Genomic DNA, 282,043 nt, shown 5'->3' with positions numbered 1-282,043 from the left:
TTTGCAAGGCAGAGTCCCACCTGCTTCTCTCTGTTTGTGCTCACTCTGCCCTTTTCAAAGTCGAGGCATTCGTCCTGAGCAGGTGATACAGTGAACGCCGGCCACTGTAACATCTATTTTAGGTGCGTTATCCCCTCCCCTCCCCCTCCGCTTCGCCGGAGCAACCGAACTCAGGCGTGGACGGCGCGAGGAGGAACTCTTTGAACGCCTGCAGCATGAAACGTGTCTGCGACCCGAGCCGAGGGCAGGAGGTTTCCAGTTTGCATGCAGGGCAGCTAGTTAGAAACCTCCAGGCCGCGAATGCTCTGTGATTAGTGCGGACGAGGCGTGTCTTTATGATACAGCCGCCGTTTAATCTGTGACGCCGGAACGCCACGAGCTGATGACCTTCAGAGTCAGGAAGCTGGTTCAGTTTAAGCCGGCGAGCGCGGAGATGATGAGCTGATGGGAAAACGACAAGAGACGCTGCTTAAGAGCCGCGTTATTGGCTCCTTATGGCGCGACACTGAGAACTATAAACAGATGGACAAAAAGATGAGACACGGCTGCAGAGATTAACACATTACTGAAATTAAACTAAAAAAAGAAGAGCGTATTGTGTAACTGACATTTACACTGCAAAAACTAAATCTTACCAAGTATTTTGGGTCCAGCTTCTACTGCAAATATCTTAATACACTTGAAATAAGAGAAAACTAACTTACAACTAATTTCTCTGCAAGATATAGTAATTTGTTTTAAGTCCATAATTCCTTAATATTGAGTAAAAAGTACATGTTCCATTGGCAGATTATTCAACCCACTCTCACTCCCAACTCGTCATATATTGACGCATGGGACTTCCGTCCTCGTCACATATTGACGCGAGGGGTACCCCTTTCGTGTCAATATGTGACGCGAAGGGTTTTACCTGATGCCTTACCGTAATTTTTGCCCTAAACCTAACCAATTTTTGGGTTTTGAAGTGTCGGCAGTGTTTGCGAGGACCATTCGCGTAAATAATCCATGTAAAACATGCGACCTTCCAAAATCGTCAAAATAAATCAAAATTTTACGGTGAAGGAACTCCCGTTTGTCGTCACATATTGACGCGAAGGGTATACCCTTCGCGTCAATATGTGACGCATGGTCAGACGGCGTCCCAACTCGTCAATATATGACGAGTCGGGTGTGAGAATGTGTTGGATTATTTTACTAAAAACATGGGAAAATGTTTTGTTATAAATGAATTAATTTTCCAAAGGAACAGGAGCTTTTCATCAATATTAAGACATTAATAAATACTTAAATCAAGCTCTTATTTCTTGCTGAAAAGTTACTTTTAGGTTAGTTTTGTCTTATTTTAATTGTCCTAAAATATCTACACAGACAAAATACACTTGGTAAGATTTTTTATTTTTGCAGTGTTGGACTTTATGTAAAAATCCACTCCAGGTAATTTTCACAAACTGTTTCATTTCAACAGCAAGTTAAACTTTTTATAACAAACAGATTTTTAAAAAATTCTATATTTTTTTACTTTCCTCTTATTATGAGAGGCAGGAAATAAATCTGCATGTTCCCTCATAAATATTATACTGCAACAAGACGTATTTACTAAACTGAAACTAAATAGCATGGTAAACAATGTCGTACATTTGCAGGACTAATTTCAAAAAATAATAAAAATGATTTATGTTCTCTGGCAAAAAGCAGCATGGAGAATCTTTTTCGATGTAGTTAAATCCTTAAAATGTGATTCAATGACACATAAAATGCTTCATAAGATGCCAAAACTGCCAGAATTAAAAACACATTTTAAAATATGTATTAATAGAGCATTAAACATTATCAAAAAATACATTTTATCCTTACATTTATTTATCATTTATCCTGTTTTGCACTTAAATTTTTATTTATGTAACTGTATTTTTTGTAACTATTATTTTGTTAGTATAAGTTACTGAAAAGGTTTAAGTTTTCTAAATATAATCTGTATTTAAACAAGTGTTGAGCCATTGATTTAGTTTTATATTTATTCTTAAGTTCAAGGGCTTTAATATCTGTTAGGCAAAGGATGCAACAATCTCAAATAATCCTATAAACTTTATCTAGCTTCCAAGTAAAATAATATGTGTAAAAGTACAAACTTTACAAAAATGTCATCAATTCACTGCATAAAATAGTTTCAGTTTGTCGCTTCAAAGCAAATCTAAGTCACTAAAATGGTTGCACGCATGACGGCGTCTTTATAACAATATTAAATATTCATGGCGCCGGCCTCGAACAAGGTGGGGAATTTTTGCAACATGTCACTGAACGTTGACTACATTTGCATATCTGCTTTGCTGCCATAGTAAAAACAAAAACACAACACAAGCAGACAGAAATAAATCATATGGAAGACAATTAGGGCCACAAATAAAAAAAAGAATGCCCATATTTTTTTTGAAGAAAAGAAAAGATTGGAATTAAAAGATGGGAGATTAAAGTTTCTGCTTAAATTTGGAGACTTTAATCTCTGACTTCTGAAATTTCTTCTCTGAATTTTTATTTATTTCTCAGAATTCGGACTTTCATCTCAAAATTCTGCTTTTTTTCCTTCAGAATTCTGACGTTGGTGTCAGAATTTGATACCAGAATTCATACTTTTTCTTTTTTTTTTTTCATAATCCCATCATGAGACTTTATTCTTACAATTCACACCTTTCAGAATTTGGACTTTGATGTCAGAATTCTGACATTTTTTCTCAGAAGTGAAACTTTTTGTTCACAGAATTCAGATCATTTTTTCCCTCAGGATTTAGGTCAAAATTTGGACCTTAATTTCAGAATTCTGATTTTAATTTCATAATTAAGACATATTTCTTGAATTCACACTTTTCTAATGTCAGAAATTAGCTTCAATCTCAGAATTCAGATCCATTTCTTAGAAGTCAAGGCATAATGTGAGAAATCAGACTTTGGTCCAAGAATTTTGATTTTATTCTCAGAATTCAGAACTTCATCTCAGAGTTCTGTCTTTTTTTCCTCTCAAGATTTGGATCAAAATTCGGACTTTAATCCCAGAATTCTGACTTCAATCTCAGAATTAAAACTTTTCCCCCCAGAATTCTGACATCAAGGTCAGGATTTGAACTTTCACCTTAGAATTATGACTGTTTTTTTTTGTTTGTTTGTTTTTTTTTTGCCATAATTCTGGTTAATTTTCTTAAAATTCAGACATTAATGTCAGAATTTTATCTCAACCTCAGAATTCAGACACAATTCTTAAAATTCACTTAAATCTCAGAATTTAAACTTTATTCTTAGAATTCAAACTTGTGATCAGAGAAAATAAGTCTAAATTGCTTTTCTTTCAATTTCTTCAACCCTCTTCCATAAAATCATCTGTATAGCAAGGTTCTTCCATAATTGCATATCATTATTGTGAGTTAAATGCTCCCCTGGGACTTTTTCCTGGAGCTCTCTGTGGCCCTGCAGGTCCATTTTTCAACCAGAGGGTTCATCCTCAACCTCACCTGTACAAAAGCACATCATGTGGATTAATTTTGTATTTTTATTTATCTTTTCTTTACTCACCGTGTGTGTAAATGTTCCCAAGTTCATTGTGGAGGTAAAACAGGCTCCTGACGCAGTCCTGCACGGAGGAGATGGGCCGGTATCCAGTCAGGACGTATTTATTGAACTGGAGATGTGGCGGGGAGCTGGCCCAGTCCAGCAGCCTCGGTCCGTTTAAAAAAGCCATGGCGAACAGAACCGTCAAAAGGACGCCGCCGAACAGATAAAACACAGACTGCACCCCTATGTACACGTTCAGGAAGATTATTGCGACCAAAACCTTATGAGATATCATTGGTGTCTGTTTTTTGTTTGTTTGTTTTGTGTGTGTGTGAGAGCTCACGTCAAGTCCCTAAGCGCTACCCGGCAACGGCGCGTCCGTCTCGGCGCTGTTTGTTCTGAACCCCCGCTGTCCGTGCGAGTGTCATCCGCAGGGATGGAGGCGGACACGGCCAGCCATACGCATGATGGTGTACGCTCCGGACGGTCATTACATTATTCGGCATTGGTGAAATGTGTGCGCGGCCCCTAGAAGCGCAGAGAACGGGACGTTTCCGGACATCTTAAAGCCGCTTCTCGGGGATTTACTCAACGCTCCGGTGCGGCAGGGCGGGCTGGAAGGATTATCGGGCGGTGATGCTGCGAGAGCCGCAGGTCCATCCGACTCCAGAGGATGCTACTAGCTTGACTCCAGCGGTCAGATTTACTCACGTTAGAGCTCTAGGTCAAACGAGGGGAATTAACTCGGTCGGCTGTCTTTCTCTGAGCTTTTAGACAGAGAAGCTCCGTGATTTTCCAGCGGAGATTTTGAAGGACTACGGGCTAGCAAACCCGGCAGGCGGCTACCAAAGTCCGGTGTCAGGGGTTGAGGAAGCTGGTGTCTGAGCCGGCCTTTTCCGCATTCTCACAGCTCGGTGAATCATTTTAATTTCCACCATATTATTTCTGTTCCAGTTGTCTCCCAGCATTGATTCCGGCGGACGGCATTCCTTAAAAAGCGGCTCCCTTTCTGTCGGCCTTAGATCCGCTGCATCGCCTCCAACAGTCAAGTTAGCTAACCGTGACCAACACTTCCGGCTGTTTCTTTTCAAAATAAAGCATTCGCACGTTTAGTGCCGCTCAATTCCTTCACCTTCAGTATCTATGCAGCAGGAATCCGGAAAGCATGTAAATAAAGATCTTACATGACGTGCAGAGTTGGGTCGTCACTAGTTACATTGGCTTGAGTAACCTTTAGAAAAAATTTCTTTTAGGAGTATTTTTACTACACTATACTTTTTTTAATTTGACTTAAATCGCTACTTTTACTTAAGTAAAATTTCTGAGTAGCTTCACTGAATGAAAAACGAGATGGTTTTAACCAAAAATTCATCAGACACACACGCAGTTTTATTTTGAAATAAATTGATGTGGATGTATTTTGTAATTAAATAAATGACTTAAATTTCGGTCTAAACCTAAATTTCAGATGTTTTATTTGGTCTGTCTGATGATGTATTATTATTATTAATAATAACTGTAAAATCTTTGTTGTCTATAATCTAATTTTTCTTTTCTTCATTTTACCACTACAATCTACTTTTTAATGTTTTCATAATGTTAAGCACTTTGAATCATCTTATTGCTTTTCTGTACAATTTTAACCATGTAATTATGTAATGGCAAGTGTACAATAATAATCTGTGAACTCATTTTGAACACTTTCTAAAACACAAAACTTTTTTTTTAAAAAGTGAAAAATCGTTTCCAAAATGTGGGATATTTTTTTAAAATAAAAAGGTTTTAATGATAATGTGTTGAACTTCAGTTTGTGAGTGAAGTCTAGAAGGTTATGGCAGGTTACGGCCTGTAATTCTCTGAAAAGACGTTGAAGATTTGGATGAATCAGACCCACTCTCACGCTCCCCTCCGTTTGTTTCCTGAACCAAATGACTGGCGATTCTGTAAAACAGAAAAAAAACAGATCCCTAATTGGAAAAACCAAACATTGCACATTAATCAGATGTGGTTCTGCTTTTACTCTGACTTGGGGTTCTGCAGAAACTGATTAATTTAAAATAGAGAAAATAATGAATAGATTATAAGTATTATTTTAATTTTACCTCCATGTTTCTTCTGACTGGACTGTTGTCATTTAGAAACTTGAGTCAGAGTGAGAACATATGAAAGTTTAGGGGGATGGTAAAGAGGTCACCCAACCTACCAACGATAAATTAAGAAAAAAACAGTGGAAATGTCAAAAAAAGAATACAATTTATGTAGCAAAAAGAGTCTTTAGCATTGTCAAATAACCTGCAACTGTAAAAACAAAATCATTTGATATTGCATATCTGTTTGCATGAACATTCGCTGGTGAATATTAAGAATTACTGAGCAATTAACAAGCTTTGCAGTTTTTCACACAGGGTGACCAGAGGTGGTGTACCTGCTATGCCCCAGTTTTCCATGTGGTTTCACACAATGCAGATAAATGTCTTTCAGTATCTCTCTCTTCTCACCAAAACCCACAAAACAAAAAGCAGGTGAGAAAAATAATAATTTCAATTCACATATGTGAAGAGATAAAAGATAAAAGGACCAAGAGAAAAATTAGCCTCTTTTTTTTTTTTGGCTCTATTTGTCTTTATTTGAGACTGGTCAGACAGGAAAGAGGGTGATGAGAGAGACAAGATGTTCAGCAAAAGGTCTGCAGATCAGGATCGAACCCAAGATGGCCGAGTCAAAGAATGAAAACATTACCCCAGAACTACTGCAGCGCTGCAGAATGATGGATGACTTAATTATGGATGGATGGATGGATGGATGGATGGATGGATGGATGGATGAACTAATGAATGGATGGATGGATGGATGGACCATTTTTTGATGGACAGATTAATGGAGGGATGGATGAACTAATGAGTGGATGGTTGGATGAACTAATGGATGGATGGATGGATGGATCAGTTTTTTGATGGATGGATTAATGGATTTGAGAATTTATCAGTTGTAAACAAAACAAGATACTGAAGAGAGAGTGATGGGAGTTGATAAGTAATAATACGATCAAATAATGTGTCTAATGAGTGATGGATGCTTGTACTGATGAATGGATGGATGGATGAACTAATGGATGGATGGATGAACTAATGGATGGATGGATGAACTAATGAATGGATGGATGGATGAACTAATGAATGGATGGATGGATGAACTAATGAATGGATGGATGGATGAACTAATGGATGGATGGATGAACTAATGAATGGATGGATGGATGAACTAATGAATGGATGGATGGATGAACTAATGGATGGATGGATGAACTAATGAATGGATGGATGGATGAACTAATGAATGGATGGATGAACTAATGGCTGGATGATTTATGGATGACGTGAATCTTTCATATAAATCCAACATTTTAAACATCTAGTCGGAGTAAATTTACGGTTACTGTAAATCTAAATATTTATTACCCGTTATAAGTTATTGGTAATCATTTAACCCAATAATCTCCAGTGGTCCGGATGTGCAGCTTTTTAAAAAACAACATGAGAATTGATCTGGCTGAAGCAACTTCTATCTGAAACCAAACACACGGATCTCTGCATGCTCTGGATTGTCTCTATTATTTTGTTGTTAAACCCCTTTAGCAATAGGTTGTGTGTATCAAATAAATACTTTATTCTGTACAAATTACTTATATAGTTAAAAAAGCCAACATCATGTACTTCATTTGACACTGCAGAACTGTTTGCATGATCATTTTCCAGTGAATATTAAGAATTTTTGAGCGATTAACCAGCTTCTTGCCGTTTACCATGACGTGACTGTGGGTGGTGTACTTGTTAGTCCCCGTTTTCCATGTGGTTTAACACAATGTAAATAAATGTTTCAGTGTTTTCTTCTTGTCACCAAAGGTCACAGACCACAACCAGGTGAGAAACGACTTTTTGAAATGGGCTGTAGTGCATCCGCTGCATCCATGCAACATTTTAACAAGCAGCTCTGCTTCTGACTCTCAGTGCTGAGGTAATGTATGCAGCGCAAAGGTAAGTCCGTACTTCTCTGTGAACGATTTACATTTAGAAACATTTCACTTTTAACTAAGACAATAATTAAAAGCTATAATAGTGATACATTCTAAATGAGGTTTGTTTAAATATTTGAAATAAAATATATTGGCATTTTTCGAGAATTTATCAGTTGTAAACAAAACAAGATACTGGAGAGAGGGGGGTGGGAGTCGATGAGTAATAATACGATCAAATAAAGCCAAGTCGATTAGTTTCCTATAAACGCTCTGTTTCTATTGCCTCTATATTAAAATATGTTTTTACATTCTAACTGCTAACCAGTGACTGAAAGTGAAACAGCAACTTAAATCAAAGATGAGATCTCTGAAGGGTCTTAGTTGTGGTTGAATGTCGTCTGCCAGTCGAGGATTCAGAGACTAGACACGATTTAAATACCGTCTCTGTTGGCGCAAAATGGTTTCCTGTTGGAAATAAAAATGTAAAAAAATCAAGGAGACATCTTTAGTCTGTTCACTGAGTCCAATGGTTTGACATTTTGCTGAGCGCAGGAGGACAGAAGTCATTGTTTCAGTATGAGACCAATACTCAACTAATCAGGCTAAAGATCACAGTACATGTGAAAAACTTTGGTGTCATTTTCAGCTCAGATCCGTATTTAAGCAACAATTAAAGGTCTGTTATAAATAAACTTACTTTAACAATGCCAGAATCAGTGGTGGAGAAAGTATTCAAACACTGTACTTAAGTAAAAATAAAAACAAAAACAAAAATGCACTCTAGTCAAAGCAAAAAACAAATATTTTTACTTGAGTAAAAGGAATTGCATTTAAAATACTTGAAGTATTGAAAGTAAAAGTACTTTCTGAATGGTTTCCCTGGTAACATGGTTATAAAGTGTCTGTTGTATGTATATTTCTAAATAATAGTACATCGATATTGTGTCATTTTAAGGAAGAGTGTTTCAGATAATGTTTTTATTGTATTTGTGAAACACTTCAGGGATTACATGAAGACTTAAATTACAATAAGCAGGAATAATTATACATTTAAACTTTTTATTTAACATAAAACAAAGCCCATGTACATTTTAACAGTCAGTAAAAACATTCTAGGAAAAGTTATCTGCATAAAAAAAAAACACGTTCAGGTTTGATTATAAAGTATGAAAGTGTAATGGCCACACTAATAAAATTACCAAATAAAATGACAAAAATAAAGTCAAAATATTACAAGATTAAAGTTAAAATACTAAAATGAAATTGTAATTCTGCAAGAATAAAGTAGTAATATTATGACTTTATTCTCGGAATATTATCACTTTATTCTTGTAATACTTTGATTTTATTATCATAATATTTTGACTTTATTCTTGTAATATTTTGACTTTATTTTCTGAATACTTTGACTTTATTCTAATAATATTTTTTCTTTCTTCTCATCTAATTATTCTTGTATGACTATATTCTCAAATAACTTTAGTCTTGTAACATTATGACTTCAAAATAGTAAAAAAAGGTTTTCTTAGTATGGCTAAACAAAGAAAGAAAACCATAGCAAAGGGATCATGACAGAGAATTTTTTTAAAGAAAGACACCAAAAACCAACCAATTGATAACAATCCAGTTTTCTATTGCTTTTGATGGCTTTGTAAGCTAAGTTGTCAAATAAAAATGTCTCTTTTTTTTTAACAGAAACATGTTGCTGTTGCATGTGTGCATCAGTGCCGGTGTCCTGCTGTGCCTCCCTCAGTGGACCACTGGAGTTTGCACCGATGGGACACCCAAACAGTGTCAGGAAGCAGATATCGCCCCGGGAACCAATCTGGCAGGCGAAGGCTTTGACATAACCACCATGGAGCGCAAAGGAGCCTTCGTGCTCAACATGGATGCCTGGAGACGCAAGGATAAAAAATGCACCCTGTGCATCAACCCCTTCATGGAGAACAAGAGGCAGAAGCTGCCGCTGTCCGTACTGGACTGGAGGGCCAAGCAGTCCTGCAACTCCAAGGTGTCGTCCAAGCTGCACAAATCCAGCGAGTCTCTGGTCAGCTCCACTTCTTCTTCCGTTGAGAACAACTGGAAAGTAGGCTTAGAGTTTCAAACTATAAAAACGGGTGTGTCGTTGATGCTGGCTGGAACCAACTCTAAAGTAGCTGATTACTCCATGGAGAAAACTAAGAATGACAAGTTCAGCTTCTCAAGCCTCGGCATGTCCTGCGAGTACTACAGGTAGGAAAACGAGAATGCAAACGTTTTTTAATAGGGCTGAATCATGAATAATCAATTACTGAAATAATCATCAACTGATTTAGTATTTTATTAATTGTCACAGCTCCAGTATGTAACATTTGTTCAAACTGTCATCATGTTGTTATAGTATATGAGACAGATAATCTATCAAAAGACCAATATCTTTCACTATCTGAATAAACGCACAACTTCCAACCAAAAACAGCCAATAAGAGCCAGGAAGAGGGTCTTAGCGCTGTCAATCATCCTGGTGTACACGTTTTAAATGTGCTAATGGCAGAGAACAACTCACTGATACAGGAAAAGCAGTTTTCCACCATCATTTGTGACTACGCTAACTAGCATTAGCATTCATGGCAGACTGTTGTGTTGAACCAGCTGTAGTAGCAAAGAGCGACATTCATGACTGACGGTACTAAGATCCGCCTCCTGGCTCTGATTGGTTGTTTCTAGTTAGCAGTGGGAGACGGCAGAAGAGCTCGATGAGGATAATCTGTCTCACACTATGCTTTCAGTACAGTGTGACAGTTTCAACACATATGTAAAAAAAATAATAATAAAAAAAGTCACATACTGAAGCTTCAACTGGAGTAATGGTCGTCAACTAATTTAGTAATCAATTAATCGCTTACTGAAGTATACAAACTTTAAAAAAAGACCATTTGCTGAAGCAATAACTTAGCCAAAACTGTACAAAAAATATATAAATTTGCATCTAAGATAAAAAAGAAAAACTGAAGTCTATAAATATGTTCTACCCAAAACCGCTCAAGTTGCAGTTTTAGCCTGACCTGGTTCAAATGATGATGTAAAAAAAAAAAAAAAAAAAAGTCTCTTTTCAGGTAGCTTTTGCTATTCAATTACTAACTATATAGCCAAGATGAACTTCTAGCACTGTATGAAAAACATTTTAATGAAAAAATAGAAGAAAGTGTACTTTTCATATCCCATTAATCAAATAGTTGTAAGAATAATTGATAAATTAGTAAATAACTAAAACAGTCATTAGCTGCAGCCCAAACATTTGTTTCACTGTTTATTTTTGTTCCTGAAATCAGCTACCGAGTGTCAAACGAGCCCAGGCTGCACAGGGAATTCAGCAAAGCGGTGGAACGGCTTCCTCCGGTGTACAGCTCTGAAAGCAAGGAGCAGTTTTACAAACTCATCGACAACTACGGCACCCATTACATCAGCAAGGTGACACGAACCAATGCATCAGGCTTTAACAGCACCGCTCTGTTTCTAGGACAAATTGTTAAATATGTCTGTAAAATGTGTCTTTACAGGTGAAGTTGGGTGGAGATGTTCAGTCTGTCACCAGCATTCGCCAATGTCAGGCCAGCCTGCAGAACCTCAGTACAGAGGAGGTCCAGATGTGCCTGGAGGTGGAGGCGTCTGCAAGCTTCAGGGTCACGGTAAAAACTGAATCAAAACACTGCAAGAAGGACGTAGAGAAATCAGAGAACAAGGCGGCGTTCTCAAGCCTCTTCAACGACAGGTACAGAGAATTCATTCACTTTTCTCAGCTTTCCTAAACTAATAAGGGTCATTGTTCCTACATTTCTTCCGATTGGAGAATGATGTGTTTCTTTTCCAATGCTACAACCAAATTTTACCAGTTTCTTGTTTAAATATATTAGTACACTACAAAATAAGACAAAACTAACATACAAGTAACTTTTCAGTAAAATATATCTGTTGTTTTAGGTCAATGATTTTTTTAATATTGATGAAAAAAAAGTACTGATTCAAGTGGAAGATTATTTTACTTACAAAAATGTCATAAGTGAAACAATCTGGCAGTGGTATTTTCTAGTATTTTCTATTAAACATTCAGTAATTCTTGACTTTAAACAAGCTCCTGTATCTTGCTGGAAAGTTACTTGTAAGTTAGTTTAGTCTTATTTGAAGCGTACTACGATGTTTGCACTAAAAATTCTTGGTAAGATTTGTGTTTTTGCTTTGTTTTGATACCAATATTATTGAGATATTGTAATTGCTGAGAAAAACTAAATTACATTTGGGTATGTTATTTTAAACACAATTCCAAGTTCCTGTCTGTATTTAATCCTTTGGCAAAAACCACATTTCATGACAATCTACAGAGGTTAATTTGACCTCGTCTATTTTTATGTCTATTTTAGCTTTTAGCTAACTTTTTATCAAAGGATAAGCTTTATGCAAGTTATGTATAGCGTTTTTAAAGTGCGGTGTTGCTTACACAAAGGTTATGTTGTGCAATGTTTCACTGCTACAAAAAAGATTATATTGTATAATCTTTGACTTCTCAACAGGTTTACAGAAATCAAAGGGGGCCATACCACAGAGCCAGACCTCCTCTTCTCCGGTGATAAAGACCCATCGGCCTACAAGGAATGGCTCAAGTCGATTCCACAGAGTCCTGATATAATCTCGTATTCTCTGGGCGCTCTGCATGAACTCCTGCCTCCTAAATCACCAACATGGTCCAACCTGCGCTCAGCCATCTCCCATTACATCCTGGAGAAAGGTCTGGTGGTCAACTGCACCGAGCGTTGTAGAAAAGATTCGAGGGATCAGTGCGTCTGCCAGTGCCAAAACGATGAAGCGGTGAACCAGGACTGCTGCCCGAAGAAGAAAGGCATGGCCCGGTTGATTGTAACCGCACAGAGGGCTACGGGTCTGTGGGGAGACCACTTCACATCCACAGACGGCTTTGTGAAAGTCTTTTACAATAAAAAAGAACACCGCTCACAAGTCATCAACAATAACAACAACCCAAACTGGAATATGGTGCTTGATCTGGGTTCACAAGATCTGTCTGTAGCAAACAAAGTGAGATTTGAAGTTTGGGACCAGGATAACGGCTGGGATGACGACCTCTTGGGATCCTGCGAGCCGCTTCTGAAAAATGACATCAAGGAGGACGTCTGCAACATGAACCACGGCCGGCTGTACTTCAAACTGGAAGTGAAATGTGCTCCGAGTCTGACCGGCGCTTTGTGCACAGAGTATCAACCTACGCCGATGAATCAGAGCCTGAAGAATCTTTACGTGTCGCGTCACGCCCATCCTATTCCCAAAGCCATGCTGCTGGAGATGGGAGTGTTTCTGAACGAATCCGTGTCTGCAAAGTTAACTTTTAGGAAAAACCAGAGTCTTACTGCTAAAAGGCAAACATATTATCTTAAATAAGGCAAATGTGCAGCACTGCAAAAACACAAAATTATACCAACTACTTGTGGACAAGTTTCTTGTGTATATATCTTCATACACTTGAAATAAGACAAAAATAACTTACAAGTAACTTTTCTGCAAATGCTTGTTTTAAGTCAATAATTCCTTAAATGTTACCTATTATTCCTCCTTGAACAGGTTAGGACATGTCTATGGACTACACAAATTATGTTCATTAGATGTTTTTGCAAAAAAATCATTCTTAGATTTTAGTCTGTTCAGTTCAGAATGAGCTGTTTCATGGCCTCTTGTCACTTCTAATCCAAATAAGATGCTGCTGGCCACTCCTCCAAACTCAACATTTACACTCACACATGAAAATGGGTGCTAATAGATGTGCAATCATACACTTTTGAAAAGCAGAAGTGGGGCCTCCTGCAAAACCAACAGGAATGCAGCAAGTTGTTTCTGCGTGGTAAATCAACACCAAAACACTTGCCTTTTCCAACAGCCATTGTACAGCACAAACAGCAGTAAAATCAGCTGCCTAACTATGGAGGAGGTCCACTCAGGTTGCTAGGTAACGGGTGGAATTCTGCTGGGGTTGCTAGGTAACAGGCCTGGGTTTCTGATTTGTGACGTTACTTTCTGGAGATGTTTGAAAAGACTCATTTTCCAGACACAATAAACATTAACTCATTGTAAAAAAACTGGCTGAGTGGCCTGATCTTTTAAGAAGTGCAAAGAACCAAATGAAAGTACAAAAACATACATCATGCAAATTTTAGCATAATATGTCCCGTTTAATATTGATGGAAAAAGTGCTAGCTCTACTGGCAGATTATTTCACTTATTACAAGACATTTTTCCCATGTCATGTGAAATGATCTGCCAGTGGAGTTAGCACTTTTTAACCAATTTTAAGGGATTATTGACTTAAACATTCTTCTATAGCTTACTGAAAAGTCACTTGTAAGTTAATTTTGTCTTATTTCAAATTTACTAAGGTAGTTGCACTATAAACTAGACAAAAATACTTGCTAAAATTTTGTGTTTTTGCAGTGAGATTAATTAACGTTGCTGGCTCTCTATTGCTGAGATCATTATCTGCACGCTTTGCTTTAAATGACAACGTTTTTAGACAAGAAAGCAGCAAAGAACTATTGTTTCTTTCAAAAAAATGAAAAAAAAATAAATAAAATAATTACACAGCCACAGATGTAGAGGCAATCAGACAGGATAAGCACACTTTGCTTGCATGTTGGTGTAATAAAAACATAAATTCACCCAGGACAAATGTACAAATGTTTCACCATCTGTCAAACTCGGATTGTTGCAAATTTGGTCCATTTATGGATTATTTTTTATGATTTTCTCATGTGTTGGCTCAGATACACTTTGTTTACTCATTTCTGCTTATTTTTAATTTTTGTTCATTTCTGTTCATCTTCATCATGCATGGCCTAACATCCCCTTTTGAAAACAGCTGAGTTCATTCCTTATTTACATAAATCATATAATTAATAATAAAAGAATAAAGTATAAGCATTTTTTCATAATTGACTATATCCCAAAGCCAAAGTCATGTATCAACATTGTTTTCTCTTACAGAAATGGCAACTGTGATTATTACAAATAATTAGAATAATTCGATTGCTGTTGTCTTCAGTTTTACCTTTATAGAAAGACAGGTTAGGTTAAACTGATTTATTTTTATTATTTGAATATTCTACGCTGCTGAATTATGCTGTACTGACCGTTGCAAAGCATTACTAATTAAAAAAAGTTTATAAAATTATAGAGAAGTTGTGCACCTTCTCTAATCAAAAATTCACCTTTTGCATGTTTTTGTACTTCCATTTGAGTCTCTACTGCTTCTAAGAACATCTGACTCAGACTGTTTTAGCAACAATTTAATGTTTTTTGGTGCTGCACTGTTGCCTAGCAACTCCAGCTGAGCCTGGCCCCGTTACCTAGCAACCCAAGTGAAGCTCCAGCATGTTTAGTCAACTAGTTTTGCCGCTGTATGGAAAAGTCAGCTGTTCTGTTGTTGACATAGTGATTCAGAAAAGATGCTTGTATCAGTAGCGCCTGCAGCTGTACGGGTGGGCACTCTCTGTGGACCTTGAAATATTCCTTCAAGTAAAAAAAGACAAGAAGAGTTTGGGGATTTTTTATTATCTAAGCCTCTTTACTGTTAACAAAATTGTGGAGAAAAATATATCTTTTGTGTCAAAACATTTTGTACACAGGACACATCTCTGAGTCTGTAGGGGTGGGCAATCCAAAGCCTAAATAATATTGGTCAGTTTACTTTTGTTTATTTGGCGGCTTGGTGTTTTTTCTGTAAGCTAAAAATGAATGAGCAGAGTTTGAAACCTCCTTTAGTTCTAAGCGGTTGCTTGGATCCCGCCTGACATTTTTACTTTGTGTGCGGTTCTGGCAGGGTCGCCGTTTATGAGATTTTTTGTGGTTTCTCGAACTGAAGAGCAGACGGGTCACCCGTTAGGCCGACAGTGGCATCTGCTGCACTCTTTCTGAGCATCGAGCTAAGACTGTGAGTTAAACAGTTAAATCTCATCAAGACATTTGCAAATAAAATTGAAATTAAGCAAACATTGTTGCTTCACCTTCTCCTCTGGACGTCTCAGACACACCACAGAGGTAGGCTTTGCCTTCATGTCTTTGTGTTGGAGATGTGGTTGTGCCCTTGTGGGTCAGGTGCAGTGGTGGTATTGTGCGTACCCTCCATAATATCCTGCAGGTGCCCCTGGTTTGTATAATGTTCAAAGACAATTATAATTCTCCTTCTGTTTGCAGCCACTGACTTGGGAGCGTGGCCAGCAGCATTTTATACGAATTTAAAGTGACAGAGGCCCTAAAACAGCTCATTCTGAACTGAGCAGACTGGGAATGATTTTTGCAACAAAAAAATGTAATGAACATGTTTTGCATAGACCATAGACCTATTCTAATCTGTACCAGGAAGAATAAAGGTCACCTTCAGTTCTTCAATGGTGGGACAACTGTCACTGTGTATGGTTTACATTCTACTGGTGCTTTTATTTACACATCTCGTTTTCTTTTTGCTGATTTAATAGAGCCCAACTTGTTCTCCAACAGTCTGACTTAGTTTTTCTCCTCTTCTCATAAAATATGACCTCATCCCTCCACTGTTTCAGGGAAATGACATATTTTTTGGCCTCTGGTTTCTCTCTGACTTATAAACTGGACTGAGTTTCCTCTCGTACGTTATAAGTATGAGTTTAGATTGCTGCTCTGAGGAAAAACATACGAAACTTTGCAACCACACTTTTTTATGCTCTTCCTGCACTTGTTTAAGACCACTGTCACCTCAACCCCCTCACCACCTCCTGCCTTGTTCCTCTGCACGTTAAACGCCTCACGTCGACATATGTTCACTCAGTTTCACTCCTGCACAAAGAAGAGGCAACAGATCGGTGAGTCGTCCCTCATTTGCTACGAAATCGATGTGTTTTAACTTAAACAAGTGCATCCAAGTTTACTTATATCATTCGGATGGGTAAAAAAAATACTTGTGTGATAGTTGCGATTATATTTAACACCGTTTTCACTAAACTCCTGAGGCATTTGTGCCATTATTAAATACCAGTGACGTGCGGTCAGGGGAGGCAGGTGAGGCAGTGCCTCACCAGCCATCATGGAAAGAAAGAAAATATATAATCATAAAGTAATTTAAATTGTTATATTCATCCGGTGGTTTGTACTAAAAAATATTTATTTTTCATGTAGCTTCACCAATTTCGATTTTTATTTGTTCAAAATCGCTGAATTTTCTTATTTTCCCATTCAAATGCTTGGAAGCGATGCCGGTAAGGCAGCAGCGAGCTCTGCCTCACCTTGGATTGCGCAACCCCTGGCTCTGCGCTGGCTGCTAAGCGGAGAGAGCATGTTGCTGTACGGCGTCAATAAAATGGTTTAAACTAATTTAATATGTGAACTTATTTCCAATAATTTAGCTTATGTATATAATGTACAGTGCTTTTTGTCACCAACTGTGTTTGTGTAACGTGTTTCGTGTAATGAGCGATTATAAACGGCAGAGAACAGGTTCGAGGTGAGGCAGGCAGTTCTCTTGCCTCATGGCAGGGGGCGCTCAAGATCCCAGACGTTCGTCTTGTTCACTCCTCAACTGCCGAGTAAGTGACAGCGAGCTAGGCTAAACGATTCGGGAAGCAAGTCAAGTGCAGCGGTAGATTATAATAGAGATAGTGATTTTTTTCCCTCTCGCTTATCCCGACTTTTGACATTTATTTTGTTTAGTTTTTTAAGGAAATGTGTGTTTTGTGAGCTACAGTTTGTATGTGTAAGGATGCAGAAGTGAAACATAACCTGTAAACTGCTGTCAATCTATGCATCTATTTGCAAATCTGATTCTGATGACGTCAGTGCCTCACCAGCTATGAACCTCACCGCACGTCACTGTTAAATACAGCTGAGAAGACAGAAAGGTCACCAGCTTTCTGTACTGCAAAAACACAAAATCTTACCGAGTATTTTTGGTTTAGTTTCTACTGCAAATATTTTAGTACACTTGAAATAAGACAAGTAAGTTTTTATCAAGATATAGGGACTTTTTTTTAGTCAATAATTCCCTAATATTAATTTCAATACTGAGTAAAAGTACAGAAATTGTCATGTCAATGAAGGGAAGGGGGAAAAAAGTCAATAATTTGAGTAAATGTGGGACACAAAAACTAAAATTAAGGGTTAGTACAGACAATTTCTCTAAAAGAGAATATCCAGATGTTGCTAAAATATTCCAAAAATGATAAAAAAGGAAAATGTTTGGCACAAAAAAAGAGGACCACCGTTAGACATGGTGGTGGCAGAATCATGCTCAGGGGTTACCTTTCCTCAGGCAGAACTTTTTTGTTTTTTTACAATTGGTTTTGACCTGAAATTTTATGGACCGGTACAGCGCCCGCTTGATGGCAGACGCTGCGCCAATCCGCCTGTCGATCTCCCGCTCCCTTCTTCCCACATTCGTGAACAAGATCCAGAGATACTTGAACTCCTCCACTTGGGGCAGGACACCCCCCCGACCCGGAGAAGGCACTCTACCCTTCTCCGGGTAGAGTGCCCGGAGAAGGGTAAAGTGCCATCGTCTCGAGCCTTTTCCGGCTCGAGACCATGGCCTCGGATTTGGAGGCACTGATTCTCATCCCAGCCGCTTCACACGCGGACCGCTCCAGCGAGAGCTGCAGATCACGTCCCGATGAAGCCAAAAGGACCAAAAGGACCACATCATCACATCAACAAAGAAGAAGACAGATTTCAATTTTCAAAAACTCAATGGATTCCAATTATAGATTCGAAGTTATTCATTTATCTGGATAACTTTATAATGGTGGAGTCGGGAAATGACACAAAATCAAGATTTAATGTTGAAATTAGGTGGACATTTCTGCAACCCTCAAGCTGAATTATTTCTTTACTGTTGCGCTACACAGGATAAATGTCAATATATGGAAAAAAATATTAACCAATATGAGTGTACATACTTTGAGAGCCACAATATGCTTTGAAAATATTCTTTACAGGGTGTCATAAAATAATTAGACTCAATAAGGAGATAAATAGCCATTATGCAAAGTTATTATTATAATAATGTTGTTGTTTTGACACCATTTTCAAGTAATAATGACATCGTAATGTAAGAACACATTCTGAAAGATCAATAAACTTTAAATTCTACTCAACATTTGACATTGGAACTAAAAGACATTTTAAATATCCAAAACAAATAAAAAAAACAACAGAAACAACAAATAAAATTAATTATAAAGTCTGTGTAAAAGCAGCAAACTGAAGACTTTAAAATTATTTATTCTTTTTTTCTTTTCTGTCATTCTACCAAAAACTGGATGACTAAAGTCTTCAGTTTGCTGCAATTTTAAATTCTGGTGCACATCTTAACAGAATGTTGAAGAAAACTTAAAGTTAAGTAAAGCATTGCTTTGACAATTTGCATATTGGTGGTAAACCACAGCAGAAAAAAGGTATACTAGATTAAGGTTAAAGTCATAGATGACAGAGATGACAGATATAACAACACCCACAAGGCTTTGACCAGAGATTTAATCTTCTTTGTTGAGCTGCATGAAATATGTTGCTTAAAATAATGATTTCATGCAACATCTGAACACGTTTCAGGTCAATCAGGTCAGGATTTTAACTCAAAGCCTTGCTGAGAACAAGGTTTTATTTTGTTACCAGTTTTGTTTGGCTAAAAAACTCAAGTTAGTTGAAACATTTCACAATATAATGATTGAACAGACAGTCTACTATGAGTTTAAAGACTATAACTGATATCACTGACTCATTAAGAATGAGCTAAAGATGAATCATAACTACAAATCTTTTCATATTTTAATCATTTTGAATCAGTCGTTTTAACTACATTGTTTCATATCTTTTTTCATATAATTTTATTGTTGATCTTCACTTTTTTTAACTACATTGTTTTAGAACTGTTTTTTCCATATTATTTTATTGTGTTTATTGTTGATCTTAACTTTATATTTTCACCCTAACCCTGTTAAAGATCCTATTAGGACAATACTGACCCTTTACAACTACGTCACGATGGACGTCGGAAATGAGGATCGGGATTATTGAACTGAGCAGCTGGAGTTGTTTTTGCCAGTTTATTCATGACTTCTTGTGAGAGAAGCTAATTTCTCTGTGAACCAAACTCACCTGGTTGGGGTTCATAGACAGCGGTATCATTTTGAAACGGCTAGCTTAAAAACCGACCCATACCTCCTCCCTCCTGACGTGTTAATCAAATTACCGATTTTGCCTGAATTCACACCACATGATTTATATCACTATGTCATATACAGCGTTTCCCCTTCTACCGTAGAAACCTCAAAACACGTACAGAAGACGAGATGCTAAGCAGTTTTTTTCGTACAGGCTAGGCTTCATGACGGTGGAGCACTGTTTCCATGGTTACGGACGGTTACACGCCTACCTTCTCCATGATAAAATGTTTGTTATCTTTCTAATCATACTTACTTATAAAGTTTATGAACATTACGTCTTCTTACCTTGTAAAAGAGTGTTCACTGCAAATCCGCCATTACACCGAGGGCTGCCAGTTATTAGGATTAACAGCTGCGAGTCATTGGCTGCTGTCGTCACCATCTTCCCTAATTAAAAGATCAAACAAAATGACAAGTCTGGTTTCCTGTGCAGCCGACCCCGCAGCACCCAATGGCTATTTTTACTGCGAAATCAACTAATTAGAAGTGATATCAGGCTACCACATGCGCGTTTTTTGACAGGCTTCACCAGGCGCGCATTGGTTGTTTTTCACGGCGAGTGACGTCACATGCAAAGGGTCAATACACAGTGATTATTTTGATCTGTTTTTGTGTGAAACAAACAATAAAATATAAGTTTTTGTTTAAGTTGATCTTAACTTTATATTTTAACCCTAAAATATAGATTTTAGTCTGATCAGTTCAGAGTGAGCTGTTTTATGGGCTTAAGTTTTTGTTTTATTTTCTAGTTTTTACTAGTCAATTTTAGTTAAATGTTTAGTTTTAATTTAGTTTCTAATACTTCCAGTAGTAGTTTTAGGTTTTTCACACTTTAGTTGGTTTTAGGTACAGTATTGCGAATCTGTGTACATCCATATGGTAATGAATACTTAAAAGAAGATACTATTTAAAAAAAAATAATTACAATTATTGACTGTGGTGTTTTATCACAACTTCTGAGCAATCCAAACAGGTTGGTTTTTAGTCTAGGTTTAAGGAACTCAGTGTTTCAGCTGTTTTGCAGTTTTCTGGAATTGTGTTCCAGATTTGCAGTGCATAGAATCACAATAAGCACCGCCAGGAGGGTTATGGAGTGCCATAAGTCCCGGTAGTTGATGTAAACTATTTACACATCAATTTCAAAAGCTAATAAATAGATTCATAAACATGTCAGTTTTATAAACGCACAACATAGTTTCAGTTAGTTATAGTTTTCCCCCATCAATATTCATTTAATTCAATTTCAGTTTCTGTTATTTTGTTATAGATTTGACTGAGAAAAACTTTTTCTCTTTCAGTTTACTTCCATGGACAGCAGCATGTTCCTATTGACTTTTTCCATCTTTGCCGGCTTCCTGCTCTGCCTCCCTCGGTATTTGACTGCGTCCTGCACTGATGGGAAGCCCAGAGAGTGTCAGGAGGCCGAATTCGCTCCTGGATCCAACTTAGCAGGGGAAGGATTCGACATCACCAAGATGGAGCGTAAAGCCGCCTTTGTGCTCGACATGAATCAGTGGAAACGCAAAGACAAGACCTGCACCCTGTGCGCTAACCCATTCCTGGAGGGCAAAAAGATGAAGCTGCCCCTGTCCGTACTGGACTGGAGGGCCAAGCAGACCTGCAGCGCTAAAGTTTCCTCCAAGCTCTACAAATCCAGCGAGTCTCTGGTCAGCTCCAGCACCTCCTCTGTTGAGAACAACTGGAAGACCGAATTAGAAGTCGAAATGAAAGGTAAATCTGGCAACCTGATGCTGGCTGGGACCGAATCGAAGGTTGCTGAATACTCCATGGAGAAAACAAAGAATGACAAGTTCAGCTTTGCAAGTACCAGCATGTCCTGCGAGTACTACAGGTAAGAAAAAGGTTCTGCAATTAATAGGTCTTCAGGTCAGACCCAAGTTTCAGAAGCATTTAAAATGCTTCTGAAAAGGGACCTGTTGTGCAAAAATGTACATTTTGAACATTTTATTCTTCAATTTGTCTCTCAACTGCTTCTTAAAACAGTCCAAGTGTAAAAAAAAACTGCCATTTTTTGGTAATAAGTTAATGTTTTATAGTGTCTGAAGAATAAGCCATTTCAAAACCCTCCCAATTCTTAAGTCCGATTCCACAGGCACTGGGCCATTACCTAGCAACCCCAGCAGCGTTCCACCGGTTACCTAGCAACCCCAGCAGCATTCCACCGGTTACCTAGCAACCCCAGCAGCATTCCACCGGTTACCTAGCAACCCAAGCAGCGTTCCACCGGTTACCTAGCAACCCAAGCAGAGTTCCACCCAACTGAAGAACCTAAGTTTAAAGTTGATGTATTATGCTCCCTTGAACAGGTTAGGATAGGTCTATGGGCGGTACAAAACATGTTCAACATATTGTATGCAGAAAATCGTTCTTAGATAATGAGATTTTAGTCTGATCAGTTCAGAGTGAGCTGTTTTATGGGTTCTTGTCACTTTAAATCAAAAAAATGCTGCTGGCCACGTCCCCCAACCCTCCAACCCTACATTTACACTTGCACATGAAAATGGCTGCAAACACCCCCCCATCCACCCACCCACCCATTTTCTTACACCCATGTCCTTTTGGAGTTGGGAGCGGTGCTGGTACCTATCTCCAGAAAGACTGGCTCCAAAACCAGCTGACGAAATGTACTGGAGCTCCACTTATGTTGCTAGGTTACGGATGGACCTCTGCTGGGGTTGCTAGGTAACAGGGCAGCGCCTGCTAATTTGTTACAGAACATTCTGGAGGTTTCTGACACGACTATAACATTTCCATGTACTCCTGCTTAAACAAACTTGAATCAAGTGAATATTTAAAGATCAAACTTTTGGGAAATTCTCTTCCCAAACCAACCTTACCCAATATGGAAATACTCAACCTAGTAATTGTAATATTTGGGTTTCCCAGTGTTTGCAGCAATGGTTATCATCAAGTTTGTGCAACAACTTGTGGTGAGTGTTTTTCCACTCTGTGGATGAGTTGTAACCCACTTTTCTCTGCAGAATTGCAGCCACATTGGAGGTTAATCACTATTGACCTCAAACATAGTCATGCTATAGCATATAATTTGGTTTTTAGCTTGAACTTTGTTTAGCCCACTGGAAAAAAAATTTTCTTGTCGTACAGAGGTGGTCTTACCGTTGTACTTTGTATTATTGCCTTTAACTTAATTATGGAAATTAAATAATTGTTTAAAGCTGTTTTTATATATATACAGGCTACTTTGTCTCCTAAAAATGTGCAAGATGATCTCAAACATTTTTTATATTCACTTTTTTTTAACAACATAAAAAACTATAACAGTTTGAGTCAATCTTAAATATTACATGAGACAAAAAGCAACAAACAGAAGAAATCTTAACGGGAAAAACATTTTTCAGAACGTCATTATGAATATTAATATGAACTACCAATGACTGAAAGAGTTTCACTGTTTCAGTTCTGCAAAAATGAATCTTAAACGATGTTGCTTGATTCAAAATTTTAGCTGATAATTTTGTTAATTTTTCAGTTTTTTATGTTATGCTTTTTTAATTTTAAATAAGATTTTTTTTAAAGAAATCATTGAAACTTTGAAATTCCAAGCTGAACCACAACTGAAGCACAAACCGTTCCTCTGTCTCCTGTTGCTGAGCTCTACTTGCTCAGGCCACGTAGACCAACGAGGTTTTGTTTTTATGTTTACTTTCTGTTTTTACTTGTATAAATTTTGTCGCCTGAGGTTTGGCACCTTCTTTAAAAAAAACTGTGGTCATGACAACATGCAGCGAGGCGGGAAGTGGGGAACACAAACATCCACACCCTTTACTCAAAAACATTATTGGCCACGCACATTTGTTCAGCTTGTATAAACATAAAAAACAAAAGTTGTTTGAAGAAGGTTGTCATTTTTGCTGCTGGAAATAGACTTAAATTGTTTTCTTGTCCAAAACAATGGGAAACATTCGATCCAAAAACTGAGAAAACTGCAAAACTTTTCATTCAGGCAAACAGATGAGATTTAACTCGAACCAATAAGCTTTAGTTTTCTTCTTCTTTGTTTCATTAATGTTGTGTGTTGGATTTATTGTTGATCAGGAAAACAAAAGAAAACGATCCAAGATAAAATTATTTGGGGTTTTTAAATGGAGGAATTAAATGATGGTACTTTCAACTTACCAGACATCATGCGGGTTATCTAAGCTATATTTAGTTCCAAACATATTTTTGTCATATCTGAAATATGGATTCATCTATGTCGGTATATTAGGAACATGGTAGTTACAAAAAAGGAGGACGGAAATCTGAAATTTTGAGATCTATTTCAGAAATTTTCTAGAAAAACATTTCTGAGTTCAAAAAGTCAAAACTTTGCAAGAAAAAACTCAAATGTTGAGATTAATTTAATAAATGTTCTTGAAAAGATGGAAACGTCAAAACTTTTGCCTTTCAGAAAATCTCTGACATAAATCTAAAAATGTCAGTTTTTTGGCAGAAATTTATTCCTTTTATTTCCTATTTATGGAAATTTCCCATTCGTATTCGTCAAACCACAAAAGCGTTACCTTTATTTTTACACATTTGCTTGTTTAAAAGTGAACATTTATGCACATTCAGGGACATAAACATTATATAAAACCTGCCAGATTTAGACTGAATTTTTCTGTCTAGATGCATTTTGAGATAAAGTTTAATTTGTGCTAATAGTTCATAACTTGTTTGCACCATTAAACTGAGTTTAGTATCTCCTCTGCTAGAGGTGATGTGCAGCCTTGGTATTTACAGCTCTTTAGATAGTTTATTTGGCTGTTTTTGGAAATCTGGGTCAAGAAATGTATACATATTCAAATTAATTTTGTAAGCTTTTGGTTAAATCCCTTCAATTGATGGAAAAACAAAACTTTAGTTGAAGATTTCATACCTCCACCTGGCACCAGTTCATCTGATAGAATCCACCAGGACTACATGAAGTCAAATTGGATTTGCTTCATTGTTTTTCTGCATTGCTCCTGCAGCTACAGAGTGTCCAGCACTCCCAAGTTGAACAGAGATTTCAACAAAGCAGTGAAAAAGCTTCCTAAAGTCTACAGCCCAGAATACAAGTCCAGATTTTACACGCTGATTGACGTTTATGGCACCCATTACATCACCAAGGTGAGTAACAACAAACTGCTGAGGTGAACAGGACACAAAGAGTTAAACGAGCTGAATGGGTTCATAATGCTGTTTCAGGTGAAACTGGGAGGACAGATCCAGACTGTGACCAGCATCGCGAATTGCGAAGTGAGTCTCCAGGGTCTGAAAACAGAGGAAATCCAAATGTGTCTGGAGGCCGAAGCGTCTGCAAGCGTCAAAGTTAGTGTGAAAGCAGAGATGAAGCACTGCCAGACGGCTGCAGACAAACTGGACAGCAAGAAATCCTTCTCCGACACCTTCAGCGACAGGTACACAACATTTATTATGCTACTACCTGGGTTCAGCGATTAATCCACAAAACTGATTAATCACATTATTGGTTTTGAAAGTTTATTTTTTGGAATATAAGAATTTCTTTCCACCAATGCACTCAGGTTTCCATAGTTTAGATTGATATCAGCACGCCCAAAGCCGCCATCTTGTTTTACAGCTTCCTTTTATTTAGACTTTTTATTTTGATGGAGAATTCTGAGAAAAAAATTAAAAATTCTGATATTAATGTGAGAAATCTGAGAAACAAAGTCAGAAATATGTTTTGAGATAAAAGTCAGAATTCTGAGAAGGAAAGTGAAAATTCTGAGATAATAGTCAGAATTCTTTACTGTTATTATTATTATTATTATTATTATTATTATTATTATTATTATTATTAGTTGGCCCCAATCCTCTGATCTTTCTGTCTCCAGGTTCACAGAAATAAAAGGTGGGCTCACCACAGACTCGGACCTTCTTTTTTCTTCCAACAAAAACCCAGAGGCCTACAAGGAGTGGTTGGCTTCAGTCCCACAGCACCCAGACCTCGTTTCGTATTCCCTCTCGTCGCTCCACGAGTTGCTCCCCGAAAACACTCCGGTCAGGAAAAACTTGCGCAAAGCCATCAGCCATTACATTTTGGAGAAAGGCCTGTGGAGGAATTGCAGCGAGCGCTGTCCGGCCGGAATACGGACCGACTCCAGGGACTCCTGCGTGTGTCAGTGCCACAACGAACCAGCGGTGAACTCTGACTGCTGCCCGACCCGGAAGGGAATGGCCCGCGTTTTCATAACGGTGATAAAGGCCGAGGATCTGTGGGGGGACCACAGCGGCGGCACGGACGGCTACGTCAAGGTGTTTGTCAATAAACAGGAGGTTTACCGTTCTTCCGTCATTTGGAACAACAACAGCCCAAAGTGGGCCGCGTTCGTTGACCTAGAAACCCGGGACATCTCTTCCGGAAACGTCGTGCGATTTGAAATTTGGGATGAAGACAACAAATGGGACGACGACCTGCTGGGAGAATGTGAGCGACGCCTGTCTGCCGGAGTTTTTGAAGATGTGTGCCCTCTCCAACATGGCCGATTCTACTTCAAATGGGAGGTGAAGTGTATTCCCAGTCTGACCGGAAGTTTGTGTACCGAGTATAACAAGTCACGCATGAAGGAAAGCCTGAAGAGCCTGTACGTGTCCCGTCACGCCCACCCGATCCCGAAGTCCGTCCTGGTGGAGATGGGAGTGTTTGTGGATGAAGGGAGCTCTGGTTCCACTTTTTGGAACCAGAGCCTGGCTGGGAAAACCTCCGTGTGAGCGGCTTTTATCCACATTTAGCCCAGCAAGTTGGCATTATTTATATTTATAATATAGCAGCCTGTTAGCATGTTACACCTGTTAGCATGCTAATGATTAAACTGCACAGCAATAACGTGGGCTGGGCGATAAATCGACTTGATCAATTAATCGAATCTTTGGTTTTTGGATTTAATTATTGGAAAATTGGGGGGGGGGGGGGGTTCACCTACTCGCTTTTTGGTACAACAGCGTGTTATGGCCATGCCAATGAAATAATAAAAATAAAATTACAAAAATAAAGTTATAGAATTCTAACTTTATTCTCATTTCAACTTTTTACTTGTTCTTTACTCGAAATATTATAACTTTATTCTCATTATTTCTTACTTTACTACTTTTTCTGTGTAATTTTAAGACATACCTCTGGTAAAATTGTGTCTTTATTCTGCTAATATTATGACTTCTCATAATTTAAAAATGATTTGCCTTAATACTCTGTCATATAACTCACAGAAGAGATGATTGAAATACAAGCCATTTTTTTAAAAAGATTTTCTATCATTTGCAGTTTCTTTTCCAGAAAAGTAAGCAATTAAAATACAAAAATTTATTAAAATTAGGAATCAAATCTGGTATGGAAAAAAAATCAATTTATTTTTAAGCCATATCGCCCAGCCCTGCAGTAATGCAACAACCCACCTTTGGGTACTTCCAGGTTTTGGAAATTACACGAGAAGCTCTGCTTTATATCTAGATTATGAAATATTACTCTGAAAGCTTATTGTTATATTTATGAAAAATAAAAGTATGTTTTCTGAATTTCTTGTGGTGTTTGATCTATTTAAAGAGTTGTGTTCATTTTAAAGTTCACTGTGTTCCCCGGCATAAACACGGAAGTGGTGAAGCTTCCTGTGTGCAGATGAGGTTTCATAGACGTTTCATTACGTCTATTTAAGAGAATGTGTTGAAACATGAAGTCAGATGATATACTGACTCAGAAAGTTTCTTTTTTATTCCACATCACATTACATAATGATTTATTCGACTGAAACAATAAGATCATCAGGCTAATCTTGATTTACAAAACATAAACACATTTCTTGCTCTTTGCATCTATTTATGTTCATCATCTGACAAACTTTGACGAAATAAAACAGAACACAAGATACAGCAGGCTTTGCAAGGTCAAGACAAATAAATGGAGAAACATACAACAAAAGTCAAACAGAAGGAATAAAATTCTGCATTAATGCATTACATTGGAAATATTATAGAGATGATCCACCTACAGAGGTCCGCATTTTCTTAACCTGGTTCAAAGACAGATAGAGAATTGAGTCAAGAAAAATAAAAAAAAATAAAAACAACAACAACACATTTTATGTAATATACCAATACAAAGTAGTGCAAAAATGGAAAAAAGGAAAATTTTACGTGATTTTCATATGGATGGGCATAATGAATGTTTATGCTGTTTAATACATTGCTAAAATGCGGTAACACTCTTTTCCAAGCCGCATTCAAACGCACCAGGAGCGTACACATGCTAACGTTGTGTGAGAATTACGCTTAGCAAACCAGCAAGAACTAATAATGTTGTTTTTTTTCCAAACAAACCGTGTAAGTTGAGTAATGCTGCTGCTTGCTAATTATGTTGGCTAAATGATGCTAATATAACATGTTGAACTAGTTAACAAGAATGCTAATGTTGTTGCCTATTTTACATCTCTTGCTAGTTAGTTAATGCTAGCAATACACCAATTAAAGTGACAGTTTGTCAGTTTAAACACCAATAAAACTGAGTGTAATGTGAGAAAATGTTCAAGAAATATAGATACTATGGTAATGCAGAGTAAATCTTCTTTAACAAATAATCTGTAGTAGTAGGATCCCAGAAAGTTAGTTGCAAGATTTTATCATACTAACCTTTGTAACCGTTACCAAGGCCAGCATTCAGTCCATCATATTTACCAGTCTGCTCCACTGTGAAAATAAAACACCCCAGTTTAAAGTCTTTCAAAGGCAAATTGAAATCTGAAAAGAGTTTAATCCAGAACACCAAATTAAAAACAAAAACAGAATTCCCTCACTGTCTGGAGTTAAATACGACCAAGTTGCTCTTGTTTTAGGTCGGTTGGAGTTACCAAAATTATTTATATTCGCTAAATGCCAGAATAATGAGAGAAAGACCAGAGGTGAGTATCATGTAATATTTAAAAATTACATCATCGGAAGGACAGAAATATAAACTTGTGTGGAAATTTAGGCGCCTAAAAAGCTGTATAATAGTTCTACTGTGATAAAACGACCAAATGTGCTGGAGCTTTGCTTGGGTTGCTAGGTAATGGGGCTGGGGTTGCTAGGTAACCGCACAGTGCTGGTTGAACGTGACCAGAAGTGGGTAGACTAACCAAAACTTGTACTAAAGTGAGACTAGCACTACTTCAACGTGGTTTTACTGAAGTAAGAACAAAAAGTAGCCATCCGAGAAATGACTCAAGTAAGAGTAAAAAAGTATTTGGTACAAAGTCTACTCAAGTACTCAGTAACTGATCAAAAAATTAATTTGTTTAAAGATTACATAAGCAGATGGACCAAAATGTCCTGATATAAAGTTACGAGGACATTTTGGTGTTTGAGAGAAACTAATTTATATAAATAAGAAATAACAAAATCAGGTAAAATAAATATTTTTCCAAATCAATTAGTTTAAACACAAAATTTATGAAACTAACAAAAGTGTCTGGATAATGTTTGGTTAAAACCTGTTTGTACTGGAATTTTCTACCGTGGGTAGAAAATTCAGAAATTTTACTAAAGTAAAAGTAGAGATACTTTAATATAGAGTTAATGAAGTAAGTACAGAGCAGTAAAATACTCCTAAAAGTAAATTTTTTCCAAAAAGTTACTCAAGTAACTGTCACTATCTAACTCTGAAAGAGAATATATTAAACTCTTTATGCTGAAAAGCTATAATGCATCCATAAAGAGTTTCATTTTCAAATAAAATGTTATTTTAAGCTTCGTTGTTTTGTTATCAACTGAGTTCTGAATGTTTGAGTCAACAGAAACACTAAAAACCAACTCATAACAAGAAACGAGAAGTTCCTTTTCACAGCTGCTGAAATCACAATGAGTGGAAGTTGATCAGCTTAGAGGAAGTATCTGGTTCTGACTGACTTACTCAGAGCATCCTGAGAGGCGCCGAGCGCTGCGCCGAAACCTTAACAAGGAAGCACAACCAAATGTCACATTTCAGACAACAACCTCAATCAAGATTAAGGATCAAAATTAAGTTTTTGTTGAAACTCACCTGTTTGTTGGGTCCCAAATCCTGCAGCAGCACCTAAACCAGAAAGAAAATAATTAAAATTAGCTAAATACCATCATATAAATGAAGAAGTCGTCGTAGTTTTTTTCTTTTTTGCTACGTGTTTTTAAATGTTTGTGCCATAACCTCAGTGGTGGTACATCTGGTTTCAGAAAACCTAATTAACACCCCAGAAAGACGGCCCTTTTTCCGTTGTGCGCAGTTTCTCGCACTTTCTCACCGTATTTGCTGGCGGTTTTGGCGCTTTCAGCTGCAAGGCCGAGCTGCTGAGCTGCATACGGGTATCCGCCGTCGCCTGAAGGAAATAAAGCGACATTTGGCAATACTGAGAGCTGTGAGTGTGAAGAACAGAGAGGATGTCATAAACAACAGGTTTTGTCTCGCACTAACAAAAAGCTTGACATTTAACTTAAGATGGTGACATTCTCTCTGTTAAAAAGAAGAAAAAGAAAGTTTAAGACACATAATTGTTGATTTTCTACATCTGTATTTCAAAGATATTAAATGTTGCCAGGTATTTTTGTCTGGTTTCTTGTGTAAATATCTAAATCAGACAAAACTAACCTACAAGTAAATTTCAGCACAATATAGAGGTTGATTTAAACCAATAACTTCTTAATATTTATGAAAAAGTATTAGCTTTAAGTTAAATAACCTGCAAGTGGAACATTTGAAATGGGTAGTATTATGTGATTTCAGGTTTTTTACAGCACAATCAAGTAACAATGTTACATTCAGTTGTTATGACTTAAAAGAAATCTAACTTCATAATTTAACACCTTGGAATTGGGCCTCTGTCTCTTTAAGAAACTCCTGCTCTTTCTGAAACTCCGCCTTCAGGAAGTCATCACGACATGACTCCTCCATTAACCATTTAGCAAATTTTACCAGCGTTTTACTGAGAAGTAGCTCATATAATGAGTACCACTGAGTGTTGGCTAATTGCTGCTGGCTAGTCTGAAGGAGCTGAGTGGAGGAGGAGCTGCGCCTTGAAGGCGGGGCTAGGTCCACCCAGGCGTTTTGCTCAGCTGAATGGATGAAGATTAAATGATTTCTCAAACTTGAAAGAATTAAAGCAACACTCCAGGTATGTTTTTGATGAAGGAATAATATAACATGATGAAAAAGCTTTAAAAGAGAAGTTGATTTTACATAATATTGCTCTTTTAGCTTATAATATGGGAGAAAAGTCATGTTATGTCACTTTTGTCTTCTACTTTCTTATCAATTTTAAGGAATTATTGCCTTGAATCAAGCCCCCACATCTCAGTAAAAACTTACTTGTACTTTAGTTTTGTCTGATTTCAAGTGTAGTGAGGCATTTGCACTAGAAACTAGACCAACAATCCTTGGTAGTATTTAGTGTTTTTGCTGTGATGAGTTGCACAGGAAGCTCCTACCCTCCAGTCCAGCAGGGATCACCGGAGCGTTACCATAAGGAACCTGAGCTGCTCCTCCTGAAAGGAAAGCAACACCCGACTCAGATGACTCATTACTTCCTTATCCTGTAGCCTACATGTTGCTGCAGGTTCTGCAGTGAGACATGCTTGACTTCTGAGTCACGCTTGCAGAGCAACGTTTACGCATCACGTGACAGGAGGACGAGGTCGTTTCTGCAGCACTCACCATATTTACCTCCAACTGATTCCAGCCCCGTACCAAGTCCTCCTGCAGACAGATTAACGACGGTTTAGTGGAAATGTTTCATGGTGCCGGGTGTTTTTAGCTACGTTCTGATACATTCAAATGTAAACTTAGGGAGCGGAGGAGCAACTTTGTTCTGCTTTTAATATTTGTAGCAGAAGTAACGTTTACTAAAAACACTCCTGCCGCATTTAAATGGGGTCGTTTGCAGTATTTATGAGCAGTTAGTGTCTTACTGCTGAGTCATTTAGTAACTTTTCAGTTTAGGCTACTTGGAGAAGCGCGTTCAATAACCGACAATCTGAATTATTTATCTATAAACTATTGTCATACTTCCTTCTTTACCAAGTCTACGTTCTCAGTAAAGACGTTTTCAATTTAAATATTTAAAAAAGGGAATAAAGCTATTTGTAAATATACATGGAGTCTTTTACAAAAGAGGAAGACAAGGCTGAATTAGTGCATATATGCATGGTGTCACTCTGGCCACTTAGACTGTTAAAGAGTACCAAAGATGCTAAATTCACATTTTGCATGTTTCGTACTTCCATTTGAGTCTCAGCTGCTGCTAAAAACAGCCAGTTGTTTTTTTGGAAAGTCACAATCGATGGGCACTGTGCCGATGGCTAGTACTTTGCTTTTTATGCATTTCAAAGGCTAGAACAAAATTTTACATGTACGGCGGCCATATTAGATATTTACATCAGAGTTGGACAGAAACTTCCATCTGAGTGGATTGATTTCTCTGAGTTGGTAGGAAGGTCACAATCTATTGCAATATATTCATCATCATATTGGTGCATTCAATATTCATATCACAAAGTACTGTTTAGAGTTAAAAAATGTTGCTTAATCAACACAATCCCACTTGGAACTAAAATATAACATTTGTATTGGCAGAAAAAAGTCTAATAATAATAATTATGTACCAGCAATTTCATACTGGGTCGGTTCTTACCATATCCGCCCTGGCCCGGTCCGGCGTAGCCACCTGTACTGAGAGCTGAAACATCAGGAAAAGAAAGAATGTCAGTCAAAAAATAATTATTAATAGCAAACCTTTTAATAAACCTGCAAACATGAGACCAGAAACCAAACTGGAAAAAACACAAAACCTTTAAGGAAGACAAAACTAACTGAAAAATAACTTTTCAACAACATTTAGAGACGCTTGTTTCGAGTAAATAATCCTTTAATATTGGTAATAAAAGAACTAGTTCCATTGCCAGATTATTTCACTCATAACAAGACATTATTCATGAAATAATCTGCTAATGGAACTAGTTATTTTTCGTCAATATTTATGAATTATTGATTCAAAGCTCCTATTTCTTGCTGAAAAGTCATTTTAAAGTTAGTTTTGTCTTATTTGACAACCAAACTTACTGGGTAAGCTTGTGTGTTTTTACAGTGTACCAGAATAAGCTGGCCAGCTTCACAATAGCTACACCCAGTGGATATGTTAATCACACTAGTCATAAACAGACAGCCTATCTTTATTTTTAAAGCTGTCATTCATACGCTGCAGGTTAAGCGTCCAGCTGTTAGTGTCATCATCACCTGTTGGAGCTTTTCAACAGGTTGTTGTTACCTTCAATCTTTCCTGATTTGCTCTCAGCACCATCAGCTAAGTCTGCAGGGTAACCAAGCCCTGAAACATAGCTCTAATTAGCTCTAATTAACTAATTACTCGTTCACCAAACAAAGTTTTACCCTTTTTTCTCACCCATATGTGGATTTACTCACCTGCTCCGTAACCATCACCGTATCCGTTTCCATAACCTGTTGGGAGACGAAGAGGAAAGAAGGTTTTATGCCAAAACTTTCACCACTATCTCTGTTCACAATCAAAACAAAAACTTTCAAAGCCAAATGTAGGTGTGTTTTCTTTGGAAGTCAGTTTGGAAAGTGAGAATTTTGATGCAAACTGTTGGTAAAAATGCAGTTTGTCAGCATCTGTACTGCTTACCGAAGCCGTTACCCGCCATGGCACCAAGATATCCCGTCACTCCATCACCGTATCCTGTCACAGCAGATTAAAAACATCATGTACAGGATGCAACATGGGTACGGAGTCCCATTAGTGCCAAAAATATGCTTTTATGTCTATATAAGGAGGTTTTTTCTAAAATATGTCACATGAAAAAGAAACAAATTACAGAAACAAAACAAAATACTACATTTAGATATGTTTAGATTTCATTTTGTAGATGTATTTAATAGTTCTGTAAAATTTGACCCAAATTTTGAAGTTTTGTTTCTTTTTCATATAACACCTTTTAGAAAGTAAAACTAATAGTTTCTCTCTGTTTGCATTTAAGTCCAGAGTAAATTGTGTGCTTGGTATATTTCTTCTAGATTTGTGTTATTCATAAATATTAGACAGTGGTGTTCGGTATTTTGAGCTGAACAGATTTTTTCAATCACACAAAGAAGCAAACTGAGTATTTTCAGTTGTATTAAAATGAAGAGATGTCATGTTAAGTCTTGACACAGAAAAGTGTAGAATTTTGAATTTTCATTTACACACTGAAAAAACACAAAATCTTACCAAATAAGATCTTATTGACTTAAAACAAGCTCCTCTATTTTCTGCAATGTTACTTTTAAGTTTTGTCTTATTTTAAGTGTACTGAGGTATTAGCATCAGAATCTAGACCAAAATTACTTGGTCAGATTCAGTTTGTTGCAGTGCAATACATAAGCACACTACATATATGGCTTACATAGACACATTTTTGGCACTAACAGAACCCCATATTAAATTTTATTTTGATTTGTAAACCAGACTGGCTTCAAATCCACATGAAAGGATGATAAGTTTTCACTTTCAGAAACATTAAAGTTCACCACAAAGAAAATCACAAGACGGCAGAAGAGACAAAACTTTTGGTTTGCAGGCAAATAAAAAGTTTACAAGGCAAAATAGGAGCAGCGTCGGATTTTCTGCTGCGGCTTCACCTGACATCAGGTTCGAACTGCATATACTTTTATTTATTTACCTACTTTCTTTCTCTTTCCCACTTCTACCCAGAATATCTGTGACACTGGGTTTATCAGGGAACATTAGACAACAGAAAAATAATAATGCAGATTAGAAAATAACTGCCAAGGTTAAAAAATCCACATATGATAAACAATTTCATTTTGTTTGTTTTGTCTTTTTTTTTTATGTGTCCATTTTAATGTATACCTCCTTGTTTGTTTGTTTGGTTAATTTATTTTTGTTACTGTATTATCTGGTTAAATATCTTGGAGATCAATACAACTTCTTGCTTTTAGTTAGTCTGTAATGTTTGCTGTACATGGATTAACTGGTGAATTAAAATAAAAAATAAAGAAAAAAGGTGTTTCAGAAACCATTTGACTCAGAAATAATAATATTCTATACTAATTGACCTCTAAATAAGAGATTTTAACAGTTGCATCGGTTTTGAAATGCTTAGTTAAAAAATAGAAATACAGTGAAAAAGGTAAAAGGAAAAGCCTAGAGATGGAGTACCAGATGTTAAAAGAACATCTGGAGGAATTAAAACATTTTATCTAGACAGTTTTGCACAATAATTTCTATTTATTTACATTATGTTCTACATTATCACACAATTTGGTGGATTTGGTCATGCAGTATAAAAAGTTCATATCTAGGTTTGAAGAAAAATGCTAACTGCTCCTTTAAGTTTACAGAAAAAAAAACAATAAAAAAAAAATATAATTTAAAAGAATGATTGCACACGTTTGCTCACCGTTTGATTTCCCTGCAACGCCTTGTGGATACGCGCCCTGTCCAAGCGCAGCAGCAGCTGGGATGAGAGAAAAAGAGAAAAATGTACAAGTTAACACCCAAAATTAAAACTCACCTTCAGATCAGAATTAAATACATCTAAAGACTAACCACTAAGTTTTCCAGCAGCACCTCCCAGATAAGCGCCCTGTCCTAAACCTGTGAGAAAAACACGAGAAATATTTGTCATCAGTTACTGAAACTGCTGAAGAGGAGAGAATCGTCCTGTGAGGAAGGCCAGACATTACCTGCTCCGTAACCTGCAGCGCCCAGATAGTTTCCTGCTCCTCCGACGTAACCTGCAGACAAACCAAGGAAAGAAAGAAAAAACTCAGTTTGTGCTGTTAGTTCACCTGGAGGACTGGAGTCAGTCTGGAGTTCCTTTAAACAGAGAGAGAAATGCGACAGAAAACATAAACTGTCTGCAAGTTTGTTTGGAAGAAAAATGTTTTATTTGCAATTTCTGCGTCAGGTGGAAACTTTCCTGGAATAAATCCAGAGAATCCAGAAACTACAATGTGAGAAACACAAAAAACAAACAATCATTTGGAAGATAAACAGACAAAACAGGCCCACAGATCCTGCGCCATGTCGGCAGAATTTGCTTTGTTTTTTTGTGTCTTTTAGCCACAGATTCACTTGGGAGTGTTTGTTGATAAAATTTCAACCTTAGTCTCATTGGATGAAATCAGGTTTTCGGTTAAATTCCTTGTAGCATTTAGCAAATTCCACTTTCACTTTTTAGAATGGTAGGAAAAATCTTTTGTTCTTGTTGTTCTTTCACCCAAATACAGCAGAGTTTTAGGGCCATGCTTTTGTTAAAAAAAACCAAAAACATCTGTTTTATTCTCTTTGAGGCTTAGAAACTTTATCTCCATCCATGATGAAGACTGTGTTTTCAGGTAGTAACGTCGGTATTTCTCATCATCAAAGGAAGGTAACAGGAAAGTTATTTACACAGCATTAAAAAGAAGAAAGAGGACTGAGAACAGAACCCTGAGGGACGCCATATTGTAATGTTTCTGCTGCTGAAGGTAAAAGAATATTAAATACACCGGCATTTTGATGCATATTAAATATAAGATAACAGGATTGTTATATGAGGGTGAATTTGATCTACAAAAACATGAAAATGGTGGAAAAAGATGAAGCTTTTCTCTTACTTGCCGCCTGCGTATTCCTCTCAGTCAGAGGTTTTGACTTTCTGTTTACATGTCCAGCTACAGGAAGGAGTCTGGCATCTTCTTGAGTAAAACCGCCAACGTCCTGCTCCTCTCTGGTTAAGGTGACGCCCAAACTTTGGGTCCTGATCGGATCGTAGTGCTGGGATCCGTCTCTGACCCGGATTTTGTCTCGACGTCTCTGGAGGTCCTGACTGCTGTCTGGTGCAGTTAAAGGATTGATGCCTGCTTGACGTTGCACGGGGAAGAGAACATCGCTTCTGCCATCTTGACCTTGTGCAGGAAGATTTTTACACCCGAAGCGTTTCCCAGCTTTAACCTCTGAGGGATTAATGCCCAACATTTCTGGCAAACCAGCAGGAGCTCCACAGTTTTTAGCCTCTTGATTTGCCGTTTCCCTGGGATTGTGAAGTCCAGAATTGTAGGAATCCAGACTTTTGATGTCTTGATCAACAGGAAGTTGTCTATTTATACCAGCGCCTCCCAGCATGGCCTCAGGACCTCCAAGTTCATATTTTCCACCAAGAAGTTTATTCTGTTTATCAAGAGGAAATGAAGGTCTGAGATTTGACGACGGCATGCTCGGATTGAATCGTTTGACTTCGATTCTTGCCTGAATTCTGGGAACAGTCGGACCGAATACGTTGCTTCTCCTCAGCGATTGTTCTCGCTCTCCAAGCATTTCATCTACAACTCTGCTCTTTTCTCTTTTAAGATCCTGAGCTGCTTGTGCCAGACTCGCCCCTTCAGGTCCACCCAAATCTGCCGCAGAAACACCTGGCAGAGAAATATCATCATGCATTCTCAGCTTCCTGTTTGGACAGTCGGCGCGTTTCCTGCAGAGGAAGACACACCGACCGTCCTGGTATTTGAACAAGAACTGATTTTTTTAAGCTAAACTCTTCCTTCAGACAACAATCAGTGCTTTTGAGGTACGAAGTCAGTTTTAGTTGGAAAATCCAGTTTTCTTTTGATTCTTTAGAAAATTGTGAATAAAGAGAGGAAGAAAACTTTAAGAGATCAAAATTATAGCCCAACCTGAGCCAAGAAAATGACAAGTCATTCACAAAGCCCAACGAACACCTACTGCATAATGACAATGCATTTTATTTGTTTATATATTTTGTTATAATGAATAAAGGCACAATTTCTTTTAACTGTTAAAAAAATACATGAAGAGATGGATGAATGGATGGGGTTCAGCAATACTTCTGAGAAAACAAAGATTCTTGTTTAAAAGGGCTTTTTATTAAACAAAGTGTAAAGTGAAGTTAAATGTATTTACTCTTTGATGTATTTATGTTTTGCAATTGTTATGAGGCCACATATAATTATAGCTGGTCAAAGGAAATTCTCTGTTATGAACCACAGCTGTCATTGTTTTGGTTTTCTTTTATGTCCTCTTTCATTACTTCTGGGTTTATTATTGTTGCTATATTTAGCTATTATTACCAGTAAGGTTTTGTCATATCTGTTTGTTATTGTCATTATGGTTTTACCATATAGATTTGTGATTATTACCATTAAGGTTTTGCCATATTGGTCAGGAACAGCTATTCAAGAAGAAGATACACGAAAGGAATCTGAATTACACAACACAAAATACTAGGCCGTCTTAAGAGAATTAAATCCAAATGTAAAGGAAATGAACACAATATGGCAAAACCTTAATGGTAATAACAACTACATATAGCAAGTTGTTAATACACTGTTAGACTTTTTATTGTATTTTTACAATAACTTACTGGCAACACTGTTGCCAGTAAGTTACTGTAGAATGGTAATTACAGTAACTTACTGGCAACAGTGTTGCCAGTAAGTTGCCAGCAAGGTACTGTAATTACCATTCTACAGTACCTTACTGGCAACAGTGTTGCCAGTAAGGTACTGTAATCACCATTCTACAGTAACTTACTGGCGACTTACTGGCAACAGTGTTGCCAGTAAGTTACTGTAATCACCATTCTACAGTAACTTACTGGCAACTTACTGGCAACAGTGTTGCCAGTAAGTTACTGTAATTGACATTCTACAGTACCTTACTGGCAACAGTGTTGCCAGTAAGGTACTGTAATTACCATTCCACAGTACCTTTACTGTCATGATATTTCACAGTTAATTTTTACTGTGAGTGTGCTTTGCAGTTATAACTGCTTTACTGTAAATGTAGTTTATAGCATAAAACTGTAAATGTATTTTATAGTAAAGCTGGTCTACTGTAAACTTGTTTCACAACATAATGTCAGTTTTACTGTAAATTAAAGTTTACATTTTTTAATACAAGAATATTTTACCATAAACCGAAAAGTTTCACAAAAGAAATTTTTGTCCAAGTACTGTGAATAAAAACAGGTATTTATTTTCAGCAGATTTGTTGAAATAAAATCCATTTATATATTCACAATGTCATAAAGAACAATGTCACAATACAATATAATGTGCTATAAAACAACAAAACCATAGAACACACTACAGGTCATGTCAATATTTTTATGGCACATGTATGTAGCAACATGAACATGTGTGCATCAAGTACCAGCCATAAACTATTTAAAGACTGACTTTAAAAAAATATATAGAATATACTTCATTTAAAAAACCAGCAGAGGCTGCATTGTCAGAAAACAGTAGCTTAAATGTGCTCTGTTACACAATACATCACAATAACAGTGCAAGTGCGATAATGTACTATATGGTAGACATTCATATCAATAAATATTGTTATATCAGATGCATTTCCTACATCAGAAGAACTTTTATTCCATTCGTCAAACAAAATCAGTGAGATCCATCTTGTGGAAGCTGAACTGTAAAGAATAAGACAGACAATGTGGGAAGTCATGAGATGGTCAGGAAGTTATCTACATTTTCAAATCGACAGGAAGGCTGACAAATTAAGCTGACTGACAATGTCCAAATGCATAAAATCATTGGCATAAAGCAGCATTAAGTTGATAATTTCTTTTAAAAAAAAATCAATTACACTGAAGTGATAATAGAAGCTGCATAAAGAATGAGCAGGACTGGCTTCACTTCAGGTTTTTGGATTGTTTATGGCAAAAGCAGTCAGTCAGTCTTCACTAATTCAAACGATTGCGTACTGTATTGAGACCCTGCAAATGTCCCCAAGGAGACGATGAAATACAACATGTCATAACAATCTTTTCAGTCATTTTGTTGGTGCTGACGGATTACTGCAAAGGTGTGCCTAATAAACTGAAAACTGCATAATATAAAAAAAAAACACCTCAATTAAACGACTACACACTTATACATTTCTGTGATTTAGTAAGAGATGCAGCGACATCCACTTTTTACCACGGACACAGAAAAGATGCAGGCTACTCTAAAGGGCTATTGTGTAGGAATCACATGCCATTTATAAATAATCATTAAAATCATATTAAAAAGCCTAAAGTAAAGTCAGAACATGCAAGATAGGAGGAAAAGACAATAAAATAATAAACATTTGGTAAAATGCTTACCTAGTTGGAAGTCCTCTATTCAAATTCAGCGAGTCGTTTGAGGAAGGTGTTGATCCGGGAGTTGACACTGACTACTTTCCTCTTGACAAGACTTCCCGTCTTGCAGCTTGTACTGACTTTGGCCGTGCATTTGGTACCAACATCTGGATTGATCCTCACAAAAAATCTTTTAACAGAAATAAAATATATTAATTGTATTTTTTAAAATGAAGACATACAATACAGCAATCAGCTATGGTTCTTCATCATCAGTCAAACTGTCATTAAATTTAATTCATAAATGGTTTGGTGTAGAGTACTTACTGTTGTATCATCTCCAGCGTGGTGGATGCTGACTCCTGATACTCCAGATTGAAGTCATAATATGACCCAAAAAAGACAGCAAGGACACTGGCAAAGTCATGTAGTTGCTCAGGTTCGAAAAATACCTTCTCCTCCATACTGACCATCCACCGGGTTGCAGACATCAAGCTATTTCCTAAAATAGACAAACCCTTGTCAGGCTAACGCTAGTGAGTAAAAGTACAGACTACCATAACTATTACATACATTGCTACAAAAAAATTATAGTGATAGAAAATATTCCTCTTACCAAGCATGATTACCCTTGGTGTTGTAGGTAAGGTCATTTCCATCTCAACAGACATCTTGGTGGAAGATACCTTTGAAACATAAAGGAAAACTCTTAAATATGAATTACTGGTAGTAATTTATATTTAAAGCCAGTTCACCCAGATTACAACAGGTTTTGAGAACCTCACCCCGGAGACTAGACTAGACTTTACCCCTACATCCTGCTACCACTCTGAAACAACGGATGTGAATGACAGTTTGTGAGGCTAAATGAATTTTTTAAAGCATTACATTCCACAAATACAGTATCTGAATGGCTAAGTACAATATGGGTTAACAAAATGTTTGTAATTTGGGTGAATTGATCCCTTTAACAAATTAATTGAACAATTCTGATTTAAGATGTGTGTTTTAAGTTAAGAGTCGATATAAAATTACATCAACCAAGATGAAGATTGAGTCCTCTTTTTCTTCTAAATGTTTTATTTTCTCTGACGGAAGTAGGACATTGCTCTATTCCAAACCAATAATTAGCTGTGTGTTGATGTTTCTTCACATGACTACAAAATTCTCTAAATTCTGAAGTACAAATGCTGCAGAATTTACACCTGTACATAGTTGCACCTGTTAGTACTGACTTAACTTTAAATTTGCAAGAGCATGGTTTAAACAGGTGAACAGTCCTTATATGGAACCAGGGTTGGAAATTAACTTTTTTGTCCACCTGCCACTGTGGCTGAACCAACTCAAAAATAACAGAAACCACTTGAATGTTTTCCACCTTTGTCCTCATTTACAGACTCTTGTACACTATGTTGGAGATGTAATGGTACTTTAGCAGGCTAACTAGCTGTAGCAAGCTCAAAGTTATAGATTAGGTTAGCTGCTCCTCTACATTTCCAGATTATTTTGTGGCTTCAAATATGTTTGAAGAGCTGTCTTTTTACCTGTTGTCTTGTCTTTTCAAGAGTTGAAACTATGTTAGCACTCAGCAGGACAGAACTGCACAGCCACTTGGAGGGAAAAAGCTTGGGAGTTAAAAAAAGTCATCTGACAAAAAGAAAAAAAAGAACAACGTTAGAATTCATCCTTGTTGACCTAGCTAATCTGCACTCTTAACATTTGCAAGGTCATGGTTTAAACAAATGAACAGTTATTAGATGTATTTTTAAAAAAAGGGGGGGGGGGGGGATCAATTATCAGTTAACGTTATATTGTTCGACAAAGGATGTAACAACAATGCTAACAGACACTCAGCACTGAGCTTATCTCAACCCAAAGCTAGTCGCTCGAGGAAGATTTAGCGGCAAAAGCCAAGCTAAAACCTTCGGTAAAATTAGCACCTTAGCTAACGTTAATTCCGAACCAGCTCAAAAAATAACACCATCATATTTTTCTATCTTTCACCTCATGCTAAGTGATAGCATTATAGCATGATGCTATAAGTTACGTTAGCTCCATCTAAAATATACATTGGCTTCAAACAGTTTTCTAAGTGTTTTTTTTTACCTGTCTTGCGAAGAGCTGAAGCAGTGTGAGCCCACAGCGACAGAGCTGCACTTGCACTTGGACGGAAAAAGCTTCGGAGTTTAAAACAAACGTCATCAGAAAAACGTTGGAAGCGAAGCCACCCTTGATGACGTAGCTAGATAAACTGCATATTAATGTTAGCTAGGATGTGAAAAAAACAAAAGTACATGCTCTCTTTCTGCCTTAAAATATGTTAACCACTAAAGGAGTAAAAATACAGAAACAGGGAACCACGATGAAACATCTATGATGACCGTTGGAAATCAAATAGAATTCTTACATGGCCAGCGCAAAGACATTATAAGTGCAGTACCACTACTGCAATGTGTAAACAGTAAATTACAACTTCAAAACATACAGTAAGTTACTGTAATGCTATGTACTATACCCATAATGCAATGCAAATTACAGTAACTAATTGTAAAGATGTTTTATGTTAGTTTACTGGGCATTTTTGATTTAGCTGTAAAAAATACAGTAAAGGCTAACAGTGCAAGATATTATAAATACAGTACCACTACTGCAATGTGTAAACAGTAAATTACTGCAACTTCAAAACATACAGTAAGTTACTGTAATACTATGTCCTTTACCCATAATGCAATGCAAATTACAGTAACTAATTGTAAAGATGTTTTATGTTAGTTTTACTGGGCATTTTGCGGTATTTAGCTGTAGAAAATACAGCAAAGGCTAACAGTGTAGGATTAGACCTTTTCTTACCGTAATAAATCCAGAGGTAATTAGGGAAGAACACAAAAGAAACTCAAAACATTTTTTAGATTCCATACAAAATACAATCAGTTTGGCAGAAGATAATAAAACATAAGTATTTTACACAAAATTACCAAAAAACAAGTTTTCTAACCCCACACGTCTGTTTTAAGCTGCAGCCTCCACACATTCATCAATGCCAAAGCAAACATGCAGAAGACGTTCAAACATGTTCAAAAAGCAGCAGTCAGCAGTCAGATTATGGCAAATAGATGTGATTTTCTTTTCAAATAAAAGCAGTAATTCAGTTTGAGGAAAAAACAGAACGATAAATTTATGTGTAAGTGATGCATAAAGATAAAACAAAGAAATATTGAGATTCTTGTAACCCCTAATTGATAAAATATCTCAGTAAAACTTTAAATTAAAGCAGATATAACAGATGCCTACACACATTGGGAAAGGAAAGCATTAGCTGCAGAAAATCATTTCACCAGTAACCACAAGGAAAAGTGCTCCAATTTCAGGAAAATGGGGTAAAAGTAGAAGATATTGGAAATTGTTTGTATATAAAAATGCCATAAATTAGAAAGTAGGTGCAGAGGATGAGCGTTCAGTACTAACCTGGTCGTACGCCTTGGTACCCCATCCCAGGGAAAGCTCCATATCCTGGCAAAGACGACAAACCAATACTTTAAACTTAAATAAGGCAAGCTGGTTGGCTAAATAATCGTGGAAGAAGCAAAGTATTTATTCACCTGGAAGTTGGCCGGGGCCTGCACCATAGACTGAAAGTCACAAGAAAGAAAGAAAGAAAGAAAGAAAGTCTGATTTAAAAGATGGATAAAATATTTTCTGACTCTTTGATGTTAGACACAAAGACTAAATGTTTCTTTGTTGTTGTTGTTTTTTTAGTAAAATGCATAAAAGATTAAACAGAGACATAAAAGCAGAAGCACAAGTTTCAGTGGTTTCCCATCAAGCTCTTCAGGAATTTAAAAAACATCAACCACCAAAGAATATCAAAATCTAACCATTATGTGAGTGAGAGTTCAAATCAAATGTGTTAAACTTAAGGTGTGGGAGGCAAATCCAGCCCACAATAGCTTATTATGTGACCCAAAACAGAACCTTAAAGATAACAATCATATAATCAAACATAATTTTATTAATCAAATCAAAGCAGTTTTTATCTGTGTGCTCCAGTTTTTCACAGAAATTCACGTAAAGTCAACAGATCCCTGTTTTTTTTAAGTAATGCAGCAGTAGTTGCACTTCCATTGACCATATGACTGCACAATTTCACTTTTTTAAATACATTTTGTTAATGGAAACACCCCAATTTTTGAAAAAGAGGAGATGTTTTTAAGGAAGTAATTAGTTTATTTCACAAAACTGCAATGGAATCACATTTTTCACATCACACGAATCAAACCGGATGTTACCACTGGCGGAAACCATGAAAAAGAAGATGACAGGAAGTAGTTTTGAGGATGATGGCGCTGAAAGATTTTTAATGAATTATTGCGTGAACAAACTTATTTACGTGTGATTTTAATCACGTTTTTTATTTAACAGAAACACCACGACTCCGAAATTGTATCGTTTTGACATTAGCGGAATATTGACAAAGTTATGCGCACATTTGTAATGGAAGCACAACTATTTTTGATTTATCAAGAAACATCAGGTTTAAGTGATGCTCACTCCCACCTGCAGGTGGCAGTATTTCATACTTCTACAACACTGATGCCTTAACTTTCAGCTTTACAAGTTTTCATGTTATAGCCTGTGATCAATGTGACTAGTAACAAAATGCCAAATTTCGCAAATATTACTAAATTAGCACCAGAAAATTAGTGATTGCAAAAAAATCATAAAAAAAAAAAAACATGAAATCATGGAGGGACTGATTAATCTGAAAAAATATTAAATAATATTTAATTTTAAGAATTTATTGAATGCAGAGACAACTATTGATCATTTAAAAGTTAATGGTTTTCATGATCTTTATTTGGCCCAAAATAAAAATAAGTTAGTCACTCCTAGTGTAGAACTTTGTTTCTGCTGATCTTACCACGTTTTCCTGCCTGGCCCAGTCCCAGTCCCAGTCCGTTTGTAAGCCCAGCATTCAGTCCCATTCCTGTTCCCAGACTGGCGCCTGAAATCACACGACTGAGGCATAAATGGAGACAAAAGGGGTAATTTGTGAAAAAGATGGAGGATCACCTACCGTATCCCGCTGGGGTTCCATATCCACCGGGCTTCAGGCCTCCTCTTCCTCCCAGTCCAAGAGATCTGTATCCTCCTGGAGGCCAGTAGAAACTAAACTTTGTGCCATTTGGTTCAATAATTTCACTCAAATAAAGAGAAAATCATAATGCGACTTTTTCATTTTGCTTGGACATCAATTTGACTTAATGTAAAATTCCCATTTTGTATGTTTTTGAACTTCCAACTGCTTCTAAAAACAGCCTTAAAAAAAACACCCAGTCGTCTTTTGGCAATAAGTCGATGTTTTTCAGGGTCTGAAAAATGAGCAGTTTCAAAAACTACCAGAATGTTGAGTCCCATTCCAGGGCACTGCACCGTTACTTAGCAACCACAGCCAAGCCCAGCCCCGTTACCTAGCAACCCAAATGGAATTTGAGCAGTTAAATCAGCTGATTTAACCACTAAATGCAGCTGTAAAAGGTAAAATGGTGGCCAGAAGCAGCTAATTTGGATTGAAAGTGGAAATTAAAGAAGCTTTTAAAAGACAGAACTGACCAGACTAAAATATCAACATCTAACAATGATTTTGTGCAAAAAAAAAAAAAAAAAAACATGTAATGAACGTGTTTTGTTTCACTTATAGACTAATCCAAACCTGTTCAGGAAACCTTTAAAATGAATTATTTTGTGTTGGCTTTGACGTCCATCTACTAATGCTACAATTATTAATAAAAATTTGATCTTAACTTACCAACACCAAGATGAGCCGCAGGATAACGTCCAACTGAGATAAAAAATATATACAAATAAATACACAAAAATGTCTCTTTTTAAAGTTATTATTTCACATAGAGTGGTTTTAATCTGGAAATGAATGACATACTCCCAGTCTTCATTGCTTTTGTGCCATATCGGTTTCCTACTGCTCCCAGGGCTCCAGTAACTGGAAAGAAAAGAAGACTAAATTTTATTTGCTTTTTTTTTTGTAAACAGGTTTTTGGTATTTTACATGTTTGCAAAATAAATCTGCCTCAACTAGTATTTGAAAAAAAAAAAGCTGCAATACTAATTCTTGACCAGTAGGCGGCGATATTGTCTATATTATGTCATACAATTTTAAAGAAAGAACTTTTTTTTCCATAATGAACGCAAATTCCCCAATAAATAAATTAAAATAAAGAACTGGAACTTATGTGGAAAAGTATTTATTTGGGTGGAAGAAGGAGGTTAAAACTGAACAGAAAATGTAATTTGTAAATGTTTGTCCAAATGTGTAGAGTTTGTTGTGTTTTTACGTTGTTGTTCTTATACACAGAAAAACAGGTGAACATACTCGAATAAATTGGATGAATGCAGCTTTTATGCTTTAAATTTAAGAGATTTAATTGTGAATAGATGATCGGATGTAAAGGCTGACCTCCAGGTTTTACTCCAATACCAACACCTGAAACAGAAATGAAACATTTGTCTAAATTACAAGTTCTTTTGATTTTCTTCTTTTCTTAATTAAAATGAATGAATAAAACATTTCAGGACTTGTCGTACCTCGAACTGGCAGCGCTCTCCCAAAGGCGACATTTTGAGGATTAACTCCTGGAATATTAAGAATGCATGAATGCATAATAACAGAAAATCTTTACAAACTTCCTATTAAATCACAACAAACAAACAATAAAACAAAGAAATATGCATATTACTGTGGAAAGATTAACACACAGTGTACAGGAACCTGCATGTATTATAAAAATTAGATTAAAAGAAGACGGAGGACAAAATGCAGCGACTTCGTGGAGCCTTGAAGTTTTTTTCACGGTCTGCTGTCAGATTTTTCCTGCCTTTGATTTGCAGAAAACAGACAATATGAACCACAGCGACTGGCCGGCAGTCGTGGAGCCACATATTCACCGCTTTGTCTTCGTCCTCCTCAGTCTCACAGACATGATTTTCAACAGGTAGGTGAGAGAAAGTCACTGAAGGAGCCGAATCATTTATCAAGTTTAAACTGAAATCAATCCTTCGTTTCTTCTGTAGGTTTTTGCAAATTCAGCTAATTTCTATTAGAATATTTAATGTTATAGTAATCAGAGGTGAGTAGGATGGTACTCAAGGAAGAGTAACACTACTTCAACATATTTTTACATATTTTTACTCAAGTAAAAGTAAAAAGTAAACATCTATAAAGTTACTCAAGTAGGAGTAAAATAATATTTGGTAAAAAAGTCATTAAAGTACTGAATGCACTGCAAAACCAAAATGTTTTACCAAGTTCTTTTGTCCAGTTTATAGTGAAAATTTATTTCTATGCTTGAAATGAGACTAAACTAACTTAAAAGATTTTTTTCTGCAAGATATAGGAGCTTTCTTAGCCAATAATTTCTTAATATTGATGAATAATTACTAGCACTGACAGATTATTTCACTTCTAACATAGAAAAAATAATCAGCCTATCGAACTAGTACTTTTTTTTTGTTACTATTAAGGAATTAGTGACTTACAACAAGCTCCTATATGCTAAAAAGTAACTTGTAAATTAGTTTTGTTTTATTTCAAGTGTACTGAGATATTTGCATTATAAATCACTCAAAAATACTTTGAAAGTTTTTGCAGTGTAACTAATCAAAACATCTGATTTAATAATAAAAAATTACATCAAACCAAAATAAAAAGTTAAGGAGAAACTTTGGTATTTTAAAGACCAAAGTGACTATAATTCATTACAAATTAAATTAACTACAAAATAAAATTATTTCTTTCTAAGTTAATTTGTTTTGTTCTATAAATCATGAGAGTGTTTGATTAAAACAAACTTTCTGTTCATTCAGTTCACTCAGTGTGAATGAGTGAAGTTACACATTCACACTCAGTAATGAGTAACTAAGTAATCCATGAACTTTACTCAAGTAAAAGTAAAAAGTACAGAGTAGTAGAAATACTCCTAATAAAATGCTTTTAGTTACTCAAGTAAATGTAACTAATTACTAATTCATGCTGCATCTTTTAAATCCAGTCTGTGAAAAGGTATTAAAAAATACAGAAAGAAAAGAACATTTGAAAAACAAGTTAAACTGTTAATATATATATTCTCATTAGTTCACCAACTTTACTACTAAAATCAACAAACTACATCCAAAATAGTGAGAATTTTGGCCTGAAAATCAGTTTGAAGTGTAATAAAAAGGTTCCCGTTTCACTGAATTTCAACATGTTTGTTGTAAGTTTGTATTTCTCACCTCCCTGCAGAGTTTGCTGAGCGAGCCAGAGAACCAGTGAGGTCTGCAGCAGAGCGCGGAGCAGCATGATGGAGCCGGCTGGAAGAAAGAGACAGAAAAACGGACAGACAGCTGCTGCAGAGAATCCTCACCTCCTATATATACACCGGGTTTGTCCAACAACACTCCTACTGCTGCCTGACGCCTCCAACCGGGTCGTTGTTTCCATAAGCTGAGGATCCATATGCAAAAACACTAAAGTATTTCTGTCTTGTTTATACTGAAAATAACTTAGAACACCTGAAATAAAACAAACTAACTGTTCAGCAAGATATAGGAGCTGATTTTAATGCAATAATTGCTCAATATTGATTATAAAAAATACTAATTCCACCATCAGATTATTTCAAGACATTTTTCCAAGTTGTAACTTAAATAATCTGCCAATAATACAAATATTATTTCTTTAATATTAAGGAATTATTAACTTAAATAAAGCTCCTGTTTCTAGCTGAAAATGTAAGTTTGTTTTACAAACTAGTACTTTCATTGCCAATTTTTGTTTAGTTTCTACGACAAATATCTGAAATAAGACCAAGAAAACTTAGAAGTAGCTTTTCAGCAAAATATCGGAGCTTTTTGAAGTAAATAATTCCTAAATATTGATTTAAAAGCACCAGTTGTACTGCAGGATTATTTCACTTATTACAAGACAATAGTCTGAAAGTGGAACTACATTCAATAGTGGAAATATTGAATTTTTCATCAATATTTAGGAATTATTTACTTAAAATACGACCCTATAAAGTTACTTAACATTCGATCCATTTTTGTCTCCAGTCCACCAATAAAAACTAATTCAGATCCACAAAACAGCTTATTAAAAAAAAGCCAAATAAATAAGTTTTGTCTTATTTTAAAATACAAATTATTTTATTTTATCTGCTTCTTGTCCTGTTTTTATAATTTTACCTGTTTTTCTGGTTCTACTTCATCATCACATCTATTAGAACGAAAAACTAAATAAACACGACTCTCTTGAAGCCGTTTAAATATTGAGGTAAGAAATTAAATGGAAAAAAGTGACATCATATATTATATTTGTGTGCTAACCTCAGGGGGCAATTAGACAGAAAAACATGATGCAATGAATGTTGATAGGAAGGAAACAGGCCTCATTAAAAAGCTATTTTACACAATTTCCTTCGGGAAAAAAAAGGCTCTCTAACATAAAAAAGTGCATCAGACAAAAAGCAAAGTTCAAAATCACAAAAACTTACCAAATAGTTTTGGTTTATTTTAAGAGCAAATATGTTAGTTCACTTGAAAGAAGTCAAAACTAACTCAAAAGTAACTTTTTGTGAAGATAACTAGCTTGTTTGAATCAATAATTCGCCCCACGCCCGGAGGCCCCACGCCCGGAGGCCCCACGCCCGGAGGCCCCACGCCCGGAGGCCCCACGCCCGAAGGCCCCACGCCCGGAGGCCCCACGCCCGGAGGCCCCACGCCCGGAGGCCCCACGCCCGGAGGCCCCAGGCCCGGAGGCCCCAGGCCCGGAGGCCCCACGCCCGGAGGCCCCAGGCCCGGAGGCCCCAGGCCCGGAGGCCCCAGGCCCGGAGGCCCCAGGCCCGGAGGCCCCAGTCCTCAACGCAGACGTCGCAGGTTCGACTCCCGGTCCTGGCGACCTTTGCTGCACGTCTTCCTCCTTCCTGTCTGTCGCAAGAAATATGAGCCACTAGCGCCGCAAAAACTCCTCGGAGAACAAAATGGAAATACCAAATATTTTTCCCATTTTTATGTGAAATAATCAGCCAATGGAACTAGTAATTTTTAACCAATTTTAAGCAAATATTGACTTAAAACAAGCTATTTATGTAGCTGAAAAGTTAGTTTGTCGTATTTTAAGTGTACTAAAACATTTGCACTAGAAACTCAACAACAGTACTTGGTAGGACTTTGTGTTTTTGCAGTGCAGTATGGACGCCCTTTATGCTCCTCTTTATGTTATGCTGTGGTGGGTCCTGTCAGCCATTTCTTAACGTAAAGTTTATGTCTTAAATTTGTGCACAGCAGCACTGAATGCAAACTATAGAACCACATATTATGATTTACAGCTGAGGGAAGACAGCTGGAAAACGTTCGTCACATGTGCGGACCACCGCATCGTCTTCCCTGGTGGTACCGAGAACAAGACAATAACACAACCCCCGTCTGACTCACCACTCCTTCATCCATGATTCACCTCTAAACATTCGTCTGTCTGCGTCTGCCTCGGCTACAAGAGGTGGGTCAGCTTTCTGGAAGATGCCAGAGCTGCAAGATGGAAATTAAAAAGAATTGAAGTGGGAAAAAATGTCATTTTTTTCAAATTCTGCTGGCTAGTTTAGCTGATGTCAAGTTGATTTTAATGGCACAGACTTGATGTTTGAGCATAACCTGTACATGTTCAATATGGCTAAAGTGAAGGTTTTAAAAATGGTGCAAAAACACAAAATATTGCCAAGTATTTTTGTCAAGTTTCCAGTGAAAATATTTTAGTACACTTGAAATAAGACAAAACCAACTTATAATTTATATTTAGCTTGTTTTAAATCAATAATTACTTAATATTAAAGAAAATGTACTAGTTTCATTTCTAACATGGGCAAATACTTTAAACTTGAAGTATGTTACTTTGATTTTAAAAACATTTTTTAACATATTTGATAAAACTGTAACCATCTGTGGAAAGATCGACATCCTCCTCCTGTCATCTGAATGAACCAATCAAAAACAAGCAATCAGAATCAGGAGGCAGGTCTTAGTGTTGCCAATCACTTCATGAATGTGCTGCTAAATGTGTTAATGCTGGAGAAACAACTCATCGTTACAGGAAAACCATTTATTTGCCGTCATTGGTAGCTATGCTAAGTAGAAATTAGGGTTTACAACAAGCTATGCTAGCTGCAGCTTAGTAGGCAGTTAGGGGGAAGGAGAGCATTTCACAGAGGATGATTGACAGCAAAAAATAAGTCTTAGATAATGAGATTCAAAGGGCTCTTGTCACTTTAAATCCAAATAAGTTGTTTATAGCCAGGCCCCCCTTACTCCATGTTTACACCTGCATAAAAATGGCTGCAAACAGATGCCCAATTATACAACTGTACATCTTTGAAAATCAGAAGTGGTGCCTCCTGCACAACGAACAAAAATGCAGCAAGTGGTTTCTGGATGGTAAGATGGCAACAAAACACGTCTGTTCTAGCAGCCATTGTACAGCACATGCAGAGATAAAACCAGCTGACCAAACATGCTGGAGTTCGCTTGGTTGCTAGGTGATGGTTCATACCTAGCAACCAAGCTAGTGACTTAACAATAAGGATGTTTTTAAATGGTTAATTTTCCAGAAACCAAAAAACACGAACTTATGTCCAAAAAACATTTGGGTTGGTTTTAAAAGCAGCTGAGACCCAAATGGAAGCATAAAAAGGTACAAAAGGTGAATTCTGCGAAATAAGTCTCCTTTAAAATTCTAGAGTTATAGTAGTTATATACAGTTAGGCTATATTCCTTACTTTGAGCTCACCTCCACTCAGTGAACAGCAGTTAGCTGTACGCTGAAGATTTCCACCAGCACGGGTTGGAAATGAAAACGTACCTCGAACAAGTCACACACTGTAAAATCTGGGAGGTGTGCTGAAGCGCACTGCATGTCAGACTGCAGGTAAACATTGAGAAGCTGATCGGCGCTCGACTCGCTCCGTCTGCACGGGACCCGCTGCGTGTGGAAGTTTCCACTGCACGGGAACACTGTGCACCTCAGCATCGCATGCAGGCTTCATGGAGTCAGGATGTTATTGACAGTGAAATCCTGATGGTTTGTTCAAGAGTCTGCATGCAGGAATTACCTCATGAGCGTCACAAGACACAGCGGCTCCTCTAAAGAGGCGCAGACTGATCTTACTGCCTCAGCAGATTCACTTATGTTAGAATCAGTTCTGGTTTTCTAGGTTGTTTATTTAATCAGTGAACCAATTTAAGAGGTGGCGCCCACAGCGCCCTCTAACGCAGTGTCACAAAGTAGCATTTAACAAAAATATATATTATACTGGTCGTGTAACCCGTCTTTGTTCGTTTCAGGTCCAGCTGGATGATTTCACAACAAACTCTGCGTACATAGAAAAAAATGAGTCATTTAACACCTAAAACCCCCATAAATCTTTAGGTTAATGTCAGAATTTTTTCTGAAAAACTCAAATATTTATGAGCCCTGAAAATTTGTTAGAAAAACTCCTGATTCATGTTATAAACTGTCTTCATAAAACCTGGATTTTTTTAAGCTTCAAAAGTCAAAAACTTTTGACTTGAAACCCAGAAAGTTCTAAATTCTTTTCTAAAACATTTCTAAGATTAATCCCAAAATGTCTTTCTTTTCTAACACATATTTTACTTTTCAAATTTTGTAAGTCTTTAGCTTTTTTATTTTTATTTTTTTTTTTCAAATCAATCTCATTTCTGAGTTTTATTCCTAGCAATGTTTTTATTTTTGATGCCCAGAAATTTCTGAGATAAATCTCAAAACTTCTGTGTCAACATCATCCTCCAAGTTTTTCCTGCTGTGTCCTTCTTCGTGGTTTTCGCCAGAGGCAACATCCGGTTGTTGATCATGTGACTCATGTGACGCAAGACGTGTTTCCGTTTGCGAAATAAATATATTTCCATACAAAAAAAAAACTCACTCTAGGGTCAAAACTTTTTATTGAAAAAGTAGATTTTCTTTTTAAATTAGCGAATTTATTTTCAAAATGTTTAATTACACAATTACCTCAAAACTATATTAGCCTACTGCAATAATATATGGATTTCCGACATGCTCTATGTTTTAAACATGTTGTGCACGCGTGATACAATAAGAAAACACTTTAAAGTGACATTCACCTTCTTAATTACACAAAACCACACAAAAAAATATTTGAAAAGAATGTTCTTTTTATTACCATTATACATTCATCGTCTGCCTGAAACATATTCAGACTGTCTGCATAACAAACATCAGAGAAACTGTTGCCATGGAGCTTATAAACGCAATAAACAGCACGGCTCTAAAGCACTCGGATATCAAAAGAGTCTCGGCTTTATGAGGGAGAGTCGAGCCAGGACTGAGCTGACAGAAACCCTTCACCTCCGTCCAACATCACACACACTTACTGCCTCGCGTACAATCAACAGTTTTCTTTCTCCTGGTGTGAAATGAGCGAAAACTCAAGAGCAAAACCAACTCCAGTCAGGTTTTATTTGCAGAGCAGGTTGTCCTTAAAGAAAGATGGACGTAATCACTCACAGTCGGTTGTGATGAGTCTGCGAGGTTTCCTGCAGCCGCCAGGGGGCGCCTCAGAAAGTTGGAAGGAAGATGAAGAAAAATAGTATAGAATTCAATAAATCATGTTTTTTTCAAAATTTATATGTTTCCATTATTTTCGTAATTCCAATCAGTCCAATTACATGGCTAATGAAAAACGCACATAGAGACACATAAAGGTAGTTATAAAGACAGTCTTCTATTACCTGGAGAACATTTCCAGGATTAAATGTGACAGCAAGATCTAGAAAAACTGCATTTATTAACTTTCGTCACATTGATTACTGCAGAATCAGAGAGCTTCAGCGGATCCAGAACAATTACATAAAATAATCAGCAGAGTTTAAATTTATCACATTTCCTGAACCAAAGCTGAAGTTTAGGTCTTTTTACCAAAAGGAGGACATGCTAACTTGTGTGTCTATAGTACCCAGTCTTCAGACTGAGACAGCAATTCACTTCTGTTTGGAACAAAAAAAAAACATTTAGACAGCCGGCTGTACGACTGTCTGACTTCACCGCTGGCTCCTGTTTCAGTTTGACCCGCTGCCAGGAGCTCTCCAGACAGAAATGACAAAAAACTGCAAATGTACAGCTGAGAGAGGGAGGATGTATATCCAACACCAAAAAGTACAAGAAAAGCATTTAAAACTCTTAAAACATGAAAGCAAAAGTTTTTTCTTTTTAACTCTGGAAAGGGAACTTATTTAAAGGGGACCTGCTATGCAAAATCAACTTTTGCATTTTTTTACTTTCATTTGGATCTCAACTGGTTCTAAAAACAGCTGGAGCACTTAAAAAAACACCCAGAGGCACTCCGTTAATGGTTTTTGGAGTCTGGAAAACAAGCCGTTTCAAAGCTCTCCCAAATTTTAAGTCACATTCCATGGGTACTACACCGTTACCTAGCAACCCCAGCAGAGTTCTGCCCGTTACCTAGCAACCCAAATGGAGCTTGAGTTGGTTTTGTCAGCTGGTTTTACCGCTGTATCCACTGTACAATGGCTGCTGGAAAGAACAAGTGTTTTGTTGTTGACTTACCATCCATAAATCGCTTGGTGCTTCTTGTTGGTTGTGCAGGAGGCTCCGTTTCTGCTTTTCAAAGGCACACAGTTGTATAATTGTGCATCTGTTTGCAGCTACTTTCACATGCAAGTGTAAACATTGAGTTGGGGGGTGTGACTAATTATGAACTGAGCAGAATAAGATCTCATTATATAAGAACGATTTTATGCTAAAAATATAGCAAACAGGTTTTGTATAGGCCAAAGACCTATTCCAACCTGCTTAATATTTTTGTGACCAGATACATTGAACCTTAATATAACAGGGACATGCAAATATTATTGCACAAGTCAATTCAATTTTCATTTGTGTAGAACTAAATGTGAAAAGATATTGTTATATTTTGAGAAGTAATATTAGAACACAGGGGAAAGGTTCTGATTAGATTCAGAACCGGACCTTGGAGGACATTCATGATCTTGATCCAGCCTGAAAAGAGAAACAACTTACTGTTACGAGAAAACAGTTTATCCACAGTCGTTGATGGCTATGCTAACTAGCCTTAGCATTCAGGACAGGCTTTGTACAAAGCAGAAGTGGAGCCTCCTGCACAACCAACGAGGATGCAGCAAGTTGTTTCTGGATGGTAAGTCATTGTAGCAGAGATAAAGGGGGCATGAACTGCACCACATGGAGGTGATTGACAGCGTTAAGACCCGCCTCCTGGCTCTGATTGGTTGTTTCTAGTTAGAACTGGGAGAAAACAGAGGAGCTGGGGGTTTTTTTCACAGAAATTTTTCACAAAATCTTACAAAGTATTTTTGATCTAGTTTGTAGTGCAAATATTTTAATGTACTTGAAACAAGACAAAACTAAATTACAACTCTTCATAAACTTATAAAATTTGCTTTAAGTCAACAATTGCTTAATATTAATAAAAAAGCTTTTGTTCTACTTGCGGATTATTTCACTTACAACACGAGAAAAAGTCTTGTGACAATCTGCCAGTGGTACAAACTCCCAGATCGCCCTCAAATGTTATCTGTAAGTTAGTTTTATCTGATTTCAAGTGTGGTAAAATGTTTGCACTTGAAACTAGACCAAATAAACTTGGTAAGATTTTGAGTTTTTGCAGTGCACGTGTTGAAACTGTCACAACAAAAGATTCAACAAATGTGTATAAAAGTTGCGTACTGCAGCTTTAACGCTCATTCTGAATTATTTAGGATGAAAATTAAGAATTAAACATTAACCAATAGGAAGAGGAATCACACCTCCCACTTTATTTCAACCTTTGACCTACAATCTTCCCTTCTGTAAACAACAACTGCGCAGTGACTAACTGCACTGCAGCTGCTCAGATCAAACCAAAATTGAAAGTTAGTTCATGTAAACTCTTAGACGCCTTCCAGGCCCACCACTGCAGCTCCTTCCTTTCTTTACTGTCACCTATCAGCTGCAACTTTGCACTTTGCCAAATATAAACCAAGTTTCTTGGCCGAGCGACAGACTGACATGGGGAGGAGTCCGGCACGGTCGGTTCAGCTCAGGACAGACTGAAGGACAAACAAGGAGGAAGGAGCGTTTGTAGTGAAACCTCGAGAGAACAAACCGCCTGAAACAGTGAGTTTACTCAGGATTGTATCTTTTCAAACTTAATCAGCTCACCTGTTGCAAAGGGACCAGATACACTGCAAAAATGCAAATCTTACAGAGTATTTTCTTCTAGTTTCTGGTGCAAATATTTTATCACAATTGGAATAAGACAAAACTAACTAGCAAGCAACTTTTCAGCAAGATATAGGAGCTTTAAGAAAATAATTCCTTAATATTAATCTAAAAATGTGCTAGATTCACTGGCAGATTTTTTCTTTAAAGTACAATTTTTTTTCCATGTTTTTAGTAAAATACTTTAACAATGATAATATTTTATTAATATTCAAGAATTACTGACTTAAAATAAGCTCCTACATCTTACTTAAAAGTTACCTGAAAGTCAGTTTCGTCTTATTTCAAGTGTACGAGGATGTTTGCTCTAGAAACTGGACATAAATACTTGGTAAGACTTTGTGTTTTTGCAGTGAAAGTACTAGTTCAACTAATAGATTATTTTACTTAGAATAGCACATTTTTTCATGTTATAAGTGAAAAATCAGCTGGTGGAACCAGCACTTTTTAATATTAAGGAATTATTTGCCTATAAAAAGCTATTATATCTTGCTGAAAAATTACTTGTAAGTTAGTTTTGTCTTATTTCAAACATACTAAAATATTTGCACAACTAGAAAACGTACTTCATAAGATTTTGTGTATTGGTTGTGAACCAAATCTGAAATGTTTAAATCAGTTGCAGTGTTTGTTATGATTTAATTAACTGTTGATTTCTGCCTCTTCTTACATTAGACCATAAGTTTTACCACTTTAAGTTACAATAGATTACTCATCTGTGTTTTAGAACTGTCAAAGTTTTATTTTTACAGCAGAAAATACCAAATTCCTCCCACTTCTGCAGATGTCGTTGTCTCCAGTTGCTTTGGCAGCTCGGCGAACGCTCGCTGCTGCGTCACACTCGAGTCACGAGGGAGGAGGTGAGCGAGTCTTTACTGACCTTTTAAACCAAACACAACCCTGTTCATGTTTCTAAACTGTCCTGGATAAACTGTTTGTAAAAGCACAAAAAACAGGCACAAGCACTGGTTGATCATTAACAGAGGTCCTACACTTTTCCCACAATAAAATTAAAACACTTTTTAAGCATTTTTAAGGTCAAAAACCACAACTTAGCTGAAAATGCCCGTTTCAATTCACTTTTATTTTTGTCCCTGTTATGTTTTTGTTTTCTACCTGAGAGCTTTCTTTGACAGCATTACTCAAATCAGGGAAAAAATGACGGCCTGGTCATTCTCCAGCAGGAACAATTTCCCCGCCATCGTTTTGGCGCCCGTTCTAGCGCAGCACCCCAGTGTATAACAAAACATTCGGTCTATTGTAGACAAAAAAGTAGGAGTAAATTTCTTCCAAATCACTCGGAGGGTTTTAGATTAACATCAGACATTTTCTAGAAAAGAAATTGGAAATTTTGAGCATGAAAAGTTGAAACATTTTCAAGGAAATTTATGAGCTCCAAAAGTGGAAAATTTGCAAAAGAAAAAGATGAAGACAAAAAACATGACATTTTGAAATTAACAACAAAAATTTTCTAGAAGAGAGATGAACCTTTTAGTTAAAAACAGTTAAAACATTTCTGAAAGACAAACGAAAAAAATAACTGACATTTTGAAATTAATCTCAGAAATGTGCTAGAAGAAATTTTGAAATATATAAAATTTTATAAAGTTTAACTTTTTCTAAAAAAAAAAAAAAAAAAAAAAAAAAAACCTGACATTTTTAAGATTAATCTGAGAAATTTTCTTGAAAAAAATCTCAAATTGAAACTCTTTGAAAATGGAAAATTAACATTTTTTGAAACTCTGAAATGTCTGGTTTTCTACAAAATTTCTTAATCTAAAAAAATAATTGTTTTTCAAGCAATTTTGTGACTCGAAAATTTCCACATTTTCTATTTAAAATTGTATTTCTCTCAAAGTTTCTGAGACTTTGCTCATTTTGTTCTCCAACTACTGTTATATACAAACCCACCTTTTCGCCTCTTCATTCGATCAATTCGTTTCCGCAGCAAGAAGCTGGAAGATCCTGACCATCGTCCTGGCTTTCCCCGGCGTCGGCGTCTGCATGGCCAACGCCTTCATGAAGGGGCAGGAGCACCACGCGCAGCCGGAATTTGTTCCGTATTCACACCTGCGCATCCGCACCAAGGTGAGTCTGCGAACAGTTTTCGAGTTTTGATTTAAAACAACAGCAACTGTTGTTTTATACTTACTTGCCTGCTTCCAGAGATTTCCTTGGGGCGATGGAAACCACACGTTGTTCCACAACTCTCACGCAAACGCTCTTCCTGGAGGCTACGAGGGCTCCGATCACTGATCATTATTATTGATTATCTGAGCTGCTTCAAATACACCGACTAAACGGAAACCTGCACCGCCAACAATAAAACAACTTCATCTGCTTCATGAGCTGCTTCCGTTTTTTTATTATTCATAAGAAAACGTGCATCAAGCATCATATATGCATTTTTATGCGTTTTAATATATTAGAAATGATTTGTCGCATTTTGGAACCAAATGTCAGCCAGAAATATATATTCCTGAAACAGTTAATCTATTAATCGCTATTAATCGGATCCGACAAATTTAGTTTTTCTGGCACTTAGAAAATAGAGACAATTTTAGTGATTCTAGCTGATCTAAAATAAGAGAAATTGTGTCTAACTTAACTTGAAAAAGCGAGAAAAAAATGTGTTTTCATTTTCTTTAAATATCTGGTTTCAACTGTAAGTGACGCTTTCCAAATTCAGGCTTTAAATCAATGTTAGCATTTTATTACAAAACTGTTTTTCCGCCAAAAATTTTAAAATTTCTGCTTGAAAAGTCAAAAATTTGCTAGAAAAAAACAAAAATTTTGAGATTTGAGAAATTTTCTAGAAGAAAAGTTGGAAGTTTGGCAGAAATTTTCACGTTTTTCTTTTTCTGGAAATAGTTCTGAGATAAATCTCAGCATTTGACAGTTTTTAAAAGGAAATTTTCGACTTTTCAAATAGTTTTAAAAAATCTTTTTCTAGACAGAAATTAGATGTCATGGTGCTGAACATACATTTGATGAGAGGAAAAAATAAAACGACAGCAAAGTGGTGTGATAATATATTTATATGGCACAAATCATATATGCTTCCTCCATTTAATATCATCTTTATATACAAAATAAACACCAAAGAAATTAATTTTGAAAAAAAAAATAATAAAAAAAAAAGCATTTCAACAGATTTTTGTCAAATGGACATTTTTCTTTGATTGCATCGAAATAAAAAAATAACGAATGCTTTGAAAACGATGGAAATAAAGCACCGCTCTTTTATTTTATTTTATTTTCTGTGGTCAAAGTTAACCAGATTTCTGCGCTCAGACTAAAGCCGCTGAAACGAGGCTCAGCAGGTCCCGCTTCAGAGTCTCCGTACAGTCGGCCTCTCTGGTCAGCCTGCGAAGGCAACCCGCAAACGGACCGGGTCGGTTCTGGAAGCCCAGGAGTACAGCGAGGCAGGCCCGACCCAGAGCTGGGTAGCTGTAGCGCTGGGAGAACCAGTAGAACTGGGGCAGCGACACCACCAAACCACTTAATGAGGCAGAGTGGTCCTCTTTTGATTTGGACCCAGAAAGGTTCGTGTTCTGGGCCGAACTTCCGCTGAGTCCAGTGAACGAAGCTTCTCTCTCTTCCACTTTTTCAGGCACACCGTTTAGTTTTTTGGTCTGGGCTGTCACCTCTAGCGCCGACGTTGGATCAGAACCCCTCTGGTCCAGTTGGGATTTTACGATGTGGGCTTTGCTCGACTGATCGGACCAAGATTTGAGAAATGACAGAAAAACTTCCTCCAACTCCCTCTGGAGGTCGAGAACCAGAAACCTGGACGCGCCGATCATCGCCTCGCCGAACGGGGATTTCTGGAAACCTGCAGCTGAAAGCGACTCGGCCCGTTCCAGTCCGTCCAGAACCAGCGAGTTTAAAGTTTGACATTCCCCTCCCGTTTCAGGGTCCGAACCGAAGCGACAGCCGTGCAGGTAATGTAGCGACGGCAGCAGCATTCCTGCGCTCACATCTTTGATACGAATGGCTTCGGCTGCGTTGCACTGGGCTTCTTCTCCGAACCCGCCTCTCAGCAGAGCCCGGAAATATTCAGAACCGGCTCCGGCCACGGCCTCCCGGTTGGCTGGGAACCGGGTCGCATCATCGAGCTCCAAAACCAGGTCAAAGTCCGAACTCCCGTACGGACAGGACGCGTCTTCGAGGCGAGGCTTCTTCAGCGGCGGCGGGGAAGCTCCAGTAGGAGTCGGGTTTGGGTTCTTTTCTACCGGTTTGGGTTTAACGGAACCAGTCAGAGCAGAAAGGCATCCGAACAGGAGAGGGAAATACTGAGGCTGAGAAGTTGCATCTGAATCCGACTCGTCCTCTTCCTCCTCGTCATCATCAAATGCGCCACCCAAAGGTTTCAGCGCCGCAAGGAGACCGCCGGAGTCCAGGAGGAGCTTCTTCAACAAAGATTTGTTGCTGTTGAACAAAAATAAAGTTAAATATCTCCTTAAAGGCGCAGTAAGGTCAAAAACAATCAATCAGAGCCAGGAGGAGGGTCTTAGCGCCGTCAATCATCCTCATGTACTCGCTGCTAAATAGGCTAATGACAGAGAAACATCTTACCATCGCAGGAAATTATCTGAATAATTGTGATTGATTATTGATATAATCGTCAACTAAATTAGCAATTGATTAATCGTTAACTGGAGTACACAGACTCAAACATGCCATTTGCTGAAACAAACTAGCAATTAATACAAGATACATAAAAATATTTACGCTTTAGTTTTGATCGATTTAATGAGCAGAAAAATGTAAATTTTTAAGTATTTTCAGAATAATTGGCTGTTTGATGCATAAAATGTGTTTTATTGTAATTACTATTTATGTGAACCATTAATTTTACATGTATTACTGGGAAATAAGCAGCAATGAGAATTCTTATCTGATTAATGATCAGAATAATTAATTAGTTGATTACTAAAATAATAGCTAGTTTTATGTTTTGAAATGCTTCTTTCTCACATCCTAAAACAATAAAAAACCCAATTTAAATAATGTTGTTAGATGTATAAAATATAATCGAACTTTTACTTAACTTATACGGATCAATGTCATTGAGAATTTAGAACTGATAAATATTCAAAAATAAAATTAAAAACCTTCTCTATAAGTTTGGTTGAATTTTGGAAATAAATAATTTTCGTAATTCTAACTAACAAAAAACAAGAAGAGTTTAGTTAAACTTCAGAAATTGAGATAAAAATGTGTCTGTTTTTTATTAAATGTATGAAAATATCTGGTTTCAACTGTAAAAGTTTCCAAATTTGGGTTTTATTGCAATTTATTATGAAACTCTGCAGTTTAAATATTACTTTCAAGGAAAGAAAAGTGCAAAATCCTCCAAAAAATATAGAAAACGTAAACAGACATGTTATTATGTTAAATGAAGGGAAATTTAAACAAATCAGAGAGCAAAGTTTCCCCCAGAAAACTTGCTATGCCTGGTGGTGGGGATTCAACCAGCAACCCGTCGCGTTTTTGAGTGGAAATTTTTTTAATTTGAAAATATCACTTGATAATTACGTGTTTTTGAAAGATTGGAACATTAATACCGGAATGACAACTATGAAGTCTTAAAAAAACATTGGAAACATTTTAAAAAGCCATGCTGAGCCTGGCGGGGGCACAAGTAAAGCCTGGTGGCCCGCCAGGCTTATAATCACTGGGAGAAACCATGAAGAGGGTTCAAATGAAAAACGTAATCTCACAAATAAAGAGTAAAACAGCTTCCCATATTTAAAACGACGAGGTACTCGCCTGGTGATGAATGGCAGAGACAGAGCGCAGTTCATCCTGTCTGACTCAGAACCGGACAGCATCACGTGGGTGAGAACCCCAGAACCGAACCCGGACTCACACTGGACACGCAAATTATTCAGCAGCGTGTCACCTACAGAGGCAGCAGGCAGAATAAATAAGGATCAGTTCATGGTGCTTCAGTTCTAATCTCTATTTTCATCATTTTACATGAAGCATTTAATGTGGAGCTGAAGAAAACAATTATTTTAATAATCTATTATTCTGATGATTAATCGAGTAATTGACTGAAGAAAAAGGTAAATTCTGCTGATTTCTCATTTAACCACTTAAACATTTCTATTTAATATTAAAAATATGTAAACAAAAATGCAAATAATTCAACTACCTTTCCTAAATAAGAAACTGCCACAATATCCTTTAGTGCAAACATGCTTATTTGTAGCAAAGAATGCAAATGCAGCTAAACATAATACCAAATAAACTCTTAAATAAACCCTTTCTGCTCTGGTTATCAGTAAGACTAATCCGTTGACTATTTGTTCCAATTAACCAATTAATAATTGCATAGTAGAAGGTGCTTAATAGCAGAATTTTACAGAATTTGAGCCAGGTGAAACTTAAATTATGCCAACAGAGGATTTCTGGGTAGAAGATATTTACAGACAAGGAAGAGATTTTCTAACTTAACTGCCAAATGTTTATATTTTGTCTTTATTACTGCTATGACTGTGTTTTTCTTTTACCAGATGGCCTTTCTTTTTAGTCTATATGCTCCAGTTAACGATTAATCAATTACAAAATTAAATTAGTTGACAGTTACAATAAAAAGTTTATTTTCTCATTTAAAAAAAAGCTGAATTATTTGTTATATTTATATTTTAATCTATTTCTAATATTGTATAAAAGGCTTAAGTAGTTAAATAAAAAAATCTGCAAAAGGTGCCACTTTTCTTATCGATTAATCATCAAAAATAATCAATTAATAGCCAGAATAATGATTAATCACCAGAATAAGTGATTAATCGTGACAATAACTGATTAATCATGAGAATAACTGATTAATCATCAAAAATAATCAATTAATAGCCAGAATAACTGATTAATAGTCAGAATAACTGATCAATAGCTAAAACAATTATTTGTTGCACTCCTCCTCTTACCGAGCTGTTTCACTTTGGTTTTCACTCTGTCCGTCTGCCTTTGTTGTCCTTCTGACCCGTCTTCATTTGCGCAGAGACGGTGGCGAATCAGCGCCACGGAACCGGTCCGAACCAGAGCCTGCAAGCAGTTCGGGTTGCAGCTCAAGCGGCAGAGCATGCGGAAGCACCTGCTGCTGGGGTCCTGGTGCTGGGTGAGGTAGCAGAGCAAGCCGGACATGACGGCCGAGCTAACCAGCGCCGCACTGGGGTCGCTGGCGTGCGAGAAGCGGGACAGCAGCAGCAGGATGGGCGACTCCGGCGTCCAGGGCTCGGGGTGGTAGGGGTGATGGTACGTGCCGGATCGGGGTACAGAAGGAGGGCTTTCTAAAGAGACTTTAGCTAAGGAAGCTGCTGAATGAGAGCGCCGCCGTTTCTGTGAAGAGGAGAACTTTGATGGGGAAACGGGGGAGGAAGCAGCCGGGGTTTGGAGATCGGAGGAAGACGAGGAGGAAGACGAGGAGGAGTCAGGTGGCAGAGCTGGAGCTGATTTTTTGAAAGCAGAGCCGGATGAAGACGTGCTTTTAGGCGAAGGGCTGCAGTCTGGATTTGGGGAAGAGGTTTGAAACGAGGAAGACGAGGAGTGAAGACTCCCCCATTCAGCATCAGCACAGGAGGAATCCAGCAGCTCTCCTTCAGACGAGATCAAGCCCTCAGAAAGCAGCCAGGACCTGCAGAGACGACGTTCAGCATTACTGTGACCTTAACGTCTAAATATTAGAACTTTAATCTCGGAAAGTTACGACTTTATTCTCTTAACATTGCAACTTTAGTGTCGTATTTTTATGACTTTTTTCTCGTAATGTTACGACTTTATTGTCATAATTTTATTTGTTCTTAAAATGGCCCTAATATTCCATCAGGTTATTGTTTATTATATTTTACAAATATGTCCAAGTCTAATAATGTGAGAAAAATTATAATTTTCTGTTTATTCAGTCACCATTAAATACATCTGACACAAAATAATGTTAAAGTTTAATTACTTTTGGTTTAAATTCACCGTATTATGAAAGATTTGTCCTTTAATGTTGTGGACGGACAGCCGGCTCTTTTGATACAAGAGAAAACTCAGGTTTTTAATAAAATGGCCGCTTATAAATCAACATTAGATTTTGACTCGTTAATCAATTACTGTCTGTTTGATTATGTTTTCCTTACCTGAGACTTAAGAAGCTGGATGAGCTCTGCTCCCTCCCGGCCTCCTCCCTCCTGAATCCCTCAGGCGGGGGGAAGTCAAACGACTCCAAACAGGAAGAGGGCAGCAGCTCGTTGTGAGCCATGTTGGACGCTGCGTTCACGTCCACCCTGTCCGCTGCGTGTTCCTCTCCTCTGGCGAGCTTCGCCAGCCGGGCGACCAGAACAGGAACCAGGCCAAGCTCCTGCAGCTGCTCCATCGCAGACTCATCAAAAACAAAGTCCACACAGGCCAGGATGGCGAACCTGGACAGCGGGTGATTCTGGTGGGACGACAGGAACGTCATCAGAACCTCCAAACCGCCATTTTCTTTCACCTTGACGCGGTTCACCGCCTCTTTGCAGCACAAGCATAAAGCCTTGAGGAAGACTCCAGATCTGAGCGGGTCCTTCTTCACCTCCTCTGTGAACCTCTGAATGACCCCCAGCGACCCCACCAGCGGCCGCAAGCAGCCCTGAGAGCAAACGTTAGCTAGCGTTTTCAGCGCCAGCTCTTTGAAATGTTCGCCAGACTCCCCCGTCGCCATGACACCAAGCTGCGTCAAGACGCCGGAGCGGGAAACCTCCCTGGCGCATTCGACGCCGCAGCCCCTGGTCAGCTCATGGAGGGTCCGCAGGGCGGCGCGCCGCAGGCCGGGGGGGTATTCTGGGGCAACAAGGGGGGCGAGGGCAGATAGTGTCCCCTGGGTGAGCAGCGAGAGGCGGTTGGAGGGCGAGTCTGAGAGGTAGAGCAGCGCTCGAGCGGCGGACTGGGCGCATTCCAGTTTGGGAGAGGAGTCAGAGGGCGGAGCGACGGTGGGAGACGACGGAGCGGACGACAACGACACGCAGAGGAGGAGGAGAGGAACGCCACCTAGAGGTGAATAAAAAATAATTAGAAATGTTTCATTCAGGCATCCTGGGGTAGATCAGTGACGGGCTGCAACTAATAACTATTAGTATTAAAACACAAAGTCTTACCAAGTAATTTTACTCTCTTTTCTAGTAGAAATAAAATATTACATTTGAAATAAGACAAAACTAACTTACAAGTATCTTTTCAGCAAGATATAGCAGATTCTGTTTAGTAGATAATTTCTTAATATTTATGAAAAAGTCCTAGTTCCATTGGTATGTAAATTTATTTATAATGAGAGAATTTCAACATGTTATAAGTGAAACAATCTGCCAATAAAACTAGAACTTTTTCATCCATATTAAATGATTATATACCTAAAGAAAAAAGCTCCTCTCTGTTGCTGATAAGTTACTTTATAAGTGCCATTAGAACATTCAGCAGCAAGTTTGATGGACGGCGCCGAGACCCTCTGGGAGCCGTTCATTTCTTCAAATGGAAATAGTCGCTGAGGGACATCAGTCAACAGACCGTCCAGGTCCAAATGCACACCACACTTTTCAGATTGCTACATTAAATTTTGACTGTGTTTGAACAAGGCTGCACAGTATTACTGCTGTGAAATGTTTATCTTATAGTTTCCAAATTGCTTGAAGAGCAAAGTGAATTTATGACCCTTAGAATATTATAACAAACATGTTTTGATTGAATTCCAGCCATTCTATTGCAATATTATCATTCCAAACAATATAAGTTAGTATATTGTGCAGCTCTGATATAAATCAAAATTAGGCATCACTTTTTGTTGTTTTTATCACATAAACCCAAATAAAACACACTTTTACTGTGCACTGTATGGTTATATATAGAATTATTAACAGGTTTAAAGCTCCAGAAAAATAGAAACGCTTTACAATTACCAGCAGAGTGGATGAGTGCAGAGCTCTCTGGATCCATGGCCAAGTTCCCTAAAGCCCTGGCAGCCCGGTTCTGGACCGTCTCTACAGCCACATTTCTCTTCATTATGTCCACTATTAAAATTAACAAAAGGATTTTTTAGATGCATTAATAATCAATGACTGGGGTGGAAATTGCAACACACACATAAAAAACTAAACAACATATAATGTAGAACAGGTGTGTGAGACTGTGAGAGTATCAACCATTTAGCATAGTTAGCATAGCTATCATTGACTGCAAATAAATGGTTTCCTGTAATAACATGTTGTTTCTCCACCATTAGCACATTTAGCAGTGAGGGGATGAGGATGATTGACAGCGCTAAGACCCTCCTCCTGGTTCTGAATGGTTGTTTTTGGCTGGAATGTTGCGTTACTTTAGCCAGTAATAGTAGTTCAGGGAGGAGGTGGAGGAGATTGATTCTTTTCACAGATTCTTTTCTCGTAACAAACAGTCACAACATGGTGGCAGCTTTAACAAATGTGGAGAAAACATATTTTTTATTAAAGTTATATACTGCAACTTGAATAAAATGTAACTACATAGCATTTTTGAGAAGTCTGGATTGCTTTATGTGTATTTTACACTGTTGCTTGTGGGGAGAGACATTTCAGTAATCTAAAACTAATAGAAAAAATTTAAGCAACCTACTTGCATACTGTATGTGGACGGTTGGATGCAAGATTCATGAGCAGTAAATATTGTGGTAGTCATTGGACCAAAGAAAGCGAGGTAGTTGCAAGCCTTAAAAATTTTGTCGCTTTTGATAGGTCAGATAGACTCAAAAATTTGTAACAGCAGCTGGGTGGGGGGGGCCCTATTTAATTGGCGCCCCTGATATAGTTCCCACAAGTCTGATCCAGGAAGTGATCTGAGCAGTCTAGTTTGTGCAAAATGTACAAACTAGACGAACCATGGCTTCAAGACCAACAAGAAGAAAACATATGGATACATTTGACTAATGTGCAAGAGAAAGATACATCAACCAAATCACTGCTGATGGGATCGACCCGAATGAGATGGAGAATGGAAACATGTCAAGACTACGTGGACGAGCTGCCTCCGATCTCTTATTATGACACAGTTCACTACTCAGTGAACACAAAGAGTTTCGTGAATGAAACTGTTTCAACTGATTTGCAAAAAAACGTAGGAACCCTTCATGTGAATAACAATTTGTTCTGGTGACTGGCAAAGTCAGTACATGAATTAACAAACACGTCGGCTACATGTCCTTCAGATAAAAGCTACATTCGCTAAGCTAATTTCGCTAGTTCGACAGCAATAGTACAGTAAATATCAATGATATTTATCTTAGTACTACACAGAGGTGGATAGTCTACTCAAAAATTGTGATTGAATAATTGTTGTAATGAAGTTTTATTGTTTATAAGTTAAATAGAAACGAGGCAACAGCTAGTTCTAAGCTTGTGACTTGTTTGTAGTTGTCATAGGAACTCCATAATAACTGCCCATCAAGATGGCTGTCAGCTACGAAGTTCCTGGAATGTCATGTGATGTCAGATGAAAACCATGTATACAGACTTTAAGAAAAATTTGTTTATTGCTGAGCATGTAAAACTACAGAAAAAAAATCCTAGTAAACTAACTTGTGCATTTTTAATTTAAGAAATTTTGTGGCCTGCCAGTAGTTTAGATTTTCCAGTTTTGGCCCCCAAAGCAAAAAGTTTGAACACCACAGATGAAGAAATACTCTTCACTCACCTACAATGTTTATCCCTTCAAGTTTGCGCACCTAGAGTGGAAAACATAAAATATTTTAATAAGAGTCTAAAAATAAATAGGAATAAAGGTTTTCTGAGTGTGATCTCACCTCTAAGCGTGTCTCCAGCTCAGTGCAACAGTTGGCCAGGATGCTGAGCGCCAGGTCCAGAACTTTCCTGGAGCACTCAGGATGTTTGAGCAGGTTCAGCAGGACTTTCAGTCCACCTTTCTTCCTGAATCTGGCGATGCCTGCCTTGTCGCCCTTGATGTGCTGTGTCCTGATGGCAACTAGGGCTCGCCACTGATGCATCTTTAACCGCTTGTCTGTGTCTTTGGATGGGACTGTCTGATGCTCAGCCCGTCCTGGAGAACCAGGTTCACAGAGGTGGGCCAAACACCAGGTCAATGAGGACTCTGGTGTCAATGTTTGGCCTTCTTTGGGGCTTATGCTCGGCAGCATCCCGTCACTTTTCACAGGTGATGAAGCCATGACTGATAAAACTGACAGGTCACGCGATAACTTATCCAAACTTTGCTATTGTTTGTTCACCCAGAACACCGTAAGGCATCACAGGACACCACCAGTGAAGCAATAAGGCACAAAATAGCATCTTTCTTCACTTTTAACAATTGCAGAGTTGCTAATTAACTAGCAACGCTCTTCAAAAAGCTTAGCGGGCAAGGTACAAACTACAAATACCAAAAAGACAGTGGAAAGTTTTATCACCTGACGCCGCACTCCCTGATGGGAAACTGAGTCCCCACCCACAGGTCCGCTCCATTTAAAAAAGGCCTGCCGCTTGAGAAGGCCTAGAAACCGCTATTCGACGTAATTGGCGTGTATCTGCAATACGTTATTTTTTTCAATTCAAATTGTAACGAAAATGGTCTATTTTAGCAATGTTATGTTACCAGAGATGGAATATATTTTGTGGGGAAAAAAGTGCAATCGCCTTCGCTAGCCGCTAACGCCATCTTTAGCCAAACAACAAAACGGGGGCGGTCTCCGGAGTGGAGCAGGGGCCAAAGAGGTGGGTCTGTGACCGAAATCTGGGATTTGTAGTTTCAGTTGTGATTCAAGTCCACTACTCTAATGTACACCCTCCTTCTATAAAAACTACATTGCCCATGGCGATGTTATGCAGCAGCTCCCGTGAAACAGCCAAATGCATTTAGGGATTGTAGTTTGTTATGGGGTTCTTTAAGGTTTAAAATACATATGAAGGACTACAAATCCCACATTACAAATGATCGTCGTAAGAGCAATCGTTTATTGACGGAAAAAAAATTCATCGATGCATCAGTAAAGGTTGTTAAATTCCGCGATAGACACCGTTGTTGAATGAAAACTTTACATTTTCTGTGGAAATTTAGATAAAAATATGGAAATAATTGAGGCGATTGTGATACAAAATGCTAATGTGGACGGAAAGGAGTCGGATGCGTCCAACAGCGTGGGCAGCGATAGAATAAAAGCAGGTTAGTAACAGAGAGCTTGGAGTTAGACATGTTTGAACCAGTCATCGCGTGATGCGAGGAGGGACTGATGAGTGCGCAACTCTCTCCCACTTCAAATATCATGTGAACCATGCATGTTATCATTAGACTGTATCTAAATAAGAGATTTTTTAATTCAACAAATTCACTTTAGATATATTTCGTCACATATAGAACGGCTTGTTCCGGTCTATTTGTTTCATTATTATTTTGTTGGAAATCATTATTTATCGAGTATGAAATCCATCCTTTGAAAATTAAGCTTCTTTATGCTTCTTTAGTGACATTATAGGCTTACGGGAACACAGCGGTGCAAAATGTGTATTTTCTCTCTATGCGACGCTTATGGGCGCTGTGCTAGAGGGGCGCCAAAGCTATTGCAGAAAGTTATTTTAAGTTAGCATTTTCTGTGTTTAACTGCTATTTGCGCATATAAATAATATAATGAGTAACGAATACAGGCCACTTATTTGCCTGCCTTGTGTCTTGCTACACATACACCTCTGGGAACACGTATCCAGTACTACAACGGCCAATAGGATGGCACAATTAGGGCCACTGTATATTAAGAAATGGTACATTTACCCCCCCCAAAAAATCAGAAATTTTAATTCTAAACTGTTGCTGAAATAATCTCAAAATTTTTGCAGGATCTTTTTTCTTTAAGATGTTTGACTTTTCAAGCTAAGAAATCTTTATTTTTGAAAAAAAAACAACAACAAAAAAACCAAAACTTTTTTCTAGCACATTTTTACTTTTCAAGCTTAGAAATGTTCATGTTTTTTCTACAAAATTTCTGAGATTTTTCTTGCAAATATTTTACTTTTCAAACTCAGAAATGTCCAAGTTCTCTTCTAGAAAATCTTGGTTTTTTTTCTAGCAAATTTTTTTTTGTTTAGCTTTTTTTATATGTCAGACACTTCTTTGCAGAAATTTACTCCTCCTTGTTAGTTTTAAACATGCGTCGTCTTGCAGTGCAGATATCAACTGTCACTAAAATTATGTTACGTTTTTTGTTTTTGTTTTGCAGAATTCATCTGGACTCTGCAAGCCACATGGCACCTGGTCAACACCCGGCTGGAAATGGATCAGGCGTTTGACCAGCCAGTGTGCAAGAAGAAGAAGCTGTGGGAAGTGGTAGCAGAGAAGGTAAACGCCAAGCTGAGGGAGTCAGGGGTCACGGATATTACTGTTAAGGCCTACGAATGCGACCTGAAGTGGAGAAACATGCTGGCCACCTACAGGAAGAACACAGACCGGGCCCGGCGATTGGGCGTGGCCAGCGTCCACTGGGAGTTCTTCAAAGCCATGCATGAGGTTCTGGGTAAGAGCCGGGAGGAGATCGAAGCCCAGCGCCAGGCCAAGCTCAGCGGAACCAGAGTAGGAAAGGCCATCGCCAGCAAGAGGTTCACGCCGATCCTCCCCACGCCGCCCGCAGCATCCGCTGCCGTCACCAACCGGCCACCGCAGGACGTCCTGCAGCTCTACATGGAGCTGCAGGAGAGGAAGCTGAACATGTGGACTCAGCAGAAAGCGCTGGAGGAGAGGAAGATCGAGGCCATTAACAACCTGGCCCAGGCTATCTCCAGTCTGGCTCAGACCAACACCCCACAGACGTCAAAGGACGAACATTAGTTCATAACGCAGCAGAGGAAAACCTCACTTTTGTTCTGTTACTGTAGCAAACTGACAATATAAAACTCAAAGCTTTTGTTTATGGTGCAAAACCGACTATACATGCAATATCATTGTCTGCAAACTTTCAGTTAAGTTTGTTTGTAAAACAAATTTCAGCAACAAGGCACTTCAAAGTGCTTTGCACCATAAAAAACAAAAATACAAAGTCAAAAAAGACTCAATACGGTCAACAAATTGAGAAAACTGGAAACAAAAATTACATTTTGATCATCAGAATCATCAATACACATCAAATGTGTTGGTCAGTGTTTCATTTTTTACGGTTCAAAAGCAACTCAGGTAAGTTTTTAGTCTAGATTAACATCACTGGAGGATGGTCCTGCAACTGCCTGATAACACAGCTGTAGGCCGTCCATTTTCTTTTCTACATGTCCCAAAGTAAAACGACAACTCAAATACATAATGTAGTATTTAAAAATTACATGATCAGATGGACCAGAATGTAAAGCCATGTGGAAATATTGGTATTGGTATTTTAACGAGCAAAATATAAATAATGAATATAAGATAATGAATCCATGCAAAAGAAATAATTTTCCAAATCAATTTCTTCCAGTCCAAAACTAATAAAACTTTAACAAAAACTGTGTTGGGAATTTTTTTCCCGTAGTATTCTATTGTCCAACTCACAGAAGAGTTGAACAACTGAAATAAAAGCCACATTTTGAGACTATCTTATGTTATTTGTAATTTCTTTCAAAGAAAAGAAGCCAGAAAGAACGGATGTGTTATGAAAAAATCGGACGTTTTATTTTTCAGCCATGTTTGTTACCGTTTATATTCCGTCACGTGATTCCAGAGTTAATGTTCCTCAACAACAAATCGGCAACAGCCTCCCGTCTCTGAACTCCCTCTTCATCTTCCTCCCCGTCCTTCTCCTCTTCCTCTGCGGTTCGGATATTCTCTATTTCAGAATCCAGTCGAAGTTCTTGTCCCATCCGCAGGAACACGTTGTGCAACACGCAGGCGGTCAAAACGACGGTTCTGGCCCGGTCGTAGTTTCCGATGTCCAGATAGCTGAGCCGTTTAAATCTGGCCTTCAGACTGCCGATGGCCCAATCCAAGATCCGACAATGTTCCCCCAATGTTCGGTTGAAGACTTCCTGTTTTGGTCCGCAGCTTCCGGTGTAAGGGGTGAGAATCCGTGCCGATAGAGGGTATCCGGTTCTGGCTACAAGGCAGGAACCGGGTGGCATCAGCTGAGGGTTCTGTTTGAGTCGGTCTGTCAGTATCCGGCCGCGGTCCGAATCGGAGCCGCTGCTGACTCTGCAGTGCAGGAACTGGCCTCGACGGCTGCAGACCAGCTCCAGGTGTAACCAGCGGTCCGGATGGGCCGCCATCTTGATCCTCTTCTCCGCAGGTCCCAGCCTCTCCAGGTCATGTTTTCCTGCAGGCAGGCGGATGGGAATCTGTGTGTGTCCCAAAACTCCCAGGACCCGAGGAAGACTACGGCCTTCATCCTGCTGATTATCCACCACCAGACCGGAAAATGGGAAAAGTGCCTCTGCAGCCTCTTCTCCTGGAAAACACATGGTTATTATGTACACACATATATCTCTGTGTATATATAAAATTTGGCACATTTTTCATTTAAGCCCAATTTAAAAATTTAAGAAAAGCCCAATATTAGAAATACTTTAAAAAATAGAAATATGTACTTCTATTCTTTTTTGAAAATGAAAAATTACACATTTTATTGCCTAAGATGCAATAATCCATAATTCTTTTTGTAGCAAGGGATGCATCTGGAGCTTAAAAAAGGTACTACCAACATCAACATGGAAAACTCAGTCCTCAGCTTGATCTGTTGATGAAATGGACAGCAAAAGTTGCATAAAAGGACATTTTATTTTACAGAATTTGAATTGGGTGAAGCTAACACTCCAACATGAGGAGCTCTGGGTACAACATATTAAAAAATGAAAGCAGTTTTGTTGTCTGCTTTGAAAAATGCATGATTTTTGTACAGTTTTGGTGAATGACCTTTTTGTTGAGTCTGTATACTCCAGTTAAACAATTAATCGATTAATTGACTCCTCTTTCAATATTCAGTTAATTGTGTCAGCCCTAGGAACGTACCAAGCGGCCATCTGATTTGCTCGTCCGCTAGCGTGCTGATCCGCTCGCAGAAAGAGAAGAAGATCCTGTGGATGTTTCCTTTCTCCAGCTGGAAGCGGCGGGACACGGAGCGGTAGCTGACCCGTTCAGACAGCAGGGACAGAGACAGGAGGACAGTGTGGGACAAAGACAAGCGAGCGCGTCCAGCCAGTCGAGCCCCGGATGTGGAGCTTTGAATCAGCTTTGAAATGTACTGGAAACAAAATAACTGTTAGATATTCAGCAGACTTTTACTCAAGTAAAAGTAAAAATACTCCTAAAAGTACATTTAAAAAAAAATAAAAAAGTTTAGGAAAAATATAACTAGGGACCACCTAACTCCTTCTAAAATGTAAAACTGAAAACTGAATATTATAATCACCTTAACTGCATCACTGTCCGCTGTTTCCTGCTGGTTTTCGGATGCTGTCGCTCCCTTCTCGGTCGGACCAGTCAACCCGGCCGCTGTGGATGAACCCCGGGGCCTAGGGCTCGGGTTGCCCCGCAGTAACCGCAGGTAAACGGCGGGAGAAGGCGGCTGCGCTTCGAGTCTCCCCACCAGCTCGGACTCCAGGATCTCCTCCACCGCCTGGTCCAGCCGGAGCTCCAGCTCCCCGGCTGACAGGGGCTGCCATTCCCGCTCCATCATGTCTAGAACCGCTCGGCCCGCAGATAAAACATGCTGCCTAAAATCCATCTGAGCTCATTGAGAAACAGAACCCGGTTCGGTTATCAGAGCAGCGCAAAAGCAACGAAGGGATCCATTTTATCGAGCGGAACTATGCTAACTACTGAGCTAATGTTTGATGCCTTCACGGACTGTCGGAAATTTGTAAAGCAGCGCTGAAAAACAGACATCGGAAAAATATTAGGAAAGTTTATTCAACTACTAGATTACTGCCAGGCATTTCACATATTAACACACAAGAACAAAAACCCAATAATAAAGCGAAGCTATATATTTAATGTCGGACTTAAATATTTACTTTGAAAAATAAACATTTGAGTTAAATATTTAGCTTAGACTTAAACATTTATTTGGGAACTAAATAATTCGCTCCTTAAATAAACATTTAGTTTGCGATCTAAATTAAGCTTGTGAATGAAATATTTCACTTGGAATTATGACATTGACAAATGTATGAGTAACACACATTTGTTTTTGGTTTTCTTGAAATCTTTGGCTGTATCATAAAGTACACCGAACTTTGGCTAGCACATGTACTATATTAAATGATTTCTACATTATTTCCATTGTAAAGTGGTAGCACAGCATTAGCTGCGTTTCCATTAGCCATAAAATTGCGAAAATTATGAAATTATTAAAATAAATGTGTGACAATTGTTTAGTTTTTTTTTTAAGAAAGAAAAAAAACCTAGTTTTTCCATTAAAAGTTTTAGCGCCAGGATGACGTGGGTTTTCAGCCGTATCATAATCGGAATATTTCGCAACTCTGCAACGAAAAACTTTTTCCGCATCACTTTTTTTCGGATGTTACTACTGGCGGAAATGACCAAGGAAACCACAGCAGGAAGTAGTAGGATGACGTTTTTATGGGTTTTTTTTTTCGACAATGTGCAGTCTGAATAAGATGCCGACGTCACACCTGATATGGCGTAATATGGCTGCAAAACATCCATGGCTTGCCATTATTTTTAGCGACTTATCACGTGAACAAGCTTATTCATGTGATTTGAATTTTGTTTCTTATTAAATGGTAGCACCACAATTGCAAAATTGTGTATTTTCTACATTAATGCAATATAAACAAATATTTGCACACATTTGAAATGGAAATGCAGTTATTGTTACCTTACGGGCGGGAGGTTCTTGGTTCAAATCCCAATTTGGTGTCTTTCTGCATAAAGTTTGCATGCTTGATTACCCAGATTATTTTTTAGCTCACAATTGACCCATTACTTATTGTAAATCAAAATACCACACTGCACAGAGATGAAAAACAATTGTTTTAATGTTAAATCAGTTACAAGTGCAACTCTGGTAATGTCCACCTGTTTTAACAGCCTGAATTTGCAAACATGCTAACAAAATGTGCTAAATCGGTTTCATTCTGCTCCTCAAGGGTCAGATTTTCTTTCTTTGAGATAAAAAAAAAAAAGGACCATCGATTTAATTTGAGGTTTGGATCTGCAAATATATTAGCTAAATTTAGGGGAAACTGCAGCGATTAGTAAACTATAGTGGAGTGATATGATGGCCATTCAAGATGTTTTATGTCTCTAAAATGTTTAAAATCTCCAAAGTTTCGACAGTAAAACAGTTCATCAATAATTGAGTTCAGTTTCAGTAGTTTCTGATGAAAACATTAACTACTGATTGGTAAAGAGTAATAAAAACTAGTGGATCTCTTTTTATTTTAGAGTGTTGTTCAGAAGTTTTGAAATACAAACGGTAACTTAGAAATTCATACACTCCTTTTTTATGGTTGCAAAACATCCAGGCAAAAGACAGAAAATAACAATAAAACAAAAACCTACTTTCAGTTTAATAAAGAAACACGCAAACACAAAACACTAAAAAAAAGCCACACTTAATCAATTAAAACTCTTTAGTCAGCGAAACAAAGACCGTGAGCAAGGCAGCTTTCACCTTCCTCTAAATAGTCTAGAATTCATTAAATAAGAGGTACGATTCTTGGCTTCAGCCGTCACTAATCCCAAGATGGCAGACAGTGTTGTGACAGGTCCGTCAGGTTTCTCTGCAGGGTATCTTGTGAAACTTTTTTCTAACATGCCCTCGTTAATTTCAACACAAATAAACCACTTTAATCTCCCCTTAAATTTAAGGGAAATCTCTAATTATTTATGCCTCGTTTGAGAATAGTTGTCAGGTAAATGTCATTCGGTGAGGCATCGCTTCCCAGAGTTGGACCCCACCCGATGCCCTCCCTCAGCCCCGATCTGTGGACCGGTTGTTGTTTCATGGCTCCGTCCTTCACTGCACCGCCTGCTCATTGGTTGTGCTTCCAGAGTCCTGAGGCTTCATGACGTCAGGAAGCTCCGGCGGAGTGGAGAACGACTCGATGCTCAGCGGCTCAAACGAATCATCTGGGAGAGGAAACGGAGACGGAAAGTGAGGAAGAAAAAAAAGATGTAAAAAAAAATAATAAAAAATCACCTGCAGATGAACCTGAAAGGCTTAAATATAAAATCTGATTTCTTTCATAGCAGATCAGATTTTAATCTATTTTTCTCACTTTCTTTTCTAAAAAAAATAAATGACAGAAAACGTCAAAAAGTGACGTTACTAGGTATTTTTCTATTTCTAGTTCAAATATCTAAGTGCAGTTGAAAGAAGACAAAACAAACTTACAAGTAACTTTTCAGCTTATTTCTACAACTGGCCTCTAAGTAGTGATGGGTCCTGCAACACCGATGCGTCGTCACATGTCAAGCCCAAAGACCAAACCCCGTGTCGGTGAGCGTATTGCTTTCAGCAAGTCACGTGACCAATACAGGAACTGTTTCGAAATGACGCTGACGCCCCAAACTGTGTTTATAAGGAAGCGAATCTGTCAGCGGGATGCCTTTGCCAAAATAATTCTTGATCTTTTACGGTACAGCATCAACCTCGGAGCCTCAAGACAAACTAGAGGTTTCGTAGTTTGGGACCATTTTGATTTTACATCAGAAAATAAGGCATTGATTATCACTTCGTTGTTGTTCTGCAGGTTAAGTGTTGCATATGTTTCTCCTTTTAAATCATACATTTCATAATTTTATTCTTAAATTACCCTCTATAAATAAAAAAGAAAATAAAGACAACACCGATATAAATAAAAAAAAAAAAGACATTTCCAGCAAAACACATCCATAAAGATCTGCGTACAAAATAAATATAAAAGAAAAATAAAATTTATATGAACAATATACAGTGTCACTAAAATCTGTTTTCTTTAAATAAATCCACCTCCTCAATGCTGAGGCATTATAGTGCCAGATGCACCCAGGATAAACTCAGGTATACAGCCATTCTACAAATTACTCAGTTGCTTTTTATAAACTATTTCATAGAAATGTATTGTTTACATTATTTTTTCTACACAGGAGAAGTTGTGTCAAAAAAACGGAACAGACTAAATTTCAAAATATTGGAAAAACTTATTTTTTTGAATAAAAATTTGTGGGGAAAAAAAACAAAACAGTCCACAAGCATCCTCATTTTCATCACTTGGTTCATGTTCACATTATTTATTTACTGTATCGAAGAATAACAAATATATTTTGAATTTCACGGAAGATACAATATATAATATACAATAAAATACAATGACTTGAATCTTGTTGTATAGACTAGGTCAGGGGTTTTCAAAGTATGAAAGGGTGAGCCCCCCTCCAAGGAGCACAATGCCTGCTGCGCCCCCCCACCCCCTCCGTGGGGGGGGTGGAGTTTTTACAACTCCACCCCCCCCACCGAGGGGGGTGGAGTTGTAAAAACTCCACCTTCAGCCCTGCTCTGGCCAAAACCAGTGATGGCATAGTTACTTTGAAAAAGTAACTTTAATCGGACTACTGATTACTCCTTGAAAAAGTAACTTAGTTATATTACTGACTACTTGACTTGGAAAGTAACTAAGTTACACTAAAAGTAACTTTTTAGTTACTTTCAGCAGCTGCTAACAACAATGTTCTGCCTCCTGTGAAAATTACATTGAGCTTTGTCAATAATTAATTGTAATTTATTTTATAATGGTAACATCAACAATGTGTCTCCACTGATAAGGTTGAACTGAAGAGGAGATTGTACAAAAAACAGTACAAAAAATAAAAAACATGAGTAATTTGTGTGGTCCACTGTTGTCTGAAAAACTCAAAGAAGGATTTTAAAGCCCCCCTCCCCCCAGCCTCCAGATTCTGCGTTACGCCCCTGAGTTTGATGTCGCAGCGCACAGATCTCCTCCTGCAGCTCCACAGCTCCGATGGCTGCGACACTTACCGTAATATTAATAATTATAACGGTGCTAACTTGCCATTATAACTATTGCCAACTACGGACATGTTTATTCGTGGCTGTTTTCACGTTTATTGCGCTGTTCATATTGGTCTCGATGTTTGCAGTTTTCTGGAGCGCAACGCGAAGCTCGATGTCATTGAGAGGTAACACATTAACTTGACATTAACAAAGACACAGCGGGACGGATCATCCAGGAAATGATGAACAGGGAAAGACTGAGTAAAACTACCTTAATGACGGACAAATTCTGGGATTTATTATGAGTCTCTGATTATTTCCAAGCCCAAATGAGCAACTTCACGTTCAAAAATGAGCCCAAAAAGGCGCAACCAGCAACTCATTAAATTTGCAAGCGACTTTTAAAAGATGAAGCCCAAAGCCGCTTATAATAATCGGACTTGGCGACAGAAACTGAAAATAGTTCCAGTTTTTCCACCAACAAAATGCGCATCTCCCCCCATTTTTAACGTTTCTGTTGCATAGAGACGTCGGTCACTCGACAAGAAGAGTAGAGGAAATACGATTAAATAACAAAAGAAGACAGTAACGCAAAAATGATTTTGATAAGTAAATGTAGTCTGACTACTGGATTTGAAATAGCAACGCGTTAGATTACTCGTTACTGAAAAAAGTGGTCCGACGTCAGTAACGTTACTGACATCACTGGCCAAAACATCCTCTAAGGGGGGAAACATTTCCACTGATCCCCGCTCCACACGCGCACCCCACTACCAACTTTTTCCTAAATCCACAGAGTTGATCGTGTGCGTAAAAGACGTTTCTCTCACATCAGTAGACAGCAAGCAAATAGCTTTTCCGGTTTACTTTTTCCCTCGCACCGCGCCTCCCCTAAAGTGCTCTGGCGCCCCCCAGGGGAGGTGCGCCTCACACTTTGAAAACCGCTGGACTAGGTCATCAAATCAGTCTAACTACGTTGCCTGTAGGGATTTTTAATGTCCAGCAGGTGTCAGTATTCAGTAACACAACATCGACATAGTATCAATACAGTTTTGCTATTGGTCCAAACGGTACGTGAGGCCTCATTTACCCATCACTACATCTAAGTTAGTTAGATTTTAACTACTAAGTTTTAGTAGTTAAAATCTAACATTTAACCTGTTAGAAGTTAAATAATCTGCCAGTGCAACCAATACTTTCTAATTTGTTTTCAATAATTCCTCACTTAAAACAAGCACCTTAATCTTGTTGAAAAGTTACCTGCTAGTCAGTTTTGTCTCATTTCCAGTGTGCTAAAGTATTTGAACCAAAACCTAGACTATAAATACTTAGTAAGACTAAGTAAGTGTTTTTGCAGTGCAAGTCTTCTTTGAGTTGTTTTATAGTCAGGCTACAATATTATTTCTTTAATATTAAAAAAGTAATTCCAATAATAGCAGAATAAAAACACATTTTACCAGAAAACCATGTTAAAATTAAAAGAAAAAGTCATTTTTATGAGAATAAAGTCGTAAAGATCAATCCGTGTGGTTTTCTTTGAAATGTACTTGCTTGCTCAATCGTTTCAAATTTCTGCTACTGGTAATAATTTGATGCTTATGAGTTAAAAGAGAAAGTATTTATCAGAAAACATGTCCCAAAGTATATCTTCACAGCATTCTTCGTTTTAATGTTTTGTCAGAGTTCTAATGAAATTTGACTTTATTCTCCTAACAAAAAGAAAATGGTATCCTGGGCCTAATATTTTGACCTGAATTCAAAGTTCAAATAAACAGAAACTGTAAAACACACTTATCAAACAAGATGGCCGCCAATCTGAACTAAGGAAGCCCCTCGCCCTTAATATTGGTGAAACAAAATCTAGATTTCCCAAAAATTAAAATCCTCAAAAACCAAAAATTCCAGCTGTAGCTCAGAGGGAAAAATGAATGAATGTTTCCGATCAGAGACAGCGACTCACCGCTGAGACGAAGCGCTAACCCCACTGTGGCGGGAGCCTGAGGTCGGGCCGTTTGATTTGTGAAGCCACAGTTTCCAAGAGTCTGATTGTCACTAAGCACAACATCATCCTGAAGGACACAAGAGCAAAAGTAACCTGTAATTTTACAATCCACAGTTAATAAAAACTGCATAAAATCCTTCCAAATATTTTAAATAAAACCCCATCCACCAGCTAAAGGAAGCTGACTGTTTTTCCTGAGGCTGAATACTTCTGGTAAGAACATCCCACAGAGTTCCCCGTTTGTATTTTTACAGTATTTACACGCTTCCCGTTTCTTGTCTTTTTCGCCCCCTCCAGTTTATGACTCGTTCAGATTTGTTCACTGACATCTGCTCTTATAATTGGTGTCATAGATTTAGTCATTTCAGCACATTTTCCTCAAACACTTTAGTAATAACGTTGTAAAGCTACCCACCTGACATAATTGGAGGAAACGTAGAAGAATTCACTGACTGTCAACAACAATGCAAAATATATATGTTTGATTTGATTTTTGATTGCTTTACTCTTCATCTTCACCAACAAAAAACTTTATATTTTTGCCTTTCAATCGTTCTTATTCGTACAAAAGAATGAAACGTTCAGTGTGACATTTAATCTGAAAGTCATGTTTATATCTTACTAACCCTGAACCCGACATGTATATTTATGCAAGTAAAAGTCGTCAGTTTCAGGGTAAAGTCTATACAGTTGAATCTAAAATTATTCACAGATTCAGATGTAAAATTATTCTCCTTCTATCAAGAAGTTTTACTTATACAAATTGAGAAAGGTGTATTTCAAGAAATAATGATAAAAAGGGGAATCAATTACAGGGAAAAAAATGCTAGATTTTAATTCATAGGAAAAATAAACATTGGCATGCGCAGATTTTTTAAACATCATTGTACAGCAGCCCATCCTGTTTTATAACTGCTGCTAAAACTAATAAACATACCTTAATATTCACATCAACAGATGTAATATGGGTGGTTTTAGGGATAATATTTCACCTTGTAAAGCATTTGATCTTCAGGTGGCCTCTTTAAAATGCCTCCAACAATGCGCTTCAGTTCATAGACTGTGGTCGACTCTTTGGCATCTGTGAAGATGGTTGTCTTGTTGCGTCGGATCATTAAAAACACGTCCTAAAAACGGAGTAAAGTAAAGCAGAAGTTATACAAAAGAGATTTTATCTAAAATTAAAAATAATTTTGAACACTTCATGACATGAAACACTGGTAAGATTGGTAATTTATTCAGTAAAATTAATCAGAAATAATTATCTCTATTTTTTACTGTGACACAAAGCTTTATATCAATTTGTGAAACTTTACATCAAAGTGTCAAGACACAAAAATGGAGTTTTGAACTCCTAATAGTGACTGAGCAGCAGAAAAAACCTGAATCAGATAACTTTATATTTATTGCAAATTCTTTAAAAGTCAACCTTTACTCTACAAAATACGTTTCAGAAATATTTTTCAATGCTCTTTTGTGAACAGTTTAGGTTACCAGCCAAGTCACACCTGGAACAAATTGTTCTACACAGATTGTAGATCCAGTGGTATATGTCCTATTAAAAATATACATTTTTTGTGGGTAATTTTTTTTAACATGTTTCAAACTGTGTTTCAGAGAATCTATAATGGATTCTGAATATTTTAGTCCAGGTTAATTCAATTTGGACAATGAATTGAATTGAGCTCTTCTAGCCATATATAAAAATACTTGAGTGACATTAAATATAACAGTTTTTGATGTGTGCCCTATCTAACAGACTTAACTGCCAAAAAAGTTTTAAAATTAACACCTTTTTCAATTACGTTAGTTATGTTAGGTCCATTTAAAAAGCTAAACTATTTTCAATTAATCTCGATTTATTGTCATGCTTATATCTATGTCTTATTCTTACAAAAGTTAAGCAATTCGCAGATATAAAAACTGTACTTTTAGGGATACTTTCTCAATGTGAAATGATTCTGTTCAGGTTTTACCAATTTAAGTGAAATTTGAACAGAAGTTGATCAAAGATGGTCTATCGATCATTCGAAATCCCCCAAGGAAGAACAGTGCTTCTGTTAGGTTTATCACGATCAAACTGTTTAGCTGCGACAGTGTTACCCTATACTAGAAGTTTAACCTAATATTAAGTTTTACTTCACGTCCCTATTATCCTAAACTACCAAGTAATAAACACACATAATGTTTGAGCTCTTCTAGCCTTAAATAATCTCTTGGAAGAAGATTCTCAGCACCACTTCAACATAAATAGCCGTTAATGTTAGCTGAGCTACTTAGCTTCCTCGTCCTAATTTGGCAAATAAATTAAAAATACGTTTCTGGTTTAACTAGACATTATAAGTACATCACAGTTAGGCGATCTGTTCTTTGTCAGAACAAACTGACGCTGAGTTTACTTTAAACCAGACAACTATAACCAGCTCCGTACAGCTGGTGTGTTGACGTTATTTAGCGGAAGCTAGCCGCTGTTAGCACGGGTTAGCTGAACAAAGACATCGGCTTTCAGATGGAGGTACGATGTTAAACGTGTCTGAACCGCAGATAAACAAACCGTTAACCGCTCAGAGAAGGGTTTGATGACTAAAACAAGTACGGTTTAGCGAATATATAGGGCGTTACACACTGTGAACTGAATCGGTTTTCCACACTCACCATTTCTTGCGGTTGGCTGCACACTTAAAAAAAACCCTCCACTCTGCACAACGACAGCCGTGATGTCACAGTTAGGTGTAATACCGGACGTCTACCAGAAGATGGCGGTGTTGTAGATGGTAAAAATGTACACTGCCTGCTGACGTCATTGCGTCTGATAAATTTAAGGTTATCAAAATTCTGGGGGGGGTTTCTTGTTGAGAAAGTAGACATTTTTAAGGTTTTCCCATCTATTTTTTCCCATGTTTTTTAAAAATAAAATTTTAAAAAAGTAAAAAGCATATAAAAAAAAAACCAGACACAAGTCTGAATTTTTACAGAAATCTGTCTTTTTTTTAGGAAGAAGTCTGTTTTTTGTTTGCTTAATTTTTTCTTTTTCTCTATTTTTCAGATAAAAAAAAAATTCCAAGAAAGAATTCTGTAATGTTTTGAGGAAATTTGTTGTTATAAAAAAATATGTTTTCAGAAATAAAATCTGGAAAATAAATTTCCAGAATTTTGTCTTTTTTCTTAAAAAAAAAAAAAAAGAAAAAAGGTCAGATTTCTGAGAAAAAGTCAGAATTATTATTTTTTGTTGGCCCTAAACCTTTTCAATAGATGAGTTATTTTCCACTAACCTGAATCCAGCATTTCATTTCTCACAGTGACAAAATTGAAAATTACGGTTCAAATAAAAATGTAACTTATAAACCTTAAAATATTTCAATGGGATTTCAAGTTACATAAAGGTGCAGCACAATATTAGAAAATTGTGACAATGCAATTAGCATTGGTGAATCTTCCAATGGCAATATTGACTGAGATTAAGTTGAATCTTTCTCTGTTTTATAATATTTTTCCCCATTATCAGTACGTCCCACCAATCAGTGATATAGGTCCTTGGTTAATAAGATCAGGCAACATGTTAACTGTGTTTTATTTGGAATAAAATCTGAAAACTTTTTTACCACTTTATAATTATGCACAAAATGCTGTGATATTTAAAATGGAACCATGATACATTGCGACATGCCATCAACAACTGAAATCAAAATCTCCAGAAATACAAAATGCAAGAAATCAAAATGTTTATTTCTAATGTCCAAAATAAATAAATAGGATTAAATATCAAAACACGAAGAAAATCCCTGGTAGATCCTCAACTGCAGTTTCTGTCCAGCAAATAAAGACTAATTTTGATCAGCCCATCAGGAATGTGACATTTTCACACAGAAAACCTCATTCCTGTTCGCTGGTTTGGAAAAGAGGCCATGATTCAAATGACCTGAAAAGAAAAGTTAGAAAAACTTAAAAGAGTACAGATGGGTTTATAGGTTACACAAAACATGTTCATTACATTTTTGCACAAAACAATTTTTAAATAAGATTTTATTTTACTTCAGTTCAGAGTGAGCTCTTTTAGTTTGAGCTGGAATTCTGCTTCGGTTGCTAGGTAACGGCCTGGTTTAGCTGGGGTTGCTAGGTAACGGGCAGTTACATTCCGGAAGTTTCTGAAATGGCTAATTTTTCAAACAACAAAACACTTTAACATATTGACTAAGCATGACGGGGTGTTTTTTATAAGTCCTGGGGCTGTTTTCTGTTTTAAGAAGCAGTAGAAACCCAAATGGAGAATAAAAATATCTTTAAAATCACTCAATAAATCTTTACGACTTGGATTGAAATCCCTTAACTTTATTTTACATAAATGAAGACATGCATTCAATGAAGAAACCGAAACAGAAAAACAAAAACTTACCAAATTAACTTCTATGTAACCACAAATGCGCTGTCTTGGATCTTGGCGTTAACATACTAAGTAAACAACAAAGAATCAAAAAGGAAATTTGATATTATCAAACATATAATGAAATATTACAAATGTAGTTAAGCTGAAATGTTCATATCTTACTTCCAATCCTCTGGGGGATTTAACTGCCTCACGTCCGTTGCAGCACAACAAAGAAAAAGGTCTTTCCTTAGTTACTGAATGCTGTTTGAAGCACAGACCGAAAACCTTGGCAGGTAAGTAAACATCCCAATCAGCTGCATGCTCCTCTGTTAGATCACTGACCATCCTGTTAGAGGAGCAGAAATGTTAGATCTTAATTGGAAATTGATTAACTTGATTTTATTAACGGTATTCTATGTAAGTTTCAAGTATGCTGTACCTGTCAATCAGCTGCGGTGTGATTAAATCCACACAGCCTGTCTGCTGATGATAAACCACGAGAGCAGTTGTGTCCTTTAGGTGATCTTTCAACTCAAGATTAATCTAGCAAAGTAAAAAAAAGACACAATGTGAGAAAACCGTTTGATAAGGCACTATTATATCAGATTGTAAGGAAAACTACTAATAGTATCACAATTAAATTAAGCCATCCAGTGGCGACCCCAAGAGGTGGCAGAGGGGTGCCATGGTCCCTCTTGAAAAACACTGGCCATCCCACTCCAAACAATCGTATTCAGGTCAGAGTACTGTACAGTTATTTTGCTCAATCAAGACATAGATGTATAACCCAATAAGCTAATACATCAATTTTTAAAATTAAAAATAGAATACTTTTTTTTAGCTGTGCCTCTCTAATATTTTTACTGGCTTGGTCTATGAAAATTTGCTGGGGGAACCACTGACAACATCTAAAAATTTATACAAATTGGCACTGAAACAATAATTAATGCAAAAGGAGCTCTTATAATGAGTAGAGAACATGTACTCTAAGCAGAGTTCAATAGAAACTAGTTATTTTTACTCAATTACACATACTTGAGTAATTTTTTCAATAAGAAAAAAAATACTTTTAGGAGTACTCTTTAACTACGCATGAGTAATTTTTTTTACCCCTCCAGGGGGTCTTTTGTGGGCTCCAGTGTCCCTTAAACAACAGTAGGCTGACAGGAAAGGGGGGAAGACATGCGGCAAATGTCGTTGGGTCCGGGAGTCGAACCCGCGACGGTCGCGTTGAGGACTCAAGGCCTTCAAATATGGGTTGCACTATCCACTACGCCACCACGGCACGCCCAACCAGCCCACGCCAGTTTAATAACACACACACTCACTCTGTGGACTACGTCATGAGGCAGCCTGGAGAGGATTCTCAGCGGATACCCAAAGTGTGCGATGATGTCGGCAATGTTCTTCGCCACGGCGGATGGGAGGCAGGACTGCATGGGGACGGCCTCCACCCACCTGGAGTAGAAGTCTGTCAGCGTTAAAATGTACCTGTGTCCATTCAGCGTCTGCGGCAGCGGGCCCCTGACGTCCAGTCCCAGCCACTGCCACGCCCCTTTCACCTGGAACCATAACATCCAGTAGCATCGGAAATAACAACTGTTTGTTTGAATTTCTGGCCAACTTTTTAGTAATTATGAAACTGAGAATACCTCTATAACATTGTCAGAGTCTTGATACTCTCCCTGTAGAAATTATTTCAACAGAATAATTACAATTATACACTATTTGTGCAACACAAAATTTTATTTTTAAATATTTGCTGCTCCTTACACTGAAATCATCATCTGGAGCCCATTGGATATTCTGTTGATTCGAGAAAAAGAAAAAATTGGACATAAAAAAATTTATTAGATGATCATACAGGACTTAAACCTACCATCATATCACAACATTGTCAAAGGTGACCTATAATGCTTTCTTGAGCAGGTTAGTGTAAACTCATCGTTTACAAATGCATCTTTGAAAAGCAGAAATTAAACCTTCTACGCATCTAACAAGAATGCAGCAAATAGTGTCTGCATGATAAAACATTAACAAAGCACTTGTCTTTTCCAGTAGCCAATGTAGCGCATACTGTGGTAAAACCAGCTGACCAAATACATTGGAGCTCAGCTTGGGTTGCTAGGTGACGGGAGGAATTCCAGTAGGGTTGCTAAGTAACGGCAACCCTACTGTCACATTCAATGCCTGTTGAATGTGACTCGATATTAAGAAGGTTTTTGAAAGGACTAATTTTCGAGACACCAAAAATATAAACTTTTGCCAAAAAAAAAATGCTGGGTGCTTTATTAAAAAGTTCAGGCTGCTTTTAGAAGCAGTTTAGCCCTAAATGGAAATATAAAACGTGTAAAATATGAATATTGCATTATAGTTCCCCTTTAAAGAAGGTAAAAATACACCTGTTCGATAACCAGGATGTAAAACTGCTAACTCACTTACCTGTGGCACGCAGTAATCTCCATGAAAGAAATGTGGAAATGAGTCGATCTTCCTCAGCCGCTCATCAACTATGATTCTCCATTTTTCAGTGCTTTTATGATCTTTATCTCTGATCATAAATACAGAAAAGTTTAACACGTTAAACAGGTAAACATCCAAACATAAACCAAGGAAAGAAACATGGATGCATCTGCAGCTATAAAAGTATTTCTAACGTGAAAAGTTCAGCCATTTCTGCTTGACTTAACATCGATACTGTATAGGACACATTTTTGACTACTAGTCCTACACTGTATTGATTTATTAATAGTTACTAATTGGATAATAGTTTAATATTAATAGTTTAATAATTGATTGGCAAAAGAAGATTTGGTTTTATGGAATTCAAACTAGGTGAAGCTAAAAATGCCACTTGAAGAGTTTTGTGTAGAACAAAACTCTTCATATTGGAGCTCAGCTCATTTAGAGATTAACCCTTTTTTATCCTAATTGCAAAATGTATACATATGTATTTTTTACAATTTTGTCTTAATTACCGCTCTGAACATGTCGACCTTTCAACAAAAAGCCTTTTTCAGAGTCTATAACTCCAGTTAACGATTATTCAATTACTAAATTATTATTTGAATAATAGACTACCGGTAATTATTTCAGCTGTAATGTAAATTACCTTGAATTTAAGATACGACTTCAGTCAACTGACAAAAGTTTTGTACATAACCTGAATCGGTTTTGAAAACTTGTTTAAATTTGGAAATATATAAGAAAACTGAACTGAACTGAATTAAAAAAAAAAAAATTCTGATAAAAAAAAAAAATCAGAATTCTAAAAAAAAAAATCACATCAGTCTTCAACAAACTGAGCTTCTTCTCCTTTTTCAGTTGATTCACCTGGAAAGTTGATACATTATTGATTAATGTTTTGAGTTTTTAATAGGGTTACTTACCCTGTTTGCTGTTCGTCTCTCTGGTTGAGTTCTTTGTTTTTAACGTTGCCGTTTGTGGCGACAGAAGATGTTGCAGATGAAGCTGACTCTTTCTCTGAAGACTTAGCACTTATATTAGGCTGCATTCATATAGAAAAGAAGCAAATGAGCGCCCGGTGTTATTATATGTTTACATTTTGGATAAAAACATTTAATGAACTTATTAGGGTTTTACCTTATGTCTCCTACGTCCTCTGCCAGGAGAAACCTGCATAAAAAGGTGATGTAATAAGATTTTTCCAAAAAGCCAGAAAATATATTATATTAAATATATTTAAATGAGTCCATCCAAATTAGGAGATCTGAACTCAAACCTTGTTTTTCTGAGTTTTGTCATGAGGTGAAAATATGGTGGGAACTGCATCGTCTCGAAGAGTCACACACTTCCCCGTTCTGTCGATGTGCCGCTCCTCGAAATGATTGATGCAAAGCGCGGAGAAGCGAGTAGGAGCCCAGTCCTTCATCTTCATGTTGGAGAGCCATTTCTTAAGCTTTCTGGGATTGTACAGCGGAAACCTGCAGTAACGTGTCGACCATTAGATCAGAAAATTAGTCATAGTTAAGGGAAATTTGAGTATTAATAAGCTTTGAAATGAGTCTCTAGTCCAACTGTTCCCAAATGCTTCGACAGTGCTGCAAAATATATAAAAACTAACTTTTATAATGTTTTTTTCTGATTTTTATTCACTATTCAATAATTATTACATTCATTTAGCCTAAGTGCTAACCTCATATTTTCTGATTTTAGCTGGCAAGGAATTCTGTGATTGAAAATTTTATCATCATGTGATTTAACTTTATAAATCTGATGTTTGTCATATTACCTGAAAATAAAATTTTCCACCACAATCCTCTCTTTTGATTTAAAAATAAGTGTAACGAGAAATGTTTTCCACAGCAGAACTGTTTCTTTGGTCTTTTTCTGGACAGAAAGGCTTTTATTTTGTGCTAATAAATCAGAAAGATTACCGTAGCTAATAACATTTTAATAACTTATTTTAAATAATGATTAATAATAATGATTTGCATTTTATAAAAAAGAAAATGTTATCTTAAATTTTTTAAACTTGGACTAGATTATCCTACACTAAGAGCAAAATCGATAAAGTCAAGTGAATATAGTTTAAAAATCCCCTTTACAACCAGAACCTGCCATGACAAACTGTGGGGTTTGAGAAGAATTATTCAAATCTAGTTTGTGATTTATGAAATCTTTATTTTATTTGTTAACTAAAGATCCATATTACTGTCACTTGTTTTTATAAAAAATATACTTTTTTGCATGTGAATCACATTAGAACTAGTCCAGTTTAAAAACTACAATATTTAGACTCTTCTAACCTGGAATAGATTACTCCAAACAAATAGCAAAATACTTAAAATTAAATTTGATATTTTTAAAACCTGTTTCATTTGTTAAAGTTCAGGAAGGGGCAGTTTCAGTGTTAAAGTTGTTTTATTTTTGCACATTCCATGCTTGTTGGCGTGGACTCGAACTGAAAAGGATTTTCTGAATACATTAGCCGCTTTCTTTTCACTCAAAACTCAACAACACTCCACTTAAAACTCTAAAAATATATTTTTTACCTTTTATTTTGGGACAGCTATCCACTCGGATGTTGTCTCGATTTTGCACATTAATATAACGTTGGAAAACAACTTCTAGAACAAATTATTTAATGCTACGTATTATCATTAACTAGCATTGCATCTCTAAGCTAGCTACCTGCTATTTATTTACGTGTTCGTAAAGAACTCACTTAAAGAACTTAACATCCGGGTCTGTCGAGGTCTCGCAGTTGTAAGCACACTTATACCTTCCCATTTTTTACACCATAAAGTTAATGTTCGAAGAAAACGTAATGTTTTTAGAATCCCGACGTTTACAGAAAAGGATAAAATAAGCAATAAAGAATACGCAACATCCGGTTCATATTTTCAAAATAATAGCTCGATATTAACCGTCATCGTCAAAAAAAGAAGAAAATTGTGAAATGTTTTAATGTTTTTCGGAAAATTCTAATACTAATTCCAGGTGGAATTTATAGTTTAAAATAATTAACACCCAAAATTAAAAAGTTTCTTAAATACAACTGGTTACATTTTTTTTTTAGCCTAACGGATGTTGGTAGATAAACCTAAAACTTTACAACCGGATGTTATTGGGTTTTTTCTGGTATTTCTTGTAACTGTTATCTAGGGCTAAAATATGTTGTTCATTTCGACTGCACAGCTAATATGTAATTATAAGCACCCATGTGAATTAATTGAACACAAATGTAAACTCTTTTGAAGATTTATTTAAAGCATTTTTATGTTTAAAGTGAAATTTGCAACTGTAACAACAACAACAACAAACAAGTTGAATTTTAATAACACAACTTATAGCAATCAAACTTTTAGGATATTTTCTATGAGTTTTGTATTAATTAGTTTCTGGGCATAAACCCATTTTTTATAAACTTAGTTTGTAATTTTGAAATACAAGCTAAAATCAATTATTCTTACAATTGATTCCTCATATAACTTTCAGAAAAACTAAAAAATGTAGCTGGAAATGTGCCAATGTCGGAGTCTATTAGGATAGCAAGAAACCCAACATAATTTCCAACTTATGCATCCAATTCTTCTGTAAACATGAGCTGTAAAACTATTCAAACAAACATTAAAAAACACTAATAAAAAATATTTTCATGCCTGTAATTACGGAGTAGAATAAATATGTGGAGAATGAAACGAAGAGTTTAATCATTCTTTTTATTAACAAATTATACAAAAATATTTACATTCTTCCCCAATAGTTCAGAGCTGTAACATTTTAATTTTAAACGAATTAGAAAACAATTAAAAATTCAGATGTTTAATAAACCAAAAAAGCAGCTCAGCTGTTTTTTATTTTCCACTCCACTCGCCACTCATCCCAGTCCAGCAAAGTCCTTTCTGTGTCCCATCCTGCAGCTTTAACACCTAAATATTACGGATTTATTAACAAATCATGTTCACAGAGACACACATTACAAACTCAAACTTGTGTAAGCTCACCTTTGAGGAACGGAGAGAAATGTGCCTCCATCTGCTTCTGACTCTCGTGCACAATTTCCCACAAATCTTAAATTAAGAATAAAAATGCAATGTGTATTTAATGAAGCACTGAAACAAATTCTTGTGCAAATACAGAGCAGAAAAGCTCACTCACTTTGCCGCGTTGGTTTCAAAGCGGTTGGGCAACTTAGTATGTTGCTGACACAAGCAGCCTGGCACATTGCTCTGATTTCATCACGAACTGATGCATCTGTTCCCAAACAAACACAAATGCAGCCTGCAACAAGCAGAACAAGGTTGAAAAATATTTAAAAGTTAGTAAACTAAAGAGTCATTCAGTGGAAAAGAGTAGAATACCGTTTCTGATTCCCAACAGGAACGGCATGTTGTTTTCCTTTAAAGCCAAATTCAGTTCCTCTGAGCTACAAAACACAAAGTGAGTCAAAACAGAGCTAAAGTTTTAATCTGTGTTAGCAAAAATTATTTCTGGAATCACCTTTGAGCAACGTCCTGTAACCTCACGCCAAGTTTAATTGGTGTGGTTTTTCCAAACTCTGAGAAATATGAAAAAAATATTAATAACACAACAGGAACAACCTAAAAAAAAAAGAAAAAAAAAAGGAAGTTTTAACAAACGTAGGAAAACGGGTTCTCTCTGATTGGCCTCAGATGGACTCAGGATTCGTCCGTCCTTCAGGTACTGCTGCATCACGATGGAAAGCCGTGCCTCATTGAAGGTTTCCATGACAACCGAACGCACAGCTTTGTAGTTGGCAAAGAGGTGAAGGACAGTAAAGAGGAAGAAGAGGCTGAGGGTCAGGCTGCAACATCCAAAGAATGAAGAATTACTAAACTTTTAAAAAGACAAACATGTAAAAGTTGGAAATAACATCAAAACCTACACTGGATTATCAGTGACAAGAGGAATCAGTAACAGGCTGACCAGCAAACCAGCAAGATTAACCAAAGTTTCCTGCAGAAAACATGAGAGAAAACAAACTTTATTTCTTATATTACTCATTAATGTAGATATTATTGAAAACGTCATTTATTTTAGTAGCTCTATCACTAAAAATACAATATTTAAGTTTAGAATATAACATCAGACCAATAAAAAGAGATTTAATACCGAAGGGTAGGTTTAACAAAAAGCCCATAATGACAGTAAATAAACAAACAAATAAACAAATAAATAAGTTCTTAGCACAAAACATGACAGAAAATTTAAGAAATAAAATAAAAAATCAAATGAAAAAATAAAAAAGTGATGTGGGTTTAACCTTATACACTGTTGGTCTTAAAAATGATTTTTCATTAAGCAAATAGTGACAAAAAATAAATAAAATAAAATACAAAACACTTGTGCTAAGTGCAAAAAATAACTACATTTTAAAATATATAATAAAGAACTTAATTTAACTTTAAAATTTAAAAATTTAGCCTTATTGAAAATATTGCTTGTGTCTGGTGGAGTAAAGTATATTTACTCTGCTGAAAGTAAAGACACTTTTAAGCCCACAGTGACAAAAAACATTATTTAATTTTTTAAAATTGTATACGAAAAGTATAATTAAAAAAATAGGAAGAATGGTAATAAATTAATCCAAAAAAATTGCTGCCTTTTCAACAATTATGTTTTTTTTTAGCTTACCCAAAGTAAATAAGACTTTCCAGCAGTGAGAGCTGGTTTACTGCATGCTTGATTTCATCATATCAGAAAAAGATTTACATTTTAATTCATATTTTGTCAAAGGGGAGATTACCTGACTGCCATCTTTGGCAGAGATATCCGCCATGTTGTCCCTGCGCGCCTGATGAACAGTGAGTGCAGCTCTGGTTGCTCCTCCGGCGACGCCAACAATAGACTGAAGAAAACAAAAACAGGAAAACACAAAACAGACTTTATGTTTTAAACGGTAAATTCTGCAGGTTTATCTATAACGGAAACAAACTTCACGCCAGAAATTCCAGGATTCAAACCATTCACGAGTCTTATAAAGCACTGAATCACAATGCATGAACAACTACATATTTGATTTAACTGTTTTTATTAAAATTCTGTTAGAAACCTGGAGCTAAACTCAAACTGTAAGGATTTCACAGCATATCTGGACTGGAAATGACAAACATTATGAGAGTTAAATGAAAAATAATAATAATATAATAATAATATTTCAAATATTGATCTCACAGAACAGCAAACTAAGCAGATGCTTCTCTGGTGTAAATACTTTATTTTTACCTTGAATATTCCTGCAGTGCAAACTATCAAAGTGAAGCAGGCAGGAAAGTGAGGAGCCAAGATTTCCATGAACATTGCAATGTCGTTGAGAACATCAGCAAAAAGCCTGGAAAGGAATAACAACATTAAATAATTATGACAATGACAGGCGTAATTATAGGAGAGCAGAAGTATATTAAATTTCGTTCATACCTCCACTTTTTAGCCTCCGAGTCCAGCTTACTCCTGAAGTGTAGAAAAAAATAATTTAAACATTAAAAACATTCATTAAATCTGCAAAGCAAATCATAACTTACCCTTTCCTCCAGGCAAAGAGGATTCTTCCCAACATGCCAGTACCATCTGCAGATAACACACACTTTTAGATAATAACATGATAGCATGAATATTAATGTATTTTTATAGATGTTTATGTTAAAGGTGCACCTCTTAATAACCAGGTAACTGTGGCTGCAGCTACAGTCGCCTCCTGGTTTCCAACACCAACACCTTTGAGGGAAGCCTGAGTGGCCAAAGTCCCCGACAGAGAACTGGAGAAAGCCTGTAAATAAATAAAAAAACTTCAGTCTTTCAGCTCAGGATACCTAAGATACAGCATGATAGATAGAAAAAAAAGAGGAGTACAGTTCTGCCAAAAAACTTTGAAAATGTTTAGATTAATCTTGGAAATTTTCACAAAAAAACTGGAAAATTTCTGAGTTTGAAAAGTTGAAAAGTTTGCTAGAAAAAAACTCACATTTTGAGATTAATCTCAGAAAAGAAAAGGAACTTTTTAAGTTCAAGTTTTCAGCAAATTCTTGAAAAAACTCAAAAATCAAACATTTCCAAGTTTTTCAAGAAAATTTCTGACAATATAAAAATTTCTGAGTTTTCTTTCTCATACATTTTTGACTTTTTAAGTTAGAAAATTTCTGATGTAATTTTCAAATTTTCTGAGTATTTTGCCGGAAATTAACAACATTTTCTATCTATAACGACCCAAAAGTAGTCATAGGATACTCTGTATTGATTTAAATATTTACTGCACCTGAAGAGTATCCCAGAACTGGTACTGAAGATAATCACTGCTGACACTTTCTGGGTATCCTTGAGGCAGGAAGACGCTCTGAAACCAACAGTGAAGGCGTCTAAAATCTCAGTTTTTATAAACTAAGAGAACTACAAAATATAAAAGACGCTTACTTTAAAGAATCCAACAACTGAGTTCCCTCTTGACCCAGCTTCACTCCCAGCCCTCGTCCTCTTCATCACTCCATCACTTACTGAATATTTCCAAACCTGCCCGCTGCCGTATCTCTCGGTAGCTAACATCAAACTTCCGCTTTTATCCATTGTTGGTGTATTGGAGACACCAATGTGAAGTATAAATATACTAAAATATATCAAAGATCAGAATACATAACATTTAATATGATTTTAGATAAACGAGGAGTGTTTTGGTTCACTGTCGACGTGTCTTTTGGTTTCTTCACGGTACTTCCGTGTTTACATCCGGGCTCGTTATTACTCAACTTCTCATTGGTGGATCCGGACGGAAAGGCGGGGCTTAAGAAGCACAAACTCAAACTGGTTTTTTTAGGCTCAATGGATCAATTTTACGACTACAACCATCTAAGATGATACACTTCATGCTTTTATAGAGTCTATAAAAGCATGAAGTGTATCATGCTTTGGTGCATTGGTGCACCAAAGCACCAATGCACCAAAGCATAATATAGTTGTCTATATTATAGACAACTATATTTATTGTGGTGTAGTAATATTGTTTTATCAGCCAAATATTACACACACAAATGTCGCTTATACAAATTTTATACACTGGAAAGTCCGTTGTGACGACTAAAAATGCGTTTAAAAGACCCACTTTTTAAAAACATTTGTATTTTAATTTATTGCCCTTAATATTATGCTATATGCACCAATGAGTATCTTTACATTTTGTTCTTTGGAAATTTTGAGTTTGAACAAATCTGTGATTAATCGATGTTGAAATGAAAAATGTAAAAACCTGTAATGTTGTTTTGCAAGTCACATTGATGGATTTTTTAAAATTAATTTCTCTTATTAATTGTAGAAGTAAAAACAAATTAATGTAGTAAACAATAAGCATAAAAAAAAAAAAAAAAAAAAAGTATTTATGAATTTTCGGAATTGAAAGGTGGCATTGAATCGAGGTTTAAAAAAAATCATCCGTCCAACCATAAAACCAGTTTGTACTTCCACATAAATACTTGCTTCCCTCGCTACAGTGCTGTGGAAACAATACTTCCCCCTAATACTGAATTTTGCTTTGTTTTTTCAATTTTCCTAAAACAAAGCTAAAATAAAATCAGACAAGGACAACCTGACTACATACGAATTATAGTTATGACATCCTCATTCATTCTTTAAGGGGGAAATCAGTTATTTAAACGTCTTATCATTTATATTCAGTCACATTGACAAGCTGTTTAGAAGGGAGGTGATGCTTTATGACACTATTTTGTCTTTGTGTATTTTTTGCATTATTATGGATTATAGGATTTAAGTCAAAATTCTGAGAAAAAAAAAAGAATTGTACGGAAACAAGTCAGAATTGTGAGATTATGGGATTCAAGTAAAGAATCTGAGGGAAAAAAAGTAATAATTCAGAGAGAAAAAATTAATTCTGAGAGAAAAATAGTTTAGAGAAAAATAGAGAAAAATTTTTAGACAAGATCAAAATTGATTGATAACATTTTATAAATAAGTTCGATGTGAAAACAAAAAGTGGATTGTTAGTCACTGACATAACTGATCATTTGCCTGTGTTCACTATGCTTGATATTAGTAATAAGTTCAATTTAAATATGACAAAGCAAATTACTAATTTAGTTAGAGTAAAATCACCTGAAGCTGTGGAAGAAATGAAAGTAGAATTTTTAAATTATATCTGGCAAAATGTTTATGTTGATGATGTTAATGAGTCATATAATATGTTTTTGGAAATATTTATGAGAATTTACAATCATTATTGTCCCCTTAAATAATATAAACAAACATCCAAAAATAGATTGACTCCCTGGATGACAAAGAGTTTGGGGAAGGCATGTAAAAAGAAAAACAAGTTATATAAGGATTTCACTAAGTGCCCAACTCATGAAAAAGAAGGAAAATATAAAGTATTTAAAAATAAGTTAACATCAGTGCTGAGAAAGCAAAAGCAGGATTATTATGATAGGTTGCTGCAAAAATACTGCAATGATATTAAGGGTACATGGAATACAATTAATAGTATTATTAAAAACAATAAAGATAGAGATTTCTCAATAAGTATTAAACACAACAACACAATAGTGGAAAAAAAGGAGGATATTGTTGAAGTCTTTAATAAGTAATATTGGTCCTAATTTAGTAAATAAATTGCCAAAGGGTAGAGATGAAAAACATGTTTATAAATTTAATAATATTAAGATAGCAAAGGTTTTTCCAGTTCATAAAAGTGGAGACAAGCAAATATTAACAAATTACAGGCCGATATCATTGCTACCACAATTTTCAAAAAATTTTAGAAAAATTATTTATGAAAAGACTGGACTCCTTTCTCAATAAAAATAATATATTGAATGAGCACCAGTACGGCTTCAGGAACAACTGCTCCACAACTTTAGCTGTGATGGAGTTTGTGGAGCACATTGCAGCAGCAGTTGATCAGAAGCTTAATACCGTAGGTGTGTTTATTGACCTGCAAGGCTTTTGATACTATTGACCATGCAAGACTATTGGGTAAATGTGAACTGTATGGCTTACGGGGAGTTGCATATCAGTGGTTAAAGAGTTACTTGGGTAATAGATTACAATATGTACAAATTAACAACACTAAGTCACAGACAGACATGGTAAAATGTGGTCTTCCTCAAGGCTCAGTCCTAGGACCTAAATTATTTATACTTTATTTAAACGATATTTTTGCAGTATCCAGTTTGTTAAAGTTTGTAATGTTTGCAGACGATACAAATTTCTTTTTTTCTGGAAAAAATATGGATGAAATAATAAAAACAGTAGAAAAAGAGTTAGCTGAGTTGAAAACATGGTTTGATTACAATAAGTTATTGTTAAATGATGAAAAAACTAAATTCATGGTTTTCTCTGGTAATCGGAACTATAATAATGTAAAGTTATGCATAAATGGAGTTGAAATCGGAAGAGTTTATGAGACAAAATTTTTATGGATTATCATAGATAATAAACTTAGTTGGAAGCCTCACATAGGATATATTAGAAATAAAGTTGCAAAAACTATTGGAATACTGTTTAGAATAAAAGATTTAATAAATGTTAAAGGCTTGCATGTTATATATTCCTCTTTGGTTATGCCTTATTTGTCTTATTGCTCTGAAATTTGGGGAAATGCAAGTAAAACAACTATTGATATATTAGTTAAGTTGCAAAAAAAAGCTATAAGGGTTATAAATAAGGTGGGATGCCGTGAACCAACTGATAAACTCTTTATTCAAAGTAAAATATTAAAATTTAAAGATATTGTTTATACAAAAATACTGGAAATAATGTATAAAGCATTGAATAAAAGTCTTCCTTCTGGTATTCAGAAATTATTTAAGTTAAGAGAAAATAAATATAATTTCCGAGGTTTGTTTATATTTGAAGGTGCAAAAGAGAAAAGTCAGATAAAGTCTAGATGTATTTCAGTTATTGGTGTGAAACTGTGGAATGAATTTAATGATGAATTTAAGTTATGTCCTTTCTTGGTGAACTTTAAAAGAGCTTTAAAATGTAAAATGATAAAATATTACGCTGTTATGTAGATCTATATATGTACTATGTACTTGAATCTGAATTTGTACTGTGAAGAAATCCTGGTAGGTTGTAAGGTAAAAAAAATAAGGTAGGCAAGAATAAGCTTTGCTTCGGCCTATTCCTTTTTTGGTAAACTGTGGGTTTGTCTATTGTTGTTCTTTTCTTTTTTTTTCTTTTGTTGTTTCTTGTGTTTAATGTGGACAATTTACCAAAATAAAGTGATTGATTGATTGATTGAAAATCAGAATTTTTATATTAACAGCAAAATTCTGAAAAAAAGTCAGAATTTTTTATTTAATGTGAAAATTCTCAAAAGAACGTCTAAATTTGAAAAAAAAAACAACAACAAAAAAAACTGAATTCTAAAAGTCAAAATTCAGAATTGAAAGTCAGATTTCACACAAATAAAATTAGAATTCTGAGGTGAAAATCAGAATTCCAAGAAATAAAGTCAGAGATTAAAGTCAGAATGTTCAGATTAAAGCCAGAACTGAAAAAATGTCTGTATTTTGAGACCAACAGAGTTGTGAGAAAAAAGTCAGGATTTAGTTTTTCCAGTGGCCCTAAACTGACTCCTCTACGCGATAGTTGCAGGAATCCAGTCTATAATCATTAATGAGCAGTCCAAGCGTGACCCTCCCATGTTCCGTTTACCTGATGAACAGTTGCGTGGATCCGCAGTGGGATATAAAATATCCTTTCTGTCATCACTGAGTCAACGGGGTGTGAATGTGTCTTATCTCTATAGGGTAGAGAGCAGACGGAAGAAGAGAAACCAGGAAAATCTATCAGTTTCAGAGTGGAAAACTCGGTGTGCAGCACATCAGAGTGGGAAATGTTTCATTTTAAACCTCACTGAAGCAAATCGGGGAACTTTGTTTCACCTTAAGGCGCTGCAAGTACCGACACACCTCGGCCGCTGCCTCAGGAATGTGAACCGGGTAGAATAGGGCTGTCATTTTAGTTCGCTTTTCTTTTCTTTTTTTTTTTTTACCACAGCGACTGACAACAAATACGGGAAGTAAAGGAAGACTCGAGGGAGGACAAAAAGTGTGACAAGTGTTCGTGGAGAGAAAAGTCAGTGAAGAGGGCGTGGAGGTTTCACACAGTTTCAGTCCCTGTTCCGATCCTACCAGGAGTCGACTGGTCGAGATTTTTACCCATTGGAAAACGGACATCGGTTTTCACCGGCAGAAGGAATCGCTCAATCACCGATCCTGCTTTATTGATCTGATTATTGGACTTCAGAAGTGGATTCCTGTCAAAACTCAGCAGGTTTGTGTTTTAATTGAATGTTTAAAATGAGAATCAGATAAAAAACAAAACAAAAAGAAAACAAACGGCCTTGTTATAGTATATGGTTTCTGACACTTTAAAGGCGCACTAACAAATGACAAATACAGGAAATTGCAACTAGAAATAATTTTCTCCCATATTGTGGCGCCCCTTCTATTGTGACGCCCCTACCTGTTGCATAACTGCTTTTTGTGTCACTGTAATGTAGTAATAAAAACACTGCTATATTTAAGACATACATCTGTTTTCATCAGCAGAGAGAATCGCTCAATCACCGATCAAGCTTCATTGATCTGTTTATTGGACTGCAGAAGGGGATTCCTGTCAAAAATCACCAGATTTGTGTTTTAACTGAAGCTTTAAATAGAAAATCATATTAAAAAAACAACAACAGGCTGATTAGGGGATTGCTTAATCAGGGGCGCAACAATATACTTTCTGACACATTATAGGTGTTAAATATTGAAAATGAGAAATAATTCCTCCTCTATTGCTTTGGCTCCTCCATAATGTGGCGCCCCCTTTATCACGGCGCCCCCTTTATCACGGCGCCCCTACACCTCTTTTTGCGTCACTGTAATGTGGTCAGAAACACATTGCTACATTGTTACCAATGATTCACATGACGGTCTAATATTACACAAGTTCAGAAACAGTTCCTAAAACAAACAAACAAAACACTGGCGCTCCTTTGAGTCATTGAGTGATTGAAGCACAGATTAAACACTAAACTTGAATTTCATGTTTTCAATATACCAGCCCAGCAGGCTGCTGTTTCTTTCAAGTCTGTCCGCTTTTTTTTTTTATTTGTTTGTTTTCTTGCTGCAGTGCCTCGGCACTTTACAAACCGAAACCTCTCTGACTTCAAAAACTCCCCGGACCATTGAGCAACATGACCATGACTCATTTGATTTGTTGCAGAAGACACTGAAATGCAACTTAAACATATTGATCAGAGGGAATGACATGAAAAAGTAGACTGTTTAGGAGAATTACTATATGCCAGTGTAAATGAAAAACTAAAACCTGTCTTGTTTTGCAGATATGTCACAGGACACAAAAATACAACTGACTTCCATACCTGGCTCAGCTGAAGAGCAACAGGAGGATGATCCTATGATGAAACACCACAGGAAACAAAGGAAGGACAAAGATAACATAGAAAACTACAGGAAACTGGCCATTTGCAGCATCATCTGTGGTTGCTCCTGTTTGGGATACAAAGCTCTGGAAAATTCATTCCAGGTACTCCTAATTTCATTTGGATTAATTTACGCGTTTTAAATCCAGTTTTTGTTGGTTTCGGTTTCTCTGTGCAGGATGGTCACAGTTCTTGTAACAGCTGTTAACCTAATTACTACGATAAATGTCCCAAAAGTTATTTTCAGACCATTTTCACCTGTGTTACTACTAATAATAATGCAGTATGTAACTTTTATCAGAAATATTTCTTTGCATATTTGTTGAAACTGTGTTGAAACACTCCTCTGCCATTATATTACTGAAATTTGTACTTATTCTTTTCACAAAATAGTTAGTAAATTAGATCTGTAAACTGTAACTAAATAGCATTACAACTCTAGTTTTTGTCTTTTTTATCAAACTTTGTAGAATTTACTGTGAAATTGTGGGAAAAGAACTGAAGGCATCGATGTACCGTTTTCCTCTTAGGGCTCCACAACAGTAGTAATTTCTAATTATATAAGAAAATAAATATTATTTAGTTCATGTCTGGAGTGTTTGGGGTTCAAATTTTACATGAAATATAAATGTGAAAAAAATAATTTCAAATTTTATTTGTTGTTTTGTTTATTTATTTTGGATATTTAAGATGTCTTCCAATTCCAGTTTTAAATGTTAGAATTTAAAGTTTATTGATTTTTTTGAGAATGTACTTGGAATATTATACCATTATTACTATTTTATTACTTGAAAATAGTCTCAAAACAACAATATTATCGCTTATCGCAATAAGTTCAAGGACAAACTTATCGTGACAGTTGTGAAAGTTAAAGTCTAGTCCAAGTTTACTCATATAGCACATTCACAGTAAGCCCAGCTGACTAACATGCTTCACAATATCTCCAGCACTGTAGATAGATATATGATTTTTATCATAAAAAACTAAATTAAATTTGATAAAAGCACGTTGATGAAATTGACACTAAAATATTGATATTGATTTAGGATAGAACAGTTACAGCAATTTCTCAAAAAATTTGGATCAATTAAGAACTGCAAATATTTAAGACGCCACACTTTCATGTCACTCTGCAATTTAAAGTTCTAGTTAATTTGAGCATTTTTGTTCATTTGCATTTAAAAGCTGTTATTGTAATAACACCAGTAAATTAAAAACAAATGATGCTAATGACTTTTAGGAATGATAATGTGCTGTTGGTGAGAGGGGGGCCCCAAATTCTAATCTGCCCAAGGCCCCAAAAAGTCTTGGACCGGCCCTGTTGAGTATCTTAAACAGCTTTTGGTTACTAATTTTTTTAATAAATTTTTTTCTCAGGTTGATCATGAAGAGGACAAAGACAAAAAACTGAAGTATTCACAAGAGGCAAAGAAATACGGCATAATCTCAATTTTCACACTTATTGGGATCCTTGTCTTCATTCCTGTGCTGCTAGTTTTCGTCTCATATCTTCTGACGTTGAGAGACTAAACGACTTCGGCAGAAAAGCAAAAAGATTCTGTGAAAACCTTTGTATTTTATGGAGCAAAGTAACAAAAACAAAGCTGTGATCATTGATTGTCATTAGAAGTTACAACCACTACTTTTATCTCCAGTATTTAACGGAAACAAAACAGGCGGCTTTCATGTTTTTATACCGTGATATTTATTTACCATGTGGACGAATTCCTTTTTAAAAAATTAACATGTAAAATCCAGCATTGCCTTTAAATTTGACACAATTTGAAAAGTTGAAGATTTCCACACATTCAGAAAAACTGAATATTTACATGTCTTTTAATGAGTGAAAATCCTAAAGAGAGGCAAAATAAACTTTCAAAAGCACCTTTATATACTGTAGCAACTCATTCCTCAATATAGTTTATTATTAAAAGAAATGTATGAATTGTTACTGTATATCCTAAAATCACAAATACAAGAGTGGATAAAACAATTTGAACTGTGTGAAATAAAAACAAACGGCATAGTGGTGATTATGGCAGTGCTTCAAAATGACATTTTCTTGGCATTATTGCATTGTTACTTTACCTGTATTTTTTATTAAATGTATACATATACTGTACTTTTATACAAACGCTGCATTTTATAATAAAACATGTTTTTAAACATGAACTTGGCTGATGAATTCTAACTAAAGTTTTACAGTTAAGGCAGCCTCATTTACAGCAACAGTTATTATGTAGTTAAGTACACAAAAATATGTATACACTTGGCCGTGGACGCGCACACTGTTCCATGCATTTCAGTGGAAAAAACAAGACAAGGCCATACCTGGAAAATTTCAAACCCAAATAATTAATCGGTTTCCGCCCTGAGCTGAGTAAAGCGTAGTCCAAGTTACTGGAAACTTATTTGATTGTACATTAAAAAAAAAAAAAACATATTTACAAACAAAGTTTATTGTAAATACAAATCTCTTGCAGGCATCTTTAAAAGTTTTATATATATATATAGCCTTTACTAGAAAAACAGATAGCTGCCTTTATAACTCAATGATGCTGCAAGGAGATGAAAAGCTCAATTCAGAACAATAATACAAATCAGAGAACAGAACTATCAAAAAACGAGTGATAATACTGTACAAAATATCAAGGAGAATTTGTTTTATTAATTTTAAGCGCAGACTGACGGTGGAATAAATAAAACAACCTGTACAAATGTGTATAAATTACGTCTCCAAGTCGACGTCTCTGTTCTATGATGCACAGTTCTTCAGCTTGCAGGCTACAAATGCCACAGCTTTATTTAACTGGAGTTTTTCTACAACATTTAAACACGGACCGGCGCGACATTACGTCATGATCGCACTTACAGGAGCAGCATTGTCTGTTTCTCTTTCATCGCTCTGATCGTGGATCAGCCACAAATTCAACTCGTCCAGCTTGGAGCACAGCAGGGAGTCCACATCCTGGACGCCGAGGGACGGCTCGTCTTTGGGGAAGCCGCCTCGTCTCGGCCTGGACGAGGACGGACCCGTCTTTCCAACACCGACCAGAGGTTTCTTTGGCTTTCTGGCCTCGCCCACTTCCAGGAACTCCAGAAACCGTTTGACACGCCTCGGGCCAAACCAGGACTCGGACCCATTCTTGCGGTTCAGCGGCACCTCAAAAATGGTTTCCAGGCGGCTGAAAGACAAATCAGTTGATGGGATTAGGGCTGAAAATAACTATTACTTCAGTAATTGATTATTCGGATGATTAATCAATTATTCTGATGATTAAAAAACTTGCTTGACAATCAATTAGTCAAACTATCGTAATTTCCGGACTATAAGCCGCGACGTTTGTCTCATGCTTTCGACCCAGCGGTTTATACAACGATGCGGCTTATTTATGAATTTTTTCTAACGGCCAGTAGGGGCGCTGGAGCAGAAAATGTAAACGTGAGACAGCTGGAATATATCTGTAGAGGAAGACTAATGTAACATCGTGCTTTGTGCATGAATAAAATTAGCTTGAACAGACCCTCGTCATGGAGAATGCAAGAAGAAATGCATATGGTGCAGCTTTCAAGTTAAAAGCAATCGAGCTGGTCGATAAAGAAGGAAACAGACACTGAGGAAGAAGACTTCCATGGTTTCAGTGCACAGCAGGAAGAGGATGACGGCTCTCCGTGACTTTTAACCGTATGTTATTTAAACCAGCCCTGTTAGTGTTGTTTTGCTATATTGCTGCTGTTCAGAAAGAAAAGCTACATTAAAACTTTAAAAACACTTTCTGTGTACCGTCTTTCTTTGTAAATATCTCATGTTTCAATGTAGGCACATGCGGCTTATACAAATGTGTTTCCTTTAAAAATGTAGGGGGTGCAGCTTATAATCAGGTGTGCTCTATAGTCCGGAAATTACGTAATTTGATCGATTAGTCTGACAGTTAACTGGATGAAGAAGTTGGCACATTTTGCAGATTTTCCGTTTAACCGTTTAAGCATATCTTATACAAAATTAAAAATACAACCAAAAGAAGCAATTGAACAAATAAATTTATTTAATCTGTTGATTTTTGATTAACTGATTATAAATATCTAGAGCTGTCCAGGAGGGTTTTCAAAAACAATTAGAACCAGGCGAAGCTAAAACTGCCATTTCATCACTTCTTTGTAAAATATACTAACAGATACAAAATGATTTATTTTCTGTCCAAATGCAAAATGAATTGATTTTTCTTACAGTTTGGGCTGTTACTGCTCTCCATATGTTGTTCCAACAGTAAATGGACGTTTTTAACGAGTCTGTATTCTCCAGTTAATTGATTAATTGATTACTAAATTAGCTGACGATTATTTCAATCATCAACTATTCATGATTAATCGTTTCAGCCATGAATGGGATGTAGACAAATGCAGCTGATTCTAACACATGATTTACTCTGGTGCCACCTACTGGTTAGAAATCTTACTGCTTTTATTGGCAAAAATCAGTTCAGCGAGTCCTGAACCTTTTCATCTCCTGTTGAATAGATAACAGGAAGTAGTAAGTTTTTGTAAAGAGCTGATTATTTTAATTATGTCCTGATACATAAAACTACTTTGTATGAATAAATATGAATTATGTTGTGAGATTAATCATCATCAAAAACCAGTTTGATAATGGCTTGTGGTCATAGTCCAGCACTTAAACACTACTAAGTGTAATGCACCACAATGGGCCAGTTTTTAATTTATTTAGTGCAAAATAAAGCCTTTAATAATATCTAAATCCTGCACCAGTTAGCATATTGATAAGGTTGTTGCTTCACCTTTGCACCTCCAGCTTATTTCTATCAGTTTAAAAGTCTTTGATCAAACAAAAACAGAAGCAGATTTTAGTCACATTTTAAAGTTTTAGATGTCAGAAAACAGAAAACAACCAGATTTATCTGTTCAAACAACTAAACATGACGGGAAAGTCCAACCATCATGCTGCTCAGGAAGGAAACGGGTTCTGTGTGGCAGAGTTGATTTTACAAAGATCAATACATAAATTTGAAGTTTTAGGGCTGAAACAATTAATCAGATTAATTGTTATTAATCGATTATTTCAATAATTGTCAACTAATTTAATAATCAGTTAATTGTGAACTCAAAAAACGGCCAATTGCTGAATAAAAACCAATACATACACACCTTGCATTTAAGAAATAAATACTTCTATGAAGAACCTTCTGCTGTCCATTTATTGATAAGATCCATAAATAATCAACAAATCAGTTCTATTGTTGATGAAGCAGAAAGGGCTTTTCAAATTTAGAAATATATTTCAGCTGCAGATGAACCTTTTACTACAAAATATCAAGCAAAAGTTGTTTCATTTTACATAACAGAATATTATCTTAATTAAAAAAGAAATTAAATTTTTATTTGCATCTTTTGATGCATTTTTAAAAGGCTTAAATGAAAAATTTGCTGAATATTCTAAAAAAATGTTTTTATCCAATTAATGTCAGAATCAATAAATTAATCAATTACTAAAATAATTTATTTTAGTGGCATTTAGGAAATAGAAATAAGTTTGACAATTATAACTGACATAAAAACAGGAGAAGTTTGGTCTGATTTAACTTCAGAGAAAATAAAAATGGTTTCCACTGTACATGATTCAGGTCAAACATGCGACACTAATTAAGAAAAAAGGCAATCAAAACCAATCACCCTGTAAATCCAACAGCTGCAAGAGTCGCTCCTGGCTGCAATAACTGCCTTCATGAGTTTGAGATAACTGGAGATGAATTACATCACCATGAAAGAATCAGTCACTACAGTCCTCCTGGTGTTAAAAATAGGTTATTATGCAAGTAATTATACAACAGAAACAGACTGCTGTGCTGTTATGTCTGTGGTGATCGTTAGACGCAGATCAGACTGAAACTTATCATCAGCAGCTGCTCTTCTTTAAGCTGCTATCATCAGCAGGAGCTGCCTTCAGCACTTCTGCTTCTTGGTTGCTTTATTTTATTTATTAGAGAATACACACACACACACACACACATGACAACAGGCTGCCAGCAGTCTGCTCAGAAAGGCAACATGCTCCAAGAGCAGATCAGGAGTTATTTAAACTGATGACTCTGGCGTGGTTCTGGCTCGTCGCTGCCACAGAGAGCTATAAATACTGCGGTTTTTCCGCTCCAAACAAGACATGGACGGGTCTTTGAAGACGCACATTAAAAGGTGACCAGTTATTCATCCGTGAACAGGTTAGGATACGTCTACAAAAAACATGTTCATTTCATTTTTGCACCAAGTCCTTCTTAGATCATTAAAATTGAGTCTGTTCAGTTCACAATGGGTTGTTGTAACATCTTATTTAAATCCAAATAAGCTGCTGCTGCTGGCCACGCCCCTTAAATCAACATTAACACTCGCAGGTAAAAATGGCTGCAAACAGATGTGCAGTTGTACAACTGTACATCTTTGAAAAGCAGAAGTGGAGCCTCCTGCATATCCAACAACAATACAGCACATGAAGCGGTAAAATCAGCTGACCAAACATGCTGGAACTCCCCTTGGGTTGCCAGGTAATGGGGCTAAGTGAGGCGGTGTTGCTAGGTGACTTCAAATGTGACTCACAAAACTCACAAAACGGCTCACAAAAAAAATCTGCTTATTGCCAAAAAAACATCTGGGTGTTTTTTTTAAGTGCTTTAGTTGCTTTTTAAGAGTCAAATGGAAGTTAAAAAAAATGCAAAATGGGAATTTTGCAAAACAGGTCCCCTTAACAACGTTTAACTTGCTTAATATTTTCTATATAAAAACACAAAACAAACATGATTTGTGTTTACCTTTCTGGGGGTTTGCTGAAATTCTTATTGGTGTAAATTTCTTCCAAACTAAAGTCTTTCTTCTTCACCCTGATGGGACACAGAAAGAGATCAATCAATCAATCAATCAATATAAATCATGATTTTTTTAAACCCAAAGCTTCACTGTTCAACTTTGTTCACATAATGTGGCATTAAGGTTCTTTATTCTGCTAAACTGTCAGAATATGAAAGAATTGAGGGATTATTTTTGGACATAAATGCTAAAGTCAAATTAACAGCATGAAGTGGCAGTCTGGTTCTGAACTAAAAACAAAATGGCACCAATAAATGATCTGTTGGCAAACTATAAAATGGCTGCTAGGAACAGATATCTAATCAGAAACCTGACCCACATGTACAGTAATAAAAACTGCTGCTCAAAGAGAGTAAAATGGTTAGAAATAAATGAAAACTTTGTTGGAATTGACTCAAAAAATGTTAAACTTATTTTAGAAAATTCTGCAGAACAAAGTACAATAATGTGTGTGAATCAGCTTATTTATTTGAAATGCGGGTCCTTCAGCGTTTCTACGTACCGGACTGGTTTGGGCAGACCCATGGGCGTCAGGTTGGTCTGAGGTTTCGGCAACGTTTTCCGAATCCGGATGGACGAAACCTTTTTTTGTTCTTCATGTTTCTTGACCACCTTTAACAAAAACATCCCATTTATACGACCTGCAGAAACGTTAAACATTGCTTCCTTGCACTGATTAACGAGCTCTTTTAGTAGTAAGACAGTAGTAGACAGTATAGCAGTTAGTTTTATACTTTTCCTCTAGTGGCTCCCAGAAGTGCCAGGATTTAGAGATAATTTAACAGAAAAACAATCCATCCACTGTGACCCAGTTAAACACTCTTAAACAAATGTTTCACACCTTCCTTCTACTCTAGAGGATTTTATGACCCTGAAATAAAATCCAGCTGTCTAAATAGGATCTTGGAAACATTTAAGTCCTGTACATAAAGCCAGTTTACAGACAAGTTGCAAAGGATCAAATGTTTTCCTTGTATTTCTTTCTTGACATATTAAACCAAAATTTTAACTTTTGGCCACAATTCCATAATAAAATGTTTAAAAGATAATATTTAAGTAAAAAAACACTATATGCACATTAAAATATGGATCAAGTTCTGAGTTCATTCTTAGACTTTTTGAAAAGGGGAAAAATTATGAATAGATTTAAATTAAAGTCACTTTTCACCTAAAACCTTCAGCCAACAGCCAGAAAATTTAAAATAAGGAGAGAAAAAGATTATATTAAGGAATTTTAATCAGTTATTAAATTATTATATATATATTTTTTTCCATTTTTAATTTTTTTTATTTGTTTTTTTATTTCAGCACCGGTGTGAACACTTCTGAGAGCCTGAAACGATTCATCAGATGAATCGTGATTAATCAATTATTGAAATAATCGTCAACTAATTTAGTAACAGATTGTTAACTGAAGCACAAAAAAAGCCATTTGCTGAAAAAACATAACATAAAAAACATACTTATAAAAGTAATAAAGCCAAAACTGTGCAATAAATATATAATTTTCCATTTAAGATAAAAAACAACTTTGTTTCCTCCCATTAGGAAATCAACAGATCAGTTCTACACTGTATTGATGTTAGTCGAGCAGAAAGTGCAGATTTCACATTTGAAATACTCCTTTTAAATTATCAAGCACAGACTGAACAAATTCTATGTTGAAGAAATGAATTTAATTTATTTCAATATTTTAACATTATCCAAATATCCTCCAAAACAATCTGCAGAATGTACCACGTTTTTTAAATCCAATTAATCGTCTGAATAATCAATAGATTAGTCAATAACTAAAATAATTGATAGTTGCAGCCTCACTTGTCAGTATTCATGTAGAAACAAAACAACAACAACCAAATAGAACCATACATACTCTAATTTCAGAGTCAGACAGAGCTTTTTCCTCTCTCAGCCCAGCGTCTTCGAACTCCTGACTGGAGGAGCTGGTGTCTTCGCCGTCATCCTCCTCTTCGCTCTGCCGCCTTCTCGCCGCCTCGTACGGCGCCGGATTCTCACTTTAAAGAGTCCGGAGTCGATATCAGAACAGCAAATCAGAGGACCGGGTCGCTGCACTTCAAAAACAACTTCTTATTCCAAGTATTTTTGTCTAGTTTCCAGTGTAAATACCTTAGTACACCTGGAATAAGACAAATCTAACTTATAAGCAACTTTTCACCCAGATTTAGAAGCTTGTTTAGAAATTGTCTATTTTGAGCGGTTTTGTACTTTCACTTGGGTTTTTGAAAAAATGACTCTTAGAGTGCTTAAAAAAATCCACCCATCTGTTTTTGGGCAAAAGGTTTATGTTTTGTTGCGTTACCTAGCAACCCAAGCAGAGGTTCACCTGGTGTTACTGATTATTTCAATTTAAAGTGACAAGAGGCCGTAGATCTGAAAGGAGCTCAGAACAGGCAGAACTGAGCAGACTGAAATCTCATCATCCAAGAATGATTCTGGACAAAAAGAAAATTATAAACATGTTTGTATAGCCCACTGAGCTGCCATAACCTGTTCAGGGAAGCGTAATAAGTAATACTTTAATATTAGTTTCACTTCTAACATGGGAAAAATGTGTTGCTTTAAGAGAATCTGTCAAAGGAACAAGCACTTTTTCATCAGTAGTTGCGAATTAATGACTCAAACGTCTTGCTGAAAATTTACTTTTGTGTCATTTCAAGTGTAATAAGATATTTGACTAGAAGCCAGAGTGAAAATATTTGGAAAGCGTTTGTATTTTTGCAGTGTGGAGACAAGAAAACTTCCTCACCTGGGATCCAAGGACGCAGCAGAACTAGATCCTAAAGTGAAACCTGGGGAGTGCCAAGCGGGGGAGCAGGAAGAGGAAGGGGGCGGCGAGGGAACTCGACTGGAAGTGCCGGCATTGGCAGAAGTTGCCCTGCAGTCTGATTTCTTGGACAGGAAAGCGAGAGGGCTTGAAAGGAAACAGGAGGCGAGAGCAGTGAGGGAGCTGCAGGGGGAATGTAGGTGAGCAGGTGAAAGGTTGTGGGTCATGGGGTCATAGGAAGCAGATCTTCTGGACGGATACACCTCCTTCCGAAGACAGAGAGGGGCGATCTCCCTCTCCCTCTCCACCTCCACGCTGCACACCGTGTGCCGGCGCGCCCGCCGCAGCGACCTCTGTGCGTGGGAGGTCAAGCTGCCATGATGATGGTGCGTAGCATGCGTCCGGTGTTGCGGCGAATGCGGCGGGGAAACCCAGGGCGAGTCGTCGTGATGGAGGATGAGAACGTCTGGGCATGAGTAGCTGCGCGACAGTCGCCTGGAGACGTTGGTTTCTGAAGAGCGCATGCGCGTTGCGGCCAGGTCCGCGTCCTCCACCGTGACGGACCGGGTTCCCTCCTCGGTTTTACACATCCTGCTCTGCAGAACCTGGCATCTCCTCTTTTGGGGATCTTTCCTCCTTCGCCTAGCGTTAACGAGATTGATGCTCAGCCTCGGATTACAGTTACTGATTTCAGAGGCTTTGAGAAAAGTTTCGCCCGTCACGGTGGCAGCTGTATGTTCCTCGTTTAAGAATCCAGGATGGACCAGAGGAAGTTGGTGATCACTTCCAAAAATAACTGTGTCAACGGATATTTTACGTCTGTCATTTTTTGAGTGCCTCTCTTTGGTTTTCTGTTGCTCTTCAGCCAAGACCGAGAACTTAACGGAGCTCCTCTGGCTGTTCCTGAGTCTCTTGGACGACTGGTTCGCTCCTCCGGTTGGTGCGTCTTCGCTTTTAAAATCCGTACTCAACGGTTTCAGCCCGTCATGCGACGAGGCCGACACCGAACTGCTCTCCACTTCTAAACTCGTGTAATTTGGCAGTTTGCGTTTTAATTGCTTCTTATTTGCGTTCCCACACTTGGTTGCGTGTGGCGTCTCCTTTTCATTGGGACGGACAAGAACTACAGACAACCGCTTTTTCACCGGTTGTTCTGCAGTCGGGTTAGGCACGGTAGTTTCCACATCCATAAGATTATCATCGCTGGATATCACAGGGATCCGTTTGCAGGAACTACTGGGCTTGGCTTTTTTGCACTTTGAATTGTTCTGCGACTCACTACTCCTTTTCTCCAGGCAATCCTTCCTGTCCTGTTCACCTTTTGCTTTCGCTCTTGTCGACGTCACCTGCCTTTTATTATCCGGTTTCATCGTCTCATCTGCGTCTCTCTTTCTCTGCGTTCTTGGACCCTTTACCACGTCGCCTCCTGAAGCCATGTTCGTCTTTTTTCTCTTCACGTCTTGGGAAACACAGTTCGGCTTCAGCCCCCTCTTTGCTCTTGCAAACTTTGACACCGAACACATCTCGGGGATTTGTTGGCACTCCATCTGTTCTGCATCAGAAGAAGGCTTCAGTGGACTTTTGTTTGTGGCGAGGACGTCGAGCTGAAGTTGATTTCTGTCTTTAATTTCAACCGACTCGTATCCATTTCCTGTGTCTCGTCTTGAGAGTGGTTGTACGCTGGACAGCTTGCCTTTCTGGCCCTCCACAGCGGTGTAAACGTTTAGGTCTGACTCATGCGAGGCACTTTTACGTAACAGGAAACAGGAGCCAGACGGTTCGCCGGCTTCTTCGGAAGCAGCACAAACCAAAGGCACGACGTCAGGTAAGTTTTCATCTCCCCCACTTATTGCACATTCAAAACCGCATGTAGTCCTGCATACCGATTCATTGAACTGCAGTTTTTTAGAGTTTTTGGGTGCAGGGTTTATCTCACTTTTAGTTTCCACAGAGGGAACAAGACTTTGTGCTTCTGCTTGATACTCATCGCCTTTCTCCGATGCGTCAACGTCAGTCGCGTCATCCGCCTCGAACACGTCGTCCGCGGTCAGAGGACTGGTGGCTCTGAAGAGCTTAACAGGAGTCATGACGATCTCACTGAAGCTAGCCATCTTTGATTTTAGGGACTGAAAGAACGGGCCGATCACCCAACCCTTCGAGACCGAGGCGTCTTCACCAAGGTCGCCGCCAGCGAAATCCTGGCACGCGTCCATTTCAGGTAACTCCTGGCACGTGTCCATTTCAGGTAACTCCTGGCACGCGTCCATTTCAGGTAACTCCTGGCACGTGTCCATTTCAGGTAACTCCTGGCACGTGTCCATTTCAGATTTGGTGTCATCAGGGTTTTGCATCGTTTGCTCTACGAATGGTTTTTCCAAAGGAGAGACAATGGTCTCACTCTCTGTGCTTTTTGAGTTTTTCCACCTAGAAAATGACATAGAAGAAAAAGTCTGGCTGAAAAAAATTGATTATTGAAATAATCACCAACTAATTCAGTAAAAATAATTAATTGCAGTATACTAATTAAATTATGCCAGAAAAACTTAATTCGGTAATTAAGCTACAAAAAGTTCAAGTAGTTAAGTGGAGACTCTGCAGAATGTGCTGTTTTTTATACAATTACTTGGTTAATTATCAGATTAAATTAATTGTTAGCTGCAGCTCTAGAAAAAAGATGAGTCTTGCTTTGAAAACAACTTATTTTCATTTAGTAAACTTGTAAATATTTTCCCCAGCTTTAGAAAAAACAAACATTTATCAAGAGGAAAAGCACAGACATGTATGCTGAAGTAAGCTGTAATTCACACTTACTCATTTTGGTGCTCTGCTGTAAATCTGATAGAAAACCCAACCTGCAAATCAATACACATTTACACAACAGTTAGTCGATTTAGTTCCAACAAAAACACATTTGACCTGCCAGGGATTCGCTTACATGTGAATGAATGTTCCTACAACCTGGTTGATTTCTAAAAGTGAATATTAGTGCAGAAGCTTCAAATTATTAATGAACGTTCCCATACACAAACACAAGTTAAACCCCATTTTAAGTGGATAAAGCGGGCTGACGTTTATTTCCTAGATCAACAGTTTCCAGCTGATCCCAGGCTTGTTTGGATCAGACGGCGCAAAACTTGACACGACAAAAATTAAGATCTGTGATTAACATACTTAAGTCCAACTTACTTATTTGCTAATTAATTTGAAACATTTTATGGCCTCTTTTTTAAATACATAAAGTTCAGACTTTTAGGATGAGTGTAATTACTCGGTGTAAAACACACACAGTTTCTCTGAGAAATGCAAGAAACCTTCGTTTTGGTTTAGAATAATTAGAATAAAACCTAAATTTATAAAAACAAAGTGCTACGAAATCAGCTTACTTTAAAGAAAAAGAATGCAAAACTGGGAGTCAGAAAAGCCATGTTTAAATTAGGGGTTGCACCAACTACTCGATTCTTTACTCTGCAATCAATACGGTTGTTCTGAGACCATTTTCAAGTAATCTAATGGTAAAAATGGCAAAATAATGCAAGAACACATTTTCACTGGTAAACTTTAAATTCTAATGAACTGGAAGACATTGTTAATGTCCAAAATAAACAAAAAACAACAAATAAAATGAATTATTATTATTATCTCTATGTTGGTAAAATGTTCCTTAAAAGATGGCTGGTTGAGATAAATGCAACAAACTGAAGAATTTTGTTATCCAGTTTTAGAGAAAAACAGAGAAAAGAGAAAAACAATATATTATATAAACAAATGTTGCCTTAGGGAATATCTACAACAAGTTAAAAGTTTTGCACCAAATTTTTTGCTTCAAAACCCACCGGGTAATTTCCTAAATGAGGAAATGAGGTCAACGAATGTGCAATTCATTGTTTAATATCATGAGTCTGTTAGTAGGTCAGATAAGACACTAGATTGGTTGTTTATGTCGGATGCCGCAGACCGTGAAGGAGGATTAAATCACTTCATTAACCCTCACACCTCCTAATCTGTGCACCTCAACAACACAGCTGTTATAAAAGACAAATTAAGAACATTTAACACTTTAACTCGACCAGTTTGGTTCCAAATCAGCTGATTCTGTTAAAATTTTATGAGATCAAGGGAAGAAAGCTAACCTTGTTTGGATCCTCTTGTAGACGTGTTCTTCCTTCTCTCTGCAGCTTTGACTGTGATGCTTGTACCTACACAGCATAAGACCAGAAGGCTCAAGTAGAAGATATTTACTTCATTTTTTAAGTACGGTAATCGACGTACCATGTTTGCCGCTTCTCTTTGCCTCTTAGTGGAGGACGGATTCGGTCCAGATTGTCTCTGGGCAGCCTGGATGTCTGAACAGTCCAGCTCTTTTGGGTTTCTGGCTCTGATGTGCTGGATGCGGCCGCTCCTCCGGTATCCAGACGGTCCATCATGAGCACAGCTAAAAGCACAATTAATAACACGGCTTTCTTTATCGCAAAGAAGAAGAAATAAATAAAAATACTTTTAAAAATAGGATGAATTTGTGGTGCTATGAAAACTCACAAATCTGCTGATTGATAAAAAAATAGATATACATAATCAGAAAGAGATATTATAGATGTAGGGCTGTGAAAATAAGTGGCCCCATGAATTGTTATGATAAACAACAATATGGCATATTAATAATAATAATAATGGTAATAAATAACATTAAAGTGGATTTAGTGAAATGCAAATTTCCTCCACAAGATACAAACATTCACACAATTCCATACATAAAAGAACTACAATAAAAACAAATAAAAACTACGTATGGTCGGAAAAACCTATTTAAGAAACTCAACAAAATTCAACATTTTTTAAAGAAGTGTTTACGAAGCTATTTCTGCCACAAAAATAACTAAAACACAAAATTCCTAAGAGGTATCAAATATTTAATTATATGACCAGATTTTGTATTGCAATAGTTTTTCTGGTACTAAAAATGTGTTTGATATTAATTAAAAAATGCAAAAAGTAAGTCTGTCAGAGGATTTTATGTTCTCAAAGCACTAAGTACAAGTAATAATTCATTTTATAACAAAAATATATCATTGGGAATACATAGATAGATCCAAATTGTCTAAATCTACAAATAACAATTTATACAGGTGAAGGTAGAAGGAGTCATTTATCGTTTAACATCAAGAAAAAAACAACTTTTTTTTATGTTAATAAAATTAGGTAGTTTGTGACCAAATCTGATTCTATATCAGCTTTAAAAAAATAAATAAGGAGCCCAAAAAAAATGTTAAGAGGAAAGCAGCAGATGAAGCAGCAACCATACCTGGGGGTGATGGAGGAAAGGGGGAGGAGAGGTGACGGAGGTTCACTGAGGGGGGGTGCACTACACACGGGAACTGGGGAATTAGCATCTTCATCCATTGGACAAACTACTTGGGAGAGCGAGTCAGAGGGGAAAGTCAACATCCCATTTGCTCTCTTTCACTCAGCGTCTCTCCTTTTCCTGCAGGTCTCTGCAAATCATGTGGGACGGAAACAAAGCAAACGGGAAAAAAAAACATGCAAGGTATCACATTTGAACAAAAAAGATAAAAAATACAAATAGTCCAAGACGGCGGAGTTGATGCTCACTTTTATTAAAGCAGGGACGGCAAGTTTATTCTGAAATTAAAACAGAAGAATATACTTTATATAAACTGTAAAATTTTATGTACAACTGTTAAAAAAGTAAATTAATAAAATTAATAATCAAAAGAGAGTCTAGTTTAATACACTGTCACTTTTTAAAATGTTTTGGTTGCTGTACAGCTCCAGAGATTTTCTCTTAATGTCAGAAAGTTGTTATGATGCGTAACGGGGTATTGTTTTTCAAATTCAAAAATACTTTATTGATCCTAAAGAAAAATTAAACGTTGTTGTAACTCATAATTAAATTTTTTTTAAAGACTTATTGTAGCTACTGATTGGTTTTGAGTATGAATGCTATCCTCTAGAGCAGGAGTGCCCAAACCTTTTGAGACCAAGATCTACTTTTTCTCTCACCAGCCGGCTGAGATCTACCTCATGACACGAAGACATAAAAATTGTAAATTAAACTCTATTGACTTATTTTATATGTGAATATACATCAGTTATAGCAGAAATATTAAAGTGATAGAAAACCTAGTGCAGTTCTTTCCTCAGTGAGATTCTGACACTGGGAGGAGGTTACTGGTTTTTCAGTCGGAAGCTGGTTGCAAACCTGAGGCCAGCAGGTGTCAGTCAGTTATGGTAGATCTGAACTTTGGTTTGATGACCTCAATATGAGAAGCTAGACTGATGGGAGGAACCAAAGAGCTCTGTTAAGGTAAAGGCAAATTTTCTATAGTTGGGATATAATTAATTTAATTTCACATAATTGTTGCGGTAGAAGCCATTTGTTTGTTAAAACTTAAACGTATTTGTCCTATTTGATGTTTATTGTGAATGACAGACTCACAAACGAACGGGGTAATTAGTCCAAGTTTGTCGTTTATTGAACGTTTAGAAACTACAGCGGCTGTAATGCGACCCCGGAAAAGGTAAATAAAGGTAAAATAACCACTCGTACCTTTTTACTCTCTCTCTCTCTCTCTGTCGTGTAAGCACACCCACACCCGTTGCCTTGGCAACCGCCTGCGCCCCGTAGGCCGAGCAAAGATTCCGTTAAAACCATAACATTTAGTCCGTTACGATATCAGGTTTCCAGGCTTGATATTTATTTCTCGATTATTAATAAGCGCTCCCCTGAACACAGCGGCGGTTGATTAGCTAATTTAAACTCCTGCTCTGCTAGTCAGTCGGTCTTTGAATCGCCATTCTTTTGTTAATGGCACTGAATTACGTAACACCTTGTTGAAACAATAATTACTGAGAATAGTAATTTTAACACGTTTTGTTGATTTTTTTGTAATTATTATTCTTTAATGAGGCTACAAACGTTTAGGATCTTGGTGAATATTTTTGAAAAGCGCGTCAGAAGATGAAGTGCAGGTCTCAGCGTCCTGGCGGCGTTCAGTTTGTCACCTGCTGCCGAGATCGACTCAAAACCTTCCCGCGATCAACGTATAGATAGACCCCTGCTATAGAGGTCTGCATAACAGCGAATTTGAAGAAGCCTCTGACTGAAGACACACTGTTTTGCTAAGGGTTGTCCATAAATTTCTAGATTTTATGAAAAATTCTTACATAATTAAAGCTTTAAATGACTTCCTAAACGACTCTGATAGGCAGGCTAACCGTTGTGACGCAACTGCAATTAGCAATAAAAAACTACAACAATGGATTTCTCTCAGTTTCATTCCTTTAATATCTAAAGGAACATGTTCACAAAGATCGAACAGTAATTTGAATAACATCTGAGATTTAAAGAGATACAAACCATTATAAGTATTAATGTATACCTGCAGTGGCAGCTGTTTTGCTTTGTACTGCAGATTTCTGAGCACGTTCAACAACTACAAAATCTTTGAAAATCTGAGAATCTACTATAAAAGTGTCACTCTTCTGCCTTGTTGAAAGCAGCCCTTCAAAAAACAAATAAATACATAAATAAAAATAGCGTCTTCGGCCAGAGGACTCTTCAAATTTGTTGTAATATAGACTGCTACAGGAGACCTTAACTGCCCACAGCCATGAACATCTACAATAACTCTTTAATTGTTAGTACGCAAGTACACATTAAATATGAAATAAAACCGACCAAATTAAATTAACACAGTAGAAATGTAAAATTAGCCAACAAGTGCCCTAATTTTCTAAACATATCTTAATTGTTCAAATGATACTAAAATTACATTTAAAGACTTTTTCAAAAAGCTTTTACAAACTTTTCTTAAGCATATCTTTATTTTTAGTGTTTAAAATGAATGCAGTTTATTCCAACTCTTTGTGTCTTATTGTTTTAAGTGACCTACGCTACACCGTAGGTCACTTAAAACTTAGGGGGGAAAAGTTTTCAGCATCTAGCAACCGCATGGCGGTTCTAAGCATCTCAGTTATACTTTAATAAAACTACGTGAATAGCACAAACAGCTTGGTATCGCAACATTTCAGTGAGACTTTTAAGTAAAACCGAACCGGCGGTCTGATCAAAATTGAACCTCGTCTAGTAGCTGGAAGGAATGTTCTTCATTTCAAACTTTTATTAGCAAGCCAATGTAACTCTATACTACTACGAACACATTAGATACAGTAAAATTGCAAAATCTAAATGATTTTAACTTGATGAAGGCAGGGCGTTATTGCAACTCCATATATACTCTAGTTTTGCTACTCCCTATGTGTATCAGTTGCAGTACCAGGTAATAGTCGTAGCCGGGAACTGTCATTTTTCAAAGCTTTCTATGACGTCTGTAAAATGAGCGGAAATAGTACCACATTATGGTTCACTCGGTTACAGTAAATAAAACTAAATAGCGTTAGCTGAACTCACCTAAAGCCTTCAATTTGACCGTGGGTCTGTATTCGTAACCCGCCGTAAACAAGACATGCCGGACGGACGGACGGCAGCGGCGCCCTGCAGCGAATCGTTAATGTATCCGTTTCTTTACAAATCTAACTACCAGACAAGACCAACCGACCAATCAGAACGTGAGTTTGATTCCGCCCGAAACGCCTTATTGAAATCTGACCAATCACAGCGTGAATTTCAGGGTCGTTGGTTCAGGGCAACCAATGAGGAGCACGACTGGAAAAACATGGAAGCTGCTCGTTCTTCATGTCCTCGAATGAACTAATATTTTAAAATTATAATATATTGCAAGCAATTTATCAGAAAACTAATAAATTTAATCACAAAATTAATTTAAAAATAAGTATATAATTAAAAAATAAGTTCAATAGACTATTTTCATTCACTTGAATTCCAAAAATACTTTATTTAAATTAAAAGTAGTTGTAACTTCTATCATCCGTATCTTCAGAGTTAATGGTGATGCTGTAGGGAGAAAGAATCTCCGGAAGCATTCAGTCTCGCAACCAATTTGAAGAGGCCTCTGACTGAAGACTGCTGCTGTATGCCTCATGACTGTCATAACATACAGAAAAATACATACCAACAATAAAAACAATGTTTTAGTAACGAAATTTCAACTGCAAGACTTTACAATTGTTTTTAAAGCACAATTAATTGGGGGTGGGTGGATGCTTATTCTTTGTGTTTGGGTCAATGACATCACAGAAGGCAAAAAGTCAAGTAAACCAAGAAAGTTTCAACAAAATTCAGGTTTTATTTGTCTGCCTTCTTTGTGAATGCAAGCTTATTTTGAGGAGCCAAGATGGTTTTCATTGTGCCTATTAATGTATATTAAACTATATTTTGTATTTCACCTACTAAATGATTTGGTTAATAGCTTTTCTTACTTTATTTCTGCATTTATTTTAACGGTGGCACACTGTCTTCTCACATACACCTCAAATGTTTTGTTGTATGGCTTACGCATAAATACATGCACAGGTGGAATTTGATTTAAAAAGTGAAATAATGGGAGCAAACTATTTATTTTCCAGTGAACTGTAATCAGTTACCTTGTGTAATGTTACAAGAAAAATGCAAGAATTCATTGTGGATGGGTAGATTTGATTTTGACTTAAATGTTTTACAACAAAAAATCAAAGTAGGAAACTGTCTAAGGCAATTTTTATAGCTGACTAAATCTAAAGTGAGTTGTATCTTACAGTCAAATAACTAGCTTTAGTTTTTCAGGATGTTACTCTAAAGTATCCTGAAAAACATTTTCTTCAGTACAATCATGAGAATGACTTGGTTTAAATTGCTTGTTGAAGATATTCTGCCATTTGAATTTATTTTGAAAATGTACATATTTACCACCCATAATATGACCTCTATCCAGACCAGGGCAAAAGTTTATTTAAAAACAAGTTGCAGAAAGCAAAAGGTAGAGTTAAAATATTCCATTTTACACCAAAAACTCAGAAAAAAAGCCTGTAAAACAGGAAATGCTGACACAGAACATTGGTTGTGATTCATTTGATGCACATGATTCATGTGTAGAGGTCAAAATCAATCCTTTTCGAGTTGTAGAACTGAGATCCCCCCTGATCCACCCTCCTGCAGTAGACGCCGCTGCTGAAATAGCCTTCATCCACCCAACCCTGCAGAAACAGAATGTAAGAAGATTAAAGCCCACAAAGTCAGAGTGGGGTTGAATGGAGGACGAGTTAGCAACTTTATAATCTAGTAACCGTAATGGGATTTAGTGATAACTCTGCAAAAAGTAGAGAAACAAAAACATCTTTTAAGTCCTTAGTATTGCTACACTTCTGCTTATGACCTCAACGACGAAGATTGTTTACACTTAAAAATGCAATCTGCTTAGATTACAACAATTTCTGCCATTTAAATTTGAATTAATCACAATATTTTACTTCTAGGGTTTAAATTTAAAGGCATCAATATATGACTAAAACGACTGATAATAATAATAATCGTGATTAATCGATTACTGGAACAATTGTCAACTAATTTACTTATCAATTAATCGTTAACTGATGATTACAGACTCAACAAAAATCCATTTGCTGAAAGTACAACACAGTCAGAACATTAATTAAACCAAAACTGCATAAAAATATATACATTTTGCATTTGTTTTCTCCTGTTAACCATCTTTTGCTATCAATGTGCATTTTGATATTTTTTTAGTTGCAGATGCATCATTTGCTATAAAAGATCAAGCGTAAACTAAATGAATTTTAAGCAATTAAATGTTTATTTTCTTATTTAAAAAAGGAATTAAATTGTTTATTTGTATCTTTTAATGCATTTCAAATATTGCATCATAAAGGCTTAAATGAAAATCCACATAGTGTGTAAATTTTTTTATCTGATTAATTGATGAATCATCAGAATAATCAATGATTAAAATAATCCCTCTACATTACCTGCATCTGTTCGCTGGTGAAGGGCCCGTAGATTTCAGACTTCTCTTCGTTCTCCCATTTGTATTCCCACATGACTTCATCACTCACTAAACAAATAGAAATAAATGAATCAAACCAAGCAGACATAAACTAATAAGAAAAACCTAAAAAAAATCTGACATAATAACCTCTTTTGTCTTCCTCGTCTTTGTTTTCGGACTTTTCTCCAACCTTCTCGTCAAACTTGTCCCCAAACATGTCGAGCTCGTCGTCTTGCTTCTCTCCGCCCCTTCGTTTCTGCTCCACCGCCGGCCGCTTGCTGGTCATGCTCTTCATCATGTACGCCAGTTTTTCATACGTCTGCTGGTAAATTTCAAACATCCCGGATCCGACCAGTCTGTCTGCCAACGCTGTGAGCCTGTCGAGTTTCTCTGTGTCCCGGTTAGGCTCCTCTGTGGGATCTTTGTCTTCCCCCAGCTTCGCCTTCTTTCGTCCGCTGAGGCCTCCCAGCCTCCGGAGGGCGGTAGCGACCGTTTCTCCGGGTTGCAACAACTCAATCACGGCTTCGGTGAGCTGCTGCTGCGTTAAGGACGCCAGCGGATCCTCTGCCGGCTCGGCCTCCTCTTCCTCCTCCTCCTCTTCCTGGTCGGCCTGCTGCTCTTCTCTCTGTTTTTCTTCCTCAGCCTCGTCCTCATCACCAGCTCTGCGTTTCCGTTTGGCTGCAAGGCCTTTCTTCTTTTTCTTGAAAGGCTGCTCTTTTATTCTTACCTGCAAGAAAAGCCTTTTAGTACTTGTTGCAAATTGCTTCACTGGAAAAACACTGAGTATTTTTTGTCTAGTTTCTACTGCAAATATCTTAGTACACTGGAAATAAGGCTAAACTAACTTACAAGTAACTTTTCAGCAACACATAGGCGCTTCTCTTAAGTCAATAATGCCTTAATATTCAATGAAAAAGTGCTAGTTCCTTTGGCAGATTATTTCACTTATGTCACCATCGACAACAAACACTAAGCCGTCACCTAGCAACACCAGCCAAGCCCAGGCCGTCACCTAGCAACCAAATTCTAGCTCCACTGGCAGATTACTTCCCTTATTAAATTCAATTTAAAAATACTTTAACCAGTCCCAAAGGGAAATTAAATAAGATATTTTCTAATGTTTTAAGTCAAATAATCTGCCAGTGGAACTAGAACTTTTTCATCAATATTCATTAATCATTACTAAAACAAGCTCCTATATCTTGCTGAAAATTGAATTCTACATTCGTTCTTTTTTTATTTACATTGTACTAAGATATTTGCACAAAAAAACTAACCAAAAATTGGTTAGTTTTTGTGATTTTGCAGTGTTGTAAAGTGTAAATAAACCAAACATAATGTTCTTTTATATCTAAATACCCAGTCTATGTTGTCAAGCCAGTTGTCTCTAATCTGTGTTTCCTTTTTGATGAAATAGTTTCCCTCGGAGTCAAAGTGTCCTTCTTGCATCTCTTCTTCCAGATTAAAAGGAGTAATGGAAACTCCTTCGTCGTAGTCAATTGTTGCTCCTTCTTGGCCTAAAAAACAAAGTTTCCATTGACAACTCAAACAATTTCCAACTATTTTCTTATAAGTTAAAGCATAACCTTGTTTTTAATAAACTAAAAGAATTTAATTAATTTAAATCTATTTCATAGGAACAGATACAAATCAACATAAACAAACTGAACAAAACAACAACCCCATGTTTGCATCATAGTGCTTATGGCAGAAACTAATTCGCAGCACTTGTCTCTAGATGGGTTTTATAAACAATACATCTAAAAACCAGTAGGAAGTGAAATAATAATCATTTAAAATAGAAGAATGTTTTGCAGTGGTTTGCAAAGTTGCAAAAACTACATCATGTGATTTTATATGATCAAGACAAAGCAGTGGATAATATTGAAAGGAATGAAAATGATACCTGGTTTTCAGTTAGCATATTTTCCACTAATATGCTAACAATAACAGAGCTAATTTTAGGCTTAGTCAACATTATGATGCTAACTCTGAAAACGTTTAGCATACTTAGCTTCTCCCAAATAAATTTTTCTGGGTAAATTGTAAAGCACTAATTTACTTGGCTCTTTCGATGTACAAAATAAAAATAATAATAATAATAAATGAATCAAGTTGAAGACAAGACAATACTAGTCCACACAACAGGTCAATGGCAGTTAGCTGAAGGGATGCTATTAGCTTCCTATGTATCATAGGCAGTATTTTATTGTTTTCAGCTTTTGCGGTGCTTTAGCATTAATTTCTGATAAATTCAATGATGGTTTAGCACTTTAGCATTAGCAGAAGTAATGTTTCTGATTAGTGCTATGGTGTTAACCTTTTAGTTAGTGGGTGATGTGGACTTTAAAAGTTGTTTTGATATATTTTACTCAGAAAAGGTACAGGTTCCACTGGCAGATTATTTCACATATACCAAGACATTTTTACATGCTACAAGTGAAATAATCTGGCAGTGGAACTAAAACTGAGTTGCTAGGTAACGGGCTAGGCTTGGCTGAGGTTGCTAGGTAACGGCGACAGTGGAACTACAACCATTTCACCAATATTAACAAATTATTTGCTTAAAACAAGCTCCTATAGCTTGCTGAAAAGTTACTTGTGAGTTAGTTTTGTTTTATTTCAAATGTGCCAAGAGCTAGAAATTATACCAAAAATACTTTGTAAGATTTTGTGTTTTTACAGTGTTGGACTGTTAGATAATTAGGTGATGTTTAAAAGCAATTACTTGCATTAGATTTTATTTAGGAGAAGCAAAGTCAAGGGGGATGAATATAAATGCTTTGTAACACATAAAACACAGCGTTCTTTATGTGTTATTCATAAGAAATTTGGTTTTCTTTCCACTCTGACATGATGCTCCATCACAAAAAATCCCAATATAATACACTTACATTTGTAAAAAAATGTGTGTGAAAATTGTCCTTGAAAATAATTTTGTAAAAGTGTCATTTAAAATATTCAACAGCACCTACCCTCCACATCATCAGTGTCGAGAATATTGTATTTGCTGCTCTCTGCGCCGTCGCCGTCATCCTCTTCATCGCTGTCCAGGGAGTGTTTACCTTTAAATCTGGATCCTGGTCCACTGACAGCCTCAAAGTTCTGCTTCACCCGAGGAAGAAAAGCACAAAACAATTGTTTTATAAAAGAAAAACACCCAGGTTAGCTTATTTATGAAGTACATTATATACCTGCCAAAGAATTATGAAGCTAAAATAAGAGAGTTTTTCATTTTTAATGTGATCAGAACAAAGCGGTTTTTATCTTGTCTTTTCCACTGCGGTACAGTGTCATATTTCTTACGCTCAGCCAAGCAAAACAATTTAAAATTCCTTTGTAAATTGTAACATGAACAGCTTCATTAGGCTGTGAGCAGTTTGGCTTCCAGTCAGACAGACATTCAAGTTCTGTTAACTGAAAGCTAAGTTTAGACATGCCCGTAAATAGACGCAGCCACACATGAGATTTACAGCTACAGAGAAATCTGATATAAATTCGCTGTGGTGTATAGTACTGTGCAAAAGTTTTAAAGCCCTCAAATTTATTATTAATTTTTTACTTTGACTTTACAGAGGCAACAGCTCTCTAGACGGTTTTTGACAGTTTTCTTTGAAAATTATTTTCTGTTCAATTCTTCTACTTGACATTAGGAGAATGGTGGAAATGTATCCCTTGCTATATATTTGTACATTTTTAAAGAAAATTGATCCAATCACTGAACCTTGAGGTACTCCGAATAAGCAAGTCAGGTGCGTGAGGAAGATTTATTAATATGAATAAACTCGAATCTGATCAGAACAGACACAACCACTATCTGACGTTACAGAAATTATTGACCTTTTGAAATATGACTAAAATATTTGACAGAATAAATGCTTCCCCAAATTGCTAGTCGGAATTTAATTTTACTTCTCATATTACCAAATACAATCGTTTCTCACATTATCTGACATCACCATAGTAATTCTCATTGTAAAGCACGCAGTTTTAGTTAAACATATGCAAGAATTTGATAAATATATTTCTTTTCAACATGTTTAGGATTATTTAACCAATCTGACAAGTTTTTTATTAATATAGCTAGTAGTCTGCTTCATATAAAACAACTTACCCTGCTATATTAAGCAGTGTTAGCAAATAGTTCACTGGATACCGCCAGAATAACGCTCTAATTTCTAATAGTCATATAAAACAAGCACCTTTTTACTCAGGCCGTCATCTTCCAGGTCCAGCTCTCCGTTTCCGTCCTCAAATGTGACTTTTCTTTTCGACATGGCGCTACAGAAGGGTATAAGGAGACTCCTTTACTACTGTAGCGCAACTTAAAGGTGAGTTAAATCATCAGTGGATTTATAAATTAAACATACAGCTTGACGCTACAACGTTAGCAACGTTAGCTCAAAATAAAAACAACACAGCGCATGGAGAGCATGTGACGCGTAAATCAAACACTTTTTAAAGATTAAAAGCCGCTAAGAGCTTAAATATTGGCTTAAATATTGCGAATTACACCTAATGAATTAATAAATGTATAAAGAATGATAAGAACCTGATGAAAATAGTTCGTTTTCGTTTCCTCGTCGTTGCACCTTGACATTGCTCAACAAAACAGACCTGACGCACTATCGCCCCCTTCAGGAAAGGAGTGTAAATAACTGCTAACTAAATATAACATGACGTTTAAAACACAACTATAAAGCTCACAGTAAATAAAATGCAGATCAACATTTTTAAACAAACCTGTAAACTTTTAAATAGTCTTAAATTCAAAAAGTAAAAGACTAACATTTGAAGAAATATGGACTGGATGATTGCACCTTGAAAGTAGATTTTTGTAAATCCTAATGTGACATTTGTGAAATCTTTTATTTGTTCAGAAAAAAAGACCACGTTTGTTGTAATTTTTGTACCTGTTTGGGTTTAATTAATATTCATTAATTCCGGTGAAGACTGGACTCAATTATTATGTAGTGCATGCAGTCTTTTTTAAACAACGTTTTTATTTTATTCACTTTATTCTAACTGAAGAAGACAAGGAATGGGTAGTATTTATTTTTTATTTACTTTGCCAATGTATTCAAATTGTAAGTGAAAAAAGTTTTATTCAGTAGTGAGTTAGTTAGTTACACTGTTATCACTGGGTACTGGGTTATTCTACACAGAAAGTAAAAATTGAAATAAATTAAAATGACCTAATTTGTTAAATTATTCTTAATTATTTTTAATACTGTGATTACTAATATTTATTATTTATATTATCATCAAGTATTATTATTATGAATAACAACGATTACTATTATAATTATTTCTATGTTTATCTACCATTTCTGTGTAACTTCTTAAAAAACGTTTTTTCTTTTTTTCCATTTTTCTTACTTCCCTGAAATTAAATAAAACATTTCTTTGTAATATTTACTGACATCTATTTTAATAACTTCTTTGATAATTAAACATTTATAATTTAATACTCGTTTTTTTGTTTGTTTGTTTTTTGCTTTTTTTCCCTACATACCATCACTGACATTTTATTATTCAACTTTTTAAAAAATAAAACGCATTTTATGATGTGAGCTAATTTTACTTACTGCATTTGAAGAATTATTTTTTCCAGATGAGTGGGTTAAGAAACAATTTTAACCCATTTATTGAAAAAAATTGTCACAAATATTTAAAAATATGCAAAACATGTAGGTAAGTGGTAGAAAGCAAAATGCACTGAAATATATAATATATTTTTTTATAAATTAAAACTAAAGACAGTTACGGTGACTCAGTCCTGAAGTCTTAACACATCATGGAGGTCCATAACAAAAATAGCCACATTTCCCAGAGGTCAGTGAATGTCTCTCTGCCTGCTTTCAGCATAAATACATATTAACGCATCTCTGTTCAACTCCCTGAAGAATCAACCACCTACACGAATCATAAATAAACTTAAAGGAGGAAGTGAGAGAGAAAACCAACAGCGGATAGCATCTCACTTCCAGATGACACTTCTCGTCATAAGTTGCATTTTTAAATAATTTTTTTTAGTTACTTGGTTCTGCCCATCAGCTCAAAGCAGACTATAATGTGTCGGTGTATTGTTACCAGGAAGTGGGTCGGGTTATTTATATTTCAACGCCGTCCCCTCGTCCTCGTGAGAGAACCAGTGTTAGTAACTTGAAACTAAATATTCAAGCGTTGTCTGGTTCTGCTTGTGTCAGTCAGCTGGAAAACAACTGGTTTCGACTTTATCAAGCGACAGGATGGAAAAGAAAGAGAGAAAAAATATTAATTAATTGATTGTAGAGAGGCTGAGAGAGAGAGTTGACCCTGCGGGACATTCAGCCCCGACAGAGGTAAGTCTGAGTCACTGTTGATCATTTTCTCTCTGCACCAAACGAAGGAGAACTGGATTAACGCTAAGATTGTTTCTATTTTTCCCCCCCACTTTTTTAACTTTTGTGTTGTTAAAATGAAACTATAATCCTCACAGCTGCATAGGTTGCAACTATGAGGATTGTTTTAGCAATCGGTAAATTTTTCTATTAACTGTCGTGATGATTAATCAATTCATTTTGATAATAAATTGGCGCAGGTATTTTTTTTTTACTTTATTAGAAATACAAAAAATGAACACAATTGTTTTTAAAATAGGAAAATATACATTTTATTGCCTGTAGCATTCCTTTCGTGAATGCTTGATAATTTGCAGAAAAGGATGCATCTTGATGCACTTGATATTGTTTTTATTGTTGATTCTATGTTGCATTGTATTTTTTGTGTTTGATTTGATGTAAAGCACTTTGAAATGCCTTGCTGCTGAAATGTGCTATACAAATAAAGTTTGATTTGATTTTGATTTGATCTGCAGCTAAAGAATACTGTAATTGATAAAATTTTACTGTAATTATATGATGTCCATTTTTACAACGTAAGTCAAGTTTATTGTTTTGTTATCTGAATGAATGATTAATTTATTTCTAATATTTTTTTTTCTTATGATAATTGTGTCCTGCTTTGTATTGGTTTGCATTGATTGACATTTGTGTAGTTAAATAATTTTAACCTTAAAATCTTCAGTCACCAAAAGAAGGAAACTGATTACGCTAAAATTATTTCCATCTTTCTAATATTTTTAAACTAGTGTTATTTCTGTTATCAGTTAATCAGTCACTAATTGTAAAACCAGTAATCAGAGGAAAGTAGAGTAAACAAACATTGTAAGAGTGATAATGCTTCAACAAAGTTTTACTCAAGTAAAAAACTACTCACGTGCTGAGTAACTGATCAAATTATCAATAACCTAATATTTACAAATTACATCATCAGGTGGACCAAAACATAAAAGTAAGTGGAAATTTTGGTGTTTTAAGGACCAAAGTAACAAAAAATAACAAAATTAGGGGGAAAAAAAATCCCAAATCTGTTTCTTTCAATAAAAAAAATTTATGAAACTTTAACAAAACCTGCAGGTGTTTGTTTGTCTGGTGAATTTGTGGTTAAAACAAATCCTGAAATTGAACTCAATTAAGAGTAGAGATACTTCACAATAAAATTTAGTAAAAGCATAAAGTACAGTTCAGTAAAAATACTCCAAAAAGTAAATTTTTTCAAGTAAGTTAGTCGAGTAAATGAAATTAAGTAAATGTAACTAGTTATTACCAACTCTGGCTGTAGATAAATCAGATTAACTTGTTGCTTTTATTGAGGCTTAACGACGTTATATTTGCAGGAATTTGAAAATCTGCCCTTAAAACTGTGAATGTTTGATTTTTCAGCAGTTCAGTGATTTATAAATGTATTTTGTGTTTTAGAAGACAGAATGAAGCTCCATGAGAAGATTCTGACCCATTTCCTGTCATGCACATCTCCAGTGGATAAGGAGGGATATCTCTACAAAAAGGTTCAGGAAAGCAATCAAACACAAACCTCCGATCACATTTTGATTTTCTGAAAAAAGATTTAATTTCTTCTTCTTCTTTTATTAATATAACAGAAGGAGAGAAATGCCACTTACTACAGGCGGTGGTTTGTGCTGAAAGCCAACCTGCTGTTCTACCAGGAGCGTCCGGCTGATCGTCACCTTCTGGGCGTCATCGTGTTGGAGGGCTGCGTGGTCCAGATGTTGGACTCTGACGGGTTTTTCCCCTTCACCCTCCAGTTCGGGTCCGGACTCAAAACCTACAGGTTTGCCGCCGGAGACGCTCAGACTCAGAGGCGCTGGGTTAAAGCGCTCTTCCTGGCCAGCCACTCTTACCTCTCCAGTCTGGTGAGAGACCTGGGGAGGCAGTATGAAGGTGTGTCTGTAGATATATTGTGTTTCTTATCATAATTTTTTGGATTAAATACTGCAAAAAAAACAAAGTCGTACAAAAAAATGTTGGTCTAGTTTCTAGTGTGAACATCTTAGTACACTTGAAATAAGGCAAAGCTAACTTACAAGTAACTTTTCAGCAATATAAGATGTTTTAATCCAATAATTCCTTAGCATTGATGAAACTGCACTAGTTTTACTTAAGTAACTCAAGGAATTGATAATCAATATTAATATTGATGAAATAGTACATATTCCACTGGCAGATTTTCACTTATAGATGGGCTCTTAGTGGAACTAGTGCAGTTTTATCACTGCTAAGGAATTAATGGCTTAAAACAAGCTCCTATATCTTCATAAAAAGTTACTTGCAAGAGAGTTTTGTCTTATTTGTCTTGCAGATGTGCAGTTATACAACTATACTTCTTTGAAAAGCAGAAGTGGAGCCTCCTTCACAACCAACAAGAATGCACCAATTGGTTTCTGGATGGTAAGTCAACAACAAAACACTTGTCTTTGCTAACAGCCATTGTACTGAGCAGGAAAACCAGCCAACTGCTGGAGCTCCACTTGGGTTGCTAGGTAACAGATGGAACTCTGCTGAGGTTGCTAGGTAACAGGGAATGCCTGCTGATTTGTGATGTTACGTTCCTGAGGTTTTTGAAATGGACAATTTTCCAGACACCAAAAAGCATCAACTTATTGTCAAAAAACAAAGAAAAACATCTGGTTGTTTTTGTTAGTAAGTACTTTGTAAGTACTTGGTCTGTTTATAGAAGCAGTAGAAACCCAAATGGAAGTACAAAAACATCAAAATGTGAATTTTACATAATAGGTCTCCTGTCAGGGGTTATTTCAGTTCCTTTATCTTGCTGAAAAGTTATTTTTAAGCTTATTTCAAGTGTAGTAAGATCTCCTTATCAAGCACAAATATAACAGCTTTTGAAGATCAAAAGCTTCAGTTGAAGCTTTTGATCTTGAACATGTAACTCACTTTGTTACATGTTGTCTGATCTTGAAGGAAAGCAAAATTCACATTTTTCACATTTTGTACCTTCACTTTGGTCTCAACTGCTTCTAAAAACTGTTCAGTTTTAGGAAATAAATTAATATTTTTTGGTTTCTGGAAAATTAATTATTTAAAAAACCTCCAAATCGTTAAGTCACACTTCACCATTACCTAGCAACTCCAGTGGAGCTTCAGCACGTTTGGTCAGCTGGTTTTATCTCTGTATGCACTGTACAATAGCTACTGGAAAAGACAGGTGTTTTGTTGTTCTACCATCCAGAAACCACTTCCTACATTCTTGTTGGTTGTGCCAGAGGCTCCACTTCTGCTTTTCAAAGATGTACAGTTGTATTATTGCGCATTTTTTTTGCAGCCACTTTCGTGTGCGAGTTTAAACATTGATTTGGGGGCGTGGCCAGCAGAAACTTACTTGGATTTAAAGTGACAAGACGCCCTACAACAGCACAAGATAGGACATTCTTATCTAAGAATGATTTTTTGCACACAAAAAAAAGACAGTTATGTTTTGTAGACATCATAGAGCTACCTTAACTCATTCAAGGAAGCATAACAAGTCACCTTTAAATTTTGTTTCTACAGTATATCTGAAACTGATCTGAGAAGTTGTGCTGCTATTTCCAAACACGACTAATAATGATCAGTAATAAACTCCTTACTAGGTATCTTTAAAACACATAAAGCAACAACTTTTAACCTGTTTCTTCTTGTTCCTGCAGAAGCTAAACAGCAACAGGACCCTACCAACTCCTGCTCCTCCTCCAAAACCCTCAGTTCGCCCATCAACAGCCTCCTGGTTCCAACACTGGGACCATTTTCAGTTGTCAGGGAGGGGAGGAGCTTCAGCGCCAGCGCTGCTCTACTGCCACCATCAATGCCTACTAAAATGGCCGCCAAAAAGTCGCCCAAAAAGTGGCCGAGGAGAAACGCTCATGTGACGCCCCTCAACGGACCGGTGCCGCCGTACGGCGAATGGCCTCTGGTGGGGTCCGACCCGCTCGAGGAGTTCAGTAAACTTCATGATTTTTATGGGCAGGAGGTTCAAAAAGCAAGAGAGGAGTGGCTGAGGAGTCGACAAACAGAAAAGGAGCAACATGAGAAAGATCTAATCGATTTGGCCTGAAGGAAAGGCGCTTAAAGGGAACTGAGATGAAGTTATTCAGACAGAAACTGGAACATTGTGAGTCATTCTGCTCTGACTTTCACAGAGTTTGAGGCTCAGTTACTCATTTAAAATGTTTTATCTGTTTATAACAAAGTGGGTATTTTTCTGATCTGACTTAAAGAAGAAATAGAAATGTATTAAAACAAAGTTCTGATTCTCACCTGAGTGAATTTGAAACCACTGCTCTCTTCAGATCAACCAAATTTGTGTCATAATCTTTGGTTATACTGCTGTCATCTTAAAAATATTAATAAATGTTTCCCAAGAGCGTCAAAGGTCAACCAGCCAGTCCACATTTACAAAATAAAAAAATAAATAAATTGTCAACTGTGCTACATTTTCATTTGTGCTGTTATAATTTCCGAGGTCAAATGAAAGTTTATTTATATAACGCATTTAAAGCAACCTTTAAATGTTTAACGGTTAAATAACGAATTATTTAACCTTTGGCGGCCATTCATGACTACATTACTTCATGATTACTTCTTGATGTAATCATGAAGTAATGTAATTATCATGAAGTCACCAAAGCACTTCATGATAATTACATCATAGATAATTAATAAAGTGATCAATAAAATTGAGCTTAAAAACAAAAATATACCAAAAATTACAATAAAATACCAAGAAATTAAGAAAACGAATAGAAACATTTGAGTTGCAGCAATTTCCCAAAAACTCAAATCAATAAATTTAGGTTGTTTTTTTCCTTTTATTTATTTTTTGATCTGTTATTAGGTCACCAGACATCAACCTGCTCCTCCATCTCACATTAACAAAATAAAACTAAACTGGTATAAATTAATTGTGATAGATTTGTGCTGTTAATAGACAACAAATTGATTTGATTATGTTCATTTAGAGCGACTCGTTGACCTTTGATGACCTCTAGAAACATTTATTAATATCCTAAAAATGATAGCAGCACCAATTAATATTTTTGCTGCACAAACGTTCACCAATTTCAGTTGATTTAAAGGTGAAAAAAAAAAATCTAATCAGCTGAGAGAGCAGAGTTTAAAAATGATTTCATTGCTGGGGGGCTTTTTTTTTCAGTATTTACCAACGGATATAAAATATGTTTAGCTGTTTAAAAATAACAATAAAGTAAATTAGTTTGCTTAATCCTGGCTTTCATTTTCAGTTTACTGAAAATCAGTCAAACAATGGTTTGATTTGAAAATTAAATTAATGTAAATGGTAATTCTAACTTACTGTTTTGAGAAAGGTTTGGTGCATAATTTACTTCTGAGGGAGAAGACAAGACAATTTAGTTGAAAAAATGCTTTATTTAACATGTTTTTATCCACTGGGCAGCAAGGTTCCCAGTAGCAGTCAGTCTTCCAACCAATCGTAAAAGGTCTCTGACTGAAGACTTGTGCTATATAGCACTCTCATTACTGTTACAACATGCTAACAGCTCACTTTTTTTTGAAGAGACAATATTTCTCAGTACCATGTTCTGGTTGACAACATCAAATGTGAGTAAGCACTGCTAATCCACCTCATTTGCTTTTGCTGCTTCTCTATAAATCACTGTGAGGCCAAATAGTCCAAGAAGCATATTTTGCAGTTCTCTTGGGATTTGTTATCATAGTTCAGGTGTCATTGGCCTGGTTGCGCATAATAATGATAATCCAAACATGAACTTCCAGCTACATGGCATCCCAAATCAGAGGGAATAACGGTCCAAATATCCAATATATTGTACAGTTATATATATATATAAAAAAAGAAGAGCAAATCAGAATTAATGTAACAAAGCTGCTCCAACATCCTAGAAGACAAGTCATGCATGGAAAATAATATTTTATATTAATTTAGCTGTACACACACTCAGCTCAGCACGTTGCTGAAACTGTGTGGAAATTATGAGAAAAATGCTAAAAAGTTGCATTTAGGAAGAGCTTAAAACTTGCAGTAGATGGTTGCGACCAGCAGGGGGAGCTGCAGGAGAGAGAACTGAAAACCAGGTGGAACCACCGATTCTCTAAAAGTATTCTTTCTCTCCCTTTATTCACACAATTACACAATACCTTTTAGTTTCTTATGAGGAAAAACATAATTGAACATCTGGAATCAAGAAATTAAAAAAGATTCAATCGAAATGGAAGTTAAAAACTAAATAAATCAAGCAGGACATTTTAACATTAGATAAGAACTGAGCTGCTGGAGAAAATGATAAAATGACAGCAGGTTCTATACAAAGCACTGTGCAAAAGTTTCAAAACATGCCTTCTTTACAGCTTATTTCAGACTGTTTTGAAGTCTTTTTTACATTTTCTTCAATCCAAGAAGCCTTAAAACAGTATGAAATGCTTTATTGCAGCAGAATAACCCTAAAAAAATGCTAATTTGTTTTTTACTATGTTCTCACAATAAGGCAAAAAGGTCCCTGATTTAAGAAAGATTCTAAAAAAAAAACTATTTCTACATAATAAATCCGACTGAAGCATGATTTCTTAAATCTAGGTTTATTTTTATCTTTTGATTAGTAAACCATGACTTCCTGTTTTTCTGTGCTAAAAATACAGAGGTATCATAAAGTCCCACTATGTTTGAGGAAGAGCCAGGTTTATATTGATAACAATACACAGTGTGGAGGCAGATGAGGACAGATTAATTTCCTCAGAATAATTAAAATAAATTAATATTTTAATTTAGTAATCTCACAATGGAAGAAAAATGTAATCCCTAGCTTTGAGCAACATTGAGAAATTATAGTTTTTGGCTAAATCAATTTTATCATTTTAAAGTAAGTAAAGCATTTTTTTTTTAATTTATACTTCTTTTTTTTTACATTTAAAATTAGCAACAAAAAACTTCCTGTTTTCCAGAATTATAAGTCCATTTTTGGCCATTTGTCACAAGTCTGGACACCCACAGAGAAGATATTTTTGAACAGAGAGGTTAAAAAATATCTTCAAATCTCACTGTCAGAGAACTGCAGCAGAAACTGACATCTTGCGGTCAAAAAAGCCTTTTCAGTCCAATCATTACAAATGTAAACTTAGAGTTTGCTTAACTTTAATATGACTTGGATTTGTGTTTGTCTCACTGTGCTACTTTCTCCTGCTACTCTCCAATTTTTCATAATTTCCAGGTATTTTACTTTTTATCCCATCATTGAAGCTCAATCTGGTCTGGCATTCTCTTCAGATGTGTAATGGAAAATTATACATTATAACAAGATTAAAATGGCAAGACGATTTTGTGCCAATCTCCACAAAATCAATAGTGGATATAAGTTAGAGTTCACTTATAAGGTTCACTTATAGTTCAGTCAAGCCTTTCCTCCCTTTCACATTGTTCTACTTCAATTTGGGTCTCAACTGCTTATAAAAACAGTCCGAGTGCTTTAAAAAAAAAAAAAAAAACAAGGCAATAAATTAAAACCTAAATCGCATTCGACGGGCACTAAACCGTTACCCAGCAACCCCAGCCCATCACCTAGCAACCCCAGAGGAGAGCTTCGTGAGTTCGTTTTACCGCTGTAAACCACTGGCTATGTTAACGTCTGTGATTTTACTTTTTCTTTTTTCAAATACCGCTAGCTTTTATCACTGGCATCAGACTTAAAATTACATTTTATTTTAGTTTCATCAGCTTGTTGTAACCCAGAGTATCACAAGACTTATTCAGTAAGGTCAGGTAGATTGTGTTAGCCGGTCCGCCATTAACAGCGTCTCCATAACGTATTCTTAATAGAGAACATCCGGTTACATTTCAAAATAAGAGCATCAACGTAGCCTACGCTAACGGTAGATATTTTTCTGAGGTGTTTATAAGTAGGGAGGGCTAAATATTGATATCTTACCATTACATAATATAAGATATATATGCAATTACAAATATTACCTCATTTAAATCTACTTTGATACAAAAAAAATTGTACTCTATGTTTTTTTTTTTTTTTTTTTTTTTTTTTAAGCGGTCACCACAGATGATTGATTTCTGTAAAAAAATTTAAACATTTCTGCTGTTGGAACTAAATATTCAGCATTTGCTCTTTAGAAATAACGACTTTGAGTCTGTAAAAAACACATTATTGCTGAATGCATGCGCTGTACAATGGCTGCTGTTCTTGAATTATCATCCGGAAACCACCTGCTGCATTCTTCTCACTTCTTCTGGTTTTCAAAGTTTTATAATTAGTTGAATAATTGCGCATCTGTTTGCAGCCGTTTTCACGTTTGGCAAGCAGCAGATTATTTTAAAGAGACAGGACGCCCTAAAATAACTCATTCTGAACTGATCAAACAAAAATGTCACGATCTAAGGATAATTTTGTGCGAAAAATATAATTGACCTGCCTTGTCTGGACCATAGATTTATCCCAACCTGTTCATGGAAGCATAACTGGTCTATCTCCAGCGGTCACTGGGTGAAAGTTGGGGTACACCCTGACAACACAGAGATAAACACAGGACCAACAACCATCCACACACACATTCAGACCTCAGGGTAATAGGTCACATTATAGATTATTTATAGAAAACAGTCCCTTCTCTTCCTTCAGTCGGTCTTCCCCACAGGTCAACCCAAGAGCTTCTTCACATTCCAGATCCTACAGACTGGCATGCCGATGGTCTAGAAAGTGATTTATGGTGATTGAAGACCGCTGAGGAGCGTGTCGCCTTACAGTTTCTGCTGAGAACAAACATCTGTATGGAAACAGGCGTTATAGTCGCATGTAAACATGTAAAAACACCCAAGAGTCTGGCGTGTCTCAGCCCCCTCACGTTATGTCTAAGGAGGGTTTTCCATTCCTGTCCCAGGTGAAGAAGACTTCAAAAACACACCAAAGAGAAACTTTTTTTTGACTAAAATAATAAACATATTGGATTTATTTTGAAAAACTCTCAGTGAGAGTGTCAAACTAATTTTAATTTTGGGTAAAATCAAGATCATGAAAGCAGAATACAGGGATAAAACCCAAAAACAAACCGTATAAATATTAAAAATATCTGACTTTGCATTCAATGAAAACTTTTCAAGATTAAGTCAACCATCTTTTCATATTAATGTAATTCAGCAGTTTACAGATAAAACTGCTTTAAATTGACTGATAGAATTATATTTAACTGTAATCTTGAAGGTTATATTTGTGTATCCCTAGAATAAAGAGGGCCACGGAAATAGCTGTGGCGGCCTGCATTTGGCCCCCAAGCCTTATGTTTGACACCTACTATAAAGTAAAAACGCTACAGAAAAAGAAACATTCAAAGTTTTGTTGCCAATTCTGAGAAATTAAAATATGAAAAACAGATTAAAAGAGAGGAGCCAAGAAGGTCTTGGGTGGAGTTTGACTTAAAATAAAACATCAGATTTTTTGCATTACAATTCCAATTAAACATTTTTTTTTTCCTTTTTAAAATTTTTTTCCCTTTTTTTGTTGCTTTTTTGCTTTTCTGAAAATAAAATTACAGAAAATATTTTCAAAAAGAGAAACCCAGAAATTTTCTAATTAACCTTTTTTTTCTAGAAAAAAAAAGTTGGAAATATTTGAACTCCAAAAGCTAAAAATAGGTGGGAAAAATTTCAGAATTTTTTAGATTATTTTGAGAAAAAAACTAGAATTTTCTAAAATCAACAATTTTAAGTTTTTTAAATCTCAAAATTAAATTTTTTTCCCCAGTAAATTTTTCACTTCTGAAATTCAGAAACTTCCAAGATTTTTTAAGGAAATTTAAAAAAATTAATGTAAAACTTCTGCGTTTCTTGTTGGAAATTTACTTTACCTCCATTCTTTTAATCTGCAATAATAAACTGTCATAGATATTTCCATTATAAACTCAACCAAAAATAACTAAAATTTATTTTTTTGCTCTGGTTTACGTAACAACTTCACACCAGCAGGAAGACCGTCAGTCTCTGGATTTCCAACATAAAACTGGTTAATCCAGATTACAGCAGCAGGAGTGGAAACCAGTAAAGAACAAAGACAGACGAGATCAGTGGAATCGCACATAATCACAAGCACAAAGCAAAAATAACGTTGGCTTTCAATCAGGTTTATTTTGCTATCCCGGTTGCTCTCAGCTGTTCCTCTTCTGTTCGATCCGCCGCACTGCGGAGCGCCGCACCAATAATCCCCTGATTTAATCTCAGGACGAGCAAAAGAGCACAACAGAACAGCAAAAATTTACAAAACTTTTCACTGGTCAGGCAAAAAAAGCAGAAAAAACCCAAATATTTCTTAAAAATAAAGAAATGTTGATGTTGTTTTACGCTTTAAAAATGTTAGGATTCCTTCTCTATATTCAAATTTTAATTTAGTCATGATTTAATCAACTTCTTGTTTTGATTTTTTGCAACCAAACATTAAGATTTTATTAAAATGTACCCTATTTATATAATCAGCAGTGAATATTTCTTATCTAATGATAATTGGTATAAATCACTTATTTTTATCATTATAAAGAATAATTTTATTGGTATATTGCATGTTCAAGTTAAGAGTTATGCAAAGCTAAGTCCTAATCGACAAAAATCCACTTAATGTTTATTAATTCCTCAAAGGATTTTGGATTTGAATAAAAAATTTTACATCAAAAATACAAAATCTCACAAAAAAATTGAGACTATTTTTAGTGCAAATCTCTTAGTACACTTGAAATAAAACAAAACTAACTTAGTCTAGTTAGTTTTTCGCAAGAAATAGCAGCTTTTTTCAAGTAAATAATTCCTTAAGATGGATGAAAAAGCACTAATTTATAAAAATCTATTTTGGCCATTTTCTAAGGAAAATAATCTAGTACTTTTTAAAATAAGGAAATTATTGACTTAAAGCAAAATGTTATATTTTGCTGTAAAGTTAAATGTAAGGTTTTTTTTTATTCCAACTTAAATTTCTGCATTAGAAACTGGAGAAAAATATTTGGCAAAATTTTGAGTTTTTGAAGTTTATTGAAACTTTCAAACCCCCATCAATTTTTATATTTAAAAAGGTGAATGCATCTATTTTTAATTTCAACAACTAATTTTGCAGTTTTTGATTTCCTGAAAAGTCATATGAAGTGTAAAACTGAGTTTACACTTAAAACAATGTGAGAAAAGTTTGCTAATGCGTATAAAAATTGTGCTTTCACTGTCAGTCTCTGTTATTTTAATTAGAGCCAAACATGAGAAGACCTCATTGTCGTCACTTCTGTGGGAAAATCTCAGCTTCACAAAGCAAGCCGAGCCAAAAATTGCATCTGTGTATAAAATATAGAATCGCTACGCGCATTGCAAACCAAAAATAAAACCATAGGGTGGACGCGGCATCTTCCTGTAAGCAGATGAAGCCGGGAGGAGGGACAACGATCCAGCTGAGCATCTATGTTCTGAATATCCTTATTAGTCCACGTGGGAGTGCAAAGTCCCGCAGCTATCAGGTTTGCTTAATTCCAAGACTCCTGCGTCTATTTTTGATCTCCTGTAAGGTGATAGCTGTCCCGCCATTCTGTCTCCTAAACTTCTCTCCTCTCTCTCTCTCTTCTTTATATCTCCATCCAAACTTGAAGCGGAGGCTAAAGATAGATGATGAGGAATCGTATAAAAGCCTCCGGGAATATCCGTGCAACGCGGCTTCACACTTTCTGTTCTTACTTGATCTCCCAAACCTCCACCTCAAGATGGTGAGTAGCAGCGTTCCTGCTCCTCTGTGCTCTTCTGAAGGAAATATCTGGATAAAAATTCAACCAAAACTTTGGATTTTACTCTGACTTTTTCCTTATTTGAAGAATTTATTATTTTTTTTTTATCCATTTAGGGGTCACTGCAGTTTGTTGACGTTCTTATCTCACGATAAAATCGCTTATTTTTATAGAGAGTAATTTTAGTGGTTTATTGCATACTGATGCAAAGCTAGATGCTAATTGACAAAAATATTTATTAATTTCTCTAAAGAATTTGGATTTGGAGAAGAATTTAGAATTTCACTGCAAAAACACAAAATGTTTCAAAGTATTTTTGTCTCATTTCTACTTGAAATGAGACAAAACTAACTTTTCAGAAAGAAGTAGGAGCTTATTTTAAGTCAGTGATATTGACGAAAAATGACTAGTTATAAGTGAAATATTTTTATAACTAGCACTTTTTTATCAATGTTAAGGAATAATTTACTTAAAACAAGATCTTATATTTTACTAAAACGTTACTTATGTTAGTTTATTTCAAATGCGTTAAAACATTTGCTCCAGAAACTACACAAAAATAATTTTTTAGATTTTGTGATTTCAAGTGTGTTGCACCTCATTAATGGCTGTTAGATTAAAAATAACTGGTGCATATGTTTTGTTTTCATTTTAAAGAGCTTTAGAGGAACTTTTTGCAGATGTTAGCATGTTAAAGAACCTACTGTGCGTTTCCAATCCAGGCACCAAAGAAGGCAAAGAGGAGGGCAGCAGCAGGAGACGGCGGATCCTCCAACGTGTTCTCCATGTTTGAGCAGAGCCAGATTCAGGAGTACAAAGAGGTGAGATTCAAATCAATCACAATCTGATTACTCCAAAAAACTCAATTACTGAGTGATAAATGAAATGATTCCTAATTAAAATTAGCTGTAGCTGCTTTTGGATGGCAGCAGCTGCCTCCTCCGCTCCCCTGACAGTTCAGTAAGCAGCTGAATGCGATTAGAGACTTTGTCGGCATTTCAGGCGCTCCGTATTTTGCTCAACCTTTGACCTCCTGCTCAGCTGTTATTCAAACATCTCATAGCTCTTTGTTACAGCAAACACTCCAACACACAAGCAAAAAAAAAAAAAGAATAAAGAGAACTTTAGAATTAAATTAAATGAGTTTAGAAAAACGCAGGTGTTGAAAGTCAAAGAGATTGAATTTTAGGTGGATCGGCTGTGAGCAGATTGGATGACAATTTTCTGAATAGAAAACATGCCGTCTGCGACAAACGATACCGGCTTCTTGAGTGGCACTTAGTGGAGGAACGGCGCGATGATTGAAGCAATCTTAGCGCGTTCCGCAGATGGAAAGCATCTGCAGGTATCAGCACATAAACGGCCTGTGGGTAAAACGGGAAGGGGAAGAAATAGCAAAGCAAGTCTGGAGGGTTGAGGAAAAGGTTGGCGACTGAGTTCGAGTGTCTTAAGTTACACTGGCACATCGTGGAGCGGACCGGACAGCTGGACCCGGATGATACGTTCCCAAAAAAGACCAGAGAGGCCAGAGGGCGGCTCAGCCACCCTGTCCCCGAAACCCCAAAGGCCAAATCTGACATTTTGGAAAAGCCACTGAAACCTAAACTCTGCAAAAACTCAAGATGTTACCAAGTCAAATTTCTAGTGCAAATACACTTTTAATAAGACAAAACTAACTCAGAAATCTCAGAATTTTTTCCAGAAAGTTGCTGAGGTTAATTTAAAAAAATCTGAGTTTCTGATATTAACCTGAAAATTTCTGGGGGGTAAATTTTACATATTTGGAGATCAAAAAATGCTCCAGTTTTATTTCTAGAAAGATTCTAAAAAAAACAAAACTTCCTAGAAAAAATTAATATAAATTACAATTAACATTAATTTTAATATTAAAATTTCTGAGTTTTTTGGTCGTATTTTCAGGTTTTGGAGCTCAGACATTTTCTTGTTTGTTTTTTTTTAGAAAGTTTATAATATTCCTGGCCTCTCTGTGTCGGTGGACAGTCATTTTTTGACAGTTTTGAACTTTTCCTGTACTCTGCACTGCAAAACCCCCAAATCTTACCAAGTATTTTTGCCTGGTTTCTAGTTAAAGTATCTCAGTAAACCTAAAATAAGACAAAACTAACAAACTTTTCAACAAGATATAGCAGCTTGTTTTAAGTAAATAATTCTTTAATATTGATGAAAAAGTACTAGTTCCATTGCCAGATTATTATCGTTACCTAGCAACCCCAGCCAGGCCCAGCCTGTAACCTAGCAACCCAACTCTAGTTCCACTGACTGAAATAATCTGCCAGTAGAACTGGAACTTTCTCCTCAATGTTAAATAATTGTTGACTTAAAACAAGCTGCTACTTCTCACTGATAAGTTACTTATAATTTAGTTTTGTCTTATTTAAAGGAACTACGATATTTACACTAGAAATTTGACCAAAAATACTTGGTAAGATTGTGTGTTTTTGCATTGTGGACTCTGTTTTTCTAACTCTAAAGGCATTTGGTTGGAGGTACCAGTGGATAGCTGTCGTCTGATTTTGTATATTTTCCCGTACATTTGTTATTTCAACATGTCAAATTGAGAATGAAGTTCTCCAGTAACAAACCGTTCTCCGTTTCTCAGGCCTTCACAATCATTGACCAGAACAGAGACGGCATCATCAGCAAAGATGACCTGAGGGACGTCCTGGCCTCAATGGGTGAGCTCTTCCTGCAACCCGCTCTGTCCGCCTGGCGCCCGCGACGCTTCCTTTTCCCGACCTCTTGTGTTGATTTCCGGTTCTGCTCCGTTAAGGTCAACTCAACGTGAAGAATGAGGAGCTGGAGGCCATGGTCAAGGAGGCCAGCGGCCCCATCAACTTCACCGTCTTCCTCACCATGTTCGGCGAGAAGCTGAAGGGTGGGTACCGCTTTGCTTACACAACAAACATTGAGTTGGAGTTAGCATTGGTTAGCATTAGCAGACCGAACTAAACCGTCTTTTTGCATTAGGCGCTGATCCCGAGGATGTCATTCTCTCTGCCTTCAAAGTCCTGGACCCTGAGGGTACCGGAACCATCAAGAAGGAATTGTAAGAACTGGGATTTCCTTGTTTTTAATCCACCTGATGGATAGTGAAAATATTTCCTTTTAACCCTTTGAATCTTTTCCCTCCAGCCTCCAGGAGCTCCTGACCACTCAGTGCGACAGGTTCTCCCCAGAAGATGTAAGATCAGCCTGATCAGCTGTTTTGGTTGTTAAAAGGACAAAAATATGAGTTTAAACGTTTCTGAGATTACGCTAAAAATTTCAGGTTTTTTCTTGCAAATATTCAACTACTATAACTCATACATTTCCAAGCTTTTTTCAAATTTCTGAGACGAATTTTTGACTTCTCATCAGGAATTTTCTGAGATCAATCTCAAACATTTTTCTTGCACATTTTTGACTCTGGAGCCCAAATGTTTTCTTGTTTTTCTTCTCACAAATTTACCATGTTGGAGTTCAGAAATTTTGGAGTTGTTTTTTTAGTTTTTTGAGCTTAATCTCAAAATGTCTGAGATTTTTTTCTCAAATTTTTGAGTTTTTTGGCAGAAATTAACTTTTTTGTTTTTTATCTACAGAGGCCCTAAATATGCCATAGTACATTAGCTAAGAGTAATTTTGTGCAATATATAAATATATTGAATGTTTTGTATCGCCTATAGAGTGATCCTAACCTCTTTCCAGGAAGCACAATAGATCTAAATCCTATTAAAGATTTAAAAACTTTGCTTAAAAAACACAAACCTGTCAGATTGATTAACTTTACTGGCTCTTTTGTCAAAGTGTCTGAAAAGCATAATTTATTCTAATTTCACAGGATTTTTATTAACGACTCGATTAATTTCCCGCTGCAGGTTAAGAACATGTGGGCCGCCTTCCCCCCAGATGTGGCCGGCAACGTAGACTACAAGAACATCTGCTACGTCATCACACACGGAGAGGAGAAGGAGGAGTAAAGAGAGAGACGAAGATGAGAAAGACAGTCATCCCTCTGCTTTCTGCCTTCCTCTTTCCTCCTCTTCCTCCCTGCTCACCTCTCTGTGTAAACCCACAAGCTCAACCAATCACACCAAGAGACTCGGTTGACGCCTGTGGGAAGTCTATGTTTGCTTATGGGGAATAAGGATGATTTTTTTTCTTCCAATAAAATTATCCTGTGACATTTCCAACATCAAGATTTACTCGAACCACCTCTCTTTATTTTGTTTCTTGTCTGCCTTTCCCTCGGTATCTGAGAGGAAAACGGGTTAATTGGTTCTCGCTCCAACGTCCATTTTGGCTGCAAGCAGCAGAGAGGAAGTGAGAGTACTTTCTGACTGAACTGGAAAAGCATCCTTAAAGCGATGCCGGTTTTCCTGCCGTGAAAATAAAATAAAAACAATCAGCTGAAGGAATGGGGAGAACGGGACGAAAGAAAACATTAACGTCTTCGATCTCTTTCCCTCCACTCCTTCGCGCTTTCATGAAATCATCTTCTTTTCCATAAGCTGTCTAAGATCCAGTGACCTTCAATGCCTTTCCTCTGTAATGAATAAAGGGACAAAATGTGAATAAAAACCACTTTGCTTTTTTACAGTGTGTGCTTGTTCAGTGGCTCTGTAGGGAACAATATTATAGTTTTTTAGAATAATCCAAAAGCATTACATTTACAGTTATTAAAATAATTTAGTATTTTTCTCTAAAGCAGCAGCTTTACTTTTTCTGTGTGTCACTGGAAATCTATAAATAATATTTCCCTGGTAAGGATTGAGATATTTATAAAAAAAACAACTAAACCCAAGCTAAAACATTTCTTGTTATTTATCCAAATTATAGCTATTTTAAAAGAATTTTTTATACATCTTAATACATGAGCTGAAAATAATTATTTCTAAAAATATCTTCCATTATAATAAATGGTTTTAAATATAAACATAACAACAGGTTTTAGCCGTTTTTGTTAAGTTCAGAATAATATCACCATTACTTTCTTGTCATGTTTTAGTTTTACATAATTTTTTACAAATACAAACTAATACAAGAAAATGCATCCATCCTTTTTTCAGCAAAAGTTTTGTTTTCTTTACTTTAAAACCTAAAAATAGAAATAAAGTTGTTATTCTTTAAAAAAGGACAACAAATTTCCTGCAGTAAATCCATAAATAATTTACCGTATTTCCTGGACTACCAGATGACTACAACCTCGTCCATACTGATGAGAAGTAATGCTTAGTCCTTGGTTCATGTCTGCAAGTATGAATTAACATTTAATGCTTCTGTCCAAAAAATTTATCATGAAGACAAAAAACATAAAGAAAATAAAAATAAAAACATAAGTTGCAGCAGAAGATAAACTATGAAAAAAAAAACTGTGCCTTATAGTCTGGAAAATACGGTATTTAACCTGGACTGAGGGCAAAAACGGTAAAGATTGTAAAAGTTGCAGACAATTAAATTAATTTCACTTTAACTGACAAAGTTTCACTGTAAAAGAGAATATTTTTTTATAAATACAAAATAATTGGGAACCTTTTAGCCTTTAGCTAAAACTTTTGTAATGTCGGCAAAAATCGTAGTCAAAAATAAATAATTAAATAAAGCAAATAAAGTCGTCAATTTTTCTTCTTTTTGTAGGAAGGGATGCTATCCAAAACTTACAAAGAATTTTGCACTTTTGCCATAAAAAAAAAAATGAATCCAGTTTTTAAATTCTTTTGGACTCGATTGAACAAATTTATTCTCAGAATAAGAACAGGATTTGGGTCACTTTCTTTCAAAATGCTTTAGTCATGTTTTATAAAGAAAATACAAGCTGATCTGGATTCAACAAAGTCAGCTTTTCAGTGTAAGTTTCTGGATTATGACAGCTTGGTCACCAGAGATGGTTAGCATCGCTAAACTGAGTGATGCAAAAAAAATATGCATAAATCACATATTTTTAACAGTTACGAGATTTTCTAATATTGGACAGCCGTATTAAAATATCTTTTTTTAACTAAATAACCAAGAAATCCATCCCATAATGTGTAGGCTCAACTAAAATAAAAAATATTTGGCATTATAAAGCAAAAATCAAGTTAATTTCAGTAAAGATAAAAGAGTTTGATGACTGCTGTAATGCTCCACTTATGAAAGCAAATCAATCAAGAGTCTCCTTGGTTTCAGCACATAAAATATTACTTTTTATAGCTAAAAAAAGATATTTAATTTCAATCCGATTCCTCATCAACAACAGATCATTTTCTAAATTAAGGATGAAACAAAATCTCACACACACCCTGATGACTTAATATATTACAGTTTATTATTCATCACAACTGTCATTATCATCATTATAAATACATCAGTTGTCAATCTGAAGGAATGAATTTATTTAGCTATGATTTCATTTCACTTTCGCCACAGAAAGAGAGAGAGAGATGTAAACTTAAGACACAAACAGACGTAACGGCATTGAGAGAAACACTTTAAGTACTTGCATCAGTGGAGTTATTCCCAACGAAGCAGCTTCATCATTAACGCAGAAATGACAGACGAGGATCGACTTTATTGTTGTAATTTATCCTCAGTATTGCAGAGCCAAGTGCTGAACCTAGAAATAGTGTCAGATTCACGTTTATTACATCGCTCTCTCAGCAAATCGATGTTTAGTGAGGAGGATTTGCTCACGAAACATCTGAAAGTGTGCAGAAAACACACCGACTGAAGCACAAAAATCATTTTTTTAGCTGATTTAATTGTGTGCTGCTGCTGCTGCACACATCAACAGTCAAGATGGAAGAAGGTTTGCATAGATGTGGTTTGTTACGTTACACTGATCTATGATGAAATATGAGACATATGAAGGTAAATGACATCAGAGTCACGACATAAACAATGAATCTGGAGGAGATGTTAGGTACGACGACTAGATAACTGCTAAACAGCAAGAGACTCGATGTTTGATCTTAATGGTTTTACACAAACTATTCTGCACTATTTTACAACGCCATAATATGGCCATGGTAGACAAGAGAAAAAAAAGAAGAAAATTTCCACCAAAAAATTAAAATTTGTAGATTTTAGTGAAGAAAAAAAAATCTTGGAAAATTCTGAGCTTGAAAATTTGCAATAATTTATTTATGTAAATTAATCAAAAACTTAAAAAACCTCCAAGTCAAAAATGTGCAACAAAAATTTTGAGATTAATCTCAGAAATTAATCTCTCTTGAAAAAAAGAGAAATTTTTGAGTTTGAAAAGACGAAAGTTTGCCAGAAAAAAATCTGAAATTCTGAGATTAATCTCAGAAATTTTCTTTAAAAAAAAGTTTAAAAAGTAAAAAAAAATAAAATAAAATAAAATAATAATAATAAAATAAAAAATTCAACTTTTGGAAATTTTCCAAGTTGAAATGTCAAAAATTGTCACATTTTGAAACAGAAATTTCCCAGTTTTTAAAAAAAAAAATTTGAGATTAATCTGGAAATTTTAGTTTTTCTTGCAATATTTTAAATTTTCAAACTCAGAATTTTCAATTTCTTTTTTTTCCCCAAAGAAAATTACTGAGATTAAGCTCAAAATTTCTGAATTTCTCAGTGGACATTTACTCCTTTTGTTCTACCTACAATGGCCCTGATTGGCCGTGGTGTTATTCCCAACAGGCTCAGTGCCGTTTAACGAATGCATAAAGATTACAGTACAAAACACTGAGTGTAAATAGATTAGAGCGTTAGATTTAAAACACACAAAGATCTTGTCCTCGTTAAACCACTCAGAACGTTCCTCCTGTTTTTGCCTGAATCCATCGACTCAGCTTGTTCAGTTTGTCCTCACTTCTTTCTTTTTAACTCTTTTCATTTAATACTGTATGTCACTGAAAATAATTCAACCAAACCGACAATGAGTAAACTCAAAAGCAAAAGAAATGCATCAAGTTTGACGTGCAAAAAGTCCATTGTTCCAGTCCAACAGGTGTCCCTTCCTCTTAGAAAAATATTCAGATGAAAATAATAATTCATAATATACTATATTTGATTAAATTAACCTCCTTTGTACATAAATACACCCGGATCAGATGTTAATGCTACATTGGCACACCCTGGCACCTTGCAGTAGGTCCTCAAGGCAGTGATTTCAAACAGATGAGTGAATAACTTCAATGGTGCAAGTGCAAAAAAAAAAAAAAAAAAAAAAACATCCTTCATTGTTTCAAAACCACAGTCTCACTGGTTAATGAGCTCAAGTTGTGAAATATTGAAATTTAATTGGACAAAATGTACAATTTGTTCATTTGGATTGAAATTAATACTATCTCTCTTTGCCCGACAAGTGCATAAAAGCACTTTCCTTTTTTAATATGTATAGAATTTCTCACGGACAGGAAACACCATAACATTGTCTCCTCTTTCCTTCAGTCTTCTGTGTTTTACAGTGCTGCTCAGAAGTTTGGCCTACTACGAATTCATCCTTTTAACTTAAAAACAAAACTTAGGTGCACAAATTTGAACTTCTTCCAGATGTTCTCCAAACTACAAAGAGCTGTAGAGAAATATTTGACATTTCTTGTTGGCATAAATGGTAGAACTCAACTAAACCGATTGGTTTTACATCACAAACGCCAATTTAACCGGCTTTATCCTCTCAAAAAAGCATCTTTGTTGATCATAAACTGACCAAAGCTTCCAGTTTAAATGGATCATGATGCGAATAGCAACACTGAATATGCTGGATCATCAGCGCCACTCAGTAACGATTGAGCTATTATGTCATGATTACCATTATGCTAGGAAGAGTAGATATTACACTTCTTTATCTGTTAAGCACAGTGGTGGAAGCATTATGCTGTGGGCCACCGATGGACAGACTAATAAAAATAATAACCAGTTTGAAATTTATTTATTTCACCTTAAAACAACAGCTGGGACAAACAATAAAAACTGGTTTAGAAGTGATTAAATCTGGTTAGCATCAAGTTTTTAAAGTGATTTAAAATTAAAATTATTCTTAAAATTAGATTCAGTTCAATAAATCAATTTTAATTTTTCAAGATTTTGGAAAGTTTAGGAAAATCTGGATGTTTTTTTCCCCCCCAACCCACTTCTTGTGTTTCCATAGTAACGAGTGACGTCAACACATCCAAGGCGGCCATCTTGTTTCATAAGCGTATTTTACAGCTTTTATTTATTTGGACTTTGAATTCTGGTCAACTTTATGACGGAAAGTTAGAGCCAGATAAGGATTCCTGTTTTTAATTACAAGAATAAAATCAGTCAAAATAATATGAGAAAAAAGTTATAGTATTACCAGAAAAAAAGTCATAATTAGGAGAATGAAGTTATACTTTTATGAGATGAAAGGTAACAAAAAATTTAAGTGTTATATTCTGATAACTGGAGAGGATTTTTCCTCATTAAATAACTTTTTTTCTGGTAATTCTAAGATGTTTTTCTGGTGAAAATGTGTCTTTTTCAGGGAATGTTATGACTTTATTCTTGTAAGTAAACAAAAGTTCTGGTAGCCTGGCCTTAATACTTTGTCGTCCAACTCACAGTAGGGATGACTGAAATAAAAGTCACTTTTATTATAATACTTTCTGTCATTTGTAATTTCTTTTTCAGAACAGAAATTGAGCAAAACAGGAAAAAAATATGATTAAATTTGGATCTGACATGAAAATAGTCAGGCGTAATTTTGCCAAAAGGCCAAAAAAAAAATCATATATTCTGTGCAAATTTAGAAGAAAATAAAGTATTTAATTTAATTTTAGAAGTGTTTCCCATAAGTTAATTTTAATCAAGTTCTCAAATTTGTGCACCTAAATTTGATTTTTAAAACCTGTGTTTCTATTATTCCCCCTGAAAAACAAGCAAACGAAAGTTTCGGAGCGGCTCGGAGTTCGGCATCAGAGAGAGTTCAACATTAGTTTGAAATTACATTTAAAAAAAAAAGAAGAAGAAAAAAAAAAAAAAGCAAGCTGTAGGAGTCCACAACACATTTCACTAATCTACTAAGGCACACACACACTCACACACATTTACAAAGACAATAAATACATCCTCAACATCATAAAAAGCGATTTTGTCTTCAGTGCCTACGTTTGAGATGTTTTATCCCCCGTATTCCAGTTAAACACAACGTACGGAGTGTTAATCCTGTGAGCTGCAGCTAGATTTTAATTTAAATTAATTTAACACACTATGGCACCGCTTCTAAAGACTTCCTCGTGTTTCTGTAAGAACCAACATAGACAAAAAAATTATAAAATAAATGTTTCTCAGCAAAAAAAAATTAAATCAGATTCATGCACTGCAAAGACACAAAATCTTACCAAGAATTTTTTTCTTGTTTCTAGACCAAATATCTCAGTACACTTGAAATAAGACAAAACTAAGTTAAAAATAACTTTTCAGCCAGATAAAGGAGCTTTGGAGTGTTTTACCAAGACTAAAAGATGAGAACTAAGTCGTAATAACATGAGAATAAAGTCGTAATAACACGAGAATAAAGTTGTATGAAAATAAAGTCGGAGGATTACGAGCATAAAGTCAGAATAACATAATAAAGTTGTAATAATACAAGACTAAAGTGGTAATATTATGACTTTATCCTCGTATCATTACGACTGTTCTCATCATTTTAGGACTTTATTCTAATTTCTTGTATTATTTTCTTAGTGTCTGCCTAATATTTCAATGTTATAAGTGAAATAATGTATTTTTTCTCCTATTTCTTGCTGAAAAGTAACTTGTAAGTTAATTTTGTTGTATTTGAAATGTATATTTGCACTAAAGTTTAGACTAAGGATCGTTGGTAATACGTTGTGTTTTTTGCAGTGCAGCCTGTGCTCCAGTTGCGTTGTTGGGGGGAGAAAAGCGCTGAGAGGTAATCCGCCCCTCCAGGTGCTATTAAAACCATAATCCAGTCTTCATCATCTTCATCTCCATCAGTCTTTCAAATATATAAAGTCTCAGAATGACAGGAAGTCACCACCTCTTAAATTAATCAGGTTTTTCTGTCCATTTTTCCCTCTTTTTTTTTAAACTATTGTGGGAAAAACTAGGTTGAATCTTTCGCCGCAGCCGTCGCTCCGTTCTCCTCCGCCCCTTTGTCCTTTTTCTTTCCTGCTTTCTTCTTCTCCTTTTCCTTCTTCGTTTTCTCCTTTTCAACTTTCTCCTTCTCTTTCTTCTCCTTCAGCTTTTTCTTCTCATCTTCCTTTTCCTTCTTCTTGTCTTCTTTGCTTTTCTTCTTCTTCTTTCCTTCGTCGTCTCCGGACACAGATGGGGTTGCCTCTTTTGGTGGCTGTGGTTGTGGCGGCGGCGGCAGCGGTTGCAGCGGCGCGTTGTTGGCTGTCGGCGATGGGATTGTGGGAGTGATCTGCTCTGAAACGATCTTCGGCGACAGCGTGTTCGGCGGAGCCGGTTGGATTTGTGCTGAGCTGCTCTCCACGGCTAAAGGGCTCTGGACCTGCGGCGTTGGCGCCTTCGGAGCCGCGCCGGGGGGGATTGGCGGCTTCTGGCCCGACGATGAGGCAACAGGGGACTGGCTCTCCGCCCCAGAAGGACCCGAGAAGGAGATTTTTTTAGGCTGGGAGAAGAAAGGAGCCCTGGATTTCCGGAAACCGGGCAGGGAGAGGAGGCTGGACGAAGCGCGCAGCGGCCCCGGCGGCGGCGCAGAGCTGCCCAGGAAGGAAAAACTGCCGCCCGAGCTGATGGACGACGCCCGGCGCTTATACTCATAGATGGCTCTGGTGCCGTGGAGCCGGCGGCCCGGTTTGTGGGTCAGCTCACCTCTGGAGTCCTTCCACTTCCTCACCTGGACGCTGCACTCCTTCTCGATGAGCGCCTCGGTCACCGGCAGCATTATGATCTGAGCACAGACAGAGGAAGTGAGGCGTGTGAGACAAGGTGCCGCCTGGAAAATGAGTCATTGTGCAAGTCTGTGTGTCTAAAAATAAGAAAACAGAACCAAAGATCCTACCAAGTAGACGGGTTTCTAGTGCAAATATCTTATTTATGACTATTATGACACAAATAAACGGTTATTAGATTAAAATGAGTAGCAAGTTCTAGTTGCACTTATTTTACTTAAATAAATACAAATATCACATTGTACAGTGAAGAAGGGAATTAACACAAATATAGTTAGTTATTTTTTCTTGCTTTCTTCTGTGTTGCTATTACCATTATTAGTAGATTATTATTGTTATTTCTGGTTGTTTTTAATTGTATTTATTCTTATATAACAAAGAATTTATAAGGTGGCAAGGAGTTGATAATTATTCTCCCCAGTTATTTACAATTATTATTATGAGTTAATATATTTTTCGTCAAGCTATGAGAATTAGTTTGTAATAATTTTGTTTATGTGAAATAATTTATTTGTTGGTTCTTTTTCACAACATATTTAACTCAAAGTTTTAGTTACATATTTCTGATAATAATTGAGTTGATAAGTAACACATTTTAATAAACTGGGGCAAAGGACATAGGATTAAATAAGTGTTTACTTCTTCCTGCCCCTTTTCAAACAGAAACTAATTATTTTGTTCTTGTTTACGTACGCACATATTTTCTCTTGTCCTACTCACTGCTTGTTTTCTTGTTTTTGAAAACTTGTTTAAAATAAATACGTAAAATGAAAATGAAATGAACTTCTTAAACAGGTCTTGTTCTAAGTGAAGTAATCTGCCCGTGGAACTAGAATTTGGTTGCTAGGTGACGGCCTGGGCTTGGCGAGGGTTGCTAGGTAACGGCGCAGTGCCAGTTGAAAGCGACATAAGTGAAATAATCTGCCAAAGGAACCAGTACTTTTACATCAATATAAAGACCTTTATCTTACTAAAAAGTTACTTTTAAGTTAGTTTTGTCTCATTTCAAGTGTTATTATAAGATCAGGACTGAAACTAATGATTACTTTAGTTATCTATTGATTATTCAGATTATTAAAAATGTATTTATTTAATTGTTATTTTACAAGAATAAAAAAAACCCACTGAGGGAATCCTGACCAACAGGCAGCAATAAATACCACACTAAAAATTTAAAAAGAGAAAAAAATATTTATTTTTTAAATGAAGTAAAAGCTAAGATTATTTTGTACAATATTAGAAATGAATTACAATACGTAAATGAACAAATACAGTCCTTTTTGAATGAGTGAAAAATTAGATTAGCTCAAAATGCAATAACATAGCATTCATTAATACTATTATTTTTTATGAATTAACCAAATAATAATATTTGCCTAATAGAAGATTTTTTTTTTTTTACAGAATTTTAATCTTGTGAAGCTAAAACTACCACTTGAGTTTTAGGGAGCACATATTTCCAGATAAAGGGTTTCTTTTTAACTTTATTTTTTTTTAAAAACATTAATATTTTTTGTACAGTTTGTACTTAATTACTGCTCTGACTATGTTACTCTTTGCATGCTCTCGTTAACTAATTACTAAATTAGTTGACGATTATTTCAATAATTGATTAATAGTTTCAGCCCTACACATGATATTAGCACCAGAAACTAAACTATAAGTACTTGGTAATATGTTGTTTTTCCGGTGTGTAAAGTTCAGACAGAAACGCTCACCTCCTGCACCAGCACGTCCTCCCGGATGGTGTCGGGTGAGATGTTCCTCAGCCGCTCCATGGTTTCGTACATTCCCTGCAGTTCCCGGAGTTTATCCACAGAGCCCAGCATCTGCTTCAGCAGCACCAAGCCCACGCGAAATATTATCTTCACTCCTACAAGCACAGATAAAAATAAAAATTAAATACATTTCTCTCAAGAGATGAGAAAGAAAAGTTAAATCTAGAGCAAGGGTGTGAGGGTTTATTTACTGCTCAGAGTATGTTGTTTTTTCTGTTGAGTCTCTACAGTTAACGATTAATCGGTTACTAATTTAGATGACGATTATTTCAATAATTGATTAATCGTTTCAGGCCTACATGGCTTGTCAGCTGCCTTTACATGTGTGAGGTTTACAGAAACCAAGTGAAGTGAAAATTACACCACCTGAAGAATTGTGGGTAGAAAATAATTACAAGCAAATTTTTTTTTCTTTCATGTTAGTTGCAAAATGTATATATTTTTGTACAACTTTGCGTAATTATCACTCTGAATATGTTTGTTTTTTTAACCAGATAGCCTATTTTTTCCAAGTATGTATATTCCAGTTAACTATTAACCGATTACTAAATTAGATTACCATTATTTCAATAATCGATTAATCTAGATTAATTTGATTAATCGTTTCAGTCATACATGGTTTGAGAGGTTTTTTTTTATCTTAATGCAAAATTAAGATGAACTAAACAAAACTATTTTTTTGTACAGTTTTAATTAGCTACTGCTCTGAATGTCTTTTTTTCCCAGCAAATGGCCTATATTTTTGAGTCTATATACTCCAGTTAATGATTAATCTATTACTAAATTAGTTGATGATTATTTCAATAGTCGATTAATTGCAATTGATCGCAATTAATCGTTCCTGTCCTAAATTTAAGTGTGACAAAAGAGGTAAAACTGAGTTGCACCTTCACAGAAAAACATGTCCCAGACGCGCAGCACAGAGGACCACGGTAAAGTGCGTGAGAATATGCACATGAACCACTCCGTCATGTAGAGGATCGGATCAATCTTGAATTTCTTAAGGTGACGGTACGCCATCGGACACGTGCGCCGCAGGAGACAGAAAAAGATCTCGCCGTCCAGCTGAATCGCTTCCTAAAAAAAAAGAAAAGGGAAAGTTAACAATCCTGAGAAACGGAGAAAATAAAAATGGGCCGCTTCATTCGCTCACCAGGCCGGCGCTGTAGTAGCCAGGGAGATACTTCTCACAAATCTGGACCAGGCACCAGAAAGCTGGCTGCAAAACACAAAATTAAACATTATTTAAGTCTTCAGAAAGACACAGAAAACCTTTAAAGGTTACTACAATGCAGCATTTGCAACAAAATATTGATATATTTTATATTTTCAGTTGCTATTTGGGTGCTTAACCCTGTTATTGCTTTACAAATAAATCAAATCAACAAAACTCTGGTGTGAAAAACGTCTACATAATAATGTCAACTAAAGATAAACTAACATAGTAAAACTAACATAGTAAAACTAGTCACCAGATAAGTCTCTAAAGAATGTTCTCACTACGTTTTCTGGCATTTAGCAAACAGAAATATTTTTTTTTTTTTCTAATCAACTTAAACAAGAAAAGTTTAGTCTGACTTTACTTTAGACAGTGGGAAAAAAATGTGCATCTCTTTTTATTCGATGTATGTAAATATCTGGTTTCAACTGTAAATAAAGCTTTCCAAATTTAGGATTTTAATCAAATATTAGATTGTAATTTATTATAAAACTGTGCAGTTTGAATATCAACCACTTTCAAGGAACCTTGAAAACATCTAAATGAAATTCAAGCACTTGAACAAAAAGAGTAAAACATCTAAGAGGGTAAATACTTATTTTAATCACTCCATATTCTCTCTTGTTTTAGCATTTATAAGCTGTTGAGTCTTTTTCACACCAAAAATATATATATTTGTTCATAAGTTCTAGACTTTTGCTGTATTCCCTCTCTCTGTTTTTGCCCACTTCCTGCATTTAGTAGACACTGTGCTACAAAAAAAAAGAGTTTCAGTTAATATGGATCCTTCAAAAATGGATGCAAAATGTTTTAACTTCTAAAGGAGTCGTACTAAAAACTACAAACGCTTCTTCTTGTTTTTGTATTATGTGGATGTCTGCATCTGCAGCTACGTTAAGCTCCTTCTGCTGTGAACGTGGGTTGTGTTTTTTTCCCACAATGCCCACGCTCTCTGATGGTGTGTAAGCTGAGTGGGCACAAACAGACACCAAACTCAAAAAATGATTTCTAATTTCTAACAAAACAAGGATTGTGTGCAATAAAAACAGGCTTTATCTGTGTGACACAATGACATTAACTAATGTTTCTGTAATTCTGTCTTGTGTCAAGCTGGAATTAAAACACTTTTTATGTAAAAAGAAGCTATAATTGTAAAATGTAGGTAAAATTCCTTTTGCTTTTTACTGTTTACTCTAAATAAAGTCCAACAGGCTCAACTCAGACGTCCATTTGTGTGTAATTTTAATTTAAATTCAATTCAAAGACGCTTAATTTATTCCAAAGGGAAATTGAATGTCAGGACTCCGGTAGCAGTCAGTCTTCCAACGTTTGTCAACAGGCCTCTGACTGAAGAAACCATTACTGTATGACTGTTAGCTCAATATTCAAACAGCAGAGGATGTTCCACAGTAACATGTGCAGAAGGACAACTTTAACTGCTAATCCACCTCATTTGCTTTTGCCACTCCTCTATAAATCTCTGTCTGGCCACATAGTTTGAAAGCTATCAAAGAGATGTAAGATTAATTGTCTGAAAGTAAAAAAAAATAAGAGCTAAAATTTTTCCGGATATGCCTCAACCAAAACATTTTGAACAAAGAGAACAAAATCAGAACCAGCGTCATGAGATGTTACTTTTTGCTAGGCTACAGCTAAATAAATCTGAATATTCTGATGTACATGTGGCATAACTTCACAGTAATTAAACCTTTATAAAACATTTCATTAACTTTGTACAAGTTATTGCAGAATTAGCATATTTGTTTCCTAAATGAGATGATGGGGAAGCTCTAACCTCTGCAGGCATGTGCATGAGCAGCACTGCCGCCACGGGAGCCTGGGCCTGGCAGTAACCCTCATCAGGCCGGTACACCGTGTAGGCCTTCAGGATGCGGAATAAATCCTGCTGTCTGCAAAAGAAAACACGTTGAGAATGAAACTTTGTTCAAATACAAGCACTTCTGAGGTTTTATGGTGAAAAACTTCTCTCTACTCTGGGAATAAAAAACACTTTTCTTAATGTTTATGGGCCATTTATGCTTCCACTGGGTCGCCTTTGTGGGAAACGTTAAGCTACTTTTTCCATTAAAGTTGCATATTTACCCGTGTCCACCGCGCGCAGCAAACATCTCGTGAAAAGGAAACTGCCGGTGAAGATCTTTCTCGATGATGTCCAGCCATTTAGCCTCGCCTGGCTCTCTCTCCAGCTCCTGCAGGAAAAAAATAAACAAAAACAAAATAAGAAATATGTCATTTTATCCAGAGCTACAACTCAAGATTATTTTAGTAATCAACTATTCTGACGAGTAATCGGATAACAAAAATTGGCACATTCTCCAGATTCTCAATTTTTTGTATTTATAGAATATCAAAAATTTACAAAAATATAAATAACACAATTCAATTCCATTTTTAAATAAGAAAATAAACATTTTATTGCCAAAAATGCAACATAGCGTTTAGTCAGTGCACAGCTTCAGTTATTACAACTAAAAACCAGAGATCAGGCCAGAAACCTGGGAGTAGTGATGGACTCTGACCTGAACATTCAGAGCCACATAAAGACAGTCACAAAGACGGCCTTCTATCACCTGAAGAACATTTCCAGGATTAAAGGACTAATGTCTCAGCCAGATCTAGAGAAACTCATCCATGCGTTTATCTTCAGTCGTATTGATTATTGTAACGGCATCTTCACAGGTCTGTCCAACAAATCAATCAAACAGCTACAGCTGATCCAGAATGCTGCTGCTCGTGTTCTCACTAAAACCAGGAAGATAGAGCACATAACACCAGTTTTAAAGTCTCTCCACTGGCTCCCTGTCGCTCAAAGAATAGACTTTAAAATACTGTTGTTAGTTTATAAATCACTGAATGGTTTAGCACCACAATACATTAAAGATTTGCTGCTGTTGTATCAACCTTCCAGAACTCTCAGGTTCTGGTTCTGGTTCTGGTTCTGCTCTGCATCCCCAGAACCAGAACCAAACGAGGAGAAGCAGCATTCAGCATCTATGCACCAAAAATCTGGAACAAACTTCCAGAAAACTGTAAAACAGCTGAAACACTGACTTCCTTTAAATCTCAACTAAAAACCCACTTGTTTAGAGTTTTATTTGAAACGTAATCAATTACAGACTTATTGACAGAATCTGACTATGTTGTGTTTTTATTGTTGATTCTATGTTGCATTGTATATTTGTGTTTGATTTGATGTAAAGCACTTTGAAATGCCTTGCTGCTGAAATGTGCTATACAAATAAAGTTTGATTGATTGATTGATTTAGTGAAGCAAAAAAAAAAATCTTCTGAAAGCTATTTGAACCTGAGGAATTTTGGGTAAAACATTTTTACAGACTAAGAATATTTTATCTCCAGAAACAATATATTAATTTTAATACAGCTTTGGCTTAATTACTTTCAACAAAATGGTCATTTTTTGAGTTTTTATACTCCAGTTAACAATTAATCAGTTACTAAATTAGCTGACAATTGTTTAAAAAAATTGATTAATCAAATTAATTGTTTCATCCCTAATTTATTCTTTATAATCTTTTGACTCCATGTAAATCCTGGAAAATGCATTATGAGGTTTTAGGCAAAGAAGTTCAAAAGAATATTTTTATTTTTTTTAATTAATGCTTTCTTGGAACAAAATAAGGAGTAAACCTTCAGACTGGGACAAAAAACAGAGCCGACAGAGAGGATTACCTGTTAAGAAGATTACATTTTGTTTGTGTCTGCAGCCATTTTGTTCCTCTAGATTTAAAGCTCTCTGCTCAGTCCAACTTTTAGTCAGATATTGAAAAGACTGTAGCATCTAAATTGATAGCTAGAAATGAAAAGCAGGGCAAGGAATAATTTATCCATCTGACAATTGATTAATCGGATAAAAGATTTTTTTGGCACATTCTGTAAATTTTTTATTTAAAAGTATTTAAAAGTATTAGAAATACATTTTTGCAAATAACTAATTTCTTTTTTTTTTATATAAGAAAATAAAAATGTTTTTTCTTAAAATGCAACAACATGGCGTTCCTTTAATGCAGGGGTTTTCAAAGTATGAAAGGGTGAGCCCCCCTTCAAGGAGCTTAAGGCCTGCTGCGCCTCCCCCCCACCCCCCCACCCCCCCGTGGAGGGGGGCGGAGGGGGGGGGGGGGAGGTAACTAAGTTACTTTCCAAGTCAAGTAGTAACTAACTGCAGGAAAGTAACTAACTGCAGGATTAAGTAACTTTTTAGTTACTTTCAGCAGCTGCTAACAACAACGCTCTGCCTCTTGTGAAAATCACATTGAGCTTTGCCAATACTTAATTGTAAGCTATTTTATAATGGTAACATCAACAATGTGTCTCCACTGATAAGGTTGAACTGAAGAGGAGATTGTACAAAAATAAAAAACATGAGTAATTTGTGTGGTCCACTGTTGTCTGGAAAACTCTAAGAAGGATTTTAAAGCCCCCCACCCCCCAGCCTCCAGATTCTGCGTTACGCCCCTGAGTTTGATGTCGCAGCACAGAGCTCCTCCTGCAGCTCCACAGCTCAGATGGCTGCGACACTTACCGTAATATTAATAATTATAACGGTGCTAACTTGCCATTATAACTATTGCCAACTACGGACACGTTTATTCGTGGCTGTTTTCACGTTTATTGCGCTGTTCATATTGGTCTCGATGTTTGCAGTTTTCTGGAGCGCAACGCGAAGCTCGACGTCATTCAGAGGTAATACATTAACTTGACATTAACAAAGACACAGCGGGACGGATCATCCTGGAAATGATGGACAAGGAGAGACTGAGTAATACTACCTTAATGACGGACAAATTCTGGGATTTATTATGAGTCTCTGCTTATTTCCAAGCCCAAATGAGAAACTTCACGTTCAAAAACGAGCCCAAAAAGGCGCAACCTGCCGCTCATTAAACTTGCAAGCGACTTTAAAAAAATGAAGCCCAAAGCCGTTTATAATAATCGGACAGAAACTCAAAATAGTTCCAGTTTTTCCACCAACAAAACGCAGCATCTTCCTCCATTGTTTACATTTCTGTCGATAGAGACGCCGGTCACCGACAAGACACGTAGAGGAAATACGATTAAATAACAAAAGAAGATAGTAACGCAAAAATGATTTTGATAAGTAACTGTAGTCTGACTACTGGATTTGAAATAGCAACGCGTTAGATTACTCGTTACTGAAAAAAGTGGTCCGACGTCAGTAACGTTACTGACATCACTGGCCAAAACATCCTCGGGAAACATTTCCACTGATCCCCGCTCCACACGCGCACCCCACTACCAACTTTTTCCTAAATCCACAGAGTTGATCGTGTGCGTAAAAGACGTTTCTCTCACATCAGTAGACAGCAAGCAGATAGCTTTTCCGGTTTATTTTTTTCCCCTCGCACCGCGCCTCCCCAAAAGTACTCTGGCGCCCCCCAGGGGAGGCGCGCCTCACACTTTGAAAACCGCCGCTTTAATGCACCTTAAAAGAAAATATTTGCGACATCAACATGTGAAAAGTGCAGCTCTTTCTGCCCCACAGTGTCCACATGTCAATCGGTTGCTTAGTAATTGGATTAATTGATTAGTAATTGGATTAATTGATTAGTAATTGGATGGCAAAAAATTCTTAATAGGAGATTTTTGTTTTCACAGAATTTGAATCAATCGAAGCTAAAATTGTCACTTGGGGAGTTTTTGGTAGAATATATAAGGTTTTTATTTTATCTTTAATATTTTTTGTACAGTTTTGGCTTCATTACCGCACTTAACGATTGATTGATTGTTGACAGTTATTTCAGTCATGGATTAATTGTTTCAGCGCTAAAGAAAAGGGTTTGATAATTAATTCTCCAAGGATTTAGAAATAAGAGTAAAAATCTAACATAAAAAGTTTAGATTTCAGAAATAAAAAAAATGAAATGATTAATTTTACCTCAAATTTTCCCGGGTTTGCCTCCAGCAGCTCTTGGCTGTCAGACAGCAGCTGCCAGGCTTTAGATCGGAGGGAAGACGGGATTCCCTTCCTGCAGCGCAGCTTCACCTGAAATTCACAGGAAGTTCACAATTTAGATGCATAAAAGAATAAATTTTAAAATAAAATGTAAATAGTTCAGAAGAATTGCTGTTGTGTACCTTTTGGAAGCGATGTTTGACCCACTTGTCCCAGTGGCAGAACATGTCCAGCCATTTCATCTCCCTTTGTCTCGCAACTTCAACTCGAATGTCCTTTTCACTAAATAACAATAATAAAAAATAGTTCACATAATATGACAAAACGTTATATTATCTTATTAAATTCCACACCTTTATTTTGTGCAGTATTGATAATCGTTGTGAACCGATGATGAAAACTCAAAATTCAAGAAAAAAAGTAGTAAATGACTGGCAAAAAAAAAATTATTTTCAGATTAATCTCAGAAATTTCCTAGGAAAAACACGGATATTTCTGAGCTCCAAAGTCAAATATCTGTGAGAAAAAAAAAAATTATAAATTTTGATATTAATCTAGACAGACATTTAGAAATTTCTGAACTTGAAAAGTTAAAAATTAGCTTGAAAAAAACCCTCAAATTTCTTAGATTGAGCTAAGAATTTTTTTGAAAATTTTGGAAAATTTCTAAGTTTGAAAAGTTTGGTATTTTCTAGAAAAAAACTATTTGTTAGATTAATTTTATAAATTATTTTTTAGGAAAAACTTGGAAATTTCTCAGTTTGAAAAGTCTGAAATTTCCTACAAAAAAATATGAAATTTTTAGATTAATTTCAGAAATGTTTTAGAAAAAAATGTAGATTGAAATGTCAAACAATTCTAACTACTGAAACACAAAAATCTGAGTTTTCTTTCTCAAAATATTCTGAAATTAATCTCAAAATTTGTGAGTTTTTTGGCAGAAATCTGCTCTACCTTTTTTGTCTACCATAGCCAGAATTGAAAGAAACAAAAAGTTTAAAATATTTAACTCCATAGTGATAAGACAATTTATTATATGGGTTTTACTTAAAAATATTGAACTTTTTCTCCATTTTTAAATTTACTGAGATGTACCAATAGTGGAAGCGTTCAGTCACAAAGAAGCACAAACCGAGCAGAAAATTACATCTAAAAGCCTAAATTATTTATCAGTGGAAGTGCAATTAGTCTGACAGATAAACAGAAACAAATCTGAGCAGAAAGTAGGAAAAGAGCTGATGGGTGTGTGTATGTGTGTGTGCGTGCGTGGGTGGGTGTGTGTGCGTGTGTGTGATACCACAGAAACACACACCGTCAGAACAAACTGAGTCAGAAAAACACTCTCAGCACTATTTGAGTCAAACCAGAGGAGAGATAAAGGACAGAGATATGTTTAGTGCCGCAGAAAGGAAAAGGACCAAACACAAGAAACACCAGGACGATCTGAAAATCCAAATAAATGGATGGAACCAATAAAAAATTTACAGATTTTATTTATTAAGAAAAAGGCTCACTTGTAATAATTTTCCCATAAATCTAATAACTACTTGTGCAAACAACAACTGCCATCAAAACACTAAAATCATCACTAAGCTGATTTGAGTGTTTTCTTGCTGTCCTGGTTCTCAGCTTTCAAAAAGTGTTTTCACACCTGATAGATTGGTAGACTTGGTTCGATTTGGGGAGGAAAACTGCAACATTTTAGGATCGAAACTGACAATTATGTGAGTCATGATTATTCTGACGATTCATTTAACCACTATTGCTTTTTTTATACAATATCAGAAATACATTAAACAAATAAGTTCCTTTTATAAATACGATAATTAATGTTTTATTGGCTGAAATGCAATAACACAGCATTCCTTTAATGAATGCTTGATCATTTCTAGCTGCAGCTATAAAATATTTCCAATATCAACATGTGAAAATCTCAGCCCTTTCTGATACACTTGACCATAAAACAGCATAGAGCTGATCTGTTGTTATTTTTTTAGGATTAACTGATAGCAAAAGGTGAACTGAACGATTAATCAATAACTCAATTAGTTGACAACTAATCCGATTAATCGTTTCGGCCCTTCTACATTTGTTACATTTTCAGCTGCAGCTGTTTTCTTTTACACTGCTGTGTCAAATAAGTCAAATGTTTTGACAAACCTGTTCCCCTCCTCACCTGTGGGGGCGCTGCATTAAAACCTAAGGAAGGAAACGACACAAGAACCTCTGAAGAAGACACCGAGCAACTTCCTTTTTCATGAAATGTGAACAAAAATGGAGTGGCGTCAGATTTTGGCGGGTGTAGGATCTCTTTTTGTTGCCATTTCTCCCCCTGCAGATGAACTCATGTTTGATTTGGTTGCATTTACCCAGAATGCCTTGCGTTGTAGTCAATGTCATTCACATATACATTCAAACCACTTCAGAGTTCACTTCAACCAAACTGAGGTCTAGATTTTTAGGTGGACCAGAGTTTGTTTTTTTTTTTGGTTTGAGTCAAAGTTAAATTTCGATTTCACACCTCAGTTAACAAACCGGACTTTCTACGTAAACGGACTGGAGTTTAATTAAAGTGAACTAAGCTAAGCTGGGAGTATTCACAGGCATGGTTTTGGTTCAGTTGAAGGCGGTTTGAATGCAAACATGAACGCTAAGCAGTCCAGAGATCACTCCAAGAACAGAAAGTGGACTAAATCGCAGGGCATTCTGGGTAAATACAACCCAAACAAATGCGCTAGTGTAGCGCTAGCATGAGAAATGCCTCAGTCTTTTACTTAGGATAAAAGAGAAATTTATAACCTCTAAAATCTGACGCTACTCCATTTATGGGTACATTTTGGGAAGAAGTTGAATGCTTTCATGTTGTTTTTGTCGGTGGATCTTGGTGCAGCGCCCCAACAGGTGAGGAGGGGAACAAGTAGCTCAGTGAAACAGCGAAATCTGAAACAGAACAGCTGAAAATGTAACAAGTGGTTCAACAAATGGAACCAAGATTACCGAACTACCAGGTGTGAAAGTCTCTACGTCTAACCCTATTCTCCAAACTGTGATCTATCTGAACAAACGAAATATTTGATCATGTGAGAAGCAGATGATCAAATATTAGGAAAGGGAGTGTTAGCAGAGACATACCCTCCGTCGCTGTACTGATTGCCACCCAGGAATCCGTACTTATCGGTGCGTCTCAAGGTGAGCCCGTTGATCTCAGAGTCTGAGCCCACAGAGCTCCCGTCCTCTCCCAATCCGGACAGCGACTCCAGCGTTCCCGACATCAGGCTGGCCGAGTCCAGGTAGCTCAGCGTGTCCGGGGCCGGTTTTGGCTTGGGCTTCAACACCGGGCTGGCTGGCTCTTGGATCACAGGCACAGTTGGGCTCGACGGCGCCGCTATGGTGGACGTAGTCGGCAGTTCTTCAGCAACCAGATCCGGGTTTGGGGACGACGGCGGCTCATTTTGAGGTTTTTGTGCTTGTTGTGGCGGCTGAGGTTTCTCCTCATCGTTAGTTGATGATGTTGTAGGGTTGAAATCTGCACTCGTTTGCGGCTGAGCGACGTCAACGACGGGGTTTGAGTTAGAGGAAACATGGACGCTTGGGTACAGATTGGGACCGGGGTTTAAATCCGGAGATAACGGATCCTGCGTGGTTTTTATCTGGGCTTCAGGTTGGGAAGAACCAGACTCTGCAACAGACTGGTCACCGGTCGCCGTTTCCTGTTTCTTCCCTGCTGGCTCCTCCGTCTCAGGCTGAGCAGTCGAGGTCGAACCTCTTGAAAGTGCTGAAGAAGTGTTTCCAGTCAAAGCTTTGTCGTTGTAGAGGGAAGACTTCGGCAGAGGCAGCTCATTCACAGAAGCTGTAGCGGCACTGGGGTCGCCCAGCGGAGGTGGAGAAGGAGGCAAGGTGGACAGCTCAGCCATGGCTCCAATCTCAGGTCTCTGGGACAAATTAACAGAAAGTAAATTACAAAAACATACGAAATGTTTGGAGATAAGTTGATTTAATCAATCAATCAAAATTTTTGGTGTTCGAAGATTTAATTTTTGGAGAATCTAGATTCTTTTTCATCATTATTGATCTATATATTCCAGCACGCCCAAGGCGGCCATCTTGTTTTTCTACAGATTTAATTTATCACCACTTTGAATTCAAGTTAAAAAATATTGGGTCAAGCTAAGTTTTTTACGCCATAATGTTACAAGAATATACTTTATTCATACTTATTGTTGATATTATTTCAACAATAAAGTTAAAATAATGTCAGAAAAAAGTCTTAATATTACCAGAATAAAATGGTAACACTAGAATTTCAGCACAAAAATTTAACAAATTTAATTTTACTGAAGCTTTTTTCTCATTAAACTAATTTCTCATAATTTTAAGATGTGCCTGTGGTAAAATTGCATCTTTACTAGGATAATATTATCGTAATTAAACCAAAGTTCTTGTAATACTATGTCATTCAATTCACAAAAGGGCTGATTGAAATAAAAGACACTCCAAAAAAAAAATAAAAAATCAATATTTGTAATTTCTTTCTTATAAAACAAAGGGATTAAAATCAGATTCAGTATAAAAAAAATAATTAGATTTTATTTAGTTTAAATAAGTATAGAAACCAAATAAATAAACAAATCTAGACTTTTCTTATTAATGTAACATTTTAAAAGGTTAAATGCATTAAAAAAGTGTTGCTTTTCAGCAAGAATCACTTGAAACTAAAGTACATGATGGTAATAAGCAATTAGAAATGAATAATTGAGTTGTTTTTCCATCTGGCTTCATCCAATAAGTGACTCATTTCTGGCTCAGATTCGCACTAAAATTACAATAAGCGAGTCGGCTGGACTTCCTGTTTTTCTCAGAACAATACCAACAAGCTGGATGAGCCTCTTTAACAGCATGTGTGGATTTTTAACCCAAGCTATGACTAAATCTGGAGTTTTTTTCCAATAAGAAGTGTTGTGTAAAATGCCGTGACCAGCTTGAAGCAGAAATTGAAACTCTAGGTAGTAGAAATTATGAAGTGTCAAACAAATTGTCCCAAAAATTATTGCAAAAAACAATGATGATGTCATTTTGAGGCAATTTCGACCTAATATAATAATAATAATAATAATAGATAAAAGATTTTTTTAAACTTTTAAAATGGAGTGTAACAAAAATTGTATTTTAAAAGTATTCAGCTTAGACAGGGAAAACAAGCAAAAGGGGCAGGTAGTGCAAAATCAAAATGGTGGCTTTTCAGCAATATTAGAGAGAAATAACCTTAAATGTTTTCCAAATGGACATTAGTTTGCTCATTTTAAATTAATTTATCAGGCGATTAATTAATTTATTTTATTACAGGAAGATATTAAGCGCCTTTCTGGTCCCAGCACTTCTGTATACAAGTGCTGACTTATATAAAGAAGAGTTTTGCGAAAAACATTAACAGCAGACGTACAAATACTTGCACAAGTTGACATTTTTATAAGAAATATTTTTCTTAGCATTTTCTTCACTGAAGAAATTTACATAAATTAAAGGTTTGTGGGGTTTTTTCACATTTTAGAGTGAGATTATGCAACTTTAATACAGCTTTTAGTTTATTTGAAGGCATTTGATACATCTTTATTTGATAACTAAAGCTACCTACACTAATTTACAAACAATAGAGGCTTTAAGCTGCGTTTCCTTTTCTGCTAAACCAACTGAATTTAAAGGAACTTCTCATGGAAGTAGAATGAAAGCCTAAATAAAGATGGTAAACTAGTTGTTTTTACATGTGTGACCAAAGCTTGTGAAGCTATTAGTGCATTTAAATGTGTTTACTGGTGCAAAGTTAACAAATAAATTTGTAATTCAGCACATCCATGCCTGTGTTTTAAAAGAAGAAACATTTAAGTCAATTGAGCTGTTTTTCTGTTTTGTATTGGTATCAGCCGATACCAAACCTCAGATATCAGTATCAGAAGTGAGAAAAATAGATATTTAAATGTTTTATTTGCAAAAATGTCTGCAAACATGTTTTCACTCTCAATATGAACTATTTTCAGTAGATTAAAAAATAAGTCTTAAATCAAGTTTATTTCGGTTTGCGCAAAGCAAATACAACACAACCGCAAATAGACTTTTTTTATTTGTTTGTATTATTTTAAAGCTGTTTTCAAACTCTAGTGGGAAAATTTAAAACTGTTTAATTACACTGTAAAAAGAAAAATTGCTTAATTAGATTTACTATATAATTTTATATTTATGAATAAGAAAAAAGGTTTATGGTTAAAAACACAGACATGTAAAGCAGTTAAAAACAGGTGGGCAGAGTATCCAAAGATTGTACTCAAGTAACAGTAAAGAAGTATTTGGTAAAAAGTCTATCGAGAACTGAGTAACTGATCAAATGATCAACCATTTAATATTTAAAAATGACTTAATAAGACAGACGAAAATATAAAGTTAAGTGTAAATTTTGGTATTTTAAAGACTAAAATGACAATAATTCATATAACCAACAAAAAATAAAACTATTTTTTTCCCCAAATCAGTTTCTTTCAATAAGAAAAACTGATGAAACTCTAAAAAAAAACAGCAGGTGAGTGTCTGTGTCTGGTGAATTTTTGATTAAAACGTGTGTTTTTCATTCAGTGGGTAATAATTACAAGTAAATGTAATTAAGTAAATGTAACTAGTGACTACTCAACTCTGGTTAAAAACACTCTTAACGTCTCTTATAGAGCTACTAATACAGGAAATTAGGTTCTTCATTCTCAGATGCTTAATAGAAAATGCAATAAATAAAGCTGCACAGTGGCTATAATGTATAGATGAACTAGTATGACAGCATGCAACCTCAAAAAAGCGTCCGGACCACCATAGTGGTTCAGTACTTTGCTGAGAAAGCAGTTTCATAAATGTTGTGGTTGTCCCACGCAGCTAGCGGTAAGGTGCCTCAGCAGCAGCAGCAGCAAATAGCATCGCCGTCTTTGTTGTCATATCCTCTCTGAAGGCCAAAGCGACTCAACTTCCCGATTCGGGGCTAATGGTTTACTAATAGCTGATAGTTAACACCCTCATTGCCTGACGAGGCCCTGAGCGAGCACCGACCAGCGTCCACGGCCTCGCCCTGCCCAGCGCCCCGGTCAGACACAACTTCACCTCCGCCATTCAACTCACCAACAACCGGCGTGTCACTGCGGTTCGTCCGCCTGGAAAGCCAGGGGGTTACTGAGGCCACCTTTCCCCGCCACAGCTCCGGTTTCAGCAAAAACTATTGCGTTTGCAGAGAATCCGAACAGGCTAGTCCCCGGATTGGAACCGCTACACGGGCTAAGCAGTAAGAGGAGCAACGGTCCGGCTAACTTAGCTTATATTAGCCTAATGTAGCTATTAGCATTACGGCTGTTAGTGTCCCGTTTCACTTAGCCTGGCTGGCTAAATGTCTCTGAAGGATTTGCGGAATTACTGCATTTACCCCCATTAAATAAAGCGACCGTTTAGGTAAAACGTTTACATTCTGAATTTAAAAAACACGCTATGTGTCATAAATTTATCCTGGTACAGCCGCAGGGTGCATCCATCCAACACGAACAGTATTTCCTACTGACAGCTGCGTGCGGGTTCTTGTGAATGTAGACGGGCGCGCACACGAGAGGTAGCCTCCCTAGCTTATACTACAACCACTTTGACCGCAACTGTCTATTGAAAGAACGTCAAATCTAAAAATGTTCCCAGGTATAATTGCTAAAAATGATTCACTAACAATAGGAGATATAATTTAATCCAAAAATTCAGTTAACTAAATAAAACAGCGGTTGCGCTTCTCTCAAATAATGTATATGAATTCTGACCACTAGATGGAGCTATTCTCATATTATCAATAAGCCCATATCCATTGAAACGCTGTGATAAACCAAAATACAAGTCCGTACAAGAAAACCTTAACAATTTTCTTTTAACTCTGATAGTTTCAGGAGAGGATACAATTATCCCAGTAATTCTGTCTGTATCAAAGCCACTTTATAAGTAATTGCTATTTTTAGTCTGCCTTTCATCACATCTACTGGCCCAGTAATTCCCTATTTAATCCCTTTTTTTCCCCTAAACAGGACCAAAACTGAGCTGCTGCTGCTAAATCAATCAAAATGCCTGGTTACCAAACTTTACAGCCTCTGACCAGCAAAATAAAACTTTAAGAGATCAGTGAAGCCCGAACCTTGGTGGAGGATAAAAGCATTTTTGCCGAGTCAGTTAAAACCTGTTGCAAAGGCAACTCAATCAACATCAACAATCAATATGTTATTTTTATCAATTCAAGACCTGTTTGGTTTTTTGGGGGTTTTTTTGTTGTTGCTTTTTTACTCTATTAAATGCAGGTGCTTTTTGTTCTATGTTTATATTGTCTTCTCAAAGCCATTGTCGATGGTTGTTGCAAATATTCTCACACTAAGTCTGGATGTGCTTGAGGTTTCTCTCCACTGCCACCACATCCTCATCAAAGTGACTGGGATTTCTAACTTTGACTAAATGGCAATATAAGCTGACTCAAACTCTTAAAAATCAGGGATCAGATGGGATTGACTCATCAAAAGTCTACATCACTGGATGGTGTTGGTATAAATAAATTAACTTTATTTGTTTTAGACACCTGGCACAATTTAAATACACTGAACTGGCTTTGGAGGTCTCATTATCTCCAGACTTTTCTCACTAATTTACCAAAACTAAGTTAGTGTTTGTCATATTTTCTCCTTTATGGGCACATAGAGTTTCTTAAACATTATTGGATGATTTACATTGAAAGTTTCAAACTACTAATGTGGATTTCTTTCGGTTCAAGAAGGTAAGAGGGTATGTAAACATTTTAACAGGGGAACATTTTGCCATTTATTGTCCATTTCCTACACTGTTTAATCACATCTCTTTGGAGGAATCAATTAAAATGATTTTAAACAGAATTTTTGCAGCGGTCTAGCAAGCGTTTCACATTTCACTTATGGATTCCGACTTTATGGATTAAATGAAGACAAGATGTTTTATGTATTCTTAAATGGAAAACTCATCCCTGAAATCATATTTTAAATTCTTTCAGCCCTGCTAGTCTTCAAACAGAACATGAATATTTATTTCCATCCAGCTCACTTCTCTGCTTTGGTTACAGTTGCTATGGAAATCCTCAGGAACAGGGGGACTCCCTCCAAACATTAGGACAATTTCTCTGCCCAGAAACTCCCTTTCACTTTGGCTTAGTCAAATGGGTAAAATGTAATCCAGCTGGATCTTGTGGCAAGTTTCTACAAGACTAAAATGGGAGTTGGCCATATGCATAAGAAAGTTATGTAAACACTGTGCCTTGTTTCCAAGAAACAAGGAAACGAAGACAACATTGTTACTGGGTGGAAAGGAAACATGTGGGATATAGAAACAAACGGAAAAAAAACAAAGAAACCACCCATGAATAATATCCATAAAGTTGAAAAAATAAAATAAAATAGCACACATGAAGAATAAATTACTCTTTATTTATAATTATAAAAAGATTACTAAAAAAACAATTTTGAATATGATGTTAAATAAAATATATTTAATACACATTTACAAAATAAACAATCGTTTTTTTTCTTTTGGTCATAACATAAACCTCAGAATGAAGGAGACCAAAAAGAAAAGTCATTTTTATAGCTTACCATAAAGTGTATTGCATTTGCTTTAGAAATGCACCATTTAACAAGTTTAGACCATTCAGTCCAACAGCACCAGCCTTTCTTTTTAATGACACCAGTCAGCGTTTTATACTGCTTTTAAAACGAGTAAAGAATCAGGTAATAATTATGTCGCTAAACTGCATTACTGCGGTTATAAAAGTAAATTTTTAAAGGGAAAAGCTCAAACACAGTTCTGGGCGGTAAGGCAATGACACTGTTACTGAATGACTGAAAGGATTCATATAACATATTAATTATAGACCACCACACTACTGAAGAAGCCAGAAATGGTGTATTCTTGTGATTAAGATGTGATTTAACACTTTATTTTCACTCTTCATCAGCGTCTGCATGTACCTGCAGGGTTTTGCAGGTCAGGGTGTTTCAAGAAACACAAGTCCTTCTGGATCTGGATCCTGCTCTTTTTCATAGGAGAGTGTGAAAAGACTTTGTAGTGACTGAGGTGAAGCTAGCTGTCCTTTAGTTTGTCCAATGGGAAAGTTCTGATCCATGACTGCGTTCGCGCTAGACACTGATTCCAGTTGTAAAGGGGCTGGTACTGGAAATACCTCTGCGCTTTGTCCGTTTGCACCGTGAAGGTGGTGCTGGCCACTGCCAACGTGTATCGGTTCAGCAGCGGCGTGTAGTTGTAGAATGGGCGCAGTATCCAGCGCAGAAAGTCATTCAGGAGGGCCAAGAAATAGAGGACGATGCCCGGCATGCAGACCTTACGGAAGTTGAACTCGGACAGCAACTTCATGTTGAAGTCCTCGTAGCTTTTGTAGGGCGACTCGTCGTAGCAGAAGAAAGCTTCACCGCCAACTTTCTCAGGATTCGTCTTCAGGGCTCGAGCTGCGAGTACATGCATCCACGCGACGTTACCTGGCAACACAAACAGACGGGTAAATACCAACCTGCTTTCTCAAGTCTCTCCAACAGTCAGTCATATGAGAAATGAATGCATTTCACCAAAAACCACAGGGTTGATGGGATCAAAACATCATAAAAAAAACATTTCAGATATAAAAACTAGGCGTGGGTGGAAGGTCATCCTGACTAATTCTAAAATTGAATAATGACAAAAGCATAAAAAATCTCCACCCTGAAATTGTTACTCCCTTTGAACAGTTATTTTAGAATACAGCATTATGTGCAATTAGCTGAATCACTAAACTGCAGAGCCAAACTGCACTACAATTACAGCCGCAAGTCTTTTCAGGTACTTCTCTACCACCTTTGCACAGCAAAGTGCTTTACATCGAGAGACGTAAATATTAATCCTATTTTTCTTCATAAAGGAGCTCCAAATGTACATAGAATAAAAGGAGAGTAAATTTCCCCCAAAAGACTAAACACATTTTTTTTTAATTAAAATAAATTTTTAGATTAACATCAAAAATTTTCTAGAAAAACTGAATGTCAAAAGTCAAGAATTATCAGCTTTTGAAACTCAGAATTTTCAAAAATTTTTTAGAAAAGTTCTGACAATTTCAAATTTTGGCAGAAATTTACTCCTCATTTTTGGTTTTATTAATCTACGTACAGTTGTCCCAATGGGTCGTAAAACAAACTACGGATGCAAACAATAAATTGTCGATTAATGGTTTATTAGATAAAAATTTGTTCCAATTGATTGACTGAGATAACGTATTAGTATTGTAGTTTGACCGCCATCCAGCAGAGGGCGACACTGGTCATTCTTAAGCGCAGCTGCCGATAAAGGATTCAAGATGGCGGAGATATTTCCAGAACGGAACAGAGATAACGGTCAAAACACAGTCTGATGTGGAGTGTAAAATGCGCTTCACGCGGTTCTGTTTGGATATATAAACACTCGACACTTTCATAGCACACATTAAGTGGAGAGCTGTTGGCTGAGATGTATCAACATCTCAGCCAAGAAAGGCCCTAACCATGTGATAAGAGAAAAGTAGCGGAAAAATAGCAACGTGATCGAAAAATACACGGTTGATTTTGAGCTGTCGTGACTTAATTCACTTCCCAAGGCGAAGTTTTAACATTCCTTCAATGTCAATTACAGATATTCATAGTTTAATAATGTGAGAAAACCTCTATTTATTCAGCTAGCACAAAATAATGTTCAAATTTAATCTCTTTTTAAACCCATAATATTTGTGTTATGGAAATAAGGTTAGTTCTGATACAAGAAAAAAACAACTAAAGCTTTTAAGAAAAATTTCACTTGGCAATTAATCATTAGTCGATCAATAATGTATACAGCCCAGAACTACGAGAAATATTTCTACAGTTGCTGTTCTTCACGTTGAACTATACCTTAATTGTTTCCTTACACATCTGTTTCTAGCAGCTGCTTAAGAGTCTTGATCTTGATGTAAATATTATCGGGTGCAAACATCTTAACAACCTTCTGAGAAATGCAGAGGAAGTGCCGGTGTTACATTTACTTCTGCTTTTAGCTTTGGCCCGAATGCAAGTTGCTGTACCTTGAAATGCATTGAACTGGTTTAAAGGAAAAAAGAAAACCAAAAGCAAGCTACTCTTCTATAGAAAACGTAGATTGTAGTTTTTGGAAATGGAGATTTCTACCTGCGTAGACTCGGCCGTGTTCGATGTGGTCTGGGACGCCGCCGATAACCAGGCCTCCCCTTTCCACAGCCAGGTTGTAGAAGTCTCTCATCAGCTGGTGGCCTTCGCCGTAGATCCCTGTGGGTCTCAGCGAACAGGTGTACAAACACTTCCCACCCTTTATCTGCGCAGAATGCAAACAAACAAGTTCATTCATATTGCACATTTCAACAAAGTGCTTTATATTGTGAAAACATAAAAACATCACATAGACAAGAATTAAAAACAAGTAACAGACATTACATTTTAATTGCCAGCATTAAAATCATCAACACACATCAAATATGCGTATGTTCATTTATGAGTTTTTCTAGATCTTGCTCAGTCCTTTAATCCTGGAAATGTTCTTAAGGTGATAGAAGGCCAACTTTGCAACTGTCTTTATGTGAATTTTTATGTCTCAGCCCATCACTACACCCAGATTTCATGCCTGATTGAGCTTCTAACTGTAATAACTGAAGCTGTGTGCTGATTCTTGATTGTTCAAACTCCTGTTAGAAAACTGTGATCCCTTTAACATGACAAAAAAACATTCCTAACTGGGTCTGATGGGAAAGTTACTGCGTTTGGATTGCATAAAGCAGAAATAACACCCCAGTGAGGCAACAAGGGAGGTGGGGGAGCATTCTGTGGCAAAGAAGTTGCTCAAAGAAAACCCCCCTACAAGGATTTCTCCAAGCTGAAACCCAACCAGGCATTTGACAGTGATTAAATAAACCACAGTTGTGCACAGTTTTTAGTTTTAAGCAAACTTTACTCCTATAGGTTTGCAGGGACTTGGAGAAATGATCTGAAATAATTACATTCCAGTGAATAAACACGTCCTCAACAGCTCAAATGTGCTTTTCATGCACTCGCCCTGCAGGGAGGGCAAACAGAAAGCTCTTCTAAAAACAAGCAGAGCACCAAAAAACTTCACCCATGTAAGAGGAGCACTACTTTAACATATTTTTACTCAAATCGAAAAAGTAGCCGTTCAAGAAATTACTCAAGCACTGAGTAACTCATAAAAATATAAAGTTATGTGGGAATTTTTGTATTTTAAAGTATCAAACATGAAAATAATTCAGATAAATAACATGATTACAAAATCAGGCAAAAGAAACATTTTTCCAAATTGATGTTTTTCAACTTAAAATTTATGAAGCTCAAAAGTGAGCTTATCTGATGAATTTATGATTAAAATGAACTTTTTCTTAATTCAGGAGAAATTTTACTCAAGTAAAAGTAGCAATACTTCAATATATTTTTACTCAAATAATAGTGAAAAATAGCCATCCAAGAAAATACTCATGAGTGAGAAAGTATTTAGTAAAACGTTTACTCAGGTAACTAATCAAAACAGATCGTTTCATATGTAAAAATTACATCATCACACCCATCCAGCATTTTAGGAACCAAAATGAAAATAATTCATATAAATAATTACAGAATCAGGCAAAAGATTTGATGTTGTCAATATAAAACTAATTAAAAAACTGCAGATGTGGTTAATCTTTGGTGAATTTTTGGTTCAAATGTTTATTCTTCATTTAGTGAAATTGTTCACAGTGGGTGGAAAATTCCCAAATCTTACTCAAGCAAAAGTAAAAACACCCCTAAAAGTAGATTTGTTACCCAAAAGTTACTCAAGTAAATGTAACCAGTTACCATCCAGATCTGAAAACAAAGTCTTACCTGTCTGCCGTTAGCTTGCAGGACAACTTCCTCCGCCTTTGCTTTACTTTGGGGATACGCCATGGTGTGCTTCACTTCATATTTTGTGTCTTCATTTCCTCTGCAAAGAAAAAAAAAAACACATTTAAAACTCTGAAAATCATCAGATAATATCAGGCTTGTGTTGCACGTATATTCATGGAAACATGTTGGTTGAGCAGTCAGTTCCTTTGACCCTTGGCCTGGATGAGAAGGATGCATTTTAAGCAAATTCTCCAGGGCGGTGAGTCAAAACAAAAGTTTGCACAGATTGATGACATGTTTGAAAACCCATTTCAGAGCATTTATCACAAGTTTCTGTGCAGCCTTTTGACCCGCTCTGAGTTTCCGTTCCTGAATCAGCGCACGTCTCTTCCAGGGCCAACAAAGCCTTGTTGTTTCAGCATGACTTAATGTTGTAATTATTGAGGGGAAAAGCTGAATAACTCGGATGTGATGCTGCCAGGCAGAGAGGTTTGTCGCAGCAAGTTTGGACTGACGTGATGCACCGCTTTATCTTGTGGCTGCATTCTGTCACCGTTAATGTCATGACTTCACCTGCTGCAGCCAAACACAGCCAAGATTTCTTAAAGATGTGTCAACATACCATGGAGGAAAAACAAGAAACCTTTCTGATCCAGAAGTTAACTCACCTAAAAGACCACAACGCAGAAAAGTAATAAGGAAGATTAACTTAGAAAAACAAAGCCTCTGTGTGTTAACAAAGTGTTAAATCACATCTTAATCACAAGAATACACCATTTCTGACTTCTTCAGTAGTGTGGTGGTCTCTAAGACTCTTGTTTTCTCTAGATCTTTATAATCTCTGTTGCTGGAAATGTTTCACACTAAATGTTAAACACAGAAAGATTAAGTTTTAAATTAACTACTGGAAGATAAAATGCTGTTTCGAGCCATGAAAGAATGCTGGTTTCAATTGAAAGGCTCAAATAAAAAAGGAGCTAAACTAAGGTTTTGTGAGAGGCCTAGTCAAAGTTTAGACTTATTTCCAGTTTTCTCAGATACATTGTCAAGTTCAGGGGTCAAAAATTATTTTTTTTTTTTTTTAGATTTGTTTGTATTTACTAAGGTCGTCTTTGATAGATAAACAAATTTGGTTCATGATTTCAAACCAGCGGTGTCCAAAGTGTGGCCCGAGGGCCATTTGTGGCCCTTGAAATGATTTTGCTTGGCCCTTAACCAGACATCAACAAGAGAAAAAAATTTGCAAAACAAAATAGAAAACAAGTGATGAAACCAAAAAATTTGGAAATTGATTTTCATCTCATGGATATTTACCAAGATGCAGATTTTGTAAACATTTTTGATTATTGTTGAACAGCTAAAACAAAAAAATAAAATAAAAGAATCAAACAAATTTTTTAAGTTTTATTTTAATACATTTTGTGGCCTGTTAGTTTAAATTTGCTGGCTTTAGGAGTTTTAAAACATTTAAAAATATCAACTTTACAGGAAGTACAGTCAAACATTCGTGAGATTGTCCTTTTTTTTTTAGAACACATTTTGAAAATGCACTAAAAAAAAAAAAACATGAGTCAGATTTTGAGGCTATATTTACACGACACGGATCTGAAGTTCTCCGTTTTTCATCTGCAACGCGTCATGTTTTTTCATTCCAGAAAAAGCAGGATGGAAACTAATCATGAGGTTTGGCGTTGCAGAAACTCAGACCTGTTGTCATGCAATGTTTGTTCTGGCTGGTTAATCACAGTGGAGAACGTCTCCTCCTAACACAACGGTGACGTTTACAGACAGCCTGTTATTTAGTCACAGCGACCCCAAAACTAAATATTCACCTTCCAAATGTTCAGTCAAAACAAGAATCAAAGGAGCAGAGTTTAGCTGAAAATAAACCAAAGCTGATAATTGACAGGAATGTTTATAATAATAACCAACACAGAGATGTGACTGTTGTTGCATGACTGGCGAGGAATGTTTGCAATCAGACGCGCCTGTACAGTAACGCTAAATGCCAATCTTACACATCCTCACAGACTGCTGCTTTCATGTCTCCTTTCAATTTGCTCCCCTAAAAAATATATTTTTGGCACCAAAATTGTAAAGTAGAAAGTTCTCCTGGGTGAAAAATACTCGATTTTCAAACTAAAACAATAAACTACGCATTTAACATTTTTAGCTAAAGAAATTAGTTGATGTGAAAATTGATCTGAAACTCATGTAAGATCCAAAATGTCTTCACTTTTGTCTTATTAAAATAAAAAAAGTTTATAATTTCTTATTTTTAATTTCTCTCTGGGATTAATAAAGTATTTTTCAATTTGAATAAAACTTTTGGGTTAACTCTCCTAGGTTAGGGTTGTCAAACAAATTTTCATTTTGGGTTTAATCAAGATTATGAATGTTCTTAAAGGTAAAATATTTGAATTATCCAAAATAAATAAACAAAACAACAAATAAAATGAATTATGAGTGTAAACAAAACTGTCCTTCAAGAAAAAAAGAGGTGCAGAATGAGGACTTTTGTTGTCTTGTTTTTGGTAAAAGAGAGGGAAGAGAAAAACTATAAATCATACAAATAAAAATTCTGGTCATTTTAATTTATCATGTAATGAACTGATTTATTGGTTATTGCAACAGACGTAGGCGGGCCGGATTTGGCCCTCTGGCCTCGACTTTTGACACACATCCTCTGGTTTTCTCATTAACAAGAAATATTCAGCTACAACTTGTCAATTGCTTGGTAAAATTTACACCAGTCTTAAATTGTAGCCAGCGGCCCCACAAATGCATTCTGAAGGCCACAAATGGCCCCCCGGCCGCACTTTGGACACCCCTAAATGAAATTCACAGCCTTCCTGATGAACATTTTTCATACTTTGAGTTATGATTGTTTTGAATCCACCCAGTCTTAATTATATCCCATCCTTCCCTCATCATTAACATAATTATCGTTTTATTTTCCCAGATAAACAGGATGGCGTCCGGACAACATCTGGATTAATGGCATGTGGAAAACACATGGCAGAAGAAAGAGAGAGCCATCAAAGAGGACTTTTACAGTTTTTAATGATGAGGAATGACGTTTACCTCTTGAAATGATCGCCGTTCATGTTGGGTCCAATCACTTCCATGCTGCTGGTGTAGACAAGGCGCTCGACGCCACATTCCACGCACGCTCGGATCACGTTCTCCGTTCCTGACGGCAAAAATCAGCCAAACTCGACTTAGAAAGGACATTTAACTGTCGCTCAACATTAAATAAAGGCTTACTGAAATAAATTAGTGTGTCTGTTTTCCCCAGATGAGCATGTTAAAAGCAGATTAAATTGCGGTATGGGACCCACATGTGGACTGGAATACCCCCCCCCCCCTTTGTGCTCAAACTAAATCTGGACTCCATTATCGAAGCAGGACAGCCGTTGGAAAGAAACACAAAAAACGACGACAGGAAACAGGATGCCTCGTCTTGCGTCAATGGAAACAGTTGATTTATTACTTATCTGATATTTGGCAACATTAGACTCGGATTCCTCTGTTACATTTTCTTTGGCAGCAGATGACTAGATTAAAGTATAGAAGAGTTCATTTTACAAAAGAGCATTATTTTATGCTCCACAACCAAGTTACTCAGCAGGTCGTTGCTAGGTAACCAAAGAATGACTGGGTTGCTAGGTAACCAAAGATTGAGTGAGTGAGTTGATTCCAAGATAATGCTGTGCAGTTCAGGGAAATTATTGGATATTCTATCCAATGTATTACCTATATCTTATTTATTGTTAAGCTGAAATCCTTTTTTTTTCCCTTCTCACTAAAATAAGAGATGGCAAAGTGGTTTTTAGAGCTCCAGACGACAGAATTTAACGGTAACGCAGGACTTTTGAATTTGAAAATCAGAAAGACATTTCATCTCAGGTTAGAAGGAAATAGTTAACGATAGTCCGGAAAACTTTGGCGCAGAAACAGGAGCTCTGGGGAACCAGGAGGGATTATCTGAATGTTTGTCATTCTTTAAAATCAGAACTGAATGAGAAACCAGGTTGAGCCACTTTGCTTGATGAAATAAAGCAAAACTAAATCAGAATCTAACCTCACCGTTGGGTATTTATGGATACAGGAATCAGTCATCTAGGGGATTAGTCAACTCAGGATGTATCTGTTGTGTTATGCTCTGCTGTCTTTGTGCAAAGGGGGATTCATAAAGCCCAGTCAGCTAACAGACAACAGAAGCATCTTTTGTCCGTGTTGTTGAATCACTCCTGTCTGATCCAACCCACTCATCCAAGTCCAACCGAGAAGCATAAATCTAAAAACCAAACAATAGAATTCAGTTTCTTTCTTTATTAATGAGGCGTCTCATAGCCATCCTGCTTTTGTGGAGTATTTATGTGTAACGGCCACAAAGATATTCCCAGAAATGTGTTTTCAAAGATAAGGCTGACAATGATACTAAATATTGTGTTTGTGCCACATTCTTGGACACAAACAGACAGCAGAGTCACTATGTGGTATATATTGAAAATTAAACACCAAAGCAGAAATTACAGACTGTACAATTTTAGAGAAAACTTTTGTTTTAGTTTCAATTTCTCTCTTGTCACTTTAAATCCAAACAAGTTGCTGCTGACCACGCCCACCAAGCTCAACGTTTACGCTCACAAATGGCTACAAAACATGCAGAATTGGAGGCTCAAGCAACAGAAATGCAGTGAGTGGTTTTTTTTTAGATGCCAAGTAAATAACAAAACACTTGTATTTTCCAGCAGCCATTGTACAGCACATACAGCGATAAAACCAACTGACTAAATGTGCTGACGCTCCTCTAGGGTTGCTAGGTAACAGGCGGAACTCTCCTGGTGTTGCTAGGTAATGGGCGGAACTCTCCTGGTGTTGCTAGGTAATGGGCGGAACTCTCCTGGTGTTGCTAGGTAACGGGCGGAACTCTCCTAGTGTTGCTAGGTAACAGGCGGAACTCTCCTGGTGTTGCTAGGTAACGGGCTGGGCTTTGCTGGGGTTCAATCAATCAATCAATCACACTTTATTTGTATAGCACATTTCAGCAGCTAGGCATTTCAAAGTGTTTTACATCAAATCAAACACAAAGATACAATGCAACATAGAATCAACAGTAAAAACACAACATAGTCAGATTCCGTCAATAAATTTGCAATTGATTACGTTTCGAATACAACTCTAAACAAGTGGGTTTTTAGTTGAGATTTAAAGGAAGTCAGTGTTTCAGCTGTTTTACAGTTTTCTGGAAGTTTGTTCCAGATTTTTGGTGCATAGATGCTAAATGCCGCTTCTCCTCGTTTGGTTCTGGTTCTGGGGATGCAAAGCAGACCAGAACCAGAACCTGAGAGTTCTGGAAGGTTGATACAACAGCAGCAGATCTTTAATGTGTTGAGGTGCTAAACCATTCAGTGATTTATAAACTAACAACAGTATTTTAAAGTCTATTCTTTGAGCTACAGGGAGCCAGTGGAGGGACTTTAAAACTGGTGTTATGTGCTCTATCTTCCTGGTTTTAGTTAGAACACGTTACAAGATAAGAGGCAATGCTGCTGATTTATGGCGTTACTTTTGGAAGATTTGTGAATTATCCAGACTCCAATAATTATTAACTGATTGCCAAAAAACATCTGGGAGGATTTTTTGTTTGTTTGTTTTTTTAATTTTTGTGGTTTCCTAAGAAGTAATTTGCCACATGGATTAAAAACCACCAAGTTATTAGCAAGCAGTTGAAACTTCAGTTGTGGAAGAATCAATGTACCGCAGAGGAGTGTTTCAAAATCCTGATCGTCATGGAGCGTGATTGCATGTTTTGAATGTTTTCTCCTAATACAACTTCCTTTAATGATGTGCTAAAATTGGAATTCATCATAACTGAACCTGCAAAAGTATTTCCTCAGAAACAGGTGCGTGGGAAAAACAAAAGCCTTTTCAGAGGCAAGTAGTAACTAGCTATTTCTCTCGTACAAGTTTTTTCCAAGTAATTTTACTGAGTTTACCTAAATTAACCAAATTTCCTTTGGTTAATTTTTAATATGGGAAATTAATCAAAGGTAATTTCCCATATGGTTACTTTTTACTTTCACTTGAGTAAATATATATTAAAGTAGTGCTATTTTTAAATTTGTGCAATTTTTGCACTATCCACCTCTGCAACATGGCAATTATTTTCTCCTAAGGACAAATACTTTATGAAGAACAAAAAAAATATTTTCCTGGAATTTGATTACAGTATAGAAACAAATCCCAACTAACTGGAAAAATATGTGATCCAACTTCCTGATCGTTTCCGTTTTGATCCCGTCACAGTCATGCCATCCTTTGTCACTAAAGGTGTGGATTTCCTCAGAAATCATTCCCTTTCTTCCTGTTCTTACTCAGATCCAGCCACCTCTGGGACATACCTGTGACGTTGACGGAGAAGATGAGGGATGCTGGGATTTTATGCCACACATCCACCAGGCTGGCAGAGTGGATTACAACATCGACCCCTTGGGTGGCCTCCAACACGCTGTTGTAATCTGTGATGTCTCCTTGGATTAAAGTCACTTCCACCTCATCTTCATAAGAAACAGAAAGGAAATTCACCCATTACTGCATGCAAGGAAACAAAATGTTTTCCAAAGAATTTCAGGAGATAATAAAAAAAAGACATAGATAGTTTGCTAAGGATAGTTCCTTGTTACAAAATTCTTGCAACTGCACATTTTCCAGTAATCGTTTTCTTATCAGCTCAAGAGGAAAAACGTCTTATCCTATCACATTGGCTGCTCATTTCTTTTGAAATGTGAGTGAGACATGACGGCCATCTGATGAACTAAACCTGACAAATACAGGTTAATTATTGTGCAATGCTGCTCTTAATAGTGTTGAAATAAATGACGTAAAATTTGAAATGATGTAAATATTGAGGGCGCTGCACAGTGGCGCAGTTGGCAGAGCTGTTGCCTTGCAGCAAGAAGGTCCTGGGTTTGATTCCCGGCCGGGGGGGGGGGGGGGTCTTTCTGCATGGAGTTTGCATGTTCTCCCTGTGCATGGTTTTGCGGGTTCTCCGGCTTCCTCCCACAGTCCAAAAACATGACTGTCAGGTTAATTGGGCTCTCTAAATTCTCCCTAGGTGTGAGTGTGTGTGTGAATGGTAGTTTGTCCTGTCTGTCTCTGTGGTGCCCTGCGACAGACTGGCGACCTGTCCAGGGTGACCCCGCCTCTCGCCCGGAACGTTAGCTGGGGATAGGCACCAGCAACCCTCCCGACCCCATTAGGGACAAAGGGTGTATAGACAATGGATGGATGTAAACATTGAGTATCAGTAGCTGTTTTACGCAACAGTTACTTTTCTAGGTCTCTTCTATGTAGCATAAACTGGTCCCGGAGGCTAAAGCTAACCGCTAAGCTGATTCATTTCGACACTAATAAATCCGAAATCCGCAACATGTCCAGTCAAATACGCCACAGAAATTTACGCTAACGCTAAATTTCATTCGCTTTTAATTCACATAAATAATCTAGATTCGTATGCATGTCGAAAATGTGTTTTGGAAAGAGGGAGTGTTTTATTTTGAAGAGTGCTTAGTCGTATCCGGGTTTGTCTTCTGTTTGGTGTTGCTAGGATACAAAAAGCCGTTATGCAGCGGTTAAAACGTATGAGCCGCGTGTTACGATTACAGAAGCTTTCACTGGGTAATACACATATTTTACAGAAAAAGATCACTCGCCTCTAACTTCACAAATGTTGATTATAAATGGAAGTTAAATATGTTTCACTTTACCTTTTTGTAATTATGTACAATCATTAAATAAACTAGATTTATTTACGTATAAATGTAAATAAGTCATAAAAACGCGCAAATAATGTAAAGAATTCGTAATCGGAGAAAATATCAAACAAAAGAGGCAAAAAACCCCCCCTAAAACTTTTATGTAATTTTCAGCAAGCCTTATTCTTTCTTTTGACTGCTTTTCACATGTGAGGATTATTCATTCAAAATTCAAATTCAAATATACTCAATTGATCCCAAAGGGAAATTTAATGTTGTTGTAATTCCAAATTCTTCTTGTATTGATTATTATTAATGGCGCAAATAGCCTCCAAATTCAATTTCCCCATGTGAAATATTTTTAAAAGTTAAGACAATGTTCACATAAACAAACATTTTCAAGCAATTAAAACAAAAAACTATTATATTGCTTTTGTTTTTATATTGTTGCTTGATGCTTCACATGTTCCGTTCATCCATATTTCACATGGGAGGATTGTTGATGGTGCACTGCCTCCAAATTTAGTTTCATATGTAAAATATTGTGTATAAAAACAAATTAATAGTTTAAAAGTTAATGAAATAATGTTCAAACAAATAAATACATTCTGAGGTTGAAGTTTATTTTAAGACTTATTGTGTTTTGCTCCATCTTCTAGACTTAGTGTAGGAGTGAAGAAGTGTGTTATCATTTCAAGAAAGGTCTTGAACTCCTGGTTTATCTTTGCTCTCATGCCTCGTCCTTGAATTGCTGATATAATCCAACGCAAGCAGAAAACAGCCAGGGAACTGGACTTTTGAACCTGGGTTCAGAGAATCGGTTGCAAAAGTTTCACCAGTTCAGACCAGTTTTAAAACGCTGAACATACAAGCCAGCATCTCATTTTTCATTTTTCATTTCTCATCAGTTTGAGCACAGGGCATCAGAGTTTTTCTAAAACTGCTGATCAGTCATATATTATTGAATTACACTCAGAAAGCAAACCACGCTTCAGTCACATTTCATAATGACTGAATAAACCCAAACAAGGACGGAATGGTTCATTTATTCAGCTACTCAGAGAGGCTATTCATGTTATCATGAAGCATATGATGCGAGCAGACAGAAACCCATAGATAAGAGATTACTTAGCATATGATATAGGAACAAAAAACATTGCGCACCTTTTAAAACAGGGGAATATTTATGCTGTATTTAATTCCAACACGCAAGAAAAATCAATAAATGTATCTTTTGAATAAAATGAGGATATTCAACTGAAAACCAAACGACTAACTGAATATTTTGATATTTAAAAGTACAGAATTGTGTTTATTTTCAAATCTACTTAAGTCATTAAACGCAGTCCAGTTATTATATTACTTTGTAAAAGCCAGCAGACTAAAACGATGCACCTCTAATGTTTCAAACAGCATTACTGCGGCAGAAAGAAAAGAACAGACGCTGTTCTTACCTGTCTTCTTCTGTTCGTAAAACCCGGGATATATGTGCTTGTCAAACACCCGCACCTCCGCCAGCTTCTCCTCTTTCTCTAGCAAAACATCGAGCAGATGCTTGCCGAGGAAACCACAGCCTCCGGTGATCAAATAGACGAGCGTCCGCTTGTTTTCTGCCATGGTGGAGGAGAGACTGAGCTTTCTGTGAGCGCTCACCGCTTCTGCACGAATAACTGCTGACAGCCGGCGGAGGCGAGCACGAATATGAGCCACAAGCTCCGCCCCTTTTTGTAAAGGGGACCAAGAGAGGATGATACACCGGATCATATGACGTGGAGAAATTACTTCTTTTTTTTTTTTTACGTGTAGAAATTATTTCATATTATTGGAAAGAAGGTTGTGATCAATGAATATAGTGGTTTCAATGTTTTGGACTTTCATAACCTGCACTCTACATTCACAGTTAAGTGATATTTGAAAAATTAAATATGGCGCCGGCCGTCACTTAAATCCTTGAGTGGTCTAGACATTTTTTGTTAAGATGGGAATGTATAACTTTCATCAAACAACAAGACATTTATTTGTAAACATATGGTTTCCTCTCATAACGTTTCCTCTTTTTAGAGTTGGGTACATTTACATTTACCCGAGTAACTGTTCAGAAAAACCCCCAACAACTTTTAGTGGTATTTTTACCACTCTGTACTCCTTACTTTTACTTCAGTAATTTTATTATGAAGTATTGCTGCTCTTACTTGAGTAAAATTTCTAGATCCTCCACCAACTGAATGAAAAATAAACATGTTTTAACCAAAAATTCACCAGACACAGACACACATCTGCAGTTTTTGTTAAAGATTCTTAAGTTTTTTATTGAAAGAAACTGATTTCAATTTTTTTACTGTTACTCATATGAATTATTGTCATTTTGGTCCTTGAGATACCAAAATTTCCACTTAAATTTAGATTTTGGACTCTGCTTATGTAATTTTTAAATATGAGATGACTGATAATTTGATCAGCTACTCAGTTTTTGAGTAGACTTTTTACCAAATACTTTCTACTCTGAATTTCTTGGATGTCTACGTTTTACTTTTACTTGAGTAAAAATATGTCAGAGTTCTGCTTCTCTTATTTTGGGGTACTATACCCAAGATATCTGCTTCAAGCAAAAATTATAATTTTTTTTAAGAACTGGGATGATTATAATATATCATTTAAAATTTTGTTTGCTTTATTTTAGCACAATGACATTAAAATTAATTTATATTCTGATATTTTTTTCTCTAAAACAATTGACAGATATACCGGCAAGTTTTAAATTCCTCTGTTTTGAACGTTTTTATTTATTTGTTTTGTGTTTTTATTTATTTATTTTAAATTTAGCGTTTCTAATATTAGAACACCTGGGATAGAACATGAAATTAACCTTCTGTTGAGAACCGTTACATGTCTCAAGGAGACGAGCAAATTCCTTGTTGCTAGGAAACGGTAACCAAAACACACCGTTCTGGTTACCACGTGCGACCGCACAACCAGACGGAAGGCAATCATTTCATAGACTATTACCTGTGAAGGTAAATAGTACCTTCACAGGTAAGACTATTTAAAGGTTTACCTTTAAAGGTAAAGGTAAACCTTTACCTTTACCTTGGTAAAGGTTTTCTTTTTAACTTTCTTAAAAAAAACAAAACAAAAATTTTTCACTCTTTAAAGTGAATTTAGGTTTCATAAGAATTGTGTTTGAGATATTTTTGAATTCTTATGAGCTGCAACAAATGTCCAAAAGCAAAAACGTATAAGAGCAAAAATCTCTCACAAAGGGGACAAATTGTCCAAAAAGGAAAACAATTCTATACATTTTTTGAAAAATAAGCTGAACCTGACAGCATTACTCAACTACTAGGATCGACATTAAATCAGTTTGATTCAACTGAATTAACTTTTTTTTATTGTTAAACATGTTTATTTTTTTTGTAAAAATTTTTTGATTTATAAGTCTCAGTTTCTTATCCCTAATAACTAAATGCAAACTGATCCACACAAATTCATGACCAAACAGCTCAGATGAAGGAAGAAAAACATCATAATCATTCCTCTATTTATTATTTCTAGATTCCAGGTTTACCTATCTTTTTTAAAAACTTTATTCCACTGACATATTATTTCACTTATAACATCACTTATAATTTTCCCATAAGTGAAATTAGTGGAACTAGCACGTTTTCATAAATATTAAGGAACTATTGACCTAAGATAAACTCATATTTCTTGCTGAAAAGTTACTGGTAAGTTAGTTTTTGTCTTTTTTTCAAGTGTACTAAGATATTTGCACTGGAAACGGGACAAAGATACTTGGTACAGTTTTGTGTTTTTGCAGGTATGACTCAGTAGCAACAGTAACTACTGTGATGAAGACTTAAGACCAAAGACAAACAGAAGCACACTTCAAGGAGAGCCTTAAACAATCAGGTTATTAAAGATGCCATGAATTGCATAACTTCCCAGTAGAGTGTGATACAGTTCATTTCATCATGATCTACAAAATAAAGGTGATTCTGTTTTTAAGCATGTAGCTGGGTGGGAGCAGCTATTCCAGTCAATGAGCCGCTTTTTCCGGATGAAGGCAGACACAGATTTAGGAATCTATTTTAAGATCAACAGCTTAAAACTGAAGTAATACCCAACGCACCCAGTTTCCTTTTGCTCATGATACAGCTCAGCTTTACTAGGGGGTAAAAAAAATAATAATAAAAAAAATCTACGGAACAAGATTAGTGCCACTGAAAAAAACAATAAATAAATAAAAAAATCTGACTTTAATTCCAGAATTCAGATTTTAAAAAAAAAAGAAGGTCGGAAACAGAAATTTGAAATGTTTAATTTGTTTAGTCTGAAATCTCAAATCTATCAAACAAATTTGGGACAGGCTATCAGTGTGAATGAAGTGAAAATGTAGAAATATAACAAGGAGGAAACACTTAAGAGATTACTTTATATACTAGCAGCAGAACTGACATACATTTAGGAGTATTTGGGTTTTTATTTAGATTAACACAGAAATAGAATCTTGAGATTAAAGTCAGAATTCTAAAAAAAATAAATAAAAATCTGAGAAAATAATCTAAATTCTGAAAAAGTAAATGTTACACCCCCAAGGTCTAGGGGTCCAGGGACAGCAACATAAAAAATGTCCAGAGAAAAAGGGGTTCATTAAAAAGGTGATTTATTACAAAAAAAGGAGGTTTCACAGAACCAAGACACAATACAACTTAACCCAGTTGAAACGGAAGAAAATGAGTAACAAGTTTAAGAACGTGCAGTGCAAATTAAATTACAAAAGTTCAAACAAATCGGTCTAAAGATAACTCAAAACAATCCAACTCAAAAGACAAAAGGGAGCACCAAACCCCCCTAGCACAAGCTTAGAGCTTGTAAAAGCAAACAAAGTCAAACTGCTTTAGCAAACCAAACAAAAGTTCCACAAAGCAGCAGCAAACAAAAGTTCCACAAAGCAGCAGCAAACAAAAGTTCCACAAAGCAGCAGCAAACAAAAGTTCCACAAAGCAGCAGCAAACAAAAGGTTGGGGAACAGCTTTACAAAACCTCTTCCTACTAGCTGTCCCACTGGAGGAATGATGTCAGGTGTCTTTTATATTGTGCAGGTGGGCCTCATCAGCATCTGATTGGCTTTGCTGATCCAAAGGAGTGGCTGCTCTCCTGCAGCCTCCAGGCAGCCAATCAGGACGGTGTTCTGGCACGGCTGAACCTGCATAACAAAACAAAGGAGCCTGCACAGCCTCGAGAGGGGCCAGGCCAGGGGCCGTAACAGTAAAAAATTTGACATAAAAGTAAGAATTCCTAGATTTAAGTTGGATTTTGAAAAAGAAAGAATTGTGAGAAAATAAGTGAGAATTCTGAAAAAAATAATCTGAGAAAATAGAATTCTATAAATAGAAAAACGAATTTTAAAAAAATTCTAAGATTAAAGTCGGAGTTCTGAGAAAAAAGAATGCTGAGAAAGAAAGTCGGAATTATAAAAATAAGGTCAGAATTTGATTTTTTTTCTTTTTTTCTTTCTTGGCCCTAATCCCCTTCCGTACTTCACTAACATGGAGTCCTTGAACTTACGCTGAACTCAGTCAAGGCCTTTACACTATCAACAGATAATTTGGAGTCAGGAAGGAGAGTTCAAAGGTGTGAGGTTTTACTGTGTCAACTGAGGATAAGAGAAGAAAGGTTCAAAGTCATTGGATATGAACATAAAAGGGAATGCAACACTTCCAGAATAGTTCACCAACTAATTACGGAGTCAGAAGACGAGTTACAACCTCAAAAATCTACATTATTGTAGCTAATGCTTAAAACTGAACATAAAAGGCCACCTTTAATGTACCGATCAAAACCTTGAACAGGTTATGATCGGTAAATTATCTACACAGAACATGTTCATTACATCTTTTTACATAAATCAGTTTTTAATAGTGAGATTTTAGTCTGCGCATATGTGCTTTAGTTCTGTTTGGGTTGCTAGGTGACGGGTTGTGGTCAGCTGGGGTTGCTAGGTAACGACAGTGCAACTCAAAAATCAGGAGGTTTTATTGAAAACCTCAACAATCAGAAAAAACAGCTAGCTTGGTAGTTCTTAAGAAAACAAATATGAATCCCCTTTAATGTAAATAAAACAATGTTGCTAAGAAATTCCCTGTAATTATAAAAGGAGTTTTTTTGTGAACAGTTTCTAATAAAGGAATAATTCCTGGCAGCTGTAAAACATGTCAGTTATCACCCTTTCCAGATCTGGATTCTGTTCCCGTCTGGCGAAACAAAAACAATACCCGAGGTTCACAAAGTCAGGCAGCGGCAGAAACACGTTGGAAACAGATGCAGGGATTTTCCAGCTGAGGTCAACATCTGCTGAGAGGACCGAGCCATCTTTCCCCTTCCTCTTTCCGTTAAAAATAAAATAAATCAGTTGCAGCTCGCAGGTCGAGAAGAGTCATTAAAAGGAGAAAAAAGCATCAGATTTTCTTGTTTTTATTTAAAAAATATTTTTAATGCACCATTAATAAAGGGTTCAACGCATTAATACAAGAGAAATATTGCAAATAATATTAAAATCATCAAATTAAGAGGAAAAAAACAATAAAAAATAAATGAATGAAAGGTATGTACACATTTCCTCACGGAGAGAGGAAAAGGAACAACATATTTACAGCTTGGAATCTGTTTGTTTCCACGAGAAACAAACATCTCTACAATATTTACATTTACTTCTTTTTTTTCTTTTTTTCCTGTTTTATCCTGTCGTAAATAAGTTTTGTTTTGTATGGAAAGGCTTTCATTGCAACAAGCATTATAGTACACAATTTTCAGGTTGCGAGGGAACACACACACACAAAAAAAGAAAAATAAAAAAAGAGGGAGTCTGGTTAAAAGTTTCAACATCGAAGTTAAACTTTGGACGGTCCGGGAAAAAAAAAAAAAAAAAAAAAAGATTAAATAAAAACTGAGGGTAAACACGAAAGAGCCCGACTGTCTGCAGTGCAACAGCCACGTACACAGCAAAAAACCCAACGTCTCCATCCGCCGCACCAGGACAGAACATGTTAGTGAGCGATGTTCGGTGTGTGACAAACACTCAGATAAAATAAATACAGGTGAATTTTGGAGTTTCTTTTAAAGATAACCTTATAAAGCAACTAAACATCTGTGTTCTCAATGAAAACAAGTTGAAATCCTTCAGTCGTTTTCTTCCAACAGACTTTTTGTTGTTGTTGAAATAAAACAGGAACACAAAGAGAAACCGATATACGCGCTTTTAAAGGCAAGAAGAAGAAAATATATAATGCACAGGGTTCCTACACAGTTGTCATAATGTACAGTTTACATACTACATTTCAAAAAATCTGTAATTTGCCAAATATGGGTTGGAGTCTCGCACAATAAATGCAAACCTGAAAAAAAATTCTGTAAATGTGTCTAATGTCTAAAATCTACTGAAATGGCCATTTTTAGTTATTTTTGAATGTAAAAACATTCAAAAATCTAAACATTGATGTGTAAAAAAATCGAAAATGAAGGCAAGATCATTTAAATGTAGCATAAAATGTCTGGAAAAATCTAACATTTTAACAAGTCGTCAAAGAAACTTGTGTGTAGGAACCCTGAAAGAAACGATTGTTTGCATTTTTTTGTTCCTTTATCCTTGGAGAACCTGTAGGGAACATCCAAGCACTAAATAACATTTCCAATTGCTTTATTCAAGCAAACTTTGTGAAAATCTGCAAACCTTTCATACAGAAGAAATGCAGCAAAAATGAGCAGTTAAAAGCAGGTACATCAGAGTGAAGGGAGAAAACTGTTCTGCTGTGCTGACTGTCAGTAACGACTGAAAAAAAGAGAAATATTAACACTTTTAGACGGCAGAAGGTTGTTGCAAATCAAAACCAAGAGAGACACGGAGACAACAGCTGAACACTGAGGGGAAAAGTCATTTCATTCTAAGAAACTTTCTGCAAACGCAACAAAATGCTATTAATTACAGCAAAGGCTTTCAAAAGAGAGATGGAAACAAAATCACAAAACAACTATCGCACTCAGAAATCCTGCATGACTGAAAATCTAGTTGAAAGAAGTTTTTTTATTATTATTATTATTATTTTTAAAAGTGCGCCCATGACAAGCGATTTTTAAAAGCCCTGAATTTTTCTGGCGTTCCTGTGCGTTTGTGTGGGGATGAATATGGATGCTGGAGGGGGAATATAGATCTATAAAAAAAAAGAAAAATCCCATGATATGTGTAAAAAACTGATCTGACACAGACAGAAATGACCTGTGTGTTGCCGTTTATCAAACGGTCGCTGGCGTGGAAATAGAAAAAAAAAAAAAGTTTTTATGACTTGTTCAATACTGCCAGTCCTCCGGTGCTGAGAAACCCAAACAGGAGGCGCGTTAACGTCAATTGAAGTGAAAAGTGCAAATGTGTGCGACACCATTTCCTACTTTCTGGGGCTCTGAACTCGGACAAAAAATAAAAAAAAAATAATAAAAATGGTAAAGGTCAGCTGCTGGCGAGAAGAATAGGACAGGAAGTGCTTTTTTTTCACTAGTTGAGCGTTCCGCGGCAGTTCTCCGTTCCACACAGGCAGGGGATTTTGTTCTCCTCCAGGGGGAATTTATAGTCGTAGGTGATCTCCTCGTTCACGGCGATCGGCTGCTTGGAGTAGATCACGATCTTCTTCTGAGACTCTATGGTGATGACCTTAGCGTAGCAGTTTGGCTGAGGAAGGAAGATTTTAAAACGTTTAGACGTTGGACATTCAGAGTCACATAAAGTTAGTTACAAAGTCAGACTTTTATCACCTGAAGAACATTTCAGAATGACAGGAGTAATGTCGCATACGTGACATTATATTTAATCAACCAATCAAGTTTATTTGTAGCACATGGCCATAAAAAAATTATACAGTCACCAATAGTGAAACCACTAGTCAGAGGAGGATGGAGTACCCACAATTATGTACAAGTAAGACGTAGCCGTTCAAGAGATTTACTCAAATAAGAGTAAAAAGTATTTGATAACTGATCAGATTTTCATTTAATATGTAAAAATTACACCAAAATATAAATTGAAGTGGAGATATTGGTGTTTTAAGGGTCAAAGTGACAATAATTTGTTTAATTAACAAAAAACAACAAAATCAGGCAAAAAAACATTTTTATTTTTTATTTTTATAAAAAACTTATAAATGTAACAAAAACTGCAGGGGTGGGTTTGTGTCTGGTGAATTTTTGGTAAAAATATTTTTGTTTTTCATTCTGTGGGTAGAAAATCCAGAAATTTACTCAAGTAAGAGTAGAAATACTTAATTATAAAGTTACTCAAGTAAAAGTAAAAAGTACAGCGTGGTAAAAATACTCCTAACAGAACAGATCTTCAAAAACGTTACTCCAGCAAATGTAACTGAGTAAATTTAACTAGTTACTTCTCAAGTCTGCCAGTAACAAACGTCACATTTTGTCAACTGCCGTAATCAAAATCATCAAATATGTTGATCAATGTTTAATTTATTAAGTTTCAAAAGCAACTCTAAGCAGGTAGTTCATGTGTTCATGACATTTTAATGTGTTCATGACATTTTAATGTTTTCATGACGTAAAGCTCGTTGAGCTGCCGTGTTGCCTGAAATGCGCTACACCGATAAACTCGATTGATTTGGTGGAGACTCACAGTGCAGCAGTGGTTGATGAAGCGCGCCAGGTTGCCACACTTGGTGGCGTCTATTATTGTGTCGTGGTCGACTCTGAACAGGTAGCTGCTCCCGATGCCCTGCTGAGCGTACCGCTTCTCCCGGTTGTCGGCCACCATCTGCATCAACGAGTTGGAACATGCGATTTGATTGATGCCAAAACACAAAAAAAGTATAATTTCTCTAAAGGTGAACAGGTTAGAATAGGACTATGGGTTATGGGTGATACAAAACATCTTCATTACATCTTATATAACGTCATTTCAGAATGAGCTTTATGCATTTTTTTCCATTTAAATTATCCTGGATTGCATGTTAGCCACATTTATCAAACCATAATGCCTGGAATTACAGTGTGAATGGAAGAAAAAATAAATTAAAGCTAGAGCCAGCATCTCCTGTTATTCTGTTTCACACAAGAAACAAACCGTTGTAGTTTGACAAAACATTTGTTTTACAAGATGTTAAAAACCGTTTCCCTTTCATTTTTATTTAAAGAACTTAAACTCGCAAAACTAAGAATCTTGGTTTTAACCAGAAAGTCAAAAGGAAAATGTGTGAATAGGTCCATAAAAATCAGGACCGTTGTTTGTTTTTATCTCTTCTGGGTGTCACAGAAATCTCCACTGAAGAAAGTAATGACTGCTGTTGCTTTCACCTTCCTGCAACTGTGCAATTATACAACCGTACTTCTTTGAAAAGCATTAGTAGAGCCTTGTGCAAAAAGAAAAGAAAGCACCAATTGGTTTCTGGACTGTAGGTCAACAACAAAGAACTTGTTTTTTCGCACAGAGTGGTAAAACCAGCTGATGAAATGCGTTGGAACTCAGTTTGGGTTGCTAGGTGACGAGCAGAATTCCACTGGGGTTGCTAGGTAACGGCACAGCGCCTATGGAAAGTGACTCAACAATCTGAACTTTTTGAAACGTTCATTTTCCCAGACACCAAAACAACTTTAACTTATTGCCAAAAAAAATGCCTGTGTGTGTTTTTTTTTTTAAGTGTTTGGTCAGTTTTTAGATCCAAATGGAAATGCAGAAACAGGTAAAAAGTGAATTTTGCCTAATCGGTCCCTTTCTAACAAGCTGCGAAATAATCTGGAAACTGAATCCTTGGTCTGTTGAAGCTTTGGAGTTTGAATTCTGTTTTACACTTAAATGGCAAAAATGAAAATGAAAATAAAATAAAATGAAGTCCTACCTGTCTGATGTTCTGACCGACGTACTCGATGACCATCTCGTCGGCGGCGATGGGCTCCATGGCAAACAGGCCCCACTCATGGATCCTGCTGCGCCCAAATCGCAGCTTCTTCTTTCTGAACTGTAAGGAGGAAAATTAAAAGGAAATAAATAAAAACATGAGCTTTTTGTTTCTCTAAACCTTGGAATCATTCTATCACTGCTTTTACACTGCAAAAATACAAAATCTTACCAAGAGGTTTTGGTCCAGTTTCCTGTGCAAATTTATAAGTGTACTTGAAATAAGACAAAACAAGTAACTCTTAGCAATATATAGGACCTTTTTAAAGTAAATAATTTCTCAATATTGATGAAAAATTACTAGTCAGTGAAATAATCTGCCAGTGGACAATACATATTTAATTTATTATAAATTAAAGTGTTTTGTTCCACTGGTGGGTTATTACAACAGAGTATGACGGCCATAATTAGAAAATTAAAAAGATCAAATTATGAGAATAAAGTCATAACATTACAAGAATAAAAAGTCTTGAGAATATTAAGATTTTACTCTCATAATATAATTGTTTTTCTCATGATTTTTTCTTAGAATGGACCTAGTTCTCCATCTTATAATATAGGAAACATGTCTTGTACTCTTTCAACAATATTAAGGATTTACTGCTTAAAAATAACCTCCTATATCTTGTTAAAAAGTTACTTAATTTTATTCTAGTTCAAGTGTCCTAAGATATTTACACTAGAAACTGGACCAAAAACACTTTTGATTTTTGATTTAACATTGATTGGACATGTTATATACCAGTAAAATTATCTTTATAATGACAAAATTAAGTGATTTATAGTATTTTATAATCAGAAAAGAGAACCAATAAACTAAAATAACTCCTAAAAGCAGAAAACAAAATTTAAATTCTTCAAAATAAAGAAACATTTGAGGTTTCAGAGCAGGGATATGAATGAATTATTTACTTATAACAAGTTGCTATATCTTGCTAAAAAGTTACTTCTAATTTGGTTTTGTCTTATTTCAAGCACAGACATTTGCACTGGAAACTAAACCAAAACATACTTGGTAAGATTTTGTGTTTCTGCAGTGCAGAACTCCACCCAAACATTTCTAACATAGTTTCAAAGTAGCTGTGCATGACTTAAATGTAAAACCCCCAGAAACCAGATACGACTTTGCTAGAGGAAGAAAGTCTTCAGTTGAAAAATGCGTTGCAAATGGAACATCATGACGGCTGTAACCCAACAGGAGGACGGCTGTACCTTAAGCTGGTTCAGCTTAAGTAGGTCAGAGTCCATGACGGCTGTTGTTCCGATGACAGTGAGGAGGCGCCGCTGCTCTGAGCGCCGCTCTGATAGCACCCGATTAGCTCCCTGCCGGGAAACAGGACACAGAAAACCTTCAGACGGAGCATTCCTCAGTGACATCATCATCATCATTTTGAGATCAGGTCCAGAGCTGCACCTTGACCTGCTTTTGCAATATTCAGGGTTTGTACACATTACCTACAGTAAAACTCAAACATTTTCAAGGCTAGTGTTCAAACTTTGGAGATAAAAACTACACTATAGAAGACAGTTTCAGTTTGTCGTTTTATGACATCATTTATTACTGTTAATAATTTCTTGTCAAAATTAAAGGTTTTGAAAATTTACACACACCTTAAACACTTGATTAGTCTGAGAACAAAACAAATTTAACCAAAAGGTCCCCCAATTTCAATACTTTTAATATATAAAATATAAGTGTGAAACAATTAATCGTGATTAATTGATTGTTGAAATAATCGTCATCTACCTTAGTAACTGATTAATCGTGTAAAGACGTATACAGGCTGAAAAATAAAGCCATTTGTGTAAAAACAAAAATATTCAGAGAAGTAATTAAGTCAAAACTGCATTTTACATTTCAGACAAAAAAAAAAGAGAAAAAACTAAATTTTTTGTTTGCTAATTTGTTCTACTCAGAACTCCAAAAGTAGTTTTAGCTTCACGTCTGTAAAAACTCTTGTGTGAAGCACATTTTGCAATCCAGTTATTAAAGGTTAAATCAAAAACATAATCAACAGATTATTTCTACACAGTCTGTCAAGCAGAAAAGGCTTTTCACATTTATTTCTGTTACAACTGATCAAGCGTTCACTTAATCCGACGGCGCTGCATTTTAGGCAATAAAAAAACATTTTATTTCTTATTTAAAAAATGAATTGAATTATGTATTTATTCACATCTTTTAATGCATTTGTAATACTGTATAAAACAGTATAAGTGGTTAAATGAGAAATTTGCAGCGTGTGGTAATTTTTTTAAACCCAAAAAATCGTTAGCAGAACTGATTAATCGTCAGCAGAACTGATTAATCGTCAGTATAACTGATTAATCGGCAGAATAATGGATTAGTAATATAATAAAACACCACCTTCATTTCAATGAATAATATTGACTGCCTTGAATAAATCTCTCTGTGTTGAGATAAACAACCTTCTCACTCAAACTAGACTCATAAATAATCACCTGACTTTCTGAAGGAGTTTGTTTCTCTTAAAAGTTTACGACAACTTTATTACAAAACTGTGCAGATAGAATATCAAGCACTTTATACACAAATCAAGCACTTTCCAAACCTTGAAAGCACCTTATTGAAATTATCGAAGGTGTTATTGAACCCTGGATAATTCTGTGAGAGTGGGGGAATCACATACAGACTGACTGAAGACAGGAAACAACACGTGCAATGGAGCAAAGGTTCCTTTTCATTTCCACAGCGTAAACTAAGCTAAAGGTTGTGATGTCTGTTTTAGTTTTTCTACCGCAATGATGCTGATAAAAAAAAAAAAAAAAAAACGCAGAAAATTCCTCTTTTTACACATAAACAGTTGAAAACAGTAATGAATCAATGTAGTTTCATATAAAAACATGATAATAATCAACTTCTGGGATTATTTATGGTCTAGTAAAACCGATTTCTGGTGCACAATTATGACACGTCTGACATAAATGATGTAAAACCAGATAAAGTGTGACACGACTGTTTAGACTCCTTGAAAATAGTTGTCTGGTTTAGTACCACATATGGAAGCGGAACATATTGGATTTTTTGTGGGTGAAAAATATGGAATTGTGTCGTTTATATCACGGTGAAAAACCCAGATATAGGTTGGGTATTTACATCTTTTAATGTATTTCTAATATTGTATAAAAAGCTTAAGTAGTTAAATCAGAATCTGCAGAATGTGTCAATTTCTTCATCTGATTAATCGTCAGAATAATCGATTAATCGCCAGACTAATCAATTAATTGCTTATTAATCAAAAACAGTTTAGACATTGGCAAAAAACCCCCCCAAAAAACAGAGCAGATTTGGGCCACATTTGTCTGCTGTACAAACTTAACCTCAGTTTTTGCAAATTTATGTTTGTGCTCTGGAATCATTTGTATTGAAAACGACAAATTTAACCTTTTGAATCGTAAAATTTTCAAAAATAATCTGAGAAAATTTCATGGTGACACAATGAACTTAAAATCTAAGAGCAAAAAGCCTGGAGCATTTAAAAAACAAAAACAAACAAACACTAAATATCCACCAGACTTCATATATAAACCCAGACATGCATATGAGAGGAAAACCCCTTTATGGAGGTTTTTTCCCTCCATTTCATCAAAACTGTTGCAGCTTCACATTTCAGTAACCTGAACGGAAGGAGAGAGGAGGGACTGCCGGTAAACGCATGTGCATTTATTACAAACAAAAAGGAGGAATTTCAAAAAAGGGAAACACAAACCTCAAGGTTGGCTTTGGCACAACAACGTCATGCAGACGACTGAGTTATTGTGGTCACAAGAAAAACTTTAAAAACACTTTAAATGCACTCAAAAGAGACTGTAGCGTTACATAACTTCACTGTACAGCCTCCTAATTGCCCATAAAGTATAATAGTTTTCCCCAACAAAACAAAATGTTTTCCTCTGGTTACAGTGAGTCACTGTGGAAATTAGAAGAGGACTTCCACACAAACATGACGAATAACAGAACCGATCCAAACATTTTACAGGTTGGATCTTTTCCTCAGTTTCGTGTTTGTAACAAAAAGCAGAAAAAGTCCCACCTTGAATCAATGATTGTGCTTCAAATGGAAGAGAAAAAAGTGGTTCATGTTTGGCTTGATATGTAGGAAAATGACAACATGGAAGTAGAGCAGGATGCACTAAAGCAACAATGGAGAAACAGCTCTTGTTTCGTATTATGTTTTACAAGTAAAGCTCACTTTCATAATGAAAGAAAGAGGATCTTCTGTGGGTCTCTGAGAGGGAAATGTTTTGGTTTGGATTAAGGATGTGGCCAGTATGCAAAGAAATTACCAAAAACTGTATTTTATTTACTAGAATAACCAGAAATATTAACATGTTAATGTAAAAAAATACTGGAAATGTCTTTCAAACAAGGAAAATTACTACATAAGGGAGAAATTATAGCCATTTATTACATGACTGGTTTTATTTTCAGCTTCATAATCAATCCTCTGTTATTGCTGAAGAGGAAGTAGCAGCTTAAAATATTTTGTTTTATTTTGATGTGATCTAAAGAGGAAGCAATCGCAACTTTGAAGGTGAAAAAGTCAGAAATGACACAGGATGCATCGTGAAAACGGTTTTTCCAACAGGTTTTAAGTGGAACTGAAACAATAAATTGTGATTAATCGGATTATTGTGATTAATCTGATTAAATTAATCATGATTAACTAATTGTGTAAATAATTGCAAACTAATTCAGTAATCTATTAATCCTTTACTGGAGCATAGACTCTAAAAATGGTAATTTGCTGAAAGAACCACACACTAAGGGGCTGTAATTATGCCAAAACTGTACAAAATACATTTACATTTTGCTTCTAAGATGAAATAGAAATAAAAACCTTTGTAAATAAGTTCTACCCAAAACTCAAGTGACAGTTTTAGCTTCACCTGGTTTAAAAATAACTCCACGTAGCAGATTGGTTCCCAAAAGCAATTTTCTTTTACGCTTTACTGATGAATGCTCTGCAGCTGAACCTCAGACGATTCGTCATTTTTGAGAAAAACATCCATTTTCTCTCTTCTTGTAATTCAAGAGAAGTTCATTTTAAAGTGATTTAACAGACATAAATAATTTTCTTTTCCACCGCTTCTGGTAGTCACCATTCAAGGTCTTTGCTATAAATATTTTTGGGTCAAGCTGAAAATATTTCTGCTTCTGAAAACTGTTTTTATACTGTGATTATGAGAGCAACAGAACATTTAAATCGCTTTGAGCAGTAAATATTCAGAGCTTGGAATATTTTCTGTAAAATAACACCATCATTAAATTTTTCTTTTCTAAATATAACCCAGCGTTTCTGCCACAGAAATAAAATCTATTCCATGCAAACCACAGAGAAATGGATTTTAGAGATGATCTCTCAGGCTTGTTTTATTAAACGGGGATCAAATGTTTGCCTTTAGCCGCCATGTTTTATTATTTATAGCAATCAAACTCCCTCAACTTACAGCAAACAAAGCAAATTAGGACTAAATTAACTTTGAAGCATCTTAAATGTTTGCAGTTGAGTCGATTGAATCTGCGCCTTCAAATCCAGACGGCCATCAATCTTTTAATGCCTCTTGCCAGATCTGTTCTTGCTCTGATTTTCAGCTCGGCTTTCACTGTGGATGTTCCTGCCAGCTCGTTTTATGACCGAGGAAATATTGCTAAATAATAACAGTCTTTTGGATCCCATCCTGATCTGGAGATACTGAAACTTTTACTTCTTTCTGGCCTGATTCATTGTCAAGCTTGTCTCAACAAAAAATCTTCTGCGACTCTTCCAATTTCAGAGTATGTTTTTATGTTGTGGTTTTGTATTAGACGGCTTTCATTTAAAAATTATTGTTATGTTAAAGAACCTGACAGAACAGAAAGAGCTTAAAATTACATGTTTCTCTTAATTTTAAATTAATTTCTGGTTAATAATCAGATTTATTGTTTGCTTTTAGAGAATTTGTCTTGTTGTGAAGCGCTTTATGACACTTGTCTTAAAAGAACCAGCCGGAAAACTAAAAGTTTTTACAGTTAGGTGCTTTTTAAAACCTTACATAAATCTTGTTGGTACAGATTTTGCTTTTGCATGGAAATTATTTGAGTTTAAGAAGAAGCAAATATTTCTTTTCAACTTGTTTTTGACGTTTTTAGTCATGTTGGCCAAATGTTTTTACAATCACCCACACCCAATTACTTCCCACAAAAACACACAAACCTAATTTAACAAGCAACCCAAAGGGAACTCCTACTGTTAAATCAAATTACGTCAACAAAACTGTTGAATAAAATCAAATCCAGACAAGACACTTATGTTTCAGTTTTTTCAGAGTATTTGGGGATAAAAACACTTTTAAACAGTTTCTCTCATTCGCATCTACACTTTACACTGGCCTGAAGCAATTAATCTAATTAATCACGATTAATCGATTATTCAAATAATCGTCAATTCACTTAGTAACCAAATAATCAACTATGCAGACTTTAAAACATGCAATTTGCTAAAAACAACAGATTAAAACTGATTAAAATATATATAGGTTTTGCATTTAAGATAAAACAGGCGTCTTTTAATATGTACTACAGATCAAGCCTCAAATTCTGTAAAAAAAATAAAATAAAATAAAATCTGATATTAAGCATATTTTTCTATTAGGTTACTAACAGTTTACAACTTGATCAAAAACAGTCAGCAGATCAGCCCTGCGCTTTTATGATGTCAAATCAACCAGAAAGCACAAGCATTTCACATATGGTGTTGTATTTTAAAAAATAAACATTTTCACATTTAAAAAAGGAATTTAATTGTTTATTTGGATCTTTAATGAATTTCTAAAAGTACATATAAAAGGCACAAGTGGTGAAATTGAAAAATCCAATTTCTTTATCCAATTAACAGTCTGAATAATCGATTAGTAAAATAATCGACAGTTGCAGTTCGACTTGACACCAATATCAACTTAAAAACAGGAATAACCAACCAGAGATGAAAAAAGCTCAAAAAAATCCTCCAAGAATCAAAACCAAACCTTCTCACTGCATATAAAATTAGTTCTTAAGTGGAAATTTAAGAAAGCCTTTCAAAAAGATAAAATAATACATAAAGAGTTAAAAAGCTTGCAGTTAGATCATAAAAACTCACCGAGGTGTCGACGTTTTCGACTTCCCGTATGACCTGCTCAGGCAGGTCCAGGTCCAGGTAGACGTCCTTCTCCTTGCGGCTGATGGCGTAGTAGCCTTCGCTCCTGGCGCATCCCGTCACATGCTCCCGCAGCTGGCCGTCCGCGCTCTTCTTTTTACGCCGGGGGTTTGGCAAATTGGTTAGTGCAGGTCAGAGGTCAAGGGCAACGAGAAACAGGTCCACTTCGACAATCGATTTAATCATTGGTACCTCCTGGCCAAAACTGTCAAAGTTGAAAGTAATCGAGGGACACAAAAGATAGATTTTCTTTTTTGGTTTGTTCATTTTTAGCTAAGTTTGTAAAGAAGTCTAAATCCATCAGCAAAAAATATGTGAAAAAGAAGATTGAGAAAACCGGCTGATAAAAGTAAATGCGGAAAATGGGAAATTAACTTGTTATCTCAAGAAAACCATCAGGAAGTTGTTAGGTCCAGAAAACCAGCAGGAAAAAGTAAAAAATTTTAAATTAACTTAACTGAACAAAATAATTGAGAAAAAATAAATGCGTAAATTGAGAAATCAACTCATTATCTTGAGAAAACGGACATTGTAGTTTTGTAATAACATAAATCTCTTCTTATAAAGAGAAATGAAAAGTAATTAAGACCCCTCTCGGCTTCAGTAAGATTTCATTTTTTAACTGGTTCAACCTCAAATTTTGAGCTGGAAAAACAAGCTTCTGCCATGTTTGTATTGTGGTTGAGGGCCGAATAAAATAACTAAGCGGGCTAGAAATGGCCCCCGCGCCGCAGTTTGGACACCTTCATGTTTCTGTGGAAATTTTCCCACTGAGCAGCCAATTCTAGGTCAAAGAGAGGCCAGTTAAAAAGGATATCAGTGTGGTTGACCCAGTGGGTGTCGTTGAGCCAGTCAGAGCTGTGGTCGTCCTGCAGCAGCTTCTCGTACGTCTTCTTCAGGAAGCTCAGGTCTTCCCCGTCCAGACCCGAGTTCCAGATGTCATACAGGATGGTCATTTGCTCAAACTCGCTGCGGTTTTCAAACTTTAAAAGCAGCGGCTCAGGCGCCGGCCTCGGTTTGGGCCAGCGCTGCGACGACGTTACCCCGGCCTCCTGCAGAAAGAGACGCTCGCTCTTCCTCATTCCTTCGGTCACTTCGTTCTCAGTGTCCGAACTGGAAAGTTCTCCAGACTCCAGCTCCTCCACGTCAACGTCTTCCTCAAAATCTGATTCCTGCAGGGAAAACGACTCGTTGTTGGTAACATCGTATCATATTGTTAATATTTAAGGTGAACAAATGAATACAAAGTCGGAACCAGAAGGGATCCGCGCCAGTCAGTAAGTACATGTAGTAAAACACTCTGCTACACTGCAAAAATACTAAATCTTACCAAGTAATTTCGGTCTAGTTTCTAGTGTAAATATCGTAGAACACTTAAAATAAGACAAAAAAAACTTTTAAGCAAGATATAAGAGCTTATTTTAAGAAAATAGTTCCTTAGTATTGGTGAAAAAGTGTTAGGTCCTTTATTACAACTTAAAACGGCTGTTTTGTCTCAGGCCAGTCAAATAAAACTCGTTTGGATATAAAATATCTCTGTGGAAATGAACTGAAAACAACAAAAGCCCACATTTGTTGTTGTATCTAGATTTAAAAATCACAGCTGGTCCTTAACCAAAGTTATTTGGAAGATCTAAGATAAAAATGCTGAATTATTTTTATCTTAAATATCTTAAATACTCCCAAAATGGTGCCTCTTTTATCCTTTTTTTTTCACATTTACACGAAACCACCGAACGTTTAAATTAAATAAATGCAGACTGAAAACGGGTTCCAGAGTGCAATGGTTCTGAAACGTACCGGAATCCGTTGTCTTGTAAACAGAGTAAATGGATCTTTTCTGTCAGGGAATCCCAAGCTCATGCATAGGATGACGCAAAACAGCTGCTTCCTACAATCCACAGAAGAAGAAACTGGGAACGCTGGTGTTACTACAGTTCGTGTTTCCCCGTCAGATACGGTTCCTTCAGCGTCTCTTCGCCGCTCTGCACCACACAGGTGGCAAAATACACGCTCGCTTGTTCAGCGCTCTGCTCTAGAGAACTACGGACACAGTGAAAGCTCAAACAACGTGTTTCAGCAAAGTTATCCCACTTTATCCCAACTGCACCCTAATCAGACACACTGACCCAATATCTGGAGGAACGGTACCTGATACGCAAATCGACGGGCTTTCAGGTAGAACTTTGTTTTTTAAATACACGCGCACTTAGTTTAAAAAAAACCTAGCACCAACTAGTGGCGTGGCAAGGGCATTACACCTTTTTGATGTGTACCGTTACTGTGAAAACAAAGTTTGTAATTAGAACGTCTTCATTTAAATGTGTTAACAGAAATGAAACAAAAATAAAATTTTCGTTGGATCACTGTCATGTAAACAGGGCCTGAGTTGGTTGATTCCATAAAACCTGCTTGAAAATACAACTGATTGCAGTAACTGAACAGTTAAGGGATACAAGTCCTACTTTTTTCTGTGACTGGTTTCCTAAAGTAGAGAATTACAAATATTTTTCAAGACCCGTATTGGAGTTCGAGTCGCTATTATTACCATAACAAAGTAACATAACCACAACTTGGGACAAAACTGTAAGTCTGTTCTTTTCAAGTGGAAAAACACGTGTGGCGTAATAATGACGATGCAAATATGTCGCCATGACGTGAACTGACTGTGGGTTTTAAAACAAAGGCAACGTCACCGTTGTTTCACCGATGGGGAAACCGCACACCTCCAGCTTCCGCTTCCTGTTTGGTACCAAACTGCAGCTTCTGCTTTTTGGTGCAACTTTTTCTGACTTTAGTTCTGGACTCACTTTAATCTGAGAATTTTGATTTTAATTTGACTTTTTCAAATCAGAATTTTTACTTTTATCCCAGAATTTTGATTTTAATCCCAGAATTCAGATTTTAATCCCAGAATTCTGACTCTTTCGTCAGAATTTTTATATTATTCTGAAAATTCTGACTAATCTGAGAATTCTGGTTTTAGTTTGGGAATTCTGACTTTTTTAAAATCAGAATTCACACTTTAATCTGGGAATTCTCACTGTAATCTGAAAACTCTGACTCAAATCCCAGAGTTCTGACTTTAATCCCAGAAGGTGTTGACGCCACCCACCTCCAGCTTCCTCTTCCTTTGCTTCTTGCCGAGCGGCTCCTTCTGCTTTTTCGTGCGATGCGGCTCCAGGTTCTCCTTGTCTTTCCTCTTCCTCTTCTCGCTCTTGTCCTGGTCGACCTCCAATCCTTTGCCGACGTAATTCTTCCTCTTTGGTGACGGAGACACCGGCGCCATCTGTCTGTTATCATCAGAGTCGCCCAGATCTCCCACCGGGGAGAAGTATTCGCCTTTGTCTCCTCTGAGCGGCGCCGCCTCCCCGATCACCTCCTCCGGCGCCTCCAGGACTCCAGAGATGGAGTTGAGGTCCGCTGACACCAAAACGGACGCGTCCTGCCTGGCGGCGGGTTTCCTGGCGCCGGACGTCACGGTGGCGAGCGCCGGAGGTTTGCAGTAGTTGTGCTCCAGAAGTACGACGACGCCGCCGGGACTCATCACCAGAGCCAGCGACTCCAGGGAGAACGGGTCGCCCTCCATCTTCTGCTCCTCAGCCTCGTCCGACGTCTCCGTCTCCTCGGAGTCCCCGGCGTCCGGGTCCATTTTCAGCGCCACGTCCGCCAGCACCGACAGGTCCGCGCCGGCCAGCTGCAGAAGGCTGGACGCGCCGACCTGCTCCCTGATCCTCAGCCGCTGCTCACCATCCTCCTCGTACTCCTCATCCTCCCTGACGGCGTGGCACACGCTGGGCGTCCGGGTCCGGCCTCTGGACCGCTTGTTTCCCGGCGCCGCAGGGGCTTCCTCGAACGCCATGCGACACATCGAGGCGTGGTCCAGCGGAAGGTTCTGAACGGTGCGGCACACCATGACCGGAGCGGCGGCGGGTCGGGGCGAGTCTTTGCCAGCGACCCGCTTGCCAGGGGATTTCGGGGAGGGAACCAGCGGTGTCTTCTTGGACTCCTCGGGGTCCTGGTTCCGGCTCGGCGGCGGGACGATGAGCGCGTTGCCTTCGCCGGGTTTCGAGGCGAAGGGGAGCAGCTGGATGCTGTGAGCGGGTCGGCAGGAAGGCGGCGGCGTGAGAGCGACGGGGGAGTCCAGAGGCTTGTCGGGGGTGGGCGGAGCCTCGCTTCCCGGTTGCGTTGGCGACGGAGCCGGGAGCGGAGGTTTGCTGTCGTTCTCCTCTGTGGAGAAGGAAACAGTCTTCCTGCGTTTCTTCAGCGGTGGAACGAAAGCGTTTGGAGACGAAGGGCGAGGGCCGAGTGGAGAGGAAGGAGCCGCCGGGATATCGGCCTTGATGTCCTTAGAAACACCTAAAGGAGAGACAGATTATGCAAATGTAACTCAGAGACTGAATGACGGAATCAGATTAACAGTGAAAGTTTATTCTGACTTTTAGTTTTTAAATCAAAATTCCAACTTTAATCTGAGAATTGTGACTTTAATCCCAACTGGACCTCTAAAGGGAGGCAGATATTGGAGAAAATAATCCAAATAGGCCTCAGACCTTAAGGTTATGTTTTCCAAATTTTAAGTGAAATCAAAGGTTTTTCTGACTTTTATTTTTAATTTGCTCCTGGTTTTGGAGGCTTAATAAAAACAAGATAAAAAATGCAGACCCACCTTTTTTGATGTCGAGCTTCGGAACAGCAGCTGCAACAATATCCCTGAGAAAAACAGAAGAAAAAATAATTTGAGCAGGAAATAAAGACTGGATAGTTATCAAAACTAATTAACCCAACATATTTCTACTTCAGATCCCACTGCATATTAAATTATTTTAAAATATTTTCCTGATTTACACAGATGAATTGTCAGATTATTCCTGTCACAATGAAAATTTTGCTGGATGATAAAATGCTACAGAATTTATTGTGATAAACGATAATATTGTTATTTTGAGACTATTTTCAAAAAGCATAATAAGTATAATACGTTCACCCTCTTAAAGATGAATAAACTTTCATTTCTAGTGAATATTTTACCCTGGAATTGGAAGATATATCAAATAAACCAACTGAAATAGGCCCGTCACGATATAAAATTATACTGGACGATATATCGTCAGAAAAGCGATAAATGATAATATTGTTGTTTTGGGACTATTTTCAAGTAATATAGTGGTAATAATGGCACAATAATGCAGGAACACTTTCTCTAAGATCAATAAAACTTTGATTTCTAAAGAACATTTAACACTGAAACATAAATTAATGAAAGATAAATTAAATATACAAAGCAACAGAAACAACAAATAAAATGACTGAAGACTTTTACCATCCAGTTTATGGTAGAAACAGAGAGAAGAGAAAAATGATGAATGATGTAAATGGAAATTATCAATCTAGTTTTAAATGATCAGGTGATCAATTGATTTATTGCTTACTGCAGCAGGTTTATGTCAGACAACACACCCAGCTGGAAAATATCGATTTGAACATGTTGGACCAAAATAATTTCATCTGCTAAGCGGTTTTACTTGAATATTTATTTATTTGTTTTGGATTTTAGCAAACAGGATTAATTTTGTTGATCCTAATTAACCTGAAACAGGAGAAATTTCATCCGATTTTAACTTCCGACAGTGAGAAATAAAACGCATGGATCTTTTTTTTTAAAAATGACAACATGCCTGTCATCCTCTTTCTCAGTTGTGCTGTCCATTGTTGACTCATCCATGGAGTCCGGACTGGCGCTTTCCACTAGCTCCCCTTCCTCCTCCTCCTCGTCCTCAGATGAGGACGAAGAGGAGGACCCCGAAGAGGAAGAACCGTCAGAGGACGAAGACAGGCTCTCATCATCGCTGTCACTACTGAGCCCGTCATCTATAAGAGGAAACAAAGTTATATAATAACTGGTTTCTTTATTGAACGTAGAAAAATAAACATTGAGAGAATTATTGAGTTTTACCATCTGATTCCTTTTCACTTTCCACTTCTTCGTCCTCCTGGGGGCAAAAGGAAAACATTATAAGTGAAATGCTGCCATCTAGCGAAAAACAGGAATTACCCCGAAAACGATCAAGTTGGGCTGCAACTAATGATTATTTTAGGAATCAATTGTTCTGACGATTAATCGGATAGAAAAATTGGCACATTCACACATATTTCCTCTAACCAGAAGCCTCTGAAAACGTTCTCAGCAAATAACCTTTGTTGAGTTTATACACTCCAGTTAACGGTTAATTGATAACTACATTAGTTCACAATTATTTCAATAATTGATTAATTTACAATTAATCAGATTAATCATTCCAGTCATGATATTTTTGTACATTTTTGGCTTAGCTACTGTTCTGATTATGTTGAGGAAGATGAGTCTATACACTCCAGTTAATGATTAATTGATTAGTAAATTAGTTGACAATTATTTTAATCATCAGTTTATCACAATTAATCATTTCAGCCCTACTATATTTTATATCTAATATGTTTTAAGTCTGGGCCTCCCTTCTGAAGCTGCTACCCCCGCGACCCGACCGCAGATAAGCGGAAGAAGATGGATGGATGGATGTTTTATCTTAATTATTGATTATTGTGTTATTGTCTCAGAAAATGGCCTTTTTGAGTTTGTATACTCCATTTAATAAATAATCGTTTACTGAATTAGTTGACAATTACTTGAAAAATTGATTAATCATTTGAGTCCTATCTGAATATTTACATTCTGTTATTTTCTTCGGCTCAAAATACACCAGTCTAATTTGAAATATGTGTTTCAGAAGTAATAAAAGTGTCTCCTGCCTTCTCGCTCGATGAGCCGTCGGATGTTTCCTCTCCTTCACTATCAAGCTCCCAGGGTTTGCGACTTCTTGGCTTCTTTTTCCTCCTCTTGTTGTCCCGATCAGCTGCATGCCGGTCTGCCTCTGGCATCCTCCCAGCTGAGAACCAGACATCAACTTAAGAGTTAATTCCTCTCTATCAATTAATTGAAACCCCTCTTTCTAAAGCGGCAACATCAACAAACCTTCATCATCTTCATCTGGTGGCGTTGAAGGCCGAGGCCTCTTTAAGTCTCCCTCCTTGAACTCCTGAGGTTCTTTCCTTTTCACCTGCACCGTTGAACGTCAACATGATTTGTTAATCGTAAAGACAAAAGTCAATGAGTGTTATAGTTCCAGCTGAGCTTTACGGTTGTATTTATTAGCACACGATCTGGGAACACTAAACATTAAATGAGAATATCTAAAATTAGGGAACATCTTGGTCTTTTATAAGAAATTATGCTTAAAACGGCAAAAAGCTTCAAGCAACAGATGTGCATCATTTGAAATGTAAAGAATTATGATATTGTTACCTTGAATGAAGGCAATCGCAGCGCTCCACGAAGAGAAAGCCCCTCCAGGCCCCCACTTTTTGCCCAATCCACAAGAGACGTCAGAGGCTCTCGAGGACGGTTGACCTTTTCCTCTTTCTTTTCATCGTCCCGTAAGGCAGACACGCCCCTAACCATCGTCTGGAAAGGCTGGAAAACATTTACAATTTAAAATCCCAAATGGCTTCAATTAGGCACAACTACTGTCAATCAAGCAAGACGGGCTGAGCTTCTCGCACGTTGATGTTAGAAGGATTTTTGGGTGCAGTCGTATATTTTGCTACAACTAATGAAGTTGTTCACTAAATGAATGCTATGTTGTAGCATCTTAAGCAATAAAATGTTTATCTTCTTCTTTTTAAAAGGGATTAAAGTATTTCTTTGTATATTTAACATTGAATGCAAAGGTTTATGAGAAAAAAAATGTAGAAAGTGCTAATTTTTTTTATCCGATTAATCGTCGGAACAATCTATAGAATAACTATGGAATAACTCAAATACTTCTTAATTGCAGCCTTAATTTCATTTATTTACTTGGGATTTGTTTTGATTTTAAAAACTAACTGATTTGTTTACTTGCATATATTAATGTATTTCTAATATTGTATAAATAAACTGGTTTACTGAAAAATTTCCAGAATGTGTAATTTTTTTAATATGATTATCTGATTAATTGTCAGAATAATCAATTACAAAAATAATTGTTGGCTGCAGCCCTAAACGTTTGATAACTTGAATTTTGTGATGGAAGTATTTACTATTCAGCTTCTATGCATCATAACTCTAGAACAAACATCCAGAAAACTGCAAAACAACAGCAGAGTCTCTTTAAACCCAGACCAAAATCCCAAAGTTGATTCTGACCCATAATAAACAGGACATTGACTAATATGTTTGTTGATTTTGATGATGACACTTGACAAACTGTAATGTCTGCTGCTGGTTCAAAAAAGTGGCTTTGAATGGTTCAACGGTTTTTCTGTGTTAATTTTCTCTTTGCTGGAGCGCACTGCACCAAATTAATAATACCTACAACTCCAGGTTTCATTTAGTTAATTATTCCACCGCAGCTTTGGACGGCGTGGAAAAGGATCGTCGTTTTGCCCTCCAGTATTCTGAGCACGTGTGAAATTTCCAAATATAACATACAACGTGTCAAAATGACGCGTTTCTGACGTTTTCATGATGCAAAGCACTTTGAACTGCCTTGTTGGTGAAATGTACTACAGAAACAAAGTTGATTGATTAGTTGATTGGTTACCTTCGCCTTGGTCTCCTTCCTGTCCCACCACTCATCAAAAGTGGCGAAGGCGACATTCTCCACCATTTTGCGGTTCAGGTCCCGCTGCACGATGTTCTTCATCTCCTGGATCAAAGAGGCCAGCACCATCTGCACCGTCGCTTCGTGCGGATTCTCCGCCATCATGGGCATCGCCTCCCCAGAGGCGCTGTACTCTTCTCCCTCCCCGGTCAGCATGGTGCCGTAGCCGGGCGGCGGCATGTAGGACTGGAAGTGAGGCGGTAAGACGTGCGGCGGCCACCCGGAGTGCGGAGGCGGGATGCTGTGGTGTGGAGGCGGTGGTATCTGAGTGCTGTGGGGTTCATGGTAGGGGTATGACATATGGGGTGGCATGTATCTGTGGTCCTGGTCGTAGTGAGCCCCCGCCCCATTGCCCTCTTGGTCCATGTAGGGGTGGTGCGGCGGCATAGAGTGAAGATGGTAGGATGCGTATTCTCCGGTCGCAGCCTCGCTCGGCCCTGCCGTGCCATTGGACGACGACAAACGCATCTGATGCAGGCGGCTTAGCATGTGGGTTTGCATTTGGAACGACATCGGGGCTCCACCGCTGTACTGGTTCATCAGCTCCATGGAGGTGGCGTAATCGTACATGTGGTGGGGCATCGGGGGAGGATACTCGGGGTGTAGCTCCATGTGAGGAAGAGGTGGAATCCCAGGCGGAGGCGGCGGCTGAAGGGAGTAGCCGGGCGGAGGAGGGGGCGGTAAATGGGGCGGGTAGGAAGGAATCGGCGGGTGCATGGACGTCCCAAAGTGCTGTGAGGAATCAGAGATGGGGGGCGGAGAGGCTGACGGGTCTGCCGGCTGCGGGAGTCCGGCGGCGGAGGCGGCTTGTGAGGATGACGGTGTTGATCCTGAGGCGACTGTCGGCTGGTGAGTCGTGACGGTCGTTATGGTGGTCGTTTCCTCGGCGTCGTCGTCTGAGATCTCCATGTCTTCGCCAGAAGAATGAGGAGACAACTGACAAAACACAGAGGTTAAAGTTCAAGGAACCTCCAAGTCTTCCACTTAAACAGAAAACAGAGAAGAAAGTAAATGTGCACCGATAAATCAACCCTTAATTCTGGGAGATTGGTGATCAGTCGATACTTTTACTTCTCTACCTCAGCAAATGTCTAAAAATCAACCAGTGGTCTCAACTGCTCCAGAGAGAGAGAGGCTCACCCCTAAAGGTGGAATAACCTCTTAGTTTTCTCAGTGGAAGTTAGGGGTGTCCAAAGTGTGGCCCGTGGGCCGTTTGCGGCACTCGATGTGATTTTGTGCAGGACAAAAATGGCAGCTCAAAGTTGGATTCTGATGTAGTTAATCAAATCTTAAGAGTGAAATGTCCACAGAGAAAGTCTTCTAAATGTGCAAATTACAACACAAAGTACTCATTTAATTAAATTCCATTAAGCAGAACCACAAATTATTTAACTTTTTATTTTTCCTTCGGGATTAAAGAAGCACTTTTTAATTGTATTTGAAACATTCAGCAACTTTCAGTCAAGAGCAGACTGAAGAATGGGCCACCTGCCAAGAATATACACAAAAAATTCAGAGATCATAGAAAAACCATCAACATTTCAGGTACCGTTTGTATTTTTATTTTGTTTTATTAAATAAGGCAAACATTCTCAATCTACAATCACCTCCATCTTGCTTTTCTGTGGAAATCACACTTGTTTTATTTTATTAAACTATTACGTTGTATTAGATGTGCAGATATAAATATAACTTAACTTTTCTTTCTACAATTTTAAAAAAAAATCTCCCTCTTGTGGCCCTCAGTTGCTTTCAACTTGCCAGTTTGGCTCAGGAGGTAAAACGTTTGGACACCTCTGGTGTAAGTGATGATGATGATGATGATGATGTTTAGCTTGGTAACGTACCTGGCTCTGCCCGTTAAACGGCGGCGGTGTGCGCGCTCCGGTCCGGACCACCGGATCAGCAGAACCAGCCTGAGGATCGTCTTGCTGCAGAGCTTCAGTAGCATCGATGCTAACGGGGGGCGGCGGTTCCTCCAGAGGTACGATGTGGGGGGAATAATTTTCGGAGGGTTGTGTCCCCGCAGCGAGGACAGTCGGACTCTTCTTCCCTTCTCCTTTTCCCCGTTTTCTCCCTCTGTGTCCTTCTCTGTCTCTCTCCCCCTTCTTCCTGTGATCCTTCTCCCCGTTGTCCCCCCTGTGCTCCTGCTCCTTCGCGGCGTCACTTCTTCGCTCCGCTCCCTCTCTAACTCTGCTCCTCTGCTTCTCTTCTTTCCTGTCCTCCTCGTCTTCCTCGTCAGAAGCGAGGAAGGAAAACTTGGCCTTTTGTTCCTTCAGGAGCATCTCGATTCGAGAGTCCAGGCTGCTGCTGTGGTAGACAAACGGCAAACTCTCGTTTGTGGAGTCGGGCTCTGGAGAGGAGTCGCGATGAGGAGGTGGAGGGGAGCTGGAGGAAGAGGAAAGGTGGTGAGGAAGGGAGGCCGAGGAGGGAGAGTTGGAGGAAGACTTGGCGGTAGTAGGTTGGGAAGGGGAGGAAGGTGGTGGCGTTTTGGGCGGGGCGGGTGGCGTGGTGGGACGGCGTTTGGGTTTGGTCCACTGGTCTTCGCGGGCCGGACTGTCCTGGTTAAAGTCCAGCGTTCCCAGCGTCTCGGCGACGGCTGCTACAATAACGGAGGCCGGTGGGAGCGGCGGCGGCGGAGGAGGCGGCAGAGCTCCGTGATGGTCCTTATCAGAACCAGCTTTCTCTGCCAGGGTTGAACCCGCCGAACGGGAGGAACCATCCTGCGGCGGGGTCGGGGCGGGATCTTTGGAGGAGGCGTACGCCGAGAAAGACGACGGCGGCGGCGACAAGCTGTTGGACGACGATCGGTAGGAGTTGGAGTTGTATCTGGGGTCGGAGCTGTTGGCGTAGTCGGCGTCTCGGTCGCGGTCCCGGTCGTGGCTGCTTCTTCTGCGACTGCCGTGGTGGTTGTGAGAGTGGTGGTGGTTGCGGTGCCGCTGGTGGCCGTGCTCGCCAGAGCGGGAGCCCACGCTGTCTCGCCGGTAACCCCGGTCGTCCCGGCGGTCCGAATGGTGGTGGGAGTGGTGGGAATGGTATTTCGAGGAGGAGTTTGAGTCTTGCTGGTGATGGTAGGACGACCTTCTAGAACCGACCCCCGCGGCCGCATACCTCCCCGCCGATTCGCTCCGCTCCCTGTCCGGCAGCGGAGGCTGGTCGTACTGGTTGCAAATCGGCGGCGGAGGCATTGAGGAGTGATGCGCCATGTGTGAACCGGGTCCTCCGAGGTTGGGGTAGGGCGCGTAGCCCGGCGGCTCATTGGGACGGTACGATGTGGTCGGGGGGTAAGAAGGGCGACCTCGGTGGTACAGTGATGGATCCTGTTCATCGGGGTAACGAGACACTTTAAAACCTCCAACAGAAGACGAGACTGCAGACGATGAAGATGAAGATGGCAACATGTCCTGGGGAGGATAGCCGCTGCTCAAAGAGCCTGCGTTGTAGTTCGGATGCCTGAAACAGAGATTTTACTGGATTAATTACAACCAGAAGAGCTCTTTCTTACTAAATCTGAACAATTAGGGCTGAAACGATTAATCGATTAATCAAATAATCGTCAACTAATTTAGTAGTTCATTTATCATTAACTGGAGTAAACAGACTCAAAAAAGTCAATTTGTTGAAGAAACAACATAATCAAAGTCATAATTAAGCAAAAAAAACGCCCAAAAGATTCGCGACGCATCAATTATTGAAATAATCAACTAATTTAGCAATTGGTTAATCATTAACTGGAGTATACATACTCTAAAAAAAGGCAAACACTCAGATCTAATTAGGCCAAAAATATACATACATTTTGCATTTAAGATAATAAAAAAAAAACATATTTCTCTGTCAATATGTTATAAGATGCATCCTTTGCTACAAATGAAGGATTTCTATGTTTTTACATTTTAGGCAACACAATGTCTATTTTCTTATCTAAAAAGAAATTCCATTTGTTAATGTATTTCTACCATTTTATAATAAAACACTTCTTTAAAAATCAGATTAATCGTCAGAATAATCTATGGAATACCTGATTACTAAACTAATCGCTTGCTGCAGCTCGATGAACACTACCTGCTGCCGGAGTAGCCCGAGTCTTGTGAGAAAGGGGTCCCAGATCTGGAGCTGTAAGGTGTTCCTCCGCCCCCCTGAGACGAAGCAGAGGAGCTCGGCGTGTACGGACCGGGCAACGACGAAGGCGGCGTGTCGACACGCTGATCGCCAAACCCGGTATCGGCAGAACACGGCGTCATGCTTCCCGAGGTCAGGGCTTGGACTCCTGCGGCCAAAACCGCAAGCTCAGTGGAATACCTCCGCCGGATTTCTGACTGCAAAGACGAAAAACAACAATGTTCAGAGTTAACTAATAACTAGTTACATTTACTCAATTACATTTATTTGAGTAACTTTAAAAAATAAAAGAATATTTTAGGAGTATCTCTGCTCTTGTGAGAGAAAATTTCTGTATTTTCTACCCACTGAATGAAAAACAAACAAGTTTTAACCGAATTTCACCAGACACAGACACACACCTGCAGTTTTTGTTAAAGTTTTGTTTTATTTTTTTTTATTGAGAGAAACTGATTTGGAAAAAATATATTTTTCCTAATTTTGTTATTTCTTTTATTACTTGTATGAATTATTGCCATTTTGGTCCTTAAAATACCAACATTTCCAGTTAATGTCCTATTTTATGATGCAATTTATAAATATTAAATGGTTGATAATTTGACTTTTTACCAAATACTTGTCTACTCTTACTTGAGTAATTTCTTGGATGGCTACTTTTTACTTCTACTTGAGAAAAAAATATTTTGCAGCAGCTACTTTTACTTGAGTACAATTTTATGCTACTCTGCCCATTTATGCCTATATTTTAAATTTTACATCTTAAGGAAGTAAATTGTTGCCACATAATTTCAGGAAAAAGCTTTAAAGTCTAGTTCTTCATTTATTCAGGGAAAATACTTTCCTAATAATTCTGGTCACTATTAGGATCCTGGAAACTCGTCAAATTCAGACAGACGTTCAAAATAATATCGGTTGCTGCAATATAATTTCAGTGGTAACATTTTTTACCACTGTTTTTGTGAATGTTTTATACAGAAATCAAGGTAAATACAAATGTATTTAATTGGAATATCACAATATTAATTATGAGATTAAATCAATAAAGTAGTCTCATACAAATTGTTAAATATAGTTTCTGCTGTCTATGTGGTGAGATTCAATTTTTCTAGAGCTACAAAATATATAAAACCCCAATCATCATCTTAATAAAACAACTGCTTGGATGTAATATTTTTTTCCTTCAGAATTATTGTTTCACATTTAGGCCGGAAATGTTCAGCTGAAATGCAATAAAACTGATTGAAATAATTATTAGTAGCTAAAAATAGTGAGGAAAACTGGCCTTTATTAAGCTCAGCTGATGCTTCATAAAGAATCAGTTCTAAAGTTCAAAACTGTCACAATTTTTGCAACCATTTATAAGCAATTTTGCTAACATTTATAAATTAAAAAAAAGCAGGTCGCATCGAAATATTAAATGTTTTGGAGTAATTATGGCTAAAATAAAAACAGACCAGCAAGTTTGTTGACACTGAGTGAAACACTTCTTTGTAATATCTTAGATTTATTATTTCAAAAATAATATTTAAATGTATTCAATTCAAACCTGAAAATGTGTTTGTTGGACTCATTGTACACATCGACGCTAGAGCTGGACAATTTATGAATCTCAACCAATTCTAATATTATTTATAACATATTTGTTGCAGGGATTATTTGTACTAATAACATTTTTGTAAATATGCTACAGTTAGCCAAAAGGATATTTTCCACCTGACGATAAAAGTCAAAGTTACACAAACAAAATAATAATTCAAAGGCACTGAATAACTCCTCCTTTTCATGCTAATTTACCATAAACAAGCTCCTTTCAATCACTATTTCTGATGGCAAAGACAATCATTTTTTATACATTTCACAGCTAACAACCTTAATAAACACAGCTGGATATGAACATTATGATTCAGGTTTGATTTTTGTTTTTGGACAACATAAAAAGGAAACAAAAATAGGCCGACACTGATGCTTATTATTTATAAAGCATGGTCAGATGTGACGTTATAATGGTATATTCTTTTAAAAATACATATAATAATTTAGATTTGTCGCAATATTTTTACTGACATTCAAAACAGATGTTAGTTTAGACTATTTTTGTTCTCGAAACAACATAATGACTAGTAATTTCTATCTGCAGTAACACCGTGACTGCTTTGATTCAACATGAGAATAAATATCGAACTCCTGACTCACTAACTGATCATCTACTGACTGAGAAGTCGTACCGTATCCGTCTGCGGCTGCGCTGGCGTCTGAGACTGAACGCTATCTGTCAAAGCTTTCCCTCCGAGTGGCACCGTCTGAGGAGTGTAGGACCCGTTTACTATCAGGTCGTAGTACTTCTGTCGCTGTTGACCTGCAGAAAAACAAACAGAAAAACAAACGCTTTGCTAAATATATGATCCATGTTTTTGATTATTTCCCACGAAACCGGACCAGAAGTAAGTTACTGGAAATGCGCCATCTTGATAGGCAACTGTCAACAGCGCAGTAGAAACATTATTAAGACTTAAATTTGTTTTTTCATATTATTTTCTGCTCTTCAGGAGAAATAGATCAGTCTTCATGATCAGCACATCTCTTACAAGCTGTCCATAACCAAAATAAATAAAATTAGTAAAAAATTAACTAAATGAAACCTGGAGATGTGTGTATTATTAATTTAGTGCAGTGCGCCACAGAAAAGGGAAAAATAATGCAGAAACACCAGTGAAGAACAATTCAAAACCACTTTCTTTCTTTCTCTCTGTGTCAGCTACACCCAGACTCGTTGCCATAGCAACCGACAACCACGCCACTACATGCTTCAGGGTTTAACACCACAAAACATTAAAACCTTTTACACAAAGAACAGAAGATTCAGTCCGTTACAGTTTTATATTTCAGGCTTGATGTTTATTTTGCGATTTTTAATAAGTGATTGCTGTGGTTGATTAGCTACTGCTGCTATTAGCTAAGCTAATACTTTGGTGGTTCATGAGCTAATTTAAACACCTGCTACACTGATGATCTGTCAGAGAGTTGTTGTTTAGATTGCTTTTTGAATTTTTTAACTGAACTGAAACACACCGAATTCCACAGCCCATCTACATGTTACGCTTGTCGAAGTCAAGCTAGCACAGCTACTTCCCTTTCCCTCGCTATTTCTTTATTAAAACCTTTTCCTGACCTTATAGTCTAGTTGTCATAGTGTTGACAATTAGTAGTAAAGCGCTGTGTCCCTTTTACTTTTATATATCAGGCCTACGTTAAAGATTTAAAGTTGTGTTATATTGACACTTTAACAGCTAAAACCAATGCTAGTCATCGTCAGCGACCAACATTTTGCCCTCAAGCTTGGAGACGGAGGAGGGTCCACATCTCTACAATAGCAGCCACAATAAACTTTACCTTTTATATCTAGCTGAGCATGAATGATGTTTCCCATGACAGAGGTGTTGTGCAAATGCTTGACCGTGTCCTTCGCTCCTCTCGTGTTGGTGAACAACACCCTGGCCAGACCCAAGTGCTTCCTGGTCTTGGGATGAAACAGGATTTCCATCTCCTCCACTTCACCAAACTTGGAGCACATTTCTGCCAGGAAAGGCTCCTTGATGTTGTCATTGAGCCTGGCAAAGGTCACCTCTTTGAGGGGTATGGGACCCACGTAGAACTCATCGAGCTGTGGCAAAAAAAAAAAAAAAAAGAAAGAGTAAGAACAAACAAACAAACAAAAACAGCTCTGCTATTCCAGGAAAGTGGAGTGACTGATCTGTGGAAATCATAAACGCGGAACAGCTGAGGTGCAGGAAGACGTCTGGTTAAAAAAGATAATGTGCAAATAATGAGTGAAAACAATTTTGGCCAAATGACCTTCGAGGGTGACAGATTTCACACAACCGCTGCGTTTTATAACTGGTCATTTACATCTAGCATAATAAAGTCATCCTGAGTTAAATAATTACAACATGACATTCATACAATAGCATTGACAGTAAAATAATAAAACATGTTCTTAAAAGGAAGTTAGGTACCAATAAGCCTCTCATGATGAACTGTCAAAGAAATGATTGCGATAAATGTTCGTATTGTCATTTAAAGGTAATTTGCCTTATTAATGATCACTGAAAATACAAAAACTTTGATTTCTAAAGAATACTTAACATTTAAATATTTGAAAAAATAAAAACCCAGCAATTAAAATGGATTTTAGAGTTTCAGTAACCAAATTGTATATAAAAAAGATAATTATTCAGTTTAAACCAGGAAAACAGGCAAAAGTGGCAGGTACAACAAACTATGTACTTTGTGCTGGATGTTAAATGTTTGCAGCTTTAAAACAAAATTAAAGCTGAGCCTCTCTTTTCCAAATAAAATTCATTGCACTGCCTTTAATTTACCATGCTATAAAAACATTTATTGCTTATTGTGACAGACTTAGGAACCACATCTTATTATTTCTGAAAGGCTTAAGAAGTTTCCAATGCTGCAGTAAATATGTTCATAACACAATCATTTAACTTGTCTTGAATTTGGAAACTTCTCTGAGCTAAAAGAGAAGTTATGTTCTCGCTTTTATATAATTGGCCAACATCCTTTCACTGCTGTTGCTAAGCAACAACCATAATTATTCATCTATGCATTTAGTTCCCCATTAACTGAATGTCTCAATTCTTCCTTGTAATTTTTCCTCACCTTTTAAAACAAGATATCATATATCAGAGTAAAATTAAATTAAACTGTTCCAGCTCAGAACTACAGTAATTATATTTCGGTTTTTCAGATGAATGTCTAACGGGTCGATAAAACAAAGTCTGAGAAGTGGAGCCCACCTTGAACTTTGGCACTGGTAGGGATATTTCTGTATACCTTGACCATAATCTCCGGGGTCTAGGGTCCCGGAGTTCTCCCACAGGGGGAAACCCGGAGTCCTAAACAAAAATTACACAGCAAATAAGGACTAAACCTTAGAACTGATCTGCATTTTAAAGTGAATAACTCCAGTTAGACTTACTGGAACACTGAAATGCACCCCGTCATATCTGTAAACCTTCTGCGTAACCCGCCGAATGGCCGGGTCCTGGACAAGTTTGTAGCTTTTCCACTGCAAGCTGACTGCTTTCTGTGTTTCGGTCCCACTGTCTGGATCCATCCTATAACTGAGGACAAAAAGAAAAACATTCATTTAAAAGAGGATCTGCTGGAAAAAACTAACAAGCAAAAAAACAAACAAAAAAAACATCTAAGTGAGTAGGAATTTAGCAAGCAAATGATTTTTTAAGTCATAGTTTCAAGAATTTTTCAATTTCCTCTCCATTTTCGTAAACACATTTCTATAAAACTTATAGTGGATATTAACAAGGAGGTCAATGTTTTTCATAAGTATGCTCCAAACACAAAATTTATACTTTTTCTGACTTAAGTTTTCTAATTTCTCTGTTAGTTTTCAGCCAGTTTTTTTTTTTAAATCAGGAACTAAATAAGGTTTGATAAAAAAGTTACAAAGGGCATTTCTAAAATGCTTAAGCTTAAAAAATTATCAAGTTATAAAACCTAAACTGTACATAAGACTTTCCTCTATTTCCTGATGTGTTTATAGTTCAGAATCCAGGATCTATCACCAGAGTTACATCTTTTTATGAAACCTCTACTTATAAGACTGGTAAAAACATATTACAGACATATTAAACTAAAGTTTTGATACAGACATTTGCAAAAATATCACATTACAGAAACTGTGTTCACCTTGTAAATACAGTGTGTGAAGGAAAACCTTATATGGACTAAAATAACTTACTCCTAAATGTTACAAACTGTTGAATTGGACAGAAAATACAGCCTGGAAATACAAATACGTCTCCATTTTCTATTTTTTCTACATTTATTCAGACTTTGAACCAATTAAAATCAAATTCTGTAGTTTGAGGCTTTTTTTCTCACAGGGTTTAAGTGCATGAGGGCAGCATGGGGTTAATTGTTCCTATTTAGAGCAAAAAAAGAAAACATTGTATGTTTAAACGCCAGCCAAAGCTGCAACAGATTAGTTACATATTAATTTAAACTGTTAATGTTTTTTTTTTTTTTAGAAATTGGAGTAAGGAATGTCGTCCTAGAAAATACGAAAATCAATTTGTGGTTTTAAATTTTTCAAGTCGGTCCAAGAAACCTAAATGCACAATAACAACCTTAACAAATTAGATACGAATTGAACCAAGGCCGATGTGAAAAGATGCAGTAATTACAGGTAAATAAATCTTGCCTGCAAAGGAACGATAAGCTGCGTCACAGCATTTAGCCAGAGTTCAACTTCACTGACTTCTGGATCGCACTAGTATATTCTGAGATCACATTTAAAGTACATAAAATGTTTAGCATTATCATCAGCTTGTTGTCGGCTTCGGTTAAGCTGCTGTCAAAACAATGATCAGCGCTACGTCACTGATCAGATAGTTTAGCTAGCAGCTTGATGTTAGCAGAGGCTAAAGTGGATCCACAAAATGCAAATAATTGTTTCAGCAAGCTTCAAAACAGAATTAATGTTCAGCGCATCTGTCCGCGTTTCAGAAGCGTTCCTTAAAAACCGAACCTGCACGTTGCCGATCAGTCTGACAACGTAAACCAAAGTAAAAATGAGTTGTCTTCTCGCTTTAGCTAGGGCAAACTGATGCTACTGATGGCTAATGCTAACTTAGCAACATCAAGTTAACAGTTTAAATTTTGAACTTGAAGACCTCCACATACACGTATTAGTTTTTATAAGTTGCAATCGTGATATGCATATCTTATCGAAACTTCTTAAGACTGGCTTGCCCACGATTTAACCAAAATTCAGCCCCCCCACCTCTTGGAGACCCGCTCATCCGAAAGTAGCAATTCGCCGCCGCTACAGTGTAGGCAGCTGCAGCCAGGCCCGCGAGACCAAGAAGAAAAACACTGGGTCACAAACAGATATATTACACCTACGACCCGGTGTTAAAGCACATCTAACGAACTAAAACAATACCGCTACCATTCCGGAAATTAGTCGACAGACCAACGACCATCTACGAGCGCCAAAGCCATTGTTTTCTATTTCAAAATCCAGATATTGTTGAGAGAGCGGCCATCGCGTTACCAACCTGAACGCCTCGCCTGCTCCCCATCAATGCATGGTAATGCAGTCTTCAGTTGCTCAACCGCACTTTCCTCTACACAGACACAAAACAAACAACAAATAAACAGAATATTGAAACTTAAAACATCACTTTGAATTAAATAAAATAACAAAGATTTTTTTAAAGATAACTTACTTTATAATCAGTTAAATATTTGTAATGTAAAATTATACTTGAATCTGCTTGTATCATTTCCAGTTTGAATGGTGACAAATTTGCCCCCTACTGACGAAGTGGTGAAACAACTCAATAAGTATGAGTGAAGTAAAATATATCAAAATGTTTTTCTTTCTCGACTTTTAAAACAAATAACAATGGATTGTTATAAAAGTTGTTTTATTGCAGTATTAATTATGCCACATAAACAACAAATTTTGCAACACTAATTAGAGTTAGAATAGAATTGTCCCATAGTAGGGAAATTAAGGCATAACAAAATTAAGAGTTTATAGTTAGTAAGGGCAAAATTTACAATTTAAGAGAAATGTTAATTCATTAAAAAAATAAGTATTGATAATGACACTTTTTATTGGACAACAAAAAATTAATGACACCCAACCATAAAGACATAAAATGCATGATTACAAATTAAAAATAACCCCACATTAGCTAGGATTTATTGCCCCAGTTTGAAATATTATGTTTAAAAGAAGAATTTGTATTAAAATATTTTTTTGTATCAGATTCTGCTCTACAATTTTATATTAAAAGTAATTCAGTTATTTACAACAAAGCTAAAAAATTTATATTTTAAGTGAATTTTGGTAATTATCTTTTAATAAACAATGACAAATTTCATGGATCCGTTTAAGTATATAATTAAGTAATCATTTACCTCAATAGCATAATTCCATTTAGAAACATTGATAACTTTACTTTGAATACATTTATCCAGCTACATATAAAAAAAGCTTTAGAATTCGCTACACAACAGTTCATGTAGAATAAATACAACAGAGCTATTTTTATAATTCATTATTTGCTTTGTTGTGAATCAGTTTATAGTATCTTAAATAAGGAAATTTACTTAACACCCATATTCAGAAATGTAAGAAAAGTAATAAAAAAAATCTACAATCTACATGCCAATTGCTTGTTTAGCATAAACTTCAGCTTTTTTGTGGCAAAAATTCCAGATGGATTTGATGTAAAATAATAATAATAATAATAATAATAATAATAATAATAATAATAAAAAAAAACACCTGATATAAATGTACTCATTTTGATATTTTTTATAAAGGAAACAATTGCAATATGACAAAAGGGATTTTCTTTAAAGATTTCAGTGCATTTATTGTTTGCTCAGATAACAATTAGAAACAGCCTGACAGAAACTTATTTCAAATATATTAAACATTTCCTGGACATTATCGTTTAAAGGTTACAATAATGCTAATATATTACCAATGAAATAACAGCAATGCTTTCAGTCCTTTAAAAATGTGGCTCAATACGGCCTAGTAGTGTCCTGCTCACCAGCAACATGTTTAAAAACAATCATTAGGCTTTTTTCAGACAAACATTTGAGAACTGTTTAAAACAAACAAACTTGATGCCGACTAGAGACTCATTTCACGGATTTTGCTCCGTTTTTTGTGTTTTAATCTCGTCAAATGGAGCAACAAGTGAAACAAACACCAAAACCTGACAATTAAAGAGTTTGATGGAAGATTTCTGGCTGAAATTGTGGAAGTTGAATGGCAGTAGCAGGAAGAAAAGCTGAGCAAAGCACTGATTCTCCATGTGCTTGAATGCTTTTTCTCTTTCACATGGCTTTCACTTTGATCTGCTTCATCTTCATCTGCTTCTTCTCAATCTTCTTCTGCTCGCGCCGCTGCGCTGCTTCCTGCATAAAGAAGCGGGAGGAGACGAAAGAATATATAAAGTCCAAAACTGAAACAAACATTTGTGTGGTTTTTTTTTAAAGTAGAAGTTGCGGCAGGTTTCAGACCTCCAGACGGCGTTGCCTCTCAGGATCCTCTTCGTTCATGATCCTCTCCTTCTCGGCTCTTTTCTTCTCCTCTCTGCGGGTCTGGGCTGCTTCCTGGCGCTGAGCGTGCGTCTGTTTCAGGAAGTTCTCCTCAACGCGAGCCCGATTTCTGTCCGCTTTCTGCTTTCCCTAAACACACAAGGAGGATTTTAAAACAACGTACCTCCTAAAATATATAATTAAAGAATAATTTTGGCTGTGGCTTTATCATTTTTAGAATGTTTTGTGTTTGTAAATGCGAATTATTATGTTTCCTGGAACAGATTAAGATAGGCCTATGGTCTATACAAACAAATTAATGACTTTTTGCAAAAATATATATATATATTAGATAATGAAAATTTATTCTGGTCAGTTGAGAATGAGCTTCTTTTAGGGCCTCTGTCACTTTAAATCCAAATAATCTGCTGCTGGCCGCACCCCCCAGCTCAATATTTACATGTGCACATAAAAATGGCTGGAAAAAGATGCGCAATTATACAACCATACAACTTTGAAAAGCAGACGTGGAGGCTCCTGCACAACCAACAAGCATTTAGCAAGTGGTCTCTGGATGGTAGGTCAACAACAAAGAATTGTTTTTTTCCAGCAGCCATTGTGCAGAGCATAAAGTGGTAAAACCAGCTGACCAAATGTCCTGGAGCTCTGCTTGGGTTGCTAGGTGACAAGCAAAACTCCACTGGGGTTGCTAAGTAACGAGGAGTGTCTGCTGATTTGTGACGTTACATTTGTAAGTTTTTTGAAAAAGCTCATTTGCCAGTCAACAAAAAACAACTTTTTGCCAAAAAAATTTTTTTTTTTTTTTAACACTCGGGTCGCTTTTATTAACAGTAGAAATCAGCAAGATGTGCAAAATGTGAATTTAGCATAATATGTCCCCATTACAGTTTAATGAAGAAACAAATATACGTAATACATTTACAAAGCTTAAAATTTGTGGGGTTTTTCTTTTAATCCCTTAAACCTTGAGACACTTCGGTTCATCAGGCTGAAAACAAATATAATTTCCAGATTGATGGAAAACGTGTTAATTTTGCAATAAAAACTTTCCGTTTATTTTTTTCCTCTAAAAGAGAACGAGACAAAAAACTTTAAACCCGCACAGGATGTCAAACTCTGATGAAAAAAACTGACAATTTTGGCAATTCATAAAAATTAGGAAAATATTGGGGGAAGATGAAATACAAACCGATCAGATTTTGATTGCATGAAATGGCAGGAGGAGTCGGAAAAAAGTTTTACAATCTAATTTTATAGTTCTGACTTTCAAAATCCGGTCAATATGGAAACCCAAAGGTGCTTAAAATAAACAATAATTAGTGCCAATATTTTGTAAAATATTTTAATTCAGCTCCATTTTCGGAGCATCAATAAGAGAAAAGACCTTTTAAAAGCTGGAATAATTGTGTTTTCTTTTATGAATACTTTAGTACTAATAGTTACTAGAGCGTTTCCCTCACCTCTCTGTTCAGTCGGAGCTTCTTGACCTTATCGATGCTGTAGATCACCATGTTCATGAGCGGAAGCAGAGAGTCCATGTCTTTGGGAGACGTGCTGCCGTAGCCAGGCACTGCAGAGCGAAATATCCAGAAAAACTCAGGATAACTTTAAGCGTGTAGGACGACTGGCACACAGATCGATTTTAGCGATTCATTGAATTTTTGGAATTTGGAAAATCTGGATTTTTTTCATCCACTAATGCTCTCACTGGGTTTCCATAGTTACAAGTGATGTCAGAACGCCCAAGTCAGCCAACCTGTTTGACAAGCTTCATTTGTTTTACAGCTTCTATTTATGTTGAATTTGAGGTCAGATAAAATGTAACGGTCAGGCTAAGATTTTTTTTTTTTTTTTTTTTACAAGAATAAAGTCAGAACAATAAGGTTAAAAAAATGCTAGAGTAAAGTCATAATATTACCAGAACAAAGTTGTAAAATTAGAAGAATTAACTAGTAATTTGATAGACTCCAACATGAAAACAAAAAAAAAAAAAATATTTTAAAACATTTTTTTTATTAAAACAATATTTCTTCACAAACTTGAGACGTGCTTCTGGTAAAATTGCATCTTTATTCTGCTAATATTGTGACTATATCCTTGTAATTAAGCTAAGTTTTCATAGCCTGGCCCTAAAACTCACAAAAGGGATGATTAAAATAAAAGACACTTTTTGAAAATATTTTCTGTCATTTGTGTTTTTTAAAAGAGAAAACAAGAAAAAATGGGTACAAATTGGAGATCAAGTCTGGTATGAAATATTAAACTCATAATCAAATCAAGTCAAATAAAATGTAGTGTTTAAGTGACAACACAGTGGAAAAATTCCTCACCATTAAATGTAAACAGTAGAGTCTTCTTGGTCTCAGGCAGCTTTAATGGCTGACCCTCCCTGAAAACCAACAAACAAAAACATTCAGCACCACGACATCAAAAAGAGGTTCTGTTCCTGAAACAAACGATAATTAAATACTCACTCTTGCATAATTTTTGGACCAGAAAACTGATCCGAGAAATGGATCGACTCGATCTTGTCAGCATGGTTGGTGATGTAGTGAACCATCTGAAACGGGACGAGCCCAAAAGCAGAACTTGAGTTTAAACTTTAGGGAGGCAAGTTATCGATTAATGAGTCAATCGAAAGTTGAATGATCCAATCAACTGACTAATAATTAATTGATAAGCGGATATTTTCTTAAAAACTGGAGTTTTCTCTTGTATCCAGATGGTCAAGCATATTTACATAACATAAAGGGTAACATTTTTCATAATAAGCTGAAGTATAAAAAAAATAAATAAAGTTTTAAGATTATTTTGTGTCTTAACAGAAAATAAACAAGTTTCTAACATAATTAGATATTTTTATAAAATATAACACAACAGGAGCATCTTGGCTTGTTGAATAGAAAAATAAAAGATGAAGCAAATAATTCTCCAGATGTTCATATTTTAGTTCTGTCTGTTGTTTTTCTTATAGGAATGTTAAATATTCGCTTCAGGAAATGCATTAACTCATGACAGACATCAAAATCAACCTTTTTATTGGCATTATGTTTCCCCCTCCATCATTTACAATGTTTCTGTTTTCCTGTCATCACATCAGTAAATTTTTGAATGAGAACTTGAAGCTGATTCAAGAGCGAGATTAAGGTGAAACTTAAGCAATTTGTAAGAGTTTATATTTTAAAACAGAACAGAACAAAGTGCATGTTACATCCAACAGCAGATTCTGTTTGATACACTGGTGTATTAGGGCCACTCTAGATAGAAAAAAAAAGAAAAGAAAAATGGAGTAAATTTCTGCCACAAAGCTCAAACATTTTGGGATCAATGTTAATGTTTTTAGTAGAAAAACTAGGAAATTCTCTGAGCGCCAAAAGTTGTAACAACAGCCCAAAAGTTGTAACAACAGCCCAAAAGTTGTAACAACAGCCCTAATAAGCTGCTGTAGTTGGGACCATTCCTCTTTCCCGTTCTGGCATGCCTCTGCCATATTTATTTCTGTATCAACTTGACTCTTCTTAAGGATCACCAGAGGCGCCCCCTGCTGGACAGAGGCTAAACTATAAAACTAAAAGAAATTCTAAGCAGATATTAGTTAATCGAGAGGAACTAATCTTAGTCTATTAATCTACAATTAATCCTAAATTGATTGTTTCCATCCCTAGTATTAATTAGAAGAATCACCTTGTTATCCATCACACCATCCGTTACTTCCCCCATCTCACTGAGAATTGCCATGGAGTCTGGAAGCCCATATTTTGCCCCCGACTTCGGCTTGTCGCTGCAGAACTCGCTCTATTAAAACAAATGAAAAAAAAAATTGTCACTTTACACAACAAAAATGAGTCAACAGAAAAAAAAAGTAATCACAAAATTATTCACCAAGTCCTGCATCTCCTTCTGCAGCCGAGCCATGGCTCTCTTAGAGCCCACAGCAAAGACGAAAGTGTCCATGTCTTCGTCGTTAAGCGTCACTTTGACTTGCTGCAGAGAAAAACCCGGACAGCAAAGCTAAAGCTCTGCTCAGAGGAAGCGAAAACGTTTCTACATCTGCTGCTGCAGAAAAGCTTACCACTTGGTCAGAGGCGGGCCTCATCATCCTGGTCACCGTGTTCAGGAGGTCCTGCCTCTTCAGGAACTAAAACAACCAGCAGCAGGTTCAGAAAACACAGACAGTGGAGGATTTAAATGGCTGTAAGCAAATACCTTGAGTTGAATCAGCATTCCTTCACAGCACACACGGCCAGAGCACCACAGATTATAGATGTGTTCGTTTTCCTGATTCAGCTTCCCAGTGCTCACAGGTTCTTTACTGGTGCCGTCATCGCCTAGAGTACAGATCAACGCCAAGAAAACACTAAATCTATCGAATGGGGGACACATTTTATGTGACTGACCAACAGAAAAACAGCACATAACTGTGAAGTGGAAGAAAAATTACATTTTCCAATTTGGCAACAGATTCTATTGGATTCATTTTATCAAATTGAATTTGACCTAGACTTTGACTGGGCCATTCTATCGCATGAATATGATTTGGTCTAAATGATCACACTGAAGTTAGGTGGCTAATTTGTTATCCAGGAGAAAAGGGAACGCACTTTCCACATGTTTGCTGTGTTCCCTGTATGAATCATAGCAAAACAAATTTATCCTAACTTTGTTTAAAAAAAGATTTCTTGCCACTCTTCAATTAAGAAAAGGTTTGTAAAACATGCCAAGGCAAACTATTGTGAACTGAGGATTTCTTCCAAATGAAGTTAAATAAATATTTTAAAAATGAGCATCAACAGATTTTTGAGCTGAAACAATTAATTGGATTATTTCTGATTAATCAATTACTGAAATAATGGTAAACTAATTTGGCAATTGATCTCTAACTCATTAGAGGACTCAAATAATAAGCTTATAAACTGGAATTTGGACCTATCATCAAATATCAGTGAACAGGATTGGGAAAAGGCTTGCATTAAAATTCACACAATGTCCATAAACAGTCGTCTTAGAATTCTACAATTTAAATGGCTAATGCGTATCTATGTTACACCTGTGCATTTAAATAAATACAATAATAACATCCCAGATCTTTGTGTAAAATGTAATTCTAAAGGGACTCTAATACACTGCATGTGGGAATGCAGACAAATCAAAGCATTTTGGACAGAGGTGAAAGATATAATTGAAAAAATTATCTTAAAGCAAGTTCCACTGGATCCTAAATTGTTCCTGCTAGCTTTATTCCCTGGGGAACATAACTTTAGTAAACCAGAACGCACTTTCATAGATATAAGCTCATTGGCCGCAAAAAAATTTATTCCTTTGACTTGGAAAAATATGAATAGACCTAGTGTCACACAGTGGTTAAAACAGTTGTCGTCTAATTTGCCGCTAGAAAGAATAACATATATTAGGAAATCCAAAGGGTATCTTTTTGAGAGGATTTGGGGGCCTTTCATTAATTTTATTAAGGACTTAGACTTGACAGAGGGTTTGTTTGAGTTCTGATTTGCCAGAACCTGTGGTGTGCCATGTTGTATAGATGTGTATAATTATATCTGACCAATTTGTAACCTGTGCGAATACCCCAGTTTTTGAGAAGCTGTGTTCTTTGTTTTGTTTTTTACTATTATTATTATTTTTTTTATTATTATTATTTTTTTGTTGTTGTTGCATTTTATTTCTCTGGGTTGAGTAAAATAATTACTGTCATGTAATGACTACAAAGAGAACCTGTTCAAATAACTACATGCTTGTATTTCCAAAGTGTAAAAACTCAATAAAAATATGTTGGTAAAAAAAAAATTTGGCAATTGATTAATCGTTAATTTGAGTGAACAGACAAAAAAAAATACTATTTGCTAAAAGAACAACATATCTGGAGCAATAATTAAATCAAATTTTACAAATTTACAAAATAAGTGTCACAAAACACCATTATGAAATGAATAAATAATAATTAAAAATTAAAACAAATCTTGAAATAAATAAAAAAATAAACAAAGCAAAAATTTATTTTTTAAATATTTACTTTATTTAATCTAATATTTATTAGTTTTTTAAAACAATATTTGTGAGAACGTACCAATTTTTCATTCAATTGTCAAAATAATCAATAGATTAATAGATACCTAAAATAATTGTTAGTTGCGGTCCTTGTAAATTTGGAAAACTCATGTATAATTTTCCTTGCACATCAGAGCTATGCAGTCCTTTCTGTTATATAAAATTAATAAAACAAAACAATAAATGGACTATTTTAATGGGGAGGAATACTTTTGCAACACATTGTGCACCAATAGATCCTGCAGGAAGTTTAATAATTCAAAGAAAAGACAGACAGACTCACCCACAAGTGCAAAGTTGCTCTCCAGAAGTTCTCTGTGGGAGTTAAACCAGGCCTGGGCGAGCCGGCTGTTCTTGTTCTTGCCTATGATGTAGTTCATGATGTAGCACAGTAAACCCGTCACCATCAGGATCTCCATGTAGTAACTCTCCCAGCTGTTCTGCAGGTGTGCAGGAACCTGCAGAGACATAACATGCAGACGGATAAATCACACTGCAGATCAACATCTGACCGTCAGAAATGTATCTAAATCACATCCCAGGATTATTTAAACTAAAATGTAAGCTCTTGGTATCATAAATTACAGCTGAATTAACTCCCAGAAGCTTTAAACTTGTTTTACCGTGTGGATTATGAGCGGGTCCTTCATGGAGTGGCCCGTCTTCTCCATCCCCTCAAACTCGTCCTTGTCATATTTGCTGTACATATCTTCGTCCTTGGAAGAAATTACATTCAATTATAGTATCAGTGATAAAAATGCCCTTTAAATAAATGGTAAGGTAATGTACTTGTGTGTCGGAGTCCTCGAAACCATCCTGACCATCCTCCAGCTCCACGGTGGCTTCATCTTCGTCGTCTTCAGTCTGTGAGGAAGGTGATGAGACGCGTGGCGGCGGGGCCGTCTCCGCCTCCGCTGTTAAATCATCATTCATGTCCTCAAACTCTGCGAAGTCATTGTCATCAAAGTCTGCCAGGTCCTCGCCGTCGTCAAAGTCGTCGTTGTAACGTCCTCTGGCGGCAGGAAGGGCCAGGAGGAGCAACAGTGTGGGAACCAGGAGGAAAAATGCACTTCGCATGCTGCAGTCTGAATTAAATATGGGTAAAAACACCAAATAAAGTTTCACAAAACGTTGCAGAAAATTACAAACCCATTCCAAAACAAAAGCTTTTTATCCATCAGAGAACAGAAAAACTACTACTTTGGCTTTGAAAACAAAACAAGGTGCATCATTTACAAAAGAATCATCCAAGTCAGTGTGAGAAATCCTGCACTGCTTAAATGTGAAGTGGAAAAAGTTACAAAAGCTGCCTGCTGCTGGTGAAATGTACCAATCATTACAACATCATGTTCTAGGGTTTATTTTCCTCAAACGTAACTGTTTTATTTCAAAAATATTAAGACACAGCGAATTTAAATTAAACCCAAATGAAAAAGGAAGTAATGTATGAGAGAAAAAGAAACATTCAGAGATCAGATATAAGAAAATCTGAATAAAGTTGTAGAAAAAAAAGATTTTCTCACAATCTAAAAGATTTGAAGAAATTGTGTGAGGTAGAGTGAATAAATATTACTCTGTCAACTCCAATCAAATAATAATGAATGCTACAATTAAATAAGTTTTATCTTATGAATGTGTAGAACTATGAAACCAGATTATAGTGGCTGTTCACGTTTTCTAAAGAATCAAAACCAAACATGGAGAAGCAGGAGTGAGTTTTATGCTCCACTAATCTGAAAAACTTCCAGAGTGGCAAAAATGCCTAACACTTATTTCCTTTAAAATGAAGGCTAAAACCTAATTTGCTTAGATTTGCCTTTGATGAACAACAACTAAAACATCATTAATTTAATTTATATCTTTTATTGTTTTCCTTTATCAAACCGATCTAATGTAATGCTATTCTGTTATTAAATGCTATCATAATGTAGATAATTGCTTTGTTGCTGACATAAACTGAATAAATACTTTCTCGATTAATTGACGAACGTCTACATAACAAACCCCAAGTGGAAAACATCCCTGACAACTGAAGCTAAGTAGACAATAACGAAGAAAAACTGCTGGTATGTTTTGTCACCACACTGATTTTTTTTATAAATTAAACTTTTAAATTAACGCGAATAAAAAAAGTACATATTTAACCGTTTAAGAGGCGACTTATTCGGACAAACTTCCAGTTGGTGTAACAGTTTGTGGCTACACCTGAACAAGTGCTGTTGCATTTAGCGTGTTTACAAGCTTGATTACAAGCTAAATCTATTAGCTGTCAAACTTTTTGAAATTGTACCGGAGTTCTAGTTAGAAATTTGCAACTGGCTAATGACGTGGATTAAAACCCCTAAGACGCAGTCAACCAATCCCATCCCCCAACTCACACTCACTAATTCTCACTCGCTGTTAGCACGTTTACCATTAGCATGCTAACAGGGGCTAACTAACTCTCAAACAACCGAAGACCTGAGAGGAAATCTGTCCATTTTCTCCTTAACACGGCAGGGAAAAACGACCCTGTTAAGGCTAAATGTGTGAACAAGTATCTTACCTGGTTTCTAGCAGTGTCAATAAAGGTAAAGCTGGTTATGAATAAGAAATCGGAACTGTCCTTGACGTGATGTTAAACCTAAAGCGGGGTACTTCCTGTCCTCGCAGGAAAAGCCCTTTCAAAATAAAACATTTCTAACCCCTTATGGACTAGTGATGCTAACATACGGGTGTCCAAAACTGCAAACGTTATTTCCAATTTTGAGTTTGAATTTTTTAAAATGATGTTAAGCAATTAAGAAATGGAAATGTTAGTATTTATCAGTAACACTCTAAAACTTAGAGTTGTAAAAATGTAAATTTTTTGTGCATGTTTGACTTGGAGGATTACGTTACATTACAAAATATTTTGTAATAATGAATATATAGTTATTATTATCCTAATATTTTTTCGTGAAACAAAACACTTTTAGGAAAATGGATCTTTCACTATTTAGCTGTATTTGTATTGTAACACTTGAAAACCAGTCGTTAATAATATTATATTTGGTTGTATTTTAAACAAAGCAGCAGTGATGAAAAAGCAATGATTGTTCAAAAACACATTTTTACTCAATTTTAAAGAGTTGTTTGGGGAATAGCAGCATTAATTTAAAAAAATCAATTAATAAAAGTAATAATTTCTAACTAATTTCATAACTGAATCACGGTCTGTCTTTAGTAAAAAATAATAATAATAATAAAAATTAAGATATTAAAAAACAATATTCAAATTATTTACACCATGTTTATTATTACTGGCAATTACAAAGAAACAGAGATTTTCTTTCAGTGTAAACCATTTTCTAAATCAATGTAGTTTTTCATTTATACTTCTAACTTCAAACATGTAACATTTAAAGCTCCTCTGTGGCAACCAGAGATTTCCAATGCATATTTTAAAATTGATTTGATTACAGTACAAGCGATAATTTGTGATGTAATTAACAATATTTTACAGAATTATAGAAAGAGAACACATTTTAAACAGATCATGCTTCCACTCATTGTCCACACCCGCATATCGTTATAAATAAAACTCCTAAATAAGGTAATGCTGCCAGGAACAGTGAACAGTCGCCCTCTTGTGGTCGCAATAAGAAACTATAACTGTTTGTGAAGTTGGACTAAACAACGTATACTTCCGGTACAAGACCTTCAAGACTTATAAAAATACGTACATAAAAAAAAAATAACTAAATACTTTTCAAAAAAATAATAAGACAGTAACGTAACTGCCATGATAATGACGCCTTTTATCAACACAATTACATGTTCTAAGACAACGTAAAACACATAAGACATATTTATGTGATTTGGGGGTATACATTTCGTTGCTTGTACTTGTGACAGTGCAATGACAGTAAAGTTGAATTCTATTCTATTCTATTCTATTCTAGTCCTTCAGTTGGAGTTTTTCTTCGGTAAAATGGAGGAAACTTCAGGAATGCCGAATTTAAACGCATTATTGATTTTATTTCGAAAATAATCACCGGAAGTTGATCGCGTTCCTCAAAACTTGACGATTTGATGGCCCCAACGAAAAATGCTACCCTTTGTTAGCAGAAGTGGTGAAAAATCGCGTCTTCATTGAGGTTATCTACATCGATCAGTCGTTTTTGATCGACATCCTTGTATTTATTCTCCTAAGTGAAACTAATTAGTTGTATTTTATTCAAAGGTTAACTTCGCCGACAGTTAGCAGGTTAGCTGCCTATACAAGAGCCGCAGCTCGGAAGAGGATGTCTCTTCACGGGAAAAGAAAAGAAATCTACAAATACGAGGCGCCATGGACGGTGTATGCCATGAACTGGAGCGTCCGCCCGGACAAACGCTTTCGCCTAGCTCTGGGGAGCTTTGTGGAGGAATACAACAACAAGGTGCGCAGCGTGTTTTCATTAGCAGCTAGCTTCAGATTAATGCTAACCTCCCTGCGCACCGAGGCTCAAAACATCACTTCTGATTGTGCTATTGTCTTCAATAACAAATTTATAGGTGATGTTTTGTCCAATTGTCGTGTTCCTTAGGGTTTTGCAGTCTTTACCAGCTTATCTGTGTTTATTTCAGGTCCAACTGGTTGGTTTGGAAGAAGAGAGCTCAGAGTTTGTCTGCAGGAACACCTTTGATCATCCTTACCCCACTACCAAGATCATGTGGATCCCAGACACCAAAGGAGTTTACCCAGACCTGCTGGCCACCAGCGGGGACTATCTGCGCATATGGAGGGTAAGAAGAACCATTTTAAAGTCCCTACAAATCAGAGGAGTGTGGATATTTTCCAGCAATAAATAAATTTGGAGAAATGTTTGTCTTTACAGACTTTACTACCTGCATTTTTCAATTACAACGGCATTTTAGTGCCCTTTTACACTCAAATTCAAATATACTTTAAATTCACAAAAGAAAATTATATACAAAAGGAGGAGTAAATTTTGTTAAAAAACGTCAGAAATTTTGAGGTGCATTTCAGAAAATTTCTAGAAAGTAGCTTGGAAATTTCCGAGTATGAAAAGTTAAAAATTTTCTAGAAAATAATTCCAAATATTGAGGTTTATCTCATACATTTTTGAGAAAAAACAAGGACATTTCTGAGTTTGAAAAGTCAAAAAATGTGCTAGAGAAAAATGTTAGAATGTGAGGTCAAGTTCAGAAATTTTCTAGAAAAGAAACTTGGCAATCTCTTACATTCAAAAGTCAAAAGTTTGTTGGAAAAAATGTGAGAAACTTTGAAAAATCAAAAAAATGGCTACTAAAACATTTTAAATATTGAGAGTTATCTCGTACGTGTTAGAGAAAAAACTTGAAAATTTCTGAGTTTGTAAAATCAAAAGGTCTGATAGAGAAATATTACAAATTTCTAGGTTAATTTCTGAAATTTTCAAGAAAAAAACATTGAAATTTCTGAGTTTGAAAAGTAAAAAAAAACGGAAAAATTTTTAGATCAATGTCAGAAATTTTTTTAGCAATTTCTGTCTGAGACCAGTCAGTTGTGGCAAAAGTCTGGACACCCCTGATTTAAATCGTACTGGATTGTGCTGCAGGTCAGTGACACAGAAACACGCCTCGAATGTCTGCTGAACAACAACAAGAACTCCGACTTCTGCGCTCCGCTCACCTCCTTCGACTGGAACGAAGTTGATCCCAATCTGCTTGGTAGGAAATAAAATATAGAAAACTCCTTTAGTTCAATTTGTCTTCTATTGGCTTTAAATGATTTCTTTTGTGTGTTTCAGGAACATCCAGCATCGACACCACCTGCACCATCTGGGGCTTGGAGACCGGTCAGGTGTTGGGACGAGTCAACCTGGTTTCTGGACACGTGAAGACTCAGCTGATCGCTCACGACAAAGAGGTCTGGATTTTATTTTGTAATATGACCCAAATTTAGTTTTTTGTTGTTGATCGTTAAAGTTGTTTTTATCAATATGCTTCAGGTTAAATTTTTATTCTGTTTTCCAAGGGGATAGGGATTCACTTAGACTCTTTCCAATGACGTAGAGCTTCAAAGTGTAGTTTGTGTTTCAACACAATAATATAGATAAAGGGCTGATTCATCGATTATTGAACTAATCGTCACATTAACTAATTTAGTAATTGATTAATTGTAAAAAATCCCTGTAATTTTCTGTCTCAAAATGTAATATATTAAAGGCAGACTAAATTACAACGAACATTTAACAAAAAGTTATCACTTAAAACATATTATTAGAATCAGGATTTAAAGTCAGAGTATGAATTTCTATGTAAGTGTTGAGGAACGCTGTGGTGTGTTTTCAGGTTTACGACATCGCGTTCAGCCGCGCGGGCGGAGGCAGAGACATGTTCGCCTCGGTGGGCGCCGACGGATCTGTCCGCATGTTTGACCTCCGACATCTAGAGCACAGCACCATCATCTACGAAGACCCCCAGCACCACCCGCTGCTCCGCCTCTGCTGGAACAAACAGGACCCCAACTACCTGGCCACCATGGCCATGGACGGCATGGAGGTCGGGTTGCATTTTTATCACTAATGTCACTTCATGTAAATAGCTTTTCTATGCACCTAAAGTTCTATTACAATATTTTACAGACAGAATTATTACTTGTTTTTAGGTTATGGTACTGCTGCCACTGTTCCAAGGCAACAGGGATTCATTTAGACTCTTTCCAATGACGTAGTCGTAGAGCTTCAAAGTCGGGCTATAATTGTCAAACCAATTATAGCCCCACAAACACAATTAATGTTTTTTGAGAAACATAAAAAAGTGTGATTTGTATTGTGAAACTGCACATTGCAACCTTTATTTTCAAATTTTTTGGTATTTATTGAACAAATAGTGGAGAAGTTAGTAAAACTATCAAACCTGATAGAAAGGACAGTTTCGAGGGCCTTTAAACTTCATTAATTGCAATTTATTGTGACAACAATAAATTAAAATTCTTATTTATCACAATAAAAGCCCAATCCTATTAGTTTCTAGTGCAGGGGTGCCCAAAGTCGGTCCTTGAGGGCCGGCATCCTGCATGTTTTAGTTCTCTACCTGGTGGCACCAACAACCTTCTCAGCAGGTCAATGTTCTTCTTGGGCCTCTAACGAGCCGTCATTTGATCCAGGTCTGTTAAACCAGGGAGAGAACTAAAACATGCAGGATGCCGGCCCTCCAGGACCCACCTTGGGGAACCCTGTTCTAGTGCAAATATTGCAATACACTTTAAATAGGACAAAACTAACTTGCAACTATCTTTTCAGTAATATATAGCAACTTGTTTTATTTTTCTATCAATATACAATAAGCCCAAACCTTCCTGCTTGACTTAACATCAATACAGTGCAGTTCTAATCTATCAATTAAGTTTTGGATAGCCAACGATACTTTATAGGTGTTTTCCAGAATTTGAAGTTAAAACTATTCTACATGTGGAGTATAACAAATGTACAAAGGTTTTTTTTTAATCCTAAATGCAAAATGTTTATTTTTTACACTGCTTTGCCATAATTATGGCTCTGGGAACATCTGACTCTAATGTTTTTAGGGCCCGTTTACTCCAGCTAGTCTGTTACTAAATTAGTTGACGAATATTTAGTAATCATTTCAGCTTATATAGTCATAGAAGAAACTGCACATTGATTTACGTTTCTGTTGCTTCCTCTTAGAAGTTTACCTTCGTGAGGAGATTGTTCAGTGTCTATGAAAAGCTGCAGTAAATAAAAAGCTTTTTAATTCATGTTTCTGTTCTCCAGGTTGTGATCCTGGACGTTCGCGTGCCGTGTACTCCCGTGGCTCGGCTCAACAACCATCGCGCCTGCGTCAACGGCATCGCCTGGGCGCCTCACTCCTCGTGTCACATCTGCACTGCAGGTGAGTTTGGAAGTTAAATGTTGTTGGGTAAATGTACCACACAAAATTCACATTTTGCACGGTTTTTGTACTCTCACTTGGGTCTATACGTCTTCTAAATACAACCCAAGCACTTAAAAAAAACACACACAGTTGTTTATTGGCAAAAGAAAAAGAAAGAAGAAGACCTTTGTTAGTTAACCAGAGGAGAAATTTATATAATTTCCAAATAAACTTTGGAATGTAACTTAACAAATCAGCAGGCACTGCACCGTTACCTAGTAACCCCGGGAGAGTTCCACCCGTTACCTAGCAACCTAAGCTGAGCTCCAGCATGTTTAGTCAGCAGTAAAATTGTTTAAACTGTATTTTCTATTTACTTAGATTATGTTTGACAAATATTAAGATTTTTGGGGGTTATTTGAAACATTTAATTTGAAAAACAGAGGAAAAAGCTAAAAGGGAAGTACTTTTTTTACAGCACAAAGTCTGAATATTCCATTGTTAAAGAGGATCTATTGTCCATAGTTCAAGGTTTGCACATTTTTATGCTTCCATTTGGGTTTCTACTGCTACTAAAAACAGCTTAAGCGCTTAAAAACAACCCACCAAGCCGTTGTTTGAAAAGCTCTGAATGTAGAGTCACAAATCAGCAGGTACTGCCTGTCACCTGGCAACCCGAGTGAAGTCCCATCCGTTACGTAGCAACCCAGACAGTGCTCTACCATGTTTGGTCAGCTCTATGTGCTTCATAATGGCTGCTGGAAAAGACACATGTTTTGTTGTTGACTTACCCTCCAGAAACCACTGGCTGAATTTTGTTGGTTGTGCAGGAGGCTCCACTTCTGCTTTTCAAAGATGTACGGTTATATGATTGTGCATTTGTTTTCAGCCATTTTCACGTGCAAGTGTAAATGTTGAACTTGGGGGCCGTGGCCAGAAGCAGCTCATTTGGATTTAAAGTGACAAGACGCCCTAAAACAACTCATTCTGAACTGTGCAAACTAAAATCTCATTATCCAAGAATGATTTTGTGCAAAATATGTTTTGTATCGCCCATAAACCAATCCTAACCTTTTAAATGAAGCATGACAGATCACGTTTAATTTAAATATCCTGATGTTTTTCCTTCCTCTTGTCAGCCGACGACCACCAGGCTCTGATCTGGGACATCCAGCAGATGCCGCGCGCCATTGAAGACCCCATCCTGGCCTACACCGCCGAAGGCGAGATCAACAACGTCCAGTGGGCGTCCACGCAGCCGGACTGGATCGCCATCTGCTACAACAACTGCCTGGAGATCCTGCGTGTCTAAGGCCGTAGAAATTGAACGCCCCGCGTTTCACATTTGGACTTTTCAGTAGCTCTCGTCCTCCAGCTTTCAGGACGAGGAGTGAACTTTCTCTGAAGTTGGTTTACATTTATCTGCTCTTCTAATAACATGTGTAAGCTCTTATTTATTTTTGCTCAGCAGCTGTAGGAAGTGTTGATGTTTCCTTGAGGGTTTTTTAAAATGCTTCTCAGCCAGCTGTGAGACAATTTGGAGCAGTTTAGATCTCATGCATTTCATCTGTTTTTTTTTTTAGTTTGAGGTTGAATCAAGCTGCTGTAGGTGGCAGAACATTGCAAAAACATGACATTACCAAGTATTTTTGATTTATTTTTTGTGCAAATATCTTAGCACACTTTAAAAAAGGCAAAACTAACTTTTCAGAAAGTTATGAGCATGTTTTAAGTCGACAATTCCTTAATATGAATAAAAAATTACTAGTTCAAGTGACAGATTCTTTCATTTGTAATATGGGAAAAATATTAAACAATTAGACCAGTACTTTTTTAAAATCAATATTAACAAATTATTGACTTAAAACAAATTCCTATCTTGTTGTAAAGTTAATTTTAATGAAGATATTTTCACAAAAAACTACAACAAAAATCCTTGGTAAGATTTTGTTTTTGCAGTGAAAATGTGTAGGATTAACTCGTAGCCTTGTGGATGCATACCATGTAATTGGTGAATAAAGCATCTGTACGATATATACTAGTCTCGTTTACCTAATGTGGGAGGAGTTTAAGATGTTCCTCTGTTCTGCAGCTGACATTTAAAGTCTATCAGAGCAACGGTGGCTCCCTAAATATTCTCTTCTTATTTGTTGAGCGTTCATTCTTTGAAACGTTGCATTTTTACTTCAGTTAGAGTGACGTTTGAAATGAGTTGACACAGCTTTCTGCTTCTCTCTTATTTTGTCGTCTTCAGTCCTGTCCTTGTAGCATGCCATTGCAAGACAAAATGTACATAAATATAAATATATCAAACTTAAGATGTTGGTAAGCAAAGTGTTCATGTTGTAGTGTTTTTTTCATAAAGTTTAATATTGAATTTGCTCTAATAAATTGTAACCTCCCCATGACTTAAAAACCAACTTTTAGTTTTATTTACCTATTTTGTTTACCTTTTTATGTATCTAATAAATTAATTCTAAAACAAATTAAATTTTGTTGCGGAAGGACTATTTAACCTCATATTTTATGCCAGATGTGATCAAAGTGTGGCCTGAGGGCCATTTCTGGCTCTTAAAATGTTGTTTTGTTTTTTGGTAGCCCCCGACTCCAATTTATTAAAATGTGTATTTTTAATCAGTAGGATTCATAAAAATATTAAGTATAAATATCTTTTTACAACTAAACGTTTATGAGTACAACCATGTTGATCCAGATATTTTACTGAAAAGACGACTTTGCTTTATCCAAATGAGCTTGTATGTAATTTATTAAACTTGGCGAAATATAACAACTTTATATTATTTTGGGTTATAACTGGGAATAAATTAGTTCAACAAAGCCCAAAAGTATTTTAAAGCTGCATGCCTTAATTTTAATACAGCAAATGTGCAAAGTCCTTTTTAAGTTTTGGATCTATGATAAATAATATATTTCCTGCAAAAACAAACAAACAAACAAACAAAAAAGTTGATGACTTTCAATTATGTTATTATTATTGGGGCCTGCCCATAGCAATGCATAAGGAGAGCAGTGGCTGACTTGGGTTTAGGGTTTGCTATCCATCGCTGTCGTATCGTTCCTCATTAAAAGTTATACAATAAAATAACAAGTTTGGTTTCTAATCTTTCTGTTTGTGCAGCCAACTGCGCAGAGCTTTATGACAATTTTTTAAGCGAAATTAACAAAATATAAGCGACATTAAACCACACATCTCTGCTTTTTGACAGACTTTACAGGAGCGCACAGGCTGCTCTGATATCCATCATGGCGGAGAATTCTGAAAAGCGTGACGTCACGTGCAACGGGTCACCCTGTTAGCTAGCTAGCTTTTTAGAACGGTCAGACTTATCGGCAGTTGGCTGGACGGTGTTCGTCTCTTCGTTGTTGGCCCACTTCTGTAACAATCCAAAACGATTTATTTATTTATTTGCGATCTTCCCTTGTACGTTTATGTAGTGATAAAGGTCTTAATTTTACGACGGCGTAGACAGAAAACAAAGGAGTCATTTTCCGCCAAAAACGACCTTTTCTAGAAAAAAAATGGGAAGTTTGGCTTTGAAAAGTCAAAAATTTGCACATACACAAAAAAATATCTCAGACAATTTAGAGAAAAAAAACGTGGAAATTTCTGAGTTTCAAAAGTCTTTTTTTTTGGTAGTTTTTACTTTTAAATATATTTTAAAATTTTTACACTCAAAATTTATAGAAAATAAGAACATTGATTAGTTCTTTAGGGGAAATGTACTCCTTTTATTCTATCTTCAAAATAATCCAAAATTAAATCATAATGTATTGAGAATAAAGTCAAAATACTACTAGAGTGAAAGAGCATTATTATTCTCGTTATACGTTATTCTCGTAACATTACCTTGTTATCTTGACTTTATTCTTGTAACTTTATAAATTTTTTTGGAGTAAGCTTAAAACTCATATTCTGACAGGTGTGACCAGAAAAAACCTCTGCAGAAAACATCTGACTCTATTCACAGCCTTGTTTTCTCATAAATTACTTTTCTGATTCGTGTCATGAACAAATGTGGGGTTTAAGTTAAAACCTTCATCATTTACAGTGTCAGACAGTTAATTTATTTAACACAGATAACAGTAACACTGACTCCAACAGCCTTTATATTAACTAGATACAGAGTTCTTTATGCAAACAGCAGATAGAACAGTATAAAAATACATTTTTGTCTTTATTGAGCCTAAATGTGCAATTCTTATACAAAGTGAATGCAGATATTTCTCAAACGTGTTTTTTCTCTCTCTCCTTCCATTATGGAAACCTGAGTCTGGGATGCAGTTTGTGGGTTTTTCAGACATTCCTCATTTCCAGCAGCCTCCGACCAGGAGAGGAGGATAATTTTTTTAAATATTTGGTAAGATGGAGATCCATCTGGGCAAAATATGGCTTTACATTTGCAGCAGCTTTCTCTAGGTTCCTGGCAGAACCGGGTCAGAGACGTGTCTCTGGATCTCCTGCATCTCTGTGGAGGTCTCCAGGTGTTCGGGGAGCGAGGGGAAGCGCTGGCTGCCGCCGAGGAGCCCGGGGGCTTCGTGGGCGTTGGGGGACAGGAAGTGAGGACAGGTGAGATCAACAGAGAGCAGTCGCGGCGGGTCGGCCTCTGGTGACATGGTGTCGTCTGACGCCAGGGTGAGATGGACGCCGCTGGAGAGGGAGTCTCTAGATTTGTGCTTAAAGTCAGAATCTGGACTCTGGAAACACATAAATACTCAGATGTAGATAAAATGTTCAAATGCTGCAGGTTTAATAGATTTAAAAAGCTGCAGCATTTAAACATTGTGATCTTCCTTTGTACGTTTATTTTATTTATTTATTTTTTTTGCCTTGTTTTTCTGTACATTGTATGAAGCAGCAAAAAATATTCACTTTTACAACCACTAACTTCAATTCATTTTATTCGGATTTAATGAAGTAGAGATACACAAATGAATAGTTGCAAATTGGAGACACTTTATTTAATCTTCACTCTAAAATTTTAAGTATTTTTGTTCTAGTTTCTAGAGCAAATATCTTAGTAAAATTGGATGTAAGATGAAACTTACTTAAAAGTAACTTTTCAGCAAGAAATAGCTTCTTTTAAGTGAATAATTACTTAATATTGATTAAAAAAACTACTAGTTCACTGGCAGATTGTTTCATTTATAACATGGGAAAATATTTTATGAGTGAAATAATCTGTAAGTTGAATTAGTACTTTTTAAAAATCAATATTAAGGAATCATTGGCTCAAGAAAGCTATTATATCTTGCAGAAAAGCTACTTGTAAGTTAGTTTTGTTTCATTTATAATGTGCCAAGATATTTGCTCTAGAAACGAGAACAAATATATTTGATAAGAATTAGTGTTTTCCAGTGTTTCACAAATCAAAATTAAAAATGTAGCAAAAAGAAAACAACAGGAAATGCCAGCCATAGTTGGTGACATTTGGGTGAAAAAGCAAACATGTGGAAACTCTTGTTAGATGAAACAAAAACTTCAAGATGCAACTTAGAAAACTATCATTGGAGGTCGGCCTGAACCAGACTCTGGACCGGGCCATAAGATTCAGTGGTGGCAACATCATGCTGTCCTCTGTCCAATCTGACTAGGTCACCTGGATTAAAAGTGACCTGTTTACATTATTAAACATAATTTATACTAAAACACACAATATGGAGGAATGAAAATGCAGTTCTGATACCTGCAGCATGGAGGCGGTGCCGTCTGTCTGTCCCGGCTGGATTGGGGGGGCCATGTGGATAGTGGGGGCTCCCGAGCCGTACAGGGTCGTGGGGTGAGGCAGGTGGGAGCCTGGCGACACGGCGCTGTAGGCGGGAGGTACCGGGGTCATCTGCCTCTGGAGGAGCTGCAGGATCACGTTAATATCTGCAGTCATACGGGTCTCCAGCCTGGAAAGGGTTAAAAGGGTAAGGTCACACCATGGATTCAAGCAAAGAAAATATGATTTAAATATCACAGTAAAATATTTCAAGTGTGCACACAAGCAAAAGAGTTTGATTTGTCAAACCTGATGCTTTCAGAATTAAAAACATATTTCAAAATGACAGCCATTTTTTCAAGATGGCCTCCAGTTTAGAGCCTTAAACCAATTATTGCCATAATATGTTGGCTTGGATCAACGTTACGTCCCATTATAAGTTTTTGACTTTTGTCATCTTATTCATACAACTTTAAAAATAATGTGTACAAAAATCAAATATCAAAACAAACTGAGAACTTTGCTGTTTGCGAGTTGCACCAGTTGTCAACAAGAAGGAGATCAATATGTGTGACAGACTGAGAAATAGTCGTCCAAATGGTTAGCATTAGCCTCTGCTAACTTTTTAAAATGTGTTTTGTAGTTTAGCATTAGCTTATGCTAAGTTTTTTTAATGCGTCTAGTGGTTTCAGTGTTGGCAGTTAATATTCTTGTTTAGTGAATCAATGGTTAGTGAACCTAAAGTTTTGTATAACTATGCCCACAATAGGCAACTTACGTGGAAACATATGTTCTCTACTACAAGGATGGCAGCCATCTTGAAAAATGTGCACCAGAATAAGAAAACTGAAGATCAAGAAAAAGATATATAAGATTTCTATGGTTCAAACCATGTTTACTATGATTTAACACCCAACACAAACATTGAATTGGTGATTTTAGTGCTAAAATTAATTCTCCATGACAACCATGGTGGCCATTTTGAGAAAATGTCACACATCTTGAATTTTTTAAAATGTGTTTAGTGTTAGCACAGCCATTTGTTTGGCAAATTAGTGGTTAATGAACCTAACGTTTTGGTTAGCTATGCTAACCACTGGCAATAATGACCAATTTTAGTGCAAACATTTATTTTCCAAGAGGTGGCCATTTTGAAAAATGTTCACCAGAAAAAGTAAACACAAGATCAAGAAAACAAAATATGATTTCTATGGTTGAAAACATGTAGGCTATGATTTGACACCAAACACAATCATCTAATTGGTGATTTTATAGTTAAAATTAATTTCCATGACAAATGTAGTGATCATTTTGAATTTTTCACCATGGAAGCACTATTACACCCATTTTTTCATCATGTAAAACAGCAGAGGAGCAGGGGGTATAGCTCAGTGGTAGAGCATTTGACTGCAGATCAAGAGGTCCCCGGTTCAAATCCAGGTGCCCCCTACTGTTTTCATTATTCTGAAGCCTGAAACGGATCCATGATACCTGTTGAGCTGAGACTGCAGGAGCGCCAGTCTGGACTCCAGCTCCCGAGGCCGATCCCCAGCGCAGAACGAAGGCTGAAAACCAGATCTCACTGCTGACTGCCTCCTCTGGTTCTCAGACAGCTGGCTGGATCTGCGGTCTGACCAGTAGCCGTACAAGCCTGACACACTGATAGGGGGCGCTGCTGCACAATTTAAGAAAAATATTGTTGTTCTTTGGATTTTCTTCCAGGTTTTCATTTAAAATCTGCATCTTTTTTTCCTTCTGTAGTCTTTGCACACGTCACATTCCCAAGCATTTGATTTGGTTTAGTATTATTTTTAATTATTATTATTATTATTATTATAAATAATTATATTATTTTTAAAAAATAATGGTATTATTTTTAATTCTTTGATTTTGTAGTTCTTGTTTTACAACAATTAGACAAATCAGTTACACAGAACTGAATCCACATATTTTTTCTTGTAGCCTTATAGCACATATATGAGATTCATAAACATTTCATTTGCTTTAATATTTTATTTATTTATTTTATAGTTTAAATTGTTCCATTTTGTAGTTTTTAACTAAAACATTCCCCATTATTTAAAAATAATTACATAAATAAATAACAGAAAACTGAATAGCTGCAGTTTCTTTGCTAAAGCATTCAAACTACTTGAACTTTTTCAAATATGTCACCTTAAAACCAAAAAACCTCAGTATATTTAATTGAGGCCAACAAAAACAAGCACAAAGGTGGAGCTAAAACAAAAAGTCTAAAAGGGTTTTAATTTGTATTCAGCTTCCATTACTCTTAAATAAACCGCAGTGCAGATTCATATTCTGAAAACGGTGATAAATATCCTTCCACTTCAAATTTGTGAAGTTTTTTGTCTTTTACATCAAATCCTGACAAAATACCTTACATTTTATGGTTTAACATCAGATTTTTTGTAAATGTTCAATGCATTGTTGGTACCTGAGTACGGAGAGCCTCCAAGATCCACAGCCTGCCCCATTAGCGCAGAAGGTCCACAGTTGGGTGGGATGGTGACCCTTGAAGGTTGGTAGTCTCTGGTGTCAGAACTGTGGACGAACAGCTCCCCCTTGTGTTCAACAGACTTAATTTCCTCATCACTGGACTGAGAACAAACGCTGGCGCTGCTGCAGAGATCCTCCCAGTGAGACCCGGCCACCATTCTGCGCCGGTGGTTCACCGTCAGACACGACTGATCTGGGTACGAGTCGTCCTGATCCATCCCGTCTGCATGGATAAAAACGCAGCTCAAGACAAGATGGAGGCAAAAAAAAATGGAGGTAAAATATATGGCGGTGAATTAGAGGTCATTGTAGATGGGGGGAAAAAAGAGAAGGAATAAATTTTTGCCAAAAATATCTGAACTTTTCTGAGTTTGAAGAGTCAAGAATTTGCTAGAAAAAAAGCTCAAATCTTTAGATTTATTGCAGGAATATTTTAGAAAAAAAACAAGAAAATTTCTGAGTTTGAAAAGTCGAAAATGTTCTATAAAAACTCAAAATTAACCTCATATTCTAAAATCAAAGAGGAGTTTCAAAAGTGGAATCTTTGCTGGAAAAAACTCAAACATTTGAGAAAAAACAAGGCAATTAATGAGTTTCAAAAGTCAAAAAATATGCAAGAAAAAAAATCTGAAATTGATGTTAATCTCAGAAATTTTTTGGGAAAAAAAACCCCAACAAAATTTCTGAGTTTCAAAAGTTAAAAACCTTTTAACACTGAAAATCTTCAAATTTTCAATTTTCAAGACTTTTTCTCAACAAATTCTGAGATCAATCTAAAAATTTATTTTTGACTAATTTATTCTATAAAAAAAAGTTTGCCTGGGAGAAAAATGCAAATAATTTCTCACCCGGCCGGTTCCGGCGCCGCAGGGAGCTTCTGCGATGCCTCGTCAGTCGGCAGCCGCACTCGGAGCTCCTGCTCGGGATTTGCTGGTTTATTCTGTCTGCCTGAGTCGTATTAGATCCAGTCATTTAAAACCCAAACAGTAGATTGTTTCTAAAACATTTGGTAACAGTATCCTAGGTGGTGTTTTCATGACTTGGCTATAAACATTTTGTTGGGGCCTGGAAGACATGCCATGATGCACAAAAGTCTTAAACCAACTTATTTTTTGTATCCACAGACTTTTCTTTCACCCAATCATGAAAAGGTGAAATATTAAAATATTTCTCTACTACTATTGAAGCCTTTTTTATGCACTATTAGGAATACATTATAAGATGAAAATAAACATCTTATATGCAATTATAAATTAGGAAAAAAAATCCATAAAATAGCATTCCTTTAGTAAATCTCAACCAGGTGAAACTAAAACTGCTGCCAGCCACGCTTCCCAACTCAACGTTTACACTCGCATTTGAAAATGACTGCAAACAGACGCACAGTTATACAACAGCGCATCTTTGAAAAGCATAAGTGGAGCCTTCTGCAGAATGCTGGCTCTTCAGCAACAAGACACTTGTCTTTTCCAGCAGCCATTGTACAGCGGATACAGAGGTAAAACCAGCTGACCAAAGGTGCTGGAGCTCCGCTGGGTTTGCTAGGTAACGGGGTTGGAGCTCTGCGTGGGCTGCAGTGCCCTTTGAATGTGATTTTACAATCGGAAGGTTTTTGAAGTGTCTAATTTTCCAGACATCAAAAACATTCAATTACTGCCCCCCCAAAAAAAACAACAGCTGTTTGTTTTTTACACAGTTGAGATCCAAATGAAAATATAAAAACCTGAAAAAAGTTAAATTTGCATAATACACCTCATTTAAGAAATTACGAGAAATAAGAAGATTACTGGAGGAAAAACATAAATAAATGATTCAAAGTTTTTGCCTTTAGATTCACTATTTACCTTCCTTTACTTTTTCTATTCCAGATAATTCAATTAATTCAACAAATTCCACAAGAATGTTGTAACATTTCCCTCTAGAGGTACTCACATCTCTGAGGTTAAAGGTAATCTCCAAATTGTTCCAGAAGGAGTCAGCAAAGTCTGGATACATCTCCAGCACCTCCAGCAGGTCGTCCCTCAGGATCTTATGAAGGTCGCAGTAGGTCAAAGCCCGAACGTCAGCGCTGGATTTCCCGGGCCTGCCATAAACATGGTTGGGTTCACCAAAGATGTCATTCTTTCCTGCAAAGAAATCCCAGCAAAATACTTCAGTAACTGGGTATGTAACTCTGATTAAAAATAAAAATTAAAGGGATTCCTGGTCTGCAACAGAACAAACTAACTGTCCTCACAAACGCAGCTATAAAAGAAGTGACCTATGCAGGCTGGATGTGATATTGATGATCAATGCGATTGTAAAATGAAAGTGGAGCTGAGCCCAAACACCTCAGGCGGCACAACACACAAAAACAAACGCATGCTGTCAAGATGTCAAGGATAGCATCAGATGGCGCTTTGGCTACAGGAGTTACAGCTGCAGCATGTAACTACAAAAATATGTTTTATATGTTTTTTTAAGAGTATGAGACAGAATCCACTGCAGCAGTCTGCAAAAACGCACAACTACCCTTCAAAAGCCAGTCGGAGCCAGGAGGAGGGTCTTAGTGCTGTCAATCAATCCCATATGCTGCTCAATGTGCCAATGGTGGAAAAACAACTTACCGTTGCAGGAAAATCTGTGGCTAGGCTAACTAGCATTAGCATTGGTGGCAGGTGTGAACCAGCTGTATGTTAGCACGACGCTAAGTCTCACCATCTGATTTTGATTGGTCGTTTCTGACTGAGTGGTGTATTTCAAATATGTAAAAACCATATTTGTTTTAGTAAAAGTTACACACTGCAGCATTAAAGCACAAAAAAAGGACAAAATGTCTGTAGCATCCCGTCAATGTTAATAAGACCAGAACCGTCTAGTATGTGTCTAGTAAAAACGAGACAGGAACAAACAACAGTAACTACAATCGTCAGCACAATTTTTTTTCATTAATACAAGCTACCAGATTTTTCCATAAACATTTCAAGTCATCTAAAATAATCACCAATAAGATGGATAGTGAATATGGGCTATTTTGAAATTTAGTTAAAGCCTATATAGGGCTGGACGTATTATGATACATTTTTAAACCATTTCATATCAGTTGATATTGATCATTTTTACTTTTAAATAAAAAATGTAATACTGCCAAACATTAGACGTAAGCTTTCCTGTTTTATCCACAGTTTTCTCTTCAGCTGCTGATTCTATCCTGGGAAATTTGGGTCATAGAAAACAATCTGTTTTTACATTACGTGCTCCTTTCCATTGTTTGCCAAGAGTGAAAATAGACATACAAGTTCATTACCTGGGATTTTTTTAGTCAGTATATTATTGGTTGTTTTTTCTTTTTAAATTAGGGAAATAACAACAACTGCATATTAAAGAATATTAACTACAATGACAAAGAAAATAATCATGTGATATTTTCTTGGGGGAGCCATAGCCCCCTGTAATCCACCCGCTGGAGCCGCCACTGCTAATCTTTTCATGTAGAACTGAATTCTGTTCCCATTGCAATGCTCACAAGAAAGATACCAAAATAAAAGCATATTATCTGAACTATAGTTCCAATAGGTACAGGTAACTTTACTCAGTTAGTAAAAGCTAACTGAGTAAAGTCCATTGCTTATATTTTCAGCTCACCCAGTATGGCCACCACTACGTCGTCCCTCAAAATCTCGATTGAACCCCTGGAAATGAAGTAGAGGGCGGTGAGAATGTCCCCGCTGTGCACCAGGGTGTCACCCGGCGGCGCGTGGGTCGTCCTGAATCGCATGGCCAGAGCGCGCAGGCAGCCTTTGTTGGCGCCCCGAAAAGCTTTGCAGTTCTGCAGCAAACTGCGGTGCAGATGGAGGCAGATGTCGGCTTGCAGGCATTCAGGAAAACCTTTCAAAACCTGCAAAACAACCAAAGAGCATGGACATTTTGTCAATGTTGCACATTAAATTAGCTTGTTACATCATTGTCTGAAGCGCATCATCACTAGAAAGTGGGTCAACAACTTCAATAAAGAAGCGACACAATTAACCTCCTGATCTGCAGCGCATCACCCCTGCTCTACTGAAAGCAAGTTGGTAAAATTATAAGGAACATCCTTGATGCAAAGGTCAAACAGTGGAGAACTGGGTCAACACAGCAGAACAGAACATTGCAAACACACTGTGTCAGTTAATGCAGCAGATGAATCGTAAAAATCTCCCCAAGGATAGCAGAATCTGCAATAGAGGGTAATGTGATGCATCATTTTTACCAAATAATGTCCTTATATGTGCTACAGCTTCCAAGGAAACCTTTGTGTTTTTGCCATTGATAAGAATTTAAAAACTGTATCCATTTCTGTCTTGTTTTTATTTTACGTTTGTTCTTCTTTTTGATTTGTGTATTGAAAAATAAAAAAATAAAAAAACAGAAAAAAACAATAAAACATCTCCTTCAGGTAATGCAGTGTAAAAAATAAAAGGTTCTGCAATTCAACAAACAACAAACTTTGTCACATTAGATAAAATGTTTGAAAACCAAAATGGTAACTCATTGGTGAATATTTTTACAAAAAAGGATTGCATACTTTCCATATATAAATAACATTTTATGAACTTCCTACTTAACCCTGAACTCTGCTCTGGTTGAGGTTGTAATGGGTTTTTGGGGCTTTTAAATCACTCACAGCATTCATGTCGATGCCGTTGGTGTAGGACCAGGCATGCTGGAAATACTCCTCCAGTCTTTGTCTGAGGCCTCCTGGGATCTGGTGGAAGCGAATGAACTCTTTGACCCGCAGCATCTGTGTGTGGTACCGGGCCGTGCCAGAGTACAGCCGCTGAATGATGGCCGACACGTTCCCAAAGATGCTGGCATACATCAGAGCTGAAGGAGAGAAAGACAAAATCCTTTGTTTGTAGATGATTAAAATAAATCCCATCTGATGTCAGTTCTGTTAAAAATCTGCTAAAATGTCTGAGAATGTTTTTCAGAAACCCAGAAGCAACACTAATCTAGATAACCTTTAAGTATTAAAAAGGAAAACATGAAATTTGGGTTGATTTAAACACAGTCAGGACTTTTCTGACCAAGTTATCACTTTTTCAGGACTTTAGCGGTTACTTTTGGAAATGTCCAGCAAATTACCTTAATAGAACTATAAATGTGATGAATGATGCTTTCCTGAACAGGTTAGGATAGAAATATGGTCTATACAAATCACATATTTACACAAAATCATTCTTAGATCATGAGATTTTAGTCTGCTCAGGCTGGTTACGCCCCCTATCTCAATGTTTACACTCGCACTTGGAAATGGTTGCAAACACATGTGGAGCTATACAACTGTACATCTCTGAAAAGCAGAAGTGGAGTCTCCTGCACAACTAGCAAGAATGCAGCAAGTGGTTCCTGGATGGTAAGTCAAAAACAAAACATTTGTTTTAAATTTCCACCCAAAAAACTCAGAAATTTCTGCGTCTGAAAAGTCAAAGGTTTGCAAGAAAAACCTCAGAAATTTTCAGATTAATCTTAGAATTTTTTATAGAAACAATTTTAACATTTCATAGTTTTAAATGTCAAAAATCGGCTAGAAAAAAAATTACATTCTTAGATTAATCTCAAAAGTTTTCCAAAAAACAAAACTTGGAAATTCTAAAGACGAAGATTTTCCACTTTTGGAAATTCATATCAAAAGTTGAACATTTTGGACTTTTGAAACTCACAGAACATTTCTGAGATTAATCTAAAAATTTCTGAGTTTTTTCTAGCAAATTTTGGACTTTTCAAACTGTTTATTTCTAGAAAATTTCTGAAATTTTTTTGGTGGAAATGTATTCCTTTTTTCCTTTTTCCCTCAGCCTGGTGATGCCCTCCTATCTCAATGTTTAAACTCGCACCCGTCTACAACGGCCTCTAAAACGCTGTCGTAAAATTTACCTACGATCAGAGGTGGGTTGAGTATCTGAACATTGTACTCAAGTAAGAGTAGCAATACTTTGACATATTTTTCTCAAGTAAAAGTTGAAAGTATCTATTCAAGAAATGATTCAAGTCAGAATGAAAAAGTATTTGGTAAAATTCTACTCAGGTAACTGATCAAATAATCAATCATTTAATATTTAAAAATTACATCATCAGATGAACCAAAATATAAAGTTAGAAGAAATGTTGGTATTTTAAGGCTTAAAATTACAATAATTCATATAATGAACAAAATACAACAAAACCAGGCAAGAGAAAAGGTTTCCAAATCAGTTTCTTTCAATAAAAAAACTTCAACAAAAACTGCAGGTGTGAGTCTGTCTGGTGAATTTTTGGTTAAAACATGTTTGTTTTTCATTCAGTGGGTAGAAAAGATAGAAATTTACTTCATAATACAATTATTCAAGTAAAACTACTTGTAGTAAATTTACTCCTAAAGGTAAATTCTTCCAAAAAAGATACTCAAGTAAAAGCAATTGAGTAAATATAACTAGGTTCTTTTTCTAAAATAGATGTTACCACTTGACTCACAGCCAATGAGCATGACACAGATGGAGAAGATCTTCTCCGGGTTGGTGTTGGGCGAGACGTTGCCGAAGCCCACGCTGGTCAGGCTGCTGAAGGTGAAATATAACGCCGTAACGTACTTGTCTTGAATGGAGGGGCCTGAGCTCCTGTCACTGCTGTTGTAGTGTTTCCCTATTTGGTCGGCCAGGTTGTCCAGCCAGCCGATCTTCATGCCGCCGATGCGTTCAGAGCCGGTGCGCTCCACGTTGCCGATGGCGTACCAGATGCAGGCCAGCCAGTGGGCGATGAGCGCGAACGTACACATGAGGAGGAACAGAACCGCCGCTCCGTATTCGGAGTAGCGATCTAACTTCCTGGCAACTCGCACCAGCCTCAACAGTCTGGCCGTCTTCAGAAGTCCAATCAGCGTAGTTTGGGTCTGTGGCTCCGTCTGCAGGTGTGAGAGGTCATGTTAGGGTTAAAGCAAGCTGCTTTGCTAACAGACACCTATTAGCAAGAGATTGTAAACACTGGCGTTACATTTTGAAGAGGAAGGTGCTCAAATAAAAAGAAAAAGGCCACAAATGAATCTTTTTCGAATGTAATAAAATTGGTGTAAAATTTTTGTGCTATAAAGCAAAGATTTTTATTTGTGTCACTATCATATTAAAGATACTAATAAAACACGTTTCCAGAGGTCATTATCAATATTTTTAAAGCAAAAGCAGCACAATTTTTACTGCCCAAATGTAGCAATACACTAAACACCAACCAGACTTTCTAGGCAAACAAAACTAGTTTGATAAACGCGTCATAAACCAGGCTGGTCTGAATGAACCCGTTGTCTATCAATGTATCAACTTCTTCAACTTTGCAACTACGTCACTTAATCATTCAAGGAGCCTGGATGGATGTCAGAAGTGAGGGACGCGATTACTGAACAGAGCACCCGAAATTGTTTTCCAAAGTTGTTTTTGCCAGTTTATTCATGGTTTCTAGTTGTTCGGTCGAGATAATTTGTCTGTGAACGTAACACACCTGGTTGTACCTCATAGTCGCTGGTATTTAGAGAAGTTTGAATTAGCTAGTTTAAAAACCGACCCAGATCTTTTCTCTCCTGACGTGATGATCAAATTACCGACTTCACCTGAATTCACACCACATGAACAAACAAACAACGAACAAAAGATGACATGCTAACCAGTTTTTTCCATACATGCTAGGCTACATGACGGCGTGACATTGTCTCCATGGTTACCAATGGTTAGATGCACCTTCTCCATAATGCAAAATTTGACTGAATCTTACTAATCGTACTTATAAAATATATGAACATTAATTTTTTCATCATATATAAAATGTTCGCGGAAAATCTGCGAATACACTGACAGTCATTATGATTGATGGTCTTTCCTCATTAAAAGTTAAACATTAAAATGACAATTTTGTTTTCCATCCTTGCTTATTTTCTTGATAACATTTTAAATTAAATCAATTAAATAATAGCGATATTGGGATACCAGCTGTCTGTTTTTTGACAAGTTTTACATGAGTGAATTGTTTGTTTTGTCGTCCGTCTTGGTGAAGTGGGCAGAGTGCTAGAAACAAAGCAAACTAAAATGGCAGCCAAGCAAAGTAGTTTCCCCTCACCTCTTGTGACCCTGAGCGCGATATGAGCAGATCGAACGGGATGGCGGCGACTATATCGATCAGGAACCAGCCCTTGAAGTAGTGCTGCGCGATGCGGCCAGGGTGGCTGACCACCTCGTCGTTGCTGTTGACGTAGGTGGTCCTGAAGTTGATGAGGATGTCCACGATGAACATGACGTCCACCACAAGGTCCACCACGTTCAGCGGGTTGCAGGTGTAGACGCAAGAGCCTCCGTCATCTTCCGCCTCGTTGAGAAGGAAGGCGGCAGAGTAGGGAGTGAAGATGGCCGTGTAGATGACCAGCAGCAGGATGACCCAGTCCCAGACGGCCTTGAAGGGGCTGTAGTGGAGGATCGTCCACTTGTGGATGCGTGGGGCCTGGAGCTTGTACTCAGGCAACACGTCGGCGCCGAGGGACAACACCTACAGGTGTAAAAGCCATTTTTATCAGTTTATTGGCTGTTTTGTCACAGTTCAAAGGCCTTGATTAGGGCAGATCATTTGAAGGGTTTCAAGTTAATAACAATTAAGAAGAAAATATACAAGCAAACAGCACTGGTTGTATCACATCCGATCACATGATCTTTCTTGAAGGGTGATTTATTAGGCTTCCTGTTCTATAGACCACACAACTTTTTATTTTTGCACAAAATCCTTCTTTGACATTCTTAAATGATCTTAATCTGCTCAGTACTGCCTGTTTCGAGTTCCTTTCAGAATGAGCTGTTTTAGGGTCTCTTGTTACTTTAAATCCAAATAAGCTGCTGCTGGCCACGGCCCCCAACTCAACGTTTACATTTGCATTTTCAATGGCAGCTAACAAATACGCAATTATACAACTGTACATCTTTGAAATGCAGAAGTGGAGCCTCCTGCACAACCAGCCAAACTGCACCAAGCGGTTTCTGGATGGTAAGTCAACAACAAAATATTTGTCTTTTCCAGCAGCCATTGTACAGCCCATTCAGATGTAAAACCAGCTGGCCAAACATTCTGCAGCTCAGCTTGGCTTGCTAGGTAGCAGCGGAGTGCCAGTTGATTGTGACTTAATTGGGAGGTTTTTGAAACGTCTCATTTTCCAGACACCAAAAACACCAACTTATCACCAAACAACACCCAAGTGTTTTTTTAGTGCTTGGTCTGTTTTCAGAAGCAACAGAGACCCAAATGGATATACGAAAACGTCCCCATTAAAGATAATCTATCAGGTTTCCTTAAACAGGTTATGATTGGTCAAGGGGCTAAACAAAACACCTTCATTACATTCTTTCCACAAAATCATTCTTAGTTAATAAGATTTTGAATATTTTGAGCGTTTTTCAGAATGAGTTGTTTTTGGGCCGCTTGTCACTTTAAGTAAAATAAGCTGCTGCAGGCCACGACCCCAAGTCAACGTTTACACTCGCACGTGAAAATGACTGGAAACAGAAGCTCAAATATACAACCAAACATCTTTGAAAAGCAGAAGTGGAGCTTCTTGCACAACCAACAAAAAATGCAGCAAATGGTTTTTAAACGGTAAGTCAACAACAAAACATTTGTCTTTTCCAGCAGCCATTGTACGTCGGTAAAACCAGCTGACCAGATGTTCTGGAGCTCTGCTGGGATTGCTAGGCAACTGGCTGGAGCTCCGCTGGGGTTGACCTGTTATGCAAAATGTGGCTTTTGCATAATAGGTCCCCTTTGATAACACAGTCAATCAGGAGTGAGTGAGATCCAACTGACCGGTACGACAACGAGATCCTCGGCAGCCCGGATCTCATCCTGCCGCTGATAACAGGAACAAACCTGCATCGCCTCCCAGCAGAAAGCTTTCAGTTCACCAGCAGAAATCAGTCCCCAAACTGTTCCCTCACCGGCCTGAGTGCAACATTTTAACTCTCCCTTCCCGTTTTTGTGCTGGACATGTGACAGCTCCAGCCAGCGTTTTGGTCAATCGTGGACCCGGGTAAGTGCTGGTATCGACTGGGTTCCCATATGGAGAACTGAGATTAGTTACTTCATGAAAACAGTGAAGCTGGGTTTGTTTGGACATTATCAGTGCAGATGAGAAAAGCTTCTTGTTGATGCACCGTTTCTCTCGTCTTCATTCAGGCGAGGACAAGTAGAAGCAGAAACAGCTGGATCTGTACAATGAGCACAGCTGCAGAGGCTCCTTAACCCACTTTCATCAAATGTTTTGGGAAAAGTATCATCTAACTGGACTTTGCCGTGGCTTGCAAAAATAATTTATACCCCTTGAACTCTTTTTTAATGTCTGTCACACTGCAATGACAAACTTTAGGCAAGTTTATTTAAGCAATAAATCAATTAATTGCATGATAAATTGAAACTATTAATGATCAACATAAATACTCCTTAAAACAAATAAAAAAATAAATCAAATGTACAAAAGCATGGGAAAGGCGTTACATCTAGGACTGTCGCAATAAATCAATTAGTAGCATCAGAAATCAATCATTTCTGCACAATTTGTAGTCTTCCTTGTCAAAATATTTGGACTTTCCCACCTGAGCTGCGGATCTCTGCATCTCCTCCAACGACACAAAGAGCATCAGAGCTTTAAAACGTTTCAATGGTTTCTCTGCTGTTTTTCTAGGGCTTGACAATAAATCAATTTTAGCAATTTGGGATTTGAAGATTAAATTTTTTTTTTTCTTCACCAATGTACTCCTTGGGTTTCCATAGTAACAAGTGATGTCAGCGCCAAAAGCGGCCATTTTGCTGTACAGCTTCTGTTTATTTTGACTCTATGATGAAATTTAAGGATTTTTTTTTTGTTATGAGAATAAAGTCCTAAAAATTACAAGAATAAAGTTAAAATACAAGAAGAACAAAATTGTAATTTTATGATAAGTCCAACACAAATAATAATAATAAAAAAAGATAAAACCAAGAATGTTGAGTGTTTAGTGAAGTTGTGCTTTGGTTTCAGTTTTACAGATAATATTTAATACTTAAAGTCGTTTTTCTAATTAAAAACAACTTTTTTCTTGTAATTTTAATTTGTTTTTTATGGTAAAATTACAACTATATTCTCATAATTAAACAAAAATTCTCACAGCTTGGATCTCATACAACTAACAGAACTAACAACTGAAATAAAAAACACTTTTTTGTCATTTCTAACTTTTTTTTTTTAAAAAAAGAAAGCGTGAAAAAAGATATGATGGAGTATTAAAAAAAATCTTTTTTTATTTGTTCTTCTGGGCACTTTACACCTGGATTAACTTGCATAGAAACATTATACATTTACTGTTTTACACTAGATTTTATTTAAAGGTTTCAACTTAAATGGGGGTGAATACACATGCACACCACACTTTTCATCCATCCATCCATCCATTATCTGAACACCCTTTGTCCCTAATGGGGTCAGGAGGGTTGCTGGTTCCTCTCCAGCTGCGTCCCGGGCGAGAGGCGGGTTCACCCTGGACAGGTCGCCAGTCTGTCGCAGGGCAACACAGAGACATACAACCGTTCACACACACACTCACACCTAGGGAGAATTTAGAGAAACCAATTAACCTGACAGTCATGTTTTTGGACTGTGGGAGGAAGCCGGAGAACCCGGAGAGAACCCACCATGCACAGGGAGAACATGCAAACTCCATGCAGAAAGACCCCCGGCCGGGAATCGAACCCAGGACCTTCTTGCTGCAAGGCAACAGCTCTACCAACTGCGCCACTGTGCAGCCCTACCACACTTTTCAGTATCAGTAAAAAAAAATAAAAAATTCTCTGCCAGTTAAAATGAAAACAACCAGAAATATTAAAGCAAATAGCTTCTCAAGACTAAGAACATGCAAAAAGGTTTCTAAATATGCACTTGGCCATATTAGGCAGAAAGAAAAAATCAGAGGAGAAGTAAAGCAAGGCCCTTGCAGGGAATAATCAGAGTCTATTACTGTAAGAGAGAGTTTGTTTCTTTTGCTCCAGCTCCATAAATCTTTACACAAATCCAGTGGGAAAAGGCAGAGATCCTCACATGCAACATGAGCGCTCACTCTGATGACAATATAAACACGCGAGGAAAGGTTCACTCATCCAAAAAATGTTATGCTATTGACTTTGTGCACCACTCTGTTTCATAATGGAGAGCAGGGAACAGGTTTGCATGCAATGCACCATGTTAGCTTAAGCAAAGTCTATGAAACTTTTCCGTAAAATATCCAATATGTGTCGTTTTTAGAAGATATACCGACATATTTTTGTCTGTTAACCAAATTCTGAGTGAAATTACGATCAACTTATTTGGTCGGTTCATCGTTTTTAAGTGAACGTAAAGTAAATAAGCTGCAGATTCTGTCAACAGTGTTTACAAAAACCTATTTTAACAGAATCGAGCTGTAAAATTTGACACTGACTGCGATAGAAAGAGAAGGCAAACAAGCAGAGGGCAAAGAAATGGCAAAAATCAAACAGGAGTTTGGATCCAGCGAAGATAAAACCCTAAAAAAGTACTCACGGGTTGAAGTTTCTGCTTAAAGCTCATGATGGCCCACACCAGAGTGGAAAAAAGGGCAAAACTAAGAAGATGTTTTTAAAAAGAGAGGTAGGAAGTTCTGTGTTCGTGTGTTTGTGTCTGACTCCTCTCTGTTGCCTCGCTCTTCCTCCCCGTTCAGAGCCCTGCCCTCCCTCAGAGACCCGCGTGCTGCATAAAAAAAACACTGACTCCCTGAATCACGCTGGCATTTAAAAACCGATAACCGCACTAAAAACCAACAAGTCCTGCTCAACAAGCAAACCTTTGAGCTTTCTGTTTAACGATCTGCCTGGGAAATAACTATATAAACATTTACAAGAGGGATTTTTTTTTATGTATTGTGCTGCGATCAATAAAACATCAATAGCTGGTTGTTACAGTTAAATAACCCAGAAACAAGGTTATGTTCAACAGTAACATGCCTTCTGGCAGGTTTTAAATGCCATCCGCACTGTAAAAACACAAAATATAACCAAGTACTTTTGTCTAGTTTCTACTGCAAATATTGTAGTACACTTAAAATATGACAAAACTAATTTAAATGAACTTCTAGTCAAGATATAGAAGCTTGTTTTAAGTAAATGATTCCTTGATATTGATAAAAAAGTAAATTATTTCACTTATAACAAAACAAATTTCCCATATTCTAAAGTAGAAGGAAAATACTGTAAGATGCATTTAACATTTGAATCTGTAATATTTTAAAACAGAATAAAGTACACTGCAAAAACACAAAATCTCAATGAATTTTTGTCTAGATTACACTGCAAATGTCTGATTACATTTGAAATAAGACAAAACTAACTTTCAATTAACTTTTCAGCAAGAAATATGAGCTTATTGATTTCTTAATATTGACTAGAAAAAATACAATAACTTTGGAAAAATGTCTTTATAAGTGAAACTAGTACTTTTTAAAATCAATTAAGGAAATATTTACAGAAAACACTCATATTTCTTGCTGAAAAGTTACTCATAAATTAGTTTTGTCTTATTTCAAATATATTAAGACATTTTCTCTAGAAACTAAACTAAAAATACTTGAAGATTTTGTATTTTTGCAGTCTAGAAACCTGGACAATTATTCTTAAAATTTCAGAATAATATGACTAAACTCAAATATGATTTTAAACTAAACAATAAGAAAACATCCCACTTTAAAAGAGTGATATCTAGCATTGTTTAAATGTGGAAATCACATAATTCAACAGTCGGTCTTTTAATATAATCTCATTATTAAGAGTGTTTTAGAAGTAAAAAAAACACAGAACATCACAGACAGAACAGGTAATATAAAAATCCAAATCAATTTGAAATACTGATTTGTCCTAATTGCACTCTTGCACCGTTGCAACCCTGTTTAAAGCCAGAGGGCGCCACAAAAGCACGGGTTTTCACACACGCTTGGTTTACTCTTAACTCGTCTTTAACGAGCCAAAGCTCAATCAGTCACACTGTGTGATTTGCACAGACAAATCAATATGGACAAAGATCAATGATCACTTTCATTTCTCTTTCTTTTTTGGGAAGGTGTCAAGTCAAAATTCAATCAGAAAAATTTATTTACAAAACAAAAACACAAGAGCAGAAAGGGGCTAAAGAAAACTAGCTAAAAGTAGAAAATAATAATAATCCAATCATTTCACCTTTAAAAAACTAACCAAAACCTTTTTTTTTTTTTAATTTATAACTCAGAATCAACCTTTCTCTGGGAATTTATAAAAACATTGTAAAAATCATGAAGGCTGTTTCTGGGGTGCAGCTTTGCAGCGAGTACGAACTCCCGCTGACCTCCATTTCCATTAGCTACAGAGGCCAAGGTCAACGGCAGCATCAAGCCTCTGAATGCCGCTCGATAGCCTCACAGCTGCGGCCCTTTTCTCTTTTTTTTCCCCCCTCGCTTTCATAACTGCATCTCACCAGGACCCCGTTTTACTCCCACAGACAGTCTGTGATCCCTGCACACCCTCCCACTCTCCACATGCAACCTCACAGACTCAGCAGCCGTACTCCTCGCTTCGCAACGCCTTCCTGCCACGAACACGGACAAAACACACCTGATACAAGAGCTTTTTGTAAGAAACTACCACATAATGGCTAAGAAAACTTTTTTTTCTCCAGTGTTGCTAAAATCTGTAGGCAGCCGATGTGCAGAACTGAAGAAAACAACAGAAATGTAAAGACACTTTTAAGGAAAACAGAAAATCAGTTGTATTTGTTTAAAATGCATCTTTGCAAATCTAGGTTCAGATATTTATTGTGACGTAACAAAACTGGTATCAAGTTAAACACATAATCTATAAAAACTACAATAAATGTCCAGTAGTACACTGCAAAAACACAAAATCTTACCAAGCATTTTTACCTAATTTCTAGCGTAAATAATTTAGTACACCTGAAATAATGCAGACCTAATTCACAAGTAACTTTTTAGAAAATATAATTCCTTAATATTGATGAAAGAACAACATTACTTACAGATTATTTCACTTTTTTTCTCATGTCAAAAGTGAAATAATCTATCAGTGGAACTAGTAATTTTTCCATTGATATTAAAGAATCATTTATTCAAAACAAGCTCCTATATCTTCATAAAAAGTTACTTGTTTGTTTGTTTTATCTCATTTAAAGATATCTGCACAAGAAACCAGAGAAAATACTTTGAAATTTTGTGTTTTTGCAGTGAAAACTTGATTATTATTCCTGAAAAGAGTTTAATTTCTGTAATGGCAAGAAAAAATGTTAACAAAAACAGGAAAAAAAAAACTATCTTTGTGTTTATTCATACTATATACTAGTGTAATCTTCATTTCAATGAATTAAAAGTTCTGATGTAAATTTATAAAGTAAAATTATGTACTGATTTAAAGGGGTTCTTCAAGTACACACTGCAAAAACATAAAATTTTACCAAGTAAACAGATAACCTATACAATTATTCATAAATAGTGAAAATTGTCCAGCAAAAACACAAAATCTTCAAGCATTTTTTGCCTTGTTTCTAGCATAAATATTTTAGTATACCTGAAATGAGACAAAACTAACTTACAAGTAACTTTTTAGCCAAATATAGCAGCTTATATTAAGTAAATAATTTCACAATACTTATGAAAAAGTGCTGATACATGTGTTGTTATAAGTAAAATAATCTGCCAGTGAACTTTAACTTTTTTTCATCAATATTGAAAAACTTCCTATATCTTCCTGAAAAGCTATTTCAAGTGTACTTCTATAATTTCACTAGGAACTAGGCAAAAATATTTGATAAAATTGTAGGTTTTTCAAGTGTTTTCTAAAAAACTACCACCCTGATGGAATATATTTCTTCCTAAGGAGTGTGAAACTTCAGGAAGTGAGTGTGTGGTCTGTCTGCAAGCGACCTCCTTGAGACATTTTGATTTAATAAACAATTCAACATCCCACACAACAAACCAGACAGACAGACACAGCTGAGCCGAGCTAACAGCAGAGAAACACTTTTTAATCAAGACGTTAGCAGAGTCGAGATAACGAGTCGAACTCTCTGCCAAGCCTTTGAGGAGACCTTCTGTTTGTGCTGTCATTTTTTCCACAGCCACATTGCATCCTGGTTGCGCAGTGAGTCAGAGCCGGCTGTCAATATCACACTCTGGGTGAGGAAGTGAGATCTCACTGCCATCGCAGCGGCAGCAGTGCTCACCCGCAACTCAGGCGCATATGGTGATATCAAAGTGCAAATGGGATGCAAATTTATGAGCAGTTTATGATCAGCAGGTGGATTGTTTGAGATTACAAGAGGAGGAAAAAATAGCTCTAGAGCTGAAACGCTTTTATCCAGTGGCTCTGAAAAGTCAAAGAAGTAAAATCAAATTGAAAGCTAAATGTCTTTTACTCAAGTGAACACAGTTTGGGTGTTATTAAATTACCTAATGTTGGTTAATGTGGCATTTTTAAAGGTGACCTTGATCAAATTAGGACAGATTTATGGGTGACACAAAACATGTTCATCACATCTTTTTTTTAAAAATAAAATTATTCTTATCCAAATTAGCTGCTGCTGACCACGCCCCCCTACTCAATGTGAAAATGTCTGCAAACAGATGCACAATTATACAATCATACATGTTTGAAAAGCAGAAGTAGAGCCTCCTGCACAACCAGCCAGGTATACATAATTTGGGTTGAATTACATTTCTTAGGTAGGGCAACATAATCCTGTTTTTTGGCACTAACAGATTTTCAAGACCTTAGCGCTTACTGTTGAATTTTCCAGCAATCTACTTTCATGGAACCATAAATATCCCCTATTACGCTTCCTTGAACAGCTTCTGAGCAACACAAAAGATGTTCGCCACATTTTTTACACAAAATAATTCTTAGTTAATGAGATTTTAATCTGGTTCGGCTGGCCACTCCCTCCCCAACTCAATATTTACTCTCACACATGAATATAGCTGCAAATAGATGCGCAATTATACTACTGTACATCTTTGAAAAGCAGAAGTGGAGCCTCCTGTACATCCAACATAAATACAGAAAGGGGGTCCTGGATGGTTAAGTCAAAAACAAAACACTTGTCTGTTCCAGCAGCCATTGTATAGTGCATACAGCAGTACAACCAGCTGACTGGAAATCAACTTGGGTTACTAGGCAACGGGCGGAATTCCGCTGGGGTTGCTAGGTAACGGGCAGGGCTTCTCTGGGGTTACTAGGTGAGGGTCAGCGCCTGCTGATTTGTGAAGTTGCATTCAGGAGGTTTTTTTTTTTAAATGCTTGTTTTCCAGACTCCAAAAAACATTAATTTACTGCCAAAAAAGGTCTGAGTGTTTTATTTTAAACGCTTCGATTCCTTTTAGATGCAGCTGAGACCCAGTGATCCTAAACAGAACCTCAGTTTGTCTGTGGCTACAGCAGAAAAAAGTGAAGGTTCTGCAAGATCATTTATTAGTAGTTCCACTTTAAATCAGATTTAACAATTTTCTTTTCTCATAATTTAGAATTTTTTTTCTCAGTGTTGCACTTCCTGTGTTGTCAGGAAGGGTGTGCATCAGTACAGCTTGGTGTGATAACAAGAAGCTGAATTTGTTCTGCTGAGAACATTAATGTAGTTACACCTTAGGTGAGATGATTATTTCACACATTTCCCCTGTGTCTGCTGATGTCTTTAGGCATGTTCAGGAAACCAGAGGAATATACCATTTATAGACAAAAAAAGTCCCAACTAATCATCAGCAGAAATGATTATTATTTAACAAAAAACGTGAGACTGAAGAATATGATTGTCAACAGAAAATGCTCTTTGGAAAAACTAAAAAGAACCAAATTTGAAAAGCTAATCAGTTTCTGAACAGCTAAAAATCTTTGGACAAAAATAGATCAATGCACTTAAAGCAACTAGAGCTGCAGCTAACAATTACTTTAGTAATCAATTATTATGATTATTCTGATATCGATTAGTCAGATTTTAAAACACACATATTCTGCAGATTTTTCATTTAACCATTTAAGTCTTTTTATACATGAGCATTTCATCAAAATATGCAAATAAACAAATAATTCTATATTTAAAAAAATAAAAATAAAAATAAACATTTAATTACTTAAAATGTAATAACAGCACTTCTTTAGTGAACTCAGGAAAAAATAAAAAATAAATATTTCTAATATAACACTCTTTCTACTTGATATAAGATCAAAACTGTGTAAGCTGATCTGTTGGCTATTTTTTATTATTATTACGTTTATTTGATAGGGACAGACACACATCGATATAGACAAGCTGAGCTTTATAAACAGGGCTTTATAAACAGTACCTCTTAAAATTTAAGTGTTAATCATTTAACATAATGTTGTGCTATTGTTTTTTGATTAACCAGTTCATGATTGGATAACAAAAGGTGCTTAATAGAATTTTTTTTTTTACTGAATTTGTAACGGGTGAAGCTAAAACTTTGCCACTTGAGGAGTGCAAGACAGGACATATTTACAGTCAAATATTTTCTTTGTCCTAAGTTCAAAATGTTTATATTTTTTATATTTCTTTATTTGATTATTACTGAATATGTTGTTATTTCAGCAAGCCCTCCAGTTAACAATTAATCGATTACTAAATTAGTTGACAATTATCTCAATGATCAACAGGAAACAAAACATATCAGTTCTCCTTTTCTGTGGCGATTTTAAACAAAAAGAAGAGATCTCACCTGTGTGACCTGAGTGACCTTTTCAGTGACGTTCTGGGTTCGGTCTTTGACCTTGCTGGGTGCAATGATTTCGATCTCAGTAGGCGAGGGCGGTCTGAGTCGGTCTGAGCCGAAGGTGAGGGTGACCTGCGGGATGCGTCCGATGGTTCTGTGTCTAATAAGATCTGAGTCAGAGGTGGAGTTCAAAGCACTGGGCTTCAGATCTGCAGCGAGAAACAAACATCAGCAAAGACAACAAGGAAATAAAACTATGAAAGGTAATGTCATTTATTTTTATCAATAATAGTTTTGACCTACTATGCTTCCTTAACAGATTAGGATAAGTTTATGGGCCACACAAAACATGTTTGTAACCCACAAGAAAGGTTGCTTCAAATACACCTGATAATAGTAGATGGTAGGTACGTTAATTTACTTCAACACCAACAATACACAAGTATAAAGAAAGTTGGGCCTGATCAGAAAATTTTAAATTCACGGGAGCCAAGGCGTGAGCAACAACAGAGGAGAGCGCACAATGTCTATAAGAAAGAGTAGAATTTAATATAGTGAACAATTGTGGATTCACATTTACAGATAAACAAAAATTGTGCGCTTTTGAAAAATAAAATAAAAGAAATAACCCTGTCTTTTCAATGTTTCTGTCAAATGTTCATTCCATGTCTCACGGCTAGTGACCAGTTGGGTCAGCATCTACCAGCTCACATTTTGTGTTTTGTCTTTTCCTGCAGCCATTGTACTGAGCATACAGCAGTGAAACCAGCTGACTAAATGTGCTGGAACTCAGCTTGGGTTGCTAGGTGACGGGCGGAATTCTGCTGGGGTTGCTAGGTAACAAGCTGGGCTTTTCTGGGGTTGCTAGGTGAGGGGCAGTGCCTGCAGATTTGTGATGTTACTTTAATAAACCTTAATTTATTGCCAAAAACTGGCTAATACGGTCGTCTTTAGTAGATCTGTCAGCTCCCTTTCTGGTACTCACTGCTGTGAGTTCGGGTTTCCCCGGGTCGACTGCTCCACTCCACTTTCATGCCGTCAATGTCATCCAGAGACGAGGCCCGCCTCAGGCTGCGGACGCTCTCATTGGAGCAGCTTCGAGGCAGCGCTCCCCTGGTGAAGGAGATGCTGGGGTCCAGCCGCTCCGTCAGCAACGAGCGCCGTTTGGTGAAGGACTGAGCAGCAGGCGAGGGAGGATCCAGGTCCTGTTCGATTAAAGCCTCGGTCTCAGACTGCATGCAGCTCTCCTTCGAAGGGATCCGAAACTCCTTCAGAGGGACTTCCTCACTGCGCGGCTGCAGAAGAGTTATAATACAAAAAACAATTATTTTTAGTCCACCTTTTTGGCACATTTAACTAGAATGAGCAGCTTGGATTCTAAACACACCAATATATTTGTTAGAACTCAAAATATACTGTGTTTATGTGGAGTAATATAACTGTCAAAAATGTGTGTGCATGATTCTAATATTATTAGGATTTTTTTTTTGCAAAAATGGGTGAAAATAGAGTCACTTTCATGTCAGCTATGTTTTGTTGGCACGCTGCAGCACCAGTGTCGTGAAGAGATACTGTCAGGAAGTCTCTTCCAACACGTTTACATCTTCAGAGGACGAAGAAAGACTAAACAGAAGTGCAGGAATATTTTTCAGAAGAGAAATATAAACTGAGGAACGACAAAGGTTGCAAACTGATATGAAAAAGTATTTGTCTGCTAATAACTTCTTTTTTGTTTGCTGTTTTCTCACAAAATCAGTCATCAAGTATTCACACAAACAGGAAATGACTTGCATTACTCTGGAGGAATTGTTTTAAATTAGCAATGACAATGATAATGAAAAAACGTTAATGGGAGCTTGGACACTTTCCTCTCACTCTCCAAGCCTGTTTTATTATCAATGCTGTGGGAGCAACATCAGCTGTGAATACACAAAAAATAAACCAATAAATGTAAACTGTCATTGCAGAAACCAACCTTAAAGGAAATGTTTTGTTTGTATTTTTTCTGTGCAAGTCAAACTAGACATTGAAAGAAGGATATTAGATACTTTTTCAATTATAAGCTACTTTTGGTTGTTCTGCATTGTGTGCCATAAATATCTCACCTGCAGGTAATCCACCACCACCCCTTCGCACTGATCTTTGGCCAGTGACGGCCTTCGCAGGGAGCGAAGTTCTGGTAGTCTCATCTTCAGCCGGCGGTTCTGACCTGCAAGGGGGGAAACTTACAACTTAAGATTCAGATACAAATGTCTGAATATTAATATTACTTTATTATTTTTGCTTGAAAAAGGGTTCTCTTAAAATAAATATTTGCTTTTCTACCTTGTAGGGATCTGATAAGCGGCCATTTTCTTAAAAACATGAGTTTTCTCTTATGTTAACAGGGCCGACGGTCTTTTCACAACATAAAAAGCTAACGTTTTCATAATATGCTTTATTTAAAACACATTACATTTTAACATTATTTTGTGTTAGCTGTGTTAAATACCGACTGATTAATTTTTTTTTCTTCAAATTATTAAACTCACTGTTTGTGGATGCTATCTATCATGTTGCAATTTTTCTCCGCTTTTTTGTCATCATATTCTCACCTCCGCAGCACATCAGTAATTTCAGGTTGCGAAGTTGAAACTCGGCTGAAAGTGAAACTTAAGAACTTTGTCGAGTGTTTATATTTCAAAACAGAACCGCATAAAGGGCATTTAGCATCTCACACCGGACTCTTTCTGGACCTCTGGGATGCGCCGCCATCTTGAATTCTGTATCAACGGCTGCGCTTAAGGGTGACAACCGGCGCCCTCTGCTGGATGGCAGCTAAACTACAACACTAACGCGGTCTACGCCAGGGATGTCAACTATTTTTGCACACAGGGTCAAAATCTCGAATTTTAAAGTATTCAGGAGCCAAATCTTTCTTTTTTCCCCCTCCAATAAAAGAAAATACGATTTTTTTCCTATTTGTCTGAAAACCAATAAATAAAACATCTAATTTTACCTTTGCCTTAATGTGTACAATTATTAAGTTTAATTTTCCATTTTTTTAAGTCTATAAAATGTTTCTAGTATTTTCTTCAAAATTTAAACAAATATAATAAAACGCACAAATGCATTTTTGAGAAAAAACTCAAAAAAACTGAGGCACAACTTTGGGAATAAAAAGGCTATCTAAGGAAAGAAAAATTGGTGTTGTACTTAACATTTTCCGTTTAAGAATATATAAAATCGCCATAAATAAATTGAATTACAAAAAGTTTCTGAGGGCCAAATTTGCATCTTTCTTGAATTGAGATGAGGAGTCACACAAAATGAATCAAAAAGGTCACAAATGGCCCATGGGCCGCACTTTGGAAACCTCTGTTCTAAGCAGACCTTATTAAATAATCCATTGTAGCTCATTTTAATCTAATAAACCATTAATTGACAATTAATTATAAGTCGAATAATTGTTTGCATCCCTACTACCTTGTCAAAGTTTAAAAACTACAGGCGTCACTTCATATAGTCATGATTAATAACTAAAGATAGATTTTCATTTATTACAAAATGGTACAGTTTTTAAATCTCAAAGTGGATTTACAGTAAAGCCATCCTTGGGTAACTCTCTGCCTTAAGCCTGACTTCTTGAGTGAAGGATCGACGAGCTCCTGGAAGTCGAGGATGAACATTATCACCAGGCCTTCCTCGTTTTTGACAGGTACGATATCCACTCGGCAGGGTCGGCAAATCCCTGCAAACAAAGAAGAGTTTTAAAAATATATAGGTTTAAAATGAGAAGGGGGAACCCAGATTTGAACTGGGGACCTCTTGATCTGCAGTCAAATGCTCTACCACTGAGCTATCCCCCCTACATACAGGTAACTACTGAAGTCTGTGGAAAAAATTGAGAAAGGAAGATAAAGGGCAGGTTTAAGTCAGTCTGATCTAAAAATAGACACACAAAAAAATCACACAGATCCGACACTGGACCACGCATGCAAACAGATTTTCTGCGTCTGTTCGACAAGCCAGGGTTCAGTCCAGAGATTAAAAATGGAAAGTCAGTTTCATTTCTGAATCATGTTGCATTCACTTGTTCCCTCATTTCCCCTCTTGATCAGGCTGGGAGCGCAGCGGGAAGCAGGAGACAAAACAAATAGATGCTTAGTGGATTTGAGCTGGCATAATGAACTCATTTCCATGACAACAACAAACCAGACCGCACGCCTCACAACGAAATGCCAAAAGGAGAACACTGGGCAAAAGTTTGAGTCATCCCCAAGTCACAAAGAGACAATTTATTCCAGCTTTTGTAGCTGATTTTATAAAAACATTGGACACAGCTTAATGGGCAGAAAACCTTTTAAAAACTATTTTGTCATGCAGCAATCACAAGCTTCAAAGTATTTTACCAGGATCTGATATTATAGACCAGGGATGTCAAACTCATTTTCATTTTGGGCCATATCAAGATTATGGATGTTCTTAAAGAGCCGGTTGTGAGAGAATATATTGACAAAACCCAATAAAATTACTTAAACCCATGTTCTTCACCATTTTCTGTGGAAAATATGTGAAAAACTGTGGGGATCTGTTGACTTTAAATACACATTTATCTAAATTAGTCCAGTCAATCAATTAAAAAGTTGAAACAGGTTAATGATGCTGTACTAGATCACAATTAATCACAATTAATCACACTGCAATTAATCATAATTAATAATGATTAATCATGCTGTATTTAATAACAATTAATTATAATTAATTATAATTAAACAGGCTGTAATTAATCATGATTAATCGTACTATTTAATTGCGATTAATTATAATTATTAAAGATCAATCATGCTGTAACGAATCCCAGTGAATCATAATTAATCATGATTTATCAAGATTAACCACACTAATAGTGATTAATCACATTAATCATGATTAATCACTATGCCTAACTTTGTAAGCTTGAAATATAAATATGTTCACAGTTATTCTGTGTATATAAAAATATATACACAATTGGAATGCAATCCTGTTGCATTCCAGTAAGTTAAAATTCAAGCAATTAATGATTTTTTACAGTAGAAAGCAGGTAATGTCGTCTCTCAGTACTCAAAAACAACTAAGGGAACATTTCTCAGCCACATGCATAAAAGTAGTAGCAAACTTGTTCAGGGAACAACTGACACAGAAGATATATTTTATGTTTTACTTCTTGGGTGCGCTACTCCATTCTGATGATGCCCTGGGCAACTGCCCACACAGCCAATAAAATAAAACATATATGCAGGTTTCTTTAAAAAAAAATGTTTTATTGTCTGAAGATGATCATTTTCCCAGGTTTTTATATTCAGGAGGGTTTAAAGGAAGCCATTTTTTAAAGGTTTATTTAGAAACATTACTCTCCATTACTTTCCTATGGAACCTACATATATATAAAATTTTTATTTGTGCATTGGGATTTAAATTTATGTCTTGATTGAAGAAGATCGCTCAATATTCTTTGCTACTCTAGCCTACTCTTAAACTTTTAAAACTTGTTTAATTGTAATCTGTTTGATGTGTTTTTTTATTATATGTTGTTCTTAACTTCTTTGTATGGGTTTTGATTTGAGTTGCTTCTAACTGAAAGGTGCTACATAAATAAAGTTGTCTTTCCTTGCCTTTCTATGACCTGAACATGATTATCTGAGAAGCCGGTGGAGTGACCAACAAATTTTAAGAGGTAGCTATGGGCCCCTTTGGTCCCCCTTCTGGGAGCATCACTGGATGTGGGGCTCACTTCTATATTTTCAAGCAAACATTAATAAAAAAAATGTTAGTAAGATAAAAATTTGTCTTGCAAAGAAGATATGCTGCAAGCCTTCTAAGTTTGGTTTTGTTTACAGAGAATCTGCAGGATTTTACTGTATTTGTTCATTTTAGCGATGCAGATAGAGACATTTCTGTAACTGTAGGCCTTTAAACATGTTATTGTTAAGATTGTTAACTTTTTTGATACAAGAGGCATCCATCCTACTCATTTCAACCCTCCCATGCCTGGTTTTGTCTCCCATTCTTCACCTTCCTTGGAGTAATAGAGGATCTCCACTTTGCGCTCCTCTGACCCAAGCAGGGCCTGCGCTAACTGGGCCAGGGCGCTCTTCATGGTGCCAGGACCAACCAAGAACTGGCAGGTACAGGGCTGCTGCATGATCTCGGCCCGGGTGAAGCCGAACATCTGGCAGAAACCTTCATTGCAGTAAATGATCCCACAGTTCTTCATCTGAGCATTGGCAATCAGAAACTTGCGATCTGGAAATGCAAGACAGGGGTCAAACAAGGTCACGGTTATTCTTAGAAATAGCACAGTCACAACAGAAACATCTACAGATAGGATGTGATTTAATCAGCCTAGAGGTCAGGGTGGATTAATTTTCCAGTATGGCTTTTCATTTATCTGTTTCTCCTCATCTTCAGCTGACAATAAGCTAAAGTGGAGCTGATGTCGTCCGGTTTTCCGTGGCGCTAACGCTATTAGCGTCCCAGTTTCTCCCAGGGGATTAAACAAGAAGCAGGTGGCCACTTTAATTTATACACTACTGGGTAGTATTTTTCTCAGGTAATGTATTTAAACTTTTTTAACCTTTTTGTCCACATTTTTTAATTACATAAAGTTGTTTTCTTATTTGTCCATCTTATCTGAGTATTGTTATGGCAACAAGTTGAACCAGTTTCATCTGTATTTAAAATCTTTATTGTCTCAATTTGCAGTAAAACAATTATAATTTTGTCATTTAGTTTGCTAGATGTTTTCTTTTGTTTATTGATAACTATGCATGTCGCAATAAGTCATATAAATGTTATTTGCATGATAAATTAAAAGAAACTCAACAATTTCCATTTGCATGGTTTATTGGTTTTGTCTTTTCTTTCTTTCTACCAAAAACTGGATGAAAAAACTTTCAGTCTGGTGCTTTGGTCTCAACTAGCTGATTTTTGAAGAATAATTTTGCTTACAGAGACATTTTTCATTTTATTTGATGTTTCTGTTCAAGTATTTGGATATTTGAATTGTCCTCCAGTCCCAGTGTTAAATATTCAATATAATTTAATCCTATCTGATTATTAATTGGTTAACACATTCTCAACAGAATGTGTTCTTCCATTTTAATCCTAGTACTACTATAATACTTGAAAATGGTCCCAAAACAATGATATTACAATTTATTGCAATAACTTAAATGCTGAACTTTGTAGGGAAGTAATCGACCCAACTGCAGCCACACTGCAAGCATTTTTCTTTACATTTTCTTCCTCCCCACATCTCTGTATGCACAAACCCCCTGCTGTGTCTCTTCAGCAGTAAATGACCCCTTCCTGGAGAGGTCACACAACATCATCGATTATCTCCTTCCCTCAGGGAACAAACAGCTGCAGAACTTTTTCAGCTGCTGCCAAACTTGTCAAACTCTTCAAGAGCTGAAATGATTAATTGGATTAAAAGCAAATAATCAATTATTGAAGTAATTGTCAACTAGCAATCAATTAATTGTTAGCTGGAGTACACAGACTGAAAAAAAGGCAATTTGTTGAGAAAAACAACACAGTCAGATCAGTAATTAAATCAAAACTGTACAAATTCTGTACATTTTGTGTTTAACATAAAAAAATAACTTTATAAATGAGTTGAACCCCAAACTCAAGTGGTTTAATTTGTTAATCATCCTTTGCTAGATGATTAATCAAAAAAAAATATTAAATCAGAAGTATTTTTAATATCTGCAGATGCATCCTTTGCTACAAATCAATCGAGAGTTCACTAAAAGAAGATGCTACTGCATTTTGGGGAATGAAATGTTTATTTTCTTATTTATAAAGAAATTGAATTCATTATTAGAAAAACTTTAAATGAAAAATCTGCAGAATGTGCCAAATTTTTATCTGATTGTTCGATTAATCGTCAAAAATAATCAGTCGATTAATCAATCTCTGAAATAATTGTTTGCAAGCAGTTCAAATTATCAAGTACAAATTAAAGGAATGCTATATTATTGCATTTTAGACAATGATTTCTTTATTTTATTATTTAAAATGGGGTTGAATATACATTTTCAATGTATTTTTAATATTTTATATAAAAAAAAGCTTAAGTGTAAAATCTGCCAATTTCTTTTCCAACTGTTCGATTAATCATCAAAACTAGTTGATTAGTCAGTATTTGAAATAATCGGTTATCAAGTGCACACTAAAGAAATGCTATGTTATTGCATTTTAGACAATAAAATTTTTATTTTCTGATTTAAAAAGGAATTGAATTTACATTTGTAATGTGTTTCTAATACGGCTAAAGTGGAAAATATTCAGAATGTGTCAATTACTTATCAGATTAATCGATTAATCATCAAAAAAAATAATTGTTAGTTGCAGCTCTAGTTGTTCAAACATAAACAATATCCAACTCTTACTAGTTACTGTTACCCATCTCGCTCACAAAGCAGCAATAAAATGCTGCATGGCGATTAATTGGGACAGGATTCTACAAGGGCAGCTAATAAAGGAGTTAAATGGACTCATGGAAGAGTACGTAAATAAACTCAGCGGCTTCAAACTGCCTCGTCTATCACAGCTTTGGTGGAGCCAGCTGTTCGCTGCCCACACAGATCAGAGCAGAGCAGGGGGAGTTTTCTCTTTAAAGTAAACGTCTGAGCTACTCTGGTGGAAAGCACATCCTGTCCAGTGTCATTATCTGGGGCTCACACCGATCGTCACGGCGTTGCTAAGCAGCACCACTGTTGCACGTGCGCTCACCTGGCCGTGCACATGCGCACGCACTTTTAGGGACACAGTTCGGGCATTACATAATAGAGTTTTCCCTCAAAAGGAGCCTCCAAGTCTCAGACATGACCAAAGGCAGAGTCAGGAAAAACTGACGGATACTTTGGATTTAAGCTAGAATTTAAAAATATAAGAACAGACTAAATGTGAGGTTCAGGTTTACTTTAGATGCAACACCTGTATTTTTCCAAAATTCTGGTTGTAGGGGAAGATTTTCGGTTGTCTCTACAAGAGAGAACATGTGAAAGAATGGAAAATGAGGCATTATGAGAGAGCACAAAGACAGGGGAGCAGATATAGTACTTTGAGGTGTATGTAGACACTCAATATGTGGATTTCAATGGAAAAACAACTGCAAATACAAACAATTAACTAAAATTAATTATTCCGTCATCGTTTTGCGGCGCCTGCCCCCTGTGCATACTCACTTTTTGCGCTACTACACGCAGGTGTAATTAAACTGCAGCATAAAAGACACGTTCGTTTAAAAAAAAAGGGAACAATCTCTCACCTGCCAGGCAATAAAATTTAAAAATCAGCAGAATGAAAACAAAAATGTGCAACAAATGGAGAAATTCATGCTAAACAAGTTTGTGAAGGATTAACTTTATTTTTACAGCTTTTAAAATTTTTTATTATTATTATTATTTTTATTTTATTTTTTTAAAGAACAACAAGCTTGCAGAATATTATTACGGGTGCTTCATTTAAGTCAATTTTCTTCAGCAGATTACTATATTTTATTTGCACTTACTTCGTTCGTCGAATTTCTTGATGATTGTGTCCAAATATGTGTTCTGGAGCGCAACATGACCGCGTCTCACAGGCATGTTGACGCATGAACTTCACCGGTTTAAAATAACCAGGCACATAAAAAAACAAAACAAAACAACAACAACAACAACAACAAGGGTTTAAAAAAATTAAATCAAAAAATGTGTTCAGTTCGAAGTTAATAAACAAGCAGGTTCTGGTGCGATGGAAGAGGATGGAGAAGAGGTTCTGGTTACCCCGGCGATGGCAGATGCAGGATGTCAGAGGGAAAAAAACCTGAATAAGTTCACTTTAATACTGTAGGAGTCAGGAGTCGTTCAGAAGAAACGAGGAAACCTGTTGAGGGAGAAAGTTGTGAAGCGCGTAAAAAAGCCGTCAGTTTGGGGTTTAATCCCACTCAGGTTTGGATGCTGCGCGATAAGGATGCAGAGGAAGAGGAGGAAGATCCCGTTTAGCAGATTTACTGATCCACTCCTCTTCCCTGTCACCCCAGGCAGCACCGAAGTGACTCTGAGCCACAGCGGAAACTCTCACTTAGCCTTCAAATTAAAACTCTCCGCCTTTTACTGGCCAAAAGGTTACAAAACTTAAATAGAATAATTTTTCTTTTGTGTTATTTAATCATTCTGAAACATTTTTAACTGTTAATGTTTAAAAACATCCCTATGTATATATGTGCTGCTAATTTGTATTTCTTTTTTATGTGATAGACTAACACAAGCAGAAATTGTAAACTGTAAAAACAAAATCTTACAAAGTATTTCTGGTTTGAATTAAGAAAAAAATCCAACTTAGGAGTACGTTTTTAGTAAAATATGGGAGCTTCTTTTGAGGCAACAATTCCTTAAATTAATTTTAAAATATTCTAGGTCCATTCTTTGGTACACGGCAAAAAAGTTTTGTTTTTAGTAAAATAATCTGCCAGTGGAGCTACTTTTTAATTAATATTATTAAGGAATTATCCTCTTGAAATAAGCTCCTATATTTGGCAAAAAAGTTACTTGTGAGAATTTTTTTTTGTCTTATTTCTGCTGTACTGAGATTTTGGCAGTAAAAAGTGAATAAAAATATTTGGTACGATTTTGTGTTTTTGCAGTGTAGATGCTTTTCCAAACATTTTACAAACAAAATCAAGCTGAGGTAATGCTTTCCAGAAGCATATTTCCACATCTTGAAAATGACAGTTGTCACATTGTTTTATCCAAACCTAAAGTTCATTTAGGTTTGGACTTTGACTAGGCCAAAGTCCAAACCTAAACGAGCTGGTGCAACTGGGCTGCCACCTTTTGCTCCCACTGCTCCAACGCACCTCAGTTACTTGAGAAATTGATATTTTTTTATTTTTCATCATCTAGTTAGGGGTGGGTGATATGGACTTAGAATTTTATTGCGATATTTTGTGGTACAATTGTGATTATGATTTTAAAAAACTATTTATTACTCATTTTAAGGTAACTACACCACCAACAACTTAATGTTATTGAAAGATATTCCCATTTTAAATAGGCTTCTCCAGAATGCCATTTACTTAGAAAAGTTAGATTTATGCCATTAAACTGCAGGCAGTAGCTTAATTTAATCATATTTTCAAATTCATTGACATTTACTGATGCTCTTGTGGGACAAAAAGTGGAGAAAACAGTAAAAGTGGCATTTCAAATCTAATCATACTGTCAGTTCAGTTTTTTATTAACCATTAATAACTGAAATTTATCATGACAACAACGACAAATTTTTCACAATAAATGACAAACAATACAACAAATTCCTACCTCTACAATCTGTAGCAAACTTTTCTTTTTATGTTTGAATTTTTATAATTCTGTTTTATAGTTGTTAGCAAAAGTAAATAAACTGTTTACTCAGTTGTGGGTAAAATCCCCAAAAAGAGTAGAACCACTTCAACATATTTTTACCAATGTAAAAATAAAAAGTAGCTGCCCAAGAAATTACTCAAGTAAGGGTAAAAAGTATTTGGTAAAAAAAAGTCTACTCAAGTAATAAATGATCAAAATATCAATCGTTTAATATTTAAAAATTACTTAAAAAGATTATAAAGCTGAGTGGAAATTTTGATATTTTATGAACCAAAATGATAATAATTCATATATAAGTAAGAAAAACAACAAAATCAAGCAAAATAAAATCATCCGAATTAGTTTCTTTTAATAAAAAACGTATCAAACTTTAACAGAAACTGCAGGTGTGTGTCTGTGTCTGGTGAATTTTTGGTTAAAACACGTTTCTTTTTCATTCAGTGGGTAGAAAATCCAAAAATCTTGTTCAAGTAAGAGTAGAAATACTTCATAATGAAATTACTCAAGTAAAAGTAAAAAGTACAAAATACTCCTAAAAGTTACATTTTCCAAAAAAAAAGTTACTTAAATAAATGTAACTAGTTACTACCCAACTCTGATTATATTTGCATCTGATCAGATTATCTGCCATTTAATATTTAACAATTACATCATCAGATGCACCAAAATCATTATTATTTGATTTTTATCAACTAGTTTCTGTCAAAACCAGTGAATAGGACCAGTCAGAATAAACAAAAATAACAAAATCAGGCAAAATAAAAATGTTCCAACTCAGTTTCTTTCAATAAAAAACTTATAAACTTCATCAAAAACTGCAGATGTGTGTCTGTGTCTGGTGATTTTTTGTTGGCTAAAACACGTTTTTCATTAACTGGGTAGAAAATCCAGAAATTTTACTCATAAGAGCAGAAATACTTCATAATAAGTAACTTGTTTTCAAATTGTTTTTATTGTATTATACCTGTGAATAGTATTACTTGTTTTTATCTTGTAACCAGGTTGCTATGTATTGCAAATTTTTGCCCAGGTCCCTCTTGAAAATGAGATCTAGATCTCAACGGGGTTTACCTGGTTAAATAAAGGAAAATGAAAATGAATAAAATGAATCCAGCAAAAATAAAAAGTACAAATACTCTTAAAAGTAAAACTTTTCAAAAAAAGTTACTGAAGCAAAAGTAATTGAGTAAATGTAACTGGTTACCTTCCAACTCTGATTTGACTTCATATTAATTTCGTTAAACAGTTCATAGAAACTAATATGAATTTATTAATGTTTTCTTTTGGAAATCTTTCCTCAAAGGCTTTTATTTTGAAAAATCCCGACCGGCAGTTGCGTTGACCTTTCCGGCAGTTAACTTTCCACAGCCTGACACTGACAGAGAGCAGACCCTGATCAGTCAACTCTCCTTCACTCCACATCACAAAGTGCTCAAAATAGAAACATACTCCGTCCCTGCGGGTGCAATCACACCTCTGAAATATCGCGCCAGCCGCAGTTATGATAAGCGTACGTCTAAAATGCTTTTTCTTATTTTATTTTTTAAACATTTGCTGTTGAATCCCACGGCAGAAATAAATCTGTCGAAACAAAACTGAATCAGAAACAAAAAGCAAGCAATAAGCTCGAAGTAAGTTCACACAACCTGTGTTTAATTTGTCGTTGTCTAGATAAAAAAAAGAATTGTGATGCGGCTTTGACAGCGTGATTTTTTAGCGTAGAGCTCACTTTTATAAATAAACGCCTCGAAGTTCTGCCTTAGCTTAAACAGCAGACACATACCTGGCAGCCGGAGAGCATTCAGAGACAAAACAGACATTTAGGGTCATCTGAAGGTCAACCAGGGAAGTGGCTTCTTGACAAATCCGGCGAACATTACTCGATTTGTTTGCGACAATCTGCCACGAAGGAGTTTCAATGACCAACCAAACAGAAAAACGTTCACAGCTCAGACATATTTCAACATTGACTGGGAATCCCTTTCTGTTCTTTGAATTTGTGATTTATCAATACAGAATGAAATATGCAACAAAAACTCAGAATCTTAACAGGTTTTTTCTAGTTTCTGGTGGAAATAGTACACTTGAAATATGACAAAAGTAACTTGTTTTAGTCAATTCATTAATACTGATTTAACAAAATGTCATTAGATGGATTTTTTTTTTATATATATAGTTGAAAGAGATATACAATATATCAGCACCAACATCATTATTTTATAACATATCAGTATCAACTCTATAAATAAAACTGGATCAATATGAACAACAGATATTTGTTTTGATCTGTTTTTTTCCCCTCAAAGGTGTAGACACAGCAAAATATCAAGATTTTGTGTTTTTGCAGTGTATATACCTTGGCAATTAATCTCAAATTTCAGAATAATAAAACTAAAATCTAATTTTAAAAAGGGATAGCATTAGATGATGATAGATGAAGTGTTTACTTGTAAGAGTTTGTGTTTTTGCAGTGTACAATTTTTCAGCAAGAAAAATGAGCTTGTTATTAGTTGATAACTGGGCTGATATGAACAGTTGATATTTATTTTCATCTGTTTCTGGTGTTTTTTTCCTCAAAGGTGTTGAAACGGTAGTGAAATGTAAATAATATTAAATATCGCCATAACAGTAATATTAGTATCGGATATCAATATCAGCCTGAATTTTCATATCACTCTATCCCTAAAATAATCTAGCAGTACTTTTTTTCTTGTGGTTATTAAGGAATTATACTTAAAACAAACTCATATCTTGCTGAAAGTTATTTTTGTTTTGTTTCAAGTGTACTAAGATATTTTCACTGGAAACTAGACCAAAAATACTTGAAGATTTTGTGTTTTTGCAGTGAACTACTGGACAATTCTCACCGCTTGAGCATAGTTTTATAGACAATGTGTTTACTTGGTAAGGTTTTGTGTTTTTGCAGTGTATAAACAATAATCCTTAACATTCAGAATATTAGGAAATCTTTCCTCCAACTCTTTAGTTTTAACTATAACAAAAATTACTCAAGTAAAAGTAAAAAAAATACAGCTTAGTAAAAATATATATATTTAAAAAATGTAATTGAGTAAATGAAACTAGTTACTACCCAACTCTGATTATATTTGCGTCTGTATCTATTATTGTCACAATTATGAATAAGAAAAGTGTGCATTAAATTCAAGATTTTGCAACCAACAAAGTTGTAATATTATTTTTATTTGGAAAATGAATGTAAATGAATCATGAACCACTCTAAATTTGTGAACTTTACTGCCATGGAGGGAGGATATAAACTTGTAAAGCCATCTTCCCACTTCAGCAGTGACAGCGCGGCTCAGAGTTGAATGGAGTGTTCAGAGATTACAGAAACTGTGGCTTCGCTGTCGGCTGAAGAGGAGGAGGCGGTTCGGTTGATCTGGGTTTCGTCTCTCCAGAACTTGACGAAATGACGGTTAAAATTAGCCAAAGGGCTCGCGTGCCTTTCCATGAGCCGTGGTGTGAGCGGCGAGTGATGCGGGAACAAGAGGGCAACGAACAGGACCGAAACACCGCCTGACCCGAGTGACGCTGCACCTGCTTCAACTCAGGCTGTGTTCACACTGCAGCCTGAAGTGACCCAATTCCTTTTTTTTTTGTTGCCTTAGTGCGACCTGCATCTAATCATCTGGTTTGATTGTCTACATTAAATGTTTACTGCAAAATGTCTGATTGTATAATTGTTTACTCTAATCACATAAAATGTTTATTTGAAAACATAATCTTTCGTTACATGCATGTTTATTACCTGAAATATTTTAAATATCAAATTTTTACTTAAAATGTGATTAATTTCATCACCTGTTTACATGCAACTTGAAGAGCTTGAATCAAACGTTTCATGAATGTTTACCACATTAAATTATGAAATGAGAGAAAACAACCACTTCCAACTGAACACATATTTATTTAAACACAAATGGTTCATGTTCCTCTTCAGATCCTTGCTGAGCTCTTCTCCTGGGGTTTCCTCCTCTTCCATAGCCTCCGCTACTGTGTTTTCATTATTTACCTCCTCTGGGATAAATAATGAAAACAGTCTCTGTAACTTGTTGATCCACCGTGGTCTTGCTGTATCGCCTCTTCAATTGACGCGCATGTCGGTCCGATGTTGTGGCGTTTACCTCGCAGTGACCCATATTCAGTCTGGATTGAGCTAATCCATTTCATACGTCGGTTTGCCTTGAAGAGGAGATGTCAGAACACACATTGGTTTTAATGCTGTAAATTTGATAACATTAGTAAAATAGTTTACTTCATGGAATAACCTCGATGTCCTCTGACAAAACTCGGACTATGCTACATAACAAATAAGTCTGACCTGAACAAGGTTGACCCACTTAAACGAACTTAACATAACTGAACATGAGTAAACCCGGACAAAATCATAGCAAAACATTATGACACAACACCAACAAAGCGAATTTAGACACTCACCAGAATGGAGATGTATGGAGCAAACTTGTAGATATCGAGATGTTGGAGAACGTAACATCAGGACGTCTCACCGCTGATACCCAGGACATTTCCTCTCCTTTTCATTAGCTCCGATAGCTTAGCTCTGTTAGCTTAGCCTCCTCGCATTGTTTCCAGGCAGGAAAACAGTGAAACGAAAGTCCGTTTTCCATCTTTTTACCGTTTCGGTCGTGTGATCGGACATTACATCTAAGTTTGTACCATTGCTAAATAATTTTAAGTAACTTAGATTCAAAATATCTGTGAGACAGTCGTTTTTGTCGGTTGTGTTTATGGCCCCTCAAGATGGCGCTCATATCCAGTGATGTCACGTTCCAAAGCTCAACACTCCGTCATAACTTTTTAATGCCACTTTGAATGAAATTTAAAACTACTTAATCTTTTCTGCTTGAACCATTTAAGGCCAACCAACTTTTTTAAAATGAATTTAATACATTTTAAGGCCTTAATTCTAGACACATTAATTTAACACTTTTTAAGGATAACCTGATATGAAAGAAATATCATTTACAAGTGAATGTTATTTTGATTAGTTAAGTTGACTTCTTATGCCCTATGCGTACATGGCAGCTGTATCCTCTTCACACCTACTGCAGAGAGATAACAGGAACGAAAACAAAATGCATTGCGTTAACCTCGACCCTTCCCGTTGTTGTCCATTAAGACTTTTCTGGAAAGCTTTATCTGCCTGGAATTCCTTCAGCACCAACCCGAGACCCTTTTCTGTCCCCCCTGATAAGAGAAACATGTTGTACTTTACACCTAGTTACCAAGACAGTTCATCCTGCACACTCCAGGGTTTTCCATTATTGTTTATTTATTTCTTTGTGACTTTTTATTTTTCTGATTCAGTTAGTTTTGGAGTGTGTTTGCAAGTCTTTTTTAATTAAATATTTCTTGTTTTCAGTTTAGTTTTTTATTAGCTACAGCAGTAGCCTTAGTTTTTTTTGAGTACTTTGGTTAATTTTTAGGAGCAGAATTTACAAAGGTCAAAGTATTGTGTTTACTCCTGAAATAAATACGGAATATTAAAAGCTTGAGACCAGAACACAGACAACCGCTGCACCATGTCGCCCCCTGCTGGTTGGGCTACGTCACACTACTCTTCGGATCTGAAACTTGTATTTATCTTCAAATAAAACACCTCCTCGTGATTCTAGAAGAAAAAGATAAAAATACTTTCAAACAACCATTCACAATGGAGTAATTGTGTGTATGTCACATACATCCACTGGGTCACTGAATTATTGTTAGTAACCGACTGACTGGCGTTTTCTCCCAATTTTAGCCGTCGCCATTTTGCGGACTAGCGTAAGGGAAGCCAGGAGGATTATGGAGTGCCGTAATTCGTCGACAGAGGACGTAAACTGCTTGTGTTTACACATCCGTTCAAAATGCCAATTAATAGACACAAAAATGTGAAATTTCAGCATGTTTTAGTAAGTTTTATAAATGCACAATATAGTTCCAGTTGCTTACAATTTTCCCTATTAAATACAGTTATTTATTTCCATTAATAAAAATATTACAAATTTCCAGTTATCTTTGTTTTAGTCAACTATAATAATTTTGCCACACCCGTTAGAATACACAAAATTATTAAAACAAAGTTTGTGTGTTTCATGAAAGATCATATCTTAAAAATATGTAATCTATTTAATATTTAGTTTACACCTAATGCGCAACAAAGTCACATTACAATGAGAATGCTCATGTTGTCTAATCCTATAAATTCCCTCCAAAAAAAGCAAAGCAGTGCTCATTTTTAAACTCAACCTGCTAGATATAATTTGTGTCCCTTTTTTTGACTGAAATGAGTTTATATCACCTGAACACTAATTTTATCCCAAAACTCTGGTCCTGGTGAAAAACACCTCCAATGAATAACCTCCATCACTCAAAGAAAAGTATTACTGAAAATTACTTAAGGTGTATTTCAAAAGTTCTGGAGCCAGAGTTTGGGTGATGTGGCTCTTTGCCCAGGGTGGCATGTTTTCAGGGAAATCTGTTACCTTTCAAAATAAAAATACAGGTTTCTAAATACTCCTCGCACTGCTTATAGCTGACTATTTGACTGGTTCAAATATACTGTAATATTCATTAATAGGCACAGTGGAAACTGATTTAGCACTACGGCAGAAGCTAACATCTAAAGTCATTTATCTACATGCTTGGATGTTCAGCCAATCAACAGCAGGGACAATAAACGGCATCTTGACGTGGCTAACTGGCTTCTACACTGCAAAATAATAAAATCCTACCAAGTATTTTAGGTCTAGTAACACTTGAAATAAGACAAAATTAAATTACGAGTAACTTTTCAGCAAGGTATAAGTTTGATTTAATAAAATAATTTCTCAATAAATTTTTAGTTCCACTGGCATATTTTCACCTAAAACATGCTGTAAGTAAGATAATCTGCTAGTGGAACAATTAAAATCTTTTCTAATATTAAGGAATTATTTACTTAAATCATGCTAATTTATCTTGCAGAAAAAAATATTTGTTAGTTTTGTCTTAATCCAAGTGTAAAAAGAATTTTGCAGTAGAAACAAGATCAAAACTACTGGGTAAGATTTTTATTTTTTTTGCAGTGCAGGAAGTGACATTTAGTTCACATGTCATGTGAATTCACTTTATTTAAGGTGTTTCTGTGCATTTTGACACTGAAACCCACATGAAGGGCAAATACAATCCCTTCACACATTATACTCATCTTTACTGAAACTATTCCCATTTTTGTTGCATGTGTCAGTGGAAAGAAAAAAAACCCACAAGCTATCAGTCAGAATGACACACATTAATACAAACACAGATAAAACATCTCCAGGAAAGAAAGTATTTTATTGTTAGCATTGGTCAGAGCTAAATCTGCAAACATTTCCTAAGCAAAAAAGTAATAGAAACATTAATAAAAAAAACTAAACAAGGGTAGAAAATACATCAAAGTGTGTTAGAAAGGAAAGGAGACAAAGTAGGAGGCATGAATCACACGGTGACCTTGGTCAGGTCAGAGGTGGCGCTCCGATCTCTGTAGCGCCTGTCGGCGTGTTTCAGTCGGCGTGTTTCAGTCGGCGTGTTTCAGTCGGCGTGTTTCAGTCGGCGTGTCTCCATCTTCCTAACGCCAACATCCTCTCCTCCAGAACTAAAACACCTAATAAATCAGAGAGCGAGCTCTGCTGCTCTACTCATGATCCGCTACCTGGCCCAACTCTAGGAAAACTGGCTGCTGCTTTCTGAGCAGGAACCCCGGTATGTAGGGCAAAGGTCGCGTTACCTTTAACAGAGACCTGCCTGTCTTCATCTCGCCTGGTCCGGACGCTTCGTCCTCACAAAAACTGCAGTTTTAAAATTAGGAATTGGATTACAGCCACCAAAAATAAAAAAGAGAGACTTAAAATTCTGACTTTTTTTTCCCCAGAGTTCTGTCTTTTTTTCCCTCCAAATTTTGACTTTAAACTCACAATTCTGACTTTTTTTCTCAGAATCCAGAGTCTCTCAGATTTT

General features: G+C 36.6%; 21 protein-coding genes, 2 long non-coding RNA genes and 2 other non-coding genes across 38 annotated transcripts in view; 9 read left to right on the top strand and 16 right to left on the bottom strand.

Annotated features, from left to right (window-relative positions):
• Window positions 1-4,714, bottom strand: part of paqr4a (progestin and adipoQ receptor family member IVa) — a 10,648-nt gene extending 5,934 nt beyond the window's left edge. Inside the window, exons 1-2 of one of the 2 annotated variants that reach the window (XM_044100246.1) lie at window positions 3,884-4,713; window positions 3,562-3,783 (exon numbers count right to left, since the gene is read on the bottom strand). In XM_044100246.1, coding sequence (XP_043956181.1) covers window positions 3,562-3,727 — 166 coding nt within the window. In that variant the 5' untranslated portion in view covers window positions 3,728-3,783; window positions 3,884-4,713. Of the gene's footprint in view, window positions 1-3,561 lie in introns of both variants that reach the window. The other variant, XM_044100245.1, reaches the window with a different exon arrangement.
• Window positions 4,715-5,325: 611 nt separating this feature from the next.
• LOC122822018 lies at window positions 5,326-25,751 on the bottom strand. Of its 2 annotated transcripts, none has more exons than XR_006369094.1 (4): window positions 25,665-25,751; window positions 20,062-20,163; window positions 5,643-5,739; window positions 5,326-5,481 (listed from the first exon to the last, which is right to left on the bottom strand). It is a non-coding gene; the product is annotated as an uncharacterized LOC122822018 (long non-coding RNA). The 2 variants fall into 2 exon arrangements; XR_006369093.1 differs by lacking the exons at window positions 5,326-5,481; window positions 5,643-5,739 and adding exons at window positions 10,647-10,943; window positions 11,093-11,243.
• LOC122822016 (perforin-1-like) lies at window positions 7,552-14,798 on the top strand. The gene is made up of 5 exons (XM_044100340.1): window positions 7,552-7,574; window positions 9,251-9,787; window positions 10,867-11,005; window positions 11,095-11,306; window positions 12,103-14,798. Exons 1-5 carry the CDS (start codon window positions 7,558-7,560, stop codon window positions 12,980-12,982), a joined length of 1,785 nt encoding a protein of 594 aa, XP_043956275.1. The 5' UTR covers window positions 7,552-7,557; the 3' UTR covers window positions 12,983-14,798.
• LOC122822017 (perforin-1-like) lies at window positions 16,354-27,315 on the top strand. Its single transcript, XM_044100341.1, has 5 exons — window positions 16,354-16,425; window positions 21,075-21,628; window positions 24,771-24,909; window positions 24,988-25,199; window positions 25,638-27,315. Exons 2-5 carry the CDS (start codon window positions 21,084-21,086, stop codon window positions 26,512-26,514), a joined length of 1,773 nt encoding a protein of 590 aa, XP_043956276.1. The 5' UTR covers window positions 16,354-16,425; window positions 21,075-21,083; the 3' UTR covers window positions 26,515-27,315.
• A 175-nt stretch (window positions 27,316-27,490) lies between these two features.
• Window positions 27,491-52,129, bottom strand: LOC122822644 (glycine-rich cell wall structural protein). Of its 2 annotated transcripts, XM_044101494.1 has the most exons (26): window positions 51,725-52,129; window positions 50,402-50,472; window positions 48,181-48,258; window positions 46,495-46,542; window positions 46,367-46,393; window positions 45,833-45,892; window positions 45,701-45,733; window positions 44,969-45,043; window positions 44,813-44,896; window positions 43,494-43,523; window positions 43,360-43,404; window positions 36,416-37,210; window positions 35,501-35,551; window positions 35,364-35,411; window positions 35,215-35,271; window positions 33,441-33,494; window positions 33,218-33,253; window positions 33,063-33,122; window positions 32,430-32,474; window positions 31,454-31,495; window positions 31,228-31,284; window positions 30,048-30,122; window positions 29,810-29,842; window positions 29,681-29,719; window positions 28,423-28,479; window positions 27,491-27,806 (listed from the first exon to the last, which is right to left on the bottom strand). In XM_044101494.1, the coding sequence occupies exons 2-26, from the start codon at window positions 50,409-50,411 to the stop codon at window positions 27,802-27,804; spliced, it is 1,944 nt and encodes a 647-aa protein (XP_043957429.1). In that variant the 5' UTR covers window positions 50,412-50,472; window positions 51,725-52,129; the 3' UTR covers window positions 27,491-27,801. The 2 variants fall into 2 exon arrangements, with proteins under 2 accessions (XP_043957429.1, XP_043957430.1); XM_044101495.1 differs by lacking the exon at window positions 36,416-37,210.
• A 3,699-nt stretch (window positions 52,130-55,828) lies between these two features.
• LOC122822643 (cytochrome c oxidase subunit 6A, mitochondrial) lies at window positions 55,829-58,575 on the top strand. 2 transcript variants are annotated; one of them, XM_044101493.1, is made up of 4 exons: window positions 55,829-56,125; window positions 56,983-57,090; window positions 58,179-58,318; window positions 58,397-58,575. In XM_044101493.1, the coding sequence occupies exons 2-4, from the start codon at window positions 57,015-57,017 to the stop codon at window positions 58,484-58,486; spliced, it is 306 nt and encodes a 101-aa protein (XP_043957428.1). In that variant the 5' UTR covers window positions 55,829-56,125; window positions 56,983-57,014; the 3' UTR covers window positions 58,487-58,575. The 2 variants fall into 2 exon arrangements, with proteins under 2 accessions (XP_043957428.1, XP_043957426.1); XM_044101491.1 differs by having other exon boundaries at window positions 55,834-56,125; window positions 57,015-57,090.
• Window positions 58,576-59,250: 675 nt separating this feature from the next.
• armc5 (armadillo repeat containing 5) lies at window positions 59,251-68,916 on the bottom strand. The gene is made up of 7 exons (XM_044101486.1): window positions 68,031-68,916; window positions 67,922-67,952; window positions 66,157-66,267; window positions 64,366-65,254; window positions 63,169-63,875; window positions 62,006-62,138; window positions 59,251-60,661 (listed from the first exon to the last, which is right to left on the bottom strand). The coding sequence occupies exons 1-7, from the start codon at window positions 68,409-68,411 to the stop codon at window positions 59,521-59,523; spliced, it is 3,393 nt and encodes a 1,130-aa protein (XP_043957421.1). The 5' UTR covers window positions 68,412-68,916; the 3' UTR covers window positions 59,251-59,520.
• A 265-nt stretch (window positions 68,917-69,181) lies between these two features.
• Window positions 69,182-71,839, top strand: si:dkey-66i24.7. Its single transcript, XM_044101490.1, has 2 exons — window positions 69,182-69,400; window positions 70,449-71,839. Exons 1-2 carry the CDS (start codon window positions 69,304-69,306, stop codon window positions 71,051-71,053), a joined length of 702 nt encoding a protein of 233 aa, XP_043957425.1. The 5' UTR covers window positions 69,182-69,303; the 3' UTR covers window positions 71,054-71,839.
• Window positions 71,840-71,842: 3 nt separating this feature from the next.
• On the bottom strand, window positions 71,843-74,085 carry LOC122822641 (protein ALP1-like). Its single transcript, XM_044101489.1, has 3 exons — window positions 73,596-74,085; window positions 73,196-73,427; window positions 71,843-72,635 (listed from the first exon to the last, which is right to left on the bottom strand). The coding sequence occupies exons 1-3, from the start codon at window positions 73,908-73,910 to the stop codon at window positions 71,902-71,904; spliced, it is 1,281 nt and encodes a 426-aa protein (XP_043957424.1). The 5' UTR covers window positions 73,911-74,085; the 3' UTR covers window positions 71,843-71,901.
• Window positions 74,086-75,168: 1,083 nt separating this feature from the next.
• elob (elongin B) lies at window positions 75,169-82,913 on the bottom strand. Its single transcript, XM_044101485.1, has 4 exons — window positions 82,804-82,913; window positions 81,141-81,275; window positions 80,107-80,215; window positions 75,169-76,282 (listed from the first exon to the last, which is right to left on the bottom strand). The coding sequence occupies exons 1-4, from the start codon at window positions 82,804-82,806 to the stop codon at window positions 76,170-76,172; spliced, it is 360 nt and encodes a 119-aa protein (XP_043957420.1). The 5' UTR covers window positions 82,807-82,913; the 3' UTR covers window positions 75,169-76,169.
• Window positions 82,914-83,853: 940 nt separating this feature from the next.
• On the bottom strand, window positions 83,854-89,874 carry zgc:153292 (uncharacterized protein LOC100003014 homolog). Of its 2 annotated transcripts, none has more exons than XM_044100396.1 (12): window positions 89,703-89,874; window positions 88,257-88,458; window positions 88,118-88,150; window positions 87,904-88,022; window positions 86,957-87,065; window positions 86,288-86,320; window positions 86,167-86,199; window positions 85,843-86,076; window positions 84,954-85,057; window positions 84,695-84,860; window positions 84,542-84,597; window positions 83,854-84,067 (listed from the first exon to the last, which is right to left on the bottom strand). In XM_044100396.1, exons 1-11 carry the CDS (start codon window positions 89,765-89,767, stop codon window positions 84,553-84,555), a joined length of 1,143 nt encoding a protein of 380 aa, XP_043956331.1. In that variant the 5' UTR covers window positions 89,768-89,874; the 3' UTR covers window positions 83,854-84,067; window positions 84,542-84,552. The 2 variants fall into 2 exon arrangements, with proteins under 2 accessions (XP_043956331.1, XP_043956332.1); XM_044100397.1 differs by lacking the exon at window positions 89,703-89,874 and adding an exon at window positions 89,530-89,667.
• Window positions 89,875-90,786: 912 nt separating this feature from the next.
• On the bottom strand, window positions 90,787-94,723 carry rusf1 (RUS family member 1). The gene is made up of 14 exons (XM_044099815.1): window positions 94,409-94,723; window positions 94,254-94,331; window positions 93,653-93,767; window positions 93,523-93,568; window positions 93,419-93,451; window positions 93,227-93,332; window positions 92,748-92,849; window positions 91,887-91,957; window positions 91,621-91,805; window positions 91,481-91,538; window positions 91,342-91,406; window positions 91,139-91,261; window positions 90,985-91,050; window positions 90,787-90,909 (listed from the first exon to the last, which is right to left on the bottom strand). Exons 1-14 carry the CDS (start codon window positions 94,556-94,558, stop codon window positions 90,824-90,826), a joined length of 1,284 nt encoding a protein of 427 aa, XP_043955750.1. The 5' UTR covers window positions 94,559-94,723; the 3' UTR covers window positions 90,787-90,823.
• Window positions 94,724-98,995: 4,272 nt separating this feature from the next.
• Window positions 98,996-102,598, top strand: LOC122821680. Its single transcript, XR_006369049.1, has 3 exons — window positions 98,996-99,277; window positions 100,341-100,543; window positions 101,817-102,598. It is a non-coding gene; the product is annotated as an uncharacterized LOC122821680 (long non-coding RNA).
• Window positions 102,599-103,087: 489 nt separating this feature from the next.
• On the bottom strand, window positions 103,088-118,655 carry prr14 (proline rich 14). The gene is made up of 11 exons (XM_044099791.1): window positions 118,526-118,655; window positions 115,705-115,734; window positions 115,397-115,586; window positions 114,367-114,529; window positions 114,228-114,293; window positions 112,909-112,949; window positions 110,080-112,521; window positions 109,186-109,327; window positions 107,815-107,924; window positions 107,258-107,326; window positions 103,088-103,624 (listed from the first exon to the last, which is right to left on the bottom strand). Exons 3-11 carry the CDS (start codon window positions 115,537-115,539, stop codon window positions 103,291-103,293), a joined length of 3,510 nt encoding a protein of 1,169 aa, XP_043955726.1. The 5' UTR covers window positions 115,540-115,586; window positions 115,705-115,734; window positions 118,526-118,655; the 3' UTR covers window positions 103,088-103,290.
• Window positions 116,379-132,635, top strand: pheta2 (PH domain containing endocytic trafficking adaptor 2). Of its 3 annotated transcripts, none has more exons than XM_044099796.1 (4): window positions 116,379-116,419; window positions 128,819-128,907; window positions 129,001-129,301; window positions 131,065-132,547. In XM_044099796.1, exons 2-4 carry the CDS (start codon window positions 128,827-128,829, stop codon window positions 131,466-131,468), a joined length of 786 nt encoding a protein of 261 aa, XP_043955731.1. In that variant the 5' UTR covers window positions 116,379-116,419; window positions 128,819-128,826; the 3' UTR covers window positions 131,469-132,547. The 3 variants fall into 3 exon arrangements, with proteins under 3 accessions (XP_043955731.1, XP_043955729.1, XP_043955730.1); XM_044099794.1 differs by lacking the exon at window positions 116,379-116,419 and adding an exon at window positions 125,236-125,347; XM_044099795.1 differs by lacking the exon at window positions 116,379-116,419 and adding an exon at window positions 127,155-127,360 and having other exon boundaries at window positions 131,065-132,635.
• On the bottom strand, window positions 119,865-125,659 carry cd2bp2 (CD2 (cytoplasmic tail) binding protein 2). 2 transcript variants are annotated; one of them, XM_044099792.1, is made up of 7 exons: window positions 125,569-125,659; window positions 125,219-125,297; window positions 123,992-124,124; window positions 122,376-122,533; window positions 121,164-121,743; window positions 120,997-121,082; window positions 119,865-120,207 (listed from the first exon to the last, which is right to left on the bottom strand). In XM_044099792.1, the coding sequence occupies exons 2-7, from the start codon at window positions 125,291-125,293 to the stop codon at window positions 120,097-120,099; spliced, it is 1,143 nt and encodes a 380-aa protein (XP_043955727.1). In that variant the 5' UTR covers window positions 125,294-125,297; window positions 125,569-125,659; the 3' UTR covers window positions 119,865-120,096. The 2 variants fall into 2 exon arrangements, with proteins under 2 accessions (XP_043955727.1, XP_043955728.1); XM_044099793.1 differs by having other exon boundaries at window positions 123,992-124,121.
• A 2,334-nt stretch (window positions 132,636-134,969) lies between the features above and the next one.
• On the top strand, window positions 134,970-143,744 carry mylpfa (myosin light chain, phosphorylatable, fast skeletal muscle a). The gene is made up of 9 exons (XM_044099790.1): window positions 134,970-134,984; window positions 138,794-138,889; window positions 139,019-139,132; window positions 139,873-139,971; window positions 141,771-141,846; window positions 141,942-142,046; window positions 142,139-142,217; window positions 142,304-142,352; window positions 143,026-143,744. The coding sequence occupies exons 2-9, from the start codon at window positions 138,794-138,796 to the stop codon at window positions 143,125-143,127; spliced, it is 720 nt and encodes a 239-aa protein (XP_043955725.1). The 5' UTR covers window positions 134,970-134,984; the 3' UTR covers window positions 143,128-143,744.
• A 1,688-nt stretch (window positions 143,745-145,432) lies between these two features.
• On the bottom strand, window positions 145,433-167,548 carry LOC122821675 (TBC1 domain family member 10A-like). Its single transcript, XM_044099788.1, has 10 exons — window positions 167,096-167,548; window positions 163,079-163,878; window positions 160,129-160,228; window positions 159,929-160,036; window positions 156,097-156,203; window positions 155,789-155,903; window positions 153,928-153,993; window positions 153,662-153,851; window positions 152,715-152,869; window positions 145,433-150,995 (listed from the first exon to the last, which is right to left on the bottom strand). Exons 2-10 carry the CDS (start codon window positions 163,858-163,860, stop codon window positions 150,186-150,188), a joined length of 2,433 nt encoding a protein of 810 aa, XP_043955723.1. The 5' UTR covers window positions 163,861-163,878; window positions 167,096-167,548; the 3' UTR covers window positions 145,433-150,185.
• Window positions 167,549-169,916: 2,368 nt separating this feature from the next.
• Window positions 169,917-183,392, bottom strand: hsd3b7 (hydroxy-delta-5-steroid dehydrogenase, 3 beta- and steroid delta-isomerase). The gene is made up of 6 exons (XM_044099787.1): window positions 183,128-183,392; window positions 180,321-180,476; window positions 176,995-177,103; window positions 173,908-174,007; window positions 172,192-172,354; window positions 169,917-170,505 (listed from the first exon to the last, which is right to left on the bottom strand). The coding sequence occupies exons 1-6, from the start codon at window positions 183,288-183,290 to the stop codon at window positions 170,093-170,095; spliced, it is 1,104 nt and encodes a 367-aa protein (XP_043955722.1). The 5' UTR covers window positions 183,291-183,392; the 3' UTR covers window positions 169,917-170,092.
• A 4,739-nt stretch (window positions 183,393-188,131) lies between these two features.
• On the bottom strand, window positions 188,132-219,789 carry setd1a (SET domain containing 1A, histone lysine methyltransferase). Of its 3 annotated transcripts, none has more exons than XM_044100206.1 (21): window positions 219,721-219,789; window positions 217,617-217,761; window positions 217,435-217,533; window positions 216,014-216,284; window positions 214,849-214,979; window positions 212,567-212,820; window positions 210,349-211,954; window positions 208,442-209,437; window positions 207,163-207,330; window positions 206,833-206,917; window positions 206,610-206,746; window positions 205,777-205,813; window positions 205,499-205,691; window positions 204,490-204,533; window positions 202,936-204,179; window positions 200,638-200,992; window positions 199,764-199,945; window positions 193,834-193,944; window positions 192,563-192,682; window positions 191,344-191,481; window positions 188,132-190,392 (listed from the first exon to the last, which is right to left on the bottom strand). In XM_044100206.1, exons 2-21 carry the CDS (start codon window positions 217,752-217,754, stop codon window positions 190,219-190,221), a joined length of 6,483 nt encoding a protein of 2,160 aa, XP_043956141.1. In that variant the 5' UTR covers window positions 217,755-217,761; window positions 219,721-219,789; the 3' UTR covers window positions 188,132-190,218. The 3 variants fall into 3 exon arrangements, with proteins under 3 accessions (XP_043956141.1, XP_043956140.1, XP_043956142.1); XM_044100205.1 differs by lacking the exon at window positions 219,721-219,789 and adding an exon at window positions 219,444-219,698; XM_044100207.1 differs by lacking the exon at window positions 219,721-219,789 and adding an exon at window positions 219,612-219,666.
• Window positions 219,790-221,031: 1,242 nt separating this feature from the next.
• ccdc47 (coiled-coil domain containing 47) lies at window positions 221,032-230,488 on the bottom strand. The gene is made up of 13 exons (XM_044100204.1): window positions 230,358-230,488; window positions 228,602-228,897; window positions 228,436-228,528; window positions 228,096-228,270; window positions 225,956-226,077; window positions 225,822-225,887; window positions 225,632-225,733; window positions 225,434-225,544; window positions 224,224-224,309; window positions 224,080-224,138; window positions 223,210-223,319; window positions 221,711-221,878; window positions 221,032-221,605 (listed from the first exon to the last, which is right to left on the bottom strand). The coding sequence occupies exons 2-13, from the start codon at window positions 228,887-228,889 to the stop codon at window positions 221,525-221,527; spliced, it is 1,461 nt and encodes a 486-aa protein (XP_043956139.1). The 5' UTR covers window positions 228,890-228,897; window positions 230,358-230,488; the 3' UTR covers window positions 221,032-221,524.
• Window positions 230,489-231,818: 1,330 nt separating this feature from the next.
• dcaf7 (ddb1 and cul4 associated factor 7) lies at window positions 231,819-238,077 on the top strand. Of its 2 annotated transcripts, XM_044100203.1 has the most exons (8): window positions 231,819-231,930; window positions 232,017-232,215; window positions 232,403-232,561; window positions 233,377-233,488; window positions 233,569-233,687; window positions 234,113-234,322; window positions 235,558-235,675; window positions 236,797-238,077. In XM_044100203.1, exons 2-8 carry the CDS (start codon window positions 232,078-232,080, stop codon window positions 236,967-236,969), a joined length of 1,029 nt encoding a protein of 342 aa, XP_043956138.1. In that variant the 5' UTR covers window positions 231,819-231,930; window positions 232,017-232,077; the 3' UTR covers window positions 236,970-238,077. The 2 variants fall into 2 exon arrangements, with proteins under 2 accessions (XP_043956138.1, XP_043956137.1); XM_044100202.1 differs by having other exon boundaries at window positions 231,824-232,215.
• Window positions 238,078-238,236: 159 nt separating this feature from the next.
• Window positions 238,237-272,705, bottom strand: kcnh6a (potassium voltage-gated channel, subfamily H (eag-related), member 6a). Of its 3 annotated transcripts, none has more exons than XM_044100198.1 (16): window positions 272,203-272,705; window positions 268,695-268,925; window positions 266,239-266,388; window positions 264,764-264,867; window positions 263,644-263,953; window positions 262,665-262,867; window positions 251,998-252,420; window positions 250,372-250,798; window positions 248,543-248,742; window positions 247,522-247,774; window positions 245,830-246,023; window positions 244,746-244,845; window positions 243,836-244,120; window positions 242,872-243,055; window positions 241,363-241,570; window positions 238,237-240,373 (listed from the first exon to the last, which is right to left on the bottom strand). In XM_044100198.1, the coding sequence occupies exons 1-16, from the start codon at window positions 272,276-272,278 to the stop codon at window positions 240,092-240,094; spliced, it is 3,630 nt and encodes a 1,209-aa protein (XP_043956133.1). In that variant the 5' UTR covers window positions 272,279-272,705; the 3' UTR covers window positions 238,237-240,091. The 3 variants fall into 3 exon arrangements, with proteins under 3 accessions (XP_043956133.1, XP_043956135.1, XP_043956136.1); XM_044100200.1 differs by having other exon boundaries at window positions 242,872-243,052; XM_044100201.1 differs by lacking the exons at window positions 266,239-266,388; window positions 268,695-268,925; window positions 272,203-272,705 and adding an exon at window positions 265,253-265,428.
• On the top strand, window positions 242,758-242,829 carry trnac-gca. Its single transcript has one exon. It is a non-coding gene; the product is annotated as a tRNA-Cys (tRNA).
• trnac-gca lies at window positions 266,435-266,506 on the bottom strand. The gene has a single exon. It is a non-coding gene; the product is annotated as a tRNA-Cys (tRNA).
• Window positions 272,706-282,043: the final 9,338 nt, after the last annotated feature.

Source organism: Gambusia affinis, linkage group LG19 (assembly GCF_019740435.1).
Source record: "Gambusia affinis linkage group LG19, SWU_Gaff_1.0, whole genome shotgun sequence".
NCBI lineage: Eukaryota > Metazoa > Chordata > Actinopteri > Cyprinodontiformes > Poeciliidae > Gambusia > Gambusia affinis.
This window is presented reverse-complemented; position numbering and strand designations above follow the sequence as displayed.

Excerpts from the sequence above, each read along its gene's own strand:
- dcaf7 (XM_044100203.1), top strand. The coding sequence starts at position 232,078 with ATGTCTCTTCACGGGAAAAGAAAAGAAATCTACAAATACGAGGCGCCA. Across the intron at positions 233,489-233,568 it reads AGTTGATCCCAATCTGCTTG|GAACATCCAGCATCGACACC; the intron begins GTAGGAAATAAA and ends TGTGTGTTTCAG. Across the intron at positions 233,688-234,112 it reads TGATCGCTCACGACAAAGAG|GTTTACGACATCGCGTTCAG; the intron begins GTCTGGATTTTA and ends GTGTGTTTTCAG.
- LOC122822017 (XM_044100341.1), top strand. The coding sequence starts at position 21,084 with ATGGACAGCAGCATGTTCCTATTGACTTTTTCCATCTTTGCCGGCTTC. Across the intron at positions 21,629-24,770 it reads ATGTCCTGCGAGTACTACAG|CTACAGAGTGTCCAGCACTC; the intron begins GTAAGAAAAAGG and ends TTGCTCCTGCAG. Across the intron at positions 25,200-25,637 it reads TCCGACACCTTCAGCGACAG|GTTCACAGAAATAAAAGGTG; the intron begins GTACACAACATT and ends TTCTGTCTCCAG.
- mylpfa (XM_044099790.1), top strand. The coding sequence starts at position 138,794 with ATGAAGCCGGGAGGAGGGACAACGATCCAGCTGAGCATCTATGTTCTG. Across the intron at positions 139,133-139,872 it reads CAAACCTCCACCTCAAGATG|GCACCAAAGAAGGCAAAGAG; the intron begins GTGAGTAGCAGC and ends TTTCCAATCCAG. Across the intron at positions 142,353-143,025 it reads ACAGGTTCTCCCCAGAAGAT|GTTAAGAACATGTGGGCCGC; the intron begins GTAAGATCAGCC and ends TTCCCGCTGCAG.
- LOC122821675 (XM_044099788.1), bottom strand. The coding sequence starts at position 163,860 with ATGGCTGAGCTGTCCACCTTGCCTCCTTCTCCACCTCCGCTGGGCGAC. Across the intron at positions 153,994-155,788 it reads TCATGCACATGCCTGCAGAG|CCAGCTTTCTGGTGCCTGGT; the intron begins GTTAGAGCTTCC and ends TGTGTTTTGCAG. Across the intron at positions 153,852-153,927 it reads GCTACTACAGCGCCGGCCTG|GAAGCGATTCAGCTGGACGG; the intron begins GTGAGCGAATGA and ends CTTTTTTTTTAG.
- LOC122822641 (XM_044101489.1), bottom strand. The coding sequence starts at position 73,910 with ATGGATTTTAGGCAGCATGTTTTATCTGCGGGCCGAGCGGTTCTAGAC. Across the intron at positions 73,428-73,595 it reads CGGACAGTGATGCAGTTAAG|TACATTTCAAAGCTGATTCA; the intron begins GTGATTATAATA and ends TTTTGTTTCCAG. Across the intron at positions 72,636-73,195 it reads GCAAATCAGATGGCCGCTTG|GAGAAGAGGCTGCAGAGGCA; the intron begins GTACGTTCCTAG and ends TGTGTTTTCCAG.
- si:dkey-66i24.7 (XM_044101490.1), top strand. The coding sequence starts at position 69,304 with ATGGAAATAATTGAGGCGATTGTGATACAAAATGCTAATGTGGACGGA. Across the intron at positions 69,401-70,448 it reads CAGCGATAGAATAAAAGCAG|AATTCATCTGGACTCTGCAA; the intron begins GTTAGTAACAGA and ends TTTGTTTTGCAG.
- LOC122822016 (XM_044100340.1), top strand. Across the intron at positions 11,006-11,094 it reads GCACCCATTACATCAGCAAG|GTGAAGTTGGGTGGAGATGT; the intron begins GTGACACGAACC and ends GTGTCTTTACAG. Across the intron at positions 11,307-12,102 it reads TCAAGCCTCTTCAACGACAG|GTTTACAGAAATCAAAGGGG; the intron begins GTACAGAGAATT and ends ACTTCTCAACAG.
- LOC122822643 (XM_044101493.1), top strand. The coding sequence starts at position 57,015 with ATGTCGTTGTCTCCAGTTGCTTTGGCAGCTCGGCGAACGCTCGCTGCT. Across the intron at positions 57,091-58,178 it reads CTCGAGTCACGAGGGAGGAG|CAAGAAGCTGGAAGATCCTG; the intron begins GTGAGCGAGTCT and ends TCGTTTCCGCAG. Across the intron at positions 58,319-58,396 it reads ACCTGCGCATCCGCACCAAG|AGATTTCCTTGGGGCGATGG; the intron begins GTGAGTCTGCGA and ends GCCTGCTTCCAG.
- kcnh6a (XM_044100198.1), bottom strand. The coding sequence starts at position 272,278 with ATGCCTGTGAGACGCGGTCATGTTGCGCTCCAGAACACATATTTGGAC. Across the intron at positions 264,868-266,238 it reads TACCCAAGGATGGCTTTACT|GTCAGAACCGCCGGCTGAAG; the intron begins GTAAATCCACTT and ends CCCCCCTTGCAG. Across the intron at positions 241,571-242,871 it reads CTGCAGTCTCAGCTCAACAG|GCTGGAGACCCGTATGACTG; the intron begins GTATCATGGATC and ends AACCCTTTCCAG.
- ccdc47 (XM_044100204.1), bottom strand. The coding sequence starts at position 228,889 with ATGCGAAGTGCATTTTTCCTCCTGGTTCCCACACTGTTGCTCCTCCTG. Across the intron at positions 228,271-228,435 it reads ACCCGCTCATAATCCACACG|GTTCCTGCACACCTGCAGAA; the intron begins GTAAAACAAGTT and ends ATGTCTCTGCAG. Across the intron at positions 225,545-225,631 it reads AGAAGGAGATGCAGGACTTG|AGCGAGTTCTGCAGCGACAA; the intron begins GTGAATAATTTT and ends TTGTTTTAATAG.
- zgc:153292 (XM_044100396.1), bottom strand. The coding sequence starts at position 89,767 with ATGGGAAGGTATAAGTGTGCTTACAACTGCGAGACCTCGACAGACCCG. Across the intron at positions 88,459-89,702 it reads CCGGATGTTAAGTTCTTTAA|GTTTCCGCTGTACAATCCCA; the intron begins GTGAGTTCTTTA and ends ACGTTACTGCAG. Across the intron at positions 84,861-84,953 it reads ACACCGCAGCTGATTGACAG|GATGGTCAGTGATCTAACAG; the intron begins GTACAGCATACT and ends CTCCTCTAACAG.
- setd1a (XM_044100206.1), bottom strand. The coding sequence starts at position 217,754 with ATGGATCCAGACAGTGGGACCGAAACACAGAAAGCAGTCAGCTTGCAG. Across the intron at positions 217,534-217,616 it reads GGGTGCATTTCAGTGTTCCA|GACTCCGGGTTTCCCCCTGT; the intron begins GTAAGTCTAACT and ends ATTTTTGTTTAG. Across the intron at positions 191,482-192,562 it reads TCGGTCAGAACATCAGACAG|ATGGTGGCCGACAACCGGGA; the intron begins GTAGGACTTCAT and ends TCGTTGATGCAG.
- pheta2 (XM_044099795.1), top strand. The coding sequence starts at position 128,827 with ATGAAGCTCCATGAGAAGATTCTGACCCATTTCCTGTCATGCACATCT. Across the intron at positions 128,908-129,000 it reads AGGGATATCTCTACAAAAAG|AAGGAGAGAAATGCCACTTA; the intron begins GTTCAGGAAAGC and ends TTAATATAACAG. Across the intron at positions 129,302-131,064 it reads CCTGGGGAGGCAGTATGAAG|AAGCTAAACAGCAACAGGAC; the intron begins GTGTGTCTGTAG and ends TTGTTCCTGCAG.
- hsd3b7 (XM_044099787.1), bottom strand. The coding sequence starts at position 183,290 with ATGGCAGAAAACAAGCGGACGCTCGTCTATTTGATCACCGGAGGCTGT. Across the intron at positions 180,477-183,127 it reads TTACGAACAGAAGAAGACAG|ATGAGGTGGAAGTGACTTTA; the intron begins GTAAGAACAGCG and ends TTTCTTATGAAG. Across the intron at positions 170,506-172,191 it reads ACACGGCCGAGTCTACGCAG|GTAACGTCGCGTGGATGCAT; the intron begins GTAGAAATCTCC and ends TTGTGTTGCCAG.
- rusf1 (XM_044099815.1), bottom strand. The coding sequence starts at position 94,558 with ATGGATAAAAGCGGAAGTTTGATGTTAGCTACCGAGAGATACGGCAGC. Across the intron at positions 94,332-94,408 it reads CAGTTGTTGGATTCTTTAAA|AGCGTCTTCCTGCCTCAAGG; the intron begins GTAAGCGTCTTT and ends TGTTGGTTTCAG. Across the intron at positions 92,850-93,226 it reads GCACTGCAGGAATATTCAAG|TCTATTGTTGGCGTCGCCGG; the intron begins GTAAAAATAAAG and ends TGTTTTCTTCAG.
- armc5 (XM_044101486.1), bottom strand. The coding sequence starts at position 68,411 with ATGGCTTCATCACCTGTGAAAAGTGACGGGATGCTGCCGAGCATAAGC. Across the intron at positions 67,953-68,030 it reads AGCTGGAGACACGCTTAGAG|GTGCGCAAACTTGAAGGGAT; the intron begins GTGAGATCACAC and ends TTTCCACTCTAG. Across the intron at positions 62,139-63,168 it reads AACCAAAGTGAAACAGCTCG|GTGACACGCTGCTGAATAAT; the intron begins GTAAGAGGAGGA and ends CTGCCTCTGTAG.
- cd2bp2 (XM_044099792.1), bottom strand. The coding sequence starts at position 125,293 with ATGTCGAAAAGAAAAGTCACATTTGAGGACGGAAACGGAGAGCTGGAC. Across the intron at positions 121,083-121,163 it reads AGACGAGGAAGACAAAAGAG|TGAGTGATGAAGTCATGTGG; the intron begins GTTATTATGTCA and ends CTATTTGTTTAG. Across the intron at positions 120,208-120,996 it reads TCACCAGCGAACAGATGCAG|GGTTGGGTGGATGAAGGCTA; the intron begins GTAATGTAGAGG and ends CTGTTTCTGCAG.
- LOC122822644 (XM_044101494.1), bottom strand. Across the intron at positions 35,552-36,415 it reads GAGGAATACGCAGGCGGCAA|GTTACGTCGGAGGAGCAGGA; the intron begins GTAAGAGAAAAG and ends GTTTGTCTGCAG. Across the intron at positions 33,495-35,214 it reads CGTTGCAGGGAAATCAAACG|GATACGGTGATGGAGTGACG; the intron begins GTGAGCAAACGT and ends CTGCTGTGACAG.
- prr14 (XM_044099791.1), bottom strand. The coding sequence starts at position 115,539 with ATGTTGACTTTCCCCTCTGACTCGCTCTCCCAAGTAGTTTGTCCAATG. Across the intron at positions 114,530-115,396 it reads CTTTCCTCCATCACCCCCAG|CTGTGCTCATGATGGACCGT; the intron begins GTATGGTTGCTG and ends TTGTGCTTTTAG. Across the intron at positions 112,950-114,227 it reads TACAAGAGGATCCAAACAAG|GTTGGGTTTTCTATCAGATT; the intron begins GTTAGCTTTCTT and ends ATTGATTTGCAG.
- elob (XM_044101485.1), bottom strand. Across the intron at positions 80,216-81,140 it reads AAGATCAAATGCTTTACAAG|GATGATGTTGTGCTTAGTGA; the intron begins GTGAAATATTAT and ends TGTGTCCTTCAG. Across the intron at positions 76,283-80,106 it reads GTTAGCGCTTCGTCTCAGCG|ATGATTCGTTTGAGCCGCTG; the intron begins GTGAGTCGCTGT and ends TTCCTCTCCCAG.